Here is a 268293-nt window from a genome sequence, read left to right on the forward strand (position 1 = left end):
AACATGTAGTTTCCTGCTTATGGTAGAAGAATACAGGTAGATGAATCATCGCCTGAATCAAAAACGTTTAAATGTTTCTTCAAAAATAAGTAGATTTGTATATGTTTTCCTATACGACGCCAAATTTTTACAAATTTGAATAATTTTTCATTGAACATTTTCAATTTCAAAATCGGTTTGACAGTTTTTGTCCCTTGTATCATAGACAAATTAAGGTATAGACTAAAAAGTTGTCTCATCTGTTATCTTCGAAAAAAGTGCTTCAATAGATGTCGTTCATGCTGTGAGAGAGCAAAAGTCTATTCACTCAATTCTCTCAAAATACAAAATATTGAATATTTTTATGATTCTTTATTATTTATCAATTAAAAACGAAACAGTGACTTTGTTTATTTTTACATCATCCAAATATGACGTGAAATATAAAAATATAGAACTTAAATAGCAGAAAAATGAATAAATTGTTTTCGAAGTCGTGTGACTTCACTAGCCCTGAGTGACTTGATTGGCCCAAGATCAACAATAGTGACATCTGCCGGAAAGGGTAAATTTTAAAACTTTTTAGTCTATACCTTAATTTGTCTATGCTTGTATTCTTCTACCATGTTCCTGCTAAAAATAAGTAGATGTAGTATTTTCATAGACTAATGAATGAATAGACCATATAATACTAATTTTGTCTTGTTATCCAGGGCAGATCAGACGACATCTGCTGTTTCTAATCCCTTCGTCAATATATTCCTTAGTGTATGGTCTTTTGTTTTGTTTTCTTTAAATAGTCTAAGATTTTCACCTTATTGGCATTCTAAATAGGAGCCGCGCGCACTCAATTTGAAAATTCTCAGAGAGAGCATTCTTTGTCTATGCATTAATTTGACGTCTCTGTAGTTGTGTCTCTGTGTGAATTTCCTTGGGGACATTTGAAATGTTATTCCATTTTTTTCTTGGAAGGAAAACAACCTTGACTGTGTTCTCTATATAGATCTAATATAATTTCATTTAAAACACACATACCAGACACATACACACCAAAAAGCGATAACAAAGCTACACACGCAGAATCCCCTACAAAATAACTCTCTTTTGTTTTGCATTGATTTATTACATTAAGCTTTTGTGTAGTGAAGAGTTTATAAAAAAAAAAACAAAATACCTATAGTTACAAACAATGATGAACAGAAAACATGGTAGTGTATATTAATTATAATTAATATGAAAATAACAAAAATCCGTACACAAATTATAAATATTTACTTTTACACTTCACTTCAACAACAACCACAACAACTCGCATTCATACAACAGACAAACACCTACACACACAGAGAGAACATTTCAACTTCATAATTCTCATAACGACAAAACAAACAAAAAACAGAACATAAATTGAAAATAAAATAATACGAGCATATAATTACAGCAGCGTATCACACTTTGATCATAAGAATATATTTAAATAAATAAAAAAAAAAACAACAAACGACAATTCTTTTCCAATAAAAAAAACTTAGAAAAAACCGAAATTTTGCCTGGTAGTTTTTTTTTTCTGGCCCGGTCAATATTTTATTTTCATTCATTAATGAAGTTGAAGCCAAATTAGTCCAATAAGTTTTGACGCAATAACAATCAACTCTTCTCAGTTGTGGTGTTATAATGTGTGACTATATTTCATTCATAAATACTTGGTATTACTTGACTTGACTACATTCATACATAAAATAAAAGTCCTTAATACTAAAAACTTATGCTAATAAAATTTATTGGTTGTCATATTTTGAGTCAATTTTTTGTTTGTTTCAAAACTGCGAGTGTTCTACACTCTTCACTGCTTCGATTGTAGGCGTACGAGAATTTGCTGCAAATATGAGGCCTGTGATGGATATATGTTTTGCAGTATTTTTTGATAATCTTCCAGAGATTTCAGGACACGCATCTGCAAGACATATAAAAATATTAATTTAAGGAATTGTGTTTTTTTGTGAACCTAAATTGCTTCCATTTTTCAAATGTATTAAATCTAACATTTAATTTAATTTTTAGCAATAATTGTTAATAAAAAATGTTAGGCTCTTATGTCGAGTTACTAGAAGGAGTTGTCCAATCAATTCCACATTTACAACACACCTCTGTCTAAGAGAAATATTTAGATATTCCAAGTTGGGAAAAGAATCGCTGGTTTCACAAGTTATGAGAAGTATAAGTATTGAAAATTGTGATCCTTTGTTAGGGAGGTAGCAGAAGGTGTCTATAATTTTCACACCAGATCTTGTGTTGGAAGAAATATAGGGATGTGCGAAATTGGAAGAGAATCTGATGCTTATTTTTCATTTTATGAGAGATTTGGTTACTCAAAAATTTAACAATTTTGAGGAAGGTACCAGGTGGAGCTGGCCGATATATCCCTTTTTCAAACCAGATCTTGTGTTAGCAATAACATTAGGATGTGCGAATTTGGATAAGAATCGGATGCTTATTTCACATTTTATGTGTGTTTTGGCTTTTCGAAGTGTTGAACCCTTTGTTAGAAAGGCCCCATAAGGAATGGGCCCATATATCCCTTTTTCACACCAGATCTTGTATTGGTATAAATATCGGTATCGGTGCACTTATGAGCGTTTCGATTATTCAACATTTTAACCCCCTTTTTTTAAGAAGGTCTTATAAGGAATGGGCCCATATATCCCTTCTTCACACTAGATCTTGTGTTGGTAGGAACATCGCGATGTGTGAAATTTGAAAAGAATTGAATGCTTATTTCACATTTCATGAGCGTTTCGGTTATTCAAAATTTCGACCCCTTTGTGGGGGGAGATACTAGATGACGTGGTCTGATATCTCCCATTTTCAAACCAGTTCTTGTGTTAGCCAAAATATTGGTATGTGCGAACTTTTAATCGGATGTACAGGGTGAGATTAAAAAACTGCAACTAACTTCAGACTGCTGTCATTTCTAAGCCACGCAAACATTTTGACCTTAGACCTTTGACATTCCAACAGGACTCAACACGCGCCACTCAATAATGGTTACAAAATTAGGTTCCTCGCTTCATTTCCAGCGCACAATGGCCACCAAAATCTCCGGATACCAATCCGTTGGACTTTTGTGTCTGAAGTATTTTGGAAAGCAAGGTTAGCACTAAAAAATACCAAAGTGTCGATCACCTCAATCAAGCGCTTCGCGGCAATGGGCCAAAATACCGCAGAGCAACATTCATGCAGCGTGTGACGTTTTCATTGGTCGTTTGATGGCCACAATTCGAGCCAAAGGTGACCAATTCGAACAAATCTAAACTTAATCTAAAATTTGATGCTATTTCCGACATTTTTTGCTTTCATTCAATAAAATTAAAAAATTAAAAATTATGGCGTTTGACTTTGTTGCAGATTTTTTATCTCACCCTGTATACTTCGCATTTAATGTGTGTTTTGGTTATTCAAAATTTTGCCCCTTTGTGGAGGAAGTAGAAAAAGTTGTGGGCCGATATATCCCATCACCAGATCTTTGTTGAATAAAGCATTGAGATGTGCGAAATTCGAATCATTTTAGCATTTTTTATTTCAAATTTTCAGCTTTTGTGGGAGAGGTACTTGAGGGAGTGTTGCCCACTTTCCCACCTGTCCTAGCACTGATAAAAATGTTAAGATTTTGTAAAGTTTCCACAAATTTGGATGATCCCTTTTTGTTGCTATAAGGTAAATTATTTTCCTTGAAAATGTTGACATTTTGTGGGGGAGGTGCCAGAAGGAATGGACCGATATTGCCAATCTCCGAACTCGATCTAAGTTTGGTAATAATATTACGATGTACCAAGTTTCGGGAGTTATAGGGCTATTATGCTGTCTTGCTTTCAAATTGGATTAGAGTCAGAGCAAATGGCATTTTAAGATCTTTTGGGTCGTTGGAACTTCGAACTCAACATATATTGTTCTTATTTTTTCATATCAGTAGGCCCTGGAAATTAGTTTTAATATGACCCTTTTATGTTTTCCTTTTTCTTTATATCCACTGTTAACGTCAACTCAATATCTTAACCATATTTCCCTTTCAAACTTACAATATATTTCGGTTCCATGTGCGACTCATGTTTCAAAGCCAATAGCCCCAGGTTCAGAGCCAAAAGATAGATCTGCTCCTTTGATAAATCAGCATAGCGAACAATGCGTACCAAAAGTTCCAATGACAATGTGGCTTGTAATTTATACTGTTGGATACTTCCCAATTGGCTTAGACATCGGAGGATTTCTTCAACAACAAATGCACAAAGATTGTTGACTTCGCCCAAAAATTTGGGATCATGGCCATACAATTCGTCATTTGAGATAACTGTAGAATAATCAAAAATATATAAAAATATATATATTAATTAATCCATTAGCTTACCACCCGGTATGTGATATGGAAATGTTTCCAAACTCTGGACATACAGCATATCTAAGGCATTCAAGTAGATATTCGCTGGACCACTTTCATGGGCAAACGAGTATTTTTGTATAACATCCAGCAGCAGACGCAACAAATACAATACACCCTGATCTGGGCTATCGGGCACGAGTACCAATGTGGCCAGCATATTGTTCAGAAATGAAATGAGATACACATCCATTGTCCGTGATTTACCATCAATATCGATGGTGTTCTGTAAATCGCCTACCAAATTCAAAGCTTCCTCAAAGCAGGCATCTGCCTGGCCCAAACAATTGTTGACCAATGCCACCTGTCCGCTCAATAGATATAAATCCATTTGTTGTTGTATCGAGGTAATACTTGGTATGGTGATAAAACAAAATGCCACACAGGCTTTGACAAAACTCAACGTCTTACGGCTGTGTTTGTATTTGACAATTTGACACGTTTCCATGGCCAATTTGTTGACGGAATGTACCAATGTGTTGTAGACACTATCCAGATTGGAAAATGTACCCCTGGCCTCAACATAGAAGCTTAGTTGTTTCTCAAAATCTGTGCCGAAATGAACTTTACGTATGAAACTGCATATCAGATGCGATATCTGGCGTCGTTCATCTTCAACGGTTAGGGCACTGGAATACATTTGGATATTATGCTTTTGAATTGCAAGAGTTTTTCGAATAACTTACTTCACATAATCATTGAGTATCTTGCCGATATACATTAGGGCATTTATAACAACAGGATCATTGGTGGACTCATTGCCGTTGCGTTTGTAAATATCCAAAATGTGTTTGCAGGCCTCAACTTTGAGGGATTCCTTTTGAAATAAATCCAAATAACTTAGGAAATGTTCCTGCACCAATAACAGCTCAATGTTCTTTTGATATTGCAGCACTTTATCGAGGATATTTCTCAATTGCTGATGATGTTTTTCGCATACGGCCTTGGAGATGGATATGCGATTATGGATTTCCCCCAGGAAGCGATTTACTTCTGCAATCTATAAACAGGGGGAAAAGGAGAAAAAACTTTATGTTACACCACACGAAATTTATTTCTGATCTTACCGGCATATTTGTGGCAATATATTGAGCCCAGGATTCCACACTAATGATATATTCATTGGGATCGGTAAAGGTATTAATGGTCTTGAAAACCTCTAGCAAAAATGTTTGCTTCGATTCACACAGAGGAGAACAAGTACTCATACTGGTGCCCAAGGCCTTGAAGAGTTGAGATTTGGAAATACCCTCCGTGGAGGCCGATAGAATGTTGACAAATTCAAAGGCATGGGCTGCAATGAATTCGGGTTGAAATGCATGTAGAATTGCCATTAGAATTGTGCCACTGTAAAGAGTAGATGCTTGGATTAGAAGATGCCATGGAAAATCAATTGAGTACTTCAAGTTACTTATTTTTTATGCTCTGAACCTCTTTGAGAATCTCTTCATTGTAGAGACTATTTTTGTGCACCAAAGCTTCCAATATGAAATTCAAAGCTGGGCCATATAAAGTCAAATACGCTGACATATCAACCCTTTGTCTATTCAATTCGGAACGTATTGAACCGCTAAATATCTGCAAGAGAAGTAAATTGAATAAAGCCAATGGACATTGGGAAAATACAAATGGTCTCAACTTACCGTTTGATAAATGTAAAGGAAGTCCCGGAAATTTTGATAAATATATGCCTTGTTAGGTGTTTGCAAAAGTACTCCGGTACGCACTAAATAACAACGGGCATACACGGCGACGAGGGGATCTCCAATACCACGCAGAGCTTTGGTTAAACGCAGTAAAGCATCGTCGTAGCTAGTTTATAGGGGAGAGAAAATAAATGAATTGGGATAAATGGGAAATATGGCTAATATTATAAGTTCTCTTGTGTTATTGATTGGATGGATGTAAGGACAACAACCGTTTTTGAAGGTTTTCAAAACATAAAGTTCACATTCAGAACAGAAGATGGGAGGGTCCTCTAGATTATTTCTAACTTTACCTAAGGGCTACGAATTTGTTCGGAAAATTCGATCAATAACAAAAGGAAATTTCTAAAAAAAGACCGTATTTGGAAACCGGATTCATGGTGGAAAAGAAGATTTATGACGTTCAATTCATTTCACATCTACAAAAAATGGAATTTTGCCTCCAGTTCTGTCACAGATGGCAGAGATCATACCAATATGTCTCCTCTTAATTACCTTTCATTTAAAAATTCATAACATTTGAGTATGGCCATTTCCACATAGAGCCTTGGCAGAAGTTCACGTATTGAGGCGATTTTGAAAAACCAATTTTGGCATGTATCTCGGGCACTATCAGCATTGGCTTGACGCATGGATCTGCAATAAGAGTATCAATAAATCTATTAAAAAAATCAAAATGGCTGGTGAAAATATTCCATAACATACTCCGGTCCCGAAATCGATTTCTGTTTAAGTCGATCATATACCAACTTTCCAAATATATCCAAAATATCTGTGATCAAAACAAATTGACTGGGATAAAATGATAAGACCGAAGTATCGGCCAAAATTTTCGAACATTGTATGGCAATTTTCAGCGCCTTAACACGTTGATCGTTGTGCCAGGATTGTACCAATTCATGATTTAATTGCTCAATACGTTGTATATATTCCTGTTGGGTTAAGTCCATCATGTGACGCACCGAACCATCCTCAAAGTCGTCCAATTGTTCCAAACGGAATTTCACTTTATCGGAGACGACTGTTTGGACTTTAACTGAAATTCAAAGGATATTTAACTTTAAATCGTTCCATTTGGTATAATACTTACTAGTATCCGTGCCCAATTGTGAGGAAGTAGATGTTGTCAAGAAACTGGTGGATATGGACAATTTTTCAGAGGTTGTAAATTTGTTAAGTATTGTCAGGCGCCTGGAATTCCAATTCAGACTATCCTCCAGTACATCTAAAGGTTCTTTGTCACGTATCTTTGATTTGACTTTCTTAAAGGATTCCTGCAATGAAGAATCTTATTTATTATACCATTTGGTTATAATAAAATAGTCCTTACATATTCCGAGGCCATTTGTGTCAACGGATCGATGGCATCTTGTTCCTGTTTGGCAAACTGTGACAATGGATCGAGGGCTGCATCCAAGGTGCTTGGTGCCGCCAGGGGGTCAGCCAATACAGACAGACTAGATGAACGACTACTGGCATTGCTACCTAAGCTGGGCGCCCTTGTTCCTTTGCTATCCACCACAGCAAAGAGTTTTAAGGGATGCTCAAATGTCTGATAGCTGGGAAAGTAATTTTTGGTCACCTCATACAGGCGGGGAGCACATACCCTATTGAGAAGAAAATCGTATTCTTTGAGGAGATTCTGTGCATTACACTAGGGTTTTATAGAAATTACCATTCACTGGCCATTTTTCAATGGTTCCGGAAAAATTTGTTCCAGAGTACAAAGCTCCAATGAGTAGAGTACGTAACGCCGTAGAGTAAATCTGAGAAACATAGACCAAAAGCGGGAATACGCGATAAAGATAAAAATCAAAACAAAAGATACAAACAAATCAAAACAGTGAAAAGGAGAAAAGAATATATTTCTCACTCCTTCATTGCCAATTCTTCTAAAACTAGGGTTCTAGAAGATTAATTTGTGCCGAATCAAATATGTGTGTGTGTTCACTGAATGAACCAGGGATCTAGTTGCTTTCTTTTTTACTCAATGGCGTCTGAGGTAGAAATGCAGGGAATATAAGGCTGCTTGGGCATAGATTTTAATAACTATTTTCAAGCGAATATAGGGCTACAAAAGTGGGGACACTTTAAGACTATTTTTAGGCGATAAGGCTGCACAGTCGTGAACTTTTCAGGACTGTTTTCAAGCGAATATAGGACTCCAAAGGTGGGGACTTAAGACTATTTTCAAGCGAATATAGGGCTCTAAAGGTTGGGACTTTTTAAGATTATTTTAATGCGAATACAAGGCTGCATAGAAGTGGACTTTTTAAGAATATCTTCAAGCGAATATAAGATTGTATAGGAGTTGACTTTTTAAGACTATTTTCAAGCGAATATATGGCTGCATAGGCGTTGACATTCTATATCTATTTTCAGACAAATATAGGCCTCCATAGGTGGGGACTTTTTAAGATTATTTTCAAGCGAGTATATTGCTCCAAAGGGGAGGGGACTTTTTAAGATTATTTTCAAGCGAATATAAGGCTATATAGGCGTGGACTTTTTAAGTTTTTTTATAGGGGAATATAAGGCGGCATAGGCGTGGTCTTTTTAAGTTTTTTTATAGGGGAATATAAGGCGGCATAGGCGTGGTCTTTTTAAGACTATTTTCAAGCGAATATGGGGCTCCAAAGGTGGGGACTTTTTAAGACCATTTTCAAGCGAATATAGGGATCCAAATGTGGGGACTCTTTTTGATTATTTTCTCACGAATATAAGGCTGCATAGCCGTGGACTTTCCAGGACTATTTTCAAAGGGATATAAGGCTGCATAGGCTTGGACTATTGAAGCTGCATAGTAGTGAACTTTTCAAGACTACATGTTAAGATAACAAAAAACTACAGCAAAGCCAAACACCATAATTTTTACATTTTTTTAAATTTAATTGAATGAGAGCAAAAAATAGCATCAAATTTTAGAATAAGTTTGGATTTGTTCGAATTGGTCAGCTTTGGCACGAATTATTGCCTTCGAACGGCCAATGAAACCGTCACACACTGCCCGAATGTTGCTCTGTGGTATTTTGGCCCATTCCCTGCGAAGCGCTTGCTTTTCTTTCTGTTGTTTTGTTGCGATGCAAGTTCTTGCAGTTTTTGGAATTTCAATGACTTTACCCCGAGCTCATTTTTCAATATTCGCCGAATGGAATATTGCGATATGTTCAGCTCACGAGCCATTTTTCGGCTACTGCCGAACTAACGAGCGATGGTACGAGACACAGAAGATTTATTTATTTATTTTAATAATGTCGAACGAGTGGTCGAGAAATGACAGCAGTCTGAAGTTGGTTGCATTTACCCTGTATATTCGATGTACTCTACAGGTGAGAGTACATGAGCAGCTTGGCATCATGGCTAGGGGTATTAATGCCAAATTATAAAGGGAAACGACGGCAGTATTCGAGTGTGGCTCTGACATCCCTTTATCATGTGTTACAAAATATGCCATGCGATCTCACCTTAAGGGTGGAAATACATAAAGCGCTTCTTCGTAGGCGAACAAAGGAGCTTTAGGTTGACTTAGTTCGATTTTGGCCCTAGGACCCTTTGTTACACCTTAAGGGTGTAAGTACATAAGAAGCTTGAAGTCATGGCTAGGCATATTTTGTGACATTTCATAAAGGGATTACAGAGCCGCACTAAAATCCTGGCTTCGTTTTCCTTTATAATTTGACATTAATATGCTTAGCCATGACTTTAAGCTTCTTATGTACTTGCACCTTAAGGATCCCAACATGTAGATTTTTCAAGAAAATTGTCATGGTATTTTAAGGGTCCTTAGGAAATTATTTTTTCAAGACAATATTCAGAATACATTAATGTACCATTGGTAGGCTTTTTCAACTTGAAAAAAAAAAAACAAATTTTGGGTTTAATTTTTCGCCTTTATTATTTTTATTTAAGTTTATTTTACTTAAACGAAATGATTTATTTACAAGAACACAATCAAATATTACAATAATAAAAAAAATATATATAAGTACATATACAAATTACTATAAAACACTCAAGAATACAGGGATACTTAACTAGTATAAATGCTTATTGTAAATAATGACTATATATTTTGAATTTGTGATAATTCCATTTAAATATGTTTTGTTCGTTATTCATAACCATTCATTTTTGTTTGCGAACACTATGTGTACAATTTTAGTTAGTTGGTTTTTCTATAGATATATTAATTTTTAATATGTTTCTGTTGGGATTCGGAGATGAAAAACGTTCACAACTTTTTTGGTATTTAAGGTAGGAATACATAAAGCGCTTATTTGGCTGGCTTCTTCGGAAATGAACAAAGGAGCCTAGGGCCAAAATCGAACTAAGTCAACCTAAAACTCCTTTGTTCGTCTACAAAGAAGCCAGCCAAATATGCGCTTTATGTATTTCCACCCTTATGACCCTTAAACAAAATTAAAATTTTGTCGGAAAACTTTTTGAGAAAAGAATATTTTGAAAATAAAACACAAATATGATTTTTTTAGAAGAACAAAGGAGTGTTAGGTTTCTTTAGTTCGATTTTAGCTCTACGCTTCTTTTTTCATTTCCGAAGGAGTCAGTCGATCTTAAGTCAGTCAAAAAAGCGTTTTATGTATTCTCACCTTTAAAATGTAGAAATAGTTCCCCCGAACCTCCCACAAATAAATGTTGATATTATTTTTCTTTTTTTTAATTAGTTCGATTTTGAAACTCTCGTTTAAACTAACATTAGTTTACATTTATATATTAATATCCATTTTCAATAATTTACTTTTGTATAAATTAAAGCATGAATAGACTAAAATGTATATTTTTTTTATAAATACTGCAGAATTAGAACAACGAAAAAAGAATATTACAGAATTTCTAAAATTTAGCATGACTTTCTAGGTCTAAGTCTAAAGACTATTTCAAGTGAAATATTTTTTTAACATTATAAAAAATATAGTTTTAAAATAAGTTTTATTTAGTGACATAGCATGTTGTTGTTGTGTTTTTTTAAGTATGGAGAATACAATAATTAAAAATATTAATAATAATATTATAAGCAAGGAAAATAAGCCTTGATGTGGGAATACATAAAGCGCTTATTTGGCTGGCTTTTTCGGAAATGAAAACAGGAGCCTAGGGGCAAAATCGAACTAAGTCAACCTAAAACTCGTTTGTTCCTCTACGAAGAAGCTAGACGATGACTTAAGCTAGCCAAATAAGCGCTTTATGTATTCCCACCTTTATTTGGTTGGATTACAATTTCTTTTTGCAAAGCATAATTTGCAATTTAATGAAAAATTGTTGTTGATGCAGTAGTCTATATATTGTTACTCGATTTCTTGGGCTGAGTTGATATTCCATGGCCAAGTAAACCCCAGTTCGTTCTGGAAAAGACTACATAATTTTTTCATTTATATTTTTATGTTTGTATATAAATTATTTTATTTTTTCTGTATAAGGCCACATTGATCATGGCACATTAAATGCAAGGCCCCATTTTCCAAATGTGTTGTGAAAAAGGTTTGGCATTTGTATATATTTTTTTCTAGAGAAAAAAGTGTAATGATCAGCTATCACTTGAGTAATTTTGTATGAAGTTTGACATTGGCAAAAATGTAGAGAGAGAGATTCAATAAATCTGGCATTCCTGCGAGCGAATTAGTCTAAAAACAGCTGTTATTGTATCAAATCAAATGTCAAATAGACATTTTTTAAATGTCAGATTATAAAGGTAAACGACGGTAGGATTCTAGTGCGGCTCTGACATTTCATTGTAGTATGCATGGTAGAATAATAAAGGTAGGTGCATCAACGCTTGGGAACATTGATATATAATTGATAAATTTTAAAACGTTTTTTTAAATATAAGTAGATTTGTATATGTTTTCTTATACGACATAAATCGTATGTTTTTTTCAACAATTTTTACAAATTTGAATAATTTTTCATTCAAGATTTTCTGTTCCAAAATTGTTTTGACAGTTCATTGTCCAATTAGCTGCAGTCGATGCATCTACCTGTATTATCCTACCATGGATAATAACTGGCATATTAATGACAAATTATAAAGGCAGCAGGATTCTAATACGGCTCTGACATTTCCTTCTAGTATGTCAGTAAATATGTGTAATATAAATATGCCAAGCTGCTCGTGTACCATCACCTTTAGTAGTCGATTTTAGCTCTCTAAAATGTTTCGATATTGTTTTTAAATCTGAGTCTGCTCGAATTGATGGGGATTTCTCGATACTAAGGTTCCGAAGGGGTCTATTTCTCAATACTATGGATCGATAGGTGCCGATTTCTCAATACTAAGGCTCCGAAGGGGTCTATTTCTCAATACTAGGGATCTATAGACGTGGAAGGCTCCGAAGTGGTCTATTTCTCAATACTAAGAACCTCTAGAAGTGGTCTACTTCTCAATACTAAGGATCTATACTGAGGCTCCGAAGTGATCTATTTCTCAATACTATGAATCTATAGGCGAGGATTTCTCGAAAGTGGCCTATTTCTCAACACTTGGGATCTATAGTAGTGGATCTCTAAATACTACTGGTCCGAAGTGGTCTATTTCTCAATACTAAGGATCTATAGGCATGGAAGGCTCCGACTTGGTCTATTTTTTAATACCAAGGATCTATAGGCATGGATTTCTCAATATTAAGGCTCCGAAGTGGTCTATTTTGTAATACAAAGGCCCGAAGGTGTGGATCTCTACATACTATGTCTCCGAAGACAGGAATAACTTACGACTAGGAATCCATAGGCGCGGATGTCCACAGTTTGAGGGGAAGGCAAGGCTATATTTAAACGATTTTCCAATAAAGTTTTTAAGGCACTATAAGTCTCTATGCGAAATTTTATCTTCTCCAGATTCAAAGGGGGGTCTTAAGAGTACTTCTACTTTAATATCCTAGAAAAGACGATGGCCTTAATTGGTTTTAAGTGGCCCAATAGGTGCATTATCCCCATAAAATTGGCAGAAATTATACTCACTATAACAAATTTCATTGGCAACCCTGTCCCAGATCAATCAGCTGTTGACAAATTGTTTACGTTTGTGAAAATCAAAATGCATAACACACAACCGGCAGCATAATGAGAATGGTATTTTCATTGTTCTAGTCAATTATTAAATATACTTTTGTTTCCAAATGTCAAAAGAAACAAAAACAGGAAGACGCATGAGTTGTCAAATTTTTTTTGAAAAATTTTTTAGGCTAAGGTGACAATGCTTGGCCACGAAGAATATGTTCCATTCCCGATCGAAACGAGAAATATTTGCTTTTTTGTTATTTCAGCTGGCCAAATGATTAAATTATATGATTATGGAAAGTTTGAATTCGAATTCGAAGAATTTGATTTTTTGTAAAAAGAAGAAACTTCGATTTTTTATGCCATGTCAAACGTCAAACAAAATAAATCCAATCATTGACTGTTAGGTAAATGTTTTAGATTTAGGCATTTAACTTTGATTACTCCAGATACCTACACACTATATACTATTACTATATACATACAATACATATCATGTTGTTCTTTTTTTTTTTTTTTGAAATCTTAACTCTAAAAAAATTATATAATAAAGACTACAAACATAGCAACAAATCAGCTGGATAAGCAGTGTGGACCTCATCTTAGAATCCATACATCTACAAAACACACACATATATACACAGAAATATCATAGTGGACCAGGTGAACAGCTGCAGAGCAAAAAAAAAAACCCTGGAAAATACATTTGGGGAAAACAACTCAAATTAATTGAACAAATATTGTTTAAATTCAAAATATTACCTAGAGAGAGAATAAGTAACATTTAGCTCCCAAGTCGATGATATGCCTTTTGCCATAAAAGAAGTAAATTAATTTTGAATAAAACAAGTGCTAATTTTTATTGGCTCCCTCTTTTTTTGTTCCCATCACACCACTTGCACTGTGGCAAAAGCACTAAATGTTACTTTCTTGGGGAACTCAGGACCGGGAGAGCCACGTGTTTTTATGACTGGCTTAAGGTTTGTGGTTTTGGTCTTCAGCGACATTAGGCCAGCCGAGGCTGCCAATTCCCGTAGCCTTTGTGAAAAACCATTCGAAGACGAACTGCCAGCAGCTGCAGCCTCTGTGCCATCGGTCATATCTGCTGTGGGGTTTGGATGGTTTGTCACACCAGTATTGTGGTGTAATGCGTTGGCCGTTGGATGCATGCGATACATTTGTCCCGATGTACCCGGGTACATTAGACTAGCCGAGTTCACCGAATTCTGGGGGGCATTGGAGGGTGTGATATACCTGGAAAAAGAAAGAAAAGAATAATAATAAATTAGATGTTAATACTTTTTAGATAATCTATACATTTTTTGATTTACTTTATTGATTTTATTTTATCACATGCTTTAAGCGATGTACACAAACTCAATGACTTGTTTGTGTGAAATTTTATAAGCTGTTAAAATTGGTTTGTTATAACAAAAAATCAAAAAGAAAAAAATATTTTTCTGTTTACTTTTAACACGGTTATAATAAATAGAAATATTACCAGCAATTTGTTTTTTGCTGAATTATTTGCGTTAATGTGTCATTGTTTTCTTTTAACACAAGTTAATGTATTGCCAATATTTTGTAAATATTTGCCTACAAAATTACTCCTAAATAGCTTGCAGGATGATGGTTTATGTGTGCATAAAAAATGGGTGAGAAGTTAAGGCCATACTCTCCCTTCCTCTCATGTTGGTTATGCAAATCTTGGCATTACACCAAAACATAAAATCACAAAATTCTCACAAAATCACACCTACATCGGCCCTCGGTGGAATTCCGGCATACTCAGTCGTGGCATTTCTTTCAGGGAGATTCTCAACCCTTAACACTAGCAGTCCTAGGGGCTTAACAACAAGAGAGGAGTTGGTCTCAACGAAGAACAAAACAACAACACACCACACGACCATGACAAGAGAACTGGATGATGTTTGGTCCCTCACATTGCCGGCCCAATCTTGAACCTTTGGTCCAAAAAAACAAATTTTGAAAAGGGTCCCAATTTTCTACACACATTTATCTCACGCGAAACCTACCTCCTAGTATCCTTTATCAGAAATAGAAATTACAACATTTATTTGAGACATTGTCATTGTTACTTAACGTACCAAATATATTAACAGGCTGAGATGAAAAAACTGCAACCAACTTCAGACTGCTGTCACATCTAAGCCACTCGTCCGAGAGCTGTTAAAATTATTCCAGTGACAGTTCATTATATTCTTTACAAGCGTACAAAAGCATTTTGGAGACAATTTTCCAGAAAAAAAGTTATTCGTGATAGAATTCAAGCGTGATAGTGCGATTTCTTTATATTTGGCTGGAAAACCACAAGTTGCTATCGCTATAGCACTCCAGCATTAAAATGGGAATAAATATTTTGTGTCTCGTACCATCGCTCGTTACCTGGTAGTGATACTGGAAGCGTAGCTCGACTACAAGGAAGTGGACGGAAGAAAACAGCAACATCAGCGGAAATGGCTCGAAAAGTAAAGATCGAAACCCGCGTCGCAGAGGTCGTGAGCTGAACATATCGCAATATTCCATTCGGCAATTATTGAAAAATGAGCTCGGGTTAAAGCCATTGATATTTCCAAAAAGTGCAAGAACTTACACCGCAACAGAAAGAAAATAGACACAAAAGAGCTGCTTCGCTTGGCCGAAAGTGGTGAACTGGCGAATTTGGTTTTCTCCGATGAGAAAACATTCGTTGTCCAGCAGTTTGTAAACAAACAAAATGATCGTGTTCACTTGCCAAAGAGGTCAGATGAAAATGTTCACCTTCCGTTGGCCACCAGAACTCATGCGCCGGCCATGGTGATAGTATGGGCCGCCATAACAGCCGATGGTCGCTCTCCGCTCGTATTCGAGCGTGGCATCAGAATAAATGCCGAATATTATGGCGAAAATATTCTGCAGGGTGTATTAAAGGCTTGGGCACGCAAACATTTTGGCCGCAGACCTTGGATATTCCAACAGGACAACAGCACCATCGCACACAGCTCGCGCCACCCAAGAATGGCTACAAAATGAGGTTCCTCGCTTCATTTCCAGCGCACAATGGCCACCATAATCTCCGGATACCAATCCGTTGAGCTATTGTGTCTATAGTATTTTGGAATGCAAGGTTGGCACTAACAAATAGAAAAATGTCGATCACCTTAAGCAAGCGCTTCGCCGGGAATGGGCTAAAATACCGCAGAGCAACATTCGGGCAGCGTGTGACGGTTTCATTGGTCGTTTGAAGGCCATAATTGGTGCTGTAAACCGAGATCAATAATTAAAAGACGCAAAATCTTTTCCGTTTGAGCGTTTGTAAGACATTAAATTTATTTACTAAAAATATTTCTTAAGAACTACTTACGATAATATGACTTATGCTAAATTATCATTAAGTGTAAATGAGAGAGAGAGAGAGATATACCAACTGTACACATGCATATGCACCATAAACCTTAGGGGGAGGTCATAAACACGCATAGCTGTCTCACATGTGGCAAGCAAACATGCTGCACTTGCTTATCAGTCTGAGTAAAGATTACATCCCATAATCTAACTCCACCATAACACATGCAGCAATTGAAAATTCTGTATTATTTATTTCTAACTCGAAGGTCTGCTCACCACATTTTCTTATCTTACTTAATGTGGACTGTATTAACCCTTTCAGTGTTTTTGTCAAATATATTTGACATTTAAAAGTACTCTCTTTCTTTGCCATTTTTTGTTTTTCTTACGAACCGTTATTTTTGATATTTTTTTATAACAGACACGTTCGCTATTTAAAAATATTGCAGTTCTATTCTATTAGTTTCGTTTTCGAATTTCTGAGCACATTTTAGTAAATTAGTACGGAATTTCAGATTTTTATCTCGACAAAAATTTTCATTGACACTGAAAGGGTTAAGAAGATCCCTGTTTAACAAATCCCTCTCATCTACACTAGGTAGCCCTGCTATTCTCTTTTATTATAAAAACATGTTCACTTATCCGTGAACAGGTGCCAAAGGTAACGAATTCGAACATATCTAAACTTATTTTAAATGTTGATGCTATTTCCGACATAAAATAAAAATGTAAAAATTATGGCGTTTGACTTTGTTGCAGTTTTTTTTTTATCTCACTCTGTATGGTAACTTTCGATCCCGACTGATTTGACCTTGAAGAGCGGAACTTAAATCGAAGTTTTGGGAACTTCAAGTTGCTTTATTGGGCCCCTTTTATTTGACATTTCAAACTGAAAGCCTTCCTTTTTCATTTCTAAAATTCCAAGGAACTTCATAAAAATACAAATACATTGTTTTATTGGTAAATCTCCTTTGTCTTATTACCTTTTGGTTTATCCATAGGGATGCTCCATAAATTATAGCCTTCATTTAGCTTGACACACATCAAATTGAATTGAAAAAGTAGTTAAACTTCGAACAAAGTTTAAGCGAATGTTCAGTTGATGGTCCGGCATAAATATTGAGGTGGATCGAGCGAAAAGTCAGATCACAAATAACCATTAATTCCTATACGGATTCTATCCTGCTGGCTTAATGTGTTGAATTGAATTTCATCATAAATAAAATTCTGTCTCTCTCGCTCTCTCTCTGTTCTCTTTATATTTATTTATCATGCCAACATTCTTTTCAATCTGTTCCAGCCTAATATTCCGTACACTATTCAATGCATGAATACATATATGTCTCTTGTAATGAAGTTTAAGGTCAACCAGTTAACTGTACAAGTTTAAAAAATCGTTTGGTCATTGCCTTTTCATTTTCGTTTTTCGAGATTAAAAAGTAATTCAACAGCGTTGTCAAGTTGCAAGTCAGAAAAAAAAGAATCAAATCTCCCGAAAAGACTGCAGAACAAAATGTAAAGAGAAACAAAATACGTAACCGGCTTGAAAGAACTTTTAAATATTTATAAATACCGGTGCGATAAAAAAAATCATGCAGAACAAATGTAAATCGATTGCGAACAAGGCTAAGTAATAAACTTGAATTATTTGGAGAAGAGGTGTTAAAAAAGTTATTTTGAGATAATTTATTTATAGCAGCCCACTCAAGGAGCTTTCATATGGAAGGCCCTGCTCAGATTTTCAATAAAGGAAAAAAGTTTCTCATTTCTTTTCTAGACCTTCTATACATGCTCCAGGACTTCTATGGGTGATATTTTACTTGTGTTCTATAAACATGATTTTTAGATAAATTCTATGTTACAAAGATATTTTAAAAAAGTTTTATCAAAATTTGGAAGAAATACTAGCTTATCTTCAGGCTCATTGAAATTCTGTCATCATCCCAAAGTTGGCCATAACTCTTGTATCTATAGACAAAAGTCTTTGGAAAATGGCACACTTTCTATATTATTTATTTGTTGCCAGCATTCAAAATTGAAACATGAATATACAAAGTTCATAACTTTTGTTTTGCGTGGAGTATCTAATCTTTACAATAACAAAAAAGTGCAATGCTGCTGACATTAATTACAGTGTTGATCTCCCTCTCTCTCTGTTGTTATTTTCCTTTGTACTCTCACATTGTACAATAAAAAAAAATATCTGCAATTAAAATTCCAAGCATGCATATTGCAAATTTAGCACAAATGACTTTTCAAACAAAATGAAAAGTGAAAAAAAAAACAACAAGAAACATGTGTCTTTGAGTGTGTTCTGTGCATATGAAATGTCATAAATAAATCAAAAAATTTCAAAACAACATACCGTCACAAAAATATGTTTGGTCAAAAATCATCTAAAATGTATCAAAGCAATTTGCTTAGCAAAAATCGTGAGCAGAATTAAGGCAGTTGAATTTTAAGTTTAGAAAGCCAAAAGATTTTCGTACTACTTGTCTAGACTAGTTTCAAATGATTCAAAATGTTAGTCAGCTGATTTTTGGAGTAAAAAAGAGTGTTGCATTCCAAAATATTTTAATTTAACATTGGATTTAAAATAAATCCAAATCCAATAAATCCATCTTAAAACTGATTCAGCACATTAATCGTGATAATGCCCTTAGTCATAGGGCATTAAGTTAACCTTGTATAACCTTTTGCGGAACGCTTGTCAGTAAAATATGAAATAGGCATGATTTATATATTTTATATTCAAGCTGCATTGAAATTGCATTTTTGCATCTAGTGATCCCTGATAGTTTATAATTCAAAGTCAAAGAAGTATATGGGACAAATCCATGGTGGAAGAATATAGGTAGACGCATCGACACAGCTGCTGGGACAATGAACTGTCAAACCAATTTTGAAATTGAATATGTTGAATGAAAAATTATTTAAATTTGTAAAAATTGTTGAAAAACACGAATTATAATAAAATCCGATCGACGTCGTATAAGAAAACATATAAAAATCTACTAATATTTGAAAAGACATTTCAACATTTTTGACATATCAATGTTCCTAAGCGTTGATGCATCTACCTGTATTCTTCTGCCATGGAACAAATCGGAGTCAAAATTGTGAGACCAGGTGGATTTATACTCACAAATGTTAAGTAGTTCTGACAGAAAATAGTTGTTAAAATTTAAATCGATTTTTCGAATACAAAAAGATTACAATGGCAATCCAACTAAATGTAAAGCTCGTTTGGTAGCCAAGGGATAACTCCAGCAAAAGGGGTAGATGTTTTCGAAACGTATGCATTCGTTGCAAACTTAACTATCATAGGTTTAGTATTTCCAGTTTCTATAGCTGGACGTAAAAAATACTTTTTTAAATGGAGATCTTAAAGAGGATGCCTTATGTGGCAATTCCTGATGGCATATCCAAAAATGGTATGGCCGTAAATATCACGTTGATGGAGTTTGTAGTCGATAGTAGTAGGAATACACCCATTGTAAATAATAAAGATAGCAACAACCATTGTAAATAGTACGAAATAACACAAGCATGTATTTGTAAGAGATTAATGTATGCATACTAAGATGGAGAACTTAAGATGATGGAATAAAATACACACCATTACTTGTGTAACCGGCTAAGGATAAACTAGAGGGTATAAAGGAGATTAGAGGAAAAGCAGAAGTTGCTATCGTGAAGTCTCAAAAAAAAATTAACGAGCAGCGATCTGAAGAAAAGGGTTGTGGGGTGAACTCATATAAGGCAGGTGGCTTTGTAATAATCAAAAATATAGACACAAGGGTAGGCTTTAACAAAAAGTTATTGCCGAAATTCATAGAGCCTTATGTACTTATACAACTGGCGAAGGATAAACTAGAGTGTATAAAGGAGATTAGAGGAAAAGCAGAAGCTGCTATCGTGAAGTCTCAAAAAATTTAACGAGCAGCGATCTGAAGAAAAGGGCTGTAGGGTAAACTCGTATAAGGCAGCCGACTTCGTGGGAATCAAAAATGTAAACACATATGAAGTTATTGCCGAAATTCAAGGGACCTTATGTGGTGCGCAAGGTGCTACCAAATGATCGTTATGTAGTCGGCGATATTGAGAATTGCCAGATCACTCAAAATCCTTATGATGGAGGCTTGTAATATAAAATTATGGAAGACGGATGACCCAGGTGGAGAGACCCAGGGTTGCTCTGCCCCGCAGTTTATATAGTATTAGCATAAGCGGACTAATTATGTGGTTGAATGGTTTAAATACATTAGCCATTTGATTAATTTAATCTCCATGTGACCGGGCTGGTCGGTCAGGTTGCCCGAGCTGTAGTCAACAATAGTAGGAACGCACCCATTGTAAGTAAAACAAGATAATAATAGGAAGACAACCGTGTATTTGTAAGAGATTAATGTATGTCTACTAAGCTAGAGAACATAAGATGATGAAATAAAGATGAGAATACATAAAACTCTTTTTTGACAGGCTTAAGTCATCGGCTGGCTTCTTCGTAATAGAAGAAAGGAGCGTGGGACCAAAATCGAACTAAGTCAACCTAAAACTTCTTTGTTCCTCTACGTAGAAGCCAGCCGATGACTTAATCCAGTCAGAAAAATCTTTTTATTTACTCTCACCTTAAAAGACAACACCATTACCTGTGTACCCGCAGAGGATATACTACAAGATCATATTTTAAAGATGATAATATCTTAATATAAAAAATGACTCTATGAGGGCGTGATGCAAAATATATCGGAAATTTAAATTAAATAAAGACATCTCTTGCCATTCACAATCACCAAAACATCTCATGGCTTATTAACAATTAAATCGATAATAAAAATAATTAGTTTTTTTTATTACTTTGAAGATTCTCGTTTAAATGTCAAAACCATAAATGGAGAAGGCCTGTCGACATGTAACGTTCTGAAGACAAACAGTTATTGTCATGTCTGCATGTGTGTTTTTCTTTTGGGTAGATAGGAAACTAACGCCAATTATTATTGTCAATTAAAATTGCATTTCAATTCAAATTAACAACTTTATAGATTCATCGATAGACATCGACAAGACAAGACAAACAGGTGGATTGACAAATGTTACACCATAATTATGATTGTGATAGGTAGTAGCCTGCTAACGTCTATCATCATCCACATCGCCGTCATCACCATTGACATTCAGTGATTGAATGACTGACTGAATAAATTTATAACAAATTACCTTGTCTCGTCTTTCACTTCAATATTCAAACAAAATTATTTTGACATTTTCGCACCAGGGGAGGGGGAGTCTCCATGCCACATAAAAAAATTACAACAGCCATAACAAAAAAATATTGTTTGTGAGTTTACCACAAGATGGCATTGAATTAAAAAATGAGCTGAGCTACTATAATTGAGTATTGAATCAAAATGTGATGGAGTTTAGAAACGGTGTGGTCAGTAGAGGAGAATTACATTAATTTAGAGTAGAATGAACAATAATTTAATCGGAAAATATATTTTTGGCAAAGATCCTTTTAGTTTCGGCATTAGGCCTTCCTCTCGAAGGTCTGGCATCTTCCTTCTCTCAAACACATGTTCAGATTGGCTAGTAATTGATCGCCATTAAAACTAACAGTTCATCCATAACTTCCCAGCCAGAATGGTCTATTTTATAAGGTGTTAAGAGACTTGGTTCAACTCATCACAACACCACCACCACCATCAGCATCGTCATCGCCGAACATAACATAAATATTCCAAAATTATTTTATTCTCCAAACCAAGCAACCGCAGGATTTACAAAAAAACTATGTTTTTTAATGGGAATGTCTTCATGTTGCTCCAGAAGTTCAAACGCTTAACTTCTTTTGCTCAATACTATTTGATTAGGCCGGGGAAGTATGGCCAACGGATCAACACTGCCCACTGAGAAGCACATTCCTTTGTTCATGGCCAAAGAATTGTGCGGTGTGACCGTTAAAATAGTTCATTCAACAATTTTTTTCTTCTTCTGCTTCGCACAGACACACTCTGCAAATGGCAGAGGAGAACGTCGAACAAGTTCACGGTGAGTGAGCGGAGGATTTCCACAAGACTTTAGCTAGCGCTGGCTGCTACATTTTAACAAATTTATTGGAATCGATGGTGGCAGGCAGGCAGGCAGCCTCTTGCTCTTCCCCCAAACCCCTGGTACAATAAAGAAAGGAGCCCCCAACCAATCGTCGAAGAAAGAAATGAATGAAATGTCTGTTGAACTTTGCTAACCTTTATCTGGCAACTCTTTGGTGGTGGTAACATTTCCTATCAACATAAACATTTATCATTGCAAGGCGAGAAGGAAATCAAGGTTTTAGTGGTCAGCCAGGTGGGTGACAACGAATTGCTTACACCGTACCAGAGAGATATAACGTTCAAAAGACCCCAAAGGAAATCTGAAGTCAACGAAACGTTTGGAACTATGCCACTGGATTCCAAATAATAGTTTTATTATAAAGAATTCGGGAAAGCTATAAAGAAATTTCTGAATTGAAAGATGTTGCCAAATGTTATGAAGCAATTATTGATGAAATAGCATTTTTGAAAGAGAATTAGGTTTGGGAAGAGGTTGAAGTTCCATGAACTGCAAAATTATTAAAATCAAAATGGATTTTTCAAATACAGGAAGACTAGTGGATGAGGCAATCCGACTAAATATAAAGCTCGTTTAGTAGCCAAGGGGTATCTCCAGTAAAAAGGGGGTAGATGTTTTGTAAATGTGTGCGTCCGCTGCAAACTTCAGTACCATACGTTTGATATTGGCATGACTCGGAATTACATCTTTTTTCAGGTGGGCATAAAAACTTAATTTATACATGGGAACCTTAAAGAGGATGTCTTATGTGGCAATTTCTGATGACATAACCAAAAAAGGTACAACCGTATAGTTAAGGAAGTCATTATATGCGTTTAAACAGGTACCACATTGTTGGAATATATAGGAACACACCCATTGTAAATAATATAGATAATAACAACCATTATAAATAGTACGAAATAGCACAACCATATATTTGTAAGAGATTAATGTATGTATACTAAGATGGAGAACATAAGATGGTGAAACAAAAGACAACGCCATTGTTGGTGTAACCATTGAAGGATAAACTAGGGGGTGTAAAGGAGATTAGAGGAAAAACAGAAGCTGATATTGCGAGATCTTAGAAATATAACGAGCAGCGATCTGAAGATAGGGTCAACTCGTTTAAGGCAGGCGACTTCGTGGTAATCAAAAATGTAGGCACAATAAGTTATTGCCGAAATTCAAAGGGAATTATGTGGTGCGCGAGGTATTACCGAATGACCGTTATGTAGTCGGCAATATTGGGAATTGCCAGATCACTCATACTCCTTATGTGATAGAGGCTTGTAATATGAAATTATGTAAGACGGATGACCCAGGTTTGCTCTGCCCCGTAGTGTATATAGTACTAGCTTAAGAGGAATAATTATATAGTACAATAGTTTAAATACATTACCCATTTGATTAACTGAACCCCCATGTGACCGGGGCGGTCGATCACTATTGTCAGTTTGGCCGAGCTGTAGTCGATATTGGTAGGAACACACCCTTCGTAAAAAAAAACAAGATAATAGAAGGAACACATCCCTGTATTTGTAAGAAATTTATGTATATCCACTAAGATGGAGAACATAAGATGATGAAATAAAAGACCACGCCATTACTTGTGTAACCGGTGAAGGATAAACTACAAATATACGGTATATCGCTGGGATGCATCAGATCCAAAAATGACTACTGTCTTTATACAAAACTAAGTATGTTTTGGTAATTTTTCTGAACGTCGACGACTTGATTATTAAATTTTCTTCTATGGATGAAAGAGTTTCTGTAGGTCTACCCTAAGCATAATATTCTAAAAAAACTTTTAACGACCTCAAAATGTTAACGACCGTCCTACGGGTTTCTTTAGTATTTCCTTGCTAGATTCAGGATATTTTACAGAATACCATATATTTTCTATAGATAAAGAATCCCCTGACTTCTTCCTTAAAATATTACAAATCTTGCGATAAACCAAGACTACCCTTCGAAACAAAGTAAAGCCAGCCCACAAAGCACACACACAGCATAAAAGAAAAACCCCAAAAGAGAACGGTTGTCTGCCTAAATGTTACGATTCATTTTATTAACTCCACATTACACGATGATGATAATGACCATGGCCACAATTGCCAATGTCGAGGAGGACGAGGAGAGGGAGATCCCGGTGCCAATGCCCAAGTGACGGCTGCCAGTACTTAGCTTTGAAAGTTAACAGGATGTTTGGTTTACCTCAATTTTTTGTTACCGTTTTTCTTGGTTCTTGTTTTTTGTTTCTCTTTGGTGTTCTTCTTTTAGTTCTTTCTGGACCCAGATTATAGTTATGATGTGCAGCAATTGGCGTGACCAACTATCAACAGAGTCATTATCATTATTTAACTAGGAAAAATATTTATTTGGCCAAGACGTTGGCGAGCAAACAACAACAGCAACAAAATAAAGTGAAAAAGCGATGAATTTGTGGCAGCATGATTAGCAGTAAAATTTATTACATTTTCCTTAAATAATGTTAACTGCTTAACAAAAAAACCGGGGTAATTTTCTTAGATTGGTCGTAAAGTACATTTTTATGACAAGCTGTTGAGATTTGTAATTTTTTTCCATCCTTCTTCATTTTTGATTAATAGGAAACCTTTTATGTATGTTGGCAATGGCAGTGATGTCAGAATGGAAATTAAGTTAAATTAGAAGAATTTTGAGAAGAAATTGAGGTATTCTTTATGGAGAGCTTGAGTTCTTTTTGTGGATAAACTGAAGGACTTTTCAGAGAAGACTTAGAGGAGCTAGCTTTTAACTGATGAGCTGGAGTTCTTCTCATAGATGAACTGGGAATTTTCTAAGAAAATATTTGCAGAGGTTTCTACCCACAGAAGTAGTAGATAAGTATTTTCTTCTGAAAAGAGAAGGAGGAGTTCTTCCTTCCAGAGATGGGTATGCTTATGTGAAACGACTTTACCTTCTTAATTTTACCATGAGCTGGATGTAAAAACGCCATTTCTACATGGAGATCTTAAAGAGGATGTGTAATGTTGCAATTCCAGATGGCATAACCGTTAAGTTAAGAAAATTATAACATGGATTGTTCGAATATGTAGTCGATAATAGTAGGAACTCGCCCATTGTAAATAGTACGAAATAACACAACCCTGTAGTTGTAAAAGATTAATGTATACTAAGATAGGGAACATACATTTACGAACTAAAAGACAACACCATTACTTGTATAAACGGCGAAGGATATACCACAAATATAAGGTTCAATGACCATATTATACTGAGGTCTTCTCAGGGAAGACCTAGAGGCGGTTACTTCAAAGAGATGAGCTGGAGTTCTTCTCATAAATGAACTGGAGGTCTTCTCAGAAAATACCTGCAGAACTTTCTACCCACAGAAGTAGTAGATAGCCCTTTTCTCTGAAAAGAGTAGGAGGACGCACAAGCTCTTGTCTGCCATACGAAAGGTTGTTGCTTGGCATAGAAAAGTCAGGAAGCTCTTCATTGTCATAAAAGAGCTGGCGGACCTATGTCATAGAAGAGCCAAAAGCCTACGTCTTGCTCGCATAGAAGAAAAGGAGGGTCAGGACATAGAATATCTTTGGTCTTTTATGGAAGTCTTCTTCGAATAGGTGGCCTTTGCTTAGAAGAACTGTAAGTCAGGAAGTCTTTCTCTTCGAATAGAAGACCTGGAGATTTTCTTCGCCTAAAATACTTGGAGAAGGTTTGAAAGTCGACCTCATCAAGACCTGAAGATTTTCTTCGCCAAGAAGAACTGCCGTCTTTTTCGCTTAGAAAATCTATAGGACTTTTTTTTATCAGAAGAACTGTAAGCCTGCTTCTTTGCTAGAAGACTTGGAGGTCATATTCACCTAGAAGACTTCTTCGGCTAGATCTGAAGGTCTTCTTCGTCTAGAAGACCTGAAGGTCTTTTTCTTCTAGAGTTCGTCTAGAGGAACCAGAGGTCTTCTTCCTTTAGAAGATCTGGAAGTTTTCTTCCTTTAGAAGAGGTCTTCATCATTTAGAAGACCTGAAGGTCTTCTTCCTTTAGAAGATCTGAAGGTCTTCTTACTTTAGAAGACCTGAATGTCTTCTTACTTTAGAAGACCTGAAGGTCTTCTTACTTTAGAAGACCTGAAGGTCTTCTTCCTTTAGAAGACCTGAAGGTCTTCTTCCTTTAGAAGACCTGAAGGTCTTCTTCCTTTAGAAGACCTGAAGGTCTTCTTCCTTTAGAAGACCTGAAGGTCTTCTTCCTTTAGAAGACCTTAAGATCTTCTTCCTTTAGAGTCTTATTCGCCCAGAAGTCTTGAAGGTTTTCTTCGTCTTGAAGACCTGTAGGTCTTCTTCACCTATAGGTCTTCTTTGCCTAGGTGTCCTAAAGGCCTTCTTCGTCTAAAAGACCTGGAGGTCTTTTTCTCCCAAACTCCCTGTAGGTCTGGAGGTCTTTTTTGCCTTGAAGATCTGCTGGACCTTCTCTTCGCTTTCAATCCTTAAAACTTGTAACTGTTTACGTGAAAACTCTTTAAACGATTTCCTAATTTTCCCATCTTATTAATTTTAGTAATTGCTGCAAAATAGACGACGAGCCCGTTGACTGTTTGTGAAACCTGCCAAAATATTTTTTTTTGAAAATAAAATACACACCTCTTTTTGTGTTTTTTTTTCTGTTACCCGATTCACAGCATTAAAATAATAACTGTAACAATAAACGAAAAATGAAACAATTGTTTGTTTAATAAACGTTTTTCTGGCCCACCAACAAACAAACAATAACAGCTACAACAACAAATATTGTTTTGGTCGTTTATTTTTGAAATGTTTATGGTTCGCGCCACAGATATTTGGCTGGCGATATTGCGTGCCAACATTTCATTTAGTCAATATGTTGTTACGGCGTTGTTGTTGGTGTGTTGTTGTAAAAAAACAAAACAAAACACACAGATAATAAACAGTAATTATGACAATTGCTGTTACAATTTATACGGCAGCAGCTATTTTTTTATAGACAGTCGTTGAGACAGCCAAACAGACAATGAATGGCATCGCACTTGCCAAGATTTTTAGTTTTTTTGTTTTTTGACTTCAGTTGTAGTTCACAGCAAATTAGGTGTATTACCGTTAGCCATGCTAGCAGCCAGCAGTCGATTGTGAATATGTGTGACCTGTGAAGTTGGTGCTGCTTCTTCTTCTACTTCTTGCCATTTTTTTCAAAGTCAAAAACTTGCCCACCACAAAATCGGAAAACAAATTTTGTGGTTTTGTTTTTTTGATTGCCGGCAATATTTGTTTGTTTTTATTTTCTGCTGCAGAGGCATGCAAAATTGTTTGGGGTTTTAACAAGATTCTTCTCAAAACAAACAATATATCGTTTAATTATACACAACTGAATACACGGTTGTAAAGAGTGGTAATTATCATAACCAAAAGGGGGCGATTTTTTGCAACTTCTTAAAAAAATAATATTTTTTATCAAAATTTGTTTATGAAGACTTTGTTGTATAGAGCCAATATTTATGATTTTTTGATCTTTTTCAAAAAAAAAAAAAAAAAAATTCAAAAGGGAGGTAAAAATTGTGACAAGTTTGTCGCTTAAGTCTTTTGTTTTTGGACGATATCCTCTTTAGGGGAAGAATGCTTGGACCATTCCATTTACGTTTTCGGGAAACAGGGTTGGCGGTTTTGCCGACAGATGTATACCCCAGCCAATGTTCGATGATTTAAATATATTTTGACTTATGTTAGGATTATTCAAATTGTTGACCCTCTATGGCGTAGGTTCCAAAGGAATGGGCCAATATTCTCCATTTCGTATCGGACCTAAATAAATATGATATAAATATTGTGACGTGCCAGGATTGGACTATATCGACTATTTCCTTCATTATATATGAAATATGGGATAATTTTTAAAAAAGGATATAATCGACCGAAATATTCCATTTTTATACCCTCCACCTTGGAAAGGAGGGTATATTAACTTTGTCATTCCGTTTGTAACATCCCTAAATATTAGTTTTAGACCCCATAAAGTATATATATTCATAATCAGCATAAAATTCTAAGTCGATTTAACGATGTCCGTCTGTCTGTCTGTCCGTCTGTAGTCTGTCTGTCTGTCCGTCTGTCTGTCTGTCTGTTGAAATCACGATACAGCCCACATTATTTGACGTAGAGCTCCAAAATTTAGCAGAGCTATTTGCATTGTGTCTAGGATGGTTGGTATTGAAAATGAGATATATCGGTCCACGTTCTGGTATAGTCCCCATATAACGGTACCTCCCGATATTCGGTATTTTGATGATTTATGCCACATTTTTTCACGGATTTGTCTTAAAATTGGTATTTGTAGGTCATAGCGGGTCCTTGAGCGTGTGGCAAAACATTGCATGTATAGGTCCACGTTGTGGTATAGCCCCCATATAAAGGTACCTCCCGATATTTAGTATTTTAGTTTTTTTACCACATTTTTTCACGGATTTGTCTGAAAATCGGTATTTGTTGGTCATAATGGGTTCCAGCTCCGGTGGCGAAACATTGTAATTATAGGTCCACGTTTTGGTATAGCCCCCATATAACGGTACTTCCCGATATTCGGTAATTTGATGATTTTTGCCACATTTTTTCAGGGATTTGTTCGAAAATTGGTATTTGTTGGTCATAATTGGTTCCAGCTTCGGTGGCGAAACATTGCATGCATGGGTCCATGATTTGATATAGCCCCCATATAACGGTACCTCCCCATATTCGGTATTTTGATGGTTTTTGCCACATTTTTTCACTGATTTGTCTAAAAATTGGTATTTGTGGGTCATAATGGGTTCCAGCTCCGGTGACGAAACATTGTAATTATAGGTCCACGTTTTGGTATAGCCCCCATATAACGGTACCTCCCCATAATCGGCATTTTAATGGTTTTTGCCACATTTCTTCTAATGTTTCTTTTACCCTAAGGTGGAGGGTAATAAAAGTTTGGCCCGGCCGAACTTAATGTTTTTTTACTTGTCATACCTCATCTAATACAGATAAAAATATTGGTATGGGCAAAATGACAAGGAAATCCGAAGATTTGTATCTAATTTTATCCTGAAATCATAAATTTCATATTCATCTTAGGTTTCTGGTTGAGAGAAATTTTTAGGTAAAGGTTGTTGTAAAGAATCGCTGATTTGTTGATGCAAGTTATGGGAGATAAAAGAATTGAAAATTGTTACCCTTTGTGGCTGAGATACCAGAAGGGGTTGGCAGATATCTATCATCTCCACCAGAGATCTTGTGTTAGCCAAAATGTTTGTGTGTGTGAATTTTGAAGAGAGTTGGATGCTTATTTTGCTTTCTTTGAGTGTTTGGTTTTTCAAATCTTGAACCCATGTGGGGGAGGTACCAGAAGAAATGGTCCGATCTCTACCATCTTTATAACAGGTCTTGTGCTGATGGAAATATTGAGATGTGCCAAGGAGGATAAGATGTGGAATAGTGTTGACCCTTTGTGGGCGAGGTACCAGATGGAATGGACCGGTGTATTCCATCTTCACGGAAAATCCTGAGTTAGTAGAAATAATGGGATGTGTGAAATATGAATCGAATCGGATGTTTATTTCCGATTTTATAATCGTTTTGGTTATTAAAAAATTTGACCCTTTGTGGTGGAGCTACCACAAGAAATGGTCCGATCTCCAACATCTTTATAACAGATCTTGTGTTGAAAGAAATATTGAGATGTGCCAAGACCGAATGGAATTGGACATTAATTTCGCGTTTTATGAGCTTCGCGGATATTCAAAATTTTGATCCTTTGTGGGGGAGGTTCTAATGTATTCCATCTTCACACCAGACCTTGGATTAATAAAAATATTGCGATGTGTGCACTTTTAAGACAATCGGACTCTTACATCACATTTTATAAGAGTTAAAACTGTTCAAAATTTTGACCCTATGTGGCGGAGGTACTTGATGGAGTGGGTCGATATTGTTCATTTTCGTACTTGACCTAGCACTGGTGTCAATATTTATTTTTAAGTTAGACCAAAATCGGATTATCGTTTCTCTTTCTGGGCAGAAAAATATTTTTTTTTAAATTTCGCACTATTGTGGGGGTGGGGGGAGGTACCAAAAGAAGTAGACCAATATTGCCCATCTTTGAACTCGTTCTAAGTTTGACAATAATATTACGATGTTCCAAGTTTGAACCAAATCGGATACTGCTTTAGAGAGTTATCGCGCACACCAGATAGGCGGACGGACGGACATCGCTAGATCGACTCCAAATGTCTTGAAACAGATTTGGTCCAAAGAGACCTAAGATCTAAAACCATTATTTCGATGCGGCACGTTTTGGCCGTATCAAAGGATATATACCCTCTCTAGGCTGAGGGTATAAAAACGAGTCTCTTTTTTTGTAGCCGATAATTAGAAACTTAAAGGTGTGAGTCCATAAGTAGCTTGGCATCATGGCTGGGCATATTAACGGTGAGAATACATAAAACGTTTTTTTTGACTGTCTTAGGTCATGGGCCGGCTGCTTGGGAAAAGAACAAGGGAGCGTAGTGCCAAAATCAAAGTAAGTCAACCTAAATCTCCTTCCTCCACGGAGAAGCCAGCCGATAACTTAAGCCAGTCAAAAAAGCGATTTATGTACTCTCACCTTAATGTCATTAAAAGAAAAAACGACGACAGGACTCGAATGCGTCTCAGGCATCCTTTTTGATATATCACAAAATATACCATGCATGACTTGAAGCTGTTTATGTACTCTCACCTCAACAGTCGCTCATTGGCCTTTAGTTCTCTCTTTCCCCGCATCACCCAATTTCTTCGCAGAAAGGAAATTGCAAAACATTACCGTTAATAAGGTTTTTAATTTTAAGTCAAACCAAAACAAAAAAAAAACAGCCAAATGATCTAAACTTTCATTTCAATTGGGTACTTCATATCCGATAATGGCCAGCGATAAAGCTAAAGTGCTACCTCATATCTAAAACCGAAATTCTGGGTCAAGCCATTAATATAGGTTTTTTTTTTTGGTGTAGATATGAAAAAATCTAATAACTGGAAAGATAATCTAAATGTTCTGTACACTTGGCCACAATGAGCGGATGTGAGACAATAAAAATAGAGAACAAAAAACAACAACAACAAAAACAGAGAGCGATGCCAATTAATTAATGAAAATATAAAGCTAAAAAGATGATGATAATAAGACAAAATATCGCGGGTTGTTATGGATAAAGTGTTTGGGGTTGGAAGTTTAGTAAGTCTAGTTTTAAGGGTCCTATGATAGGGATAAGTAAGTCGACTTTTATTACTCAAAGTTCTGAAAGTCGAAGGCGACTTTGGACGTGGCAAATAGCGAGAGGGATGAGATTTTGGAAAGAAAAAAATAAAATAAATGCATATGCGAATTAATGTGAGAGAGTTGTTTCCATGTCGGTCAATAGTCGGACTGTAGAAACCTATTTCTGTGCTCAACATATACAAATGCAGGTTTTTTTCCACATCAACTGGGTATTTGATGTCCAGGTCGCATGTTTGGATTAGAACGCCAAGACCGTTCTATTCTATTCGATTTTATATTTTTTGTGCGATAGTTCTGTAGTTCACACAGTTCGAACCGTAGACAGCGTTTAAGTCATTTCTCTACAACTCTCTCTCTCTCTCTGGCCTGTCTCAGCCTGTGTTGTTGTGACGGTTCTTCCAGTCACAAGAGTAAAGGCTTTGATTGCATATTTACTCTCTTGTTCGAACTTGGAGGTCACCGGATAAAATAAACGGTGTATCTTTTGTTATACCCTCAGTCATATGGCTAGAGAGGGTATATATCATTTGATACGGCCAAAACGTGCCTCAATAATGGTTTTAAATTCTAGGTCTCTTTGGACCAAATCCGTTTCAGGACATTTAGAGTCGATCTACCGATGTCCGTCCGGCCGTCTGTCTGGCTGGTGCGCACGATAACTCTAGAATCGAGTATCGGAATATTATTATCAAATTTAGATCGAGTTCGGAGATGGGCAATATCTGTCCACTTCTTCTGGTACCTTCCTCATCAAACGTCGGAATTTTGAAAAAAACAATTTTACTGCACAGAAAGAGAAAGGATAATCCGATTTTGTTCCAACTTAGCAAATCCTAGTATTTGCATCCGTGCTAGGCATGGTGCGAAAATGGACAATATCAGTCCACTCTATCCAGTACCTCCCCACAAAGGGTCAACATTTTGAATAATTATTACACTTCTAAATTGTGATGTAAGTGTCCGATTGTCTTCAAATTATACGGATCAAAATTTTTCCATTAACCCAAGGCCAGGTGTAAAGATGGAATATATCGGTCCACTCCTTCGGGTACCTCCCACACAAAAAGTCGGAATTTTCAAAAAAAAAAAAAAAAAAAAAATATTTTACTGCACAGGATAATCCGATTTTGCTCCAACTTTGCAAATCCTAATATTTGCGTCAGTGCTATGTCAGGTGTGAAAATGGACAATATCGGTCCACTCCATCAAGTACCTCCCCCACAAAGGGTCAACATTTTGAATAATTTTAACTATAACAAAATGTGATGTAAGTGCCCGATTGTCTTCAAATTATGCATATCGTAACATTTTTATTAACTTAAGGCCTGGTGTAAACATGGAATATATCGGTCCACTCCTTCTGGTACGTCCCACACAAAAGGTCGAAATTTTCAAAAAAAAAAAAATATTTTATTACACAGAAAGAGAAAGGATAATCCGATTTTGCTCCAACTTTGCGAATCATAATATTTGCATCAGGGCTAGGTCAGGTGCAAAAAAGGACAATATCGGTCCATTCCATCAAGTACCTCTACCACAAATTATTATTATTTCTATTGCTCCAAAAGAATTTGTTTGTTTTTTGAGGATATTTTACACAAGAACATTAAATTAAAACAAAAATGCTTTAATCGTTGAATATTCTCTGGCATTCGTATAAAATCAAAGACTTATGTTTTTAAAATTGAATGCAAAATGTCGACTTGGGGATATTCACCATTGGCAGACATTGTCCCCTAGTCGGCCTTCATATCCCTACCATACATCGGTAAACAAAATGGTAACAGTTTTGCCGTTAACATTTTGAGTAATCCTCTCCCAAATACCAATTACTCTTTTTTGGTGATTCCCACCATCTCCTGTTTAACCTTATTTTTTAACCCATTAAAATCCATAAACATTTATTTACGAATTTCCCCTCCTTGTTATTGACAGGCCATTTCCGGGCCACTGGCTCAAAACAAATCCAGCATTAATTTGTTCACGCAGAGTAGGCATTTTGTTATAGCTTCTCCGACAGCGGTAATAGAGTTTTGTAATAAAAATTCCCCCCAAGAGATATCGATCTTTATTTCTTTGGCCAGGCAGCATTCTAAATGCAAGTGCAAGTCAGCCAAACAACCGACCAGAAAGTCATGCAGCTCATTTTTCATTCGGAAAAGTTTTCATTTTGCAAGATCATTACATGGAAATTCTATGGGATTTTGGTGAGCAAGGTATGCTTCTTAAGGTTTCACACCATGCCACTCCATCCTCCACTTGCCTCCCCTACCCTGCTCATTTGCAAACTTGCTGATTATAACCCATTGGCCTAGTTATTCGCACAACTCTATTCAAATGGCTGGTGAGCAAAAAAATATTATTGATCGATTATAAAACAGAAAGTTTTTTATTTGCCTGCCTAGTTCTCTCTGTCTGTCTTCTTCATTTACGCCACTCACCTCATTTCCATGTTTGCGTAAAAAAAAGGGAGAGGTATGGCTGGCATTTGGAAAATGCATTGAAAACAGAAAATTATGAAATATTTTCGCAGTTTTGCAAATAGTTGGCATCTTGCATGTCCCACATTTTTTTTAGCCAAGTTAGATGTTAACGCACATCATCACCAACTGCCGTGGACAACATTACCATACCACCATGGCAGCCCCTTGGCCAAATACTCATCAATCCATTGAGTCAATAGACCAAATAAAGTGACACACAGTAAACAGACTCTGCGATGTTGTCAATTCATTTGGTACAGAAACAGAACTGAGTACAGAAATTATAGCCAATAATTGTACACGGCAAGAAAATGCCTGTTTTTCGAATGTTCGATTATTTAAATATATTTTGAATTCTCTTATGATAATTCAAAATTTTCACCCTGTATGGTTTAGGATCCGAAGAAATGGGGAAAAAATTGTCCATTTCGTAAATAAAAATGATATAAATATTGCGACGCGGCAGGTTTGGACTAGGGTGGGTGAGATGAAAAAACTTCAACCAACTTCAGACTGTTGTCATTTCTAAGCCACTCGTCCGACAGCTGATAAAATCATTCCAGTGACAGCTCATTATATGGTTTACAAGCGTACAAAAGCATTTTGGTGAGAGTTTTCCAGTAAAAAAGTTATTCGTGATGGACACCAGAATTCAAGCGTGATAGTGTAATTTCTTTATATTTCGCTGGAGAACCACAAGTGGTTATCGTTAGAGCACTCCATCACTTAAATGTGAATAAATCTTTTGTGTCTCGTACCATCGCTCGTTACCATGATACTGGTAGCGTAGCCTCCTTGACGTCAGGCTAGTGGACGGAAGAAAATAGTAACATCAGCAGAAATGGTGCGAAAAGTAAAGAGGCGACTTGATCGAAACCCGCGTCGCAGTGGCCGAAAAATGGCTCGTGAGCTGAATATATCGCAATATTCCATTCGTCAAATATTAAAAAATGAGCTCGGGATAAAGCCATTGAAATTCCCAAAAAGTGCAAGAACTTACACTGCAACAGAAGGAAAATAGACTCAAAAGAGCTAAAGAGTTGCTTCGCTTGGCCGAATTTGGTTTTCTCCGAATTTCAGAAAACATTCGTTGTCCAGCAATTTCTAAACAAACAAAATGATCGTGTTTACTTGCCAAAGAGGTCAGCTGAAAATGTCCACCTTCGGTTGGCCACCAGAACTCAAGCGCGATGGCGATGGTGATGGTGTGGGCAGCCATAACAACCGATGGTCGCTCTCCGTTCGTATAAACCGACCGTGGCATCAGAATAAATACCAAATATTCCCCTGACAATATTCTGGAGGATGTATTAAAACCTTGGGCACGCAAACATTTTGGCCGCAGACCTTGGAAATTTCAACAGGACTCAGCATCATCGCACTCAGCACGCGCCACCCAAGAAAGGCTACAAAATGATATTCCTCGCTTCATTTCCAGCACACAATGACCACCAAAATCTCCGGCTACCAATCCGTTGGACTATTGTGTCTGGAGTATTTTGGGAAGCAAGGTTGGCACTAAAAAATACCAAAATGTCGATCATCTTAAGCAAGCGCTTCTTCGGGAATGGGCCAAAATAACGCAGAGCAACATTTGGGCAGCGTGTGACGGCCAAATTCGTGCCAAAGGAGACCAATTCGTGCATATCTAAACTTATTCTAAAATTTGATGTTTTTTCCGACAATTTTTGCTTTTATTCAATAAATTAAAAAAAAAAAAAATAATAAAAATGATGGCGTTTGACTTTGTTGCAGTTTTTTTTATCTCACCCATTAATTCATTGAATTGAACAATATTGGCCAACTGCTTTGGAACCTCCCCCATAAAAGGTCAACAGTTTGAATAATCATAGCTCAAGGCTGGTAGTATACATCTGTCTGCAAAATCGACTGATAATATTTAATTTGTTCATTTAGGTCTTAGGGAATTTTTTTATAATAAATATTTAGTGCATTACAACCATGGCAGAAGAATTCAGGTAGATGGGAACATTGATATGTTAAAAATTTTAAAAGTTTTTTTCAAATATAAGTAGATTTTTACATTTTTTCTTATACGACGGCATTCAAAGGTTATTATAATTTGCGTTTTTCAACAATTTTTACAAATGTAAATATTTTTTAATTCAACATTTTCCATTCCAATATTGGTTTGACAGTTCATTGTCCCAGCAGCTGTGTCGACGCGTCTACCTATATTCTACCATGATTACAACCACTCAATGAATAAAGACCCAGTCTGACAGGTTCAATTTATTAATTCTCTGAATGGAACCATCACAACTATTTTCATCATATTATTCCCACCGTTCATTTAGTTACTTCAGTTCATCTGTAGGTAGTTTTTTTCTTATCTCTGATTCATCTTTCATTTGAGATTCTTAAAAGTATTTTCACTAGAAAAGAAAGAGAGGAAAGGCAACAAATGCCGGCTAATAAATATTTGAACAAGTTTTTCAAACTCCACAATTTCTTTAATAGACAATTATTCGGTCTTTATGAGCAGTTCCATTATTTTCTTTATAGGCAATCTGATTCCATTAAAAAATCTCATATTTTTTCTCCATGTATTTGACATGTCAACAATGTTTAGATTATGGCTCTCTTTTGTTTTACCACTACCTTTTGTTTTTGGTTTGCACCTTTTTTTCACTCTCTGGGTTTTATTTGCTTTGGCATTAGGTAAATTGTGTTAACAATTGTCACTCAGTTGTAAAGATTTGTGGCCATTGGTGCTCAGCTGTAGCGTGATGGCCACTAAAGATGGATGGGTAAATGAATGGATGGATTAACAAAGATTGACAATCTCTAAATAGCTTGGGCAATGATTAGTTATTTAGTTGATGTTGAATGATTTTGGCAATATTTGTCAAACTAAACAAAGCAAAAATAATCTGGCACATTCAGACATGTGTATTTAGTAAATTGACACATGTCAGTATATTGCTGGCAATGGCAATTGTTATTCAAATTAAAATATTATTGGGGAATGAAAATGAATTGTTGGGGCAATAAGGAAATTCCTTGGTGTAAATTGTTGTAATCATTTTTGTTTTTAATTTTCAAACATTATTTGTTAACTTCATTTCCTAGTGGCTGGCTGGCATTGCATAATCAATAAGTGTAGACTATTTGACATGTTTTGTGAAAAAAAATATTGACTTGTTTTCATTGATACATTTTGTTTTCAATTCATAAATATTTAGCAACTACTCGCTACAAGTTATGAACATTTTCCTTGAAGTTATTGGCTTCCGTACACACCACCACAACGCTCAGCAATTTATGCTACTCAACTTTACAAAAAAATATTTTGAATTGTTTTCGGACATACCTCTAAATGTGTGTGTTTGGAAATATTAATGGAAAATATCAGTATTGAATGAGTGAGAGGCTGTTGAACAATAAAATGCTGTATCTTGTAATGTGTGGTTGTTGGCATAAAATAGTATCAGTCGGTTTTTCCGACAGATGTATACCCCCAGCCTTGAGTTATGATTATTCAAATCATTATGGAGAAGGTTCCGAAGCAGTTGGCCCATATTGACCAATTCGTATCTGTCCTAAGACTGATATAAATATTATAACGTGCCAGGTTTGGACTATATCGACTATTTCCTATACTTTGTGTATAATTATACCCTCAGCCATATGGCAAGACAGGGTATATATCATTTGATATGGCCAAATGCCTTTGATATGCGAATAACGGTTTTAGACCCTAGATCTGTTTGGACCAAATACGTTTCAGGACATTTGGAGTCATGATAACTCTCGAAGGGTGTATCCAATTTGGCCTAAAGTTGGTACATCACCATATTATTATCAAACTTAGAACGAGATAAGAGATGGGCAATATCGGTCCACTCCTTCTAGTATCCCCCCCCACAAAATATCAACTTTTCCAAAGAAAATTATTTACTGTACAGGAAGAGAAAGGATGATGCTCCAACTTTTCGAATTCTAATATTAACATTAGGTCAGATGGGAAAATGAACAATTTCGGACCACTTCACGAAGAACCTCCCCACAAAGGGTCATAATTTTGAATAATTACAACTCTTGTAAAATGTGATGTAAGAGCCCGATTGTCTACAATTTTCACACATCCCAATATTTTTATTAACCCAAGGTCTGGTGTAAATATATTGGTTCACTCCTTCTGGACCTAACCCACAAAGGGTCAGCATTTTGAATATCCATGAAGCTCATAAAACGCAAAATTAACATCCGGATCCATTCAGACTTGGCACATCTCCATATCTCTACCAACGCAAGATCTGTTATAAAGATTGTAGAGATCGGACCATTTCTGCTGGTACCTCCCTCACACAGGTCTAAGATTTCAATAACCAAAACTATTATAAAATCCGAAATAAGTATCTGGATCTCTTCATATTTCACACATCCCATTATTTCTGCTAAATTAAGATCTGCTGTGAAGATGAGGTGTACCGGTCCACACCTTCTGGTACCTCACCCACAAAGGGTCAATATTTGGAATATTGAAGAAGCTCATAAAACGCGAAATTATTATCCGATTCCATTCAGACTTGGTACATCTCAATATTTCTATCAACACAAGATCTGTTATAAAGATGGTAGAGATCGGACCATTTCTGCTGGTACCTCCCTCACACAGGTCTAAGATTTCAATAACCAAAAAATCCGAAAGAAGCATCCCGTTCTCTTCATATTTCACACATCCCATTATTTCTACTAACACAAGATGTGCTGTGAAGATGAGGTGTACCGGTCCACACCTTCTGGTATCTCATCCACAAAGGGTCAATATTTGGAATATTGAAGAAGCTCATAAAACCCAAAATTAATATCCGATTCCATTCAGACTTGGTAGATCTCAATATTTCCATTAACACAAGATCTGTCATAAAGATGGTAAAGATCGAACAATTTCTTCTGGTGTACCCCCAAGCCAATATTTTTATCTGCATTAGATGAATTGTGAAAATGGAATATTTCGGTCGACTATATCTGGTATCTTACTCATATTTTTTTCCATATAATGTGATGGAAGTAGTCGATAAATAGTCCAAACTTGTCATGTTTCTATATTTATATCATATATATTTTGCTCCGATACGAAATGGAAGATATTGGTCCATTCCTTTGGAACTTAATCCATAGAGGATCAAGAGTTTCAATATTTATAACAGAAGTCAAAATATTTTTAAATAATCCTAAATTGGCTCATAGTATACATCTGTCGGTAAAACCGGCTGATACTTTTTAAATAATTTTTTTTTCGTATTTCAAAAAAAAAAAAAAATAAATAAATAAAAATAAAATAAAAAAATATTATACATTTACAATTGTTAATTTTTCTTTCATATAAGTAAAAGTTGAAACAAATAAAAGTGTTCACCCTTAAAAACCAAGTGGTTAAATAACACAAACGGGCTTAATAAGTTTTAAGCCGTTTTTTGAAGTTCAGTGCAAAAACGAATTGCATAACAAGATATGAATGCGGCAAAGAAAGTTTTTTTGTTGTTTTTGTAATAAAAGTAAAATAAAAGGGAAAAATTATGAATTTTTGAGAAATAAAAAATTTGGTTTTCTTCAAAACAAACCTGAAACAATGGCCAAATGGAATTAAAAAAAATAAAAAAAAAATAATAATTTCTTGGGCCTTTTACTGGCTTGTCAACGCCAACTGGTGGCCGGACATAAATGGCAAAAATTTTCTTGTTTTTTTTTTTTAAGCAAACGTTTTATTAAATTGCAAATGCTGTCGTATGAGCTTGTTGTTGTTGGCTACCATTGTTGTTGTGGTTGTTGCTGTTGTCTTTCCCGTGCCATGATTACCGTTATTATTAAAGCATATAATTGAACACACCCAATAAAGTAAAATCATCACAATCGCCCCGGCCCGGCATCACATCGTCAACATCAGCTTCGTTTTTTATTTTTTTTTTTTCCTTTGCAGATCTTAACTTTTATTTGTAAGCCATGGTCATGCTTTTACCAAAAGGCTTTCTTAACTGTTTCTTTTTTTTTTGTGATTTTCTCTCCTTCCCTCTCTTCGCATTGTTTAAATGAACTAAAAGTTGCCAAGCAATGCACCAATTTCCATTGTATCGGAAAAAGGTATTTTATTGTTGTTGGTATTTTTTTTTAATTCAGTCCACTCGGAAAGTCCATTCAATCGACCAGAGAAGACCTGGCCAGGCCATACCCTGGCTCGTATGTAAGTACATTCATACGATTTGCAACAAAGACAGTAGGCAAGATTTTAACATGTTATTGTCCAATGCCTAAATGGCCAAAGACCGAAACCCAAAAAAAAAAAAAACAAAACGATGTGAATATTTGCAGTTATAAAGATTATGGCCACAAAAAAAGAACAACAACAATCCCATCTCACCAACCCGAGTTTTTAATCTCAAACGGCACAGCAGGTTCCCTTTTTTGGATTTCCCAGTCAGGATAATCTCTTGGCCAACTGGGGGGCAAAGAGAGGGAGGGAGGGGGAGAGGCCAGGCCAAGCAGGTGGAAAAAAGTGATTTTGTCAGATTTTTCATCGGCTTCTCATGGCCTGTGCCGGGAAAAGGAATTGTTTACCACAATTTCTCGATATACATATTCGAATGATATCTTTTTCTTGTATTTGGATTATCTTATTCGAGAGTCGGTCTGCCTTGCTTTCAATTCCAATTGTGAGGTCTTTTTCTACAAAGCAAAAAAAGAGAATAAAAAAAGAGAATGAAAAACAACAGCAGCAGCAGCATATTGGACACATGAAAGTTCATAAAGAAAAAAAAAAATATGGAAATTGTTAAGAAAATCGAAAAATACAGCCACAATTTGAATACCCTGAACATATGCCTAGGTATAAACAGTCTTAAATAAATGTTAAAACAATTATTTCAATATATTTCGACTTCTGTTATGATTATTGAAATTGTTGAACCCTCTGAGGCGTAGGTTCCGAAGGAATGGGCCAATATTGATATAGTAGCAGATATAGTCGACCGAAGTATTCCATGTTCATACTTCACGTGGAACACATTAAAATATCGGTACGGGCCAAATTACATGAAAATCGAACATTTATCTTCAATTTTATGCGAAATCATAAATACCGATAAATTCCGTATTCATATCATGTTTTTGGTTAAGAGAAATATTTAGGTACAGCAAGTCGTAAAGAATCGCTGAATTGTTCCGCAAAGTTATGACAGATAAAAGTATTGAAAATTGCGACACTTTGTGGGTGAGGTACCAGAAGGGGTTGTTAGCAAAAATGTTTGTATGTGTAAAATATGAAGAGAGTTTGGTGTTTATTTCGCTTTCTTCCTTAGCGTTTTATTTTTCAAATTTATTGATGCCCACGTGGGCAGGAGGTACTAGAAGAAATGGTCTGATCTCTACCATCTTTATAACAGATTTTGTGTTGATGGAAAAATTGAGATATACCAAGTTTGAAACCAATCGGTTTTTGCGTTTTATGAGCTTCATGAATATTCAAAATGTTGACTCTTTGTAGGGGAGGTAGCAGAAGGATTGAATCGATATATCCCATCTTCACAGCAGATCTTGTTTTAGTATAAATAACGTGGTGAGTGAAATTTGAAGAGAACCGGATGCTTTTTTTGGGATTTTATGATCGTTTTAGTTATTCAAAATTTTGACCCTTTACGGGGGAGGCTCCAAAAGGAATGGTCCGGACTCTACCATCTTTATAACAGAACTTGTACTTATGGAAATATTGAGATGTCTTAAGTCCGAATGGGGTCAGATGTTAATTTCGGATCTTATGAGCTTCATGGATATTCAAAATCTTGACTCTTTGTGGGGGAGGTACCTGAAGTAGTGGACATATAAATCCCATCTTCACAGCAGATCTTGTGTTAGCAGAAATAATGGGAGTTGCGAAATTTGAAGAGTACCGGATGCTTTTTTTGAGAATTTATGATCGTTTTGGTTATTCAAAATTTTGACCCTTTGCGGGGGAGGTTCCAAAAGGAATGATTCGGACTCTACCATCTTTATAATAGATCTTGTACTGATGGAAATATTGAGATGTCCTAAGTCCGAATGGGGTCGGATGTTAATTTCGGATATTCATTGATATTCAAAATTTTCACCCTTTGTGTGGGAAGTACCAGAAGGAATGGTCCGGTCTCCATCATCTTTATAAGAGATCTTGTACTGATGGAAATATTGAGATGTGCGAACTCTGAATGAGGTTGGATGATAATTTCGGATCTTATGAGCTTCATTGATATTCAAAATTTTGACGATTTGTTGGGGCGGTACCAGAAGAAGTGAACCGCTTCATTCCATTTTCACAGCATATCTTGTTTTAGGAGCTTTAAGGATATTCAAAATGTTGATCCTTTGTGGGGGAGGTACCAGAAGGAGTAGACCGATTAATTCCAATTTCACATCAGACCTTGGGTTAACAAAAATATTGGAATGTGTGAAATTTAAATACAATCGTACTCTTACTTCACATTTTATCAGAGTTTTAATTATTCAAAATTTTGACCCTTTGTGGGGAAGGTACTTGAGGGTGTGGACCGATATTTTCTATTTTCGCACCAGGCCTAGCATTGATGCAAATACTAGGATTTGCAAAGTTGGAACAAAATCGGACTATCCTTCCTCTTACTGTGCAGTAAATTATTTTCTTTGAAATATCTTGACCTTTTGTGGGGGATGTACCAGGAGCAGTGGACCAATATTGCCCATCCCAAAAACAGTCTTCCTTCTAGAAAGGTAGTTGGACATTTTAAAATACAAGAAGACCTATATAAAAGTAGACCATTTAAAACTGATATTTGACCTTTAATAGATCATCTAATATTAATTCTTCATATGATGTTCTCTCTCTCTCTCTCTCTCTGAAGAGAATGCTTGAAAATATTATCGATGACTCGTACAAATATAGGGCGCATATCCAAAACTAACAGCTTTTCCAACAATTATAGTTCCCATTTGCAAAACCACCTCCATATCTTAACCACAGACATCAATAATGACGTCTATGTCAATTTTCCCATACACATAGGAGAAATATTCTCTCAAAAAAAAAAAAAATGTCGATAATATTTTAAAGAAAAAGTCTTGTTGTTGCGAAATGGTCATGCTTAATCCCTTTATTGTTATCATCGATGATATGTACATATGTCTCAACACAAAATTTTAAAATTAAAAAAAAAACACATTCAAAAATTTTCATACGAAAATATTGAATTTCTCCTATACCCACGTTCGTGCCTTAAGTCTTTCGTTTTGGCAGCCAACCAGATTCCCCCCACAGCCTTTTTAATTATTTTTATGAATGAAAAATTTTGCAATGTTGGAATTTTTATGATTCTCAAATCAATCTTCAATAAAGAAAAAAAAAAAACAACAGCGAAATAAATAAAAATATTTTTAAACAATAAAATTAACCAAAAAAAAAAACGACAACAACTTGTCATAAATATTTTGTGCGTTCACTGAGGAATGTCAGCCAGCCAGCCAGTCAGTCAGCCAGGCTGTGGCTACAAAATCAAGGCAGCAATAAACCGCAAATGCTAACAAGTACAAGTCAGTTTTTGTTGTTGTTGCTTTTATTTGTTCCCAACAATTCTCAGGCCGTTAGAAAAAGGAAAAACACATCAAATGGCGTGGCCCACAAAGCTCAAGTGCAGCACACATATATAATACCAGGGGTATGATCTAGGAGGGAAAGGTGGTCTGGAGTGGGTACACCAAAGAATATGAATTTCATTCATGGTTGGGATGATGAAAAAAAAACTTAAGCTTGAAATGCATTACTTAGCTTGGGACCACTGCTCCACACTTCTTCTTCGTAGAGTGCTTGGCAGGTTAGTTCGTTTGTTTGGCAAAACTGACTTCAAACAATAAGTAATTCCAATTTCATTTCAAAATCCGCTCTTGTGTGTTTGTGTGTGTCTTACACCAATTGAACACCTCGTGTGCCTCATCGCCTAAATGCCTCAACCAGCACCAATTGAAGCCCACACACAGCAGTTTTTTTTCTTCATCTCTGCCAAGAGACACGCGCTTCACACAGCCAGGGAAGGAACTCCTGAAGTGCAGTCACATCCAAGCTTGCCGCTCGCCTCCAATGCAGTGAGAATTGTTTGCAGTTCCAACTGCAACATCGTAGACACTGAAAATGATAGGTATGTCAGAATATATACACATATGTATGTATGTATGTATGATCGTGCTGGTGTCGCAGCAAAAACCAAAAAAGTTCTCAAGTGGAAAGAATCGCAAACGAATGAACAACGGAACCACTCCAAGCCCATGGTGAAGCAGTTACTCCTTCAGCAGTCTTGTGAAGACAACAAAAACAAAAAAATCAACAACAACAGTCGGTGAGCCTGTCTCAAGTTCAAGCTACAACTAGAAGGTCTTAACAATTGCCTTAAATTTGCCTACTCAAGAGACAAGTCAAGGCAATGCCTGGCAAGTGGCAAAAAAATTGCCAGTGTTTTTTTATGATTTTCTTTTTTGCTTCTCCATCTGCAGTTCTTTTTTTTCGGGGGTAATGGTGGCATTAATACAACAAAATATACGCCTCCTTAAATTGTGTTCTCCCCATTTAGTTGGTGGCACAAAAATTGTTCGAGGATGATTTTTCTTCTAAGACCTCAGCTGCGGCCGCGGCCGGCCTATTATGCCATTTATCTTTATTTGCATTTCCCAAGCCCACCAAAAAAAAAACGATTCTTGGGCCAGCCAGCCTCCCTAGTCATTTGTGTGTGTGTGTGCTAGAGAGAGATAACAGTTTTGTTGTTGTTGGTGGTGGTAGGCAAAATCTAAAATGATATGTTAAGATGTTGAAAAATATGTTTTTCATACCCGGCCCGGGAACACCAGAGGAAATTATTGTAGTTGCAAGATATAAGCAGGGTGTCATTCCTCTACAGAAAAAAATATTATCGGAAAAAATGTTATTAAAGCTAATATTCCTCATACGAAAAAAAAAATATTAAATTTCTTCTACGACCACGTTCGCTTCTTAAGTCTTTTGTTTCATCAGCTCCACCATCGTATGGAGGGTATATTAAGTTTGTCATTCCGTTTGTAACACCTCGAAATATACATTTTAGACCCCGCAAAGTATATATATATTCTTGATCAGCATAAAATTCTATGTCGATATAGCGATGTCCGTCCGTCTGTTCGTCTGGAGAAATCACTCTAGCTTCCGAACGAAATGAAGTAGGCTGATAAAATTTTACCCAAATGTATATTATATCTGCAGGACTTTTGGTATTGAAAATGTAGGACCACCATGTAGGACCACGTTTTGGTATAGCCTCCATACAATGGTACCTCCTTATTTTCGGTATTTTGATGATTTAAGCAACATTATTCATCGGAATTATTTCAAATTTGGTATTTGAACTTCGTATTGGATACTACAGCCTATGACAGAAAATTGTCTGAGCAGTTCCACGTCTTCGTATAGCCCCCATATAACGGTACCTCCCGATATTCGGTATTTTGATGAGTTTAACGACATTATTAACTAGAATTGTTGCTGTTTGAATTTCGTAATGGATACTACAGCCTAAGACAGAAAATTGCCTAAAACAGAAAATCGTGTTCGTATAGACCCCATATAACGGAACCTCCCGATATTCGGTATTTTGATGATTTTAACGACACTATTTATCGGAATTGTTTCAAATTTGGTATTTGAAGTTTGTAATGGATACTACAGCCTATGACAGAAAATTGTCTGTGCAGGTCCACGTCTTCGTATAGCCCCCATATAACGGCACCTCCCGATATTCGGTATTTTTATGATTTTATCTACATTATTACCGATTTTTTTCTAAGTTTCGCATTTGAATATTGTAATGGCTTATGGCAAATGTTACCAATGCAGGTCCATGTCGTCGTATAGACCCTAATATAATACATATACATTCGGTATTTTTAAGATTTAAAAAAAAAACTTTTAACAGATTTTATTTTTTTTTTTGAGAATTCCCAAATTCGTTCCAAATGGTGGATGGTATTCAAAGTTCGGCCCGGCCAGACTTACATATATATGGCCTCCATACCTTAAACCCAGATGCCAACAGTGATCTCTGTATTAAATTTCAGGATTCAGCTCTATTCCTTCCATCACTACCACATTTAGTACCATTTGGTACTTTTCCTACGAATATAGTACACATTTCCAAAACTACCTCCATATCCCTATCTCAGATGTCAAAAGAGACCTCAATATAAAATTTCGATATTCCAGCTCTATTCCGTCACCCAATACCAAATTTAGCACTATTTAGTACTTGCCGTACAAATAAAGTACACATTTCCAAAAACCCTTACATATATCAACCACTGACACCAACAGTGATATATACATTAATTTTCAGGATTCCAGCTCTATTTTTTCACCCAATAGCAAATTTAGTACCATTGAGTACTTTTCGTACAAATGTGTACTATCAACCAATTCAAAACCATCCACATACCCCAATTCCAGATCCCAACAGAGACTTCAATGTCAAATTTTGGAACTCCAGCTCTATCCCTTTCCCCCACTCCACATTTAGTGCCAATTTGTACGTTTCGTACAATTATGGAACACATTTCCAAAACCATCTTCATATCTCAATTCCAGATACCACAAGGTACCATAATATTACATTTCAGGATTCCAGCTCTATCCCTTAACCCAATACCAAATTTAGTACCATCTAGTACTTTTCGTACAATTATAGAACACATTTCTAAAACCACCTCCATATGTCAAGACCACACACAAGCACTATGTGTTCACCCAATACCAAATGGTAACAAATACGGTACTATTTAGTACTTTTCTTGCACTTACAAGAACACATTTCCAAAACCATCTCTTTATCACAAATCTACCACTAACTGGGACCCCAATACATTTCAAAATTCCAGCTTCAACCGTTTATCCAAAAACAAACTGTTCCAAAATTTAGTACCATTTAGTAGTTATTGTACACCTGTAGTACATATTTCCAAAACCTCCTTTAATTGCTGAAACCTACTTTTTAACCTTGATTCTCATACCAAAAATTTTTAGCTCCATCAATTCAATTGATACCAAATGGTCCCATTTTAGAAGTTTAGTACCAATTTAGAAGTTTTCGTAACCTTAAAGTTCGAATTTCCAAAAACATTTTCGTACATCTATTCTGCACTCCATCAGTGCCTCTTATTCCGAATTTCAGTTCAATCGGTTCACCACAATTCCGACTTGTACCAAATTTAGTACCGACATCATACAACCCAATAGAAAATTTTAAAAATAATGAAAATTTAAATTGTACCAAATTTAGTACCATTTAGAACTCATAAGTATGAATTTACAAAAGTTTTCAAGATAACTTAATCCTACAATGCAATAGTAATCTTATTTCCAAATTTCAGGATTACAGCTCCATCGGTTCTCCCAATTTCGAAAACTACCTCCATATCTCAATTCTATTCTCCACCAATAATGTCAATTACAAATTTAAGGAATACAACTCCATCTGTACCTCCAAATTCAAATTGTACCAAATTTAGTACTTTTCGTATACATGAGTACATTCTTCCAAAACTACCTCCTTATATAGATCCTATTGCTCAACCTTGATTCCCATTTCAAATTTCAAGTTTTTAACTCTAACCGTTCACATGTTACGAACAGGTAGCAAATATAGTACTATTTAGTACTTATCGTACACATATAGTGCGAATTTCTAAAAACTGTTTCGCACATCTATCCAGTAGTTCATCAGTGACTATCATTACAAATTTCAGAATTCTAGCTCATTTCGTTTGCCGACTAAAACTATTCGATTTTTGGCACATTTTAGTACTTTTATTAGTACATTTTGCCATTTTTAGTACGAATTGTCAAAAACCCAGACTCCTACGTCTGGGCGTTGATTCTCAGTCAGTCATTTCAGTACTCTTTTATATTAGAGATGAAAAATATGAGATGACTTTTTTCTATTGCTCTCCTCCTCAGAGTGGCCCTTTTGCTCTCCTCCTCAGAAAAACCTTTAGCTCTCCCCCTATAGAGAAGACCTTTAGCTCTCCCCCTAAAGAGAAGACCTTTAGCTCTCCCCCTAAAGAGAAGATCTTTAGCTCTCCCCCTAAAGAGAAGATCTTTAGCTCTCCCCCTAAAGAGAAGACCTTATGCTCTCCTTCTCAGAGAGGCTCTTTTGCTCTCCTCGTCAGAGAAGACCTTCCGTTCATCTCCTCAAAGAAAACCTTCGGTTCTAGAGAAAGTTTTTGTCGACCACTCAAACTGTTATTTTTTCTTGAGTGTAACATTCTATTTTTTCTCGCTTCTTGGCTACCTTCAAGTAACCGTTTTATGATTGTAATCTCTTGTAGCTGTTTAATTTTTTTTTTGCTGAGCATGATTTCTGCATTTTGCCCCAGTCCCCATTTCCATTCCCCATTCCCAAATGCAATGGTTAAATGGGCGTATGAGTAATTCATGTGATATCTTTGATTTCCGACAGTAGAAGAAAAAACGAACAAAAAGAAAATAACTTGGCAAAGAAAGGAAATATTTTGTTGAATGTAACTTTAATTTAAATAAAATGGTACTGTTTTGCAGCCAAAATATCTACGATGGCCAAGTTAATGGCAACTGGAAACGGTTAACAAAGCAAAGCAAAAAAACAAAATGGGGTGTGTTGATAGGTGCAACAATAAATTAAAGATCAAAGAGATTCCGTGTGGCCGGGGAAAATATGAGTTGCGTTTTTTTTGGTTTGGTTGGGGGAGGGGGGTTTCAATATTTTCAATTATTAGAAATGAAAAAGACTATGATGTCCTGAATTGGTCAGGATTTTCAATTGTGGGGCAGGTGAGGGGGAGGAAAAAGGTATCCAAAAAAAAACTAAAGTAGGAAAAAGTTGAGTTGGGCTGATATTTAGGGATTGTTTGGTATCGACGAATTATTTATGAAGATACCTCCTGATTTTGCCTATTTTGAGGATCTTGACCACATTTTAATAAATTAAATTTATGTCACCTTCAGGTGCCAACTCGAAAAAAAAAAATTAATCCAAAAATTAGGAACATTTTTTTTTTGGGAGCATCGATGCCAATATTTATTTGGTATACAGTTGAAATACAGATTTCTTGTTTTTTGTGACTTATAGTTAAATTTGATTAGGAATATTTTAGCTTTTGACGTTATGCTCCTAAAATTATTTTTTGTAGGAGATTTTTGCATAAATTCGCATAAAGTACGATTATAACCCCAAGATGTGTTTTTAGCATTTCCGAATTCTTGGTGCTAAATGTTTTTTTTTTAAATGCAATAGAGGTGGAGATTTCTTTCCCTGGGTGACTTATAGAATAAGTGTAGAATATATGTTCTTTTGACACTTTCTGCCTAAAATTTAATTTTATATCATTTTCAGACGTCAATTCGAAAATAGTCCTTTGAAAAATTGAATAAAAAATGGAGAAATGTTTTTGGGTTTATTTTCCGAATATTGATGCCAATATGTTTTTGATATGTAATGGAAATACGGAATTTTGTTCTTTGGTGACTTATAGTGAAATTTGATGAGGAGTATTTTAGTCTTTGATGTCACACTTCTACAACGATGCTTTATGGGAGATTTTTGCAAAAGCCCACATAAAGAACGACTATCATCCCAAAATGTGGTTTTAGTATTTGTCAAATCTTGGCGCTACAATTTTTTTGAATGCAGTGGAAATAGAGGTTTCTTTCCTTTTGTGACTTATAGGATAAGTGTAGAATATATGTTGTTTTGACACCTACGGCCAAAAATGGAATGTTATGTTACTTTCAATTGTCAAGTCGAAAAAAGTCTGTGGAAAAATTGAATAAAAAATGGAGAAATATTATTTTTTTTCGAATATTGATGCCAATTTTTTTTGATATGCAATGGAAATACGAAATTGTGTTCTTTGCTGACTTATAGTGAAATTTGATGAGGAGTATTTTAGTCTTTGATGTCACACTTCTACAACGATGCTTTATGGGAGATTTTTGCAAAAGCCCACATAAAGAACCACTATCATCCCAAAATGTGGTTTTAGTATTTGTCAAATCTTGGCGCTACAATTTTTTTGAATGCAGTGGAAATAGAGGTTTCTTTCCTTTTGTGACTTATAGGATAAGTGTAGAATATATGTTGTTTTGACACCTACGGCCAAAAATTGAATGTTATGTTACTTTCAATTGTCAAGTCGAAAAAAGTCTGTTGAAAAATTGAATAAAAAATGGAGAAATAGTTTTGTTTTTTTTTTCCCGAATATTGATGCCAATTTTTTTTGATATGCAATGGAAATACGAAATTGTGTTCTTCAGTGACTTATAGTGAAATATTATGGGGAATATTTTAGTCTTTGACGTCATGCTCCAAAAATTATGTTTTGTAGGAGATTTTTGCATAAACTCACTTAAAGTACGATTATAACCCCAAAAAGTATTTTTAATATCTGTGAGTTCTTGGCGCTTCCATTTTTTAAAATGCAATGGAAATAGAGGTTTATTTCCTTTGGTGACTTATAGTGAAATTCGATGAGGAATATTTAAGTCTCTGACGTCATCCTCGTAAAATGATGTTTTGTGGGAGATTTTTGCACAAACTCACATAAAGTACGTCTTTAACCTTAAAATGTGTTTTTAGTAATTGTCAAATCTTGGCGCTACATTTTTTTAAAATGCAATGGAAATAAAGGTTTATTTCCTTTGGTGACTTATAGTGAAATTCGATGAGGAATATTTTAGTCTTTGACGTCATCCTCGTAAGATGATGTTTTGTGGGAGGTTTTTGCATAAACTCACATAAAGTACGATTATAACCCAAAAATTTGCTTTTAATATTTATGGATTCCTGGCGTTTAGGTAAGATTTAGAATTGTAGTGTCTTCTAGAACCCATAGTAGAATTTTATGAAAAATAATTTTGTAGAATATTTTGACTCATTTTATGAAAAATAATTTTGTAGAATATTTTGACTCACTACGATGCCATTTAAGGGGACTTTTGGAACACATTTTGCAAAAAGGACCAAAAAGAGCCCTGTGGTGACTTGCCTGAGGGTTAAAAATCTCCACCAAAATAATTATCGTATTTTAAGCTGCAATATTGTCGAAGACACTATATACCCAAAAAAGTAAGGATTCGAAGGTATCTTAATCGGAAATTTTCCCAAAAGGGTTAAAAATCTCCACCCAAATAATCTTCGTGTTTTAGTCTGCAATATTGCCGAAGACACTGTATACCTAAAATGTAATGATTGGAAGGTGTCTTAATCGGAAATTTTCCCAAAAGTGTGGAAGGGGGAAGAAACTGGCCCATCTCCTATTTAGGAACTTTACAACTTTCAAAACGCCAATACATGTGTCATCTTTTTGTTAGTTCTACTTTCATAATATGCTGTATATTTCCCTGTAATTATTTTTTGAGTTGCACAGTGTAATAATAAGTTCAAATAAAAAATATTTTATTAAATAAATAAATAAATATATATTTTTATTTGTTGTTGTTTTTTTTAATAGATCCTTGTTAAAAAAATTTCTGGAATATATTATTTCGAGGCTCTTTATCCATTCCATTCGAAATTTTTTACTTTCGCAACATTTCATTTTCTCTCTTTTAGCAATTTTCCACTTTTCCAAAGGTAAAGTGAAATTTTCTCCTCTTTCTCTGGGTCTTCGACTCATTACTATTATTATGTTTATTAATATTAGAAAGGTCTATATTTTTCCTGTTATTGTTGTTGGTGCAGTTATTGTTGGCTTTTTATTCAAGTGCAGCCTGGTGCTTCTGTTGATCGGTTCATTGTCGCACAGTGGCTCAGAATCATGGTTTCTTGGTTCAAAATTCTCTGACGGTTAAGCTTTCTTCTCTAGGGGAGTTTAATTTTTTCTGATGCGGATTTAAGGATCAAGGTATAATTTTAAAAAAATGTGGACAAAATTTGGTACAGGTGTAAGGCACCTTCAGATTTTTCATATATTCCCCAACGAATCCCATATATGTTTATATAGGTAATGGAAAAAAATTCAGAACTTTGACCACAAAAATTGAATTTCGAACCACGGTTCGTCGTTAAGACATTTTTCGCGTAATTGTAAACTATTGTATCACGTTTGAACTTAATAGGTTTTCGTTTGGCTTGGAGTTTGGCCTTTCTTCCTGTGTCGTATTTTTTTCGTGTAGTTGCAGTTGTTGTTGCTGTTGCTGCTGTTGTCTTGTGTTTGGTTTTATTAACAATTTAACACTTCATAGTTATGGTGTTGTGGTGGTTGTTGTTGTTGCTGCTGCTAGATCTCCGTTAAAGAACCTTTACTGCAACTGCAATTTATCTACCAATTTTTTTTTCGGGCCATTCAATATTGGAGTTGCGTTTTTCTTTCGCCGAACATGCTATTTGAAGTTGTAATCAACTTAGAAAAGCAAAGCCAAAAAACAACAAAAACCGAATATTTATTGTTTATGTATGTTTTGTTTTTGTTGCTTTACAAAAAAACGGATGTTGCCTGTAGAGGGTTCATAAATCAATTTGTGTTTGTTCGTTGTTGTTGTTTTCTGTATGTGTGTGTGTTTTTGGGAACAAATAAAAATAAATTAAAATTGATTTAAATACAGTCTTCAAATTACGAAATTCGCAAATTTAAAGTCTGGTGGGAATGTGGGAAATAGTCATGCCAAGGAACCTCAAATGGCCCTGCCATGAAAAAACATTTGAAGACGAGCATATGGTTTTCTCTGGAAAAAGAGGAAGGCCTGCTCCGAGAAGAGTAGAAGGACCAGAAGATATTCTTTGAGAAGAGCAGAAAATCTTCTCTGAAAAGAGCAGATGATTTTCTCCGAAAAGAGCAGAAAATTTTCTCTCAGAAAATCGTTGAGTTCTTCTTTGAGAAGAGTAGACGACCTTTCTTTCTGAGAAGAGTGGAAGTTCTTCTCTAAGAAGAGTATAAGCTCTTCTCTGAGAAGAGTAGAAGCTCTTCTCTGAGAAGAGTAGAAGCTCTTCTCTGAGAAGAGTAGAAGCTCTTCTCAGAGAAGAGTAGAAGATCTTCTCTGAGAAGAGTAGAAGATCTTCTCTGAGAAGAGTAGAAACTCTTCTCTGAGAGTAGAAGCTCTCCTCTGAGAAGAGTAGAAGCTCTCCTCTGAGAAGAGTAGAAGCTCTTCTCTGAGAAGAGTAGAAGCTCTTCTCTGAGAAGAGTAGAAGCTCGTCTCTGAGAAGAGTAGAAGCTCTTCTCTGAGAAGAGTAGAAACTCTTCTCTGAGAGTAGAACCTCTTCTCTGAGAAGAGTAGAAGTTCTTCTCTGAGAAGAGTAGAAGTTCTTCTCTGAGAAGAGTAGAAGTTCTTCTCTGAGAAGAGTAGACGTTCTTTTCTGAGAAGATTAGAAGTTCTTCTCTGAGAAGAGTAGAAGTTCTTCTCTGAGAACAGCAGAAGTTATTTTTTGAGAAGAGTAGAAGTTCTTCTCTGCAAAGAGTAGAAGTCTTCTCTGAGAAGAGTAGCCTTCTATGAGAAGACCTTCTCGTCTTCTATGAGAAGACCTTCTCGTCTTCTATGAGAAGACCTTCTCGTCTTCTATGAGAAGACCTTCTCGTCTTCTATGAGAAGACCTTCTCGCCTTCTATGAGAAGACCTTCTCGTCTTCTGTGAGAAGACCTTCACGTCTTCTATGAGAAGACCTTCTCGTCTTCTGTGAGAAGACCTTCTCGTCTTCTATGAGAAGACCTTCTCGTCTTCTATAAAAAGACCTTCTGGCCTTCTATGAGAAGACCTTCTTGTCTTCTATGAGAAGACCTTCTGGTCTTCTTTGACAAGAGCTTCTGGTCTTCTTTGACAAGACTTTCTGGTCTTCTTTGAGAAGACCTTCTGGCGTTCTGCGAGAAGACCTTCTGGAGGTCTTCTATGAGTAGAAGACACCCAGCTCTTCTATGAGAAGACGATCTCCAGAACTTCTATGAGAAGAAGACCTCCCGCACTTCTATGAGAAGAAGACCTCCAGCTCTTCTATGAGAAGAAGACCTCCAGCTTTTCTATGAGAAGACCTTCTCATCTTCTATGAAGATACCTTCTCCTCTTCTTCGCGGAGAAGAATTTTGGCTCTTTCTGAGAAGACCTGTTGGCCTTTTCTGAGAAGGCTTTTTGGCCTACTATGAGAAGACCTTCTAAACTTCTATGAGAAAACCTTACATTCTCTGAGTGGACGCTCTTGCCTTCCCTGAGAAAACCTTCAGGCCTTCTCGGGAAAATTTTTCTCGTCTTATATAAGACAACCTTCTCGTCTCCTCCGAAAAGATTTTCTCCTCTTCTATAAAAATATATTTTCGTATTTTATACTAGAATCGTTTCTTCTTCTTTCTTATAGGTTCCTTAAGGTGTCTTCCATTCCATGGAATATGATCTGAAATTCTTTTTGCACTCTAGAAACATATTTACAAGCTCAATGGAGCAAGCAACCAAAGAAGTTCAAACAGAACACCAGAAAAACAGTTAAACTTTGTCTGCAAGAAAAAAAAAAACAACAGCAACAACAGAAAAACAAACGAACGGAAAAATTCACATGCTATGGTGCGGCAAAAGCAATGTAATTCACTCATCAGCAGCAGCCGTACCTGAGTTCAGGGAGCCCAGGGAGTCGAAAAAATAGCAATCAAACATACCCACATGCCGCCAAGGCATTAGCATCGCTTCTTTTTCCATTGGCTGGAGGAGGGGGAATAAGTTAAACGTGTGTGTGTGGATAGATAGTTGCTCACTCACTTGTTGGCCTGCTCGCCTGCCTGCCTGCTGCTTAGCTATTTAAGCACGTCGGGTATTATGGCGGGAAAAATATGCGAAAAATCATCGTCAACACCATCATTGTTGGTGTTGTTGTTGCGGCTGTTGCTGACATTGCAATCATCAGAATTAGAATGTGTTAGAAGTGTTGTAGATGGCGTCTGTTGTTGTAATTCTTGGTTGTTCGTTTTTTTGGGACTCTGTACAGACACGACAGTCAGCCAGCCAGGCAGCCATCTAGCTACGTCAAGTGTGTTGCAACATAGAGGTTAGAAGGCGGACAGAAAACGTTCTAAGATATAGGAACACAGAGCGAGAGAGGGATTACAGTGATCTGTTGCGAAAGATGTGAGGTTTCGGGAAGAAATAAATTTTGTTGAATACATTTCTGCTGAGATTCATTTTCAAAAAGGTCTTCAAAATGTTGAGAAAATTTAGTGAGTAAAAATGTTCGAGTTATGAAACAGACCTTTTATTACGGCAAGGAGGGCGCCACACACAAAACCCCCCCCCGCGAATAGGAGAAGATGGATGATCGCACTATTTTGCTCGAACTGGGGCATCATAGTTTCTAATTGATTGTAGCCGAATAGTGTGATCAATCGCCTCTAGGGTCTTCGTATTCCCTGTGGACAAAAAACTGACTATGGAAGAAGAAGTACAAAAGAAAAAAGTTACGGTGGAGGGTCCAAATAACCATGCAACGACCGTGAGCAAATTTTTCCCGCAGATATGGGTTCTTTAGCATCTGCTTTCGAAGGTATTGCTACAAGCACACAGCCTTTGTGCAAAAAGAGAGACAGGGAATCTGAGGAACTCAGGGGAAGCGTACTCTCAACCCAGCGTTTAACGACAGGTAATGCCTCAGACTCCAAATCAGACAGTAGCAGCAGCAATACAACCGTTCTGCGAATGCCAACAAAGGAGGAGGCGCACAAAACGGTAGAACAAGTTAGCGATAGCTTGGCGAAGCTCATAACTAAAACGAGAAAGTTATCTGGGTCTCAATGTCGAAAGCTGAGAAAGCAACAGACGGGAAAAAATGCAGAGTCGCAGGATACTCCAAAGGTGGCTACGGGTACTCCCCCACTCCCAAAATCAGTAGTTCGATTCTCTAACTCCATTTTTGAGTTACCGACAAACAATTTTGAAACTCAAAATTTTGATATATAAATAAGTTAAGGTTGACAATATTGGTATCTATCGGTAGGTCTTGGCGACTACTTTGACTTCGTCACTAACTTACCGATAAATTTCGTTAATTAACTGAATATAAAAGCATTTAAAATTTAAGAACTTTTGTCGGTAACTCAAAAAATGAAGAAGAGGAAAAGCTCTATAGGTCCCCTGAGTAAGAGAACATTGCGAAGCCGTCGAAAAAGAAAGAAGCTAACCATTTTGAGTGCTCCGGGAAACCCCAGTCAAGGAACTCGCAAAAAAACTCGTAAGGAAAACTTTAATAGGAATCCTTTGACCGAGGGCGACGTGGTTGGCCCCAACACCGAAAAGGAGAGCCCGGCCCCGAAATCAACTGCTATGCCTGGAGTTTCGGATAAGAAATCCCTGACCCGAAAGAAGAGGAAGCGGCCCGATGAAATGGGAAACGCAATCCTATGCAAAAACCGCCGGGAAACATTATAAGGAGGAAATGCACTATGCATTGATCGATACGAAATAAATGTTCTGACAATTTACCCAAAGACCACCTGGAAAATATTTGTCTTTGCGGAGAGTCACATTTTTTGTTTTCAAGTAAAAATTTTAAAAAATCAGAGAGGTCAAACACAACTGCAAAATAATTATTTACGATTATACTACTTTTGCCTGCGATTTTTTTTTTTGGTCTGGGAAAGTTAAAAGTGGCAAAAATATTAAAAAGTATATGATTTATGGGTGTTCTGGAACAGAGGAAATACTGGAAAAACTAATGCCATCTACTTTTCAAAAGTTAAGTTAAGATCGACAAGTAAAACTACATGTTGTAACACTAGTCGACGACAGATGGCGGTAACGTTACTGTAATTTTCTGCCTAAGATACAACAGAATTTTTTATATGAAATATGTCATCTTAGGGTCAAAAAAAAAAAAAAAATGCGAGCCCCAGTTCCACTGCATTATATATTTATGTGGCTATGGGATGATAAATGACACTCTTCTCCTTGCAAGCTTTATCAGTTATTCGGATTTGGGAACTGGTTTCAAGTTTAAAGTGCTCACAATTGGAAAAGGTAGTAGATTTATGGGCGTCCTGGAACATAGGAATTACTGGTATTATTGATGCCATCTACTCTTCAATATTAGAAATAGACCAACAGGTACAATTACATGTTGCAACCCTAGTCAGCAATAGATGGCGGTAATATTATTGTGATTTTCTGTGGAAATATAACTGAATTCCACTGTTTTAAAAATTTATGTGGCTATGGGATGATAGATGACACTCTTCTCCTTGAATGTTTGTTTTATCAGATATTCGGATTTGGGAATCGGTTTCAAGGTTAAAATGCCCACAATTTGAAATGGTAGTAGATTTATGGGCTCTCTGGAACAGATACAGTATCTGTATAATTTATTTGAGAATTGCCACTTACTGTTGCTTATGTGTCTATTGGATGATAGATGGCTCTCTTAACTTTTCTTCGTGCAAGTTTTATCAGTTATTTGGGGTTTGGAACTGGTTTCGTATTTGAAGTGCCCACAATTTTAAAATGTAGTAGATGTATGCGTGTTCTGGAGGAGATTTAATATCTGTAAAGTTATTTGAGAGTTGCCAACCTCTGATAAAAAAAATCAGCGAGGACCAACACAGCGATTATATTGTGACTTTACTAATCTACCAGAGATGGAGGTAGCTCATTTCCATAGATACAAGTATAAGAGTTTTTCTTTTTAGTGTTGGATTTCTATGTTACTGTGTATCTTGGAAGTGAAATTTGTATGCGAAAAATGTCATCTAAAGGTAAAAAATAAGCGAGGATCAATGCTACTACAATATAAATTTATGTAGCTATTGAATGATAGATGTCCTTGCAAGTTTTATCACTTATTCGAGTTTGGGAATTGGTTTCAGGTTTAAAATGGCCACAATTCTAAAACGTAGTAGATTTAAGCGCGTACTGGTGACTATGTGGCTATTGGATGAAAGATGGCACTCTTAAAATTTTCTCCTTGCAACTTTTATCAGTTATTCAGGTTTGGGAATAGGTTTCAAGTTTGAAATGCCCACAATTTGAAAAGGTTGTGCTTTTGTGCGCTTTCTGGAACAGATTTAATACCTGTATGATTTATTTGAGGATTGCTAGCCACTTCATAGTGTTTATATAATGACTCTACTAATCACCCACAGATGGAGGTAATTTACTTCAAGAAATGCCGTATTAGGATTTTTCTGAGAAAAGTAGAAGCTCTTCTCTGAGAAAAGTAGAAGCTCTTCTCTGAGAAGAGTAGAAACTCTTCTCTGAGAGTAGAACCTCTTCTCTGATAAGAGTAGAAGTTCTTCTCTGATAAGAGTAGAAGTTCTTCTCTGAGAAGAGTAGAAGCTCTTCTCGAGTAGAAACTCTTCTCGGAGACGAGTAGCAACTCTTCTCGGAGACGAGTAGCAACTCTTCTCGGATACGAGTAGAGAATTTTACCACTCGTCGTATTCGTATACCTATGGAACCAGGATTCCCTATTAATCCCATTCCACCACTGTTCGAAACTCATGTCTGCGCGTAGTTTTGCAGCAAATTCATTCATACATTCTAAGATAATGTGGAAACTGCGAAGCAAGTAGCTAAACTTCAGAGCAAACATATTCGTACATTAGCTGAACCACTTCTGGATGGCAGAGTGTGGATGCCTTCAGAGGTGCACATAACATCTTGGGACAAAAACAACAGTACCGAAAGCAACCAAAATAGCGGAGGTTGCGGAAGCAAACAACCATGAATGTCAGTCACTATCACACTATTTCTTAGTTCTCACTTTTGGTAGGTGCTATTGTTGTAGTTGCTGTTGTCAAAGATGTTCGGTATGGCGCGATTGTTGTACGTAAAAGAAATTGTAATTACAGACTTTTGAATTGAGATTAACATGCAACGAGGCAAACCAAAAACAACAGCAACAACTAAAACAGTACTGCTTTAGAAAACGACGACGAACAGCAAACTTTGACGTTGACTCTCGAACATTGTTTAGCCAGTCCTCCTCGAAAAAAAAAAAACAGAAAAAAAAAACTTTCAAACTTAGAATTGTTGTTAGAATAGTTCCACACTAAATGTTTGTCAGTACATAAACTTTGAGGTTAGATTGTCAGTTTGAATTTTCGGTTTGTGTGTATGAGACGATGTTATGTTGAAAACGTAGGCATCACACCAGCACCATCTAAGACAGCGGTTTTTTTTTTGGATTTTTGGCAGTTTTGGAAAAAAACTTTTCTTAAATAGCAGATGCCAGAAGCTTATGTGGAAGGCTTTGTAAAGATAATTTTGTTTTAGTTTAGCGCCTAGGTTTGAAATCACTTCCTTTCGTTGATCTTCTGTTTGTGGATTGAAAATATTTTACTCCTCATTTTCTTAGTTTGATGCTTTGATGGTGAGTGTTGTGTATAATTTGCAGGGAAATTTATGAACAAAAATGTCCAAAATTGTCGATTATTATCATAAACTATGGCGCACAATATCAGAATTATTTGAAGTTCCCACAGTTTTGAAAAAAATTCAAGTAAATCTTTTGCCATAGGAATGGATGTGGGCAGTCATAGCCTCTGACTAGAATCCACAGACATTGCAGTTAATAAAAATTCACAAATTTCGATATCAAATTTATGGCATGATTTTTAAATCCGCAATTCGTCAATGAAGAGTATTTTGTAGATAGAATTTTCGGATTTAAGATGGACTTACACGGGATATTTCAAATGAAGCTTACCTGCAAAAAAAAGAAAGTAAATATTTAAAATCAAATTTTTTTCTAATTTTGAAAATTAATTAAAAAAATTCAATTTATTATTACAACACTAAAAAATAAGAAAAATATTTCAGTAGGTGGCCATTGCACGTTCTGGAACAGAGGTCAAATCTTTGTATGCATGGAACGCCATTACCATCTACTAATTAGCTAGGATCCACACCACTGTAAAACACTCATATCTGACTATGCTATTCGATAATAGATGGCGGTATACAACATTCAGACTATCTGGTCCTCTATGAGAAGGCTATCTGGTCTTCTCTGAGAAGGCTTTGTGGTCTTTTCTGAGAAGGCTATGTGGTCTTTTATGAGAAGGCTATCTGGCCTTCTGTGAGAGGACCAACTGGCCATTTGTGAGAAGACCTTTTGCTCTTCTATGAGAAGACCTTTTGCTCTTCTCTGAGAAGACCTTTTGCTCTTCTCTGAGAAGACCTTTTGCTCTTCTCTGAGAAGACCTTTTGCTCTTCTCTGAGAAGACCTTTTGCTCTTCTCTGAGAAGACCTTTTGCTCTTCTCTGAGAAGACCTTTTGCTCTTCTCTGAGAAGACCTTTTGCTCTTCTCTGAGAAGACCTTTTGCTCTTCTCTGAGAAGACCTTTTGCTCTTCTATGAGAAGACCTTTTGCTCTTCTCTGAGAAGACCTTTTGCTCTTCTCTGAGAAGACCTTTTGCTCTTCTCTGAGAAGACCTTTTGCTCTTCTCTGAGAAGACCTTTTGCTCTTCTCTGAGAAGACCTTTTGCTCTTCTCTGAGAAGACCTTTTGCTCTTCTCTGAGAAGACCTTTTGCTCTTCTCTGAGAAGACCTTTTGCTCTTCTCTGGAAGGCCTTTTGCTCTTCTCTGAGAAGAACTTTTGCTCTTCTCTGAGAAGACCTTCTGGGCTCCTATTCTCCTCCACTAAGAAAACGAATTGATGGACTGTCTTCGTTCGAAAAAATATTATCAGCATTCCGCACAAATGTCAATGAACTCTTCATCTTTAACTTTGTAAATGTGAAAATCATAGCGCATCATCATGTGTTTTCTGCCAACAAAGCTTGGCACCACAACAACAGCAACAAAACCGCCACAAAGTAAATCAAGGCCTTCGAAGATGTGCTGAAAAGTCCGCAGTACACATTTGACATTTATTGTACGCATTTTTGCGTATTTATGCAACTGCACTTTAGAGCCTACATAAAAATGCGAAGCTGGTAGATCTGCAATTTGCATCTTAATGTGGTAGCCTACACACACACACGCATAACTGTGTAAATATCAGTGCATAGGCAGAATCTCTAAACGTTTTGCCTTGTAATCTTCGGCAATCGCATTGGCTTGCAACAACAACAACGAAAAGAAAGAGAAACATAAAAATGAATGTAGGTAGGTTTTTTATTACAAATTTGTGGTGGGATTTTAGAGGCATCACAGAGGCTCCAAGGAGGAAGGGGTTTATGGGCCTTTTTGCAAAAAGAGAGATCATAGCCTCAATATTTAAAAAATATTTCTAAACAAAAACCATCCAAGTCTGTATAGAGATTTGAGATCCTGATCTGATCACTACTTAAGGGGACCAGTTGAAAGCCGAATGTAAATCCTGATGCTACTGCAAATTTCCATGGCAAAAGTTGGACTGGCATCAGAGAGACAGTCAACTTCCTGAAATCGGGCATAATCGTCATTTTTTGACTATGCTATACCTAATTTCTCGAACCACTTTCCAGATGTTCCAAATATTAAGGCCTCTAGGGGCCCTCTTCTTGACTCCCAAATTCAATACCCTCACCATCGATGCAATCTTTATATGGGTCATTTGCTGCCTAATTACCAGCAATAACACCAAACCTTACCCAAAATTCAAATCTGGTAATTATTTTTCTTGGCGTAATAGCGCCACTGGGAGATAAAGTGGAGAACCCGTTACAATTTGGCATTTTCGATGTTCCTACATAACATTGCTTTTTCCCCTTTGTTTCTTTTTTTGACAGTTATTCCTTTCGATCTATCTAAACAAGCTAATAACAAAAACGTAATACCTCTTTTGAATAATCTTCGTCTGGGGGTTTAAGTGTGTGTGTGTGCGTGCGTGTGTGGTATTCTGTTACCCGATCCCAGGCAAGTGCATTACGTTATTCAGTTGTGGCTGTGGGTTTCCAATTAACCAACATCTGCCATGGAATTGAAAACTGATAAGCAAATAGCTTTCGGGATTTTCACACCGCTCACGGTATCGATGCTGATGCCGCTGCTGCCGTTGCTGCTGTGGTTACTGCTTTTAAAACTTCTAATAAATTTGTGGTTAATACAATGTTTGTTCTCCAGCTCCCATCGCACCTCCCCCATACCACTGCTTGCCATTCATTCATTCATTATGGTTATAATGGCTAACTGTTAATTGTGTGTTGGCTGCTTGGTTGCCTTAGTGTGTGAACGAATGACTGAATGACGGAATACCGGCGAATGGGAATCTGGTGAATGTGGTGTCCGGGAAATGCCTGAAATGTTATAATATTTAAAACTTGACTGTCGGATATGCCATTTGGCATTTGGTGGGAATTGTAAGCGATTATTTTTGTAGCCGACCCCGCCGATCGCTGTGGATGTTAAGTCATTCAATGGAAAATTGATATGTTATACTTTGGAGATTTATCAGTGCAAAGTTGCAATATTTTAAATACGAGAGAGAAAATGGGAGGAGTCCTATCGATGAGGGTGGAAAGTTTAAAAATTACAAATTATCCTATTGGGTATGGCGGAAGTTCTTTTATGGAAGAAGTACTTTACTCATGGGAGACTGTTCTACAAAAATAAAAAAAAGATGGAGGCTTAAAAGATGTGAGGAGGTGACCAGATAGTGAACTCACCGAAAACTGAAAGGCCTGATTATGAAACGGCCAAAGCCCTTCAACTAGAAGTCTTCACGTTCGCCTTATATAAGCTCAAAAGTTATTTTTATATGCAGCCAGAAAGTCTTCGCGTGGTAGAAGAAGTATAGAATATTAGACGGTCTTTAACCTAAGACCAGGAGTTCTTCAAAGTTTAGAAAATCTTTTAATAGAATGCCAGAAGGTCTTCTCATAGGAGGTCAAAAGGTCTTCTCATAGAATGCCAGAAGGTCTTCTCATAGAAGGCCAAAAGGTCTTCTCATAGTAGGCCAGAAGGTCTTCTCATAGTAGGCCAGAAGGTCTTCTTCTAGAAGTCCAGAAGGTCTTCTCATAGAAGACCAGTTGGTCTTCTCATAGAGGGGGTGAAGAACATTAGAAGGTCTTCTCATAGAAGAGCAGTAGGTCTCTTCTCATAGAAGAGCAGTAGGCCTCTTCTCATAGAAGAGCAGTAGGCCTCTTCTCATAGAAGAGCAGTAGGCCTCTTCTCATAGAAGAGCAGTAGGCCTCTTCTCATAGAAGAGCAGTAGGCCTCTTCTCATAGAAGAGCAGTAGGCCTCTTCTCATAGAAGAGCGGTAGGCCTCTTCTCATAGAAGAGCAGTAGGCCTCTTCTCATAGAAGAGCAGTAGGTCTCTTCTCATTGAAGAGTAAAAGCTCTCCTCCGAGAAGAGTATAAACTTTTCTCCGTGTCGAGTAAAAACCCTTTTCCGAGAATAATAGAGGCTCTTTTCCGAAGAGAGTAGAATTTCTTCTCCGAGGAGAGTAGAAGCTTTTCTCCAAGAGGAGTAGAAGCTCTGAGATGAGTAAAAGTTCGTCCTATAGATGCCCGAGATGCCTCTTCTAGTTTTTTCTACAATCCACTTCTTTCCAAGGCGATTAAAAAAAAAAAACGCCTCTTTTCCATCTCTTTCCAAAACATCCCTTATACCTAACTAATTTTTTGTGTCTTAAAATAAATCTTCTTTAGATTTAAATAACTCGTTTAAAACACTTGTTGCGCTTGTTTATCTGTCATGTTTATTGATTATTAATTGTTGATTTACAATAAAGAAAAAAAAAATCGAAACAAAAACAAAACCAAAAAAATTAACAAAAATTTTGTTTTCAAACTACAGCCACAATTCAAGGTCACCCCGTCTGACTGGTGTTTGTATTTGTCCATTTGATTTTTTGACAGTTGACTTTCCTATTTGTCATACTTTGGGCCAGAAGCAGCCACAAAACAGAGCTGCTAATGATTTGTCATTTGTTGAAATTGTTTGTCAAGTGATTTTGAAATCCACCATGAATGGGGACCGGGATGATATGGAATGAGGTGATGTGTTTGGGTGGCGAGGGAGAGGAGAGGAGCACCACTAACTAGGTAGTCATATTTACATTGATTCCAATAAGATTTAGAGAAATATAATTTGCATAATTAATCATCGGCAGCGGCATCGATGCGAATGAGGAAAAAAAAAACCCTAAAGAATCTCCGTCAGTGAATGGAATTAATTATTAAAGCCGGTTTGAATCTTCAGAAATTAAAAAAAAAAAAATAAAACTTGCGTTTAAATACCAAAAGTGCAGCGAGGCTTGAAATAATAAAAACAACCAGCTATGATTAATGGGGAACCAATAGAATTTGCGGAGTTGCTGAGGAGGATGGAATGGGGGGGATTCTATTGTGGTTTTTTTGAAGAAATTTAAAGAATTCATATTGGAGATCGGTCTTACAGTAGATTGAAATAAAATTTCCTCGGCCAAAACGTCCACAGATATCGAAAGTATTTCCGGAATTCGAGAGCAAATTTATTAAAACTGGGGAGATCGAAAAATTAGGCCATCTTATCATTTTTAAATATATCCTGCCTATAGAAGACCGTTTAAGAGGTTTTCCTTCCACAAAAGATCTGCGAAAGGTCCTATATAAGTTATGTAAAAAGCATTCTCTACATAGCAGAATTCTAATAAATAAGCCTTCTATCTTTAAAATAAACTTTTTATATAGACCGCCTTAAAAGTTCTCGTCTTCATAAAAATCGTTTCCCCAGAAATTGTCTTTGAATTGAAGATTTTTAAAAGGCATTTTCTTCATAGAAAACCATTAAGGCAGGAAAAGACCAAAAGAGGCAAACGTGTCCAATTGTAAGGGCAATTCTCTCCACACTCACAATCAGAACCATTAAAGAACAATGAAATCAGAGAGTAATTAATTCGAGAGAACACAAAAGTGGGCTCTCTGGCCGACACTGTATTAGAAAGTCTTTTCTTTTTTGGTAGACCTTTTTGAACTCTTCTCTCTACGAAAGGCCATACAAATATATTGACCTCATAGTAAATCCCCTTATTTTACCCTTAGGAGTCTGCTCTCCGTTGAATATACTATAAAGGATTTTTCTCCGTTTAAGATATTTAAGAGATCTTCTCTCCATTGAAGACATTTAAGAGTTCTTCTCTTGTAGAGATATATTTCAGATAGCCATTTTATCTTCGTCACAAACAAAAGACTTAAGAAACGAACTCGAATCAATAACTAAACGTGACGTGGAAGAAATTTAAAAATCAAAAAGTGTCCAAGCCATTGGTACGTTGAGATCCTTATAGGGAGACTCATATTTATGGTATATCGCCAAAAAGAACACTTTCAATTTCCTAGCCATCACCAAGGTTATTAGTTCCAGGGGTAAAATTCATGTCCTTAAGAGAACATTTTTAGATAATTTATAAAAGACCCCAAGGCTAGTTTTTTTTGTATGAAGAACTCCGATTATATCGAAAAGTCGTAAAATATATTGACTCCCCATTTTTTTCTTTTGTTCCTTGAAAGACCCTTAAGACGTTCGCTCTTCGTTGAATATCTTTGAGAGGCCTTCTTTCCATAGACGACTTATGAGAGTTTTTCTCTTGTAGAAGACATTTAATAAGTCTTTTCTCTTTAGAGAACACTTTTTAAAGATGTGCTCCTCCATTTTGATAACAAAACAAAAGACTTAGGAAACGAACTCCTCGCCTCAATAACTAAACGCATCGTGAAAAAAAACTAAAAACCAAACACATTTCCAAGTCATTAAGACATTGAGGTTTTCATAGGGAGACCCATTCCCAAGACCTTCTAGCCTTTAAGTCTTTAGGTTAACCACCATAGAGAAGACCTCCAAATTCCTGTGATATACCACCAAGATTTTCAATTCTTTAAGAAAGAAACTTCATGTCCTTAAGTCTAATTTTTTATTATTAAGAAGTCCAGGTTTTCAACCGAAGACATGTAGAAAATTTACGCCTGAACTCCAAATAATCAGTTGTAGGCCTTCGGCACTACACCTCCAGAGTTGCGAAAAAATAATTGCAAATTTTGTTTTAGAGAAGTCATCTACCAGATTGACTAGAGATCAATGTCAGTTCTACAGAAGAGAACTACTTAATATCTACCAAAAATAGCCCCACAATAATTACTTAGCTTCAAATCTTTATCGCTCCAAAAAAGTCAACGCTAGAAGTTCACTAAGTTTTAGAATAAAAAAGTGACGGAAAAAGACATTCAGTTCCCTCAGAATCTACAGATTGAAGATAACATCTTTAAGTCTTCAAAAATATTGCAAGGTTGTGGGATTCCATTTTCACATCAGATCATGTTTTGAAAAAATATTGGGATGTGCCGAGTTTGAAAGGAATCGGATGCTCATTTCGAATCGAGAATCGGATGTTTATTTCGCTTTTATGAGAATATTGTTATTCGAAATTTTAACCCATTTCTGAGGGAGGTATCGTTTTGATAAAAATATTATGATGTGTGAATATTGAAGATAATCTGGTGTTTATTTCGCATTTTATGAGAGATATAATTATTCAAACTTTTGACCCCTTGTGGGGCAGGTACCAGAAGGAGTGGGACGATATATTTCATCTTCATACCAGATCTTGTGTTGGTAGATATATTGAGATGTGTGAACTTTGAAGACAACCGCGCTCTTATTTTACATTTTATTAGAGTTATAATTATTCAATATTTCGACCCTTTGTGGGGGAGGTACTTGGGGAGGGCCAATATTGTCCATTTTCACACCCAAACCAGTGCTGACAAATATATATTGGGATTTCCAAAGTTTACACAAAATTGGATGGCATTATCTTGTTCTATGAGGAAAATTATTTTTTTTTATTTTATGAGGTTATAGAAGGAGTGGGCCGATATTGCCCATCTCCGAATTCGTTTCACAGTTTGATAATAATATTAGGATGTAACCAGTTTGGAATAAATCGGATACTCCGTGCAATAGTTTTTGTGGGCAATAGCCAGCCATATAGACAGATGTATACCCCTAGACCAACTCCAAATATCCTGAAAAGGATTTGGCCCAAAAAGACGTAGGGTCTAAAAACGTTAGTTCAATGAGGCCCGATTTTGGCCATATAAAATGATATGTACCCTCTGTAGCCTTATGACTGAGGGTATGAAAAGTGGCGAAAAACGAGACCAGCAGATCCCTTAGAAATCTATTCTAGAGATTAGGGAGAAGATCTTCAAGTTTTTTCAATTATTTTGAGTTCATTTCTTGAGGAAGGTCGATGGGTCTTCTCATAGTAGACCCAATTATCTTCTCATGGAAGTCCAAAAGGACTTCCCATAGAAGACCAATCGACTTTAAATGTTCTGAAACGGATTTGATCCAAAGATACCTAGGTCTAAAACCGTTAATTCAATGAGGCCGGTCTTTTGGCCGTATAAAATGACTGAGAGTATAAAAAGTTGCGAAAAGAGGCCAGCAGTTCCCTTAGAAGCCTACTCTAGAGATTCAGAAGAAGATTTTCAAGTCTTTTTAAATATTCCGAGATCATTTCACGGAGAAGGTCAATGGATCTTCTCATGGCACCAATAAATCTTTTCCAAAGTCCAAAAGATCTTCCCATAGAAGACCAATTGACTTTAAATGTTCTGAAACGGATTTAGTCCAAAGAGACCTAGGTCTAAAACCGCTAATTCAATAAGGCCCGATTTTTGCCGTATCAAATTGTAATACCCTCTGTAGCCATATGGCTGAGGGTGTTTAAAGTGGCGAAAAGAGACCAGCAGTTCCCTTAGAAACTCTACTCTACTACTCTAGAGATTCAGGAGTAGATTTTCAAGTTTTCGTTCAATTATTTTTAGATAATTTCTCGGATAAGGTCGATGGGTCTCCTCATGACAGATCAATATATCTTCTCATGGAAGACCAATGGGCCATCTCCTAGAAATACAATAAGACTTCCCTCAAAAGACTAATGGGTCGTCTTCCAATACTAAAATGTATTTTTTTCCGATGTATTTTATTAAGAAGTGCCATCGATCTCTTTCTACTCATTTTTCTGCAGCATCCACTCTCCCAAACAAATCCCAATTATCTCCACACACAGATGACAACAATTTCAACACCAGGCCCCCCTTTTGGACCAGTTATTATTTCTTCATTCAAATGCATGTTTCAAAACTCAATCCAGTTAGACGCATCAGCTTCCAGTCATGTAAATCAAATAAAAATTTTCTAAATGCAATTTAAGACAGTTATAAAATTTTGAAAAAAAAAATACAACCTAAGCCCGATTAAGTTAATAAAATTAATTATTAATCAAAAATACAACATTTCATGGGGATGGTATTTTTAAACTGGTTCCCGCTCCCCTTCTCTCATATGTCTTTACCAAAAAACCTGGCAAAATTAAAATGTAAAAAATCCAATTATTTAAGCGAAATTGGATTTGAAAAGTAAATGTGCCGCCGGTCAAAAAAAAAAAAAAAAAAAAAAAAAAAAAAAAAAAAATCTGACCATTTTACAGCAAATCCAACGGAAAGGCAATCAAAAAAAAAATTAACAAAAAAAAAAAATTAAAAACAAAAAACTGGAACTGGAACTTAAAGTCCCAAATGTTGAAGGTTAAACTTGTTTATCATCAGCATGTCATCCATTGTCTGGCTGGCTGTCTGTCTATAACGCTTGCTATTATCATGATTAGTTAAAGCGTGTAAAGGGGGGATTTTGGAGCTGGTTGTTATCTTTTTGTAATTCAACGGACAGTGAGCCAATTCACACGCGTGTTATTTGCATATTATGATTATTAATAAAAAAACGTGTGTTCATATTTTTTTATTTTTCAAAAGGAAATTTTGCAATTCGTTTCCTTTTCCATTCCAATTTTTTGTTTTGATTTTTGTCAGATGGTGTCCAGTTCGTAAAGTTCGCTACCTGGCCATTCACATCATCTAATAAGCTTATAAATAAAGTGACTCGAATAAAATGCCAGTAAACAAAAAGAAAAATGAAAATCCACAACAAAAACAATAACAAACCAATAAGGAAAGATCAAAAGTCGGGCGGGACCGACTATATGTTACCCTACACCACTATGTCTACTTAGTAGAGCTCCCATGACAAAAAAGTTTATATTTGGAATTTATGTGAAGTAGATCATACCAACTATGAGCCAAGTAACATCGCTGTATAACATCGATTTTTATTGGAGTAATATATATGCCGGATCGAGTTTCACCAAATGGTAAAATTCGGCTGGATATGAAAAAATCTCTTCAATTTGGGCTAATATTACATATATGGTGAGCAATAACCGTAAAATCGCATGAAGATATATATCGAAGCCATATAAAAATCTGAAACGATCTCGATAAAATTTGGCAGAGGTATTTTCGAACTGTATCTTATGCCCGGGAGCTATGCTATATCTGAACAGATTTTCAGCAAATTTGATGTACTTACTTCTAGACTGAATTCAGTTGGATGTTCGAAAATTCATGTCATTTGGACTTATATTGGCCATTTGGTGCACAGAGAGCTATATCCTATCCTATATCCTGGGAGCTATATCCTAATCTGATCCGATATCGATAAAATTTGGCAGATTTGTTTTCGAGCAGTATCTGATGCCCTGTATCAAATATTATTACTGTGGAGTGCATATTACACATGTGAGGGACTTAAAATGACAGATCGGATGAAACATATATGTGGGAGCTATAGCTATATCTGAACCGATTTCCACCAACATTTGAAGCACTTATTTCAAGGATAAATTCAGACGGAATTGCACAAAATTCAGATCATTTGGACTGATATTAGCCACTTGGTGCACAATTAACCCGAAATCGGTTGAAGATATATATGGGAGCTATACCCAAATCTGAACCGATCTTCACAAAATTTGAGGCACATATTTCTGAGCCGTATCTGATATCTGGTACCAAAATACATTCCTGTGGAGTGCGTATTACAGATGTAAGGGACTTAAAAAGAAAAATCTGATGAATCATACATATGGGAGCTATAGCTATATCTGAACCGATTTCCATTAAATTTGATGTACTTGCTTTAAGGCTAAATTCGGACGGATGTGCCAAAATTCACGTTATTTGAATTGATATTGACTATTTGGTGCACAAAAAACTTGAAATCGGATAGGGATATATAGGGGGATATGAAAAAAACTGCAACCAACTTCAGACTGCTGTCATTTCTAAGCCACTGATACGACAGCTGTTAAAATTATTCCAGTGACAGCTCATTATATTGTTTACAAGCGTACAAAAGCATTTTGCTGAGAATTTTCCAGAAAAAAAGTTATTCGTGCGTGATAGTGGGATCTCTTTATATTTGGCTGGAAAACAACAAGTGGCAATCGTTAGAGCACTCCAGCATTTAAATGTGAATAAATATTTTAGGTCTCGTACCATCGCTCTTTACCGTGATACTGGTAAGGTCAAGGAAATGGAAGGAAGAAAACAGCATAAGCAGAAATAGTTCGAAAAGTAAAGAAGCGATTTGATCGAAAACCGCGTCGCAGTGGCCGAAAAATGACTCGTGAGCTTAACATATCGCAACACTCCATTCGGCAAATATTGAAAAATGATCTCGGGGTATAGCCATTGCAATTCAAAAAAGTGCAAGAACTTACACCGCAACAGAAAGAAAATGGACTCGAAAGAGCTAAGGAGTTGCTTTGCTTGGCCGAAAGTGGTGAACTGCCGAATTTGATTTTCTCCGATGAGAAGACATTCGTTCTTTAGAAGTTTGTAAACAAACAAAATGTTCGTGTTTACTTGCCAAAGAGGTCAGCTGAAAATGTGCACCTTCGGTTGGCCACCAGAACTCAAGCGCCGGCCAGCCATGGTGATGGTGTGGGCCGCCATACACAGCCGATGGTCGCTCTTCGCTCGTCTTAATCGACCGTGGCAACAGAATAAATGCCGAAAATTATCGCGAAAATATTCTGGAGGGTGAATTAAAGCCTTGGGCATGCAAACATTTTAGTCGCAGACCTAGGACATTCCAACAACAGCTGGAAGTCTTTTTCAATAGAAGAACTGGGGGTCTTCTCCAGAAAAACTTATGGTCTTCTCCTAGAAGAGCTTAAGGTCTTCTTCTCATAGAAGAAGGTCTCCTCATAGAAGAGCTTAAGGTCTTTTTCTCAAAATCTGCGGATACCAATCCGTTGGACTATTGTGTCTGGAGTCTTTTTCAATAGAAGAGCTTTGAGTCTTCTTCTCAAGAAAAACTTATGGTCTTCTCATAGAAGAGCTTAAGGTCTTCTTCTCACAGAAGGGCTTAAGGTCTTCTTCTCACAGAAGAGCTTAAGGTCTTCTTCTCATAGAAGAGCTTAAGGTCTTCTTCTCATAGAAGAGCTTAAGGTCTTCTCTTAGAAGAGCTTAAGGTCTTCTCTTAGAAGAGCTTAAGGTCTTCTCTTAGAAGAGCTTAAGGTCTTCTCATAGAAGAGCTTAAGGTCTTCTCATAGGAGAGCTTAAGGTCTTCTTCACATAGGAGAGTTTAAGGTCTTCTTCACATAGGAGAGCTTAAGGTCTTCTTCACACAGAAGAGCTTAAGGTCTTCTTCACATAGGAGAGCTTAAGGTCTTCTTCTCACAGAAGAGCTTAAGATCTTCTTCTCATAGAAGGGCTTAAGATCTTCTTCTCATAGAAGGGCTTAAGATCTTCTTCTCATAGAAGAGCTTAAGGTCTTCTTCTCATAGAAGAGCTTAAGGTCTTCTTCTCAAAATCTCCGGATACCAATCCGTTGGACTATTGTGTCTGGAGTGTTTTGGAAAGCAATATTGGCACTAAAACTGCCAATATGTCGATCACCTCAAGCAAGCGCTTCACCGGGAATGGGCCAAAATAGCGCAGAGCAACATTCGGACAGCGTGTCACGGTTTCATTGGCCGTTTGAAGTCCATAATTCGTGCCAAAGGTGACCAATTCGCACAAATCTAAACTTATTCTAATATTTGATGTTGTTTCCGACACTTTTTGCTTTAGCTCGTTAAAATTTAAAAGTTATGGCGTTTGGCAGGATATAGCTCCTGTATATAGGAGCTATATCTAAATTTGAACCGATTCTCATCAATTTCAATAGGGTTCGTCCTTGGGCAAATATTTTGTGGAAAATTTCATATCAATCGGATAATAAATGCGATCTGCATTTTGTTTACAAAAATACATGGACAGACGGACGGACAGACGGACTGACATTCATAAATCTACTCAGAAAGTAATTCTATGAAGATTCTCCTGAAGTAACTATGGGTCTATCTCGCTTCATTCTCCATGTTACTAACAAAAGCACAAACTCATTATGCCCTTACCATTATGTGGTGGTGTAGGGTATAAAAAAGGGGCTTATGAATCAAAAATTGTTGGATTATTGTCAGAAGTAGTAGGTCGATGCCATTTCGTCAAAATGTGAAGGGGTTGTTTTAAGAAACGCGTTTGTTGCTTAAGTCTTTTGTTTTGCACATTGGCTGAGAGGAAGAGAGAAAGAGAAATAATAAAAAGACATGAGTAGTATTTTATAAAAGAGAGCCAAAATAGATGAGCCAGCGAAATTTCAGAACTACTAACTTCTTTTACCCAAGAGTTCCCAAAAAATCAGGAACGAATGCAGTTTCGCCATGGGCATCTCCGACGATCTGTTCATGACCACCTTAGCCAATCTATTATCTAATGAATCACTCCTGAATCCCTTTAATGATCTCCATGGTGAAGCCAACTTCCTAAGTCGCCCTCTCTTATGCATTGTCAAGCATCATTTTTCTCTTCCATTCCACTTCGTCATCCTAAGCAGGGCCACGGCCAAACAATTGCCTCCCCATTTGTAAAGCGTTTTCTTGGCAAAAGATAAGTAGCTGTCTGTTGGCTGTTTAGAGGCTAGCAAACACAGATAAAGAACCGTAGCTGTGAGTGAGCGAGCGACTGAGGCTGCAAATGTTGTTGTTTTTGTTGCTTTGAAATAAATTGCCCATAATTTGCATAGCAGCAGTGGATTGTACGGCCATTTGCAGTCTCTCTTTGCAAGGCCTTGCAAGTTTGTTAAGCGGCAGCAATGATGCTGGTGTTGTTGTTGCTGTTGCTGACTTTGCCTTTTTGGTGGGTGAATTATAATTTGTAACAATCTTGTTGCCACCATAGCCAGTCAGCCCATCAGCCAGCCCGTCAGCCAGCCTCCACCACTTTGGCCGACAACAAAACAATTTCTTTGGCATCAAAGCCACAAAATTGGCGGCAAACCTGCTGTCACAGCTGCTGTTCTTTCTCTACGTTTTTGCTTCTGCTTCTTCTTCCTCCTTGGCAAAGCTCCATAGTACACGTTAAGTGGTTTTCTGGTACGTGCCTGCCCTAGTGACCAAATGAACCACATTTGTATGCCAAAACAATTTGTCTGCCTACAAGAGTGTAAACACCATGCCGGTGATGTTGTTGGCTATGAATTGGGTTGTTGTTGTTGGTGTTTTTCTTGTCATTGTTGTTGTTGTTGTTGACGATGGTGTTTGATGTAAGATAACAGTGTGTGGTTTAGGAATTAGGAAATCAGCAACGAATTTAACATGAGGAGCAGGAATTTTACTTCTTAAGGGTTGGAGAACTTCTACAGAAGTGCTGGAGGTCTTCTTCTCTGGAAGAGCTAAAGGTCTTATCCAAAAGAGCTTAAGGTCTTCTCTTAGAAGAGTTTAAGGTCTTCTCTTAGAAGAGTTTAAGGTCTTCTCATAGAACAGCTAGAGGTCTCTTCTCATAGAAGAGCTGGAGGTCTTCTTCCCATAGAAGAGCCGGAGGTCTTCCTCTCATAGAAGAGCTCGAGGTCTTCTTCTCATAGAAGAGCCGGAGGTCTTCCTCCCATAGAAGAGCTCGAGGTCTTCTTCTCATAGAAGAGTTGCAGGTCTTCTTCTTCTCATAGAAGAGCTGCAGGTCTTCTTCTTCTCATAGAAGAGCTGCAGGTCTTCTTCTTCTCATAGAAGAGCTGCAGGTCTTCTTCTTCTCATAGAAGAGCTGCAGGTCTTCTTCTTCTCATAGAAGGCTCGATGATATTCCGTAGAAGACTCGATGGTTTTCTGTAGTAGACTCGATGGTCTTCTGTAAAAGACCCAATGGTCTTCTGTAGGAGACCCAATGGTCTTCTGTAGGAGACCCAATGGTCTTCTGTAGGAGACCCAATGGTGTTCTTCAAAAGAGATTAAGGTCTCCTCCAGAAGTATCCATGGTCTTCCCAGAATGTCCGATGATCTTCTCCAGAAGATCCGATGGTCTTTCCAGAAGACCAGAAGGCCTTCTGTAGAAGACTTGGTGGTTGTCTCTAGAAGAACTAATGGCTTTGTCTAGAAAACCTGACGGTGCTCTCTAGAAGACCTGATGGTGCTTCCTAGACGTCCAGATTGTGTTCTCTAAAAGACCTAATGGTCTTGCCTAGAAGGCCTAATGGTCATCCCTGGGATACCTATTGGTCTTCTCCAATAGACCTGATGGTCTTCTGCAGAAGACCTGATGGACTTCTCTAGAAAACCTGACGAACTTCTCTAGCAAAACTGATAGTCTTCTCTTGAAGTTCTGATATTCTTCTCTAGTAGACCTGATATTCTAGAAATTAGATCTTCTCTAGACTACCTCTTGGTCTTTTCTCGAATACTCGCTGTTCGTTCCAGAAGACCTTGTGATGTTTTCAGGGAGATCTGTTGTCTTTGGAAGATCTGTTTGTCTCCTCCTTTAAATACTTGTATTTCAATGTTCGTTGCCCTAAAATCAGGTATTAATTCAATAGCCCAGTGGCTGTTAAAAGAGCTGCGTCCATGATGACTTTGTTGTTGTTGTATGTTTATTGCCTTCGGCTGTGCTGCACTGCACTCCAAATAGCAGTTCTCAAAGAATTGCTATAAGTTTGTGTGTTTGTTGTAAATAAGAGTGTGTGTTTGAGACACGTTTATGTTAATAAATAAAAGCGTCAACAAACAACAACCACAACACACCAACACACTCACACACACACACACACACACGCACACAACAAGTGTTAACAGTTTTGCTCCATAATTTGATTTTAACCATTCTAAGCATGATGATGAGATGGAGGATGATGATAAGTGATTGTTCATTTATTTGGACGCTTGTTGTGCTAGCTTCGCACACATACACGCACACACATACATATGTTTAGTAATGATTGAGCTCTACTATTGTTGTTGTTGTTTTGGTAATTCTATTCGTCAAGTGATTTGAATTTGCAATGCAGGCCAAAACCAAGAAAAAAACTCGAACATGTGGTTGGCAAAAAGATCGCTCCAAATGAAGCCGGCTGATGTTTTTGGGTTTTGTGGTTTCTAGCCTCCCCTCACCCTCTCTCTGTCTCCCTCTCTCAGTTGTTTGTTTTTGTTTCTTATCGTCTGTTTACAAATAGTTTGGTATGCATAGCCAGCCACCCTTTTTCTAGTTGCAGCCGTAAATTATGGCTTTAGTCGTTTTTTTTTTTGGTTTTGGTTTTGGCCTAAAGAAGTAGAAACTGAAACAAAGTTCCATGCTGATCCATAGCCTGTATTTATTTAGAAATTTCAATTTCTAATTTTGCTGTTTGTTTTCGATTCGTACCTTCTCCTCCTCCAATTCGATGCCAGAAGATGCAGAAAATTTGCGTGTTATTTACGTTTTGGGCTAGAAAAGAAAGTGTTTGTTTTTTTTGTTTGGTTTGGTTTACTTTCGTTAATTTGATATTCTTCTTCCTCCGGTCGGAAGGTATTGAAGAAGAAAGTTAATTTATTTGAGGATGGGTATTTTTTTTTCGTTTCTGACTCAGCTTGGTGCGCACCTGAGCTAAGGGTGTGGGTACTCAGAATTGGGTTGGCGGAATACCAATGAAATCGATTTAAAAAAAAAAAAATGTTAATAATTCTATAATCTGCTTTTTTGGCATGTCATCTTGTTGTTTTTAGTCGTATTTTTTTGGGGTATAGTGTTTTGTCTATGAAATATTCATAAGAGATTTTATGCAAAATTCGAGAGGAGGAGAAATAGAAATTTTATTTCTTTTTTTTCAAAATTCCGAAATGGCTGGTGTGGGAAGAATATTGGAATTTCGTTGGGAAAAGCGAGATTTATTGGAAAGTTAAGGGTTTCTTTGGGAGAACACAAAGTAAATTATCGATTTTAGACGCCCAAAATGGATAGTAAATTAATGCCGCAAGTTTCGGAATATGATAACCACGTCTTCTTCATCGAACTCAGTTATGGGAGATAGATGTGTCAAGGCCAAAAGGTGGACTCTAAGGGGATCTCTGTTTTGAGCTGTTCAGTAAATTTTAAGAGGCATTCCTCCAAAAAAATCAAAATTATGGCTCAAGGACTTATCCAAGAGAACTCCAAAAAATATTGTTTGTGGGGTCCTGGAGTCTTTGAAAGGAGAGATTCTCCTCCAAAAGGAGTAGTCTAGAAAGGCGTCTTCTGTCTGTAATTCTTAAAGTAAAGTACAGACAACAGCCTTCTTTACATAATTTTGAGAAGTATTACCCCTAACAACAAGAATATAGCTCAAGGAGGTCTTTTAAAGAACTTTAAAAAATATAATTTGCGGGATTCAGGAGTCGCTGATCGGTGACTCTCTCATTCTTCCAATGAAATGATTAGAAGGTAAATGAATCCTCATATTGGAGGAGAGTCTTCTGTCTGAAATCTTCAAAGACTTTCAGTAAAGTTCTTCTTTAATAAATTTTGGGAGGTAATCTCCCCAAATAATAATAACAAAAAAATTATGGCTCAAGGAGGTCTCTAAGAGATCTCAAAAAAAAAAATTGTTTGCGGGGTCCCGGAGTCCTTAAATGACTCTCTCCTCCAAAAGAAGGAGGATTTTAGGGAGTCTTCGGTCTGAAATCCCCATAGTCTTTTCTGTAAATTCCAGACCATAGCCTCTTTTTTAATAAACTTTCAGAGGTATTTCCCCCAAAAATAACGAATGTATTCCTCAAGGAGGTCTCTCAGAGAACATCAAAAAATTGATATATATTTTGTGGAGTCCCGGAGTCCTTGAAAGCAGGCTTGATTAGAGGATAAATCTTCCACTGAAAATCTATATTTCAGTCAGGCTGTTTATGACTAGATTTTATCTCCACACAAAACGTCTCTTCATTGCAACCAGGATTTAAGAGTATATGATCTTTGTAATTCGGTAACACCCTGTTTAATCCTCCTAGAAAAAATAATTTCTAATATGTTATGTCAAAAAAAAAAAAGAGCAGGTTTCGGGGTAAAGGACCTCAAAATCAAATTGGATGATTCCAGCCTTATCCTTTCGCCAAATACCAAATATAGTACCATTCAGTACTATTCGTACAATTATAGTCCACATTTCCAAAAAGACCTCCATATCTCAATCCCAGATATCAACAGTGACCTCAGTATCATATTTCGGGAGTCCAGCTCTATCCCTTCTCCCAATATTAAATTTAGTACCATATAGTACTTTTCGTACATTATAGTACACATATCCTCGACCATCACCATGTCTCAATTCCAGTTACCATACCAACCAACAAATATCAAATTTTAAGATTTCAGCTTTCCTATTCTTTCACCGAATATCAAATTTAGTACCATTTGGTACTTTTCGTATAATTATAGTTCTCATTTTCAGAAGCAATCCCATACCTCAATTCCCGATACCAACAGAGACCTCAATATCAAATTTTGGGATTCCAGCTCTAACCCTTTTTGGGATTCCAGCTCTAACCCTTCCCCCAATATTAAATTTAGTACCAATTAGTACTTTTCGTACATTATAGTACACATTACCATATCTCAATTCTAGACATCAACAGTGACCTCAATATCAAATTTGAGGATTTCAGCCCTATTCCTTCATTCAATATCTATTTAAGTACCATTTAGTACATTTCGTACGAAAATATGACGTATTTCCAAAACCCCCGCCTAATCTCAAACACAGTTACCATCAGTAATCTAAATATCAAATTTCAGAATTTTATCTCGATCCCTTCAACCAATACCAAATTTAGTACCACTTAGTACTTTACGTACAATTATAGTATGCACTTCCAAAACCACCCCCCCCATATGTCCAGACTACCCATGATCAACGACGCTAACACCAAATTTCAGATTTCAAGCACTGTTTCTTTTCACCCAATACCAAAATTTACTAAATATGGTACAATTTGGTACTTTTCATACAATTACAGTACACATTTCCAAAGCCACCTCCATGTATCAGTTCCACACACCAACAGTAACCTCTATATCTATAGCTGTAATCTAAAGAGCGACCCTAATACCAAATTTCAGATTTCAAATACTATCTGTTTGTCCAATACCAAATATAGTACTATTTAGTACTTTTGGAGTCCTTGAAAGTACATATTTCCAAAACGGCCTTTGAATCATCTAAAATTGTACTAAATGATACTATTTTAGGTGTTTAGTACCATTTAGTACAATTTTAGAACTAAAACTCTTCTTGTGTTTTCAACTCTCAGACCAATTTTTCTTTTTTTTTAAGATGTAGGTCCCATATAGCCATACCTCTCAGATCCTCCTTCCCAATCAATATAGTCTGGAGGCAATCGTATTGGGTAGTTACAGTTAGTCCCTTTAACCAAATTTTTTATTTAATGGTATAGTCCTTAATATAGACATACCTTCCAAACGAATATCGGAAGATATTATTATATGGATCCATCACGAACTCCAAATACCGAATTCTAAACATTTGCCTCCAAAAATTTAACATAAATTATCAAAATACCAAATATTGTTAGGTATACTTATATGGAGAGCTATACGAAATTGTGGACCCAGGTATTTACTTATTTTTTTAAGAGAATCTAGTGCCTATTGTCACTACCAAATGAACATTGTTGGTAAAATAATCAAAATGCAGAATTTAGGTAGGAGGTACCATTATGTGGGGCTATAAGAAGGCGTTGATCTCCATATGTCATTATACCCTATACCACAAGGTGGTCAGGGTATTATGTCTTTGTGCATTTGTTTGTAACAGGCAAAAGGAAACGAGATAGACCCATAGTTCCTTTTGATGATCTGCATAGAATCACTTTCTGAGTTGATTTATGCATGTCAGTCCGTCTGTCCGTCCGTCCGTCCGTCTGTCCATGTATTCTCGTGAACAAAATGCAGGTCGCATTTATTATCCGATTGAGATGAAATTCTGCAAACAATATTTGTTTTGCCCAAGGACGAACCCTATTGAAATTGGAGATAATCGGTCAAAATTTAGATATAGCTCCCATATATATCTTCGTCCGATTTGCCTTTTATCGTGCACCAAACGTTTAATATCAGCCCGAATAGTATGGAATTTTGCACATACAACCAAATTAGGCCTGAAAATAAGTATGCCAAATTTTATCGAAATCGGTTCTTATATAGCTATAGCTCCCATATATATTGTTCATCCGATTTGTTATTTTTGTCCTCCGCAGCCGTAATATGCACTCTGTAACAACAATATTTGGGGAAATATATCAAATGCAGCTCAGAAATACCTTTGATAAATTTTATCGAGATCGGTTCAGATTTGGATATAGCTTCCATATATAACTTCGTCCGATTTACCATTTATTGTGCACCAAACGTCTAATATTTGTCCAAATGGGATGGAATTTGGCACTTACGACCGAATTCAGTCTAGAAGGTAGTATGCCAAATTTGGTGAAGATCGGTTCAGATATAGTTATAGCTCCCATATATATTGTTCATCCGATTTATTGTATTTGTTACCCACAGCCGTAATATGCACTCCGTAACAACGATATTCAGGGAAATATATCAAATACAGCTCAGAAATATCGTTGCCAAATTTTATCGAGATCGGTTCCGATTTGGATATAGCTTCCATATATATCTTTATCCGATTTCAAATTAATTGTGCACCAAATGACAATACAAGTTCGTATTTAAAAGATACAAATGCTTCGGCATATTCAGTCCTTTGAACTTTAAATTATAATTATAATCATGACGTGTATGACTGAATTCTCCCATAAAAACTTTTAATTGTTATACGGAGCTCTACTAAATTATCAAAGTGGTGTAGGGTATCATAAAGTCGGCCCCGCCCGACTTTAGGACTTTCTTTACTGATTTTTTGGTTGTAGAACTCATTACGAAGTTTAATTACGAAATTTGAAACAATTCCGGTCTATAATGTTTCTAGAATAATGAGAATTCCGAATAGTTGGAGGTATCGTTATGTGGGAGCTAAACGAAGCCATGGACCTGTATAGGCACTTTTCTTTCCACAAAGTTTTTTTTTTTTTTTTTTTGAAAAAAAAAATGAAATTCCTTTGAAACCCCTGTAAAATATCCCATTTAATTTCTCCTAAGGTCATCTGGTGCATGAGTTAATTTTAAGGTTTTATATAACACGAAAATACTCCTCCCCCCTTAGATTACTGCAAATCCAAATCCAAATCTCTTTGAAGTTTGTAAATCTCCAAGAAAAATGCAGTGACTTTCACTTGAACAAAATTAATTTTTAATTATTTTATATTTCTTTGAAAATATGAAAAGAAAACCCAAAGATAGCGACGCCTATAACAATTGGCCAATTTGGCCATAAAATCGCAGGTTTGTGTCTTAAGTCTTTTGTTTTTTTTGCTACACACAAACTGGCCCAACGAAATATATATCTTTTAACAAATGAATTCCTTTTATTTTCGGTTGAGATTACAAATATCATAAATTGTAATTTACTTACAAAATCCCCCTCTCTGCAACCCTCTTGTCCGCCTCTCTCTCTCTCTCTCTCTCTCTCTCTCTCTCTCTCATGGGTTTAGTCGTTTAGCAAATGATTAACCTGAGGTGTGAAAAACTTTTACTTTCTTCTATGATCCAAACAATAACCCCGGCACGCATTTCTTTTGGTTACCCCATTTTTGTTGTTGTTTTTCTCTCTTTTTTCCAAATAACAATAACAACAAACACCAAATAATAACATTAAGCAGAAAAGTGAAGATGCTGCGAAAATAAAAGACCGAAGAGGTAATTAAACTCTTTAGAAAAAGCAAACAAAGTTGGCCACAATTAAAACGTGGTACAAATGGAAAAGAAATAAAATGGAGAGGGGGGGGGGGGGGGAGAGAGGCAAGAGGAAGGAGAGCGAGACCGCCTAAAATGGAACAGAGTTTTAAATAAAAGCAAAAGTAATTAAGTTCGCAAAAAAACAAAAAAAAAAAAAAACACGACAAACAAACTTCAAAACCGACATAACGCTCATAAAAAAAAAAAACGCCAACGTCCAGGGGTTAACAAACCAAGCGTAAAAGTTAATATCAAACAATAAAGTGAATTTTTTTTCAAAACAATACAAACAACAACTACGAGAAGAAGAGGAAAAAATTATCAATGCATTGAAAACCTTACAACAACTCCATTGCCAAGCCAAGCAACACCGGCATCATGCTGAGAGTTGCCAAGCCATCAAACCCCCTCAACTTAAAATGAAAACAAGTTAAATAGCAGTAAGTTCGGCCGGGCCGAACTTTGAATACCCTCCACCATTTGGAACGATTTTGGGAATTTATAAAAAATAAAATCCTTAAAAAATTTAGTTAAAATCTTAAAAATGCCGAATATCGGGAGGTACCGTTATATGGGGGCTATACGAAGACGTGGACCTGCACAGACAATTTTCTGTCACAGGCTGTAGTATCCACTACGAACTTCAAATACAAAATTTGAAACATTTCCGGTGAATAATGTCGCCAAAATCATCAAAATACCGAATATCCGAAGGTACCGTTATATTGGGCTTTACTAAGACGTGGACCTGCACAGGCAATTTTCTGTCACAGGCTGTAGTATCCATTTCGAACTTCAAATACCAAATTTGAAATAATTCCGGTGAATAATGTCGCTAAAATCATCAAAATACCGAATATTGGGAGGTACTATTATATGGGGGGTATACGTAGACTTGGACCTCCACAGACAATTTTCTGCCACAGGCTGTAGTATCCATTACGAACTTCAAATACAAAATTTGAAACAATTCCGGTAAATAATGTCTATTAATTCATCAAAATACCGAATATCGGGGGTACCGTTATATGGGGGCTATATGAAGACTTGGACCTGCACAGATAATTTTCTGTCACAGGCTGTAGTATCCATTTCGTAATTCAAATACCAAATTTGAAGCCATTCCGGTGAATAATGTCGCTAAAATCTTTAAAATACCGAATATCGGGGGGTACCCTTATATGGAGGCTGTACGAAGACGTGGACCTGCACAGACAATATTCTTCCACAGGCTGTAGTATCCATTACGAACTTCAAATACGACATATTAAACAATTTCGGTGAGTATTGTACCTAAAATCGTCAAAATACCGAATATTGGGAGGTACAGTTATATGGGGGGTATATGAAGACTTGGACCTGCACACACAATTTTCTGTCGCAGGCTGTAGCATCCATTACGAACTTCAAATACGACATATTAAACAATTTCGGTGAGTATTGTACCTAAAATCGTCAAAATACCGAATATTGGGAGGTACTGTTATATGGGGGCTATACGAAGACGTGGACCTGCACAGATAATTTTCTGTCATAGGCTGTAATATCTATTACGAACTTCAAGTACAAAATTTGAAACAATTCCGGTGAATAATGTCGCTAAAATCATCAAAATACCGAATATCGGGGGGTACCGTTATATGGGGGCTATACGAAGACCTGGACCTGTATAGGTAATTTTCTGCCACAGGCTGTAGTATCCATTACGAACTTCAAATACAAAAATTTAAACAATTCCGGTGAATAATGTCGCTAAAAGCATCAAAATACCGAATATCGGGGAGGTACTGTTATGTGGGAACTTTATGAAGACTTGGACCTGCACAGACAATTTTCTGTCAGAGGCTGTAGTATCCATTACGAACTTCAAATGCGAAATTTGGAACAATTCCGGTGAATATTGTCGCTAAAATCATCATAATACCGAATATCGGGAGGTACCCTTATATCGGGGCTATATGAAAACGTGGACCTACATGGTCCATTTTCAATACCAAAAGTCCTGCAGACATAACATACATTTGAGTAAAATTTTATTAATCTACTTCAATTAGTTTGGAATCTAGAGTGATTTCCACAGACGGACAAAGGGACGGGTATTGCTAAATCGACTTAGAATTTTACACTGATCAAAAATATATATACTTTGTGGGCTCAAAATGTATATTTCGAGGTGTTACAAACGGAATGACAAACTAAATATACCCTCCATACTATGGTGGAGGGTATAAAAAAGATATGTGTATTGAAAATGAAAACAGTTTCATAAAATCGGATTTTATTCGAAATTGAACGTTTGATGCCATTGTTGTCTTAAACTGTCCGTCCCTCTGCCCATCCATCACACCGGCATAAATTAGTAATGGAAATTGTAACGAAGAAGAAAACAAAAAAAAAACCAGATAAATATATTTTAAAGTCTTGTTATGCTTGGCAGGGAAAACAATGCCGCTTCATCTTTGTGGCTTTCATCTACTTAGCCAGCTATTAACGGACAATGAAAAAAAAAAATTAACTGTTTATATGTTTCAAATATTGATGTATGTTTGGCCACTGCTGCTCTATACCACCCCCTTCCTTCCAAAATGCTTCAGTTTTATTTATTATGACAGCCAATGTTACAGTTCGGTGGATGACTTGACTTGCCGACTTTGCTTCATTGAAATCCCCCATTCATTGCTGCTGCAATGCATAATCGAAAAAGCAAAGAAAAATAAAAAATAGGAGGTGGAAAAGTAGGAGGGTCTTTAAAATTCAATTTAATTTTGAAAACGTGTGTTACATTCAAATGTTCGTTCAACATATGTACATAAAACTATTGGGAAAGGTTAAAAACGAAAACTATTTTAGATATATAACAGTCATACAATATTTAAATGGAGGAAATTTAAAGAAAATTTATCGATAAATCGGTTGAAGAATGTGTGATGATAAACCGTTTTTACAATGAAAATGTGGATTGAATGAAAATTTTAATTTTATTATTGCAAAAATGGCCGATAGCAATTTCTGTATCGATAACAACTTTCCTATAACGAAAAGCTGTCACTTTTCTATTGAGAAAAGTTTTCTATGACAACGTTCAAATTCAGAAAAGTTTTCGATAACAACTTTCTAATTGAAAAAAGTGGTCGATAACATCATTTATTATAGAAAAAATTTTCGATAACAATTTTATAATTGACACACATAATGAATAGTTGTCGATAACAACTTGTTACTTCGGAAAAGTTTTCGATAACAATTTCTTGATTGAGAAAAGGGTTCGATAACAACTTCTTGATAGAGAAAAGTGTTCGATAATAAATTTCTAATTCTGAAAAGTGACCGATAACTGATTTTCTGTAAAACAAAAAAAATTTTTAAAGGATAATCTGTCAAAATGAATTTAATATAATGAAAATTTGTCGATAATAACTTTATAAATGAGAAAAGTTTCCGATAATAACTTTCTAACTGCAAAAAGTTTGCAATAACAACATTCGGATTAAAAAAAGTTGTCGATAAAAATTTTTTATACCCAAAGTTATGTTCTATAATAAAGGGTTTTTGGTAATAACTTTTCTGTAAAGAAAAGTTATCGATAACCAGTTTTATTTAAGAAAAAATTGTCGATAACAACTTTATAATTCAGATAAGTTTTCAATAAAAACCTTCAAAATAAGAAAAGAGATCGATAACATTTTTCTAATTCAAAAAAGAAGCCTATTAAAGTTTCAGCCATAATAAAAAGTTGTCGATAACAATTTATTAATTCAGAAAATATTCGATAAAAGCCTTCTGTATGAGTCAAGTTTTCGATAACATTAGAAATTAATTGAGAAAGGTTTTCGATAACCACTTCCTGATTAAGAAAACTGGTCGGTAATAACTTTCTTATTCTGAAAAGTAATCGATAACAGATTTTTAAAAACCGGAAGTTTTTGAAAAACTGTCGACGATAATATTAATATAATGAAAAGTTTTCGATAACTACTATCTAATTAAGAAAAATTTCCAAAAACAACTTTTTAAATGAGAAAAATTTTCGATAACAACTTTCTGATTGCGAAAAGTGGTCGATTACAGATTGTCTAAAGGCCAAAGTTATCGATAACAATGTTTTTTGGAAACATTAAAAATTGAAGCATTCCAAATGTGAACAAATTTTCGATAACAGCACTTCTTTAACGCAAAGTTCTTGATAACAAATGTTCCACAGAGAAATGATGTCGATAACGGTGTTTTATGGAGAAGAAATATCGATAAACATTTTATTATTAAGAAAAGTTGTCGGTAATAACAATTTCATAGAGAAAATAGCATATATACCATAAAACAAAATTATCGATAATTACTTTTCTGCAGAGAAAGTTCATTCATAACAACATTTCTGTAGTATCAATTTGTCGATAACAACATTTTTACACCGCCAAATTGTTGATAACAAATTTTCCATAGACAAACATGTCGATAACAACTTTTTTAACCGGAAAATATCGATAAAAGGATTTTATGAAGGAATGTTGCCGATAATAACTGTTTCAATAGCAGCTATTCCTTACAGCGAAATTGTCGATATTAACTTTTATATCGATTTATCGATAACAACACTTCTACAGCAGGAAGTTGTTGATGGCAGAGGAAAGACTTTTATGGCAGCTATGATTTGAAAAATGTTATCGATAACAACATTTCCATAGAGCAAAAGTAAAGATAATAACTTTTCGATTGAGATCAAAACTTTTCCTTTGAGTAATATTTTCTATTACTATTTTTCAATACGGCAAGTTGTCGATAGCAACATTTCATAGTTGTCGATAACAAATTTTCCGGAATGAAATTTATTAAAAAAAAAACTAAGTATTTTATAATAATGATTCCCTAGAGAATAGCTCTCGATAACAACTTTTCTATGAGGAAAAGTTGCCGAAATTTAATTTTCTGGAAATAATTGTATTCCTATTTTAAATTTTAGTTACCGACAACTACATTTATAAGGACAAAAATAATCGATAACCATGTATTTTAAGAGAAAAATTGTTGATAATAAAACTCTAATAAAACTAATCGATAACAATTTTCCTTTGTTAAAAAATTTTCTGTAACAACTTTACTTTGAAAAAAAAAGTATTTTAAATTTATATAACGAAAAATCTCCAATAATAAGTTTTCTATGGAAAAAATTTTTCGATGATAACTCTCCTCAAACAAATGATAAATATTCGTTGGCGATTATCTCTGCTCTACATCTTTTCCATGGCGTATCGCGACATAAGTAAAACTTGACATAATTGAAATGAAATTGACTGTGGTTTTCTTTCGGGAATTATTATCGACAAATAAAACGCGCCTATTAACGTACCCAATACGTAATTTCACGCTATGTTTATGAACGGTGAAAATATATGTCAACATGCGTTTTTACACTCAGTGACACATGTCAAATCGAAGCAAAAAAGACAAGTGTTATGGCCACATGTCAATTTTCTTTTAGTTAGCCTGTTATTACATCAATGATAATGGGAGGGGACAGGGAGAGATGCCTCTTTAATGTCTTTTGATTACTTAAGATGTTAAATGCTTACGCAGTGACGTTTAAAGATGCCGCAGATGCCGCCAATGATGACAACGAAGGAAATTTCTCCGCAGAAGACCACAAATATTTATTCATGTCTGTGCACAGCTTTAAGACCTGTGCAGAATTATGCAATCATGACTGGAGTCTTATTTTTATTTTGTTTTGTTTTTGTCAGACATACGCTAGATGACATGAACAAACAATTAAACAATAGCCGCATTTTTGCGCTTACCTTTCATTTCTGCTGTGGCTCGTTTTTTTTTTGCATAAACGCTTCCTACTATGTCGAATTCCTAAACATATCGGAGAGGTACCCAATTGAAAAGCAAAACCCAAAACGTGACAGTCTGCAATGATGCAGCGTAAAATGAGAGGGGATAAAGGAGAAGGGGAAACACACACCAAACATCAAAGATGACCAGCCCCAACAACAGATTCCCAAGTCATCTTTGGTGTTGTGTTTGAGTTGCGGTAATTGCAAATTTGAGACACACAAAAAATTATCCATAAATTATTTATAAACAAAATAGGTGACCGGCCACCAACCACATTGTAAATAATTTAATTGAAGACAAATCGATGTTTCTTTTGTGAAAAGAAATTTGAAAAAAAAAATCTCTTCAACTGCTGAGTATTGTAAACAGTTATTGTCAATAATCAATATGTGTTGTTAAATGACTTCCTGCATTTGAAATTATCTATTTGTTGTTGCTGTTGTCTTTTTTTTTCATTGAGGCCCATGGTATGGCATGAATAGCCTCGGGGTAAACAGGTAATGTCTTGAAAATTTATGTGAGAAAGTATAGCCTTAAGGAAGTCTTAAAAAGGAATATAAGTGTTGGTGCTGATAAGCAAAAGTCATGTGAGGCATATGGTTTTAAGGGGGTAATTTCTTAATGAGCAGCAATGAGAAAAAAGAGGGGAGGTTTGAGGAAAACATATCAAAAATTTGTTGACAAAGAGTTATCGATAAGAAATATTGAGAATAGTTGTCGATAACAACTATTCTATGGAGAATAGTTGTCGATAACAACTATTCTATGGAGAATAGTTGTTATCGACAACTATTCTCCATAGAATAGTTGTTATCGACAACTATTCTGCATAGAATAGTTGTTATCGACAACTATTCTCCATAGAATAGTTGTTATCGACAACTATTCTCCATAGAATAGTTGTTACCGACAACTATTCTCCATAGAATAGTTGTTATCGACAACTATTCTCCATAGAATAGTTGTTATCGACAACTATTCTCCATAGAATAGTTGTTATCGACAACTATTCTCCATAGAAAAGTTGTTATCGACAACTATTCTCCATAGAATAGTTGTTATCGACAACTATTCTCCATAGAATAGTTGTTATCGACAACTATTCTCCATAGAATAGTTGTTATCGACAACTATTCTCCATAGAATAGTTGTTATCGACAACTATTCTCCATAGAATAGTTGTTATCGACAACTATTCTCCATAGAATAGTTGTTATCGACAACTATTCTCCATAGAATAGTTGTTATCGACAACTATTCTGCATAGAATAGTTGTTATCGACAACTATTCTCCATAGAATAGTTGTTATCGACAACTATTATCCATAGAATAGTTGTTATCGACAACTATTCTCCATGGAATAGTTGTTATCGACAACTATTCTCCATAGAATAGTTGTTATCGACAACTATTCTCCATAGAATAGTTGTTATCGACAACTATTCTCCATAGAATAGTTGTTATCGACAACTATTCTCCAAAGAATAGTTGTTATCGACAACTATTCTCCATAGAATAGTTGTTATCGACAACTATTCTTCATAGAATTGTTGTTATCGACAAATATTCTCCATAGAATAGTTGTTATCGACAACTATTCTCCATAGAATTGTTGTTATCGACAACTATTCTCCATAGAATTGTTGTTATCGACAACCAATCTCCATAGAATAGTTGTTATCGACAACCAATCTCCATAGAATAGTTGTTATCGACAATTATTCTCCGTAGAATAGTTGTTATCGACAACTATTCTCCATAGAATAGTTGTTATCGACAACTATTCTCCATAGAATAGTTGTTATCGACAACTATTCTCCATAGAATAGTTGTTATCGACAACTATTCTCCATAGAATAGTTGTTATCGACAACTATTCTCCATAGAATAGTTGTTGTCGACAACTATTCTCCATAGAATTGTTGTTATCGACTACTATTCTCCATAGAATTGTTGTTATCGACAACTATTCTCCATAGAATTGTTGTTATCGACAACCAATCTCCATAGAATAGTTGTTATCGACAACCAATCTCCATAGAAAAGTTGTTATCGACAATTATTCTCCGTAGAATAGTAGCTATCGACAACTATTCTCCATGGCATAGTTGTTATCGACAACTATTCTCCATGGCATAGTTGTTATCGACAACTATTCTCCATCGAATAGCAGAGTAAAGTTATCGATAAAAAATAAACAAAATTATCGAGGATACGTTTTCTTAGGGGGAGAAATTATCGGCGGACTACCATTTGTTTTTTTCTCAGAGAATTTTTACAGAAAATCTCTCCATTGAGAGAATGCCCTCTCATCAATATTTCTTCCTTAAGTCTTTCGTTTTGTTTGAATGCGCATTAATTATTTGGTCATCAATTTTTGTTTTGTTGCATCAAATGACAAGTTAAAAACTTCCTGATTTGCATAAAATCTAAAAATTTATGTTTTTATGATCCTAGATTGCACTCCAATTAGAGTTACGGCCAGAGCATTGCTCACGTTTTACGTAACTGTAAAAAGACGCTCATTATTAGAAGCGTTTTTATTGCTGACATGTCTTGTCAAGCGTTTCGATTTTCAGAAACAAGATCGTCCTCCTCTTCGGAAACCAACTCGAACAAAAACCTCCAACAAATCCCATGTTCAATTGCTTTACAAGGAGGGTATGAAACCGCCACAGCACAGCACAATATCGAACATTTATCGATAGCTGCAGGCTAAAAAATGAAAGTGAAATTTGTGTGTATTTTAAGATCGGAGAGTCATATAGATTATGGCTATGGCCAGTTGATGTTTATGGACGGACGGACGGACAGACAGGTAGGGGGATAATAAGCAACAAAATATTGACATCATTATAGTTGGTGAGTCGGATCGCCTGAGTGAGTGAGTGAGTTTTGCCTATAATCATAAACTACAACAACAACAACGGCCGTAATAATAACAATTGGTAAACAGTTCGAAAAACTACAACCAAAACAAAGCCAAACTTTTGTCTAGTCCATTAAACGCCAACATGACTATCCCCCTCATCCAACCAAAAAAAAAACAAAACGTTTCATTGGAAATTTGTGTGGATGCCTTGTCTGGTCTTGTAACGAGACTTTGGTAATGAGGTTCACTCATTGTTGTCTTTGTTGTTGTCGTCGTCGTTTTTGTTGATGTTAGGCCACTTTGTGAAGTGATTTCTGAAGAGTGATTGAAAACCTCTTGTAAGTAAAGTGGATTTGCCTATCGTCCCCCCCCGCGCTCACCTTCTTTTCGTTGCTGGGGGGATGGGATACTTTGAGAGTTTGCCGCCACTAAAAAGCAGAATTGATTGTGGGAGATGTGTGATATAAGAGTTTACATCATAATTTTGTGTTGTTGTTGTTATTTTCTTCTTCTTCTTCTTCCTCATCTTCTGGTACTGAAAGCTGCCAGAAATTACTTGAAAGTAAAAGTTGGCTTAATGAGACTCATGTCGAAAGGGATCTGAACAAATCTGAGAAATTGTCGAAAATATGAAATGTTTTTTTTAAATTTTGCGTGGGATGTTTTTGTTGGGAACTGGACGTTCATTCGATAAGAAAAAGTGAAATCAAATCTGGGGATTAGGTGAATGAACTCGAAGCGAAAATAAACAAAAAATGCGTAAATTTGATTCCGTCAATTGTTATGAAGAGAAAAAAACTGTTAATAACAACTTATCTGTAAAGAAAAGTGTTATCGATAATTGTTTTCCATAGCAGAGTTGTTGTCGATAACTTTTCTCTATAGAAAACCTATTATAAATACTATTTCTCTTTAGAAATGTAGAAATCGATAAATTTCCTTTATACGGTTTTTTTGTCGATATCCTTTGTTATCGACAACTTTCATATCGACAACTTTAATCATCGAAGCTTTTCCTTATGGAAAAGTCATCATTGATCATATTTCTTTACACAAAAGTTGTTATCGATAACTTTTCTTTATAGAAAAGTTATTACTAATATCTCTTCATTATAGAAAATTTACCATCGATAACTTTTCCATATAAATATAGAAAAGTGATTATCGATAACTTTACTCGTAGAAAAGTTACTGTAGAAAACTTCTCGTTGTAGAAAAATTATTATCGATAGCTTTTTTATAGAAAAGTTATTATCGATAACTCTTCTTTTTAGAAAAGTCATGATCGATAGCTTTTCTTTAAAGAAAATTTATTATCGATAGCATTTCTTTATAGAAAAGTTATTATCGATAACTTTTCACAATAATAAATTTGTTATCGATGTATTTTCTCTTAAACAAGTTATTGATGATTTTATATCTCTAAAGAAAAGTAATTGTCGATAACTTTTTTTAAAAAGGTATAATCCATAACTTTTATTTATAGAAAAGTTGTTATCGATAACTTTTTTCCTTATAAAAATTGTCATCGGCTTATTTTAAGAAAAGTTATTATCGATAGCTTTTCTCTTTAGAAAACTTATTATCGATAACTTTTTCTCTTTAGGAAAGTTATTACCGATAACTCTTCTCTTTAGAAAAGTTATTATCGATAACTTTTCTGTAAAGAATAGTTATTATCGACAACTTTTCTGTAAAGAATAGTTATTATCGACAACTTTTCTTTACAGTAAAGTTATTATCGATAACTTTTCTCTATAGATAAATTATTACCGATAACTTGTCTCTATAGAAAAGTTATTATCGATAACTTTTCTCCATAGAAAAGTTATAATCGATAATTTTTCTCCATAGAGAAGTCATTGTCGACAACTTTTCTCTATAGCAAAGCTATTATCGATAACTTTTCTCTATAGAAAAGTTATTATCGATAACTTTTCTCTATAGAAAAGTTATTATCGATAATTGTACTTTATAGAAAAGTTATTATCGATAACTTTTCTCTATAGAAAAGTTATTATCGATAACTTTTCTCTATAGAAAAGTTATTACCGATAACTCTTCTCTATAGAAAAGTTATTATCGATAACATTTCTCTATAGAAAAGTTATTATCGATAACTTTTCTCTATAGAAAAGTTATTACCGATAACTCTTCTCTATAGAAAAGTTATTATCGATAACATTTCTCTATAGAAAAGTTATTATCGATAACTTTTCTCTATAGAAAAGTTATTATCGATAAATTTTGCCTGACGATTTTGCAACAACAAAATAAGTTTTCTCTATAGAAAAGTTATTATCGATAACTTTTCTCTATAGAAAAGTTATTATCGATAACGTTACTCTGTAGAAAAGTTATTATCGATAACTTATCTCTGTAGAAAAGTTATTATCGATAACTTTTCTCTATAGAAAAGTGATAATCGAGTACTTTTCTCCATAGAGGAGTCATTATCGACAAATTTTCTTTAAAGAAAATTTATTATCGATAATTTTTCTCTATAGAAAAGTTATTATCGATAACTTTTCTCTATAGAAAAGTTATTATCGATAACTTTTCTCTATAGAAAAGTTATTATCTATAACTTTTCTCTATAGAAAAATTATTATCGATAACTTTTCTCTATAGAAAAGTTATTATCGATAACTTTTTTCTATAGAAACGTTATTACCGATAACTTTTCTCTATAGAAAATTTATTATCGATAAGTTTTTTTCTGTAGGAAAGTTATTATCGATAACTACTTTTTATAGAAAAGTCATTGTCGGTTTCTTTTCTTTGTACGTTGGCAGAAAATATGATATCGACAACTTTTTACAGTTATTGGTAATTTCCTTCAATTTAACGGTTTTAAAGTAATGTCTGGTATTTGCTTCACTTAAATGCTGGTATTATTCCACACATACACTTGTTTTCCCAGAAGAAAAGGGAAATGGATTATCTAACAAATTACAACAGCACAACATACGTTCACATCCATACTTACAAAAGTTTAAAGTTCACACTTCATTGCTCTGGGCCGCAATTACCATTGCAATTTTTGTTGTTGTAACACTGAGGCGATTGTAGAGCACATAAATGAATGTTCGCTGGTGTTATACATACCTGAAAATATAAGAAAACGAAATGAGCGTTAGTTAACAACACCAACCATGGCTAAGTGTTAATTTAAAGTGTTGGCAGAAAAAAAGACAGAAAAAAATAAAACAATTATAATTAAAACTAAAAGCAAAAAGATCAAGGCAAAAGTCATCATCTTCATAGCCAAAGAATTGCCTGGCCAATCATCAAACACCGCATCATCCACCTTATCGCCATAACCATGGCTAATGTAATCATGTGTGAGCTATGGAGCGATAAGCCCCCCCCCAACTAACTAGGCAGCATGCGGATGATTCATTAAAACAAGAAGCCTTAACCAAAGCGATAACCAACGAATGAACGGCACCTTTCCCTTCAACCAGCCGCCGTTGTCAGATGCAGGTCAGTCAATAACCCCCTGACATCGAAAATTTATTAACAACGCGTGCATTGACCCACACTCTGGTCTATGAGAGAAAGAGACAGATAGAGCACATACGGGAAGTGACCTTGTAACGGCTTTGAGTCAATCGAATAAAAATTTAGATCTGCTCCATTAGAGGTAAAGTGTTGTGTACCTTGTAGTGGATCGCTCCTCCGACCGAACATGCTAAGTTGCCATGAAATTGGCCTTTCTAAGCACCGATTTGGTAAGAGGTGTTTTGTTTGCCAAAAACATTAACTGTATCCATTGGTGGCGGTGTTAGGTCGGCGGTGGTCTTCTAGTCATGTTATGTTCGTGACAAGCGTTTTGTTCGAAACAATCAAATGAAACGCTACCCTATAAAGACTCAGCGGGACAAGTGGCAGCAAACCAAACACAGCCAATTAGTAAAACTTCTCATGCAGGCCGAGATTCGCACATGCTAAAGACTAAATCGGTTGCTCGCTTTGAAAGGGAGGGAGAAGGGTGGTGGAGTTAAGGTAAGGGGACAACACCCACATAACATGGGATTTTGTTGTTGTGTCAACGACACAAAATCAAATAATAAATTTTAAGTTTTTTTTTTTTAAAGCGTCATGGAGACTTGTTAACAATTGTTCGAAATGCGATCGGAACTTCTGGGTGAAATATAAATAAGTTAAAAAAATTGTTATCGCCAACCTTTTTGTTGTAGAAAATGTTTCATCGATAATTGCTATGGAACATTTGTTTGATAGCAATGTTTTTATCGATGGCTTTTCGATATATAAATTATGTTATCGATTAATGGCTTAAGACATGTTTTATTGAAATATTTTCTTCACAAAAAATGAGTTATAGGACTCTAGCAAGTGCCCCCTTCTTCCACCTTCCAATTTTTTAAAGGAGTTCTTGTTAGGTATTTTTCGAACTCAAAATTCACAATTTGTTCAGTTTGACAACAATTTTTAATCAAAACCTCATAAATTTTACTAAGTGTTCAGATTTTCAAGGAAATATTATTCAAGCTTTTCCTTTTAGTACTTTTCGGAAAATTATAGTACGCATTTCAAAAACCATCACCAGATCTCTATCCAAATACCAACAGAGACCTTAATATCTGATTTCGGGATAGCAGCTCTACTCAATACCACTTAGTACTTTTCGTACAAATGTAGGACGCATTGCCAAAACCACCTCCATATCTTAAGACCACAGATACCAAGAGTGACATCTATATCAAATTCCATGGTTTTAACTCTACACCTTCATCCAATACCAAATTTGGTACCACTTAGTACCTTCGAACAATTACAGTACACATTTCCAAAACTTGCCCTTCTCGCAACCACAGACACCAATAATGACATTCATATCAAATTTTACGATTTCACCTCTATTCCCTCATATATACCGAATACTAAATTTAGTACCATTTAGTACTTTTTGTACAATTGTAGTACACATTTCCAAAACCACCTTCATATCTCAATTTCAGATACCAACAGAGACCTCAATATAAAATTTCAGAATTTCGGCGTTATTCTTTCACTCAATACCAAATTTAGTACCATTTAGTTCTTTTCGTACAAATACGGGGTGAGATGGAAAACTTCAACCAATTTCAGAATGCTATCACTTCTAAGCCACTCATCCGACAGCTGTTAAAATTATTCCAGTGACAGCTCATTATATTGTTTACAAGAGTACAAAAGCATTTTGGTAAGAATTTTCCGGAAAAAAAAGTTATTCGTGACGAAATTCAAGCGTGATAGTGTGATTTTTTTATTTGGCAGGAAAACCAAAAGTGGCCATCGTTAGAGCACTCCAGCATTTAAATGTGAATAAATCTTTTGTGCCTCGTACCATCGCTCGTTACCCGGCAGTGATACTGGCAGCGTAGCCAGACGTCAAGGAAGTGGACGGAAGAAAAATGGCAACACCAGTAGAAATGGTTCGAAAAGTAAAGAAGCGACTTCAATGAAACCCGCGTCGCAGGGACCGAAAAATGGCTCGTGAGCTGAACATATCGCAATTTTCCATTCGCCAAATATTGAAAAATGGTCTTACCCCGAGGCCATTGAAATTCCAAAAAATGCAAAAGCTTACACCGCAACAGAAAGAAAATAGATTCAGAAGAGCTAAAGAGTTACTTCGCTTGGCCGACAGTGGTAAAGTGCTGAATAAGGTTTTCTCCGATGAGAAAACATTCGTTGTCCGGCAGTTTGTAAACAAGCAAAATGATCGGGTTTACCACCATTGGCCACCAGAACTCAAGCGCCGGCCAGGGTGATGATGTGGGCCGCCATGAAACCCGATGGTCGCTATCCGCTCGTATTCATCGATCGTGGCATCAGAATAAATACCGAATATTATCGTGAAAATATTTTGGAGGGTGGTGTATTAAAACCTTGGGCACGAAAACATTTTGGCCGCAGACCTTGGACATTCCAACAGGGCTCAGCACCATCGCACTCAGCATGCGCCACCCAAGAATGGTTACAAAATGAGGTTACTCGCTTCATTTCCAACGCACAATGGCCACCAAAATCTCCGGATACCAATCCGTTGGACTATTGTGTCTGAGTCTTCTTCAATAGAAGAGCTGGGAGTTTTTTTCAATAGAAGAACTGGAGGTCTTCTCTAGAAAAACTTATGGTCTTCTTATAGAAGAGCTTAAGGTCTTCTTTTCATAGAAGAGCTTAAGGTCTTCTTCTTCATAGAAGAGCTTAAGGTCTTCTTCTTCATAGAAGAGCTTAAGGTCTTCTTCTTCATAGAAGAGCTTAAGGTCTTCTTCTTCATAGAAGAGCTTAAGGTCTTCTTCTTCATAGAAGAGCTTAAGGTCTTCTTCTTCATAGAAGAGCTTAAGGTCTTCTTCTTCATAGAAGAGCTTAAGGTCTTCTTCTTCATAGAAGAGCTTAAGGTCTTCTTCTTCATAGAAGAGCTTAAGGTCTTCTTCTTCATAGAAGAGCTTAAGGTCTTCTTCTTCATAGAAGAGCTTAAGGTCTTCTTATCATAGAAGAGAGCTTAAGGTCTTCTTCTCATAGAAGTCTTCTTCTCAAAATCTCCGGATACCAATCCGTTGGACTATTGGCACTAATCGCCGGGAATGGGCCAAAATACCGCAGAGCAACATTCGGGCAGCGTGTGACAGTTTCATTGGCCGTTTGAAGGCCATAATTCGTGCCAAAGGTGACCAATTCGAAAAAATCTAAACTTATTCTGAAATTCGATGCTATTTCCGATATTTTTTGCTTTCATTCAATAAAATTTAAAAAAAAATGTAAAAATGATGGCGTTTGGCTTTGTTGCAGTTTTTTTATCTTACCCTGTAGAGGGTGTTATCGGTGATCTGGCTTAAAACCTTAATCTTAACTTTGTATCAAAACCAAATGATTTCAATTGAGGTGTAGCAGAAACTATCTTTAGTTTCTTGTTGTTTCTTCAATTTTTCATTTATTACAACAATTGATCTGGATTTAAATGCCTATACTTGTATTGAAAATTCAGATACTTGAATAAATAATATTTCATTTTTTTGTCCAAAAAGATAAAACCACAGCCTCCAGCGTTTGCAACAAACCCCTATTCCCCTGCAACTCATCATCCAACCAACCATTGAAAACCAAAAAACCAAAACTAAAGACAATTTTCAACTTTGAAAGTTCAAATTATATCAACGAACGGAGAAAGTAAATCATACTTGTTGTACGAACGATTCACATGTTGTGTGTTTGTTTGTTTTTGATCCAAGTACACTACCAGACCGCTGCTGGACCAATGCAGCAGCAACTTTGTTACAAAAAAAGAAAAAAAAAAAAAAAACAATCCGGCCGACCGACCGAACCGAGCATCACACAATATTTGCCAAAAAAGGTAATTTCAATTCAAGTGGTAAATTTCAACGATCATTCATGCCATTTCTTTTATCGATTCACTTGCTCTGAGTCGCCGACTCGTTGCGGCTGTCTTTAGGCCAGATTCAGTCAATGATCACCCCCCTCTAAATTTTTTTGTGGGGAACAAGTCAATGTGAAAGATGACGACAACGAATATGGTGACGGCGGTTTTTCTTTCACAATGAAATGTCCAAAGTCATAAGTATACAATATTGGGCTGGGGAATTAGTACGGGTATCAAATAAAATAAATAAATAAAAAAATCGAATAATTAATAATAAACAAAGACCATGGTCATACGGGACCGCCATGTGCCACCATACTATATTGGAAAGCCCCAATGTCATACAGTCCCGCAAAAATGTTACCTTTGATTTGACGCCCTCTGTCGTCCTGATGGGTGTTCAAATTAATTTAACACAAAAGTTGTGGTCATTTTCGAAATACTTGGCTTTCCGGGCCGATTGGTATTTAATTGTGTTAGAGGAGGCAAGTTCTCCCCTCTTCCACATTTTTTCGGATATAGATTTCTTGGAATCCATTGATTTTAGGTAGATAGTGTCTTTGGCAATATTGCAGATAACATTACGAGGAATATTTTGGTAGACAATTTTAATCCTCAAGTACGTCAACTAAGGGGTACTTTTGGTCCTTTATGGTCATGAATAGGCGTTTGAAAATTTACAACGCAAAGTAACTTAAATGGAGGGAGTAATTTCCCCCCACTTCCACATATTTAGAAAATTTCGGATAAAGATTCCTTGGAATCCGTGCTTTTTAGTTATGTTGTGTCTTTGACAATATTGTAGATAACAACCCGATTTATTTTGGTAGAAAGATTTGACCCTCAAATGAGTTAACAAATGGATCTCTTTGGTTCTGTTTTTAAAATATGGCTGAAAACTCCCTTTATTCTACAAAATTGTTTGTCATAGAAATCTACTATTGTTCCCGGAAGACATCAAAAATCTAAATCGTACCTAAACGCCAAAAATGCATATATATTAGCCATAGTCATGTAAGTTTATGTTTAGCCATACTTCATGTGAGTTTGTGTAAAAATCTCCTACAGAACATTATTTAAGAAGGATGACGTTAGAGACAAAAATATTCCTCTTCAAATTTGGCTATCAGTCACCAAAGCAATGGAATTTCTGTTTTCACTAAATATTATGAAAATATTTGTTTTAATTTGGCAAAAAAAAAAAAACCAAAAATATTCTAAATTTTTCCATGGATTTTTTGCGCCCTTTTTCGAGTTGATACCAGAAAGTGACATAAAACATTGGTTTAGATGGAAATTTCTAAAAGAAGAAATATTCTGCATCAAGTTTCACTATAAGTCTCAAAATAATTCATTTATCTAGCTATGGTAGTTTTTAAGAAAATTATATTCGAAATTTCTATATCACAAGTGAAAATTATGTGTTTACGTGTTTGTGACCGCTAATTTAACATGATTCCATCCTAAGCCAAAATCACCCTTAATATTTCATTTCTTGGGAAATTTGTCAAAGGGAGAAATATTCTACACCAAATTTCATTATATCTCTCTGAATAAACTATATATCTAGGTGAAACAGGTATTAAGAAAATTGCATTCGAATCTTATATATTATAGGTCAAGATCGTGGATTTACGTTTTTAAGTGCTCACTTAACACGATTCCATTCTAAGCCAAATTTTTACTTAATACTTAATTTTTTGGGAAAATTGCTAAAAGAAGAAATATTCTAGATCAAATTGTATTATAAGTTCCGGAATAGACTATATACCTAGGTGTAATAGGTTTTACGAAAATTACATTTGCATTACATGTATTGCAAGTGAAACGTTTGTGTTTTGGTGTTTTACTGGTAATTTAATAACGATTTTTAACGATTCAATCCTAAGCCAAAATCTCCCCTTATACTTCATTGTCGGGGAAATGTGTCAAAGGAAAAAAGATTCTAGATCGAATTTCTTTATAAGTCTCAAAATAAACTATATATCTATGTGTAATAGATTTTAAGAAAATAACATTTGCAATGCATGTATGGCAAACGCTTGTGTTTCGGTGTTTTACTGGTAATTTAATACAATTCCATCCTAAGCCGAAATCTCCCTTAATACTTCATTTTTTGGGTAAAGTGTCAAAGGTTAAAATCTTCAATACTGAATTCATTATAAGTCTCAGAATAAACTATATATATGGATATAATAGTTTTTAAGAAAATTAGATTCGAAACTTATATATTATAAGTGAAAATTATCGATTTACGTTTTGTACTGCTTATTTAACCCGATTCCATTCGAACCCAAAACCTCCCTTAATACTTCAATTTTTGGGCAAAGTGCCAAAGGAAAAAATCTTCTTGATCGAATTTCATTACAAGTATCGGAATAAACTATATATCTAGGTATAATAGTTTTTTAAGAAAATGTCAATCGAATATTATGTATTACAAGTGAAACTTATGCGTTTATGTGTTTTAGTGGTAATTCAACACTCTTCAATCATAAGCCAAAATCTTTTTAAATACTTCATTTTTTCGGGAAAGTATGAAACGAAGAAATATTTTAAATCAAATTTCAGGATGAGTCTCAAAATAAACTTTATACCTAGGTATTACACTTTTAAAGATAATAACATTCGAAATGTATATATTTCAGGTGGAAATTATATCGTGAGGTTTTTGACTGTTAATGAAATACCTTTCATATCTGGGTCAAAATCGACCTTAATACTTAATTCTTCTGGGAAAATGTCAAAGGAAGAAATATTCTTGACCAAATTTCGTTGTGAGTTTCTGTACCAGAGAAATGTCTATATTCAATACGTACCATGAAAATATATCATGAATTTTTGTTCATAAAAGACTATGTTTATTTCTGGAAAATTGGACACTTTTTTCCAATTCCCCGCAAAATAATCATTGTATTAATATCTGTAATATTGCCGAAAACACTATATAACTAAAATTATCGGTTTCCAAGAAATCTTAATATGAAATTTTAAAAAGTTTTGCTTTGAAATGTAAACATTTGTAAATTTTCGGAGCTATTTTTAGGGTTCTTCTCCAGTCGTATATTTTAGGATTTCATGGTATAGCAAATGTGTATGTAAGAAAAATAGAAAATTGTTTGAATTCGAACCTTGCTGTCACTAGTTTCAATAAATGATCACTGATGGACCTTACCAGAAGCTTGTCGTCCCTTCATCTTTTTCCCCAAAAATGAATTATTTACGATTTTTCTGATTTTTTGAAAGGAAGGCTTTTTCTCCAATGGCCAATAAAACGCTCTTTCTTTATCTCTCTCCCTCACTTTCTCTCTCTCTCTCTCTTAAATCTCTTGAAAATGGAAAAAAATGAAAAAAGAAATTAATGACATTTCACCGCTAAAAAACTCTACATCAATTTTTTTTAAGATGATCGTGTTAATTGTGGGATAATTTCGGCAATATTTCGGTCAATACCAAATTGTACCAAATAAAGTACTATTTAGTACTTTTCGTACACTTGTAGTACACATTTCCGAAACCACCTTTTTATTACAAACCTACCACCAATAGGCCCCCAAATCAAAATTTCAGTTTCGTGTCGTTCGGTGCACTCTAAACCAAACTGTTTCAAATTTAGTACAGTTCGCACACTTAGCACACAATTCCAAAACCACCTTCATTTTTCAAACTTACTTTCCACTCTAGGTTCTCAAACCAAATTTAATTTTTAGCTTTATTCCGTCACATAATACCAAATGGTACCATTTTAGAGGTTTGGAACCATTTCAGAACTTTTTGTAACTAAAATATTCGAATTTCCGAAAACCATTTGCTACATCTATCCTGCATTCCATCAGTGACTCTCATTCCAAATGTCAGAATTCGAGCTCATTCTATTAGTCCAATAAAAAATATTCCATTTTTGGTATATTTTAGTACATTTCGTACACTTTTAAAACGAAGTGAAAAAAAAAAGATAAATATAACAGTAGTTCCCAATTCCCTGGCCTTTGATAGCTTTTTCCGATTTTTTTTTTGGTTGATTTCTTGGACGAGTCAAGTATTGGGTTTTCCTTTGTGGCCAGGACCTGTTATTTATACATTTGTTGATTTTTTCATTGTTTTTTTGTTGTCATTGATGAGTTTCTTCTTCTTCGTTGTTGTTTTTGTTTTGTATGTCCACATTGTACGCATATACGGATATATGTTTTCTTTTTGTGTTGTTATTGTTGTTGTCATTGCGGTAGGTGGCATTTGTCCAATCACGTTTTGCCGGTTGTTGGTCCAACTTGTTTTTGGTATTGCCAAAAATTAAATATTGTATATATTTTTTTCTAATAATAACAATATTTTGTCGTTTTGTTTTTCAATTTGCATTTTTTTTTGCAAGCAACATCAATGCCTGTGATCATCATATTCTTGTTTTGAAAGAAAATATTTTTTAATATGTGTTTTTTTTTAATTTTTTTAAATTTATTTTTCAATGCAAATTTTATTGGATTTTTTTATTGGCCATAATTTTTTTAGAGAACATTATTTGTGTGAGAAATATTGCGTATTTTTTAAAATATTTTATTTTTGACTTTTAATACCTTTTTTTGAATTTTTAAGTCATAGGTATTTTCATAGAAAGACTGTAACTCTTTCAGCTGGAAGAGGGTTTTGTTGAAATTATATTCTGATTTGATTCTGATAAGAGTGTGAACTTCCTCTAAATTCCACAAAATTCCCAGAAAAAAACTGAAATTGATTTGTAATAAATTCCACCTCAATTCACAAACTCTTGCTAAAAATGAATCATTTGGATTGTTGTCTATAAAAAATTGGATTTTCCTTTTCAATATTTTAAATTCAAAATTGCAATAAAATTTATAAAAAAGAAACTCTTTTAAGTACCTAATTTTTATATAAATGCTAAAAAATTACGTGTTTAATAATTGTAAAAAAAAAAATAAAATAAAAAAATTTTGTTATGACAATTAAAAATTTTTACATAATATTTCATAAAACAGTCCCACAATCACCATCTCCCAAAAAAAAAAAAAAATAATAATATTTCTATTTTGCAAAATTGCTGTATTTTATTATCTCTTAAATTCCATCTAATAGTCATCCATCTTTTACACACTTTGTATAAAAATTGCTGTAAAATTTTGGAGCGACACAAAAAATGAAAATATCATTTTGGACGTCCATTCATCAATCACACTGCCATATTTTTGGGTGCGGCTGTTATCATCGGAACCCGTCCACTTCGTATTTATTCATTCAAACTATGCCACAATTAACACGACCATCTTAAATAGATTCGTAGAGATTTTTTTTAGCGGTGAAATGCCATTAATTTCTTTTTTATTATTTTATATTTTTCTGTGGCCATTTTTAAAGGGGAGGTTCAATGAATTCAGGAGATTTAAGCCGGCGTTTTATTGGCCGTTTAATAAAAAGTCTTTTTTTTAGAAAATTCAGAAAAAAATGATAAATAATTCATTTTTGGTAAAAAAATATAAAAAAAAAGGCAGCGGCCATTGATTGGAGGCAGTGACGGGAAAGTACGAACTTAACGAATTTTCAAGACAGTGCCATATATTTCTTGCATATATATTTGCTGTATCAGGAAATCCTGAAACAGGAGTCTGGGGAAGGTACACCAAAAAAAAAAAAAAATACAAATAAAAAAGCTGTAATTTCGACCGGGACAAACTTTGAATACCCTCTACCATTTGGAATGAATTTGGCAATTCTCAAAAACAATAAAATCCGTTAAAAATTCTGTTCAAATCTTAAAAATACCGAATGTAGCTGTTATATAAGGGTCTATACGACGACATGGACCTGCATAGGTAACCTTTGTCATAAGGCATCACAATATTCAAATGCAAAAATTAAAATGCGTCCTATATTTGTACAGAAACTACTAAATAACACTTAATTTGGTATTGGGTAAAGGAATGAGGCTGGAATCCCGAAATTTGTTATTTAGGTCTCTGTTGGTGTCTGTGGTTAAGATATGGATGTGGTTTTGGTTATTCGTCCTATATTTATACGAAAACTACTAAATGACACTAAATTTGGTATTGGGTGAAGGAATATCGCTGGAATCCCGAAATTTGTTATTAAGGCCTCTGATGTTGTCAGCAGTTAAAATATGGAGGCATTTTTGGAAATGGTCCTTATTTGTACGAAAACTACTATATTACACTAAATTTGGTACTGGGCGAAGGATTAAGACTGGAATCCCGAAAGACCTGAATAACAGGTCTCATCATCATCATCAATCATCAATATAGAGAGGTACAACTATATGGGGGCTATACCAAAATGTAGACCTTCACAGACAATTGTCTGCCTAAGGCTGTAGAATCCATTACGAACTTCAAATACCAAATTTGAAACAATTCCGGTGAATAATGTCGCTAAAATCATCAAAATACCGAATATAGGGAGGTATCGTAATATGGGGGCTATACGAAGACGTGAACCTGTACAGACATTCTTCTGCCATAGGCTGTAGTAACCATTTCGAACTTCAAATACCAAATTTGAAAAAATTCCGATGAATAATGTGTCTAAAATCAACAAAATACCGAATATCGGGAGGTATCGTTATATGGGGGCTATACGAAGACGTGAACGTACACAGACAATTTTCTGTCATAGGCTGTAGTATCCATTTCGAACTTCAAATATCAAATTTAAAACAATTCCGGTGAATATTGTAGCTAAAATCAACAAAATACCGAATATCGGGAGGTACCGTTATAAGGGGGCTATACGAAGACGTGGACCTACACAGACAATTTTCTGTCTTAGGCTGTAGTATCCATTTCGAACTTCAAATACCTATTTTGAAACAATTCCGGTGAATAATGTATTTTAGCTAATCAAAATACCGAATATATGGAGGTGCCGTTATATGGGGGCTATACGAAGACGAGGACCTGTACAGACAATTTTCGGTCTTAGGCTGTAGTATCCATTTCGAACTTCAAATATCAAATTTCAAAAAATTCTGGTGAATAATGTAGCTAAAATCAACAAAGTACCGAATATCCGGAGGTACCGTTATATGGGGGCTATACCAAAACGTGGACCTACATGGCCCATTTTTAATACCTGCAGATATAATATACATTTGAGTTAAATTTTATCAATCTACTTCATTTCGTTCGGAAGCTAGAGTGATTTACACAGACGGACGGACATCGCTAAACCGACATAGAATTTTATGCCGATCACAAATATATATACTTTGTGGGGCATAAAATGTATATTTCGAGGTGTTACAAACGGAATGACAAACTTTATGTACCCTCCATACTATGGTGGATGGTATAAAAAGCAGAAAATTTACATTGCAAAGCAACCTAAATCGTCAGGGCAAGATCTCCCCCCTGCCACACTTTTGGAAATTTTCGAATTAAGATTCTTTGAAATCCGTTCATTTTAAGTATAGAGTGTCTTCAGCAACATTACAGATAACAATACAATGATTATTTTGATCCGATATTTTAACCCTCAAGCGACTTAACAAAGGGGTCTTTTTGGTCCTTTTTTGAAAATATGCTCAAAAAATCCCTTTAAATGAGATCATGGCAAGTCAAAATATTCTACAAAATTATTTGTCATAAAATTCTGCTATAGGTCTTAGAATAAATCGAAAGTCTAAATCTTATCTAAACGCCAGGAATTTATAAATATTAAAAACACATTCTAGGGTTAAAGCCATACTCCATATGAATTTATGCAAAAATCTCCAACAAATCATCATTTTAGAAGGATGACGTCAAGGAGAAAAATATTCTTCATAAAATTTTACTATAAGTCCTCAAAGAAAAGAAATCTCTATTTCCATTGTAAATCAAAAAAATATTCAAATCAATGTTTTCAAAAAAAAAAAAAAAAAAAAAAAAAAAAAATCTAAAAATATTTCCTCATTTTTTAACATCGATTATTCCTCGGACTTTTTTCGAATTGACACCTAAAAGTATCATAAAATTTCATTTTAGGCAGAATGTGTCAAAAGAGGAAATATTTTAGACAACATTTCACCATAAATCTCAGAATAAACCATGTACCTAGGTGCAATAATTTTTAAGAAAATTACATTCGAAATTTATGAACTGACAAGTGAAAATTTTGAGTTTTTTGTTTTTTTTTTCTGTTAATTTAACTTGTTTCCAATCCAAGTCAAAATCTCCCTTTATTCTTCATTTTTTGGGGAAAACGTCAAAGGAAGAATTATTCTAGATCAAATTTCATTGGGAGTCTCTAAAGGAAAGAAATGTTTATATTCAATATTTAACTATAAAAAATATCAACAATTTTGGGTAATATTTTTGTTTATTTCTGAAATAGCACTTTTTTCCCCAAATTTGATGGCCCTTCTAAAATTTTTCTTTTTAAGAGTCTTACATCCATTTATAAACATTATCAAACCCTATGCAGAACCAATCATACCATCTTAACTTAATTCTCAAAACTTCCAACAACTCGTGTCCAATCAATTAGCCAAACTAACACTCAGCCCTTCAACACCTTATGCGTTGGATTTCATTGTTTAACACAGAGTAAATATCAAGATCGTCATCGTCGTCGGCAGCAGTATCTAAACATCGATCGGCATTATCATCGGCCAGCAACAAACACCATTATTATTAGCGCCCTCTGCTTTTATTGTCCAGTTCGTAAAATCATCATCATAAATATGAAACGTATATTTTTGTAGCTTCGTAGCTTTTTGTGATTGATGCTTGGAAAAAGAGCAAACAAACAAACAAACGAAAACAGCCAATCAAACAACCTTAACATATTTTGTCCACACACACACTTGGTGTTATTTTGCCGCTGTTGTTTGTTATTTATTTATGAAATGAAGAAGAAGAAAAAATAAAAGATTCAAAGAAAAAAATCTTAAAATATCTTCCGTTGACCAAAAATAAATGAATGGGTGGTGAATGGATTGATGTAGGGGCAAAAGCTAAAGAACTTAACATATATTTGTTTATCAAATATTTCTAAAGGTCTTGTGTAAGTAGAAGACCTCCCAAAAATTTTCTGTACAGGGAAGACAAACAGAAGAAGGTAATTCAAGAATCTTCTATCTAGAAGAGACTTGTAAAATAATTTTTTTTATTAAATTACACCATCTAAAGATCTTCAATAAAAAAATATCTGATGGGTCATCCAGAAATAGGAGAGCGATTAAAGGTCTTTCTTACCTAAGAAGTTCTATTTAGTCTTCTATAAAAATAAGAATTCCCAATGACCTCTTACACAAATTTAAACATTTTAAAGATCTCTCATGGGACTTCTGTAAATAGAAGACCTACCAAAGATCATCTATATCTAAAAATCTATCAAAGAGGTTCAAATTCATAAAATACCTCCAAAGGGCCTTCTATATATGAAATACCTCCTAAATGTTTTCTACCCGAAGAAGACCGCCAGGAGATCAGCTATCCCGAAAATACAGCGAGGAGACTGTCTTCTATCTATATATGACCATTGGGAGGCCTTCTATCCATAGAAGATCCCAAGGAGGTCTTCTTTCCACAGTAGGCCTATAGGAGGTATTCAACCAATATAAGACCTTTGGAAGGTTTTCTATTAATAGAGAACTTTTTGGAAGTTTTCAATTCGTAGAAGACACGTTGGAGGTCTTCTGTCTGCAGATTATCTTTATCAGGTCTTCTTAACGCTTCCTATAGATAAAATTTAATTTTAAAAGTTTCTCCTATCTGAGGGAGACTTTCCGCGTTGAATTTATCTATGGAAGGTCTCTTAGAGCCGGAAGACCCATATAAGGTCTGCTGTTCAAGAAAGACCTTTATATTAACTTCTATCTATCTGGTAGGCTCATGTATCCCTTGAAAGACTTTTAGGTTTCGTATCCTCCGTAAGAAAGTATAGCAGGAGTCTAATAGAGGTCTTCAATCCATAAAAGACCTTCTGGATATCTTATGTCTCTACAAGATCTTCTGGAGGTTTTTTTTATCCATAAAAGATCTTTTGAATATCCGATGTCCATATAAGACTTCTGGAGGGTTTGATGTCCATTAAAGGCCTAATTAAAATGCGTCCTATATTTGTACAGAAACTACTAAATAACACTTAATTTGGTATTGGGTAAAGGAATGAGGCTGGAATCCCGAAATTTGTTATTTAGGTCTCTGTTGGTGTCTGTGGTTAAGATATGGATGTGGTTTTGGTTATTCGTCCTATATTTATACGAAAACTACTAAATGACACTAAATTTGGTATTGGGTGAAGGAATATCGCTGGAATCCCGAAATTTGTTATTAAGGCCTCTGATGTTGTCAGCAGTTAAAATATGGAGGCATTTTTGGAAATGGTCCTTATTTGTACGAAAACTACTATATTACACTAAATTTGGTACTGGGCGAAGGATTAAGACTGGAATCCCGAAAGACCTGAATAACAGGTCTCATCATCATCATCAATCATCAATATAGAGAGGTACAACTATATGGGGGCTATACCAAAATGTAGACCTTCACAGACAATTGTCTGCCTAAGGCTGTAGAATCCATTACGAACTTCAAATACCAAATTTGAAACAATTCCGGTGAATAATGTCGCTAAAATCATCAAAATACCGAATATAGGGAGGTATCGTAATATGGGGGCTATACGAAGACGTGAACCTGTACAGACATTCTTCTGCCATAGGCTGTAGTAACCATTTCGAACTTCAAATACCAAATTTGAAAAAATTCCGATGAATAATGTGTCTAAAATCAACAAAATACCGAATATCGGGAGGTATCGTTATATGGGGGCTATACGAAGACGTGAACGTACACAGACAATTTTCTGTCATAGGCTGTAGTATCCATTTCGAACTTCAAATATCAAATTTAAAACAATTCCGGTGAATATTGTAGCTAAAATCAACAAAATACCGAATATCGGGAGGTACCGTTATAAGGGGGCTATACGAAGACGTGGACCTACACAGACAATTTTCTGTCTTAGGCTGTAGTATCCATTTCGAACTTCAAATACCTATTTTGAAACAATTCCGGTGAATAATGTATTTTAGCTAATCAAAATACCGAATATATGGAGGTGCCGTTATATGGGGGCTATACGAAGACGAGGACCTGTACAGACAATTTTCGGTCTTAGGCTGTAGTATCCATTTCGAACTTCAAATATCAAATTTCAAAAAATTCTGGTGAATAATGTAGCTAAAATCAACAAAGTACCGAATATCCGGAGGTACCGTTATATGGGGGCTATACCAAAACGTGGACCTACATGGCCCATTTTTAATACCTGCAGATATAATATACATTTGAGTTAAATTTTATCAATCTACTTCATTTCGTTCGGAAGCTAGAGTGATTTACACAGACGGACGGACATCGCTAAACCGACATAGAATTTTATGCCGATCACAAATATATATACTTTGTGGGGCATAAAATGTATATTTCGAGGTGTTACAAACGGAATGACAAACTTTATGTACCCTCCATACTATGGTGGATGGTATAAAAAGCAGAAAATTTACATTGCAAAGCAACCTAAATCGTCAGGGCAAGATCTCCCCCCTGCCACACTTTTGGAAATTTTCGAATTAAGATTCTTTGAAATCCGTTCATTTTAAGTATAGAGTGTCTTCAGCAACATTACAGATAACAATACAATGATTATTTTGATCCGATATTTTAACCCTCAAGCGACTTAACAAAGGGGTCTTTTTGGTCCTTTTTTGAAAATATGCTCAAAAAATCCCTTTAAATGAGATCATGGCAAGTCAAAATATTCTACAAAATTATTTGTCATAAAATTCTGCTATAGGTCTTAGAATAAATCGAAAGTCTAAATCTTATCTAAACGCCAGGAATTTATAAATATTAAAAACACATTCTAGGGTTAAAGCCATACTCCATATGAATTTATGCAAAAATCTCCAACAAATCATCATTTTAGAAGGATGACGTCAAGGAGAAAAATATTCTTCATAAAATTTTACTATAAGTCCTCAAAGAAAAGAAATCTCTATTTCCATTGTAAATCAAAAAAATATTCAAATCAATGTTTTCAAAAAAAAAAAAAAAAAAAAAAAAAAAAAAATCTAAAAATATTTCCTCATTTTTTAACATCGATTATTCCTCGGACTTTTTTCGAATTGACACCTAAAAGTATCATAAAATTTCATTTTAGGCAGAATGTGTCAAAAGAGGAAATATTTTAGACAACATTTCACCATAAATCTCAGAATAAACCATGTACCTAGGTGCAATAATTTTTAAGAAAATTACATTCGAAATTTATGAACTGACAAGTGAAAATTTTGAGTTTTTTGTTTTTTTTTTCTGTTAATTTAACTTGTTTCCAATCCAAGTCAAAATCTCCCTTTATTCTTCATTTTTTGGGGAAAACGTCAAAGGAAGAATTATTCTAGATCAAATTTCATTGGGAGTCTCTAAAGGAAAGAAATGTTTATATTCAATATTTAACTATAAAAAATATCAACAATTTTGGGTAATATTTTTGTTTATTTCTGAAATAGCACTTTTTTCCCCAAATTTGATGGCCCTTCTAAAATTTTTCTTTTTAAGAGTCTTACATCCATTTATAAACATTATCAAACCCTATGCAGAACCAATCATACCATCTTAACTTAATTCTCAAAACTTCCAACAACTCGTGTCCAATCAATTAGCCAAACTAACACTCAGCCCTTCAACACCTTATGCGTTGGATTTCATTGTTTAACACAGAGTAAATATCAAGATCGTCATCGTCGTCGGCAGCAGTATCTAAACATCGATCGGCATTATCATCGGCCAGCAACAAACACCATTATTATTAGCGCCCTCTGCTTTTATTGTCCAGTTCGTAAAATCATCATCATAAATATGAAACGTATATTTTTGTAGCTTCGTAGCTTTTTGTGATTGATGCTTGGAAAAAGAGCAAACAAACAAACAAACGAAAACAGCCAATCAAACAACCTTAACATATTTTGTCCACACACACACTTGGTGTTATTTTGCCGCTGTTGTTTGTTATTTATTTATGAAATGAAGAAGAAGAAAAAATAAAAGATTCAAAGAAAAAAATCTTAAAATATCTTCCGTTGACCAAAAATAAATGAATGGGTGGTGAATGGATTGATGTAGGGGCAAAAGCTAAAGAACTTAACATATATTTGTTTATCAAATATTTCTAAAGGTCTTGTGTAAGTAGAAGACCTCCCAAAAATTTTCTGTACAGGGAAGACAAACAGAAGAAGGTAATTCAAGAATCTTCTATCTAGAAGAGACTTGTAAAATAATTTTTTTTTATTAAATTACACCATCTAAAGATCTTCAATAAAAAAATATCTGATGGGTCATCCAGAAATAGGAGAGCGATTAAAGGTCTTTCTTACCTAAGAAGTTCTATTTAGTCTTCTATAAAAATAAGAATTCCCAATGACCTCTTACACAAATTTAAACATTTTAAAGATCTCTCATGGGACTTCTGTAAATAGAAGACCTACCAAAGATCATCTATATCTAAAAATCTATCAAAGAGGTTCAAATTCATAAAATACCTCCAAAGGGCCTTCTATATATGAAATACCTCCTAAATGTTTTCTACCCGAAGAAGACCGCCAGGAGATCAGCTATCCCGAAAATACAGCGAGGAGACTGTCTTCTATCTATATATGACCATTGGGAGGCCTTCTATCCATAGAAGATCCCAAGGAGGTCTTCTTTCCACAGTAGGCCTATAGGAGGTATTCAACCAATATAAGACCTTTGGAAGGTTTTCTATTAATAGAGAACTTTTTGGAAGTTTTCAATTCGTAGAAGACACGTTGGAGGTCTTCTGTCTGCAGATTATCTTTATCAGGTCTTCTTAACGCTTCCTATAGATAAAATTTAATTTTAAAAGTTTCTCCTATCTGAGGGAGACTTTCCGCGTTGAATTTATCTATGGAAGGTCTCTTAGAGCCGGAAGACCCATATAAGGTCTGCTGTTCAAGAAAGACCTTTATATTAACTTCTATCTATCTGGTAGGCTCATGTATCCCTTGAAAGACTTTTAGGTTTCGTATCCTCCGTAAGAAAGTATAGCAGGAGTCTAATAGAGGTCTTCAATCCATAAAAGACCTTCTGGATATCTTATGTCTCTACAAGATCTTCTGGAGGTTTTTTTTATCCATAAAAGATCTTTTGAATATCCGATGTCCATATAAGACTTCTGGAGGGTTTGATGTCCATTAAAGGCCTAATTGACGTCTGATTTCCAAGTAAGACCTTCATTAGGCTTGACGTCCATAATACCCCTTCTAGTGATATGATGTCCATATAAGACCTTCATGAGGTCTGATGTCCATAAAAGGTCTTATGGACGTCTGATGTCTAAAAAAGACTTTCTGGAGGATCTGATGTCCATAATCAGAACTTCTAGAAGTCTGATGTCCATAAAAGGCTTTTTGGGGATCTGATGTCCATTTAAGACTTTTTAGAGGGTCTGATGTCCTATAAGATCTTCTGGAGGTCTGATGTCCTTATAAGACATTTTGGAGGTCAGATGTCCATATAAGACCTGTTGGAGGTCTAATGTCCAAATAAGACCATCTGGAGGTCTGATGCCCACATAAGACCTTTAGAAGGTCTGATGTTGATATAAGGCTTTCTGGACATCTGATGTCTGAGTAAGACCTTCTGCAGGTCTGATGTCCAAATAAGACCATCTGGAGTTCTAATATCCACATAAGACCTACAGGAGGTCCGAATTCCAAAAAATTGCCTTCTGAAGTTCAGATGCCCATATAAGACCTTCTGGAGGTATGATTCCCACATAAGACCTTCGGCAAGTCTGATGTGTAAATAAGACCATCTGAAGGTCTAATGTCCACATAAGACCTACAGGATGTCCGAAGTCCAAAAAATGCTCTCTGAAGGTTTGATGTTCATTTAAACCCTTCTGGAAATATAATGTCACATAAAAACTTCAGGAGGTCCTTCTTGAAGTCCAAAGTCCATGTTGGAGTTTCTGACGCTCTGAGGTCTGGTGCCCTTATAAGACCCTCTAGAGGTTTTCTATTTTTTCTAGGAGGTGGTTTCTAACTATAGAATACCCTTAGATGTCTCTTCAATCCATAGAAGGTCTTCAAGGGTCCTTTGTCTATAGACGACATTCAGGCGGTGTCTTTAGGAGGGCTACATATGCATTGAAGATATTAGGGAGGTCTTATATTTAGAGAAGTCCTTTAAAAGGTTTTCCAAAAGAAATACGACCTCTCAGGCTATATTCATATACTTTTAGGAAATCTTCTGTGAGTGGAAATTAAGAAGGAGGTATTTCTTCGGAAAGCCTTTGACCCAAAGAAGATTTTTGGGAGCTTTTAGGAAATCTTCTGTAGATGGAAATTAAGAAGGAGATATTTCTTCGGAAAGCCTTTGACCCAAAGAAGATTTTTGGGAGCTGGGACCCACATATGGGGAAAATCCTGGTAAAAGGGTCAATTTTCAGGCATTCTTAGGACAATGTGATTTTTCCCCTTCCGAAATGGTTTCGAAATGCTTTTCTGGCTTCGTATCGGTTTAGCATGTGTTTTTTAATCTTCCTCCTCCTCTTAAAAATCATATATGGATAGTGGTTTTTCATAAATCGGAATATTGGTTTATGATCTCTTCGACAGTAGACCTTTATTATAATGTTCTAGTTCAATCTGCAGTAGTTTCTCGAAAGCTTCAATTATATATTTTAATACTTAGCTCATTTTGCATTTTACCTATCACCTGAAATCCTACATACATCTGAAATTCCTACATATGGTAAGCATATCCAAATAGAGAAAATATTAACTTAAAAAGCTCACATCAACAAAAGGGAAGAAGGTCTCAGCATAAATGGTTAGTTAGCCAACATGGTATTAAATAAAGCCAAACTTAACAACCACTCAGTTTTTTTTTTGGGGCGGGGGTATTCATTCAGCACATGCTCTGAGTGTGGGGGTATTCGAGGCAGGGGTTATGGCTCACCAAAAAAATGAAAAAAAAAACAAAAACTCATAAAAGAAATCTTAGTCAGAGTGTCTATGACAGTCAGACATTGTCTGATGATGATGATGGTTTTTGGCCATCATCATTTGTTGATTGGTAACATCATCATCAGCAGAAAACCAAAAACGAAGAAAAAAATAAACGCCAAGAGCGGAGTGTGTCCAAGTTTTAATGAAGTCAATCACAATGTTAAACAACAATTCTTGTTTTGGGGATGGCTAGTTCCATCAATGCTGCCAGCCAGCAGCCATGATGAAGATGATGATGATGATGATTGCAATGACGCTGTTTTGGTGTTGAGTTCGGACTAATTGTATTTACCCTGAATTTCATTCTGAAATATTTGGTTAGTGGCCCGAGTCAGTTTTTATTATTTGTTTATTATTTTGAAGGGTTTTGTAATTTTTCCATTAAAAAAAAAAACAAAATCTTATGAAATTCCCCCGAATAGCAACACCAACCACAACATCCATTCGGTTGTGTTAATTACCGTCGTACCTACATGGTTGGCGATTATTTTACTTTTTTTTTTCATCACTTTGTTTATTTTTGCACTCTCCGCATTGCACCGTCTTAATTCAATTAACACCTGGGGAAGTTTTTTTTTCAGATTACGGATTTCACATTTAATTTTGGAGGGTTTTTATTACATGGAAAAGGGAGCGTCGTTCGCTCAGCCATATCGACAGGTTGGCTGTTTGAGGCCATGTGCTGATTACATGTGTTGCTATGGTTAAATATTGTTTTATTTTTTATTGGGATTTCGTGGTAATAATTGAAGCGGTCAAAAAAAAATGATGATATTGAATTCCTCGTAATGAGGTTACATTGACTTGGCCATGATTGCCTAAAAAATTCCGTTTCTCTGAGAGAAAGAACTAATTTCTCATTTGCCAGTGCTAAATAAGGGAAAAAAGATGCCAGTCTCAAGTTCCCATAAGGAAATTATGGAAAATGGGGTTTTGGATCACATGCAGAGGCCTAGGACAATTTTCTGTGACAAAATTCAATTTTTCCCAAATTACTGGAAATATTCCGGCATATTATGCTGTGCGACGAAATACGATATTTTTTTAATAATAATGAAGAAAATCGAGCAGATTCTGAAAGTAAAGCGAACTTTGAACCCTCCACCATTTGGAACGAATTAAGAAATTTTCAAAACAAAAAAAAAAAAAAAGATAATATCCATTAAAAATTCTGTTAAAATCTTAAAAATATCGAATATCGGAAGGTGCCGATATATGGGGGACCTATATAGACAAATCTATTTCTGGGCGTAAAGTACTTACAAAGAAGTCCTTGTGCAGAATTTCAGACAATTCCATTGAAAAATGTGGATAAAATCATAAAAATATCGAATATCGGGGGATACCATTATATGGGGGCTATATGATATAGTGGACCTATATAGATAATTCTTTTCCAGGGGGTAAAGTACTCACAAGGAACTCCTTGTGTGGATTTTCAGATAATTCTATTGAAAAATGTGGCTAAAATCTTCAAAATACCGAATATCGGGGGATACCGTTATATGGGGGCTATACGATATCGCGGACCTATATAGACAATTCTCTGCCAAGGGGGTAAAGTACTCACAAAGAACTCCTTGTGTAGAACGTTCGACAATTCCATTGAAAAATGTGGATAAAATCATGAAAATACCGAATATCGGGAGGTACCGTTATATGGAGGGCTATACGATATCATGGACCGATGTAGCCCATCTTCGAACTTTACCAGCCTGCAGACAAAAGACAGACCTGTGCAAAATGTTAGCTTTTTATCTTAAAAAGCATCTTGGTGAGATTTTTATAGGAAAAAATGTTATTCGTGACGGAATTCAAGCGTGATAGTGTGATTTTTTTATAGGTGAGATAAAGAAAAACTGCAACAAAGACAAATGCCATAATTTTTACATTTTTTTAAATTTTATTGAATGAAAGAAAAAAATGTCGGAAATGGCATCAAATTTTAGAATAAGTTTAGATTTGTTCGAATTGGTCACCTTTGGCACGAATTATGGCCCTCAAACGGCCATTGAAACCGTCACACGCTGCCCGAATGTTATTCTGCTGTATTTTGGCCCATTCCCGGCAAAGCGCTCGCTTGAGGTGATCGACACTTTGGTATTTTTAAGTGCCAACCTTGCTTTCCAAAATACTCCAGACACAATAGTCCAACGGTTTAGTATCCGGAGATTTTGGTGGCCATTGTGCGCTGAAAATTAAGCGAGGAACCTCATTTTATAACCATTCTTGAGCGGCGCGTGCTGAGTGCGATGGTGCTGTTGTCCTGTTGGAATGTCCAAGGTCTGCTGCCAAAATTTTTGCGTGCCCAAGGCTTTAATACACCCTCCAGAACATTTTCGCGATATTATTCGGCATTTATTCTGATGCCACGGCATCGGAGAAAACCAAATTCGGCAGTTCAACACTTTCGCCCAAGCGAAGCAACTCTTTAGCTCTTTTGAGTCTATTTTCTTTCTGCTGTTCTGTTGCGGTGTAAGTTCTTGCACTTGTTGGAATTTTAATGGCTTTACCCCGAGCTTATTTTTTAATATTTGCCGTATGGAATATTGCGATATATTCAGCTCATGAGCCAATTTTCGACCACTGCGGCGCAAGTTTCGATAAAGGCGGTTCTTTACTTTTCGAACCATTTCTGCTGTTGTTGTTGCTGTTTTCTTCTGTCCACTTCCATGACGTCGAGCTACGCTACCAGTATCACGGTATGGAGCGATGGTGAGAGACACAAAACGATTTATTCACATCTAAATGCTGGAGTGCTCTAACGATAGCCACTTGTGGTTTCCAGCCAAATATAAAGAACTCACCATATCCCGCTTGAATTCCATCACGAATAACTTTTTTCCTGGAATATTCTCACCAAAATGCTTTTGTACGCTTGTAAACAAGATAATGAACTGTCACTGGCATAATTTTAACAGCTGTCTGACGAGTGGCTTAGAAATGACAGCAGTCTGAAGTTGGTTGCAGTTTTTTCATCTCACCCTGCATGTTTATGTTTTTGGCTGTCCATTCTGAGCCAAATTTCCCTTAATTCTTTATTTTTTGGAGAAAATATCAAAGGAAGAAATATTCTGCATAGAATTTCAATGTGGGTCTCTGAACAAGAGAAATGCCGAAATTTTTTTATTTTTTTTACTTTTTTTTTTATTTATTTTTTTATTATTATTATTATTATTATTATTATTATTATTATTATTATTATTATTATTATTATTATTATTATTATTATTATTATTATTATTATTATTATTATTATTATTTATTATTATTATTTATTTTATTTTTTTAATTTTTTTATTTATTTATTATTTATTTAACTATAGATAAAAAGCATCAATTTCAGTTTATAAAAATCCGAGTTTTTATTTTGGACAATTGTCCTGAAATTTTTTTTTAAATTTCAAGACAATGGAATTCAGTCGCTTCGGTTTATAAATCAAAAACTTAAAAGGTTTTGGGTTCTGAAGCCAAATTCCTAGGACTTTCCTTCTAAGCCATATGGCTACAGAGGGTATATATATCATTTTTGACGGTATAAGACCCTAGGTCTCTTTGGACCAAATTCGTTTCAGGACATTTAGAAGCGATCAAGAGTATCAAGTATCCATCCGTCTTTCTGGCTGTCTGGCTGGTGCGGATGTTTTTGCTTTCGGTTTATAAATCAAAATCAAAAAGGAGTTTTGCGTTCTGAAACCAAATTCCTAGGACTTTCCTTCTAAGAATAGGTGTTTTTTGATACCCTTAGCCATATGGCTACTAGGGGCATATACATGATTTTTAGGCAGTTTAAGACCCTAGGTCTCTTTGGACCAAATCCGTTTCAGGACATCTGGGGGCTATCTAGGGGTGTCCGTCCGTCTGCCTACCTACTCTCTTAGCGAGAACCTGATTTGTTCCAAACTTGGTATATGGTAACATCAAACTTAGATAGACTTCTTAAATGGACAATATCGGTGCACCCTTTGTGGTACCTCCCCCATAAAAAAGGTCTAAATTTTCACAAAAAAAAATTACCTTGGAGAACGAAGAAAGCACCATCCAATCATTGTGTAAACTTTGCAAATCTTAATATTTTTATCAATGCCAGGACAGGTATGAAGACGGAAAATATCAACCCACTCTGGAAAACGTTATTATAATATTTTTTTTAAATATTTTGAAATTCGATTACAAATCTCCTCATTCCGTCTTAGGCTTATTTCCTAGCAAGCTTTATTTCCCATTTTTCAAAATTTGAAATTAAATTCCACCAAAGAAAAAACTCACCAACAACGAACTTGTTGTATGGCCTCGCTGTACAGCATGTTTCAATGAACTTCCTGATGCACTCGTGGCTGGATGGATGGTTGAGGTAGCAGCAGTGGTTCATTTGCCTGGTTGCATCATTAATTTCATATCATTAACGGTTTTCAGTCAATTTCATTGCAATGAATTATCATAAACTCTTCATTTTGTAATGAAATTCCCCAACAGATTTTCCGAAAAGATTTTCACCATCCGTGCAACCAATCAGAGGTTTGTCTGCGAGATGAGATGAGAGGCAAAAAAACCTATGCCACAAAGGCAAGGTGGCCGTTCAGCGAAAGTTGTTGTCGATGTTGTTGATGGCGGTTTACAAGGCAAAACAAAAACCAGCCACACCACAACAACTCCAAAGAAATGCGAAATTATGAAATTTAAAACACATGAAATGGATGGTTGGATGCTGGGATGGCAGAGTGTGTGCGTGTGTGTGAGTGTTTGGATCGCTTCCCATTGCCACCAAAATGCCTTACTTCAAATGTTAATGAACTTTCCTTCTCCTTTGGTCTCTAATGTGGCTGATGTTGTTGCTGCTGTTTGTTTGTTTTACTGGTTGGTAATTTTGTGCTCCCAACATATGCACCAAACCTATCCATCGAACCAACCATAAGCCATCCAACCATCTGAGACAAGCACCTTATGTTTGCATTGTCTGATTTGCCTGGAGATTAGCATGAAAGCGAGAAATGCCATTTTGAGCCCAAAATGATACAGGAAAGAAATAAAAATAAGCTGGCGTTTGGTTTTTTTTTGCTTCCTCTTTTCCATTTCGTTGGCAAATTGCTTTGTGTTGTTGTTGTTGCTAATAATGCAGCCATTGCAACCGTTAATTTGCAAAAAGTTCATCTAACTTGGCGGACGTGATGGGGTGAATATTACTACCTTTACTCCAGCGTTTTTTTTTTGGTTTGGTTTGAAACAAATCTCAACAACAATAAAATCAACAACGTGAAGAAAGAAATTGCAGCGCATTGTTTCCATTTCGTTGGAGGTTAAAGGCAATGGAACTGAATGCAAAAAAAAAAAAATGGAAAACAAACCATAAAATAATTGGTTGTTCAAAGGGAAAAAGTTAACAGAAAAAAATTGGCTGGCAAAATTTGTGGCAATGAAAGAAAAAAATTGCTTTCATTTTTTATGAGTTCATAACTGGTGGAACCCAACAAGGCCATTAAAAAATATAGCTTATGGCTAGAGGCATCTCCAAAAGTCTTCTCTAGTCGGAGAAGATGTTCAGGAGGTTGTCCTCTCTATTAGAAGTACATTGGCAGCTCTCCCTGAGTTTATGGACAATATCGGCCCACTCTGGAAAACCTTATCATAATCTTATTTTTTAATATTTTGAAATTCGGATGCAAATCTCCTCATTCCATCTTAGGCTTATTTCCTAGCAAGTTTTGTTTCACATTTTTCAAATATGTAATTGAATTCCACCAAAGAAAAAAAAAACAACAACAACAACGAACTTGTTGTATGGCCTATGGAAGAGCTTCCAAAGTGCTCCTAATAAATGCTCTGTTATAGAACCTGCAAGAATCTACTAGTTTTGCCATCTTTTTCGATATCATAAAGGAAAAATCGGTTGTTGTGGTAAAAAGTTTTACATTCTTGCAGTCCTGGAACAAAGCAAAAGATAATTTTTGTCAATAAAAAACCTTTTTAAGCTCTTCTATGGACGATATGCTATTTAGGAAGTTTTCTTTCTTCTAGGAAGTTTCAGAAGTCTTCTTTCGCAAATAAATATTTGAAAGCTCCAAAAAGACTTGTCAGAGCTCTTCTATGTATGAAAGACTTTCCAAAGGTTTTGTATGAAAATAAGCCATTTAAAGGCCTTTTACGGACAGAAGATCTTCCAATGTCTTGTGTAAACAGAAGACATTTGAAAGCTCTTCAATAACAACAACAGGACGTTGAAAAGTTGTGAGATATTTTTTTTAACAAAATACCTAATGCCCATAAAGGAGTTCTGAAAGCTTCCCTATGACTAGAGGACCGTTTAAGACCCTTCATGAAACTTAAGGTGTTGAAAAGTTCTTCTATGGAAAGGAAATTTTGGTCTTCCAAAGCCTCGACATTTAAAAGCTTTTTCTGATAACAATAGGACGTTGAAAATGTATGATATATTTTTTTGAACAAAATACCCCTGAAATCGATCATAAAAAAACGTTGAAAGCTCTCCAATTATTAGAAGACCGTAGGAGAGCCTTTAAGAAACCTCAGATGTTTAAAGTTCTTCTATGGAAAGGAAATTTTGGTCTTCCAAAGCCTCGACATTTAAAAGCTTTTTCTGATAACAATAGGACGTTGAAAATGTATGATATATTTTTTTGAACAAAATACCCCTGAAAGCGATCATAAAAAAGCGTTGAAAGCTCTCCAATTATTAGAAGACCGTAGGAAACCCTTTAGGAAACCTCAGATGTTTAAAGTTCTTCTGAGAAAAGAAAATTCTGGAAGGCTATTTTATTTACAAAGGAGTTTTGAAAGCTCTTCTGTAAACATCAAAGAGTTGAAGGCTTTGTTATGATTAGAAGTCTTTTGAAGGTTCTTAAAGAAGACCATTGAAACATCTTCTATTAATTGAATATATCTGAAAGACCCTTGAAAGTTCTTCTATAAGCACATAATCTTTCAAAGCTCTCCTATGATTAGAAGTCTCTTAAAGAATACCATTGAAACCTCTTCTATTAACTGGCTACCTCTGACAATTCTTCTGGAAACAGAAGACGTTTAACAGCTCTTCTATGAACCGAAAACTTTTGAAAGCTTGCCTATGAACCGAAGACCTTTAAAAGCTCTCCTATGAACCGAAGACCTTTAAAAGCTCTTCTATGAACCGAAGACCTTTAAAAGCTCTTCTATGAACCGAGGACCTTTAAAAGCTTTTCTATGAGCGAAAGTCCTGTCGAAGCTTCTTTATGAACAGAAGGCCCTTAAAATACTTTTCCAAGCTCAGAAGGCCATTGAAACCTCTTCTAAGAACTGAATACCTCTGACAGTTCTTCTGTGAACAGAATACCTTTAAAAGCTCTTGTATGAACAAAAGACGTTTGAACGCTCGTCTATGAGCGAAAGTCCTGTGAAATCTCTACTAGGAACAGAAGACCCTTAAAATACTTTTCCGTGCTTAGAAAAACTTTAAAAGCTCTTTTTGGTCAACATAAAATCTATGAAAAACTTTTCTAGAAAAATAAGACATTTCAAAGCTTTAAGAAAGTATTTTACAAATAGAAACCATTTTTAAGGTCTTCTATGGAAATTAGTCTTTTTTGAAGTATTTCGGTCAACAGAACTCATTTTGCAAGACTTTCTTGAAAATCGGATCCTCCAAAGCTCTTTTATATCAGAGGCCTTTCAAATTTCTTCTATGGGAAGAAAAAGGTCTCTTATGGACACACGATTTTTTTTTTAAAAAAACTGTTATGGACTGAATTCTCTTGTAAGCTCATCTAAATGTAAAAGCTTTTCTATAAACAAAAGAACTTTAAAAGCTTTTTCCAGATTTCTAGCAATAGGTCACTAGAAACTCTTCCAAGAACAGAAGGCCTTTGTGAACACTTTTTGGAATATACATCCATTAATAGTTTATAAGAACAGAAGAGCTTTAAAATCTCTCCAATGATGAGACAGCCTTTAAGAGCACTTTAGAAGCTCTTGTATGGACCTCACAGACGACGGACCTTTATGGAACTTCCTTTGAAAGGTTTTATGTTCACATACGTTTTTTAAAAGCTTTTACGTTAAGAGAGGATCTTTAAAAGCTGTTCCATGAACGGAAAGCTCTCATATGAACATATTCAAAAATACTCTTATTAAAGCTATGGGAAACTTCTGACAGGTGTTCCGGACTTATATCTATAGAAGACCGGTTGAATATTTTTTACAATCGAATATCTCTGAGAGGTGTTTTGGCCTTAGTAGAGCTCCAGAACCGTCTCTAGAAGATAACCAAACCGAACAAGGGCTGTAGAAAGTCTTGTAGCTGTGAAAGACCTATCTATGAAAGAGCTTAAGACTTCGTGAAGATTCGTTAGCTCAAGAATAGTCTCTAACTATCCATTAATACTGAAAGGTATTTTGGCCTTCAAAAGAGTACTGGAATCTTCTCTATTGTTTATCAAACCCTAGAAAACTTCTGACAGATCTTCCGTTTAGGCATTTCAAAACGGTCTAATTATCAATAGAAGGTCTCAAGAATATGAACAGAAAATGAAGACCTTTGTAAGCTCTCTATTAACATAAGATCTTTGGAAGTTAATATGTGAACAGAAAGCTCTCATATGAACAAGAAATAGACGACATCTTATAGGTTCTGCTAAAGGGAGGGGATCTTTTGAAAAATATTCTTTTTATCCATCTAAATTGACAGACGGTCTTTTATGGATAGCAGGCCTTTTTTAAACATTACTTGTTGGTGGATGGAAGACATGACAATAATATTCTATAAATATAATTTTTTCTACAAAATCAGAAGCCTGGTATGGGAAAACCCCTTCAAAGGATATTTTATGGCCAAAACTATACCCTAAAATTTGAATTTATGAAATAAGTCCTCTCAAAAAGGTCTTGTGTGGAAAAATGTCGCAATGGTGATTTTTCAAACCTGAAATAATAACTCAAATGTGAATAATCTCCTAACTACTTTGCCTGCCTCCTAGTCCCTTAATACAAAGAGTCTCAACATCATTCTCAAATAAAATTTGATGATCTAGTACCCCAACCATGCCATTCTCACACTGTCATTAAATTGTTTACACCTCTGGCTGGCGTTAGCAATTAAATTCAATAAAACAAGTGGAAAATCACTTCCCCTCTCGCTCTTCTCCTTACCCCGCCACAAAAGCTTTGTACTCCTTAACATCAGCGAAAACCCTATGTGCGCAGGTCCTCACCAGTAATTTTGTCGTTTCCACTTAACTTTATTAAGGCAACAATGTTGCATAAATTCGCTGGATAACAACAACAAAAACGCACTGCAAAGTATTTAAATCACATGAATCAATAGTTGGTGTGGCAATTTAACAATCAATTGTTGTTTTTTTTTTGGTTCTAAAACCCAATGAAAGGTAAACTGCTGCTGATGCTACAACTAAAGCAATAACACTAATAACAGTTTATAAAAAAATATCCTTTTTACAGTCACCACCATTACCATCGTCAGCCATAGAGGCAGGCAGCCACCAGCCGAACAAGCTTTGCAATGAAATTTATTGGCGCAGTCGATGTCGATGGCGATGAGCAATCAATGGTTTATGCCGCTCAAACACGCAATTTCTGCGAGACTTGCAGTCGCTGTGGCCGTGGTAGAAAGGAGAAGAAGAGTCACCAAAGGACCACCATAAAGGAAGGTGGATTGAAAGGCAAAAGTTGCTGCTGCTATAGTTGCGGAAAGAGCTGGTATTGGAAAGAGAATGTTTGGCTATAGCCGGAATGGAGATTTGTAGGAGACACGATGGCACTGTGGAAAAGTTGGCTTAAAGAAAAAATACCAAAATAGTAAATTATAAATATTCCAAATAACTTTTGAAAGCTCCCCTAGAATCAATAAAATTCAAACATTCGAAAGCTGGGAAGGACTAGTTGGTCAATTCATAACAACAAAAATATGTCTTCCTTTAGAAAAACTTTGGGAAGTCCTCTATTTTTGGAGAACTCCTTCCAGACTCTTATTCGAGCTATAGAAAGCTTCCATAAAATCTTCCGTTTAGGCACCTCTTAATAATGTCGTATCTATAGAAGACCTGTAGAATATTGCCTAATTATCGAATATCTCTGAAAGGTATTTTGGACTTAATGGTGCAGTGGAATTTTTTCTAGAGACTACCAACCTATAAAGACCTGCAGAAAGTATTCTAGTTGTGGAAGGTCTTTGGAACGCTTTCTATTTATGAAAGACCTCAGGACTTCTTGAAAATTCTCCTGTAGAAAACATTGGGAAGTCCGCTTTCTTTGGAGAACTCCAGCCTGTTTGTCTATTCATAAAAGACTCTTATTGAAGCTATGGAAAACTTCTGACATGTCTTCCGTTTAGACATCTCCAAACGGACTTATATATAATAGAGCAGATCTGAAGAGTATTCTGTAGTCATCGAATATCTCTCAAAAGGTACTTTGGCCTTGGTAGAGATATGAAACCTCAAGAAGATTATCAAACCGTAGAAGGCCTGTCGAAAGTCTTCTGGCTGTGGAAGACATATGAAACGCTTTCTTTCAATGAAAGACCCCAAGACTTCTGTAGAAAACTGTGATAAGTCCTTTTTCTTTGGAGAACTTCTGCCAGTTTTTCTATTCATAGAAGGCTCTTATTCCAGCTATAGAAAACTTGTGAAATTTCTTCCGTTTAGGTAACTCCAAACAGACTCATATCTCATATAAAAGAGCTGAAGAATATTCTCTAGTCATCGTATATCTCTGAAAGGTGTTTTGGCCTTAGTAAGCTCTGGAATCTCCCCTAGAGATAATCATACCCTGGAAGGCCCGTCGAAAATCTTCTGGCTATGGAAGACATACGGAACGCTATCTATAAAAGACCTAAATACTTCTTAAGGGTTTTATATTCATAGATGACTCTAATTCATGCTATAGAGAACTTTTCGAATAATTTCCGTTTAGGTACCTCCAAACAGTTTCGTATCTATAGACGATATATAAAAGATTTTGTAAGCATTGAATATCTCTAAAAGGTATTTAGCTTTAGACTCTTATTCAAGCTATAGAAAACATTTGGATCATCTTCCGTTTAGGTATATCCAAACAGTTTCGGATCTGCAGAAGACCTGTAGAAAATTCTCTAACCATCAAAAATCTCTGAGAGGTATTTTGGCCTTAGTAGAACATTGGGATCTCCTACAGAGATAATCAAACCCTTGGAGGGCTGTAGAAATTTTTGTAGCTGCGGAAGACCTCAAGACTTCTAGAAGGTTTTCTATTCATAGAAGACTCTTATTCAAGCTATAGAACCTCCTCGTATCTATAGAAGATCTGTAAAAGATATACATTTATGAAGGCCCTCAGAACTTCTTGAAGATTCTCTAGCCCAAGAATATACTCTAATTATGAAATATATCTGAAAGGTGTTTTAGCCTCATTAGAGCTCTAGAATCTCCTCTAGAAGATTATCAAGCCCTAGAAGGTCTGTAGAAATTTTTGTTGCTCTGAAAGACCTTTCTATATATGAAAGACCTCAAGACTTCTTGAAGATTCTCCAACCCAAGAATATTCTCTAACTATCGAATAATTCTGAAAGGTATTTTGGCCTTGGTAGAGCTCTGAAACCTCCTCCTCAATTATCTAGAAGGCCTGTAGAAAGTCTTGTAGCGGTGGAAGACGTATAGAACGCTTTCTATCTATGAAAGTCTTCTGGCTGTGAAAGACATTGGGAATATTTTTTATCTACAAAAGACTTCAAGAAGATTTTCTTCTATAAAAGACTTGTGGAAGGTCTTCAGTTGATAAAAGGTCTCTGTGGGTATGTTCTTGTCTAACCTAAATAAAGAACCCTAAGAATTTATTGATTCATAGAAGTCCTCTTGAAGATTTTTATCTCTTGAAGACCCCTTAACGTTTTTCCAACCACAAATTCGTGGAATATCACATTTACCTGTAGAGGATTCCCAGAAGTTCTTCAAGCTATAGAAGACCCTCATATATTCGGACGAACCTTTAGAGCTCTTCTATCTGTAAAGCACCTCCGGTAGGCATTTTTTCCTATGATCTCCTAAACAAATTTATACCTCTGAAAGCCCTCCTCTAATTTAAAGTCTTATATATGGCCTCTGAATATCTTCCTTCCCGTAGAAAGTTTTTTTTTAGGAAAGTTTTTTTCCAGGAAAATTTTAAATTTTTTTCTGAAGGACTTTATTTTTGCCATTTCGCACCACTGTGCAGTTTCTCCACAATATTGTGGACCCCTTGCTTATTAGCTTCAGCAAAGTATTTATATAAGCCCAGAAAAAAAAAAACAGCAAATGCAACAACAAAAAAGCAACATCAAATTTAGGAGTATTTAAATTAAATTACAGAGCAGTCAAAATAAATGCAATCTTAGGCACTTCATAATTTTGTTTGCATTTTTTGTTGTTGCTGTTGTTTTTTTTGTTGTTGTCGGTTACCAACAATGCAGTAAATTTGTGGTATTTAGTTTGGAAAAGGAAAGGGGGTAATTTGCAAGTTACTCCATATTTTTTCTTCTGTTTTTTTAATTTAGATAAATAGTTTATTGCAGTTGTTGGAAATTTTTCCAATGGAAGTTGGTGCTGGTTGATGTTTCCTATCTCTTTGATGTTGATGCTGACGCTGACGCTGACGATTGTGGCATGCTCCATTAGCTATCACAAATCGAGTGGATGGAGGGGAAAACTTTTACTTGATTATCGCTTCCATGTTAGTGTTTTGTTTCACTGCCTCTGAGTTGGGTTTCCTGAACATTTGTTCAGCCTGGCCCGGCTTCTTCTTTTCCATCTCAATGCCCGATGTTTGAGCTGTCACGCATCAGCGACTGCTGCTGCTGCTACGGCTGCTCTATATCATGACAAAACAGAATGTCAATAATTTTCTTAATTAAACACGGAAACACATTTTTCGAAAGCCGAGCCAGAGCCAGGGAAGAAAGCCAAACAAGAAGCAGAAGAAAGAAAGACCATAAAGAAGAAAGATATTAAAACCCATAAGCCGGTAAATGTCCAAACAAGCTTTGCCTGACGACGACGATGGACGATGATAATGATGATGCTGGTGATGCTGTGCTGCCAGATTTGTGGCATGTCCAGATTTGCTTTTTCCATCTCCATGGCATTCAAAGTGACCAATGAAATGTTTACACTTTCGTTTTCAATTAACACGGCAAACATTGATGGTCGTAAGCGTAGCAGATGGATAGATGGATGGATGACTGGCTGGCTGGTTAGATGGATGGAAATTCGAAAAAAAAACTATGGCTAAGGTGAACTAAATATGCCGGCAACAAAACCAACAACAACACCAACAAACAGGCCAAATGAAATGGAAATTGTTTTCCAAAACGACAACGAAAAAATCACTTTTGATTTGCTGCCTCACCAAAACCCAAACAAAAGACTTAAGACACGAACCTTTGAAAATTCAATTCAAGCATTAAAACATAATTGAAATTTCGTTAGCACCCATTGTTGTTGTTGTTGGTGGTGGTGGTGCTTTTTTATTTCCTTTGTTTTAAACAAGAAGCCACAGCAACAAAAATAGAAAACACCAACATTACAACGCTCCACTGCACTTGTCTTTGTTGCCAGACGCGCTCCAACGGCCAGCCTGCCAGTCAGTCAGCCAATATCATGCAAATGTTACAATGCCTCAAAGGCAATGGCTGGAGGGAAAAAAGCACAGCCAGTCTTTGGCCATATACTGCCTTAGTCATTCATTCATTGATTCTTCTTCAGTCAGTCATAAAGGAAGTTGGTCGTTGTTGTCGTCGTTTTCGTCAATGATGGCTGTTGTTAGCCTCAAAGGCAAAAAGAAAAACAGCAAAAAATAAAAACAAAAATTTGCACTGCAACAAAGGCAAGGTTCCTTTCGACTGCCAACCAAGAAATGTTAAGGTTTTAACATTGAATTTTAAAATCGTATTTTTTTTTGTTTCGAAATATTATTTTTGATTGGAAAATTATTTTTGTTTTCAATAATTTTTCCTGTTTGTTATTGTTATGGCCAATAAAATAAAGGAAAATTAAAAATTACGTGGTTTGATATGGGAGTCGTGTAATTCTCATAGAGTTGGAGGATATTTTATTAACAGAAAGCCACAAAGGGAGGGGTTCAATAAGCAGGGGCTAAAGAAGTATTTTTTTAGGAATCAGGAAGTCATATGTCTCCTTGTATAGGATAAAGGCTGATGAGGGTCTTCCTTTTTTTTTGAGGGTCATCCATCTCTAGAAGGTCTTGGGGGAAATTTTTTGTTTACAGAAAGCCACTAAGGGAAGGGTTCAATAAGTAAGAAGTATTGTTTAGGAACCAGGAAGTCTTATGTAATCGTGCATAGGATAAAGGCTGATGAGGGTCTTTCTTTTTTTTGAGGGTAATCCATCTCTAGAAGGTCTTGGGGAAATTTTCCACCGTTAGAACACCTGTAAAAGATCGTTCATCTCCTTTGGTGAACATTTGAAGATCTAACTCCTAAAAGATACCTCTACTAGGCCTCACATTCATGGTAGGCCTTTTGAAGGTATTTTTGTGAACAAAGACCTTTAAAAACTTTTCCTCCAATGAAGCTGCCGACATCCATGTCATATGTCTCCTTGCAAAGGATAAAGGCTGATGAGGGTCTTCCTTTTTTAGGGTCCCCCATCTCTAGAAGACCTTGAGGAATTTTTTCCACCGTTAGAACATCTTTAAGAGGTCCTTCATCGCCTTTGATGAACAGTTGAAGACCTAACTCCTAAAAGATATCTCTACTGGGCCTTACATTCATGGAAGGCCTTTTGAAGGTATTTTTTTTAAAAAGGCCTTTGAAAACTTTTGCTCCAATGAAGCTGCCGACATCCATGTCATATGTCTCCTTGCATAGGATAAAGGCTGATGAGGGGCTTCCTTGCTTTGCGGGTCATCCATCTCTAGAAGGCCTTGGGGGATTTTTCCACCGTTAGAACACCTGTAAAAGATCGTTCATCTCCTTTGGTGAACATTTGAAGATCTAACTCCTAAAAGATACCTCTGCTAGGCCTCACATTCATGGAAGGCCTTTTGGAGGTATTTTTTTAACAAAGACCTTTGAAAACTTTTCCTCCAATGAAGCTGCCGGCATCCATAGAAATCTCTAAATTATCTCTTATCTTTATAGGACCAGTAGAAAGTTTGGTATACATAGAAGATCTATTACAGTACAATGGGTCTACGAAGAAAACAAAGCTTCCTCATCAATTGGGTTTTTTTTTAAAGAAGGTCAATTTATCTTTATTCCGAAGATCACTTAGTCTTCACAGAGAAAGCAAATAAAGGTTTACATAAAATATCCCTAAAGATCAGGAGATATAGAGCAGAGGAGAATCGTACGTAGAAGATCAGTAAATTTCTTCAGAGAAAATTTTGTAGGTATTTGCCAGTAGTTCTTATCTTGGAAGACAAATGGGGCTTCTCATAAAATACCAGTTGCTTTTCTCATAGAAGAGCAGTAATCCTTCCTGAGAAAGACCTGAAAAACTTATTTTAGAAGAGCAGTACTTTTTTCACAGAGGACCAGTAGGTTATCGTATCGTACAAAGATTTTCTCATAGAGAACCAAAGAACCAACTTATGGAAAACTAGTAGGTCCTTTCTGGTGGCCCCTTATCATGGAATACCAATAGTTTTGATAGTAGGAGACCAGGAAGGCCAGTAGGTCAAGTCATAAAAACAACAAGATTTTCATGTCAATAAAGACGACAGCTCCTGGTAGACAATATGTTTTCTTATAGAAGATCAAAAATTCCTCTCATGGAGAGTCAGTAGATCTTCTTGGGAAGATCAGCAGGTCTTCTCAGGGAGACCATTACATCTTCTCAAGGAGACCATTACATCTTCTCTAAGAAGACCAGTAAGTTGTTGTTGTCTTACCTAACGATGGTATACCAGTAGCCAATAAGGGGTTCTCACAGAAGACCAGTTAATCTTCTTATGGAAGACAATATGTCTTAATATAGACGACCAAAAGCCCCTTCCATGAAAGACCAGTAGATATTCTTATAGGATATCATCAGGTCTGCTCAGGGAGTATTTTTCTAAGTATTAAAAAAACCAGCAATTATTTTGATAGACGGACAGCAGATCTTCTTGCAAATGACTAGCAAGTCTTCAACCAGAATATGAGTAGTCCCCTCGCGTAGAAGATCTACTTGTTTTGCATGAGAAGATCGGCATGTTTTCTTATAGAAGTCTCGAACTTCATGTCGAAGACCGGTAGTCCCTCTCATGGGAGTCTAGCAGGTCTTGTCATACCAGTCCAATAAATCTGTTTATTAAAGACAATCAGTCATGAAAGATCAGTAAGTCTTAAAAAAGATCCATAGATCGTCTTAAAGAAGACCGCTGGGTCTTCTCATAAAGAACCTGTAGATCTTAAAGACGAGCAAAAGAGATCGCCCTGAAGACGTACATGTATTGCATGATAAGGCCAGTATTTACTCTTATAGTTTTCTTTAAGACACGTGGATCTTTTTATAGAGGAGCCCTGGGAGCACTTCTCATAAAGCACCTGTTGATCTACTCAAAGAAGACCCGCAGGAATTCTCTACAAGACCAGTACTTCCTCTTATAGTATTCTTTAAGACACTTGGATCTTCTCATAGAGGAGCGCTGGGGCTTCTCATAAAACTCCTGTAGATCTTAGACCGGCAGGAATTCTCTAAGAAGATAAGCAAGACATCCCCTGAAGACCTACATGCACTGGCTGTGAACACTAGTTGGTTTTCTAATAGGCCCCCTTATAGGTTTCTCTCTAATAGATTTTCTTAAAAAAGACGCGTAGATATGCTCATAGAGAATCACTGGATCTCCTCATGGGAGACAATATCTTTAATTTGTCGTTTGCCTGTGTAGAACATATCTAGAAGAATTTCCACTTTAAGAAGCTTCCACATGTAGAATACTTTTTGGCGTCTTTCACAAGTAAAAGGTCTCCAGAGGGACTTAAGTTTATAGGGTCTTCCTTCTATAAAGTACCTTTACAAGGTCTTCCATCTATGAACCAGCGGAAGATATTTTATCCACAAAAGACTTCTAAAAGGCAACAGGAGAACTTCAACTCCTCTAGGAGGACTTCCACAAATAGCACACCCCATGATTTTTTTCTCTAGAGAAGACCTACAGAAGATATGTCATCTACAAAAAAAACCCTTACAACATATTATATTAAAAAATTTAGGAGGTCTTTCATCTTCGAAAACCATTAGGAAGTCTTTAAAACATAGAAAATCTCAAAAAGGTATCCCAGGAATGGAATAGCATTAGAGAGTCTAGGTCTTTAAAAAACTGACATTCTTTAGAAGTCCAAGGGATTTTACGATAGCAAAGAACATTTCATTAATCCTTTGATTTTTGGTCTCTTATGAAGTCCTACTAGTTTTTGATCCAAAGGAAATTTCATTGGAATTTTAACCAAAAAATTGGGCATGAGCATTTTACACGCAGGACACCCCATTACCATATATATGAGAAAACACTTCTGTGTCTTCTAACAAAATACGATGGCATTGGTATTTGAGGACCACATTGGCCATTTAAAATATTTAAATACGTCAGGAAAGCTCATTAGCCTGCTATTCGGAAAAGAAACCGATGGACGACATTTTAAGGGCATCCTTTGAATGAGTTTTATCTTTAGAAGAAATTTCGACATATTTTTGTGACGGAACTTTAAAATACTTTTTTTAAACAATATAAGTATTTTATGGTCTCTTCTAACTGCAGATATCCTCTTTGTAGAATATACATTCTCTGGGATCTCAATTGGGTGTTTTAATTGGTATTTTTTCCTATAGAGAACTTTTGTCTTTTACTTCTTGTGGACCTCTCATTTGTTTTTTTTTTTTTTTATGGAAAAAAGTAGATAATTTGTTGCTTTCTTTCCAGGGGATCATAATTGTCAAATTCCAGAACTACAAGAATGGAGGGTAAATTCAAAGTATTTCTTTCGTATTCCATCTAGAATATTCAGTTTGTGGTAATGTACATTATGTTACATTGGTGTTCGGTAAAACCTTTTAAATGTGGACCTTAAAAATGTTTTTACATCCATACATAAACAGACCATAATTTTCATAGAAGGGGACAAGTTTCGTATATAAATATGAAGGGGCTCTACTGAAATTACAACCCTCTTTTTTGAAAAATATAGCAAAATACAAAATTTGCATGCCACTGCCATGCAAAAGTGTCATATGCACTCCCAATGAGTCATTCAAAGCTCTCTGTACACACACACACACACACACACAAATTTACATATATTTGTAAGTCATTTCCTGTATTTATTTTAATTTGATGCGTTTTTTTCACACACACCTCCACATTATTAACGTCAAACGAAGCTCAAAGGTGACTACTGAAATCACCTCTTACCAACTCACGATGAGGGTATTACAAATATTTAGTCATGTGAGACTCGAAGTGCAAAATGCAAAAAAAGACTCCAACCCCACTGCAGGTTGGCTTCGACAAAATGTTTGCAAAACAAAAAGTTTGAATGAAATTAAATTTTTGTGACGTTACAGTCTACTTCACATTGACAAGTAAACATCACGACAAAAAAAGAGAGAAACAAACAAACACATGACACACGAAACAACCACAAAAAAAAAAAATTGAATTGAAACGAAATAAAAAGTGAATAAAATTAACGCACACGCGGGGGACAGATGACGTAAATGTTATTTTGTTATTGGAGCGTTAATGCCATTTCAAATGACCAAAAATTTAAGAAAAAAATTTTAAAGTACGTTTTTGTAAAAGTTTTAATTAATCAAAAAAGGCTTCTTTCTAGAGAACACACCTCTTAACTGAAAAAATCAGATGGTCTTCTCATAGAAGAGCTGGAGGTCTTCTCATAGAAGTCCTGAAGGAATTCTCATTGAAGACCTATGGGAAGAGTTCTATGAGAAGACCAATTGCTCTTCTTCTACGAGAGCAGACCAATTGCTCTTCTATGAGAGCAGACCAATTGCTCTTCTATGAGAGCAGACCAATTGCTCTTCTATGAGAGCAGACCAATTGCTCTTCTATGAGAGCAGACCAATTGCTCTTCTATGAGAGCAGACCAATTGCTCGCATATAAGAGCAGACCAATTGCTCGCATATGAGAGCAGACCAATTGCTCGCATATGAGAGCAGACCAATTGCTCTTCTATGAGAGCAGACCAATTGCTCTTCTATGAGAGCAGACCAATTGCTCTTCTATGAGAGCAGACCAATTGCTCTTCTATGAGAGCAGACCAATTGCTCTTCTATGAGAGAAGACCAATTGCTCTTCCATGAGAGAAGACCAATTGCTCTTCTATGAGAAGACCAATTGCTCTGCTATCTAAAAAGTCAAGTTTCTCTCCATTGAGAATTTCGATTGCTCTTCCATTATAAGTTCCCATTGCTCTCCTATAGAGTCACCTTCTTTGATCCACTATACTAACTTTAGCCTCCAGTGCTGCGATTTCCCACATAACTGAACTGAAATCATCACTAATTGAGGTTTTCAAAATTTAACATTTATAAAATTTCTATTAAGAAGCAAAAAAAAAAAAAAAATGAAAAACAAAATAACAACGCCAGACTTTTATTTTATAATTTTAGATAATTAGCAAAAAGCAATAAACAATGCATTCAACTTAATTTGCGAAAGCCATTACACAACGTGGCCAAATTATAACTCAGGGTCCATTGTGCTCCGCAAAATTTATAATGTTTTTCCCATTGGTCGCCGGCGAATGAATGAGTGAGTGTTTTTTATTACGCAATTTGTTCGCTTTTTTCTACTTCTTCTGCCTTAGCTTCTTTGGAACATTTCGCCAGGGCAATTACCCGTAAAATGCCATGAGCTATGGCCAATGTTGGGCCACACTATTCAATTTTAGATATAAATTAACAGCAAAACAGGCAATCAAATTGCTATAAATGGCATTATAGTGTAACGCCTGGCTTGGCCGTTTGGTCGGTGCTTTGGTGCTGTTGTTGTGGTTGATTTTCATTAGCAAAACACATAAATCATGGTCAGCACCGAAAAAATCAACGTTCTACGTTCTAAGCTTGGCAAACTATGGCCAATAAAAAAAAAACAAACTAATTAGAATAAGTTTTTTGATAACAACACCCCTAAAAATGGAGAAGCCAAGACGTCATCACAACAAAAGACTTAAGCGACAAACCTGTTTTGTAAAAACCAAACACAACTTGAAATCATCTTCTTTTTGTTTTATTTTTTTGTTATTTCTGTTTTGAAAAATAATATCTTTAACAACATTACCAAATAATTCGCAATTGTTTTATTATTATTTTTTTTTAATTTACGATAATTAACCACGTTTTCAAAATTCCCCAAAACAACTAAAAAAGCTTCTGGGTTTCTAATTATTTTTTTTGTATTTCTAATTTATTTTAAATTAATTTTAATTTTTTTCCCGCTCATTTTATTTTAAACTTCAATCTTTTCAGATGACTTTTGAAAATCGTCTATCTAAAATGGATTTTTTTTCACATCGACCACAAATTAGTTAGTTTAGTAGTCAAGAACATCTGACAGCGATTTTTTCCCGTCCACTCTAAAGGCCAGCTAGACATGTGTTGAACCATAAAAATTAGAAATATTCATGTTGAACTAAATTAGAATTTATGTGCAAAAAATCAAAATATTTCAGATCATTATTTGCATAAACTGGTCATGCGATATCCAAAATTGATCCCCTCGAAAAGTCATTAAATTTAGTATTCATGCATCAATTATCATAAAAGAAGCAGAATATTGGCAAAAAAAATTCCTTGGAGTCATTAAAAATTGGAAAACATTTAAAATTTGACTACGACGCATGCGTTCGCAGTTTGAATTATAAATGGAGCGACTCAGTGGGATAACCCACTGTTTTTTCTCAATACTGAGTAGATAAAATGCTCTTTTTACAATGGGAAGAGCAATTGCTCTTCTCTACAATGAGAGGACCGATTTCTCTTTTCCCTAGCGCGGAAGAGAGAGAGAGAGGGAGAGGGAGAGGGAGAGAGAGAGAAGACCTTCTACTGCCTTTCTAAGAAAAGAGCTTGTGTTCTTCAACCAGAAGACCTAATCGATGAGTAAACATTCTGGTCTTCCAAGAGAAGACCACCTCCTGGTCTATGATGAGAAGACATTCAGCTCTTCTCGGAGAAGACTACCCACTGGTGTTCTATGAGAAGACCACCCACTGGTCTTCTATGAGAAGATCGCATACTGGTCTTCTATGAGAAGATCGCATACTGGTCTTCTATGAGAAGACCTTCAGCTCTTCTCTAAGGAGACCTTGCTGGTCTTCTATGAGAAGACCTTTTCTGGCCCCCTATGAGAAGACCTTCTGGTCTGCTATGCAACGACTTTTTGTGGCCTTCTATGAGAAGACCGTTTTTGACCCTCTATGAGAAGACCTTCTGGTCTGCTATGCAAAGACCTTTTCTGGCCCTCTTTGAGAAGACCTTTTGGTCTGCTATGCAAAGACCTTTTCTGGCCTTCTATGAGAAGAACTTTTCTGGTCTTCTATGAGAAGAACTTTTCTGGTCTTCTATGAGAAGACCTTCAGCTCTTCTATGAGAAGACCTTCAGCTCTTCTATGAGAAGACCTTCAGCTCTTCTATGAGAAGACCTTCAGCTCTTCTATGAGAAGACCTTCAGCTCTTCTATGAGAAGACCTTCAGCTCTTCTATGAGAAGACCTTCAGCTCTTCTAGGAGAAGACCTTCAGCTCTTCTAGGAGAAGACCTTCAGCTCTTCTAGGAGAAGACCTTCAGCTCTTCTAGGAGAAGACCTTCAGCTCTTTTAGGAGAAGACCTTCAGCTCTTCTAGGAGAAGACCTTCAGCTCTTCTAGGAGAAGACCTTCAGCTCTTCTAGGAGAAGACCTTCAGCTCTTCTAAGAGAGGACCTTCAGCTCTTCTAAGAGAAGACCTTCAGCTCTTCTAAGAGAAGACCTTCATCTCTTCTAGGAGAAGACCTTCATCTCTTCTAGGAGAAGACCTTCATCTCTTCTAGGAGAAGACCTTCAGCTCTTCTATGAGAAGACCTTCGGCTCTTCTATGAGAAGATCTTCAGCTCTTCTTGGAGAAGACCTTAATCTCTGCTAGGAGAAGACCTTCTATGAAAAGACCACTGGTTTTCTATGAGAAGACTTTCTGGTCTTCTAATGGAAAAACCTCTGGTTTTTCAGAGAAAACCTTAGAAACCCTTCTGTTCTTTTTAGACATTTTCCCCTTTTCTTAGTGGACCTTTGAACCTCGTTTTTTGTATTTATTGTATTGTGTTCCCCTCTGTCTGTGGATTTCAAGGGCTTTGATATTTAAACCTAACATTTTGTTTCACAAAACCCCTCTTTAAAAACGCAGATATGATTTTGATATCTAAAGATAATTTGACATCTTAATTTTTGTAATTTAAATAAATTAAAAAAAAAATGGAATTTGAATGTGTCAGACCTGAAGTGCCATGGACGTGTAGGTGATATGCCGAATAATGGAGATTTAACCTCACCATTGAAATGAAGTGAAGTGATGGTCAAAATATTTATTAATTTTAATACCTTCACTAAGGCTATTATACAGATGACGAGCGAATCAAGTGGTTGTGGTGAATGATAATTGGAAGTAGTCTACAATTATAAAGCGGCTCACAAGTCATTTAAATGGGGTGTTTTTTCTCGGCTCTACCAAAATCTTGTAAAACAAATAAAATTTAATTATTTTTAAAAGGGGTTTCTCACAGAGGTTTGTCTTTTGCTTTGAAATTCCAAATTATTTTAAAGAGCTCCATTACGTTGTTTAAACTTTACATCACTTTAATGATGGCCCTTCAGATAAACTCCGTGTCTTTGTTTTATTTACTCATAATTATTATTTAAAAAAAATATTTGTTTAATAATTGTCCATTTTATGATTTTTTTTTTTGATATTTTTGCCTCAAGATAGAAACAATTTTGGGAATTTTTTTGTTGTGAGTATTTAATTTAGTGTTACTCTAAAAATTAATAATCGGTGTGAAATCAACAGCAGCCACAAACAAAACACCTTCAAATGGACAACGCTTTAAAGCTTTTCAATGATAAAACGTTTCTAATTTTTTTGTGTGTCTTGTTTGTTTGGATGTTTCTTAATTTTGAGATTGAGTTGGTTTTCAAACAAGCCAAACAAAAAAAACTGTGTAAGAGATTATTCAAATAAATGTCAAAACAATTTGAAAAAAAAAAAAAATAAAACTTAAGGTTAATCAAATTTAGTTTTTTTTTTTTCATATCTAAATCTTTATGTTGCGGAAGAGATCTTCCGTTTTATTTTAGAGAATTATATTTTTTAATTTAAATTAAAAGGCCATTACCCAGGGGTAGTATTTAGAGCTGTTACTTAGAATATATAGCCAAAAGAATGAAGTTGCCTGTGTATTCTGATTATCTTAAAAGAAGGTGTGGAAGAGAGTTCTACTTGGCCTTAGGCAATTGAAGTGCATCAACGTTTCTTTATCTCAGTAGCCATGAGCAAGGCATTAGAAGATTTACGAGGTGTGAATTCAAGGACTAACTTTTAAAAGTATTTTTTGAAAATGATAGCACGACCATAAATACCTTAAGTGTGTATTTTGGATTTTAAATTCATTTGAATTGTATTATTTTAAATTTATCTCAATTTTTTTCGGAACATTATAGCTGCAACTCTCAATAAGGTTGCCGTTGTCATGCCTAGTCTTTGGTGTTCCTATAGTAATTGTTTTAAAGGTCATATTAAATAATTTATATGCGGTTACAAGTATTATGAACAAAAGACTTAAGACACAAACGTGAACTCAAGGCAGTGAAAGTCTCTCTTTTCCAAAAGCCATAATTGTGCTAAACAAAAGACTTAGGACACAAACGTTAAAATACTACAACACTGTAAAACTCTCTCTTTTTGGGAAGAGCAATGAATTCACAGAGATGCTCCATGTAAAAACCACTCAGAGAGTGTTTCCATTTTTCTCAGAGTCATTAACGAAGAATGTCAGTGATTGCCTTGAAACGAAGAAAAAATTATTAAGAATGCGATTCAATGCGTGTATATATTATGCTATAATAAACAAAAGACTTAAGACACAAACATGAAATTAAACACTGCTCAATAACACACTCTCTCTCTCTCTCTCTCTCTCTCTCTCTCTCTCTTTCATTTAGGAGCCCTGTGATTGAGATAAGCAAATGACTTTAGACTTCAGGGAGAACTTTTATTTAAAAAAAAAGTCCCAAAGAGTACGTCCGCTGAGATGTAGAAGTCGGGTATCCTGCTGAAATTTGTTTGGGGACCAAAGGTGAAAGACTTAAAGACACAAACCAGCAATAAAAAATTTTTCATTTCAAAGGTTTGTAACTGAGACAGGAAGAAAAGACTTAAGACACAAACGTGAAATAAACTATAACTCAGTGAGAGTCAGCCACTTCGAAGGTAAAAAACAATAGGGAAAAGTCATAAGTAATCTATGTGATATATTGGGAATTTATGTAAACCAAAGTTGGTATGATCCAACTATGAACCTTATATGAATGCGTATCATGACTTTAAAGCAGCAACACTTTGTGAACTATATACATCTCTGAATAGATTTTCAAATTTATGTTGAATATTAAGAAGTTTATCCAATATTACATGTAGGGTGAGGTGAAAAAACTGCAAGCAACTTCAGACTGCTGTCAATTCTAACACACTCGTCCGACAGCTGTTAAATTTTTTCCAGTGACAGCTCATTATATTGTTTACAAGCGTACAAAAACATTTTGGTGAGAATTTTCCAGAAAAAAAGTTATTCCGGACGGAATTCATGAGTGATAGTGCGATTTCTTTATATTTGGCTGGAAAACCGCAAGTGGCTATCGTTAGATCACTACAGTATTTAAATGTGAATAAATCTTTTGTGTCTCGTACCTCGTTACCGTGGTACTGGTAGCGTAGCCCGACGTCAAGGAAGTGGACGCAAGAAAAAAGCAACATCAACAGAAATGGTTCGAAAAGTAGAGAAGCGACTTGATCGAAACCCGTGTCGCAGTGGCCGAAAAATGGCTCGTGAGCTTAACATATCGCAATAATCCATTCGGCAAATATTGAGAAATGAGCTCGGGGTAAAGTCATTGAAATTTCAAAAAGTGCAAGAACTTATACCGCAACGGAAAGAAAATGGACTCAAAAGAGCTACAGAGTTGCTTCGCTTGGCCGAAAGTGATGAACTGCCGAATTTGGTTTTCTCCGATGAGAAAACATTCGTTGTCCAGCAGTTTGTAAACAAACAAAAGTATCGTATTTACTTGCCAAAGAGGTCAGCTGAAAATGTGCATCTTCGGTTGGTCACCAGATCTCAAGCGCCAGAACTCAACCGCCATAACAGCCGATAAATGCCAAATATTATCCCGAAAATATTCTGGAGGGTGTATTAAAGCCTTGGGCACGCAAACATTTTGGCCGCAGACATTGAACATTCCAACAGGACTCAGCAACATCGCACTTAGCACGCGCCACCTAAGAATGGTAACAAAATGAAAAATCCGGATACCAATCCGTTGGACTATTGTGTCTGGAGTATTTTGGAAAACAAGGTTGGCACTAAAAAATACCAAAGCGTCGATCACCTCAAGCAAGCGCTTCGCCGGGAATGGGCCAAAATACCGCAGAGCAACATTTGGGCAGCGTGTGACTGTTTCATTGGCCTTTTGAAAGCCATAATTCTTTTATTGAAGGCCTATTAGGAAGGTCTTCCCAAGGACTACTTAAAAATCTTTTGGAGATCTATTTAAAGATCTTATGTATAGAAATCCTTCCGGAATCCTCCAATAGAAGATACATGTCATCGATTTTATAAAAATAGAAAACTTTCTATCGGTTGTCGAAGGTTCCAAATTTTCGAAAGAACTACTTCTAGTGAGATAATTTTTAGAAACGTGAAAATGCCTCTCATTTCCAGGGAGTGATATAAGGAAGAGTTCAGAGAGGTCTTTCATTTGTAAAAGGTCTGAAAGGGTATTGCCAACTTTAGGAAGAGCCACACCTATATTGAAATTCATTTTATAAAGACGTAGTTCTGCTTAAGTGTTTTTTTGTCATCGGCTGTAGTACCCATTACGAACTTAAAATACGAAACATGTTGAAACGAATTCGGAAAAAAATGTCACTAATATCATCAAAATACCGAACATAGGGAGATACCTTAATATGGGTTATATACGATATCATGGACTGATATAGACAATTCTCGTTCAGGGGGTAAAGTATTTAAAAATAACCTCTTGTGTAGAATTTCAGACAATTCCATTAAAAAATGTGGCTAAAATCATGAAAATACCGAGTATCGGGTGGTATCGTTATATGGGGGCTAAACCATATCGTAGACTGATATAGGCCATCTTCGAACTTGACCTGCCTGAAGACATAAGACTGATATGTGCAAAATTTTTTCTACCTTAATTCGTTTTGACTCTATCGTGATTTCGAAGGAGATAAGGTCACTCATTTGAAAAGAGATTCCTTTCCTAATGCCTTTAAAGGGTCTTTCAGGGTTTTTTTTTTCAAAATACCCTTCCCGAAATAGAAAGAAATACTCTCCTTCGGAATGGTCAACTTTCGTTGAATTAAGATTTTCATTTCATGTTTGTGTCTTAAGTCTTTTGTTTCCCCCACACTCGCAGATCCCCTTATAAATAATTTATTACCTCCAAATTTGGCGCAACGTTTTTCAAACATTTAGTGATTTGAATACTCTCTGTTGTCAAATTAAACTTGACCGATATATGAAAATATTCCAATAACATAATTCGGTTGTTTTTGATAAGAAATAAATCTCTAAAGGTCATTTCGCCTAAAAAAATTGCCACAACAATTATTTGCTGTGGGTTTATAAAATTGCCCAATTACTACTGGCTTTTATGCGGAGCTTTTGTTTTTTAAATGAAAAGAGATTTGTTCGAATTTCAAAAAGACACACACACGCAAAATATATGAATAGTTTGGGAACACCTTTGCTAATCAATTTTTGGTTGGTGTTTTTGGAGTCCAAAAAATCAAAAAAAAAATTGGTTTCATGTTTGGTCTTCACATGTCATGTACAAAGAGATTATAATCTCTCAAGGTTAGAGCTTCCCCTCAAATAAAATATATCTCACATCACTTTCAAGACAATTTTTGCCAAGAATCATTTTTTTCAAATTTTGTCCCATCATTCCAAATGATTAAGAAGATAAACGAGATTGTCATGTCACCCAATTCCAAGACTTGAATCCGCAAAATGCTCATTGTTTTCCAATACGTAATTGGTATTCATAATGCAAGCCATGCAAGAAGCAATAAAAAATCCAATTTTATTTTAGCTCTTATTTTTTTTTTTTTGCATTGCAAAGCACTTTGCTTTTCATTAAATTGTGGGAGTTCGTTTGGTTAATAGAATTTTAAACAATTGTTTATTCTGCGAGAATTTCGTTATGGAATTTTTATTTATTTATTTTTTTTTTTTTTGGTTTCAAACACTTCACAGCTATCATCATTAAAGAAAAACAAGCAAACAAAACGTGGCAAAAAACCAAGGGGGTAAACAAATCAAATCTAACCGGAACATATCATGGGGTTAATTTATTTTTATTGCTTTTATTTTCAAAATTTTATTTGTTTAATTTATTAATTTGAAATGTTTACCAAATTGGCTTTGAAAAAGTGAATGTATAGATGCGAAAATGTATGCCAATTATGGTGTTAGATTTAAATCCAATGTGAGCTTGGTGGGAGGGGATGGGGTAAAATCTAGATAAGCAACATCAAATAGATATCTTTCTGAAATCTTTTAAATGTTTCTTAGCTTGAAGAACACTTCAATTTAATAAATTATTGTAAAACCATCTCGAACTCAAGTTTAATCTCTAGGGACCGCAAAATGGCATTCTGTATAAGAAAGATCTACAATTACCATGTTCTTTCAGTAAGTTCTTCTAACCGAAGAAGGCATCTTAAATATCTTATCGCTGGCACCTCAGAAGTGCCGACAGTCTATAGGAACACTCCAAAAATAAAAAATCTATGGAAACTCTACAAATATAAAAATAGATATGAAAAAGATATTTTATCTTGAAAGGTACATCACTTCATAGGACACTTGAAGTAACCCTTTTCAATCATGAATTCATGTAGTGGACCCTTCTATGGATCAATACTTTCACTGTGGGCATACTTTTTTTAATTAAGGAATTCCGTACCTTCCGAGACACGGTCATTTTCATGGTCTTCTCTCCTGATAGTCTTCTCTAGAACATCTAATAGTATTTACTTGATAGTTACCATATGGTGTTGAAAACAATGAAAAAAATTTGAAACTTATTTTTTTAGAAGCACACACTTCGAGAAGTGAACAAGATATTCAGCCTGGTACTGGGCCAACCTAGAATAAGTTTAAATTTGTTCGAATTGGTCACCTCTATCACGAATTATGGCCTTCAAACGGCCAATGAAACCTTCATACGCTGACCGAATGTTGCTCTGCGGTATTTTGGCCCATTCCCAGCGAAGCGCTTGCTTGAGGTAATCGAAACTTTGGTATATTTTAGTGCCAACCTTGCTTTCCAAAATACTCAAGACACAATAATCCAACGGATTTGTATCCGGAGATTTTGTGGCCATTGTGCGCTGGAAATAAAGCAACGAACCTCATTTTGTAACCATTACTGGGTGGCGCGTTCTGAGTCCTGTTGGAATGTCCAAAGTCTGCGGCCAAAATATTTGTGTGCCCAAGGCTTTAATACACCCTCCAGAATATTTTCGAGATAATATTCGGCATTTATTCTGATGTCATAGTCGATTAATACGAGCAGAGAGCGACCATCGGTTGTTATGGCAGCCCACGCCATCTTTGAATTTGGTTGCAGTTTTTTCATCTCACCCTGTATATGGGACCTATAGCTATTTCTGAACCGATTTTCACCAAAATTTTAATTACTTGCTTCTGGACTGAATTCCGTCGAAAGTGCCAAAATTCAGTCCATTTGGGCTGATATTAGCCCTTTGGTGCACAATTCACCCAAAATTGGTTGGAGATATATATGGAATATATATATACAAATCTGAACCGATATTGAACAAAAATTAGGCACTTATTTCTGAGCTGTATGTGATATCTGGTACAAATTATCATTGTTTTCGAATGCATATTGCGGATGAAATAAGTATATATAGGAGCTATAGCTATATTGGAACTGATTTTCACCAAATTTGATGTACTTGCTTCTAGACCGAATTCGGTCGGATGTGCCAAATCATTCATGTCATTTGGACTGATATTGGCCATTTGCTGCACAATTAATCCGAAATCGCTTGATGATATATATGGGAGCTATATCTAAATTTCAACCGATTATCGCCAATAGGGTTCGTCCTTGGGATTGTCAAATGATATGTGGAAGTTTTCATCTCAATCGGATAATAAATGCTACCTGCATTTTGTTCACAGAAATAAATGGACAGACGGACAAAAACAGGGACAGTCAGACGAAATGACGGACTGACATGCATAAATCGACTCAGAAAGTGATTTTATGAAGATCCTCAAAAGTATCTTTGGGTCTATCTCGCTTTGTTGTCCATGTTACAGACAAATGCACAAAGACACAATACCCCTACTACTATGTGGGGTAAGGTATAAAAGTAGGGTATATTAAAAATAGAAGGAGCCATATTGGTGGTCTTTTTGTCTTATTTTCTCTTAAATTTTCTTGGATTTTTTATTGGAAAGGCTTTTTATTAAATATTTCAAAAATAAAAAAAAATAGATTTTTGCAGGTTCTGAAACAAAATTATGGTTAAGAGCCCCTTCGAATGTCCCCAAAGGTTTGCTTCGGATTGCATATACAATTTTTTTTTAATTAATTAGGCCAACAAATATTTCAAAATTCATTTAATCTCATTCCCATTGAAACTTTCAAGGTCTGAGCTGAACCATGACCTTGTCACACTAATAAAAAAATAATGCACAAAATTCATTTTTTCTTCAATAATGCACATTTGTAGCCTACAAAAGGTTGTTCATAATCCACAAAATCAAACTGAAGCGTTACAAAATATCTCTAAAATTATTTAATTTTTGTTTTGTATTAAAATGTTAACCCCGAAAAATTATAAAATTTATGGTGGATGCATTTAAAGCAAAACAAAAGACTTAAGACACAAGCATTTTTTTTTTAAATTCAACCACATTTTAAAAAATATTTAAATTTGTATTACTTTAATATTCTAAATCAAAAAATAAAAAAAAATAATCAAAGCTAATAAAGTGCATGGTGGTTGCATTTAAGGCAAAAACAAAAGACTTAAGACACAAGCACTGTTTTCTTAATGAAATAGCCAAACATTACAACTCGACACCATATTTGCATGTGTGTGTGTGTGTATGTTTGACAAGCAAATTATGAAAATAATAAACACATCACAAAATGAATGTTTCTTTGTTATGCAATAACATTATTAAACAAATTAGAGCATAATTTCAATATAATGCAACATAATATTGTTAACATGACTTTTTCGAAAAAGATTAATTTGTGGGCCATTATAATTTTGCCTGGTTTTTGATTGTTTTGGAAAGGTAATTATTTCAAATAATGGATTTTTTTTCCCCGGGCGAACCACAAAACCAACATCCAATTATTAGAAAATTTTCCGATATCCATCTTTGCTCTATTTAACGTTTTTCCACATATTCTTGGAAGTAAGAATTTCCTAACGAATTTTTGTTAAAGGAATTCCATCTTCTTTGAGGAATGAAAGGCACCAAAACAAATCTTGGAGTCATTCATGTCATCGACATCATCACCCAAAAACAACCAGCAACCCAACAACAACAACAACCGACCATCATCGTATCGCCAATCATTATTAATTAGACAATATTTGTTAGCTGGCAAATAAAAACCAACAACAGCAACGAGACTATAAACGTTCAGACATTGCCTGACGCTTATCAATAAAAATGCATCATCAGCTAATGTTGCACAAACAGTAATGACGGCGAAGACAGCCAGCCAGCCGATCGGCCAGCTATTGGCAGTCATGAAATAGTGTTAACAATGTTTATGATGGTGCCAAAGAAATGTTCTTCATTTTTTTTAACTTTTTGTTGTTGTTGTTTGGTTTTCACAACTTCAGCCAACTTCTAATGCCAATCTGGCAGAGATTAAAAATTCTATGTTCCTAACTGACATGCAACCATTTCCGAGTGGCAAGAAGGCATGCCAAACACTCGACTGTCTATGCCCAATTTGACCTTGTTAATAACAAATGCCAAGCAAAGAAATCAAATGGGGTGCTAACATCTATTGGCAGTGCAATAACAGCAACAACAACCACAACAACAATATATTTACAATTTGTAGCGAGGGAAATGTGTGAGATGAACATGAAAATATAATTTGTTTAACCAGAAGTTGCAGTTGTATTATTGTGTCGGTGTGTGAGTGGTGTGATTTTATTTGTGCAACAAAGTGAAAGGCTTTCCAGAGAAGAAGAAGACGAATATTTCAGAGCCTATTTAAAAGACAATGGGCAAAATATTGTTAGCTCAGGTATGGGTTATACGGAAGGTTAGGCATTCGCCCCCATGGGAGTGATAAATTAAATATATTATAATTCGACAAATTTCTGTCAAATTTTAGATATTATATTTAGAAGACATCAAAAAAAAAAGTATGCGTTCTAGGCACGTGGCACCAAAAAATAGGGTTTAGCCAAGCCTCAATTTTATGAACAAGGTCCTCAGCCTGTCGAAGAATCCGATAGAACACTTCTTTTTAAGGAAACTCGGTCTAAAGAGAAGACTTTAATAGGAATTGAGTCTGACTTTCGATAGAAAATTATCCATTTGCTACGGACGATCCCTTCCCATGGAAGATATTTGAAATATCTTTTCAAATGTCTTCTGGAAAGTATTTTTTCTACAGAAAATATTAACAGGGATGCAGGACCAGACCTTGAAAAAATCTAAAATGATTTAATTTTTAGCTATATAAATATTATAACCCCCAAAAATATGAAATATTAGAGAGTGCACAGTTGATGCCTTTTGAGGATATTCATAGAATCTCTTTCTGAGTCGATTTTTATGCATGTCAGTCCGTCCGTCCATGTATTCTTGTGAAAAAAAAATGCAGGTCGCATTTATTATCCGATTGAGATGGAATCTTGCAAACTATATTCGTTTGGCCCAAGGACGAACCCTATGGAAAATGGTGATAATCGGTTCAGATTTAGATGTAACTTCCTTATATATCTTCAACCGATTTAGGGCTAATTGTACAACAAATGGTCAATATAAGTCCTAATGACCTGCATTTTGGTACATCCCACCGAATTCAATCTACAAGCAAGTACATCAAATTTGGTGAAAATCAGGTCAGATATAGCTATAGCTGCCATATACAGGGTGAGATGAAAAACATGCAACCAACTTCTGACTGCTGTCATTTCTAAGCCACTCTTCCGATAGTGACAGCTCATTATATTGTTAATAAGCGTACCAGAGCATTTTGGTGAGAATATTCCAGAAAAAAAGTTATACGTGATGGAATTCAAGCGTGATAGTGTGATTTCTATATATTTGGCTGGAGAACCACAAGTGACTGTCGTTAGAGCACTCCGGCATTTAAATGTGAATAAATATTTTGTGCCTCGTACCATCGCTCGTTACCGTTACTGTGATACTGGTAGCGTAGCCCGACGTCAAGAAAGGTAGGACGGAAGGAAACAGCAACATCAGCAGAAATGGTTCGAAAAGTAAAGAAGCGACTTGATCGAAACCCACGTGGCAGTGGCCGAAAATGGCTCATGAGCTGAACATTTCGCAATATTCCATTCAGCAAATATTGAAAAATGTGCTCGGGGTGAATCCATTGCAATTCCTAAAAGTGCAAGAACTTACCCCGCAAAAGAAAGAAAATAGACTTAAAAAGAGCAAAAGAGTTGCTTCGCGTGGCCGAAAGTGGTGAACTGCCGAATTTGGTTTTCTGCGATGAGAAAACAACAAACGGGCCGAACTTTGAATGCCCTCCACCATTTGGAACGAATTTGGCAATTCTCAAAAACAATAAAATTCTTTTTAAATCTTAAAAATACCAAATGTAGCTGTTATATTAAGGTCTATATGACGACGTGGATCTGCATAGGTAACATTTGTCACAAGCCATTCAATACATTATTCAAATGCGAAACTTAAAGCAAATCGGTAATAATGTAAATAAAATAATCAAAATACCGAATATCGGGAGATACCGTTATATATGGGGGCTACACGAAGACGTGGACCTGCACAGACAATTTTCTGTCTTAGGCTGTAGTCTCCGTTACGAACTTCAAATACCAAATTTGAAACAATTCCGTTAAATAATGTCGCTAAAATAATCAAAATACCGAAATATGGGAGGTACCCAAAGTCCTGCAGACATAACATACATTTGAGTAAAATTTTATCAATCTACTTCAATTCGTTCGAAAGCTAGAGTGATTTCCACAGACGGACAGACGTACGGACATCGCTAAATCGACATAGAATTTTATGCCGATCAAGAATATATATATACTTTGTGGGGTCTAAAATGTGTATTTCAAGGTGTTACAAACGGAATAAAAAACTTAATACACCCTCCATACTATGGTGGAGGGTATAAAAATAAGAAATATTTTCATTTTTTTTTTTTTTGTTTTTATTTAAAAAAAAAAATTGATTGTTTCCAACAAAAATTAAAAAAACAAAAATACCCTAAGCCAAAAAATCTCCTCTTCATTGAAAAGTTCATGACCTTTGAATTGCCATATAAATTTCTATTTCCATTGCAAATTTCAAACAAAAAAATACAATCAAATAAATATTTTCTTAATAATATGCCCATCCATCCAGCCAGCCAGCCACACATTCATATCTGCTTTCTGGGCATTTGCATTTTTTTCAGTTTTTAACCAAAAAATTACTTTCTGTAATTACATGTGAAACCACGAAACGAAAAGTAAAAGTTTTTTTTTCTGCTGGCTGATGGGCCAAAGATTTTTATCATTATTCAAAAAAAGGTTGGAAGACAAAAAAAGAGACACTCAACATGGCATCTTTATTTTGTGTGAGATGTATCTTCAGCAGACCTACTCACACAGCGACACACCACACGACAACCGAAAGAGTCACAAAAGAGCAGCCACATTTTTTTTTCTCCGTTTCTGTGCTTTTTTTTGCAATTTCATTTTGACACTAATGTTGCTGGGAAAATTTTATTGAAGATGATACCCGGCTGACGGACGGGCCAACTGTCTGCCTACACACCATAAAATGGCCAGAGAGGAGAAGTCACAGACGACATGGCTCATTCATCGGAGTGTTTGTTTGGTCAAATGTTCATCAGTCTCCACCACAGACAAGACACAACAAAAAAATTGGCCATTGGTGAGTTGTTTTTTTTTTCTTCGTTTTTAGCCAAACAAAGAAAAACGGAAACAAAGCCAATTGCCTATTTAAGCCAAAGCCATACAAATGAAAAAATATACATTCAAATTTCAAATCATTTGCAAATTTTATTTAAAGCTGAACAGTCAGTCAGCCACAAATAAATAAATTTTAGCATTTTTTCGATTTTCGATTTTTTGTGTTGAACACGCCAACCTGTTAACATGGCTATTAATCATCAATGGGAAATTATGTTGAAATCGTTTGGGGGGTTTAGAAATAACAGAAAATACCAAAGGCGTTTGGAGACGGACTACTACTACTACCACTAATTGGCGAGAAGAATGTGAGATATTATAATGTACTCCAAACCCATTCATGTTGGGGATTGGGATTCGAGTTCGTTTTTTGGCATTCTGAGAAAATGAGAAATTTTTTTTCAACGAGGAAAATTTTGAAATAAATAACGACCTGTGTCTCTATGACGTGGACTGGAAATTAACACCAATTCTATAAATATTTTTTTTAAATTAAAAAAATAAAAAATTGAAAAAAATGCAAGGAAAAATCCATTCGTTTTTTTCCATCGACTTCCCATGAATTTATAAAACAAAATATTTCCCATTTAATTTTTTCATCTTACTATGAAAAGGATATTTAGTTGGGACCTCCCAGTAGAATTTCTAGAAGAAGATTTTTTTAAATTAAATAAAAATAAAAAAATTGGAAAAAAATGCAAGAATGAAACCATTAGTTTTTTCCTTCGACATCCCATGAATTAAAAAAAAATATTTTTCATTTCATTTTTCCATGTTACTATGAAAAAAATATTTAGTGGAGATCTCCCAGTAGAATTTCCAGGACTTCCATGTTGATGAAAATTTTCTTTTCTTCCATAGGTACAAATCTTTTTGAGGATCCAATTATTAAACTGTGTTACAAATCTTCAAATAAATAAAAAACTACACACTTCTTCTATTCTTCCAATTCTGGTTTTTGGGAGCCCTGGAGCCCCACAGGGTAAGATGAAAAAAACTGCAACATAGTCAAATGCCATAATTTTTACATTTTTTTAAAATTTTATTGAATGAAAACAAAAATGTCGGAAATAGCACCAATTCTAAGAATAACTTTAGATTTTTTTGAATTGCTCACCTTTGGCACGAATTATGGCCTTTAAACGGCCAATGAAACCGTCACACGCTGCCCGAATGTCGCTCTGCGGTGTTTTGGCCCATTCCCGGCGAAGCGCTTGCTTGAGGCAATCGACACTTTGGTATTTTTTAGTGCCAACTTTGCTTTCCAAAATACTTCAGACACAATAGTCCAACGGATTGGTATCCGGATATTTTGGTGGCCATTGTGCGCTGGAAATGAAGCAAGGAACCTCATTTTGTAACTATTCTTGGGAGCTGCGTTCTGAGTGCGATGGTGCTGAGTCCTGTTGGAATGTCCAAGGTCTGCGGCCAAAATGTTGGCATGCCCAAGGCTTTCATACACCCTTCCGAATGTTTCCGCAATAATTTTCGGCATTTATTCTGATGCCACCGTCGATTAATACGTGCGGAGAGCCAACATCGGCTGTTATGGCGGCCCACACCATCACCATGGCTGGCGCTTAAGTTCTGGTGGCCAACCGAAGATGCACATTTTCAGCTGACCTCTTTGGCAAGTAAATACGATCATTTTGTTTGTTTAAAAACTGTTGGACAACGAATATTTCCTCATCGGAGAAAACCAAAAACCAAATTCGGGAGCAATTCTTTAGCTCTTTTGAGGCTATTTTCCCCGATGCGGTGTAAGTTCTTGCACTTTTTGGAATTTCTATAGCTTTACCCCGAGATAATTTTTCAATATTTACCGAATGGAATATTGCAATACGTGGGTTTCGACCAAGTCGCTTCTTTACTTTTCGAATCATTTCTGCTGATGTTGCTGTTTTTTTTCGTTCATTTCGTTGACATCGGGGTACGTTACCAGTATCGAGTATCGGTAACGAGCGATGGTACGAGACACAAATTATTTATTCACATTTAAATGCTGGAGTGCTCGAACGATAGCCACCTGCGGTTTTCCAGCCAAATATAACGAAATCGCCCTATCACGCTTGAACTTTTCTGGCCATCACGAATAACTTTTTTTCTGGAAAACTCACAACAAAATGCTTTTGTACGCTTGTAAACAATATAACGACCTGTCACTGGAATAATTTTTACAGCTGTCAGACGAGTGGTTTAGAAATGACAGCAGTCTGAAGTTGGTTGCAGTTTTTTCATCTCACCCTGTAGACGAAAAATCTCGTAGAGAACTCTTCTCTCATAAGTAGAAAAATATTTTCGAGGTTCCAATTATTACACTATAAATCGTCAAAAAAAGAAATAAATAAATACACACCCTTCCAATTCTGGCTTTTGGGAGCCCACAGATGACGAATAGGTCTGTATTTTTATGAAAGATATTTGTGAAAAAAATTTTATAACATTTTTCATTTATTAAAATTATTTATAAAACTTTTTATTTCACATTTTCATAGAACGAGAATTTTCACTCTGCTCTTAGAAATAACTCTCTTTGAAAATTCAAAAAAAAAAAAAAAATATTTTTAACTCAAAATATTGCCCTTTAAAAAAAAAAAAACAAGTATATTCCCCTGCAACTTTCATTGCTAATTTAAATATCTAATTAAATTTCTAAATTATTATTCTTGGCTGAAATTCTTTCCCCATGTGTTTACACATAATTATACAAAATATAAAGGCAATAAAATAATGAAAGAGACAAACTTTCATTTAAAATGTAAATCAGGAGAGTGAGAGATCGAGAAGAACGAAACGAAAAAACAAAAACTCGAAATGCTAATATCAGATAAAATCATTTCTAAATTTATAATTCTTAAATACACTCATCATTTTCGGAGCTTGATTTCGAAGATATCAAAAAAAAAAAAAAACAAAAAAATGTTTTTTGTTGCCACTTCTATTTCTCGCTAGAACACACAGAGAGAGATGCAAACTAAGTCACCGAACGCACGAACGAACGGAGGCAGGTGAAAACAATGTTGTTGCCAGAAGATGAATAGGAAATTAAAACAGAAAAACACAAAAAAAAAACGTGTTTAACAAATTATCGTTAAATATTTCTGGTATAATTTGGATATTTTTTCTTCTTCTTGACATCTGTTTGGCTGTGCGCTAAACGTGTGTTTGTCTGAAAACAACCATAACAACAAAAACGATTTCTATAATTTGCACCTAAAAGTGAAATTGGAGCAAGTACTAACAAAAAAAAAAAAAAATGAAAAGAGTTGACCTCTAAAATCGACCAATCACCCCAGCCATTATTAGAAGAGATGTTCGAGTAAATTTGGAAATGATTTGTCTCATACTTCTCATTGATAGTTATAATGTGAAAAATCAAAACAAAAGACTTAAGCAACAAACATTCTAAAGGGTTTATGCCTTTAAAAGTGAACATCATTACTCACTTGCCCTCCATATCAAAAGATCAGGCGACAATAAAGAAATTACCCCTTAGTGTTCAAGCGAATATTAGGTTTATAAATTAAAAATGTCGATTTTGAAAATTATATGTCATAACCTGTCACACATGGGCTATATAGCCCCTATATAACGGTACCTTCTGACCGGATTTGTTTCAAATTTGGTGTTTGAAGTTCGTAATAAATACTATAGCCTAAGACAGAAAATTGTCTGTGCAGGTCCATGTCTTCGTATAGTCCCCATACAACGGCACTTTGCGATATACGGTATTTTGATGATTTTGGCGATATTATTCGCCGGAATTGTTTCATATTTCGTATTTGAAGATTCTAATGGGTACTACAGCCTATGACAAAAAAAATTACTCATGCAGGTCCACGTTTTCGTATAGCCTCCGTATAAAGTTTTTTTTTTTTTTTGAAAATTTTCAAGTCCCTTTCAAATGGTGGAGGGTATTAAAAGTTTGGCTCGCCGAACTTAGCTGTTTTTTTTTTTCAGAATTCAATTTTCTTAGCCAAAACCTATACTTTATCAACATATAAGATTTCAAAAATACAAACTTAGATCGAGTTCCAATAGTTGTCCACCACATCTGGTACCTTCCGCACAAACGGTTAACACTTTAGAAGAAAATATATTAATTCATAGAAAGAGAGAGAGAGGATTATCTGATTTCATCTAAACATTGCAACTCCTAATATTTGCATGATTTCTACGTCAGGGGCGAAAATAGACAAAATTGGCCCACTCCATCAAGTACCTCCCCCACAAAGGGTCAAAATTTTCATTTATTATAACTCTTATGAAATGTGATGTAAGGTCCGATTGTCTTTTATGTCATAACTTGTGAAACAAGTCAACGATTCTTTACAACTTATTATATCTAAATATTTATCTTAACCATAAACCTGAGATGGATATGGAGTTCCTGATTTCGCATAAAATTGAATTAAAAAAATGCTTCGGTCGACTTTATCTAGTACTTCATGCACATTTTAACATTTTCTAAAAAATTATCACATATCTCATGTAAAGAGAAGGAAATAGTCGATATAGTCCAAACCTGGAACGTCGCAATATTTATATCATATTTATTAAGGTCCGATACGAAATGGACAATATTGGCCCATTCCTTCGGAACATACTCCAGGGAGGATCAAACATTTGAATAATCTTAACATATTTAAATAATCGAACAAATTCGGGGTATTTAGGGAAGGAGATATTTCGTCCATAGACAACCTTTGGAGGGTATTTTTCCTATAAAAGACCCTAGACGGTCTCTTTTGTAGAAGTCCCTTAGATTGTCTCCATTATTATACAGAATATAATTAGAGGAACTCCTGTCGTTAGTCTCATTCTATAGAAGAGCATTTAAGGTACTTGGAATGTTATTGTAAAGACCTCCGAAATAAATTGGCCACACATAAATCATTTCCTCAATGATTTTCTAAGAATGAATATTAAAAATGAGAACAGTTTTGAGAGTACAAATAAAAACAAAACAGATCAACCCGATTTGAAATTCTAACTGTCAAGTTGATCTTTACAAATCATTCAATGCTGACTCTGACAAAAACTAAGTCTCAAAGAAGGGATTTTGTGATTAAAGTTTTTTTTACTTTAATTTTCGGGGAGAATTACTGGTCAATTCGGAGAGACATAAAGACAAGGGGTCGGTCTTCGTGAGGATATGATATCTTTTGCAGCCTACATCTCTCCGAAGTTACCGAGAGTGCTCTCCGAGAATTAAAGTTATGAGAGCCTTTGGTACTCCGAAATAGCCAGTTATCAGATATTCTCAGATAATTTAGTTAGAAAATCTCATTTTTGCTGGTCGAAGGGCATTTCTGGCTACATCGGTGTTCTCACCTCTCTCAGCCACAATATGGAGAATTGCTACAAGCAATCAAAAATCCTAAAAAGAGTTTTATTTCTTACTATTCTGGCCATTTAACAATTTTACTGGCATTTAAATTAATGTTCCTGCCCTAAATCTGCCCGAGAATTTTATTTGAATTCTCGGGGAGAACTCTTAATCATCTACGAGAGAGATAAAGACAGGGGGTCGATCTTCGTTGGGATATGAGATCTATTGCAGCCTATATTTCTCCGAAGTTACCGAGAGTTCTCTCCGATGAATATAGTTATAAGAGACTTTAGTATTCCGAAATAGCCTGGCTACATCGGTGTTCTCACCTCTCTCTGCCACAATATGGAGAATTGCTACAAGCAATATTCTCAGAGAATTTTGCTAGAAAATCTCATTTTTTCTGGTCAAAGGGCATTTCTGGCTGCATCGGTGTTCTCACCTCTCTTCTTCTGTCTTCGTTGGTGTATGAGTTCTATTGAAGCCTATATCTCTCCAAAATTACCAAGAGTGCTCTCCGAGAATTAAATGTATAAGAGACTTTAGTACTCCGAAATAGCCAATTATTACATATTCTCAGATAATTTTGTTAGAAAATCTCATTTTTGCTGGTCGAAGGACATTCCTGGCTACATCGGTGTTCTCACCTCTCTCTGCCACAATATGGAGAATTGCTACAAGCAATATCGGTTGGGGTGAATCAAAAATCTTGAAAATAGTTTTGCATCTTACTCTTCTGGCCATTTAGACAATTTTACAGCAATTAAATTAATGCTCCCGACCTAAATCTGCCCAGGAATTTTATTTGAATTCTCGAGGGGGAACTCTTAGTCAACTACGAGAGAGATAAAGACAGGGGGTCCATCTTCGTTGGGATATGCGATCTTTTGCAGTCTTTATCTCTCCGAAATTACCGAGAGTTCTCTCCGAGAATAACTGTTGTAAGAGACTTTAGTACTCCGAAATAGCCAATTATCAGATATTCACAGAGAATTTAGCTGGAAATCTCATTTTTTCTGGTCGAATGACATTTCTGGCTACATCGGTGTTCTCACCTCACTCAGCCACAATATGGAGAATTGCTACAAGAAATATTGGTTAGGGTGAATCAAATATTCTGAACATATTTTTGTTTCTCAATTTTCTGGCCATTTCCCGCCCTAAATCTGCCCTTAAAATAATAAAATCTCTTGAATATGACAAAATTAGTCACCATTCCAATCTCAAACCAAATTTTCATTTCCAATGGAAAAATCTCTGAAATCTGTGCTATATATTGCCGCATTATAAAGCCATAAAAACAAAAGAAGAAAAATTCATGTTTTTAATTACAATTTCCCAAAGAGTGGTTCCCAGCTCATCTCATCTCGTGGCATGGCATGGACACACACAACAAAAAACATTCAGTCATTGAGAAAATATATTCATCACATGGCTGAAGAAAGAAGAAAAAATATTCCAAGTTATTGTCATGAAGTGGCTTGTTGGCTGGCTGGCTGACTCGATGGCTTGCAAAGAGAAAGTGCAAATAATGTAACCATGCAAGTACCAGGTACCCAACTCCTTACCCCTGCTGCCCAGATTCCCCCGAGAAAAAAAAACAGAAAGAAAGACCTTTTGCAATGCTCCTAGTTATTCCCTCCTCGACAACAACACCAACAAAAATAAACAATCAACTTTAGATGTTTGTTGACGTTGTTATAAACAATAAATATATGGATGTTGGATGGATGGATGTGTTGAAGGCAAGCAATGAAGAAAAAAAAACAATAACAGCAACAACAACAAACACCAGACAATAACCATAAGGCTACCGACTTGAATCTGAATCTGGGCTTATAAATAATTATCTTTTCGTTTTTTTTTTTTTTTTGTTGTTGGGCTTTCTTTTGTTATTGTTTCAATGCTGCAGAAACACAAAAAAACGCCAAAGGGTAACTTTAGAAATAAAAGAAATTTATGAAAAAAGTACAAAAATAATAACAATGATATTTATGGGGGAGCCCAGGGCAAGATGGATAGTGGGGGAAGGGGGGCGATTTTATCAAAGGCAATTTCAATGTTTTCGAGTGTTTTAAAACACTAATAATAGCAAAACGATTTTATTTTAATCGTTAGCTCAGATTTCCTGGAACAAATTAGTAGCTTCAATAAAAATAATATTTGAAAATAGTTCTGGGAATAGCCATCATTCAATCAATCAGAATCAATTGAGAAATTAAATGAAAATCGCTTAAAATCGATAAGTTTTATTGAAGGCTTCTAAGAAACCCATTTTGAAATCAAAGAGAAGATGGAACTTGAAAAGCATTACAAATGGAAAAGAATGAAGCAGATATCCAAAATCTAGATATATTAGATTTTAATGAGTTTCTGGAGCTAAAAGACATTCTAAAGGTCTAGTGGGAAGAGAAGGTCTTCTGAGAAGAGAAGGCATTTCGCATGTCTTTTGGGGATATATGAGAGCATTGGGTTATGAGAACAATTATTCCCTGACTCATAGTTTTAGTACAAGGCTTGGTTGACTAGAGGAACTGACACTGATTTCCCGGTGTCAAAAGATGTCCCAGAGATCTTCTATTTCCTACAGGTCTTTAAAAAGCTAAAAGTCATTCACAAGTTTCCTAGGGCCGGAAAACCCCTTATTTATCATCTAGAGCCAAGCGACCTTTTACATATCATAAATGGCTGAAATACTATTCATGGCTCTCGTTTGGCTGGAAGAGCTATATACAGGACCTGTATGGCCCATAGAGGTATTTTATAGTTAGAATGCCATATTTGTTTGTGGTTAGAATGTCATCTAGGGTTGTAAGGCCCTTTTACATGATATCAAAGGTTAATACAGGTTTCACAAGTCCTTTATGGCCTAAAGTTTGTCTCAGGCTATAGGATAGTTAATGTTGAGACTACCTTCTAAAATACTCTTTTTGTAGATCTTGAAGAGTTTTTAGATGTTAAGCTCTTTTACAGGTGATCTATACATATATTACCTTTTACATGTCTTTTATGGAGGTGATTTTAAAGACTTTCTAGATGACTTTTTACAGGTCCTCTATGATCAGAAAGGTTTCCATGTCGTTTTACAGGTCTTCAGTGACTAGAAAAATTTTCCAGATCCTCTTTGGTAAAAACATCATTTCCAGCTCTTCTCTGGACAAAACACAATTTATAGGTCTTCTATGGATGAAAGACCTTTTAAAGATCTTCAAAAACTAGAAGACTTCTTAGGAGACTTTCAACTTTCAGGTCTTCTATAATGAGATGAACTTATGCATGTCTTATATGGCCAGAAGTACTTTCCAGGTCTTTTATGGCCCGAAGACCCCTTACATAGCTTCCATGACTTTCGTCAGGGGTTATATGGCCCATTTTTGATCTTCTATGGCTATTAGACCTTTTACAGGCCTTTTATAGAGGAGGAGGTTTAAAGACCTTCTAGATGATTTTTTACAGGTCTTTATTAAGTGGAAGACAATTTCCAGGTCCTCTATGATCAGAAATGTTTCTATGGCTATTATAGGGGATCTATTGCTAGAAGTCGTTTTACAGGTCTCCTATGGCCAGAAAACGTTTCCAGATCCTCTTTGGCTAAAAAACCATTTCTAACTCTTCTCTAGACGGTCTTCTATGCATGAAAGATCTTTTAAAGATCTTCAAAAACTAGAAGATTTCATAGGAAACTTTCAATGCCAAAATACCTTTTTCAGGTCTGCTATAATGAGATGAACTTATACAGGTCTTCTATGGCAAGAAGCACTTTCCCAGGTCTTTTGTGGCTCGAAGACTCTTTTCAGGACTTCTATGACTAGAAGACCTTCAGGTCAGGTATTATAGAATTCATTTTTGATCTTCTATGGCTATTAGGCCTTTACCAGGTATTTTATGGAGAAGGAGGTTTTAAAGACCTTCTAGATGAATTTTTACAGGTCTTTCAAAAGTGAAAGTCGTTTCTAGAAATCGTTTTACAGGTCTCCTATGGCTAGAAAACTTTTCCACATCCTCTTTGGTGAAAACATAATTTTCGGCTCTTCCCTCGACAGAACACCATTTAAAGGTCTTCTATGAATGAAAGGCATTTTAAAGATCTTCAAAGACTAGAAGACTTCTTAAGAGATTTCCAAGGCAAAAATATCTTCTTCAAGTCTTCTATAATAAAACGAACTTATACAGGTCTTCTATGGCAAGAATCATTTTCTCAGGTTTTTTGTCCTCTTAAGGTATTTCTATGACTAGAAGACCTTCTTCAAGTCTCTCTGAGAAATAAAGTAGTAAAAGTCTTAAGCTTTCCGCAATTTGCTTGAAAATTTCATTTTTGTTGTTGAAGAGCATTTCTGGCTACATCGATGTTCTCACTTCTCCCTGCCACAAGACTAGAAGGCTTTTAGAAGGCTTCCAAGGTCAAAAAACCTTTTTCAAGTTTTCTATAATGAAATGAACCTATACAGGTCTTCTATGGCTAGAAACATGTCTTCTGCGACTAGAAGTCTTCTTACAGGACTTCTATGACTAGAAGTCCTCTGGAAGGCCATATAGAAGCCATTTTTTATTTTCTATGGTTAGAAAATCATTTAGAGGTCTGATATGGATAGAAAACTTCTTACATATATTTTATAGCTACAAAAACTTTAAGAGACACAGGAGTAGAAGGCACTTTTAAAGATCTTTTATAAAAATTCCATGCCTAGAACACCTCCTACAGATCATCTGCAGCCAGATTATCATTCCCTGGTTTTCTATTGCTAGAAAATTCTCAACGTGTCTTCTAGGGATAAAAGATATTTTAAAGGTCTTCGATGAGACCTCTGACAACTTTTCTAAGGTTGGAAGCCCTCCTGAAGGTCTTCCAAGAAACAATTTTCAGGTATTTTAGGAAAAATTGAATTGGTCAAAATATCTTTAACAATTCTTCTGTGACTAAACGACTCTTCAAAATTCTATTCAATCTCAAGTTAAAACCAACATTTTATTTTATAAGATATTTTTCTTTACATTTCTCTAAACCAATAATTCTTGATATTTTCCACGCCACAAGGTCTCTCATTGCTGGAAAACCTCTAATAATAAAAATATTTTTTTAAGGCTCTCGCCTGGACCGAAAAACCTTTCTAGGCCTTCTTTATCTGATAGAAAAGTTAACAAATTTTCTTTCTGATATCCCACTTTTTCAGATCATTTCTCGATGGAAGACATAACAGTTTAGCAATCCGTTAGTTATCTAACCCCTCCCTCACATCTCTTCCTTCCGTTAAATTAATTCCTTAGTCAAACAAACTAGATCTCTTGCAATTTTAACCACAGAGAGAGAGACATAGAAAAAAATTCCAAATATTTTTGCCATAAAAAGTTTGACAACAAAATCCAAACACAGTAAACCATTCTTGGACGCCACTTACACACACACACATACACACGCAAAAATTCCAATAATTTTTCTCAAACGGCTAATTAACAACTCTTGGCGAAAACAACTTTTCAAAACAAATAAAAAAATCGAAAACACAAAATTTTTGAACCCTTTTTTGTCCACTAATGCAGCTACTGATGCTGGCATAGAAGCTGCCCGGCTGACAAACTCAGTGGCAGTGGTGCTGCCTTAGTCTCAATTTTCAGAATGAGGCAATGCTTTGGTTCCGTCTCTCTAAAACAGACAACTTTAATTAAAAGCAATTTCCACATATTGCCAACCAAGCAACCCAAAAAAAAAAAGAGCAACGAAATCGAATCAAATCGCCCGGCATCTAAATCCGTACAAAATTGAAACTGGGTGGTGGTTGGAGCTAAGGAGAAAAAACTTCGTGCTGAAACAAATCAGCTTAAAATTGCCTATTAACAAGCGAACAACAAAAAATAGTAAATCTACTTAGAGACAAAATCACACAGACACACACAAATACATACATAAAATCATTATACGTTTACATGTGTTGGGTGATCCAACATAAAACATATTCTAACAGGTTGCGGAAATTCGTCTCACACACACAGACACTAATACACCTTTAAATTGCGGTTTGTTTTCAATTTCCACTTATTGGGAATATTAGAAGTTTTCTGCAATTTTTAATGCAACTTAATTTTTTTTAGAAATTAATTTTCTGTCTGCTTTGAAAATAGTTTGATCTGCAAGTGAAATACATTTAATAGAGAGAACTGGAGAAACCCAAACAACCGAAAAAAACTTTGTATAGCCATAAATTATATTTAATTAATATAAGGTGCTGTATATTGCCACTAACTATCAATAATTACAATACGAGGGAGGTGTAATAATTTTAAGAAAATTAAAAAGATTTTTAAGCCAAAGTATTCTCAGGCATGGAGAGAACATTTTTCCAAGGTATTGATAGCCAGGAGTAGATCTAAGGATAACGCTACAAAACCAATTACGAAAAATTGTATTGAACTTATGACAGCGCCATCTAGGTTCAAATAACAGAATACGTATTATCAATCATATCACACTAATTAACAATACTGTCTAAATTGTCGTAAATATGTTGGGCGCCAGTCGCAACTATCTCGTCACACTTATTTTCGGCCATAGAAGTGTTTTGGCACCAGTCGTAAGTAGTATTCGGAGTCAAAGTTTGGCAGGGAGTTACTTAAGGCGGAGGACTTTAAGGCATTTAAATACAAGACGAGACACTTAAATACAATTTTGTGGGAGAAAGTCAGATAAAAAATGCTAATGCTAATGGTCAGCATGTTTGTAATGCAGGTTAACTCAAATATATATGCCACAACATATCACGCCACATCAATATATATCAATAGAGGTCTTAACCATGACTGGTAGGGACAAACAAAAAAATGTTTTTTTTTTAATCAGTCAATGATTGGGCGCCACTTGTATGGAAATTTTCCCCTAAATAATCCAAGTCCCTTTTATACAAATACAGCAATCCTCAAAAATGAAGCATCGGGACCAGTTTGAAAAATTGGAGTGTTGTTGTTGGGCGCCAGTCGAGATTATCTCGAGACACTTCCATTCGGTCAAAAAAAAAAATGGTTGGGAACCAGTCTTAAGAAGTCTTAATTGGAACCCCAGTTTGGCAGGAAGTTGCCCAAGGCGGAGAAGGCATACGAAAATGGTTAGCCCTTACAAGTTACGCGCTTCATAAAATGCAGCTAAAGAATGTGCACTAAAATAATATTTACTGGAAGAAAGCCGGATATATAATTGAGGTCTTAACTAAAATTGGCCGGGGGAAAGAAAAAAATCTGGTTCTTTAACTGTCAATGGTTGGGCGCCACGTGTATAAAAATTTTCCCATAAATAATCCAAGTCCCTTAGATTCAAATTCGGAAAACCTCAATATAGCATAAATCATGCTTCCATCTGGCCCCGTTTAAAACATTCGAGTGTCAAATGAATGCTTGGGCGCCACTCATCTGGGGGAATTACAAAATAAAAACCCAAGTTGCTTAGAATAAAATATGAAATTCCGAGAAAAGCAAAATTCAGATAAAAATTCAGGTAAACCAAAATATCTATATCAAAACATCCCTCGACCCATATTAACATATAGCGGTACATATCCTAACAAAAACTGGTCGTAGCCAAAAAACGATATGCATACCTTAAATAATACGTGTTTGGGCGCCACTTGCATTGATAAGACAAAAACTGGAAATGTATTTTTCTATCACCCAATGCTTGGGCGCCACTCATATGGGCAGACTTCTCAAAAGATCAAATTCGGGTATTTATAAGCGCAAATATCTATATCAAAACATCAATCGACCCATATCAATATATAGTAGCTCGAATCTTAACAAAAACTGGTTGTAGCTATAAAACAAAACTTTTAAACTTTTAACAAGTCAATGGTTGGGCGCCACTTGTATTGATAAGACAAAAAGTGGCAATGTACATTTTTTTCTCGCCACTTCTATGAAGAATTCCGGATTAAAAACCCGATTCCCTTTGATTGAAATCCTTAAGGTAGCATTAAGCATTGTTGGAAGCTTTAGAGCGTCAAATAAATGCTTGGGCGCTAGTAGTATAAGAAAATACAGGAAAGACATTCAAATCGCTCAAAGGGAAACATGAAATTTCTCAAAAGATAAAATGCAGCTATATATAGTACACGTAAATGTAAATATCTATATCGCAAAATATCACGCCATCAAAGACTCGAACAAAAAATGGTAAAAAAAGTGATACCGAAAATCAGATAATAAATAATGGTTGGGCGCCACTAGTATTGGGAATTACTTAGCAAGAATCATAAAATCCTCAAGGTGACATAATATTTTACTTTTCGTTGGCTTCTCATATTCCGACACCCTGGTTTTGCCCTGATATATGCGCAGTACTAAAGGGTCATCGAATCCAAGAAGTCCTGAAACGTTTTTTCTATAGACGAACAGGTTTTAATCAAAACTAACGATGGCCCAAAAAAAAATGTTTAAATTAGTCAATGTTTGGGCGCCACTTGTGGGAAAAAGTCTGCAATAAAAACCCAAGTGCCTTGGATCGAAGTGGGAAAATCCTAGATGTCTCAAATGTGAAACATTGAGGGTCAAACAATATGCTTGGGCGCCAATCATATGGGGAATTCTTAAAAACCCATTCAAGTCGACTTGAAAATTCTCAGAATGACTTTCATATTCCAGACGTTCTTTCAATGTTTACTTATAAGGATTATTAAACGATCATGGGACCCAAGAAGCCCTCAAATTTTGTTTCTCAGGATAAACTCGGAAAAAATAGTTCAGTGGCAATTTAAGTGAGCTTCAAGGCAGAGCTAAATAATTCAGGTCTCTGTAGGCAAAGCTTAGCCCTAGGTACTAATTACTTTTATTTTTACATTTATTTTTTACATTTTTTAATCGATTCAAAGCTATATGAATACCTCGACCCTTGTTACTTCTAAGACCTAAACTGGCTCAATTAGTTAAACCGGTTAAGAAAAGCACAAGCACATTCATCTACACTCTATAATTAAACGATAAACCTTTCCATTCTTTTAGAGTCTTAGATTGAAATAGATAAATCTTCCTGGTAGCATCTTGCCATGTTTGAAGCGTTGGAGTGTCAAATAAATGATTGGGCGCCACTCCAATTGGAAACTATGGAATAAACATCCAAGTCGCTTAGATTGCAACTTGGAACTCCTCTAGATGGTCTCTTACATATTCCACATACTCATGTCGTCCTTGCAAATTATTGAACGATCATGAAACCCAAGAAGTCCTGAAATGGTTTTTGTGAAGACAAATTCGGAAAAAGGTTAAAGTTTTGTAGAACCTAACATAGGTTCTTATTTTCAAATCAATTATGAAAACATTGAACACAGAAAGAAGAATCTAGGGTTCCGCAAGTGAATCATAGCCCCAGGTACAAATAATGTTCGGTATGGGCTTTTAATCCCTTTTATCTTTTTAATTTTTAAATCGATGCTCGACCCTCGTTATTTGAAATACCTTAACTTATATTTTCTTTAACCAAGTTTCCATAGGTGTAATAGCTCAATTAGTTAAACAGCTTAAGAAAAACACAAACACACGCACACACATCTACACTCCATAATCAAACGATAAACGTTTCATTTTTTCGGAGTCTGCATTATATCTCTTCACCTCTCTCTCTTTGTACGTTTCGCTAAACTTACCTTCTTGTTTGCCTTGGTATCGACTGGGTCCAACAAACTGGTGCCTTATGCGTTTGTAGATTACGCGATGACTTATATGTCAAATCGCCACACTCCGATTGCCATACTTGTAGATTACCCTCGGCTGGATAAAATGTGTAGAGACTGTTCGTGGATGAGGCAATAACCGGTGATCCACCGGCTGCTGCTACCAATGCAGCAGCGGCATCACCAACATTTGTCGAATTGAGAACGGTTGTGGCAGGCGGTAAAGCTGATACGGCACTGGAGGCCAGCGTAGCACTGGATATGGGCTGGACGAGCAGTGCCTGACTTGTGGCTCCGGGTGGTAGTGTGGTGACCATTGGATTCTGGGCAGCCGTGCCGGGGAATTTATAGTGTTGCATACGACTGGGCGTAGAGGCGTGATTCGCCGTTGCCCCGGCCGGGGATTCATGTTTGAGTATGAGGGCAGACGAGGGATCATAGCCATGACGTTGACGTGAAATGGCATCCACTGAATGGGAGCGTATGGCGGCACCGGAACGATGCATTAGTAGGAGATTGTTGCGATTAGAGGAGTTGGAGGCGGAGGCAGAGTTGCCCGATGTTTTCAGTATTGAGGGCGACATGGCCCGAGTCTTGGCTCGACGAAAACCACTGCTATTGGAATTCGCTGTGTAGCGATGACTTTGTACCGCTGCCGAGGCCACCACAGGTTGGCGTTGCTTTTGGTACTGCAAACGTTGCACGCTTTGGGGTGAACCCATGGCCGTGTTGGAAGAGGCAGAGGACACAGGAGAGATGCCATTGCCCGGACATGATAGTGTTGTCTGTAGAGCTGGTCCATATCGGTTTTCTGTTGAACCCCTCCTTTGCTCTTTGAAATATTTTTCCAGTAGCTGCTGCTGTTGTTGAATGGATGACGAGCCCACCACCATGGGACGCCTGGTGAGTTGGGGAACACCCATGGCTCCGGCAATTACACGATTTTTGGATAAATCCATAGACTTGGCTGTGGCCAAAACATGACCTGTCGACGATGCTGAGGGAGCTGTGGCCGGAGAAGAGGTGACGGCCGTCGCCACTGACGACGACAACGAAGATGAGATGGACGATGATGATGTCGTCGTGGTAGCTGACAAATCAGCATTGGCTGACAGGCCGCCAGTGGCAGCTGATGACAATTGTGCCAATGTAGAACCACCGACATTTTGATGTAATTGATTGTGTTGTTGGCTATGGTATTGTTGTTGGTGTTTGTTATTTGCATTTGCTATTGTTGTTGTTGTTGGCTTGCCAATATTGCCATTGTTGTTGCTGCCATTGCTGTTGCTACTGTGGTGATGATGATGTTGACTGCTGCTGCTGGCTGGGCCATTGTTTGCCGTTCCACTTGTTGGATGCTCTGAATCCGTTGAAACCCTATCCGGATCACTTTCAAAACCTTCGTCGAGCGATCGTGTTGGGCTCAAGATGGGTTTCGAATGTTGCTGTTCCAGTTTCGTTGTTGTGCTGTGCATGGACGTCATGATTACATCTTTTTTATGTGACATATTTGCCAAAAGAAATCAACAACAACAGCAACAAGAACAACAATGTGTGATGAGGTGTTGGGTGGAGTGGTGCGGTGTGGTGTGGGGTGTCACTTAACACTTGACAACTCAACGAATGGGGGGCACTTTTTTATTCTTACAGAAGATCGAATTACTTGAGCAGTATTTTCAGATTCTTCTTTTTTTTGTTGTTGCTGTCACCGTTTGCGATTTACACTTGAGCGAATCTTTTTGTAAGCGAGTCGCTTGGTCACAACACCGAACAAAATAATACGTCTTAGCCTCTGGCTTATACAACTTTTGCAAATCCGTAAAACCGGCAGATATTCAATTTCGTTGAAGTGATTTTCTTTTGCAATTCTCTTTTTTTTTCTTCTTCACAGTTTGCGATTTTCAAAATTATATTTATTTTTATTTTAAAATTTTCAAATATTTTTTTTTCTTTGAAATTTTCTATTTTTCCCAAAACTTGTCACTTTTTTCAAATTCTCTTTTTTTAGGTTTGATTTTTCATTTTGTTGTTGTTGTTGTTGTCATAACTTTCATTTATTGCTCTATATTTTTTTTTCTTCTCCAAAATTCTCTTTAAAACTTAATTTCACTATTTTTTCAAAAATTTTATTTCTAACGTATCCGCTGTTAGAAAATTCAATCACTCATTATTTCGTCTTCTTTTCTTTTCGGCCGTTACGTTTTCTCTGTTTTGTGTTTTGCGTTTGGGGGAGCTTGTCGTCTTGTTCTCCGCTAACTGTGTCTTGTGCGCACGAAAGTCGTTTTCATACTAAACATGCATCGGAACGTACGGTTAGTACGTTCGGTGGTGTTTCAGTGGTTCGCTGGTGCTCTGTATATCTTTTTTTGCTCTTACTGTTGTTGCTGCTGCTGTTGTTGCTTCTTCATCATCATCGGTTTTTTAGCGTTTTTTTTTGTGTGTTTTGTGGGCTTGCGGTTCATCTAACAGCAGCCAACAACTGGCACTTGTTTCATGCAGCCAGTGTTGGCATGGGAAAATTCCAAATAGTACCTCCTGAACATGAAACAATTTTTTTCGTACCAACCTAAGTGGGATGAGATAGTTGTGATTTCTGTTAAATATTTATTGTCTTTATGGAGTTAGCCTATTCCAAATTTGAACTTAAACCAAGTTTGATCGAAATGCTATGATGTATGAAGTTTGAACCTAATTTTCCGTGCATTTAATGTACAGAGTGACTTCGTCAATATTGCAAATTAAAATAGTAGAAATACCCTACGTTACGTTGCCTTCTCATATTCCACACCCTGTTAGCGACCCTTGCTTATGCAGATTTTTGAACGATCATGCGATTCAAGAAGTCCTGAATCTTTTTGCGCCACTTGTGTGAAAAAAAACCGGAATTAAAACCCAAGTCTTTTAGATTAAAATAGGAAAATCCTAGAGCTACCATCAAATGTTAAACATGGAGGGTCAAATAAAAGCTTGGGCGCCACTCATATGGGAAATGGCGAAAACTTAATTGCATGTTTTGCATCATTCAATGTTTGGTCGCCACTTGTGTGTAAAAAGTTTGGAATAAAAACCAAAGTCTCTTAGATTGAAGAAGAGAAATCCTCCTGGTACCATCCGGTCATATTTGAAACATGTAAGGTCACATAAACGCTTGGGCGCCACTCATATGGGAAATTGCGAAAACTTAATTATAAATCAGTTAATGTTTAGGCGCCAATTGTGCGAAAAAACGTCCCCAAGGAAAATCCTAGAGCTACCATCCGATCAAATGTGAAACGTGGGGGGTCAAATAAAAGCTTGGGCGCCACTCATATGGGAAATTGCGAAAACGTAATTGTATGCTTTGAATCATTCAATGTTTGGGCGCCACTTGTGTGAAAAATTCTGGAAAAAAAACCCAAGTCTCTTAGACTAAAACAGGGTAATCCTAGGGTTACCATAATGTCAAATGTGAAACATGTAGAGTCAAATAAATGCTTGGGCGCCACCCATATGGGAAATTGCGAAAAAATAATTTTATGCTTTAAAAAAGTCAAAGTTTTTGGGGCCACTTGTGTGAAAAAGTCCGGAATAAAAACCCAAATCTCTTAGATTAATGTAGGGAAATCCTAGAGTTACCATCCTGTCAAATGTAAAACATGTAAGGTCAACTAAATGCTTGGGCGCCACTCATACAGGAAATTGCGAAAACATAACTGTATGCTGTAAAACAGTCAATGTTTGGGCGCCACTTGTTTGAAAAAGACCGGAACAGAAACCCAAGTCTCTTAGACTAAAATAGGGGAATCCTAGAGTTACCACCCTGTCAGATGTGAAACATGTAGGGTCAAATAAATGCTTGGGCGCCACTCATATGGGAAATTGAGAGAACGTAATTGTATGTTTTGAATCAGTCATTCTGTGGGCGCCACTTGTATAAAATAAAAGCCCACGTCTCTTATTGAAAAAGAGAAAAAGAGAAATAAATGCTTGGGCGCCACTCATACGGGAAATTGCGAAAACGTAATTGTATGCTTAAAAAACAGTCAATGCCACTTGTGAGAAAAAGTCTGAAATAAAAAATCTAGTCTCTTAGATTATAAAGGGAAGTCCTAGAGGAACCATTCGTTCAAATGTGAAACATTGGGGGTCTTATAAGAGCTTGGGCGCCACTCATATGGAAAATTGCGAAGACGTAATTGTATGCTTTGAATCAGTCAATGTTTGGGCGCCACTTGTGTGAAAAAAAGTCTGGAATAAAACCTCAAGTCTCTTAGATTAAAATAGGGAAATCCTAGAGGAACCACTCGGAGTGCCAAATAAATGCTTGTGCGCCACTCAAATGGGAAATTGTGAAAAAAACATTAACCAAGTCGCTTAGGATGAGATATGAATTTCCCCAGGATGACTTTTCTCATATTCCCCACCTTCTACCCGTTCTAACTTATGTGGTTTAATAAACGATCAAGGCACCCAAGAAGTCCAGAAACGTGGTTTCCGCGAACTCACTTCGACAAAATAATTCCGTGGCAATTTAAGTGAACTTCGAAGCGGGGCTAAACAATTTATTTTCCTGTAGCGAAATATTTTTCCAGTAGCTGCTGTTGTTGTTGAATAGATGATGTGCCCACCACCATGGAACGCCTAGTGAGTTGGGGAACACCCATGGCTCCAGCGATTACACGATTTTTGGATAAATCCATAGCCTTGGCTGTGGCCAAAACCTCCTTCTACCTGTTCTAACTCACGTGGATTTTAAAACGATGAAGGCACCCAAGAAGTCCAGATACGTGGTTTCTGCGAACTCACTTCGACAAAATAATTCAGTGGCAATTTAAGTGAACTTCGAAGCGGGGCTAAACAATTTATTTCCCTGTAGCGAAATCTTGTCCTATTTCCAATCAAAATGAGAGGAATATTTTGGTTGAAAATGCTAACCCTCGAAGCGGTCTTGTAGGTAATTTTTTTTCGAAATATGGTTAAAAGTAACTATAAACGGGATCGTAGCAAGTCAGAATATTCCACAAAATTATTTGTCCTTAAATTCTACGATATCCAATTTTTCTACCCACGTCTCCATATCTAAATTGTAGAAGCCATCTGTGACATCCATATCAAATTTCGGAATTTCAAATTTCCAAATTTAGTAACATTTAAAAGACATATCTAAAACAATCTACATATCTCCCGTTTAGACAACAAGAGCTATCTAAAATTATTACCCTTTAGTACTTTTCGAATAATTAAAGTACGCAGTACCAAGCCCACCTGCACATCTCAACCTCAGATATCAAAAGTAACCTTAATATCAAATTTCAGTACCCAGCTCTTTAATCTCCCCCATTATCAAATTTAGTACAATTATAGTACGCATATCCAAAATAAGCTCCTTCTCTCAACCGCAGACAGTAACAGTGACATCTATAACAAATTTGAGGATTCCAGCCCTATTCTTTCACCCAATAGCAAAAGTCGTACCATTTACTACTATTCGTATAATTAAACTACACATTTCTGAGACCACCTCCATATCTCAATTCAAGATATCAACAGTGACCTTACTATTAAATTTCCGAATTTCAGCTCTATTCGTTTAGTACTTTTCGAAAACTTAAACTACACCAAAAACACCTCCACATCATAACTCCACATACCAACGGGGAACTCAGTATCAAATTTCATGATTGTAAACCTATCTCTTCACCCATACCAAATATAGTACCATTTGGTACATTTTGTACAAATAAAGGACGGCAAGTCCAAACCATCGCCAAATCTCAAGCACAGATATAATCACAAATCTAAATATTACATTTGAGAATTTTATCTCTATCCCTTCACCCAATACCAAATATAGTACCATTTAGTACTTTTAGTACAATTATAGTACACGTTTCCAAAACAACGTCCATATATCCAGGCTACAAACGAACAACGATATCGAATATCTAATTTTAGATTTCAAATATTTTCTGTTCGCCCAATACCAAATTGTACCAAATATAGTACTATTTAGTACTTTTCGTACACTTGTAGTACACATTTCCAAAACCCCCTCTTTATCTCAAACCTACCACCTATTGGGGTCCCTAATACAATACATTTCAAAAATTCCAGCTTCATCCATTCACCTTAAACTAAAATTTTCCAAATTTAGTACCTTTTAGTAATTTCCGTACACATTTCCAAAACAACCTCTTTACCACAAACCAAGCACCAACAGAGACCCCATCACACAATTTTAAAATTTCAGCTCCATACGTTCACCCTAAACCAAACTGTTTTAAATTTAGTACCTTTTAGTACAGTTCGCACACTTAGTACACATTTACATAAACCACCTTAATTTCCTACCTTCATTTCAAGTTGCTATCTCTATCCATTCACATACAACAAATGGTACCATTATAGAAGTTTAGTATCGTTTTAGAACATTTTTCGTAATCTTAAAGTTCGAATTCTCCAAAACCCTATTCTGCACTCCATCAATGACTCTCATTCCAAATTTCAGAATTCTATCTCCTTCCTTTTGTGCGATAGAAAGTATAACATTATTAGTACATTTTGTACTTTTCGCACCATTTTAATACTAATTTCCCAGCCTAGTCCCACACCTACGTACCACGACTGACCCTCGTACAGCCGTTTAGTCCGGGTGTTTATTCTAATTCAGTCAGTTTTGTAAGGTCACTTATAGTACATATTTCAATAACAGACGTCTATATGTCAGCAGAGACCTACCCTAAAATTCAACTCTTCTCTCTCAATCAATCGTCTGTCCTTTTGATCTTGAGTTCGAAAATTTAAAATTTTTACCTCATCAACGAAAACAGAAAAAATCAAGGTTGTACCTTAATATATATCAGACATTAGCCACTCAGTTAACTCTCAACAATTTTTCATAACGCCAGGCAATTGTCTTGGAATTGAACGAAATTTATGTTACTGTCTTCAAAATTTTATATATAAATCTTTCTCAGTGTACCTCCAACATTCCACAAAGCTCTACAACAGTTGCATTCAAACTCCCGCTGTTAACAACATATCACTGTTAAAAAACATTCACTCTCTTGGCCAAAAACAAATCAACACATTTTCTATTCTCTTGAGAAACAAATATTGAACTCTCACTCTCTCTCTCTCCGGGCCATTGCATGTCGGCTGATTGGTGGGCTTTTTTTATCAATGAACAACAAACAACGCATGGAAAACATGTGGATCGTTCCGTTCATTCGTTTGGTTCGAAGAGCGAGTGAGTGGATGATGTTGGGAGATATTTGTTTTGGTTGTTTTAGTATTTCTTGTTATTGCTCTACTACCGCTCTCAGGCACCTGTTCGGCCAAATATATTTTATGTGTTTGTTTGTGTGTGCTTTTGCCTTTTTTTCTATTTCTGGCCATGTTAAAGCCTGCAAAACGCTTACTCATGATAATGTTATTGCCGCCGACCGATGCCGATACCGTAGTGGAGTGGAGTTGTTTGGGGGTTTTTCTCGTTACTTCTCATTGCGATTTTTTTGCCTCCGTTTTTCTGTTGTTGTGGAGTAAAGTCTGAAGTTGTTATTGTTGCTGCTGCGAATGTTGTTTAGCTCCAAGCATTGCATCTTTTGTTTTGTTTTGGGAGATACTTTCATTGATTTCTAAAGCAAGTTTAGGTTACAACATTCGAATGCTGTTTTATTGTTGCCATCAAGCAACGTTGCGACGGGAATCACCGGCGGGCGGAGAGAAAGAAAGAGAGTGTGTGTACGCCGGAATATCTGCAAAGAAATGTTGAATGTGTATTTTATAACGGTGTTGAGTTGTGTGTGGCAAACAAAAAAGAAAGATACATTGCAAAGATGCAACTGAAGCTGGCATGTGGGATATGGAGATACTGTGGGCTCAAGGAATAAATGGAAAATTGTCAAATAACTAATTTTGTGGTCTGCTATCGAATAAGACCCATAAAGAAAGACGTTTTCTAGAATATATGAAATTCTAGGAAAATGACCTCTCCAAAATTCTTATAGCAAAAAAGACCTATCAAAACATTTTCTAGGAAAAATACTCTTCTAAGGTCCTTTAGGTAATAAGTTCCTAATAAAAAAGTCAACATGAATGCTATGTAGAAAGACCTCTACTAGAAGAGGAAGACTCATAGAAAAAAGTTGTATGTCAATAAATATTCTGAAAAAGAAGAACTCCCAGATTTTTTGGAAACAATTCTTTCAGAAAGTCCTTTAAGAAAAAAATGTCTCAGTGAAGGTCCTCTAAGAAATAAGGATTCAGAATGTTTTCTATAAAAGAGGGCATTTTCAATTTTTTCTCTGGTCTTTTTCTATTAGAAAGGAAATCAGAATACGTCTTCCCTGAAGAGAGACCACCAAAAAGTCTATTGAAACTGTCTTCAGTATTACTTCCAATAAAGAAACCTTTCAGAAAGCCCTTTATGATACGTACCTCTGAGAATGCTTTCCATGAAAATGATTTATCCAGAAAAAGATTTATCCATAGAGAGATAGAGAGTTATGTTGGTATCTCAGAAAAATTGCAATGAGAAAAACCTCTTTGAAGATCCCATATAAAGGAGATCCAATAGGAGTGAAGACCTCTTCGAAAATATGCTATTAGAGGACATTATTGGAGTTATCTCTCAGAAGGACTTCTATAAGGGAAGTCCTCCCCCCGTTGAAATCCCACATAAGAGAAGACATTCCAATCGAGAAGGCTTTCAGAAGGTCATCTTTGAGATATACCTCTAAAAAGATCCTCCATGGAAAAAACTTCGAAGAAAAAGCCTTCTCCAATGAGAGAAAGAGTGAAAATGATGAAGGACTCTCAGAAAAAATTCCATGTGAGAACAATTTTTGGAAGATCCTATATAGAGAAGACAAAATATAAGAGAAGATCTCTCAGAAACTCTCCTAAAAGAAAAGCCGTTCAGAAGAACTCACAGAAGGTCTTCTTCAGAAAACCGTCATCAAAGGAAACCCCTTAGAAAATATGCTATGAGGGATGACACTATTTGAGATATCTCTCAGAAGAATTTCTATCAGGGAAACTCTCTCCCTCCCCCTGTTGTAATCCTATATGAGAGAAGATCTCTAGGAGAGAGAAAAAACTTTTTGAAAGATCCTATATGGAGAAGACCCAATTGAAGGAAACCTTTCAGAAACTCTCCGAATTCTTCCAATGAGGAAATACCAATTAGGAAATCTTTTGTGAAAGTCTTTAAAGGACCTTTCCCCAGGGGGTTCTGTTGGAGTTCTCTCTGTAGCCCTTCGGTGGAAGGAAAGTTCTCTCAAAGACATATGGAGAGCTTTTGTGGAAGAAGACTTACCCGAAGGTATTCCATGAAAGAGGTTTCCATCCCCACAATGGTTCTTTTATTGGAAATATCTGGTAGCAGTTTTCTATGGAAATTTGCTAGGAGAAACCCCTCCCCAAGAACTTCTAGGGACGAAAGCCTCTCAGAATGTCTTCTAGGAAGAATATCTCACAGAGAGTCGTCTAAGAAAGGTAATCTCTCTGTTTTTCATAAAAAAAAGACCTCTCAGGTAGTCTTTTATGGGCGACTAGCTTACAGAAGGTCTTCAGGATCTTCTAATAGAGAAGACCAACAGGACTTCTATGTAAAAAACAACTGGTCTTCAATGCGAGGACCAATTAGTCTTCAATAAGAATACCAACTGGTCTTCTAGGAAAAGGTTGAACACCGGCAATGAGAAGACCAACGGGACTTCCATCAGGAGACGGATCCTCCATGATCCAACACATTCTCTAAGAAAGGACCAGCAAATCTTCTATTAGAAGGCAAATGGTCATTAGCTCTAGGAAAAGAGGCCTATCAGTAAGATTACTACTCAAGAAGACCTCTCCGGAGGTCTTCTTTATTGGAAAAACTCTCAGGTTCGGTTCAATAAGAGAGGACACCTTAATAGGTTTTACATGGTTTTTTGTACTTTTTTCAAAGAATGGCTTATTCAGGGTAGCCTCTGAATGGAGAACTAATAATACATTTTTAAGGAGAAGACTGTTAAGAGGGCCATTCCTGAAGGATGAGTTTTAAGGTAGTCTTATTTGGAGAAAACATTTTCTGAAGGCTTTTCTATTCTAGAATAAGGCTTTAAAATGATATTCAGAGATGACATTTTCATATAGTCTTTTCCGAAAGGGCAGCTTTTACAGGATCAAGGATTTGATGTGCTGAAAATGACTTTAAATGGTCTTCTCCAGAAATCTATCCTAAAGAGAAGTTATTTCAAAGAGTCTTCCCTTTAATAAAAGCATCTGCCGAAGGTAGGCTTCTCCCGAGATTTGGGAGAATACCTCGCAAAGAGACTTCCTTGGCAGAAGACTTTGCTGAAGGTCTTTCATGTGATGCCTAAAATCCCCCTGTGCAATCGGCCATATATCTCTTGGGAAAGGAGGGAAAAGAGCACCACCGCAAGGGTATGTGTGTGTGTGTGGTCACTTGGAGGTACATAATGTGGAAAACAACAGTCTGGGATTGGTGAGGCATGGGACTAAGTATCGGCATGGCATGGCATGGTGGACAATAAAGTGAGTGCGCAATTCAATGGGCGGCTGGAAGCAAAGTTTTTCTTTTTCTTTGGTCGCGGAGGATAAAAATTGCGGCGCACTGAAGACTTGAGTGAGTGCGAGCACAAGTGCAGCGGAACTTGTTGCTGGAAAAGTTTGCATTGTCGCCTTGCTTGATTTTGCCGTTTCATTATTTTCTTTTGGTGGCGCTTTCTTGGTGTTCACCTATGTGGTTGGTTGGACGGCAGTAAGGCTGAATGACGGGATGGCTGGCTGGTCGGTCGGCTAGCTAGCTTGCTGGTCTGAGGTTGTGTGTACGGCCGCTGATGTTTGCTACTTATGACCATTTTGCGGCATTTTGTTTGCTGCGGTAAAAGAAATGAAAAGCTAAGTTTACACACAAACGCACAGACACACACACACTACTCTGGGGAAGGCGCTTGCCTAGGAAAACCAACAAAGCGTCGTATTGACAGGCTGGACAGACGGACGAACAGACAGACAGACTGAAAGGCATGCTTAGTGCACACTGCGCTTTTGTGCAGGAGAATGGAAAGGTAATCTTATTTTTTTCCAAGCCTAGCTTTGTTTTGTGGGCTTAAATCGCTAAAATGTACAACGAGAGTTGGGTTCGAGATAAGGCCTAGTTGTTGTGGTTGCTGTTGTATGTCAGCTTGTAAACGGCTAAACTTACTACCAGTGTTAATGTGAATGCTAACGTTTTTTGCTAGCCAGCCAGCCAACCAGCCAGCCAGCTACTCATCGTACGTATTGCCCTTATTGCTGTACGATGTTGTGTGTGATTGATTTCCGGGTAAAATGTCTGAGGCGTTTCAGCTGTGTAAATGGTGTTTAGTTACTTCAGCCTTAGCTGGGACTGGGACTGGGTCTGGCTGATCTGTTTTTTCTTTCCTGTGTATTGGATTTCTGCAATGTTGTACTGCTCCTCTTGGCTGTTGTTGGTGTTGTTATTACAGTTGTTGCCAACATCTTTGTTGTTGTTGCTGCTGCTGATTTGGTAAATGTTACACACCAGCAGCAATTGGAAAGAAAAAGTGTTTATCACCATTACGGGGTGGCTGGCTAGGGACAGAGAGCCGGGTAGTTAGCCATCCAGTTAGTTTGTAAGCCAAAAAAAGTAAGTTTTAATAAGAGAAATTGTTTTAAAGACTCTCTCTCTCCCTCTCCCACACCCCCTCACCATTTGTTCATTGCCACATGGATGGGTCTATCCAACGTTGATGAGTAGCCGGCATGCATTGAACGAACGCATTGCAACCAAAACTACAACAAAAACAACCACAACAAAAATGTCGTCCTGTTATCACCACCACCAATACAGGTTGAGTCGGATGCCATCATTGAATGTTTAACTGGTGTTATTCGGTCTGATGTAAGGTCAATATTAACGGTTCATTGCGAATTGTGGCACAGTGGTAAGAAGAGGGGGGCACATTATTCGAAATAAAAAGGAAAAGAGGAAATTCGGGATAAACTTATAAAAGATGGAACTTATAAAGAAACCTCTCAGGAAAGAGGGTCTTTAAATAAATAGATTTTAGAGGGAGTCTTCCTTCAAAAAATTCCTCTCAGAGAATATTCTCCAAGAGACATTTTAAGGGCATTCTGTATAATTGAAGAAACCTTTTCATAGATCATTTCTGAAAAATGTATTTTCAAAGGGTCTTCTCCGGGGAAAGGCCTTTCAAAGCTTCTTCTCTTAAAGAAAATCTGTCATCTTTTAAAGCAAAAGCAGTAAAGAAAGTCTTAAAGTTGGTCGGGGCCGACTTTATGATACCCTACACCACTTTGCTAATTTAGTAGAGCTGCGCACGACAATTAAATTTTTTTATGGGAGAATTCAATCATATACGCTATGATAATATGTATGGGAGCTATATTCAAATCGGAACCGATCTCGATAAAATTTGGCAAAGATATTTCTGAGCTTTATTTGATATATTTCCCTGAATATCGTTGTCACGGAGTGCATATTACGGCTGTGGGTAACAAATATGACAAATCGGATGAACAGTATATATGGGAGCTATAGCTATATCTGAATTGATCTTCACCAAATTTGACATACTAGCTTCTAGACTCAATTCGGTAATAAGTGCCAAGTTTCATCAAATATGAGCAAATATTAGACGTTTGGTGCACAATCGAAGTTATATATTTGAGCTATATACAAATCGGAACCGATCTCGATCAAATCTGGCAAAGATATTTCTGAGCTATATTTGATATATTTCCCTGAATATCGTTATTACGGCTGCGGAGGACCAAAATAACAAATCGGATGAAAAATATATATGGGAGCTATAGCTATATCTGAACCGATTTTGATCAAATTTGGCATACTTATTTTCAGGTCCAATCTGATCGTACGTGCAAAATTCCATACTATTCGGACTGATATTACACGTTTGGTGCACAAGAAAAAGCAAATCGGACGAAGATATATATGGGAGCTATATCTACATTTTAACCGATTATCTCAAATTTCAATAGGGTTCGTCCTTGGGCCAAACAAATGATTTGTGCAAAATTTCATCTGTATAGGGTAATAAATGCGAACTGTACTTTGTTTACAAAAATACATGGACAAACGGACAGACGGATGGACGGACATGCATAAATCGACTCAGAATGTGATTCTATGCAGATCATCAAAAGGTACTATGGGTCTATCTCGTTTCCTTTTGCCTGTTACAAACAAATGCACAAAGACATAATACCCTGACCACGTTGTGGTGTAGGGTATAAAAACTCAAGGGGTGTAAATTGTCTTCGGCAAAGGTGGACTTTTTAAAGAGTCCTCTCCAAAAAAAAAAAAAAAATACCATTCATAGGCTGTTCTCTGAAAGAAAGCCCCTTCATAGGGTCTTCTGTATGCGATGAAAATTTGTAGGGTATATTTTGAGGAACACACCCTTCAAAGGGTCTTCTCAAAGTGAATGGCTTTCCTTAAAGGAAGATTTTTAAAAAACTGTTTCTTAAAGAAGACCATTCATTCCCTAAAAAAAATACTCCAAATGATATTTAACGACAAAATAACTATTTAAAGGAAATGCCTCTCAAAAGGGTCTTTTCAAAGATCTTCTCTAAACAAAGACAATGGTTCTTCTCTTAAAAAACATTCTTTAAAGGGAAATTTCTTCAAAAGACATTTTCTTTAAAAAAGTTTCAAAAGGTCTTCTATGGAAATATCATTGGGAGGGTCTTCCACAAAAGAATGAACGAAATACCATCCAAAGAGCCCTTTCTGAAGAAAGACCTTTAATGGAGTCTTTCTAAAGGGGAGAAAAGGTCTTCTCTAAAGGATGACCTTACAAAGAGTCTCACCAGGATGAAATCATTTCAAAGGGCTTCTCTGGAAAAAATGTCATTCGAAAATGTCCTTCTCTGAGAAAATGCCATTAATAGATCTCCCGGAAAGAAAGACATATAAAAAGGCCTTCTATGAAGAAAGGTCTTTTTATAGGGTCTTCGCAAAGAGATCGCATGTTTAAATGGTCTTCTGCAAAAACCTTCTCTAAAAGAAGACCTTTCAAAGGCTCTGTCCGGAAAGAAGATATTTCAAAGACCTTCGCTGAAATATGAAAATTTAAAGAATTTCCTTATCAAAACACCTTCTAAATTATGTTTAATAAAAAAGAAGACCTTCTATATCAAAATTCAACAACAAAATCATTTCGAAATACGGATCCTAAAATTGACGACAAAGTAGGGCCTATCAAATTTTCCAAAGAGAACTTCAAAAGAGAATCGTCTTTCACATCTATGTTTATGTCACTGGAAAGTCTCTAAAAACTTCGTCTAAAAATTGACGTTTATAGATACGAACATTTCTCAGAAACTTGTCTTAAAATCCATGTTTATGGTTCCTCTGAAACTTTCTTTAAAATCCAGGTTAATGCACACAAGCCCCCACAATCTTTCATAAAGTTTACGTTTGTAACTCTCAAAACTCTTTTTTTCTAATACCTCAGAGAATCTTATTAAAAATCAATAATCAGAATCCTGATATGACCTCAAAATCGTTTTTAATATCCAATTACAGGTTGAGATAAAAAATACTGCAACAAAGTCAAACGACATATTTTTTTAAATTTTATTACAATTTTAGAATATGTTTAGATTTGTTCGAATTGGCCACCTTTGGCACGACTTATGGCGTTCAAACGGCCAATGAAACCATCACACGCTGCCCGAATGTTGCTCTGCGGTATTTTGGGCCCTTCGCGGCGATGCGCTTGCTTGAGGTGATCGACACTTTGGTATTTTTTAGTGGCAACCTAGCTCTTCAAAAAACTCCAGACACAATAGTCCAACGGATTAGAATCCGAAGATTATGATAGCCACTGTGCGCTGGAAATGAAGCAAGGAACCTCATTTTGTAACCATTCTTGGGTGGCGTGTGCTGGGTCCAGTTGGAATGTCCAAGGTCTGCGGCCAATACAACCTCCAGAATATTTTCGCGATAATATTCGACATTTATTCTGATGCCACGGTCGATTAATACGAGTGAAGAGCGACAATCGGCTGTTATGGCGGCCCACACCCGCACCATGGCTGGCGCTTGTGTTGTGGTGGCCAACCGAAGGTCCATATTTTCAGCTGACCTCTTTGGCAAGTGAACACGATCATTTGACAAATATTTTTAGTTATCTGATATTATTTCAAAGAGAATAGCACAAAAATATCCGTTCAAATCCACATTCATGACTCGAAAATAAGGACATACGAAGGTGGGGTAATTATGCCCGGGCCCCGCCGCAATAGCTAAATATCTGGCATTTTTTGTACATTTTATATGAAGAAGTTAAGTTTTTCCCACTGATCTCCAGAAAAAAATTTGAAATACCTCTATTTGTACGTTTCTACTCGAGAATACCACATAACTTCTTCATAAAATTATTCAGAAAATGTTCTACCTAAATTCTCATTTATGTTCCCAGAAACCCTTCGCCCTTCCATTTGCTTTATCAATTACTTATTACCTTCCACTTCTCCCCCATCCCCCCCTGTACCATAAAAGTCCGTGATAACGGAACTCCCAGCGCGTTTTTATAGGCCATTTGTTTTCGTAACAATTTACTAAACAGCTGCACTTGTTCTGCAATTCGAATTTCTTTGGCTACTGGATTTGGCATTTTAAGGCCTAAACAGTTGCCACGAGATAGCGATGATGATGATGGCCATGAGGAGGATGATGATGATGATGGCTATAATTAAAACGAATTTTCATTAACCACTTTTATAGGCTCCATTAAATTCTCTAATGGCCAAGCCCAAAGGGGCATTTCCATATGAACTCCATTATTAAATGGCCAAGACCGGCAGATGATATGTGTGCTATGTGTGTGTGTTTAACATATATACACACATACATATTTTGCTGACGGTAAACTCGCTTCAGTGATTTAAGAAGAAATTTCTTCCTTTCATTCGTTTGTTTCGTTTTTTTTTGTGGTTCAATTCAATGACTTAGTGTTTACCTCTAGATCTGTCTGTTAGTCCATGCGTCTGCCAGCCTGGCTGGCTGACTGCCTCTATTAGCTTTAGATGATATCACAAAATTCTAGACATTTATATTGCACTTCGCTCTACTGTTATGTCAGTTGAGGAAAAGGCTATTAATTAAATAATACAGTTGCCAATAGCAGTCAGCCAGTCAGCCGGCGAACAACAACAGGGCAACAACGTTTGCAACAACAGCAAAAAACAAGTTAACAATTAACGTTGATGAAAAACACATAAAAACGCTTTAAACATAACGTAACGTCAAAGCATTTTGGTTGTGGCTTACCCGTTTTGTCTGCTGCACCGACCGACCGACCGACCGACACACTGGCACGCACGATCACTCGCCTAGCAGCTAAATACCTCCCACCAAATGGCACTACTTTCATTATTTAATTCTTGTGGCCATAAACGTAAAATCTGCCAAAGAATCTCTTCAATCCATTCTAGAAAAAAAAAATCCGACCAACCAGCCAAGCATCCAGTGTTGACTGTTACAATTACCTCATATTATTAATGGCAAACTCAGTTCTTTGCTTTAATCACAAAAAGAGAAAGATGCACCGAAGTCTGGCAAGGAAAGACCACCACCATTCTGAAGGCTTAAATTTTCCGTAACAACAGGTAGCAACAAAAAAAGAGAACTGAAAAGCTATGCCAGTAACTGTGAAAAACGTCGCTTTAGTTTTGAGCTAAACATTTGCCATTCTTTAGGCCTTAAATGGGGTAAAAGTTTTCCGGGAAGGGGGGGGAGGTAGTAGGGTAAGAGAGGGATAGAGTAAGAATTATGATTGTAAATTCTTCATCTGATAGCAACATTGTCTTCAACGCAACATCAGAGGTATCATCAATGATCACATTGGAAACTGTTGTGAAAATATGGTGGGATGGCTAATAGATAACATGTTGTGTTCTGTGACAGGAACGTAGGCATGGAGGGGGGAGGTTGATCACTTGGACTCGGCCCTCTATTCAGACGTATTTTTGTACATTTGGCATGGTTTTTTCCATTTGGTACCTCCTCCCTTAAAATGTTTCGAAAGGCATATCGGCGTACGTCCCTGTTACATCACAGGGTGAAGCCCAATGTTGCCATCTTTTATCGGAGAAAACAGCACTGGGAGTTGTTGAAATCTTCTTAACTTAAAATTCTGAAATCCTTCTCCGAATATTCTTCTATGGGAATACCGAATATGAGTTCCAGCTTTGAGAATACCTTTAGAGATTGTCTGTAATACTCCAGAATTGTAGGAGGTTTGGGAATACCTCTGAAAAATGTATTTATGACTTTAACATTTTAGCATCTCTGAGAAGTCCTCAGGATATTTGCTCTAAAGTCCACATTTGTGGTCTCCATCGAAAAATAGTCCTTGATAATGGGTTTTAACGTCCTACTATTGTCATTCGTTGTAGTAGGTTAGAAAATATGACATCCTTAAAAATAATATGTAATCTTATCTTTGAAAATCATTTCTAAACTCCATAATTGAACCTCTAAAAACCCCTACAACTTTAAGTCTAAGAGTCTCCCAGGAAAATCGACCATTACGCATATTACGCAAAAAGTGGCCTTTAAAATCCATACGTCTCCGATAATAAATCAATCAATCAATCAATCAATCCCTTCAAGAACTGTCTGTGGAGTTCACATTTTTAGCTCAAAGGATCGCTCGGAAACCTCTACGTTGAAAACCTAGGAGTCCTACTACAAATATATTCTAAAATCGTCTTTAAAAATCCAATTTCCAAATCAAGGAGTCATTCTCCAAAATTTTTACACTCAAAACATGAGAGCCCTTCAGAGAACATCTCAGAATATATTATATTAATCTCCTTTAAAACATTTTCAAAAGTCCTAAAAAACCTTCAACAAACTTTTGTAAAATCGTTTTCCTTCGTCAAACTAGTCCTCCCCTGGATAAACTTTCTCGAACTATTCAGAAAATAATATTTCAAAATCCACATCCACATTCAAAACCAAAGACCTTTAGCAAACTTCTCAGAATATTCTTTTTCACATCCTATTTCCACATCTAAGAACCCTTCACCGAGCCTCTCAGGAAATATTTGAATATTCACATTTAGAACTTAGGATTCCATTAAATCCTATTTCAAAGCTCCTAATACAAAACCTTGGACTCTCTTACCAACAATCCTGCACGTAACCTCTCTAAAGATCTTCTTTTACAATCCAAGTTCAAAACCTATCCTTCATCAATTTTCTCTTCTTTAAAAATCCAAGTCCCTCACCGAATTTCTGAGAAAACCTTTCTTAAAAATCAACATTCCTAACCTAGGAAACCTTCAACGAACTTCTCCGAAAGTCTTCTTTAACATCTAGATTCAAAACTATGGGGAATTTAACCGATTCTCTCAGAAAATCTTCTCCTCTGAAATTTTCAGACAAAATTTCTTAAAATATCAAAGCTCCGAACCGGAAATCTGTTTTAAAAATCCAAGACCAAAACACAGGGGTCCTTTACCGAACCTCACAGAAAATCTTCTTTAAAACCCCACTTTTAAAATAAGTGAGACCTTTACCGAAAATCTCAGAGTGTTTTTTTAAAACTACCTTCAAATCCTTGTAATCCCTTAACCGATCTCCTTAGAAATTCTTCTACAAAATTTAACATTCTAAACCTATGAGAACTTCACCGAATCTCTCGGAAAGTCTTCTTTAAAATCTATATTCAAAACCAGAGAGTATTTTACCGAATCTCTTAGAATTTTTTTTTTGAAAATCCACGATCGAAACCTATGAGACCTTCATCGAAAATCTCCTCCGAACTTCACAGAATTTTTAAATCCAAGCTTCAATCGTAGGAGTCAATCAACGAACCTCCCAGGAATTCTATTTTAAAAATTCGAGACACAAACCCAGGAGTACTTTACAGAACCTCTCCAAAAATCTTCTTCAAAATCCACTTTCAAAATAGATAAGACATTCATCGAAATCTGAAAGTGTGTTTTTAACTACCTTAACCGAACTTCTGAGAAAATCTTCTATAAAAATTCACATTCTAAACCTAGAAGACCTTCACCGAACGTTTTGGAAAGTCTTCTTTAAAATCTATATTCAAAGGCAGAGAGTATTTTATCGAATCTCTCAGAAAATCTTCTTTGCAAATCCACAATTGAAACCTATGAGACCTTTATCGAAAATCTCAGAGTGTCTCCTCCGAACATCTCGGAAAATTCTTCTTTAAAACCAGATTGAAAACTAGAGAGTCTTCCGCTAAATCTCTCAGATTTCACCGAAAATCTCACAATGTCTTCTGAGAAATTCTTCTACAAAAATTCACATTCTAAACCTAGGAGAACCTCACCAAACCTCTCCGAAAATCTTCTTTAAAATCTAGATTCAAAACCAGAGAGTGTTTTATCGAATCTCTCAGAAAATTTTCTTTGGAAATCTGAACATCTCGGAAAATTCTTCTTTAAAACCAGACAGTCTTTCACCAAATCGCTCAGATTTCACCAAAAATTTCAGAATGTTTTCTTGAAAAATCCATATTCATCACCTAAGATACCTTCCTCGAACCTCTCAAAATATTGTCTTAAAAAATCCAGTTTTAAAAACAAGGAGTCTTTCCCCGAACCTCTCCGAAAATCTTCTTTAAAAACCTCACTTTCAAAATATATCAGTCCTTCAGCGAACGCATTCATCAAACTTCAGAGAATATATGCTTTAAGAACCTTTCAAATTCAAGGAGTCCTTTGCCAAAATGTAGTAATTCCCAGAAGAGGTATTCCTTAAAATGCATGTCACGGCTTTCGGAATTCCTTAGAAAATCTTCCCTAAGAACCCACATTTGTGGCTCACAAAATCCTGTAGAAATCCCTTTGAAAAGTCCAACTTTATGGGCACCAAACTCTTTTAAAGCAATCTTCTCAAAACCGCTCATTTATGGTATCATAAATTACATCAAAATTCACATTTATGGATCCTAAAATTTCGCAGAAAATCTCTTTAAAAATGTTCGTTCGTTGTTCCGAGAAATCCCTGCAAAATCTTCTCCAAACATTCACGTTTATGTATCCCTAATTGCTTCATAAAATCCTTTGGAAACCTTATGTCCCTAAAAATCCACGTTTGTTGATTTAAGTGTTCCTCAATAAAATCTTCTTCAAGTTCCATATTCGTGGGTTCCAGAATCCCTCCGAAAATCTTCCTCCAAAACCCACGTCAAGATTCCAAAATCCATTAGAAATCTATTTTGGAAAGAGGTCTCAAAATTCCGTTTTTTCTTTCAAACTCACGTTTATGGCTTCCAGAATCCCCAAGAAAAATTTTAATTTTTTTGTTTTGAGTTTTTCTTTCAAAAAAATGTTACTAGGGCTGAGAATACCTCAAAAAATCTTTATTAGAAATTCACTTTTATGAGAATGCTACACAAAATCTACACGTTTATGTCTTCAGGAACTCATAAAAATTCTTCCTTAAAATTCATGTTACGGCTCCCAAAATCCCTTAGAAAATTATCTCTCAAAATACCTTTTATATCTCAGAAACTCCCCCGTTATGGCTCCCAAAATCCATCAAAAAATCCAGCTCAAAATTAATTTTTATAACTACCAGAATTACTCAGAAAAATCTTTTGTAAAAATTCTCTTTTGTAGCTCAGAAAATTCCTCAGCATAGCTTCGAGAATCCATTGGATTACTTTCTAATCCGATTGTAACCTTTTCTCCCAATCTCTCTCTCTCTCCCTCTCCAATAATACCTCTCTCTATCTTATCTCAAGATCAATATTATCAGCATCATCATTATTTAATTACAATTTTGTTAGCAAATTACATAAGTTATCTACACGAGAGATATGATATTTACAGCCACAAAGGAACCCCCCTCTCTCTCTCCTGGGACAATCAACTGTCAGAGAGGAAGAAGAACAAAAACAGATGGCCGGCCGGCCACAAAGCACAAATTCAAAAAGAGGAAGGAGCATCCCAGCAGCCAGAAGATAATCAATTAAGAAATCTTACAAATGACTAGAATAGAGGCATGTGCCGACAGCCAGCAGCAGATATAAAGATACCGGCGAGGGGAGGGGAGGTGGTAGTAGAACATAAAAAGACGCGTGCCATCACAAAACATTATTAGAAGCTAAGTAAAAAACACACACAAAAACAATAAATAATGTAATAGCAGCAGCAACAACAACACGAACATGAACTGCTTTTGCCACCATTAATGCGCTCTCGAAGCAGCAACGGAGCAACGCAGAAGCGCAGTGGTTGGCAGCCAGCAATTTAACAAGTTTATAACTATGACAAGGCAAAGTAAACAACAACAACAACACCACCGATAGACAATAGTCTGACCGGCAGCAATAACATGAATAGCAACAACAACCACTACAACACCGGCAACACCTGAGTGATGACAGAATCAAACAAGAACCGATGCCTATAGCAACTTGCTGGCTAACAAACAGCGATCAGAATTGTATAACATCGTCATTACGCTGATCATCTGAGTCATGGCCAACACCACAAAGAGCCAGCCAGTCAGCCACCCGTCGTCTTCAGAGGCGGCAAAGCAAAGAAGCTGAAGGTGTCACACAGCCATGCTGTCGTTGATGGTTGGTCAATGCTGGAGAGGAATTTTTGCCAGCCATTCCAGAATAACGTGAGTCTCATGAAAGAAGTCTGTGATCTTGAGAAAGTCTTCATAGGACTCAATGTGTAATGCATAATTTTAGGCGCCATAAAATAGATTTGAGTGAATGTTTGATAAAGCATTTACAGGGTCTGAAGAACTCTAAGAGTTTTTACCTTGGGGTTTTAAAAAAGATTTTTCTAGGGACTTCCAGAGCTATAAACGTGAATTTCTGAGGGGCTCACAGAGATATAGTCATGCATTTTTAAGATTTTTTCTCAGGGACTCTCAAAGTTATAGACGTGGAGTTTTAAGGTAACTGTTTAGTGACTTACAGAATTATAGGATTGTTGCTCCCAAAAGATATATTCGTGGATTTTTAAAGCATTTCTTCTCTAGATCTCCGAGAGATATAGGCGTGGATTTTTAAAGTAATTTTTAGGAGTCCCCAGAGCTTTAAGAAGATTTTTTAAGAAAGTGTCAGAGCTTTAAGCGTGATTTTTTAAAGAACTTTTTCAGGAACCGCCGGAGTTTTATTGTGAGTTTTAAAAGGCATTTTTCAGGAACTCTCAGAGCTTTAAAGGTGGATTTTTCAAAATTTTAGGAGTTCGTGAAGCTTTAAACTTGCATTTTTAAAGGCATTTTTCAAGAACTCTCAAAGTTTAAATTTTGAATTTTTAAAGGATATTTTTCAGGACCTCTAAGAGCTTTAGGCATGAGTTTTAAAGGATAATTTTCAGGAAGTATGGGTTTTAAAAGATTTTTTAAGTTCTTTAAAAGTTTTTGCAGGATTTCCCAGAGCCATGAGCGTGAATTTTTGAAAGAATTTTTCTTAGGAATTCCCAGAGGTTTAAACATGAATTTTAGAAGGAATTTTTCTCAGGGACTTCCAGAGCCAAAAACGTGGATTTCCAAAAGAGAGCCTTTTAGAGCAATGATAGGGGATTTTTAAAGGAAATTTTCCGAATGACTCCTTGAGCTACAAGAAGCGATGTTTTATAAGATTTCCCGTAGAACTCCTAGAGCTAAAAAGGGGATTTTTTAGGAAATTTTACGAAGGCCTCATAGAGCTATAGGAGGGGATTTTTAGGAGATTTTCTAAAGGACTCCTAGACTATAAAAGAGGATTTTTAAGGGATTTTTCGAAGGACTCCTTGAGGTATAGGAGGGGATTCTGTACGAGGTTTTCCAAAGAACTCCCAGAGCTATAACAGGGGATTCTTTTAGGGGATTTTCCGAAGGACTCCTAGAGCTATAGGAGGTGATTATTTAGAAGATTTTCCGAAGGACTCCTGGAGCAATAAAAGGGGATTCTGTTATAAGATTTTCCGAAGGACTCCTAGAGGCATAGGAGGGGTTTTTTAGGCGATTATCCAAAGGACTCCTAGAGCTATAAGAGGGCTTTTTAGGAGATTCCCCGAAGGACTTTTATGAGATTTTTCGAAAGACTTCTAGAGCTGTAAGAGAGGGTTTTTTAGGAGATTTTTCAAAGGACTTCTAGGGCTATAAAAAGTGATTTTTTAGGAGATTTCCTGAGCTATAAGAGGGGATTTATTAAGATATTTTACGAAGTACTCCTAGAGCTATAAGAGAGGATTTTTTTAGGAAATTTTCCAAAGGATTTCTAGAGCTAAAAGAGGGAATTTTTAAGGAGATTTTCCAAAGGGCTTCTAGAGGTATAAGATATGATTTTTAAGAGATTTTAAGAAGGATCCTGGAGCAATAAGATGGGATTTTTATAGGAGATTTTCTAAAGGACTCCTAGAGGTATAGGAAGGGACTTTTTATGAGATTTTCCGAAGAACTCCTATAGTTTTAAGAGGGGATTTTTTAGGAGATTTTCCAAAGAACTCCTAGAGATATAAAAAGTGACTTTTTAGACGATTTTCCGAAGGACTCCTAGAGCTATGAGATTTTCCAAAGGACTCGTATAGATATAAAAGGAGATTTTTCTAGGAGATTTTCCAAAGGAGTCCCAGAGCTATAATAAGGGATTCTTTCAGGGGATTTTCCGGAGGACTCCTGGAGCTATAAAAGATAATATTTTATGAGATTTTACGTAGGAATCCATGAGCTGTAAAAAAGGATATTTTAGAAGATTTTCCGAAAAACAGCTAGAGCTATAAAAGGGGATGTTTTTTGAACATATTTCCAAGCATTCCTAGAGCTATAAATGGGGATTTCTTAAAGATGTTTTCCGCTAAAAGAGAGGATTTTTTGAAAGATTTTCATAATGTGGATTTGAAAGGAGGGTTTCTAATGATCTTACAAAAGGCTGTTGGGTAGAGATAAGTTGGAGCCAAAATAGTTTTCAAGCCGATTTTTTGGTATAAAATTTAGTCATCAATTTTTAAAGGTGATTTTCTGAGGTGTTTTGAAGGTTTTTGCCTATTTTTTTACAATTTCCAAGTGGGAGGATAAAACCTCGCAAAGACAATCTTTTCAATTCAAAATTTATTTTCAATTCACACAAAAGCGAGGACAATTAAAACAAATCCAAATGCATCTTAAAATCCACACTGAAAACAATTGCAAGTTACCCACGCACACACACCGAGACAGTAAATCACAGATTGCGCACAACACGCTTTTGTGGCTACATAAACAACTCCACAATTGAGCATGTACTTGCACTTGTTACTTTTTCCGAATGCAGTTAGGCTGTTGTGCATGCCCAATTCACCTTCCAGTTTTCAAAAAAAAAAAAAAAAACTTGCACCCAAAAAAAAAACAAACCAAAACAACAAAAACTTGGAACGCAGACGACATTCAGTGGAGAATGAGATAAAAATGCCAACATTTCCCTAATTGTGCTGGCGTTCAACGCTGTCACAACAAAAAACCAACAAAGACCTGTGAAAAATGTTGAAAATCCAAATAATGCCACTGCTGCAGTGCCATGACGATGGCCGCAGCCAGCACCACCACCACATTTAAGTGAACTTTCTTTTTTCGTTAAGTTTTTGGCATTGCACAATGGCTTGGAATTTTTTTCTGAGATGATTGGGAGAAGTCGGTTTTAGATGGAGAATGAAGGGTATTTGTGTATCATAATTTATTTTTTCTGTTTTAGAAAAAATTCGAGGCAGCTCAATTTAAGTCTTATCCAGCCCATTGTGCACAGTTTGCTTGCTTGCATTGCAATATTTGTTTAGTATTTTCGCACTAAAGTAATTTTCATTTTCAGACAACTCACACGACTGTTTTCTTCTGCTATTTTTTTTTTTGGTATTCATCTGATCAGGTTGTTGAATTTGTGGGCCTGTTTTTCATAACAGACTTGTAAGTCGGGGTATCCCCCTTAACGCCTCTGCATACAATGGTGGCTGTGACATTGCCATCTCCAACACAACCACCTCCAAAAAAATGTGCATTGGAAAACCAAACATCTTCAATGGCAAAGACTAATAAGGTGCGAGGGAAAATTACACATTTCTAGCGAAGAAATGATAAAGTCCAAGGAGCTAGTCAGACTGCTCTCAAACCAGCCACCAAAAAACAAACGACAACTGTCTGACTCTGTAGAAAATTAAATAATTTCAAATATTTATTACTGAATTGTCCCCCAGCCAACGATAATGAGAAGTTGAATTTTCATTCATACATTCAAAACTCACGGCCGAGCCTTACCACCAACAACAATGAGACCGTCTGGCAGTGATAATGTTAACTTGGCAAATAATTCATGGCATTACAAGACAACAACTGCAACAATTCGTTGTGATTTCATTTGAGTTGGCATATGAGAATCGAATTGAAAAAATACAGCCTTCGATGCTCTCCAAGTACTGAAGAAAAATTTCTTTGAAAAGCCACGTTCATATCCTACCCATTCTCTTACAAAACCTTCTTAAACAATGATGTTTATGTCTTTCAGAATCCCTAAGAAGATCCTCGATATTTACAATGCTGAAACATATGTAGCTCCAGAAGTTTCTCTGAAAATCTGCTTTATTACTCTGGGAGCCTCTCCAAAAATTCGCTTTACAATTCAACGCCTATAGTTCTGGGAGTCCCTCTGAAAATCTTGTTTAAAAATTCCTGGCAATAACTCTGGGAATCTCTTTAAAAATCTGGTTTAAAGCCATGCCTATTTGTCTGGGAGTCTCTCTGAAATTCTGGTTAAAAAATTCACGCTTATCGTTCTTAGAGTCTCTCTGAAAATCTGCTTAAAAAATCCACGCCAATAGCTCTCTAAAAATCCGCTTTAAAAATCCCAGCCTATAGTTCTTGAAGTCTCTACGAATCTGGTTAAAAACTACATGCTTATGGCTCTTGAAGATATCATAAAAATCTGTACATCTTCAACTCATATAGTCTCTACTAAAATCTATTAAAGAAACCCCTCTAGGAGTCCTTGGGAAAATATCCCAAACAAAATCCCTCTTTTAGCTCTGGGAGCCCTTTGGAAATCTTCTAAAAAATACCCTCTTATAGCTCCGGAAATATCCTAAAAAAATACCCTATCATAGACCTAGGAGTCCTTTGGAAAATCTCCAAAAAAAAACATTTATAGCTCCAGGAGCAGAAAATTTCCAAAAATAATTTATAGCTCCAGGTGTCCTTCGAAAAATCTCCTAAAAATTCCTTCTTATAGCTCTAGGAACCCTTCGGAAAATCTGGTAAAAAATTCCCCTCTTATAGCTCTAGGAGCCCTTCGGAAAATCTCCTAAAATATTCCGTCTTGTAGCTCTAGGAGCCCTTTGGAAAATCTCCTAAAAAATCTCATCCCATAGCTTCAGGAGTCTCTCTGAAAATCTCCTAAAAATCCACTAGCAATGCTCTTAGAGTCTCTCTGAAAATCTCCTAAAAAATCTCATATCATAGCTTCAGGAGACCTTCCGAAAATCTAGTAAAACTCCGCTATCAATGCTCATGGAGTCTCTCTGAAACACTGCTTTGAAAATCCACGCTTATACCTCTTAGAGTCTTTCTAAATACCTGCATTAAAGATCCACCTTATAGCTCTTGAAGACTCCGAGAATCTGCTTAAAAAATCCACGCCTATACACCTATAGCTCTGGGAGTGGATATCTGCTTAAAAAATACACGCCTATAACTCTGGGAGTCTCTGTAAAAATCTCCTCTAAAAGTCCACGCCAATAGTTCTGCAAGTCTAATCTGAATTGAAAATCCACGCTTATAACTCTGGAACATCCACAGAAAATCACCTTTATAAGTCCACGTTTATAGTTTTGGGAGTCCTTCAGATAATCTCTTTTATAAGTCCGCGCTTATAGCTTTGGGAGTCCTTCAGATAATCTCTTTCATAAGTCCGCGCTTATAGCTTTGGGAGATGCTTCGAATGTCCATTAATTAGCTCTCGGATTTGCTCTAAAAAAAATACATATATAATCCTCGCTTGCATTACTGGGAGTGACTCAGCAAATATCCCTTTGGAATCCACGCTTATAACTCTGCAAACACCCCTTCGAAACACCCTCAGAAAATATAATATAAAAATCCCTGCTTCTAGGCTTGAATGTTCTTCTGAAATTCTGTTTTAGAAATCCACGCTAATAGCTCTTAGAGTGCCTGAAAAAAATATTCCTTAAAATTCACGCCTGTTACACTGAGAGTCTCTGTAAAAATCTACTTTAAAATTCACACTTATGGCTCTTGGAGCATCTCAGTTATAGATCGCTTTTGAAAATCCCTTCCTTTAGCTCTGTGAGTACCTCAGAAAATTTCCTTTAAAAACCGCTCTTATAACTTTAGAAGTCCTTCCAAAAATTTTCTTCTTAATCTGTAATGATAGTTCTGTTAGTTCCTCTGAAATTCGTTTTAAAAATAAACGCTATGGAGCTCATCTGAAATCCACGTTTTCAGTTCCTGCAGACAATCTGAAAATTTTGAAATTTTATGATAATAGAAGTTCTACTAAAAATCTTCTTCAAAAATCCGTATTCTTTGCTATGGAGGTCCCTTAGAAAAATCTCCTTTAAAAACTCACGTTTATTGCTCTGAGAGTCCCTAAAAAATTAAAAAAAAAATCAAGTTTTAGCTAAGGAATTCCATTAGAAACTCTTCTTTAAAACTCTTCACTATAGCCCTACGAGTTCCTCTGAAAATGTCATAAAAATCCCTATAAAAATCCGCTCTGGAATTTTCTTTAAACATTCAATCTTATAACTCTGGGGACTTTTCTCTTCCTAAATCCGCTCTGGGAGTATCTCTAAAAATTTGGTTTAAAAATCCACGCCTATAGCTCTGGGAGTATCTCTAAAAATCTGGTTTAAAAATCTACGCTTATAGCTCTTAGAGTCTATCTAAAAATCTGCATTAAAGATCCACCATGTAGCTCTTGAAGTCCCCGAGAATCTGCTTCAAAAATCTACGCCATATGGTTCAGGGAGTCTCTGTAAAAATGTGCTTTAAAAATCACGCCATATGGCTCTGGGAGTATCTCTAAAAAATTTGGTTTAAAAATCCACGCCTATAGCTCTGGGAGTACCTCTAAAAATCTGCTTTAAAAATCCACACCTATAGCTCTGGGAGTATGTCTAAAAATCTGTTTTAAAAATCCACGCCTATAGCTCTGGAAGTGTCTCTAAAAATCTGCTCCATTAGAGAATCTCCTTTAAAACTCCAAGCTTATAGCCCTAGGAGTCCTTCTGAAAATGGCATGTACAAATTCACGTTTATAGCTCCGGAATTTAATTTAAAAACCCAAGCGTATAACTCAGAGGTACCTACAGAAAATCTCATATTAAAATCCACTCAGGCAGTTCCTTTGAAAATCATTTTTTATTTTAAATCCATGCTTTTGGCTCAGAAAGTCCTCCGAAAATCTCCTTAAAAAATCCCCGCTTATGGCTCTGAGAATACCTCAGAAAATACTTTTAAAATCCATGATTAAGAATTTAAAAGATCTCCTCTCTTCTCTTAACCTACTCTCCAAATACCCCTCATTTTACTTTCTTTTTTTTTGTCAATTATCCTAACAAAACCGGGCTTACGAATATCCAATAATAATTCTTATGCAATCTTTAGCCAGAATAATAGCTTACCAAACTTGTATTTGTTGTTGTTCTTTTTTTTTCGAACAGCACGAATAATAATATTTGTCGTGCTTTCATTGAAGCGGCTACCAAACGGGCGTTTGTAGAGGAGTAGAGTTCCAAAGAGAAATAACTGGCATTGTTGGGCTAGTCAAACCGCATATTTGCAACGACGATGCTATTAAGCGTGCAAAAATCTTAAACATCTTCAAAGATAAAATAAATACTTTTTAAACGCTTCTGTTGGTGTGTGAGTGTGTGTGTGTGTATGTTTGTCTCTTGCTATTGAAAGCAGGATTTCTGTGACCGCTGTTTTTCTTTTTGAACGTCGGGCATGAAGACAAATATTATTGGTAAAACAAGTCAATATTTTCAAAATTCACTTCCTTTTTGCTCAGAGACCAGAAAAACATATGCGGAACTTTTCCTCACATCTTTACGCATTTGATTTCCAATTCGTCGTGGTTTTTGTTGTTGTTTTCATTATTTAATTTCAAAGGTTTTCCTAGTTTGAGCACTTCCAGGCCAGTGACAAATAGGAAGTTTGTCGATGTTGTGGCCTGTGTGATGGGAAAGGAAAATGTACAGGAATCTGTTGAGTGGTTCCAGGCGGTGAAAGTAACAGCTTGTGTCAATGATGGCCATGTTGAGGAGGAAAATGGTTTTCCAGGAAATCAGAATTGATTTCTGGGGAAAAAGACTATAATTTAAATTATAATAATTATTTTAATTAAAACTCCGGCAAAGAGTTAGAAAAATTCTCTAAGGAACTCCCGGAACTATTAAATTTTAGAAAATATTCCAGGAATTTCGGAGATGTAAAAGTGGATTTTTGAAAAATTTTTTCAGGGGCTATAATCCCATAGCTATAATCGTGGATTTTTATAATTTTTTTGTTAAGGAACATCCAGAGAGGTTCTTCGAGGAATTAGAAGAGCTTTATATATACAGGGTGAGGTAAGAAAACTGCAATAAATTCAAACGCCATTATTTTTACATTTTTTTTTTTTAATTTTTTTGAATGAAAGCAAAAAATATCGGAAATAGCATTAAATTCTAAAATAAGTTTAGATTTGTTCGAATTGGTCATCTTTGACACGAATTATGACCTTCAAACGGCCAATGAAACCGTCACACGCTGCCCGAATGTTGCTCGGCGGTATTTTGGCCCAATCCCGGCGAAGCGCTTGCTTGAGTTGGTGTCAATCATTTGGTATTTTTTAGTGCCAACCTTGCATTCCCGAATACTCCCGACACAATAGTCCAACGGATTGGTATCCGGGGATTTTGGTGGTCATTGTGCGCTGGAAATGAAGCGAGGAACCTGATTTTATAACTATTCTTGTTTGGTGCGTGCTGAGTACGACGGTGCTGAGTCCTGTTGGAATGTCCAAGGTCTGCGGACAAAATGTTTGCGTGCCCAAGGCTTTAATACACCCTCCAGGATATTTTCGCGATAACATTCGGCATTTATTCTGATGTCACGGTCGATAAATACGACTGGAGAGCGACCATTTGCTGTTATGGCGGCCCACACCATCATCATGGCTGGCCGGCTCTTGGGTTCTGGTGACCAACCGAAGGTGCACATTTTCAGCTGACCTGACCTCTTTGGCAAGTAGACACGATCATTTTGTTTGTTTACAAACTGCTGGACAACGAATTTTTTCTCATCGGATAAAACCAAATTCGGCAGTTCACCATCACCACTTTCAGCCTAGCGAAGCAACTCTCTAGCTCTTTTGAGTCTATTTTCTTTCGGTTGCGGTGTAAGTTTTGCACTTCTTGGAATTTCAATGGCTTTACCCCAAGCTCATTTTTCAATATTTGCCGAATGGAATATTGCGATATCTTCAGCTCACGAGCCATTTTTCGGCCACTGCGACGCGGGTTTCGATCAAGTCGCTTTTTTATTTTACGAACCATTTCTGCGGATGTTGATGTTTTCTTCCGTCCCCGATGGTACGGGGATGTGCGATGGTACGGCACACAAAAGATTTATTCACATTTGAATGCCATAGCCACTTGTGGTTTTCCAGCCAAATATAAAGAAATCACACTATCACGCTTAAATTCCATCACGAATAACTTTTTTTTGTGGAAAATTCTCACCAAAATGCTTTTGTAGCTTGTAAACAATATAATAAGCTGTCACTGGAATAATTTTAACAGCTGTCGGACGAGTGGCTTCGAAATGACAGCAGTCTGAAGTTGGTTGCAGTTTTTTCATCTCTACAGTTTTTTCTCGTGAATTTTTATAAATTTTTGTCAAGGAACTCCAAGAGAGGTTCTTCGAGGAATTAGAAAAGATTTTAACGTAAATTTTTAAAATTTTTTTCTAAGAAACTCCCAAACATTATCAACTATTTCTCTGGAGATTCAGAGGAATTTACGTGGAATTTTGATAGATTTTCTGTGGCACTCTCATAGTTATACCCCTGATTGTTTTCTGAGGCATTCCCACAGCTTTACTCATGAATTTGTATATTTGTAGGGAACCTACAAATAAGTAAATTTACATCTTTCGAAATTTTTCTGAGGAAGTCCCAGAGATCTTTAGAAAGATTTTCCGAAAAACTCTCGAAAAATATTTTTTTTTATTTTATTTTAATTATTTTTTTATTTGTTTATTTATTTATTTTTTTTTAAACAATTTCCAAATGAATTAAACAAAAAATACTTTCTTAATAATTCTTATTATAATTGGCACATATTAAAATTATATATTAAAAATCTTAAAATTATAATTGTTTCCTAATATTCCTAACATTTTGCCAGCCAGCACTTCCTTTATGCCACATTCACAATTCCTCCATAGCAGCACATCATGTAATGAGATTTTTTCATCTAACGATTTTATAATTACGCCTCAGCCATTCTAAGTCAAAGTCGAAGAGCACCGAAATGAACGTCGAGATGTATCCACCTGTCCAGAATCCAGAATAGAAAAGAAGATGACGTTATTATTATTATTATTATTGTTGTTGTTTGTGTTATTCTTTGTTTGCAGAGCGGCATTGTTAGTCGCCGGCATTCATTTGGCAAAAGGCTTTTTCGTACTTAAAAACAAATTAAAGATTATTAAAGAATTATTATAATTTCGACAATAGAAAACAATACAATACGTCTTTTAGACGCTGTGCGAAAATGCGGACTAAGAGCTTAGAAATACTTGGCAGCTGAGGCGGAAAAACAAAGACCATAGAAGATGAGTACAAGACTCAACAAATACGAAATCTATTTGAAATGCAATCGTGAAATTTTGTAAGCTGTTGTGGAATTTAATTACATTGAGAGAAAATATATGTGTTTTTAATAATCCTCCTTTAGTAATCCACGCCTATAACTCTGGGAGTCCCTAATAAAATCTCCTTTAATAATTCACATTCATAGCTCTGGGAGTCCTTCTGAGAATCTCCTTTAAAAATCCACGCCTATATCTTTGGGAGTCCCTCTGAAAATCTCCTTCAAATATCCACACTCATAGCTCTGGGATTCTCTTTAAAAAAACTCACTCAAATATCCACGTTCATTGCTCTGAAGGTCCTTCTGAGAATCTCCTTCAAAAATCCACGCCTATTGCTCTGGGAGTCTCCTTCAAATATCCACGCTCATTGCTCTGGGATTCTCTTTAAAAAAAACTCACTCAAATATCCACGTTCATTGCTCTGAAGGTCCTTCTGAGAATTTCCTTTAAAAATCTACGCCTATTGCTCTGGGAGTCTCCTTTAAATATCCACGTTCATTGCTCTGAAGGTCCTTCTGAGAATCTTCTTTAAATATCCACGTTCATTGCTCTGAAGGTCCTTCTGAGAATCTTCTTTAAATATCCACGTTCATTGCTCTGAAGGTCCTTCTGAGTATCTCCTTTATAAATCCACGCCTATAGCTCTGGGAGTCTCCTTTAACTATCCACGTTCATTGCTCTGAAGGTCCTTCTGAGTATCTCCTTTATAAATCCACGCCTATAGCTCTGGGAGTCTCCTTTAACTATCCACGTTCATTGCTCTGAAGGTCCTTCTGAGTATCTCCTTTATAAATCCACGCCTATAGCTCTGGGAGTCTCCTTTAAATATCCACGTTCATTGCTCTGAAGGTCCTTCTGAGTATCTCCTTTATAAATCCACGCCTATAGCTCTGGGAGTCTCCTTTAAATATCCACGTTCATTGCTCTGAAGGTCCTTCTGAGTATCTTCTATATAAATCCACGCCTATAGCTCTGGGAGTCTCCTTTAAATATCCACGTTCATTGCTCTGAAGGTCCTTCTGAGTATTTCCTTTATAAATCCACGCCTATAGCTCTAGGAGTCTCCTTTAAATATCCACGTTGATTGCTCTGAAGGTCCTTCTGAGTATCTCCTTTATAAATCCACGCCTATAGCTCTGGGAGTCTTCTTTAAATATCCACGTTCATTGCTCTGAAGGTCCTTCTGAGTATCTCCTTTATAAATCCACGCCTATAGCTCTGGGAGTCTACTTTAAATATCCACGTTCATTGATCTGAAGGTTCTTCTGAGTATCTCCTTTATAAATCCACGCCTATAGCTTTGAAAGTCTCCTTTAAATATCCACGTTCATTGCTCTGAAGGTCCTTCTGAGAATCTCCTTTAAATATCCACGCCTATAGCTCTAGCAGTCTCCTTTAAACATCCACGTTCATTGCTTTGAAGGTCCTTCTGAGAATCTCCTTCAAATATCCACGCTCATTGCTGTGGAAGTCCCTAAGAGAATCTCCTTTGAAGCCCCTGCCTATCACTCTGGGTGATGATCTTCTTTAAAAATCCAGTCTTATCCTAGTCTGGAAGTCCTTCTAACAATCTCCTTTAAAACTCCACGGTTATAGCTTTGGAAATCCTTCTGAGAATCTCCTTTAAAACTCCACGGTTATAGCTTTGGAAATCCTTCTGAGAATCCCCTTTAAAAATCCACGCATACACGCCTATAACCGTGGAAGCCCCAAAATAATCACCTCTAACAATACACTCTCATAGCTCGGGGTGTCCTTCTGAAAATCTTTTTCAAAATCTATGGATATAACCCTGGTAATCCCTCAGAAGATATCCTTTAAAAATGCACGCCTACAACTCTGTTACTTCCAATGAAAATCTGCTTGGACTCTTTCAGGTGAAGATCTTCAGCCATTCTAGGAGAAACTTTAATCTCTCCTGGAAGAAGAACTTCATCTCTCCTGGGAGAAGACCTTCAGCTCTTCTGGGAGAAGAACTTCATCTCTTCTGGGAGAAGAACCTCAGCTCTTCTGGGAAAAGAACTTCATCTCTTCTGGGAGAAGAACATCAGTTCTTCTGGGAGAAGACCTTTAGCTCTTCTATGAGAAGACCTTCTGGACCCTAATGAGAAGATCTTCTAGCCTTAATGGGAATACCTTCTGGCCTTCAATCAGAAGACCTTCTGATCTTTTATGAGAAGACCTTCTGGTCTTTTTATGAGAAAACCTTAAGCTCTTCTATGAGAATACCTTCAGCTCTTCTATGAGAAGACCTTCAAAGCTCTTCTATGAGAAGACCTTCAAAGCTCTTCTATGAGAAGACCTTCAAAGCTCTTCTATGAGAAGACCTTCTGGTCATCTATGAGAAGACCTTCTGGTCATCTATGAGAAGACCTTCTGGTCATCTATGAGAATACCTTCTGGCCTTCTATAAGAAGACCTTCTGGTCTTCTATGAGAAGAGAACCTTCAGCTCTTCTAGGAGAAGACCTACAGCTCTTCCCTGAGAAGAACTACAGCCTTTCTCTGAGAAGACCTACAGCTCTTATATGGGTAGACTTTAGGCTCTTCTATGAGAACACCTTTAGCTCTTCTCGGAGAGAAAACCTTCAGCTCTTTCTCGGATTAGTTATGACATATTCCTATACCATAAAGGACCCATCGAATCATTTTCCCCGTGTATTTAGCACTTCAAATAATTTCTAATTGAGGAAAGCTTCCTCGCCGCCGTCATCATTAGCAAATACTCCATCTGTAGTTATCAACTTCATCAAACACTAACAACTGGTGTTGTTGTTGTTGCTTTTGAATCTTCCTGATATGACGACTGGATCAAATCAGTTTTGGAATGAAATGTTGGAACTGTTGAACAATGGCAACATTGTAAACAATTAAATGTTGCCACAGTCTGAATAGAATGAAGCAAATGCTTTTGTTGCACTTTCCTTTGAAGAAATGATTTGGGTGTTGTTGTTGTTGTTTTCACAATGGTTGGATTGGATACCTGCCGTTGTGCCAAAGTTCTCATCTTCATCTACTCATCACCAGCTAGCAGCATGATCATCATCGCCTTTGTGTGATGATGAATTAAAGATAATTTACCAGCACTGGCACTGGCTCAGAAATATCTTCCGGTCCATCTTGGTGGTATGGCTGGGCTTTCCTTGGCAGACAGCAGGCAGGTTGGCAGCCATACAGCAACAACAACAATTAGTTGCAGCATTAATTTTTGGTGTGCGCGTGTGAAAGTTTTGTTTGTTTCTTTCGCCTCGTCTAACAATTCCTGGCCATATCAAGATTGTCATATGTCAGCGTTCTAAGCACTGAATTCCATGTTCGAATGGATACCCACTGGCACATCAAGAATGAATTATGTCTGATGCTATGGGACGGGATGAGGCGATGCAATGCGATGCGATGTGAGGCGATATGAAATGATATCTCCCTAATGCAATGATACTCGTTAGGGCATCAAGGTGACATACTTAGTAGTCATCAACTGGAGGAGGAGGAGAGAAGATGTTGTTTAATCTTGTATTCCCGAGGAAGTGATGGGGTGAAGGGAAACAATTCTCAGCTTTGAGAATATAATTCTTGGGCTAATGATGAGAACGTTATGATAATTCCATCATAATTTATGAAGATTAGAAGGAATTATTTTCTAATGTCTTTGTGCGGTGCTTAAGTTTTCAAATTATTTGAAATAATTTGGGAAAAATTGCCATAAATTTGCTAAAGAAAATTTTGAAAAAATTTTGAAATCCTTAAAAATGGTTGCTCCTGCATAAAAAACCCATCGGCATCTACTTTTGAAAACCTAATTAAGTGCCTATTTTTCGCATAAAGTGTAAATAAGACACTTTCAGAATTCATACTATTTGTTACGTAATATAGTATCCTATTACCATCGGATGAACAGTATATATGGGAGCTATAGCTATATCTGAACCGATCTTCACCAAATTTGACATACTAGCTTCTAGACTTAATTCGGTCGTAAGTGCCAAATTCCATCCCATTTGGACGAATATTAGACGTTTGGTGCACAATAAAAAGTAAATCGGACGAAGTTATATATGGCAGCTATATCTAAATCTGAACCGATCTCGATAAAATTTAGCAAAGGTATTTCTGAGCTACATTTGATATATATTTCCCCAAATATTGTTGTTACAGAGCACATATTACGGCTGCGGAGGACAAAAATAACAAATCGAATGAACAATATATATTGGAGCTATAGCTATATCTGAACCGATTTCGATCAATTTTTAGGCCTAATTTGGTTGTATGTGCAAAATTCCATACTATTCAGACTGATATTACACGTTTGGTGCACAATAAAAGGCAAATCGGACGAAGATATATATGGGAGCTATAGCTATATCTAAACCGATCTTCACCAAATTTGACATACTAGCTTCTAGACTCAATTCGGTCGTAAGTGCCAAATTCCATCCCATTTGGACGAATATTAGACGTTTGGTGCACAATAAAAAGTAAATCGGACGAAGTTATATATGGCAGCTATATATAAATCTGAACCGATCTCGATAAAATTTAGCAAAGGTATTTCTGAGCTACATTTGATATATATTTCCCCAAATATTGTTGTTACAGAGCACATATTACGGCTGCGGAGGACAAAAATAACAAATCGAATGAGCAATACATGTGGGAGCTATAGCTATATCTGAACCGATTTCGATCAAATTTGGCATACTTTTTTTCAGGCCTAATTTGGTTGTATGTGCAAAATTTCATACTATTCAGACTGATATTACACGTTTGGTGCACAATAAAAGGCAAATCGGACGAAGATATATATGGGAGCTATATCTAAATTTTGACCGATTATCTCAAATTTCAATAGGGTTCGTCCTTTGTGCAAAATTTCATCTGGATAGGGCAATAAATGCGAACTGTACTTTGTTTACAAAAATACATGGACAGACAGACGAACATACGGACGGACATGCACAAATCGACTCAGAATGTGATTCTATGCAGATCATCAAAAGGAACTATGGGTCTATCTCATATCTCCTTTTGCCTGTTACAACCAAATGCACAAAGACATAATACCCTGACCACCTTGCGGTGTAGGCTATAAAAATGGTTCTTTCTGCATAAAAAAAAAACTCCATCGGTACTTTTTTGAAAACCTAATTAAATGCCTATTTTTCAAAAAAGGTCAGCATAATTTCTTCAGGATGAGCTAACCAAGATGCATCCATTTTCATTATTTCCAGCAAGTAAAGAATGGCCCCAAATGCTAATGTTCCTACGGCTGGCTTAGCAAAGTAAACTTCTTTAGTACTTTTTGTACCCTTAAAGTACCATTTTCTAAAAAGCCCTTCTTGTCCCACAATTTACAAAAATCCCTTCTTGTTCCTCAATATCCATAAAGGTTGAAAAGTTCGAAACTCGATCATTTGTGCCTTTTCGTATTTTTCGTAATCAAATTTCCAAACAAAAATTGATGATGTCAAGATAAAAGAGTGAATCGACAAAAATGTTGTACTATTAAGTACCTTTTCGTACTATACATATTACAAAATTGCAGATTTCCAAAAATCTCTCTCACTACGAGTGTCGTAACTTTTCGTACCATTTAGTACTTTTCGAAAATTTGAAAATAAAAATTTTCCAACATTCTGCCTTAGCTTGCCAACAGTAAATCCTCCACAAAATTGTAATGTTTTAACTAATTTTGATCGCTCAATAACACTATTTGTACTATTTTGTACCTTAAAGTACTTTTTGTGATCTTCAAATAAGAATTTTGAAAAATTACGTCAAACCTTACGCTAATCTTATCCAAGAGTGTGCCTTATGCAAAATTTTCAATTTGTAGCTTATATTGATCGACCAATAACAATATGGTACCATTTAGTTCCTTTTAGTACCAAAATATCTATTTGTGAAATTTTATGTCACCCAAGATTGACATTCAAGCCAAAATTTCCACACTAAAACTGTTATTCATATCATTAAACGAATATTGTACCATTTTGTACCTTTTAGTACTTTTCGAAAATTGAAATTAAAAATGTTGCCAAATTCTTTCTTAGCTAGGCAGGATCAAGTCCCATACAAAATTGTAATGTTTTAACCAATTTCGATCGCTTAACAAGAATATTGTACTAATTTGTACCTTAAGGTACTTTTTGTGGTCTTCAAATAATAATTTTGAAAAAAATTACGTCAAACCTTGCGCTAATCCCATCCAAGAGTGTGTCTTATGCCAAATTTTAAATTTGTAGCTTATATCGATCGACAAATAACAATGTGGTACCATTTAGTTCCTTTTAGTACCAAAATACCTAGTTGTGAAATTTTCTGTCACCCAATATTGACATTCAAGCCTAATTTCCACACTAAAACAGTTATTCATATCATTAAACGAATATTGTACCATTTTGTACCTTTTAGTACTTTTCGAAAATTGAAAATAAAATTGTTCCCAAATTCTTCCTTAGCTCGGCAAGATCAAGATCCAAGATCCAGTACAAAATTGTAATGTTTTAACCAATTTCGATCGCTTTACAAGAATATTGTACTATTTTGTACCTTAAGGTACTTTTTGTAGTCTCTAAGTAAAAAGAGTGAGTCTAATACAAAATTATAAAATTATAGCTGATATGAAACGACTATTAACCATATAGCACTATTTAGTACCTTTTTGGTACTTTTCGTATGACAAAAATAGCATTTTGTGACCTGGGCCTCAATTCTTGTTCTATGAAAATGTGAAATGAAAACTTTTATAAAGGAAATAAATGTCAAATGAAAAAAATTGTAAAGGAACTATTTTTCATTTCATATTTTCATAGAACAAGAATCCAGCCCCTGATCGACATTCAAGCAAAATTTCATAACTCCAACAGCCATTGTTCTCTTTAAACTAATGTTGTACCTTTTAGTACTTTTCCAAAATTCAAAGTAACTTTTTACCAAAATCGCACTGTTTTAACCAATTTCGATCGCTTAGCAAGAATATTGTACTATTTTGTACCTTAAGGTACTTTTTGTAGTCTCTAAGTAAAAAGAGTGAGTCTAATACCAAATTGTAAAATCATAGCTGATATTAAAGGACTATTAACAATATAGCATTATTTGGTACCTTTTTGGTACTTTTCGTATTCCAAAAATAGCAATTTGTAACCTGATCGACATTCAAGCACAATTTCATAACTCCAACAGCCATTGATCTCTTTCAAATAATGTTGTACCTTTTAGTACTTTCCAAGTAACTTTTTACCAAAATCCCACTGTTAGTTACCGTTTGGTACTTATCTCACCCAAGAGTTAGTCTAATACAAAATTGTAAAATTATAGCTGATATGAAACGACTATTAACAATATGGCACTATTTAGTACATTTTTGGTACTTCTCGTATGACAAAAATACTATTTTGTGACCTGATGGACATTGAAGCAAAATTTCATAACTCCAACAGCCATTGATCTCTTTAAACTAATGTTGTACCTTTTAGTACTTTTCCAAAATTCGAAGTAACTTTTTACCAAAATCGCACTGTTTTAACCAATTTCGATCGCTTAGCAAGAATATTGTACTATTTTGTACCTTAAGGTACTTTTTGTAGTCTCTAAGTAAAAAGAGTGAGTCTAATACCAAATTGTAAAATCATAGCTGATATTAAAGGACTATTAACAATATAGCATTATTTGGTACCTTTTTGGTACTTTTCGTATTCCAAAAATAGCAATTTGTAACCTGATCGACATTCAAGCACAATTTCATAACTCCACCTGCCATCAACATCTCTTTAAACTAATGTTGTACCTTTTAGTACTTTTCCAAAATTCAAAGTAACTTTTTACCAAAATCCCACTGTTAGGTACCGTTTGGTACTTTTTGTAGTCGTTAAGTATGAATATTCAAAAATTCCCTAGAATCTTACGTTTATCTCACCAAGAGTGAGTCTCATGCAATATTATAGCTTCTAACGATCGACTGTGAACAATGTACTTCTATTTAGTACTTTTTTGTACTTATCGTATCCCAAAAATCCCGATTTGTAAAATTTTGTGTCACAAAAGTTTGACATTTGGGTAATATTTCAAAGCTCTAACAACTCCACAACCATTTCGTACCATTTATCGCTCAATAACAATGTTGTACTATTAGGTACGGTTTGGTACTATTTATACCCTACACCACAAGGTGGTCAGGGTATTATGTCTTTGTGCATTTGTTTGTAACAGGCAAAAGGAAACGAGATAGACCCATAGTTCCTTTTGATGATATGCATAGAATCACATTCTGAGTCGATTTATGCATGTCCGTCCGTTCGCCCGTCCGTCTGTCCATGTATTTTTGTAAACAAAGTACAGTTCGCAATTATTGCCCTATCCAGATGAAATTTTGCACAAATCATTTGTTTGGCCCAAGGACGAACCCTATTGAAATTGGAGATAATCGGTAAAAATTTAGATATAGCTCCCATATATATATCTTCATCCGATTTGCCTTTTATTGTGCACCAAACGTGTAATATCAGCCGGAATATTATGGAATTTTGCACGTACGATCGAAATTTATTTGATCGAAATCGGTTCAGATATAGCAATATCTGCCATATATATTGTTCATCCCATTTGTTTTTTTTTTTGTCCTCCGCAGCCGTAATATGCTCTCTGTAACTACAATATTTAGGGAAATATATCAAATACAGCTCAGAAATACATTTGCTAAATTTTATCGAGATTGGTTCAGATTTGGATATAGCTCCCATATATAACTTCGTCCGATTTCAAATTAATTGTGCACCAAATGGGCAAAACAATTCAGAATTTAAAAGATACAAATGCTTCGGCGTATTAAGTCCTTTGAACTTTAAATTATAATTATAATCATACCGTGTATGATTGAATTCTCCCATAAAAATTTTTAATTATTATGCGGAGCTCTACTAACTTAGAAAAGTGGTGTAGGGTATCATAAAGTCGGCCCCGCCCGACTTTAAAACTTTCTTTACTGGTGGTATTTTTCGAAATTAGAAGTTTTAAAAATGCTCCGAATCTAATCCTAAAATACCAATTTTTACACAATGCAGACCTGCAGAACTTCTAGAGTTTATCCCATTCTTATTATATTATAGAAGAACATTAGGTGTCTTCTTTCCATTCAGAAATTTTTTTTGTCTATTTGTGATACACGGCCAATTAGGCCTTGATAATTTTAAAATTTAATTCCAAAAAAAAAAAAATATGACAAATCACTCGACATGAATATTAGCCAACAATGATGTTGAATAACAACCCAATGTCGATGTTGTGCGCATTGTGGAGACCACAAACCATTGACTGAGAGCCATCCATCCATCGTCCATCATTCTTGGGCTGCATAACATCCATCTAACATTTTTGATATGGCCAACAAAATTCCAGCCAATCACTCTCCCCCCCCCCTCCCCCTCAGACACGATTTCAATAATTAAAAGAATCATCAAAAACAACAACATCAAAAACCCCCAAAAAAAAGTTGTTGTTTTCTGTTGATTTTAGCATTGGACAATGAAGGCCAACAGTCCACCACCATGCCATGGGTTTGATGCCTACCTCGTTCACGCATGTGCGTATTATTGCAAATCAATCATTTGGTGTGAATTTGATCGATCTTCCCACCAGCCCAGCCAACCATTGATCGATCAATTCATCCATCCACCCATGGTCCGGACTATCGTCTTACATAACAGTCAACCATGGAACATAGCCATTGAAGTACTTGTGGGCAAATAATTTGCGTACCTCAAATCAAGTGTCTGGCCTCATGAATGTAACAATCGACAATTTTGCAATTGCCTTCTTCTTCTTCTAAGAAACAATGGGAAGCAATAACAACAGCAACAACACCAACATGAATGGACAAAACAACTTTCTAAACACAAACAGATAGTGTTTTAAAACAAATGATTCATAATTGAATTGTGGTCGAAAAGCACCTTCTCACACTGCTATTATCGGCAGAAGCACCAGCGTGATTCAAATTTTGCCAACATCTTCAAAAATGGCAATTGTTGTGAGTTTGAGTGGCGAGAGGTATGGGTATGGTGCATGGGTATGATGAGTTCGGTCTTGGATTTACAACGACCTGGGGATTGTTCAAATTAATATATTACGGAAAAAGAAGGTCTTCTTTCTCATTTCCCAAAGGAGGAAGAGAAGAAGTTCTTCTTCTTCATCTCCCCGAGAAGGAGAAGAAAAAGGCCTTCCCCGAGAAGGAGAAGAAAAGGTCTTCTACTTCATCTCCCCGAGGAGGAGGGCACGAAGAAGGTATCCTACCTCATCTTCCAGAAGAGGAGGGGAAGAAAAAGGTCTTCTTCCTCATCTCCCAGAGGAGGAGGGGAAGAAGAAGGTCTCCTTCCTTATCTCCCAGAGGAGGAGGGGAAGAAGAAGGTCTTCTTCTTTATCTCTCCGAGGGGGGAAGAAGAAGGTGGTTTTTTTCCTCATCTCCCACAGGAGGAGGGGAAGAAGAAGGTTCTCCTTCTTCATCCCCCCAAGGAGGAGGGGAAGAAGAAGGCCTTCTTCTTCATCTCCCCGAGAAGAAGAAAAGAAGGTCGTCTTCTTCATCTCCTAAAGCAGGAGGAAAAGAATAAGGTCTTCTTCTTGAGTCAGAGGAAGGTCTTCTTCATCTCCCAGAGAAGGAGGGGAAGAAGAAGGTCTTTTTCTTCATCTCTCAGTGGAGGAGAAGAAGAAGGTATTCTTCTTTATTTCCTAAAGGAGAAGTAGAAGAAGGTCTTCTTCATCTCTCTCAGAGGAGGAGGAGAAGAAGAAGGTCTTCTTCCTCATCTCCCCGAGGAGGAGAAGGAGAAGAAGAAGGTCTTCTTCTTCATCTCCCACTGGAGAAGAGGAAGAAGGTCTTCTTCTTCATCTCCCACTGGAGAAGAGGAAGAAGGTCTTCTTCTTCATCTCCCACTGGAGAAGGGGAAGAAGGTCTCTTCTTCATCTCCCACTGGAGAAGAGGAAGAAGGTCTTCTTCTTCATCTCCCAGAGTAGAAGAAGAAGGTCTTCCTCTTCATCTCCCCGAGGAGGAGAAGAAGAAGGTCTTCTTCTTCATCTCCCCGAGGAGGAGGAGGAGAAGAAGAAGGTCTTCTTCTTCATCTCCCCGAGGAGGGGAAGAAGAAGGTCTTCTTCTTCATCTCCCCAAGGAGGGGAAGAAGAAGGTCTTCTTCTTCATCTCCCCGAGGAGGAGGAGGAGAAGAAGAAGGTATTCTTCTTCATCTCCCCGAGGAGGAGGAGGAGAAGAAGAAGGTCTTCTTCTTCATCTCCCCGAGGAGGGGAAGAAGAAGGTCTTCTTCTTCATCTCCCCGAGGAGGGGAAGAAGAAGGTCTTCTTCTTCATCTCCCCGAGGAGGGGAAGAAGAAGGTCTTCTTCTTCATCTCCCCGAGGAGGGGAAGAAGAAGGTCTTCTTCTTCATCTCCCCGAGGAGGGGAAGAAGAAGGTCTTCTTCTTCATCTCCCCGAGGAGGGGAAGAAGAAGGTCTTCTTCTTCATCTCCCCGAGGAGGGGAAGAAGAAGGTCTTCTTCTTCATCTCCCCGAGGAGGGGAAGAAGAAGGTCTTCTTCTTCATCTCCCCGAGGAGGGGAAGAAGAAGGTCTTCTTCTTCATCTCCCCGAGGAGGGGAAGAAGAAGGTCTTCTTCTTCATCTCCCCGAGGAGGGGAAGAAGAAGGTCTTCTTCTTCATCTCCCCGAGGAGGGGAAGAAGAAGGTCTTCTTCTTCATCTCCCAGTGGAGGAGAGGAAGAAGGTCTTCTTCTTCATCTCCCAGTGGAGGAGAGGAAGAAGGTCCTATTCTTCATCTCCCAGTGGAGGAGAGGAAGAAGGTCCTATTCTTCATCTCCCAGTGGAGGAGAGGAAGAAGGTCCTATTCTTCATCTCCCAGTGGAGGAGAGGAAGAAGTTCTTATTCTTCATCTCGCAGAGGAGTAGAAGAATAAGGTATTTTTCTTCATCTCGCAGAGGAGAAGAAGTAGGTCTTCTTCTTTATCTCCCCGCGGGAGGAGGAAGAGAAGTTTCTTTCTTAAGAAGAAGGTCTTCTTCTACATCTCTCATGATTCTTCTTCTCCTCATATACATTCTATACTGAGTGGTATAACAAATTCGACTTTCCGCTTCATTTCGAAATCTCCTCCATTACTTCTCATCCCTGGCCACAAGCGGAGTCTCAAGATTTATCACTTGTTGCCACCACCTAGTGTCGAGCTGGGGTGTAATTAAGTACTCAATTGTAATTATTTGCTTTGGCCAGAATGTCGATGTGTGATGACTTATGGCCGCAACTGTTAATTATGTCAAGGATGTGAGTCTTCAAAATCAAATACAGACATGCATATTCATGTTTTTTTGTTTTTCAATAACATCGCCGCACATCGTCATTATTTTACCAATATTCAATTGAATTCAGATTAGAGTGAGTCGCTACGTGCCAGCAATGCCTAATCTTCAAATGTTTTGGCTAATCGGATGATGGTTGGCTGGCTCGGTTAATGCTTTGTTTATTTATTCACCCCATCGGAGGCACTTGCAATGCGGAAATCTTTTTTGTTGTTGTTTTTCGGTTTGGTTATCATTTTGGTTGTTGTTTTAACTGAATTGGTAATTTGTCAAGTTCCGTACAATTTTGTATCGGTTTTTTCATTTGGGTCCGGTTGATTTCCTTGTCGTTGAGAGAGTGGTGGCATGGGAAGATCGGCTGAGGTGCAGTTGTTTGGCCATGACAATGGTTATCGGGATTTTCTGGTTTCAGCTGCAAGTTTGTTGATGTCGTCAGCTATTCGCATTTGTTGTTGCATTCGTTAAATTGTTGCAGTGTGTCCGGATGTGCATGGCATCGGCGTTTTATTAATATTTTGTGATTGATTGCAATATTGATGAGCGAGGCTGTGAGAGAGAATACCTTTTGTGCTCAGAGAAGACCTTCACTTCTGCTCCTGCTGGACCTGCTGTCATTCCAGGAAAAGATCTTCAGCTCTTCCAGGAAAAGATCTTCAGCTCTTCTAGGAGAAGATCTTCAGCTCTTCTAGGAGAGAACCTCAAGCTCTTCTGGGAGAAGACCTCAAGCTGTTCTGGGAGAAGACCTCAAGCTCTTCTGGGAGAAGACCTCAAGCTCTTCTGGGAGAAGACCTCAAGCTCTTCTGGGAGAAGACCTCAAGCTCTTCTGGGAGAAGACCTCAAGCTCTTCTGGGAGAAGGCCTCCAGCTCTTCTCAGAGAAGACTTCAAGCTCTTCTCGGAGAAGACTTCAAGCTCTTCTACGAGAAGACCTGTAGCTCTTCTAGGAGAAGACCTTTAGCTCTTTTAGGAGAGGACCTAAAGCTCTTCAAGGAGAGGACCTCAAGCTCTTCTAGGAGAAGACCCTCAGATCTTCTAGGAGAAGACCTTCAGCTCTTCTACGAGAAGACCTTCAGCTCTTCTACGAGAAGACCTTCAGCTCTTCTAGGAGAAGACCCTCAGCTCTTCTAGGAGAAGACCTTCAGCTCTTCTAGGAGAAGACCTTCAGCTCTTCTAGGAGAAGACCTTCAGCTCTTCTGGGAGAAGACTTTCAGCTCTTCTAGGAGAAGACCTTCAGCTCTTCTAGGAGAAGACCTTCAGCTCTTCTAGGAGAAGACCTTCAGCGCTTCTATGAGATGACCTCGAGCTCTTCTATGAGAAGAGCTCTTCTATGAGAAGACCTCGAGCTCGATCTCTTCTATGAGAATATCTCGAGCTCTTTCTATGAGAAGACCTTCATCTCTCTTCTATGAGAAGACCTTCATCTCTCTTCTATGAGAAGACCTTCAGCTCTTTTCTATGAGAAGACCTTCGAGCTCTTCTATGAGAAGACCTTCGAGCTCTTCTATGAGAAGACCTTCTAGCTCTTCTATGAGAAGACCTTCTAGCTCTTCTATGAGAAGACCTTCGAGCTCTTCTATGAGAAGAAGACCTTCGAGTTCTTCTATGAGAAGACCTTCGAGTTCTTCTATGAGAAGACCTTCGAGCTCTTCTATGAGAAGACCTTCGAGCTCTTCTATGGGAAGACCTTCGAGCTCTTCTATGAGAAGACCTTCGAGCTCTTCTATGAGAAGACCATCGAGCTCTTCTATGAGAAGACGTTCGAGCTCTTCTATGAGAAGACCATCGAGCTTTTCTATGAGAAGACCTTCGAGCTCTTCTATGAGAAGACCATCGAGCTCTTCTATGAGAAGACCATCGAGCTCTTCTGTGAGAAGAAGACCTTCGAAATCTTCTGTGAGAAGAAGACCTTCGATCTCTTCTATGAGAAGATCTTAAGCTCTTCTCTGAAAAAACAATAAAATCTTCTCTGAAAAGACCTTTTGCTCTTCTCCGAGAGAATCTTCTGCTCTTCTCTGAAGAGTTTTTCTGTTTCTCTGGAAAACCCCATGTGCCTGATCGACATCTCTATTTATTCTCTCTTGAATCTCTTCATAAATGGCAATATATTTGTTTGTTTGCATCCATACCAAATATAATAGAACCGTATCTCCATTGCTTCGTTCAGAATGGATTTTTGTTAACTTTAAACTGTTAAACTGACATTAAATTGATTGCTGTTAAGTTAAGGACCGCAATGAAATGATGACGACAATGCAAACGAGCCGCAAACTGAGCGAGGCCACGGCAGCTATAACCTGCCTGCAACAACAACGGCTATAGGCAGATGGGTGAAATATGTTATGCAGGTTCCTTTGGTACATCTTCCGATCGTTGGCTGTGTGATGAAAAGCGCTTTGACAAATTGTTAAATCAAAGATGGTACCTTGCCACACACAAACACCCATCTTAGAGGCAAAGAGTAGCTGGATGGGCTGTCAGCTGAAAGACAAGGAAAGGCAAACATTTGACTGGGAGGCATCACAAAGCCCGCCATGTCTCCAAAGACAACGACGACGATTGTCGTCTCCCAGCCAAGGCGATTTACATGAAGGTGGCACTTGACATATGCTTTCCGTCATTCCGTTTGCTTGTAAAAGGACACATTTGTCGTCATTTCAATCCGTTCATGTTTTATGTGGGAAATTTTGAAATGTTTGTTTTCGGATAACACAACAGCTATAACAGCAACAACAACAACAATGACAGCGGCTGAGGTTAAATAAATCACACATTTGTCTTTTTCCTGGAAAATTGCACACACAGGGAAAATAAGGTAACTGATTTGCATAAAATAAACAAAAAAAAAACAACAAACGTTTACAGTTACAGTTATTGCCAATATTGGCTGAGGATATCAAGTGTAGCAGCTAAGCTCACACACATACACACACTCTCATCCTTTGCACAAATAAATGGAATACATTTGACAGAGCCCATGAGTGTGTGTGTCCGTGATTTAATGCCCTGGCTTGGGATTTTCTGCGGTGGTAGCGGCGGTGAAATGAGAAAGTTCGTTGCCTAAGTCTTTTGTTTTGCTGTTTGTCACTGCAAAATGATATAAGGTTTGCGGTGCAACCACCAAACAGGTGGCAGCATAAGGGTCGTTACCCAGATGCTCTGTCGGGGATTTTTAATGTGACGGAAACGGCTTTGTAGGAAAGTTAGGTGAAATATTTTTAGACACTTTTTTTGAAGCTGATGGAAGAAAAAAAGTTAGTTTGCCTTCCCTGAAAAGATCTGCAAAATTTATACTACAAGCTTTTTTGATATTCTCAAGAAAAGGGGCTGTGGAAGTGTGTATGTATTGTTTTTGACGAGAATTTTGGGATGTTTTACAGCAAGATTTCAAGGCTTGTGGAAGACAAATTCATGGACCTCCATGAGAAGGTTTTTAGGCTTTCTATGACAGTTATATGATTCTATATAAACATTTTCACAAATTTTTTTTTCCGAAAAAATATTATCACCAATGACCAAGAACTTCGCAATAACTAAAATCTGGAGGTATTTTTAATTATCTTTAAATATGGGGTGTACCAAAACGAGGGCCTGATGAAGTTTTGTTAGTAGCTTTTCTAATAATAAGAACTCAAAATTCTAAAAATATGACTCAAAAGTAAAAGACAATCCTTAAAATAAGGTCGTACGTTTGCAACGGAACTATTCCAAAAAGAGGACCGACATGAACCCTTTTTTAAACCAAAACTTTCTTCTATGAGAGAACTCTTTCTGATTTTCGAAAAAAACCTTCCGCTTCTGAGAGAAGAGATTCTGCTTTTCTCCGTTAAAACTTTCTACTCCTCAGGAAAGACCTCACGATCTCCTCAGAGAAACCCTTATGCTCTCCTCAGAGAAGACCTTCTTCATTCCTCCGAGAAGACTTTCCTCTCGGAAAAGACCTTCTTCTCTCTCCAGAGAAGACCTTAGCTCTCCTCAGAGGATACTCCTCCGTGAAGACCGTCTGCTCTTCTCCGAGAAGACCTTATGCTCTCCTCCTCAGAGAAGATCGTCTCCCTTCCTCCGAGAAGATCTTCTGCTTTCCTCCTTCGGCGCTTCTCCCAGAAGACCTTCTACTCTTCTCCGAGAAGACATTCTGCCCCTTCACTGAGAATATCTTCTGCTTTTCTCCGAGAAGACATTCTACTCTTCTCAGAGAAGACCTTCTACTCTCCTACGAGAAGACCTTCAGTTCTTCTTCGAGAAGACCTTCTGCCCCTTCACTGAGAAGATCTTCTGCTTTTCTCCGAGAAGACATTCTACTCTTCTCAGAGAAAGCTTTCTTCTCTCCTCCGAGTAGCCTTTTCCGAGAAGATCTTCTGTTTTTTTAGAAGACATTCTACTCTTCTCCGAGAAGACCTTCTACTCTTCTCCGAGAAGACCTTCTATTCTTCTCCGAGAAAGCCTTCTATCCTTCTCAGAGAAGACCTTCTACCCCTTCACTGAGAAGACCCCCTGCTCTCCTCCGAGAAGACATTCTACTCTTCTCTGAGAAAGCTTTCTTCTCTTCTCCGAGAAGACCTTCTGCCCCTTCACTGAGAAGATATTCTGCTTTTCTCCGAGAAGACCTTCTACTCTTCTCTGAGAAGGTTTTCTTCCCTTCTCTTAAAGGGTACAAATTTAACCCCTACATGCCTGCTTAATATTTATGAATTCCTGGCGTTAGACTTTTGATGTCTTCTAAAACCTATAGTAGAATTTTATGGCAAATAATTTTGTAGAATATTTCAACCTGCTACGATCCCATTTAAAGCGATTTTTAAACAATATTTTTAATAAAGGACCAAAAAGACCCGTTCAGTGGCTTGTTTGAGCGTTAAATGTTTAATCCAAAACAATCCTCGTATTGTTATCTCAAATATTGCCGAGGACACTATATACCGAAAATCAACGGATTCCAAGGAACCTTGATTCGAAAATTTTAAAAAAGCGGAAAAACCCCCCTCACTCTTTTTTTTTTGGTTACTATGCAGTGCTCTGCTTTCATAATCTGCCGGATTCTCCTTGAATTTTTTTTTTTTTTTTTTTTTTTTTGCACAATGTTATCAAGTCTATTTTTACGAACTTCAAACACCAAATTTGAAACAATTCCGGTGAATAATGTCGCTAAAATTATCAAAATACTGAATATCGGGAGGTACCGCTATATGGGGACTATACGAAGACGTGGACCTGTACAGACAATTTTCTGTCATAGGCTGTGGTATAAATTATGAACTTCAAATACCAAATTTGAAACATTTCCGGTGTATAATGCCGCTTAAATCGCCAAAATACTGAATATCGGGAGGTACCATTATATGAGGGCTATACCAAAACGTGGCCCTACATGGACAATTTTCAATAACATTGTTATCAAGGCAATTTTTCTATAGAAAAATCATCAGCCGTTTTTTTTCTATTCGAAAATTATCATAGATCAAGATTTGTCTCCTAAAAAATTTCCAAATATTGCACCCGCGGTCAAAGGTTCATCGAGCTAATGTTTGGACCACCAAGTAGGTGTTAATTTCTCATTTTCTTCGACATGTAATTTCTCAAAATTTCATTAATCATTTGATTTGAAAAATCCAACGATTTTCAAACATCACATCCACATCGAAATTTTGAATTGTTCAATACTCATCCTCGGGTTATTAAACTCGCCTAAAGTTCATTTATTATTTCTTGCAGATTCACACACACACACACACCACAACATCCACATTTCTCGGTGAGAAGAGTCTTCATGCAATGAACTTTGTAACCTCAGACTGTCAAGCGGTCTTTTCAACCATATGACTGTATGTCTGGCGGGCTGGCTGGCGGGTTGTCTGTTATTTAAGCTGATTACAAAGCCACGGCTTGGGCCTATGCAATTGCAATTATGATTACTTTTTACCGCACACACATACCGATACTCACACACACACACATATATATAGATGGAAATTTCACTTTCTATTTGCATGCAATAACCAACCACACGGCCGACGCTGCACATCTCACCCATCCAATGCTGTGGTTTTCTTCAAGTTTTTTTTTTTTTTTTTTTGTTTTTTTGGGAAGATGATGCATCTTCTCCATCGTCTATCGGTTTTACCAACTTTTACCTGAGGTAAAAATTACATTATTGCACTGCTCACAGCTATTCACAGAAACGCTGCATAATAGAGAAATAAAAGCCCCAAGCAAAAAAAAAAAGAAGACGAATAAAAAACATTTGAAATGTGTTAGAAATAAATTATTGCCTGCTTCGATTTGTTCACTGGCTGGCAGGCAATCAGCCGGCACGCATGCGCCGATAGTTTTGCATATGAGGCACGAAATAATGATTTCTATTCCTATTCCATTGATGATTACATATCGTCGTCGCCTCGTTAAATGTGATATACTATGATCTATATGTCAGTCTGTCTGTCTGGCGATCGGTCTATTTGCCGGAGAAAAACAATAAAACGTAACGAAATTCCTTAAATTGCATGGCTGGAGATGGAGCATCAAGTAATCGCACAATGCAAAGATATCTGATCTGATAAGACATCATCGGACAGCTATTTATGTAATTATGCTGGCAATGCAATGGATATTGGATTCGCTTTAATGTAAGTGTAATAGACCGGGCAGAGTGGACTCTGATGATGACATAATTACAAAAGATAATACCAAATGAGAAATTTGTAACAGATAATCGCAACTTTGGATGTTATGCAAAATTTTATTTGCGAAAATAAAATACGGAAAAATTTGCGATAAACAATAACCACAACAAAAATCAAGCATGGCATATTTTTAGAAAAGAAAAAAAAAAAACAAGTAAAAATGGTGTAATTTCGGTCGGGTCGATCTTTGAATACCCTCCACCATGTGGAACAAATTTGGAAATTTTCAAAAAAAATTCAATCCGTTAAAATTTCTGTTAAAATCTTAAAAATACCAAATGTAGCCATTGTATTAAGGTCTATAGGACGACATGGACCTGCATAGACAATTTTTGTCATAAGCCATTAGAATATTTAAATGCGAAACTTGAAAAAAAAAACAAGTAAAAAAGCTGTTAGATCGGCCGGGCCAATCTTTGAACAACCTCCACCATTTGGTACAAATTTGGCAATTTTCAAAAAATTTAAATCCAATAAAAATTCTGTTAAAATCATAAAAATACCGAATGTAGCCGTTAGGGTCTATACGACGACATGGACCTGCTTTTGTCATAAGCCTGCACAGACAATTTTCCGTCATAGGCTGTAGTATTCATTACGAACTTCAAATGCGAAATTTGAAACAATTCCGGTGAATAATGTCCCTAAAATCATCAAAATACTGAATATCGAGAGGTACCGTGTTTATACGAAGAAGTGGACCTGCACAGACAATTTTCTGTCATCGGCTGTAGTACCCATTACGAACTTTAAATACCAAATTTGAAACATTTCCGGTGAAAAAATGTCCATAAAATCATTAAAACGCCGAATATCGAGAGGTATCGTTATATGGGGGCTATACGGAGTCGTGGACCTGCACAGACAATTTTCTGTCTTAGGCTGTACTATCCATTACCAATTTCAAATACCAAATTTGAAAGAATTCCAGTGAATAATGTCGCTAAAATCATCAGAATACCGAATTTAGTGGGAACTTTTATATGGGGGCTATACGAAGACGTGATCCTGCACAGATAATTTTCTGTCTTAGGCCGTACTATCCATTATGAACTTCAAATACCAAATTTGAAACATTTCCGGTGAATAATGCCGCTTAAATCGCCAAAATACTGAATATCGGGAGGTACCATTATATGAGGGCTATACCAAAACGTGGACCTACATCACCCAAGACCAAAGTCCTACAGGCATTATACAGTAAAATTTTATCAACCTACTTCAAGCTAGAGTGATTTCCACAGACGGACGGACATCGCTAAATCGACATAGAATTTTATGCCGATCAAAAATATATATACCTTGTGGGGTCTAAAATGTATATTTCGAGGTGTTACAAACGGAATGACAAACTCAATGGCGAACATTTTTATATAGCAAAAATGATTTGAGATAAATTTCTGCTGAAAAATATCATTGGTAATATTTTTTTATAAAAAATATCATTAGTGAAATTTTTTCTATAGAAAATATCATTGGTGAATTTTTTCTTTGGGAAAATAACAGTGATAATTTTTCCATAAAAAATATCATTGGTGATAGTTTTTCAATAGAAAAATATCATACCTACGTGATAAAAATATGTTCGATAAAAAATATTATTAGAAAAATAACATTGGTGAAAATTTTTCCACAGAAAATTTATCATTGGTGATAATTTTTCTATCGAAAACTATCATTGGTCATAATTTTTTCTATAGAAAAATATCATTATTGAACATTATTCTATGGAGAAATTTCATTGGAGAAACATTTTTCAAGAGACAAATATCGTTGGTTATAATTCTTCTATTGAAAAATATCATTGGTGATAATTTTTCTACAGAAAAATATCATTGGTGATAATTTTTCTACAGAAAAATATCATTGGTGATAATTTTTCTATAGAAAAATATCATTAGTGATATTTTTTCTATAGAAAAATATCATTGGTGATATTTTTTCTATAGAAAAATATCATTGGTGATATTTTTTCTATAGAAAAATATCATTGGTGAAAAGTTATCAGCAATGATATTTTTCTATAGAAAAATTATCACCAATGATATTTTTCTATAGAAAAATAATATTTTTCTATGGAAAACTATCATTGGAGATAATTTTATATAGAAAACTATCATTGGTGATATTTTTCTATAGAAAACTATAATTGCTGATCATTTTTTATAGAAAAACATCGTTGGTGATAATATTTCTATAGAAAAATATCATTGGTGTTATTTCATTTTATTTTTTCAAAGTATCATTAGTGATTATTTTTCTATGGAAAAATATCGTTGATGATCATTTTCTATAGCAAAATATCATTTGTGATAATTTTTCTATAGAAAAATATCATTGGTGATCATTTTTCTATTGAAAACTATCATTGGTGATAATTTTTCTGTAGAAAAATATCATTGGTGATAATTTTTCAACAGAAAATAAAATTGGTGATAATTTTTCTACAGAAAAATATCATTGGTGATAATTTTTGGATAGAAAAATATGATTGGTGATAATTTTTCTATGGAAAAATATCAATGGTAATAATTTTTCGATAGAAAAATATCATTGGTGAAATTTTTTCTATGGAAAAGTATCACTTGTGATAAGTTTTCTTTAGAAAAGCATTACTTTATATATATTTTTTTCATATTTTTTTTAGAAAATATATTTTTTAAATTGTTTTTGCTTAACCCTTTTCCATAGAAAACTTCCCATCATCGCTAATGAGCATTTCTTCCATATAAGAGTTCCTCAGTTATCCCTTTTATCTACGTTCCACTGTCTTTAAATTACCACTCATTAGAATCATTGCGGAACCCTTTTTCCTACCTTTCCCATAACATTTGTGGATGTCATTAAATTTTATTGACATCTCAGGGCTGGCTTTTCGATTTTCCAATTGCCTCCTAACATGCAGAGACAAAACAAAACGTAGCTAATCTCATTGCTCTCACCTTGCAATTTGTTTCATTAGCATTGGCGGGGGGAAAGAGCTACAAATTAATCCATGAAATGGGAAAAAACCTAAACTTCCTATTAGAATTTTAAATCTAAACTCCAAGCAGCCATAACTAATTCCGGTATTAATCTAATGACTGAACATCTATCTATCCATCCATCCGAATAATTTTTATGGCAAGGTTCTAGGAAGAAGCCAAGAAAATAGAGAGAGAGCGAGAGAGAGGGGGAACAACACCAAAACATTCATAAAGTAAATTGGCATAAAATTAATGGTTATTATTCTAATACCACATATCGCCATTGGAGGCATTCGCAATATCCGCATGAGCCCTTTTGCATTTATTCTAATTGGAAAAATTCTCTAGCGGCTGGGCTGGTCATCTCCAAGACTGCCAAGTGGAACTAGAAATTATTTTTTGCCAGTGAAAGCATTATGCAAAGGTTCTGCTGCATTTTGCCAGCTTTTATTGTTATGACCAGCAATTAAGGCACATTAGCTGCCTAGATTCTCTTAGTTAGCCGCCTCACCCGTTAAGAGCTAACCAAAGAAGCCGCCGCGGCCGCCAACTGATTTTGGTATGGCATGATATCTAAAAAAGATGAATGTTGTTCTTGCAGTGCAATGTGCGGAATTTATTTCTTTCTTTCTTCAGATGAATGCGGTTGCATTCTGTCTGTCAGTCAGTCAGCCATTCATTCAGTCGTTCATTCAACCATTTGAGCCCTTAATTAACGGCTTACGATTTCGAGCCATAAACTTCAATACACAAATGAACCACATGCTGAACAGTGGTTATGACAGGGCATTTCATTTTAAGGAAGATTTGAATTGATTGAAACTCAAATTAAGGAAAGTTTAAAAATCGATTATTTACAATATTTACCCCCTCAAAAAAATCCAAAAAGAGGCACGCTCGACCCTTTGTGGTCGATAAGTTAACCCATATCATCTTCACAATGCCCTCGTATCATCCTTTTAGGGTCAATTTTCAAAAACCACGCTCTGGGACAATGAAATTATACTTCAAGGTCTATCTCAAACATGTTCATTCTCTTTAACTACTCTGCTCTTATGCCACGAAATTTAAACTTCAACTTTAAAGTTTGAGGTCGTCCACTACTTCACACATTCGCCAAGAGAGTAGAGCATTCTCTCTCTCGTCACGAGAGTAGAGCATTTTTCTTGTTCTCTAACCACTGTCCATGTTTGCTCGCCGTCTATCAAACCAAAACCAAATGATGATGTTTTTTCTCAGTCGAACATCATTCAAGTCCATTTCAGGCAAATAACTTTATGGACCGCATTCTTAGAAAGCAATTTTCCGAAGATGCAAAAATTAAGTTGTTCCAAAGGTCTCATCAGCAAAACATCCCCCCCCCCCCACACACACACACACTCATACATGCACTCACTCCCGGCGATCTAGAAGGCGGCAGGAATTTTTTAAGGTTGGGTATGAAATTTCTTTCCTGACCTGCTTCTTATAAGTCCACTCTACTGAGTACTGAGTGTTATATGGCACGGTCTTGTTGAAACCACATGGCATGCAAATCAAGCTCTTGCATTTTGGGCAAAAAAATATATCTGACTAACTGACTAGAAGCTCGACATTTTGCACGAGGGTCAGTCTTGGTGCGTAGCCGCCTGATAAGACTGTGCTTTAAGTTTTACATATGAAGACGGTTCTGAAATGTTGGCGAATTGTACTAAATGTTACTAAAATTGAAACAGTTTGGTTCAGGGACATACTGAAATTTTGGTTTTGGAAATGTGTATTACAAGTGCACGAAAAGTACTAAATTTGGTACCATTTTGGTATTGGGTGAACAGATAATGCTTGAAATATGAAAATGTATGTGTAGCCTGGACAAATGGAGGTACTTTCTGAAAGGTGTCCTTTTTTGTACGAAAAGTAATAAATAGTACTTAATTTGACGTTGACTGAAGATATAGAGATACAATTTTGAAATTTGATATCTAGATTACTGATGATATCTTGGATTGAGATATGAATGTGGTTTTTTGAAATGTGTACTAAGTGTGCCAACTGTACTAAATAGTACTAAATTTGAAACAATTTGGTTTAGGGTGAACAGATGAAGCTGGAATTTTGAAATGTTGTATTGGAGACCCTGTTGGTAGTAGATCTGTGATAAAGAGGTGGTTTTGCGAATGTATTCTACAAGTGCACGAAAAGTTCTCAATAGAATCATCTTTGGTACAATTTGGAATTGGGTGAAGAGATAGTGATTGAGATCTGAAATTTAGTATTGGGGTCGATATTCATGGATAGCCTGCACAAATGGCCATGCTTTCGAAAATGTGTACTATAATTGTGCGAAATGTACTAAATGGTACTAAATTTGGTATTAGTGAAGGGATAAAATTCTAAAATTTTATATTTAGATTACTGATAGTATTTGTGTTTGATTTTTGGCGGTGATTTGAAAATACGTCTTATATTTGTATGAAAAGTACTAACTGGTACTAAATTTGGTACTGGGTGAAGCAATAGGGCTGGAATCCCTAAATTTCATATTGAGCTGTCTGTTAGTATCTGGAATTGAGATATGGAATTGGCTTTGGAAATGTGTACAATAATTGTAAGAAAAGTGCGAAACGGTACTATATTTGGTAATGGCTGAAGGAATTGAGATAAAATTCTGAAATTTGATAATTAGGTTACTGATGGTATTTGTGTTTGAAGTTTGGCGTTGGTTTGAAAATGCGTCCTATATTTGTTCGAAAAGTACTGAAGGCTGAAGGAATAGATCTAAAATCCTGAAATTTGATATTGAAGTCTCAACTGGTATCTGGCATTGAGATACCGATGTGGTTTCGGTAAAGTGTACTATAATTGTATAAATAGTACTGGATGATACTAAATTTGGTATTGGGTGAAGGATAGAGGTAAAACTCTGAAATTTGATATTGAGGTCACTACTGTTGGTGTCAGTGGTTAAGATATGGTGATTTTAAAAATGTGTCCTTACACGAAAAGTACTAAATTTGGTATTGGGTGAAGGGATTGAGAAGGAATCCCAGATTTGATGTTTAAGTCTTTATTATTATCTGGTGGTGGTTTTGCGAATGCGTCCTATATTTGTACTAAAAATACTAAACGGTACTAAATTTGGTATTGGTTGCAGGAATAGGACTGGAATCCTCAAAATTGAAATAAATTTTTCTGTTGGTGTCTGTGGTTAATATATGTAGGTGGTTTTAAAAATATGTACGAAAATTGTACGAAAAGTATAAAATGTTACTAAATTTAGTATTGTGTGAAGGAATAGAACTGAAATCCTGAAAATTAACATTATGTCACTGTTGGTATCTGGTAATGGTTTTGCAAATACGTAAATGGTATTAATTTTGAATCACTGTCTAAGGTTGGGAGATGTAGATTGTTTAGGATATGCGTACGAAATGTTACAAAATCTGGTATTGGGTGAGAATTAGAGCTGAAATCCTGAAATTTGATATTGAAATCACTCTTAGTTTCTAGGATTTACATCTGGAGACGTTGAAATGGTTTTGAGCAAAAAAATTAGATATGGGTCCATTGTGCAATGGTTTTACTATATCCTCCTCCACAAAATTCAAAATGAACTATTTTGAAAACTTTTTGGTGTAAGAGGTGAACATTTTTCTATTATTATTTGTTTCGAAAAGGAAAATTTAGTACGATTTATGAAAAAAATGTTTGTCAAGATCGATTCAGATTTAGATATAGGACCCTTATATATCTTCAACCGATTTCGGGTTAATTGTACACGAAATGGCCAATATTAGTTCAAATGACCTGAATTTTGGCACATCCGACCGAATTCAGTCTATAAACAAGTACTTCAAATTTGGTGAAAATCGGCTTAGATGTAGCTATAGCCCCCATATATATGTTTCAATCGATTAGGGGTTTTGAGTCCCTCACATGCGTAATATGAACTCCACAACAATAATATTTAATACCGGCCATCAGATACTGCTCGAAAATACCTTTGTCTAATTCTATCGAGATCGGTTTGCATCCAATTTTACGATTATTGCTCACCATATATTTAATATCAGCCTAAATTAAATAGATTTTTTCATATTCAATTGAATTTTACCATTTAGTGAAACTCGGTCCGGTATATATATTGCTCCGATAAATATTTTTAAATATAATCCTTATCGAAGTCATATCATACACTATACAGCAATCGTATTTGGTCCATAGTTGGTTTGATCTACTTTACATAAATTCCCAATATAAACCTTTTTTCTTACGAGAGCTCTAATAAATATGCATTGTGGTGTAGGGAATCATATAGTCGGCCCCGCCCGGCTTTTCACCTTCCCTTACTGTTTATCTCTATTTTCATAATCTTCAAGATTTTCCCTGTAATTACTAAAAAAATTAAATTTTGTTGTACAGTGTAATTATCGTTCTTATTAGTTATGAAAATTATGACAATAATTGCCTAGATGCAGATGATGATTGGAATGTGTGTGTGCCCATTGCATTGCCCGCTCAAGAAGTTGTCCATTTGATTAGGTAATTTGAAGGCACACCACCAGCATCAGCACCATCATCATCGACTTCATCACCATCATCTTTGATGTCGATTATTGTCAAATGCGCCGTCATGCGCCATTGTCCATCACTTGACCATCGTTGGGTGCCACCTTAGCCTTTTGAAAATGGCAGCGGAATTTAAATAAAGTGTCGCTTTTAACAAGCTGCCATAATGAGAGTTTTGCAGATGAGTTTTCGCACCAATCCCGGGGGCTGGAACCTCAATAAAGCGGGGGTAGGAGGCTGGAGGAAATTAAGTGCAGAAATATGCCAACTATTATGGAAAAAGGTGTTGATGGTGATCGGCACGTAAGTTAAGGTTTTGTTGGAGATTTTTTTTTTTTTTTTGCAAAGAAAATGATGACAATGACGATTTAATGTTATTATATAATAAATTATAATTGCATTATATAATAAAACTCAGTTTGAGGTGCATGTGAAAAAATGTTAAATATTTCTTGCTGGAAATGTCTTTGATGAGAACTAGGCAGTTCATTGGCGATGGGAGAAGAAAAGCATTTGAGATTGGAAGTGGTTTTCTATGAAAATGAAAATTTCCCAATGAAATGGAAATGAAAGTATTAATAAAATTAATTATTACGAAAATATTTTTTCTATTTGAAATTTTAGCTTATTAAGGCAAAGATCATTTGTTGATCATTTTCCGTTGGAAAATTTCCTATCACAAATTTTGGGGGGTCAAACGAATTAAGATATGAAATATTAAACTCCACACAAGAATTTTTTTGTTGGTACTTTATCGCCTGGAAGAGAATTTTCTATATAGGTCCACGATATCGCTTATTCCCAATATAACGGCACCTTCCAAAATTCGGTATTTTGATGACTTAAGACACATTGTTCAAGAAGAGAATTGTATATACAGGGTGAAATGGAAAAACTGCAACTAACTTCAGACTACTGCCATTTCTAAGCCACTCGTCCGACAGCTGATAAAATTATTCCAGAGACATCTTATTATATTGTTTACAAGCGTACAATAGCATTTTGGTGAGAATGTTCTAGAAAAGAAGTTATTCGTCTGAAGCTGATTTTTTCAAGCGTAATAGTGTGATTTCTTTATATTTGGCTGGAAACCCACAGGGGCTATCGTTGGAGCACTCCAGCATTTAAATGTGTAAATTTTTTGTGTCTCGTACGACGACGTCAAGGAAGTGGACAGAAGAAACCATCAGCGGAAATGGTTCGAAAAGTAAAGAAGCCACTTGATCGAAACCCGAGTCGCAGTGGCCGAAAAATGGCTCTTAAAAAGGCTCGCCATTGAAATTCCAAAAAGTTCAAGAACTAACACCGAAACAGAAAGAAAATAGACTCAAAAGTGCTAAAGAGTTGCTTCGCTTGGTAGAAAGTGGTGATGGTGAACTGCCGATTTTGGTTTCCTCCGATGAGAAAACATTCGTTGCCCAGCAGTTTGTAAACAAACAAAATAATCGTGTTTACTTGCCAAAGAGGTCAGCTGAAAATGTGCACCTTCGGTTGGCCACCAGAATTCAAGCGCCGGCCATGGTGATGGTGTGGACCACCATAACAGCCGATAGTTGCTCTCCGGTAATATTAATCGACCGTGGCATCAGAATGAATGCCGAAATATCGCGAAAATATTCTGGAGGGTGTATTAAAGCCTTGGGCACACAAACATTTTGGCCGCAGACTTTGGAAATTCCAACAGGACTCAGCACCATCGCATAAAAATGAGGTTCCTCGCTTCATTTCCAGCGCACAATGGCCACGAAAATCTCCGGATACCAATCCGTTGGACCATTGTGTCTGGAGTATTTTGGAAAGCAAGGTTGGCATTAAAAAATACCAAAGTGTCGATCACCTCAAGCAAGCGCTTCATCGGGAATGGGCCAAAATACCGAAGAGCAACATTCGGGCAGCGTGTGACGGTTTCATTCGCCGTTTGAAGGCCATAATTCGTGCCAATTCGAACAAATCTAAACTTATTCTAAAATTTTGATGTTATTCCGACATTTTTTGCTTTCATTCAAAAAATTTAAAAAAAAAGTGAAAATGATGTCGTTTGACTTTGTTGCAGTTTTTTTTTATGGTATCCTGTAAGACTTTTGGCATTGAAAATGGGTCATGTAGGTCCACGTTTTGGTAGAGCCCCGTTCTTATATTACCTCCCTATTTTCGGCATTTTGATGATTTTAGCGACATTATTCACCGGAAATGTATCAAATTTGGTATTTTAAGTTCGTAATGGATACTACAGCCTAAGACAGAAAATTGTCTGTTCATGTCTTCGTATAGCCCCCGTATAGCGGTACCTCCCGATATTCGGTATTTTGATGAATTTAGCGGCATTATTCACCGGAAATTGTTTCAAATTTGGTAGTTGAACTTCGTAATGGATACTTCAGCCTATGACAGAAAATTGTCTGTGCAGGTCCACGTCTTCGTATAGACCCCATATAATAGTATCTCCCGATATTCGGTATTTTGAAGAATTCAGCGATTATAATATAACGGCTACATTCGGTATTTTTAAGATTTCTACAGAATTTTTAACGATTTTCATTTATTTATTTATTTATTTTATTTATTTTTTTTTTTTTTTTTTTTTGAAAATTGCTATATTCGTTTCAAATGGTAGAGGGTATTCAAAGTTACATCTTTTTTATTTGTTTTCACAGATTTCTTCATTTAAATTTGTTGTCTAAAAGAGGATTGAGTACTCCTTCAGAGTGATTTTTGTTCACTTCCAATATTTTATTCTTAGCTGCAATAAAAATCGCATTTCACACCAAAGCCGATGCTACATAATGTCAAACCACCTCGACTTACTTCACACCATCTCGCCAGCAAATCTGGTTCCTTGCTGGTGTTAAAGCCGATACTTATGGCAAATAAATATGAACGAAGAAAAAAATCGAAAGCTAATCAGTGTAGTTGCTGCTCAGTATCCTTATGGTGGTCCAGCGTGATTGCCACTGTTGTCCAACTTGCCGCAATACTTGTTGCCTTCATCCACACCATCAGAGCCTGCAACAGCAGCAAATGTTGCAAAAAAAAATCGGAGGCAAAATCTCAATTTATGGCTGGCGTAACTGGTAGTATATCTGCTTGACCGGTATGAACAAATATATAAAGGGGGAGATTTGTGCATGTGTGTGTGTGTGTGTGTCTGCCCAGTAAACAATTTTTGCCGAATTCGGTCCGATTTCTGTCAGAATCTCTGAAAAAATGTCCGATTCTGATTCCGAATTCCTTCCGATTTCGGTACGAAAGTTGTATGGACGTGGTCACCGAATTCGGAAAGATTTTCTGAAAAAAATCTGAAAAAATATTAGATTTTCTGGACGAATTCGGTCCGAATTCGGTGAAAATTCTTGAAAAAATAGGAGAAAAATTTAGATTTTCGGAAAAGATTCGGAGGACAACTCCGAATTTCTGAAAGAAATCGGGCAGAATTCGTCTGGAAATTCGGCGGAATATTCAGATTTTCTGAAAGAAATCGGTCAGAATTCGAAAGAAAATTCGGAATAAAATTAAAAAAAACGCTCAGAATTCGGGAGAAAGTTCCGATTTTCTGAAAGATATCGTTCAGAATTCGGAAGAAATATCGAAAAAATCGTCATACCACTTAAAAATGAAAAAAAAAAACACATATTTATTTAAAAAACAAACAATTTATTTCGGGTTTCGTATAAATGTAGTTTAAATATTACATCTATAATACATTTACATTATAAATATTATTTTTATTAGGAACATAACATACAGTAGCACGTTCCTTTTTCAACTGCTAAACAAGAACTAAAAATAAAAAGCAGTGCACACAGAAAACCGGTATGTAGTTGTTTTTGCATTTTTTTTCCATCATATTTTTTTGGGAACGAAAGAGAAAGAGGCTGATTCACAACAACAACAAAACGCACATTTTTACAACGGAAAATCTAACAGTTCACAATAACAATAACAAATAGCATTTTTGCTTTGCGCTTTGTTGTTGTTGAGATCTTGAAATGAATGATCACAACAACAACTACTATGGGAGAGAATGTGTCAAACCACCACCATCCGTTTACATGTGGGAGAGAATATGCCAGAGCAATAGACAATCTACTCTCTCCGTTTGTACATTTTTCGAGTTTTTTTCGCTTAAAAACACAGGAAAATGTGCAGAAATTCTAAAAAAAAAACGTTTAGAAAATCGGACCAATTTCTATCAGAAATTTCTGAAAAAAACGTCAGAAATTTCTGAAAAAAATCTAAAATCAGAGCAGTCGGAAAAAATTGTTTACTGGGTGCTTGTTCATCAGGTTGTATGCAACACCAAACAAATGAGAGCGAAAGCTGTCTGACCAACAAGTATGCAAATATTTGTTGTTGTTACAGTGTCAGGGCATTAAGGTGAATTCAGTGGAATGGGATTTTTGGAATAATTATTTCTCGAAGCTGCAAAATAAAATATAAAGAGCCCCCAATATCTTGGTGAGCATTCACTGGTACCACTGTCCAAAAAAAGAGAGCATTTAAGAGAAAACCACAATTCGATTTTTCTTTACATTAAACTATTAATTTCAATAGTTGTTTCAACATGAATGTTCTCTAAGATTATTTCTAATGCATATTCATACAAAAAGTTATAAAGTTTTAACACTCCTTTTATTAATGATTTAAAATAACTAAGAGAAATTAGACTGGAGAGAGAGAGAGCACTTGTTCTTGAATAGCTCTGATAGATATAAAAGAGTAAAAAGGGAATGAAATAACTGACTGACTGAAAATCAACACCCAGATGAAACGGCTGAAGCTAGAGTCTTGAAATTTTTCACGAGGGTCAGTCTTGATGCGTAGGCGTTAGATAAGGCTGGGTTTTTCGAAATTGGTACCAAAAGGTTAAAAATATAAAATTATACTAAAATTGAATTTTTTGCAATGCAAAAACGGAATGAGCTGGAATTCAGAATTAAGAATGAAAGTCACTGATGCAATGCAGGAGAGATGTATGAAAGGGTTTTTTGAAATTCGAACTTAAGGGTTATGAAAAGTTCCAAAATGGTACTAAACTTCTAAAAATGGTAGCATTTGGTATTATGTGAAGGGATATAGGGTTAGATGAAAAAACTGCAACCAACTTCAGACTGCGGTCATTTCTAAGCCACTCGTCCGACAGCTGTTAAAATTATTCCAGCGACAGCTCATTATATTGTTTACAAGCGTAGAAAAGCATTTTGGTGAGAATTTTCCAGAAAAAAGTTAGTCGTGATGGAATTCAAGTGTGATAGTGTGATTTTTTTGTATTTGGCTAGATACCCACATGTGGCTATCGTTAGAACACTCCAGCATTTAAATGTGAATAAATCTTTTGTGTCTCGTACCATCGCTCGTTACGGTGGTGATACTGGCAGCGTAGCCCAATGTCAAGGAAGTGGACGGACGGAAGAAAACACCAACATCAGCAGAAATGGTTCGAAATGTAAAGAAGCGACTTGATCGAAACCCGCGTCGCATTGGCCGAAAAATGGTTCGTGAGCTGAACATATCGCAATATTTCATTCGGCAAATATTGAAAAATGAGCTCGAGGTAAAGCCATTGAAATTCCAAAATGAGAGAACTTACACCGCAACAGAATAAAAATAAACTAAAAAGAGCTAAAGAGTTGCTTCGCTTGGTCGAAAGTGGTGAACTGCCTGGCCGAATTTGAAACATTCGTTGTCCAGCAGTTTGTAAACAAACAAAATGATTGTGCTTACTTGCCAAAAAGGTCAGCTGAAAATGTGCATCTTCGGTTGGCCACCAGAACTCAAGTGCCGGTCATGGTGATCGTGTGGGCCGCCATAACAGCTGATGGACGCTCTCCGCTCGTATTAACAAACCGTGGCATCAGAATAAATGCCGAATTTTATAGTGAAAATATTCTGGATGGTGTATAAAAGACTTGGGCACACAAAACTTTCATGGTTTCATTGGCCGTTTGAAGGCCATAATTCGTGCCAAAGGTGACCAATTCTAAACATATTCTAAAATGTGATGCCATTTTCGACATTTTTTGCTTTCATTCAATAAAATTAAAAAAAAAAAGTAAAAATTATGGCGTTTCACTTTTTTGCAGTTTTTTATCTCACCCGCATGGTTTATTCTGGAACTATAAGTGAAATTTAGTGTAGAATATTTCCTGTTTTGACATCTTCTGTCCAAAATAAAATCAAATCAAAAAATGGCCGAAGAAAAATTTATTAAAAAAATTAGAGATATTTTCGATTTTTTATATTTTATTATTTTTTTGGCAAAATTGAAGTAAATATTACTCTAGATTTTTTTTGAAATAAGGTGTAGAATATTTCCTTTTTTGGTACATTCTGTCTAGTACAAAGTTTTGTATTACTTTCAAGCACAAAATCGAAAAAAGATAAAAAAATTATTATAAAAAATTGGAAAATTTTCGCTTTTTTCGTTTATTTTATTTTATTTATTTATTTATTTTATTATTTTTTTTTTTTGTTTGAAAAATTAATATAAATATTTTATTAAATTTAAGTAATTTTCTCTCTTTATTTTTTAAATATTTGATTTAATATTTTTTAAGTCTAGGTCTCTTAAAATTCTCTCAATATCAATGAGTTTTGAAAAAAAGTCACCGTTAAAACATCACCGATATTTAAATAGCCAGGGAGTATTTTGGCCAAAGGAAAATTAAATTTTGTATCCTCAACCGTTTTAATTGCTTTGCCTGTGACTGTATTGCCTTAACATCTTTCCCCACACACACACACAGATAAAATGCAAAAGACTTGTTTCTCATCCCGTTATTGATATCTGTTGTGATTCTTTGAAGCACGTTTTTTACACTTGCATACATTGACAAATTATGCCAGCTCAGATGCAGACGCACAACCATGCAAACCTGTGAGACGATGGTAAATTTCTGCTGCCTCCGACGATGGCGATGCTGATGATGATGGAAGAAATTGCAAAATATTGAAAGTGCAAGTAAAAGTCGGCGAATCAGTTTATCTCCAGAAAAAAAATGAAATTATGATGATGAAATATCTATTGTGGTGGGCTGAAGTTGATTGTGAATCAATCAAAACCTATTTGGATAGATTCCACTTTTGGCCTCCCACACTCTCACACACAGGGTGTAACAAAACAAAAGACTTAAGCCACAAACTTTCAACTGCAGCAACTCTTGAGGTCTATTTTTGGAGGGACATTTTCGTTGTTACTGTTGCTGGTGCCATAACCAATTACTGTTTTCCATGACCCAAATATGTCTCGGTAATCTATAAACATATTTTCTTTTATTATTGTACCAAATCTCCAAAAAACAACAACAACAGCAACAAAGCATAATTGCATTTTATGTCGTTTTACTTTCATAACTGAGTTTTTCTTTCTTTTCTCTTCCTCTTCTTTAATGTGTCAACATTCACCTGAACCAATCAGCAGGTTAAGGTGATTTTTGCTTTTAGCTTTTATTCTGTGTTTTTTTTTTTTTGCTCTTTTCTTCTTAACTTTCATCACCTGTCAGTCACTCAGCCAGCCAGCCACTGAGGCAGATAGTGCAGCCTGCACTCAGTTCGGGTTATTGTTATTTGTCAGCCGTGCATCAAAACCAAAATGAAATGAAATTAAACGACATGGCCTTTTTTTTGGTTTAGATTTTCTGTGGCAGCTGTTGCAGCCATGATTTGGGCCTACACAAAGGCAGACATATGCATGCCTTCATTTTTTTGAAGGGCGAAATGACTTTAACCCAATTTTAAGGTTGACGCGAAATTCAATGTGAAACACTTTGATAGCAATGAAAAGCTCAAAAATATTTCATATCCGATAAGGAGTTTAAAAATTTATTAAAATCTATTTTTTCTCTTTTAAACACAACAAAAAAATTTGAAAAAAAAAATTTGAAATGTTTTTTTATTAATTTTCCATGAATTTAACAAAAAGAACTTAGTCCAGATAACCCTCATTCAATAGCATCGGCAACAATTGACGCATTTCCTCGACAAATTCTGGTCTCTTGTAGGTGGTTGCAAGCATGTCAGGGTTTTCAATCATTTCAGCGGTATTCGTATCCTTCAACTCCTCAACAGGTTTATCCCAAAAGCCAGCAACCATGGGATATATAACCACGAGGACATAGATAGCTGCAAAAAATTGAAACATATTCTCGATAAAAACATCATCTTTTCATTAAAAAACAAGTAAAAAAGCTATAAGTTCGGCCGGGTCGAACATTGAATACCCTTCACCATTTATAACGAATTTGGCAATTTTCAACAAAATAAAATTCGTTAAAAATTCTGTTAAAATCTTAAAAATACCGAATGTAGCCATTATATTAAGTTCTATAACACGAAGTAGACCTGCATAGACAACTTTTGTAAAAAAGCCATTACAATATTCAAATGCTAAACTTGAAAAAAAAATCGGTGAATAATGACGCTAAATTCATTAAAATACCGAATATCGGAAGGTACCGTCATATGAGGGTTATACGAAGGCGTGGATATACGCGGAAACGAATTTCAAATACCAAATTTGAAACATTTGCGGTGAATAATGTCGCTTAAATCACCAAAATACCGAAAATAGGGAGGTACACTTATATGGGGGCTATACGGTGACGTGGACGTGGACAGACAATTTTCTGTCTCAGACTGTAGTATCCATTACGAACTTCAAATACCAAATTTGAAATAATTCCGTTGAATAATGTCGCTTAAATCACCAAAATACCGAAAATAGGGAGGTACAATTATTTATGGGGACTATACGAAGGCGTGGACCTACGTCGGCAATTTTCTGTCATAGGCTGTAGCATCTATTATGAACTTCAAATACCAAATCTGAAACAATTCCGGCGAATAATGTCGTTTAAATCACCAAAATACCGCAAAATAAGGAGGTACAATTATATGGGGGCTATACGAACATGTTGACCTGCAAAGACAATTTTCTGTCTCAGGCTGTAGTATTCATTACGAACTTCAAATACCAAATTCGAAACAATTCTGACGTATAATGTCGCTTAAATCACCAAAATACCGAAACGATCGGAAATTTCCATCCCCGGGGATGGAGTTTTTTCCATAGGAAAATAATTTCCATCCCCGGGGATGGAGTTTTTTCCATAGGAAAATAATTTCCATCCCCGGAGATGGAGTTTTTTCCATAGGAAAATAATTTCCATCCCCGGGGATGGAGTTTTTTCCTAAGGAAAATAATTTCCATCCCCTGGGATGGAGTTTTTTCCATAGGAAAATAATTGCCATCCCCGGGGATGGAGTTTTTTCCATAGGAAAATAATTTCCATCCCTGGGGATGGGGTTTTTTCCATAGGAAAAATTTCCATCCCTGGGGATGGGGTTTTTTCCATAGGAAAAAATTCCATCCCTGGGAATGGGGTTTTGTCCATAGGAAAAAATTCCATCCCCGGGGATGGAGTTTTTTCCATAGGAAAATAATTTCCATCCCCGGGGATGGAGTTTTTTCCATAGGAAAATAATTTCCATCCCCGGGGATGGAGTTTTTTCCATAGGAAAATAATTTCCATCCCCGGGAATGGAGATTTTTCCATAGGAAAATAATTTCCATCCCCGGGGATGGAGTTTTTTCCATAGGAAAAATTTGTCATCCCCGAGGATGGAGTTTTTTCCATAGGAAAAATTTCCATTCCCGAGGATGGAGTTTTTTCCATAGGAAAAATTTCCATCCCCGAGGATGGAGTTTTTTCCATAGGAAAATAATTTCCATCCCCGGGGATGGAGTTTTTTCCATAGGAAAATAATTTCCATCCCCGGGGATGGAGTTTTTTCCATAGGAAAATAATTTCCATCCCCGGGGATGGAGTTTTTTCCATAGGAAAATAATTTCCATCCCGGGAATGGAGTTTTTTCCATAGGAAAATAATTTCCATCCCCGGGGATGGAGTTTTTTCCATAGGAAAAATTTCCATTCTCGGGGATGGAGTTTTTTCCATAGGAAAATAATTTCCATCCCCGGGGATGGAGTTTTTTCCATAGGAAAATAATTTCCATCCCCGGGGATGGAGTTTTTTCCATAGGAAAATAATTTCCATCCCCGGGGATGAAGTTTTTTCCATAGGAAAATAATTTCCATCCCCGGGGATGGAGTTTTTTCCATAGGAAAATAATTTCCATCCCCGGGGATGAAGTTTTTTCCATAGGAAAATAATTTCCATCCCCGGGGATGGAGTTTTTTCCATAGGAAAATAATTTCCATCCCCGGGGATGGAGTTTTTTCAATAGGAAAATAATTTCCATCCCCGGGGATGGAGTTTTTTTCCATAGGAAAAATGTTTCATCCCCGGGGATGGGGGTTTTTCCATAGGAAAAATTTCCATCCCCGGTGATAGAATTTTTTTTTCATAGTAAAAATTTCCATTCTCAGGGATGGAGTTTTTTTCATAGAAATTTTTTTCTTTAGAAAATTTTTTATTTCGTTACTCACCAAAATGTCGATATTTCAGCGCCGACATTTGAAATTCCGAATACTTGGACACATGCCCCTTAAAATTAATTTTCTTCAATATCCTGGAAAACTCCATGAAATAATGTCGCATAATTCATTACGTTTCATACGCAGTTCCGGACTTAACATCAGAAATTATGAATACAGCAAATCAATGTTGGAGGGACCAAAACAGCTGGCCTGATAATCCAACAAAATTACATCCTCCATTTCCCCCGATTGCTTGTTGAATTTAAACATTAGATTTTTCATATGAAAATCTCCATGATTTAAAACAAATATCCCCTGTTCACCATTGATGAAGGCATTAAATAGATCCTTGCACAGCGGCAGGACATCGTGTTGAAGTGTTTCGAATTTTTCCCGATAGACTTCAAATTCCGGATAGGATGCCATTAAATCAATAAAATTGTTAAAACCATTTGTCACAAGGTCCTTTAACAGAGGAATGCTTATACTCATGAAGCCATCTTGGAATTTCGTGACAACCTGGTGATTTTCAGTGTGGCCCAGCATAAAGGACACGGCATGTATCTTGGCCAACTTTGAATAAACCGCCTTGACTTCAGCGGCATTTAGGAGGCGGCCACGTATCGTATCATAGCCCAGTTCGCAAAGGTCCTCGAGTATGATGATTTTGTGCGGGGACAAGGAGTGGTAAATTATTCTAAGGACATCCAAATTAGTTCCTTGAATTTTAGTAGAAAACCAGTAAGGAAAGCTCAAAAGTCGGGCGGGGCCGACTATATGATACCCTACACCACTATGCATATTTAGTAGAGCTCTCGTAAAAAGGTTTATACAGGGCATTTCAGAGCTCTATGAGATATTTGGTACAAAATCAAAATCTATCTAATTCTATCTAATTCTATAGCTATCTCTGAACCGGGTTTCTCCAAATTTTACGTATTAGCTTCTAGACTGAATTCGCTCTTATGTACGAAAATTCAGGTGATTTGGGCTGATATTGACCATTTAGTGCACATTTAACCCGAAATCGGATGAAGAAATATATGGGAGCTATATCCAAATCTGAACCGATTTCGATAAAATTTAAAACAGCTGTTCCTGTGCTCCATCTAATACCTGGTACCAAATATCACGGTTGTGGAGTGAATATTACGAATGTATGGGACTAAAACACTAAATCGGATGAAACATATATATGGTTGCTATATCTATATCTGAACCGATTTTCACCAAATTTGATATACTTGCTTCTAGGCTGAATTTGGTCCGATGTAATAAAATTCAGTCCATTTGGACTTATATCGGCCATTTGGTGCACAATTAACCCGAAATCGGATGAAGATATATATGGGAGCTATATCCTAATCTGAAATATCATTCTTGTGGAGTGCATATTACGAATGTGAGAGGCTTAAACACCAAATCGGATAAAACATATATATGGGAGCTATAGCTGTTTCTGAACCGATTTTCTCTAAATTTGTTGTATTTGCTTTAAGGCTAATCTCGGTCATATGTGTCAAAATTCGGGCCATTTGGGCTGATATTGGCCATTTGGTGGTCAATTAACCCGAAATCGGATGAAGATATATATGGGAGCTATATCCAAATCTGAACCGATTTCGATAAAATTTAAAACAGCTATTTCTGTGCTCCATCTAATACCTGGTACCAAATATCACGGTTGTGGAGTGCATAGTAGGAATGTTAGGGACTTAAAGATAAAATCGGATGAAAGATATATATGGGAGCTATAGCTATATCTGAACCGATTTTCTCCAAATTTGATATACTTGCTTCTAGGCCGAACTCGGTTGGGTGTGCCAAAATTCAGGTAATTTGGACTGATAGTGGACATTTGGTGCACATTTAACCCGAAATCGGAAGAAGATATATATGGGAGCTATATCTAAATTTGATCCGATTCTCACCAATTTCAATAGGGTTCGTCCTTGGGCCAAAAAAAGATTGTTTGGAAAATTTCATCTCAATCGGATAATAAATGCGACCTGCATTTTGTTCACAAGAATACATGGACAGACGGACGGACGGACAGACGGACGGACATGCATGAATCGACTCAGAAAGTGATTCTATGAAGGTTCTCAAAAGTAACTATGGGTCTATCTCGTTTCCTTCTCCATGTTACAAACAAATGCACAAAGACATAATACCCTTACCACTATGTGGTGTAGGGTATAAAAATTACTTACCGCGCTGCCAATTCCCCTGTTTCCCCACTTTCTTTTAAAATTTGCCCAATTTTTGGCAAAGCTTCAGTGTACATGCCAATTTCAGTTTCGAAAACTTTCGATTCCTTTAAAAGTTCTTGCTTCATACCCTCAATACTGGGCATGGTTTTTATGATCAATGATTTTTTGGATATCGAATTAGCTCCCAGGCAATATTCCACTTTACAGCGAAACATGACACTCGCATAGTGGTCACCTTTCATGCTGGCCGGACTTAGTTCGAATTTGAGAATCTAAAGGAAGTTTTTTTTTAAATCAGATTTCAATTCAAGCATCAAACCTACCTCAACTTGTTCATTATTTTTGTATTCCCTTAAAACTTTTTCCAAAAATTCCTTGTTTATCCAATCGGGTGCAACCAATTCATCTTCGTTTTTTTATTATTTCCTTTTTTCATTTTTTTATTTATTTTTTTTTTTAATTTTAAAGATCAACAATAGTTATTGCTTTCTAGGCAGATGTTTTAACTAAACTGAGAAAAAATAATTGTGGAACAGACAATTTCAACTACTACTGATTAGTTGTTTTTTTTTTTTTTTCAAGAGGTTTATAACCGATAGCAATTTTTCTGATAAGATATCAAATATAGACTTCTAATTCGAGCCACTATCGGGCCAATATCATTTGTAGTGACCCAAATGAATCATAGAGTCGAAATTTGCAAGGTCATTCTCGATAAATTTTTTTATGGGAGAATTATTGAATCCTATGGAAAAAAGTCCATCCCGGGGATGATTTTTTTCCCATGGATAAAAGTCCATCCATCCGGGATGAATTTTTTTCCTATGGAAAAAAGTCCATCCCTGGGATGATTTTTTTTTCTATGGAAAAAGTCCATTCCCGGGATTATTTTTTTTTCCTATGGAAAATAGTCCATTCCCGGGATGATTTTTTCCTATGGATAAAAGTCCATCCCCGGGATGAATTTTTTTCCTATAGAAAAAAGTCCATCCTTCCCGGGATGAATTTTTTTCCTATGGAAAAAACCCATCGAGGATGAACTTGTTCCTATGGAAAAAAGTCCAACCCCGGGGATGAATTTTTTTCCTATGGAAAAAAGTCCAAACCCGGGGATGGAAAAAAAATTGCTATCGGTTATAAACCTCTCGAAAAAAAACTCCGGGGATGGACTTTATCCATAGGAAAAATATCCATCCTCGGGGATGGACTTTTTTCCATAGGAAAATTTTTTTTCTTTTTTCCATAGGAAAAAATTCCATCCATAGGAAAAATTTCCATCCCCGGGGATGGACTTTTTTCCATAGGACTTTTTTCCATAGGAAAAATTTCCATCCCCGGGGATGGACTTTTTTCCATAGGAAAAATTTCCATCCCCGGGGATGGACTTTTTTCCATAGGAAAAATTTCCATCCCCGGGGATGGACTTTTTTCCATAGGAAAAATTTCCATCCCCGGGGATGGACTTTTTTCCATAGGAAAAATTTCCATCCCCGGGGATGGACTTTTTTCCATAGGAAAAATTTCCATCCCCGGGGATGGACTTTTTTCCATAGGAAAAATTTCCATCCTCGGGGATGGACTTTTTTCCATAGGAAAAATTTCCATCCCCGGGGATGGACTTTTTTCCATAGGAAAAATTTCCATCCCCGGGGATGGACTTTTTTCCATAGGAAAAATTTCCATCCCCGGGGATGGACTTTTTTCCATAGGAAAAATTTCCATCCCCGGGGATGGACTTTTTTCCATAGGAAAAATTTCCATCCCCGGGGATGGACTTTTTTCCATAGGAAAAATTTCCATCCCCGGGGATGGACTTTTTTCCATAGGAAAAATTTCCATCCCCGGGGATGGACTTTTTTCCATAGGAAAAATTTCCATCCCCGGGGATGGACTTTTTTCCATAGGAAAAATTTCCATCCCCGGGGATGGACTTTTTTCCATAGGAAAAATTTCCATCCCCGGGGATGGACTTTTTTCCATAGGAATTTCCCCTTTCATATCTCAATCCAAGATACAAACAGTACACTAAATTTCAAATTTCAAAATTTTATCTCTATCTCTTCAACCAATACCAAATTTAGTACTATTTAGTACTTTTCGTAAAAATTTAGAACTCATTTGCAAAATCGTTTCATATCTCAATTTCAGATACCAACAGAGACCACAATATCAAATTTGAGACTTCCTGCCCTACTCTTCACCCAAACGAAATTTAGTACTATTTAGTACTTTTTCGCACAAATATATAGGACACCTTTTCAAACCCCCTTTCATATCTCAATCCAAGATATCATCAGCACTCTAAACATCAAATTTCAAAATGTTATCTCTATCTCTTCAACCAATACCAAATTTAGTACTATTTAGAACTTTTCGTATAAATTTAGTACTCATTTTCAAAATTTTTCCATATTTCAATCCAAGATACCAACAGAGACCACAATATCAATTTTGAGGCTTCCTGCCCTATTCCTTCACCCAATACCAAATTTTGTACCATTTAGTACTTTTCGTACCAATAAAGTACACATTTCCAAACCACCACCAAATCTCAAAAACAGATACCATCAGCAATCTAAATATCAAAATTCAACATTTTCTCTCTTTCTTTAACACAATGCCACATATAGTACTATTTAGTACTTTTCGTACAATTATAGTACACATTTCCGGCAACACCTCCATTTGTCCGCGCTACACATAAATAGCGACCCTGATAGCAAATTTCAGATTTCAAGCACATCTGTTCACCCAATACCACATTGTACCAAATATAGTACTATTTAGTACTTTTCGTGCACTTGTTGTACAAGTTTCCAAAACCATTTCTTTATCACAAATCTACCACCAATGGGGACCGCAATACAAAATTTCAACATTTCTGCTTTACCAGATCGCCCTAAACCAAACTTTACCAAATTTAGTACCATTTAGTACAGTTCGCTCACTTAGTATACCTCTCCAAAATCACCATCACATATCAAAATTACTTTCCAACCTTGATTATACCACATAGATAAACGCCAATACAACATTTCAAAATTTCCGCTTTATCCATTCCCCCCAAAACAAAACTGTTCCAAATTTAGTACCATATTGTACATTTCGCACACTTAGTACACATTTCCAATTCCACCTGGATATAGCAAACCTTAATTTCCAACCTTGATTCTGATACCAAATTTCAAGTTTTTAGCTCTATGCGATCACATAATACCAAATGGTACCATTTCCGAAGCTTAGTACCATTTTGGAAGTTTTCGTTACCTCAAAGTTGGAATTTCCATAAATAATTTGGTACATCTTTCCTGCACTCTATCAGTGACTCTCATTGCAAATTTTTCGAATTCTAGCTCATTCCATTTGTCCAATACAAAGCAGTCAATTTGTAGTACATTTTTGTAATTTTCGTACCCTTTTGATACGGATTTCCAAAAACACGCATACGCCAAAATTTTAAAGTTCCAGCTCCCGTCTTTTCATCTAAGCGTTGATCTTCAGGAAGGCTGTCGGATATTTCACTACAGTTTTATATAGACAGATTTTTTGACATTTTAAATAGTTTCCGCATTTTCCTCTTAGATCGAGATTTTCATATCTCTCCATAAAAAATTTAATATTGAGCAAATTAAAGTCCTTGCTCTTTTTCTGGTTTTGTATGAACTTTTTTTAATAAAAATTTGTTTTTAAACTTTATTTACATCGCCCTATACTCCTAAAAACGTACTTCTAATCCATATAGCCTTCATTCAAAAGCTGAGGCAGAAATCTCTTCAGTTCCTCGGCATAGACGGGTAGTTTATAGTTCAGGGCGTTGACTTCGGGATTTTCAAGCAGTTCATTGATGTCGGTGTCCTTTAATTCCTCCACAGATTTGCCCATGAAATCGACGACCATGGGCAGCATAACCACAACCATATAAATTACTGAGAAAAAAAAAACAAATAATTAAAAATTAAAAATTACAAAAATTAAAAAATTTCCCACCAAAATGCCGGTATTTCAATGACGAAATTTGAAAATCCGAATACTTGGGCAATTTTCCCTGATAATTGATTTTCTTGAGAATTCTCAAGAATTCACTGAAATAATACTGCATAAATTCATGGCGTCTCAAACGCATTTCCGCATCGAGTATCAAAAACTGGGAGTACAGCAAATCAATGACCGACGGAGCATAGCAACTGATTTGAAAATCCACCATTATCATATCCTCCATTTGATTGTGAGCATCGAATTTGAACATTAAATTCTTCATGTGAAAATCGCCGTGATTCAAAACGAAAATATCACCCTGACCCTTATTCAGACGATAGGCATTGAAGAGATCCTTGCACGCCGGCTCAATTTCATTTTGCATTGCTTTGGCCTTGTCCACATAGATTTTCAGCTCCTCATGCGATTCCAGGACATTGATGAAATTCTTTAGACCATTTGCGAGTAGACTTTTCACCATCGGCATACTCAAGCTCATGAAACCTTCTTGGTATTTGGTGACCACATCAGGTGTTTCACTATGGCCCAACATGTAGGACACAGCATGTAACTTGGCCAATTTGGTGTAGACTTGTTTGACTTCATCTTCGGTAAGACAACGACCACGCACCGTATCGTAGCCCAGTTCACAAAGGTCTTGGAAAATGATGACCTTGTTGGGACTCAGGGAGTAATAAATGATTCTAGAAAGGGAAATAAAACAGGGTAAAAAAGTAGCAGTCGGTATTACCGACTGAGTATAGCCTCAGCCAATGTCTGTTTATTTAAATGTAAATGTTGACTTGCGTTATGATTATTTAAACTGCTGACCCTTTATGTGAGGGAGGTTCCGTAGGAGTTGTCTTATGTTGGAAGATATATTGGAATATGTGAAATTTCAAGAGAATCGAATGCTTATTTGTCATTTTATGAGTCTCATGATTATTTAAAATTTTGACCCCTTGTGGGGGAAGTACCAGAAGGAGTAGGTCGATATATTCTATCTTTACACCAGATCTTGTGTCGGAAGAAATGTTGGGATTTGTGAAATTTTAAGATAATTTGATGCCTATTTCGAATTTAAATAAATTATTCAAAACTTTCACCCCTTTGTGGGGAAGGTAGCAGAAGGAGTAGTCCGATATTTATCATCTTCACACCAGATCTTGTGTCGGAAGAAATATTGGGATGTGTGAAATTAGAAGAGAGTCGGATGATTATTTTGCTTTTTACGAGCCTCATGGTTATTCAAAAGATTGACCCCTTTGCGGGTTAAGTACCAGAAGAAGCAGGCCGATATTTTCTATTTTCACACCAGATCTTGTGTTCATAGAAATATTGGCATGTGCCGAGTTTGAAAGTAATCGGATGCTAGTTCCGCGTTTTATGAGCATTTGGATATCCAAATTCTAACTCTTTGTGGGGGGTGGTACCAGAAGGAGAGAGTCGATATCTATTATCTTCACACCAGACCTTGTTTTGGTAGAAATATTGAGATTTGGGAAATTTGAAGACAATTGGGCTCCTATTTCACATTTTATATCAGTTATAAATATTCAAAACTTTGACCCTTTGGGGGGAGGTACTTGATGGAGGGGACCGACATTGTCCTATTTTGCACCTAAAACTTGCAAAGTTTGCAGAAAATCGAGTGATCTTTGCTTGTTCTATGAGCTAAATTATTTTCTGTGAATATTTTGACCTTTTGTGGGAGAGGTATCAGAAGGAACGGACCTTTATGACCCATCTCCGAACTCGATCTAAGTTTGATAATAATAATACGATGTACCAAGTTTGGATCAAATAGGATACTCTCTTTGAGAGATATCGTGAGCATTCGCCAGCATGGAGATGGACAGACATCCAAATGCCCTTAAATGGATTTAGTCAAAATGGAACTAGGGTCTTAAACCATTATTTCGATAAGGCACGTTTTGGCCGTAGCCTCTGTAACCATGTGGCTGAGGATATAAAAAAATCATTTTTTTATGTGCATATCTTACTCAGCCGATAACGTTGTAGGCTCTCCGCATTGTGCCAAAATTTTCGAAATCTTTGGCAATGCCTGGGTATACATTTCGATTTCAGTTTCAAATACTTTACTCTCCATTAACATTTCACGTTTCATGCCTTCGGCAACGGGAAGAGTTTTGATAATCAGCGATATAGTTTTAACTTCGGCAGGCTGCTTGTCCAAGAAACGATATTCGACCTTGCAACGGAACATGGCACTGGCATAATGATCTCCCTTCATGCTGGCGGGACTCATGTCGAATTTCAACACCTAAATGATATTGGAAATATAATTATTTTATTTATTTATTTATTTTTTTTTTTTTAATTTTTACAAAATTTTCATTACCTCAAGTGGCCCATTGTTCTCATAATTACCGAGAACCTCTTCCAAAAATTCTTTGTTTATCCAATCGGGTGCCGTTAATTCATCGTCATTATAATAGCTCATTTTTATGGACAAATTATTTTCCGTACACAAGTACTCGGTCTGAAATCAAACTAATAAAAAAGTTACTTTGCATGGTTTTCATTGTTTATATACACGCGAAATGACACTAGAGTATGTTTTGTTAGATTATTTAAAAAAAATGAAAAAACCCGCTCTTCAAACGATAAGAAATTATCAATTATAGATTTTTTTCGTTAGAGACACCCCCTAGACGGGCTAGAAAGGGAAGCATAGTAATTAAAGTTCTATGTGACAAGATCCACACGTAAACATTGTTTCAAAACATATTACGACGTCATAAATATACGTCATTAAAATTCAAAACACCTCTAGAAAAATTAACATATATATCTGATCAGATTTTAACCGTTTGATGAAGTTATGATTCTCTTTTTCTCTTTCTCAAATAAACACCTTTAAAAGGAGAAATTTGTCTAGGCACGGTGACTCTCTTTTGAGAAATAAGAGATTTTTTCATTTAACAAAAGGTGAGAGCGTAAAGAGGCTATTGAGAGAAGAACTATAGCGTTTCGTTATTATTTTTAATTGTTTTTAAGCATTTACTATTTATTTATATTCAATCAAAATTTATTTATTTTTAGTTTATTTTGATTTTATTATTATAATATTATTATAATATATAATTAATTAAACGTAGAAGGTAATCTCTTGTAGTGGTGGCTTTAAAAAGTTTGTTTCTACCACTTGGTCCATACGTTGTTTATATTTGTTTGTTAATATTTTATTCCCACATTTTTGTCGAATAATTATTTAATCGTATTATTTATTCACTTTACGTTTCAATCTGCCTTTGCCGATATTCTAAAGTTCGCCGTAAGCTATATTCACTCAGCTGTGGATTAAACTAAACAAACTTGGCTTTCGCTGAGAACATTGTATTTATAGTTATGCAAAACCAAATAGAACGATAGACGTGTGTGCACTTAGAGAAATGAGATGTGAATTCCTCAATAATTTCGAAACAAAAAAATATTCCAAAATTTACTAAAAAGTATGCGTCGTTTAGGCTGTCAGATTAATACTCCCAGCCAATGTCCGTTTATCTATTCTAACGATTCATCAACGCCCAGACGAAACGGTTGAAGTTGAATCTTGAAATTTTAGATGAGGGTCACTTTTGGACCGAAGGGGTCAGATACGGCTGGGTTTTGGGAAATTCGTTCTAGAACAGTACGGAAATTATTAAAAGGTACTAAATAAAATACCCTTTGTATTTGAGAAAGCAGTAGGGCTAGAACTCTTAAATTTGGAATGAGAGTTACTTTAGTAGGAGGGGGATAGAAGTACTAGAGGGTATTTGGAATTTCGCACTATAAGTGTACAAAAAGTACTAAAATGTACTAAATTTGGTACCATTTCGGATCATATAAACGGTTAGAACTAAAAATTTAACTTTGGAATGGGAATCAAGGTTGACCTGTAGAGTCGATGTAAGGAGGTAGTTTTAGAAGAGTACTAAACGGTACTAAATTTCGTACAATTTGAATTTGAAGGTACGAATGGAGTTGGAATCCTGAAATTAGAAATTGACATTACTGGTCTTGGATTGGGATATGGAAGAAGTTTTCGAATATTGTACTTATGTGCACCAAATAAAAAATAGTACTAAATTTGGTACAATTTCGATTTGGGTGAAACTATAGACCTGGAATTCGGAAATTTTGAAAGAAGATTGCTATTGCATTCTAGAACTGAAAAATGTGGTTAGTTTTGGAGATTCGTACTAGAGAGTTCCCACTATAAATGTACGAAAAGTACTAAAATGTACTACATTTGGTACCATTTCGTGTCATGTGAACGCTTAGAGCTAAAAGCTTGAAATTCGGAATCGGAATCACGGTTGAGGAGTAGAGTCGATGTAAGGAGTTAGTTTTGGAAGTGTGTACTCATATACACGAAGAGTACTAAACGGTACTAAATTTAGTACAATTTGAATTTAAAGGAACGAATGGAGTTGGAATCCTGAAATTCAAAATAAATATTACCCGCGGAGTCTAGAATTGGGCTATGGAAGAAGTTTTCGAAAATTGTACTTATGTGCACGACATAGACAAAATGGTACTAAATTTGTTACAATCTAGATTTGGGTGAACCAATAAAGCTGGAATTTTGAAAATAAGATTACTATTGCATTTTACGACTAAAAATGTGGGTAGTTTAGTTTTAGTTTTTTTTATGAAAACCAATAGAGTTGGAATCCTTAAATCCAGAAATAATTTTTTTATTGAACTGTATGATGTAGGTAGTTTTGAAAATTTGTACTTTAGTGTAATAAATTTTATTAAATTTGGAACAATTTGGATTTGGGAGAACCAATAGAGCTAGTGATCTGAAAATTGGAAAAAATATTTAATGATTCTATAACTGTGTTTTTTTTTTTTTTTTTGTTAAATAAATTTTATGGACTTTATCCCAAACTGTAAAGGTAGATTTTTTAAATAATATTTAATGTTCCGCTCTGGATTACAAATGTGGAATTTTGAAAGGAAAAGGGCTCTAAAATGCATTTCTCAGGAATTGTTAACGATACCATATAGGGCTCCACATTCAGAACACTAAACGTGGATTTTAAAAAACATTGACCAAAGCTCCATACCTGATTTTTTTAAAGAATTTTTAACGATTTTATCCAGAGCCCTTAACGTGTATATTTTAGAGAAATTTTAACGACTTTATCCAGAGCCCTAAACGTGGATTTTTTAAAGATTTGTCAGGACCTTATCCATGGCTCTCAACGTGGATTTTTTAAAGATTTGTAAGGACCTTATCCATGGCTCACAACGTGGATTTTTTTAAAGATTTGTATGGACCTTATCCATGGCTCTCAACGTGGATTTTTTAAAGATTTGTAAGGACCTTATCCATGGCTCTAAATGTGTATTTCTTAAAGATTTTTTAACGACCTTATCCAGAGCTCTAAACGTGGATTTTTTTAAAGAATTTTTAACGACCTTATCCAGGGCTCTAAACGTATATTTTTTAAAGAATGTTTAACGACCTTATCCAGAGCTCTAAACGTGGATTTTTTTAAAGAATTTTTAACGACCTTATCAAGAGCTCTAAACGTGGATTTTTTAACGACCTTATCCAGAGCTCTAAACGTGGATTTTTTTAAAGAATTTTTAACGACCTTATCCAGAGTCCAAAACGTGGATTTTTTTAAAGAATTTTTAACGACCTTATCCAGAGTCCAAAACGTGGATTTTTTTAAAGAATTTTTAACGACCTTATCCAGAGTCCAAAACGTGGATTTTTTAAAGAATTTTTAACGACCTTATCCAGAGTCCAAAATGTGGATTTTTTTAAAGAATTTTTAACGACCTTATCCAGAGTCCAAAACGTGGATTTTTTAAAGAATTTTCAACGATTTTATCTAGAGCCATAAACGTGGGTTCTTTGAAGAATTTTTAACGACCTTTTTCAAAACCCTAAACATCTATTTTTTTAAAGAGTTTTTAACGACCTTTTTCGAAACCCTAAACATGTATTTTTTAAAGAGTTTTTAATGACATACTCCAAGGCGTTTTTTAAAGAATTTTTAATGACCTAATCCGAAGCCCCAAACGAGGATTTTTAAAGAAATGTTAACGACCTTATCCAGGGCTCTAAACGTGGATTTTTAACGAATTTTTAACAACCTTATCCAGAGCTCTAAACGTGGATTTTTTAAAGAATTTTTAACGACCTTATCCAGAGCCCTAAACGTGGATTTTTTTCGAATTTTTAACGACCTTATCCAGAGCCCTAAAAGTGGATTTTTGATAGAATTTTTAACGAAATTATCAAGAGCCGTACATGTTTTCCCTTAAATAGAACTCATAAAAATTTTAAAAAATTAAATATTCAAAATAGTTAAGAAAATCATTCATAAATGCCACAATTAGTCTTTCAAACAGATATTCAAAAAATCACAAATTGAAAATGCAAAATTTATTTGGTTTTCAACATATCAACTTCCCTAACAAGTTCCAATATCACATTCCCGAGCATTATTAGAATTTTAATTGAGTTGAATTTGCCTATTTCAGTTATTAGAGATTCCATAAGTTTTTTTGTTCTTCTAAGTTGCAGTTAGAGGAACGCAGTTTGATTAAATGACATTTCATCATTATTTTTTTGATTTTTTTTATTTCAAATCACATAACAGCAACTTGACCAATATGATTTTTTTGCGGACATTTATGGTCATTTTGCGAATTTGTATTTTGTTTTGTACGCAATTACAAGCTGATTTGAAAGACTCTTGAAATGCTCAACTTAATGCTGCTTAAAAAGAAATGCCTGCATAAAATACTTTTTTTATGCAGTGGGTTTTTTTCTGGTCTTTGCCAAATTACAATAGCGGCAGGTTTGACGACCAAAATGCCCAAAATCGATCGATGTTAGCCGTCATTATTGATAAGTTGGGGTGTTAAGTGTGTGGCAGACAGACGGACGGACGAATAGACATTCAGTATGTTAAAGGCGACTAAGTGGACATTTAACATGACTTGCCATCTTGCTGTTCATCATGGCGTTGCCGCTGATGATGAAGCTTGAGCTGATGCTGGCGGCATTTGATTCTCTTGCTGACCGACCGATTAACAAAACTCTAGTCTGTAGCCATGACAAATGGCTTTCTGTTTTTGGCTATTTTGTCAACAAATTGTCTTCAAAACATGCCCCGAAAGATGATGTTTTCAACAGAACACGTTTTGTTAACATTTTCTTAAGTTTGTTTGTGTGTGACAGACAACAAAACCCGCCGGCTGCAGTTAGTGGCTATGAGTTGTTAATTTTATTAATTAGTCGCCAAGAACAATGGCATTAATGAAAAACTTTCGATTTTTCTAATGATTTCCAGAGGGGAAAAAAGTGAAATTACTTTCCTTTTTTTTTCGTCAATTGTATTTTTGTGAGTTTTCCAATGAGAACAGAGAGGACAGTGTGGGGTTCATTAGAAGGGAAAGAGAGCATAATCTTATAATCTAATTAAAAATATATATTTGAAAAAAAAGTCAATGTTTTTGGTTCGTTTTCAAATAGAAGCCTTATTCAAGCTTCAAAGTAGAATTTTTACTAGTCATATCTAATAAAATGACTTAAAAAATGATATTTTCCAATGATACATATTTGAGTTTTCGTGGCATTATCAGGGGCTCCAGAGGCGGATTTTTAACAAAATAATATTTAATGATCTAATCTGAAGCCATACACCAGGATTTTCAATTACCCAATCCGAAGCCCCAAACGTAGGTTTAAAATAAAATAACGACCTAATTTCAAATCCCCAAACGTGGATTTTTAAATAGTTTTTAATGAACTAATCCTAAGCCCCAAACGTGAATTTTTTAAAGAATTTTAATGACCTAATCCGAGCACCAAACGTAGATTTTTTAAATAATTTTTAAAATCTTATTCCGAAACCCCAAACGTGGATTGTTTGAAGAATTTTTAATGACCCAATTCGAAGTCCCAAACGTGGATTTTTTAAAGAATTTTAAAAGACCGAATCCAAAGCCACAAACGTGGATTTTTAAAATCTTATTCCGAAACCCCAAACGTGGATTTTTAAAATCTTATTCCGAAACCCCAAACGTGGATTTTTTGAAGAATTTTTCATAACCCAATTCGAAGTCCCAAACGTGGATTTTTTTAAAAAATTTCTTTCAGAGCTCTAAATCTGGATTTTTTAGATCAAAAAAAAGAATTTTTAATGACGTCTTCCCGGGCTCTAAACGTGGATTTTTTAAATATTTTGTTTATACCAAAAAATTGATTTTTAATGAGGTCTTCCACGGCTCTAAACGTGGATTTTTTAAAGAATTTTTAAGACCTAAAAATTAATTTTTGATGACGTCTACCAAGGCTCTAAACGTGGATTTTTTAAAGAATTTTTAAGGCCTAAAAATTAATTTTTGATGACGTCTACCAAGGCTCTAAACGTGGATTTTTTAAAGAATTTTTAAGACCTAAAAATTAATTTTTGATGACGTCTACCAAGGCTCTAAACATGGATTATTTACGGAATTTTTTTAGACCAAAATTGATTTTTAATGACCAAGAAGTTTTGAAGACCTCATTTAGGCCTCTCCAAGTAATTTTTTTATAATTTTTCAAAACTTCACTCAATTATCTAAACTTAATTTCTTGAAGAATTTTTAATGAACAAATCCAACCCCCAAAACGTGACTTTTTAAAACAAGTTTGGAAGACCTTATTCAAGGCTCTTATTGGGTATTTTTTATAGAATTTTTAAAATCCTCATTCGGACTAAAATCGTTTTTTTTTTAATTAAAAACATCCTTCAGGGGTCTCAACGGGGAATTTTTTAAAGACTTTTTAAAGATCGGATTTAAGGCTTTGCACGTGGAATTTTCTTTATTTTTCAACGTGGATTTTTTTGGGAACCTCACTCATTGTTCTTAACGTGTTTTTTTAAAAATCCCGAAGACCTCATGCAGAGGTCTTAAAGTGGATTTTTAATGGATTTGTGAATACCTCAATCAGGGCTCTCTAATTAAATTTTTTAGAAAAAATTTGAAAGACCTCATTCAGAGCTCCAATTGTGATTTTTTAAGGATTTTTAAAGACCTCATTAAGAAATCTTTTTTTAAGAATTTTTGAAGAATTCATTCAGGACCCACAACCCTGATTCAAGACTCTAAATGTGAATATTTAAAGAATTTTTGAAAACCTTATTCAGGGTTCTCAATGTGGATTTGTTTATTCATTTTTGGAGACCTCATTAGGAGCTGTCTCCGTGAACTTTTTAGAGGATTTTTAAAAGGTCTCATTCCGGGCTTTCCTCGTGGAGAATCTAAACGTAAATTCTCCGTTGATTTTTCAACGTGGATTTTTTGGGAACCTCACTCATTGTTCTTAACGTGTTTTTTTAAAAATCCCGAAGACCTCATTCAGAGGTCTTAAAGTGGATTTTTAAGGTATTTGTGAAGACCTCAATCAGGGCTCTCTAATTAAATTTTTAGAACAATTTTAAAGACCTCATTCAGAGCTCTAATTGTGATTTTTTAAGGATTTTTAAAGACCTCATTAAGAAATCTTTTTTTAAGAATTTTTGAAGAATTCATTCAGGACCCACAACCCTGATTCAAGACTCTAAATGTGAATATTTAAAGAATTTTTGAAGTCCTCATTCAGGGTTCTCAATGTGGATTTTTCATGTATTTTTGGAGACCTCATTAGGAGCTGTCTCCGCGAACTTTTTAAAGAATTTTCAAAATGTCCCATTCCGGGCTTTCCTCGTGGAGAATCTAAACGTCATTTTCTCCGGAGTTCTAAACGTTAATTTTCTAATGACCTAATTTTGGTGGCTATAAAAGTTGAGGTGCATATGTACCTATATCCCTTTCTATTTGCTTTAACTTCCAATATTTCTCGCCTCAATTTCCTCCCACATTTCGATCTCAATTTATTTTCATTTTCCAATCAACACCATTATCTACAATTGAATATTACATATTAAAAATTTCAAAACACTTTACTGCTATTTATAGACAATTTTTTTTATCGGAAAATATTAAAACACGTAACCGTATTATTTTTCATTATTAACAACAATAATTTGCATTGTTTTCCGAATCAATATCACAATTCTAAAACAAATTGAGTGAATATTGCAGTTGTGGAATTTCTATAACAATACGGTTTGCAGTTCAATCTACAATTGGACGACATCATCATCACCATCCTTGTAAGTATGCACTTACAGCCATCTATTTGTGTAATTAATGAATGAAAAACAACAAACCTAGAACAAAGTATTTTTTGTTGTGACTTAAGATGCGTTAAGAACGCAAATAATCCAAGTCGAAAATTGTATTTTTTTATTTATTTATTTATTTTTTTAAATAAATGTATTTCCCCATAAAGGTATTGGATAGTAGAAGAGAAATAAAAATATAAAAAGGAAATAATGATTCAACAAAGGCAACAAAATTTAATAAATTCATAAAATTCAAAATTTTAAATATTCATAAATAGTGAAATATTAAAGAAATATAAATTTAATTTTCCTCGTGATAAATTCAATTCCTAACCATCAGTAGGTTTTGTTGTTAATTTTTTTCTTTAAACTTGAAATAATTTTTTCTTTTGTGACTTAGTACATTTTTAATCATAGCGGCTCAATTGTACGCTTCAATAATTTTAATATTGTTAATAAATTCGTTTTGTTTTTAGAATTTTATTGGTGCCAAATTGAAAGATGACTTGCAAAATGAAACTATATTGTTAATGATTGTTTTTGTTTCTGTCTCTCTGCTTTTTTTATTAATAAAATGTTTGTTGTTTCCCTGTTAAAGTGATTTTTTTCCTACCACATAAATATAAGTCGCATTCTCGATTTTGTGTATGGCAAAAAAGATTTTTTTGGGGAATTACTTTTAATACCCAAAACATGGACCGATAAATACTACATTAAAGTCGGCTTTAGGGAAATAATGTAAAATTATGCAGCATATTTTTATGGACCCTATAACGATTTTTATACCCTACACCACATAATGTTATAAGGGTGTTACGACTTTGTGCATTTGTATGTAACATGGAGAAGGAAGCGAGATAAACCCATAGTTACTTTTGAGGATCCTCCTAGAATCACTTAGTGAGTCGATTTATGCATGTCAGTCCGTCCATCCGTCTGTCCATGTATTTTTGTGAACAAAATGCAGGTGGGATCTTTTTATCCAATTGAGATGAAAATTTCCAAACAATATTTGTTTGGCCCAAGGACGAACCCTATTGAAATTGGTGAGAATCGGTTCCAATTTGTATATAGCTCCCATATGTATCTTCAACCGATTTTCGGTTAATTCTGCACCAAATGGCCAATATCAGTACAAATGGACGTAATTTTGGTACATCCCACCGGATTCAGTCTAGAAGTAAGTAAATCTGTAAATCAACATCGGTTCAGATATAGCTGTAGCTCCCATATGTATGTTTCATCTCAAATTTTATCGAGATCGGATCAGATTAGGAGATAGCTACCATACATAACTTTAACCGATTTCGGGTTAATTGTGCACCAAATGGCTTATATCACTCCAAATGACCGGAATTTTGGTAGATACGAGCGAATTCAGTCTTTAAAATTTTATTGAATGAAAGCATAAACTGTCGGAAATAGCATCAATTTTGGAATAAGTTTAGATTTGTTCGAATTGGTCACCTTTGGCACGAATTATGGCCTTAAAAGGCCAATGAAACTGTCACACGCTGCCCGAATGTTGCTCTGTGGTATTTTGGCCCATTGCCGGCGATGCGCCTGCTTGAGGTGATCGACACTTTGGTATTTTTTAATGCCAACCTTGCTTTCCAAAATACTTCAGACACAATAATCCAACGGATTGGTATCCGGAGATTTTGGTGGCCATTATGCGCTGGAAATGGAGCGAGGAACCTCATTCTGCAACCATTCTTGGGTTGTGCGTACTGAGTGCGATGGTGTTAAGTCCTGTTGGAATGTCCAATGTCTGCGTGCCCAAGGCTTTAATACAACCTCCAGAATATTTTCGCAATAATATTCGGCATTTATTCTGATGCCACGGTCGATTAATACGAGCGGAGAGCGACCATCGGCTGTTATGGCGGCCCACACCATCATCATGGCCGGTGCTTGAGTTCTGGTGGCCAACCGAAGGTGCACATTTTCAGCTGACCTCTTTGCCAAGTAAATACGATAATTTTGTTTCTTTACAAACTGCTGGACAACGAATGTTTTCTCATCGGAGAAAACCAAATTCGGCAAATTCACCACTTTCGGCCATGCGAAGCAACTCTTTAGCTCCTTTGAGTCTATTTTCTTTCTGTTGCGGTGTAAGTTCTTGCCCTTTGGGAATTTGGAATTTCAATGGCTTTACCCCGAGCTGATTTTTCAATATTTGCCGGAAGGAATATTGCGATATGTTCAGCTCACGAGCCATTTTTCGGCCACCGCCACGAGGGTTTCGATCAAGTCGATTCTTTACTTTTCGAACCATTTCTGCTGATGTTGCCGTTTTCTTCCGTTCACTTCCTCGACGTCGGGCTACGCTACTAGTATCACGGTAACGGGCGATTGTACGAGACACAAGAGATTTATTCACATTTAAATGCTGGAGTGCTCTAACGATAGCCACTTGTGGGTTTCCCGCCAAATATAAAGAAATCACTCTATCACGCTTGAATTCCATCACAATTAACATTTTTTTCTGGAAAATTCTCACCAAAATGCTTTTGTACGCTTGTAAACAATACAATGAACTGTCACTGGAATAATTTTAACAACTGTCGGACGAGTGGATTAAAAATGGCAGCAGTCTTAAGTGGGTTTTTCATTTCACCCTGTATTTTTAATATCAGCCCAAATTGAATAGATTTTTTCATATTCAATTGAATTTTACTATTTGGTTAAACTCGGTCCGGTGCTCTAATAAATATATTTTTTTTAAATAATCCTTATCGAACCACCGATGTTATTTGGTTCATAGTTGGTTTAGTAGATCATAAATTCCCAATATAAACTTCTTTGTTACGGTAGAACTACTAAATGGTGTAGGGTATCATAGAGTCGGCTCCACCCCACTTTTGACCTTTCCTTACTTTTTTTTTTTTTTTTTGGGTTAATAGACAACGATTGAAACAGCTAAATAAATTTACATAAATTATTCAATTTTTTATTTATGTTTATAATTGTTAAATATAACATTGGAAAAACAACGACTATTAAACTAACGAAAAAAAAAATAATTATCATTTTATTCAATCCATTCTAAACACTTCAACTTGTATCTTATCACTATGACATGGCAACAGGGTGACAGGAACTAATCCAGATAACCCTCGTTCAGTAGTACCGGCATAAAGTTGCGAATTTCTTCAAACACTTCAGGTGAGAAATATAAATAGGCATTCATATCGGGATTTTCGGGTAATTTTGTGGTGTCGATTTCTTTTAATTCCTCAGCGGGTTTTGCCAGAAAGCCCAAGACCAGGGGTAGCAAAACTCCCATGCAGTACATAACTAAAAAGAGGAACAATATAAAAAATATATAATTTTTTAAAATTAATTTCCAAAGAATAGAGGATAGTGTCCTCTTACCAAAATGCCGATATTTCAGGGTCGACTGCTGGAATTGTGAATATTTCGGCAGTTTCCCTTCGAAATCGAGTTTCTTCAGAATCCTTAAAAATTCCGTAAAATAAAAACGTATCAAACTGTGACGTCGCATTCTCAGCTCAGGACTCATCAACATAAATTGCGAATAGATCAAATCAATGCAAGACGGAGCATAACAACTTATCTGATAATCGACCATCATTACATCCTCTACACTTTCCTCGGAATTCAATTTAAACATCATATTTCTCATATGGAAATCGCCATGATTTAATACGAAGATATCTCCTTTATTGCCATTGGTTTTGTAGGCATTAAAGAGATCCTTACATGCCTCTTCCAATTCATTGAATATCACCTTAACCTTATCCACATAGATGGCAAATTCGTCGCGCGATTCCAGTACATCCAAGAAATGTTTCATGCCATACGACATCATATCCTTCATCATGGGCAGACTGATTGACATGAAACCATCCTGGTATTGGGCCACCGATTCATGTTCCTCACCCTGACCCAACATATACGAGACAGCATGGAGTTTGGCCAATTTTGTATAGACCACCTTAAGTTCATCTTCGGTTAGGTAACGACCACGCAAAGTATTGAAACCCAGCTCACACAAGTCTTCCATAATCAGGATTTTATGGGGCTGCAGGGCGTGATAGAATAAACTGAAAAGGAATATGATTTTGAATAGCATGATTACACATAACGTTAAGGTCATATGAAAAGTACTTATTGATTGATGCCTTTTTAAAGCATAGTTTTAGGCGCTTCTTAGAAATTTTGACAATTTGAAAGGAACGCTTTGGAACTTTGAATTCCATGAGTTTTGAAATAACTGACTGACTCATCCAGAATCAACGTCCAGACGAAAACACCGAATTTTGGAAATTCGTACTAAAAGGATACGAAAAGTACTAAAATTTTCTAAAAATTTAATTCTTCGAATTGGACTAAACTAGAATCCTGAAATTTGGAATAAGAGTCTCTGACGGAGTGAAGGATAGATGTACCAAAGGGTTTTTCAAAATTCGAACTTCAAGGTTACGAAAAGTTCTAAAATTGTACTAGACGTCTATAATGGTACCATTTGGTACTATACGAACAGATAGAACTAAAAACTTGAAATTTGGTATGAGAATCAAGTAAGTTTGATAGATGAAAGTGGATTTTGAAAATGGGTACAAATTGTGCGCACTGTACTAAATGGTACTAAATTTGGAACAGTTTGGTTTAGGGTGAACGAATGAAACTGGAATTTTGAAATTTTTTATTAGGGTCCCTATATTGGGTGGTAGGTTTGTGATAAAAAGGTGGTTGTGAAAATAGGTACTACAATTCCACATAAAGTACTAAAAAGTACTATATTTGGTACAATTTGGTATTGAAAGAACAGATAGTGCTTGAAACCTGAAATTTGGTATTGGTATGTGTAGCCTGGTCATATGAAGGTGGTTTCGGAAATGTGTACTATAATTGTACGAAAAGTACTAAATAGTACGAAATTTGGCATTGGGTGAAGGGATTGAGATAAAATTCTGAAATTGGATATTTAGATTTCTGATGGTATCTGTGTTTTAAATTTGGCGGTGGTTTGGAAATACATCCTATATTCGAAAAGTACTAAATTTGGTACTGGGTGTAGGAATAGAACTGAAAGTGTCAAATTTAATATTGCGATAACTGTTGGTGTGTAGGATTGAGATTTGGTATGGTTTTCAAATGAGTACTAAAATGTTACGAAAAGTACTAAATAGTACTAAATTTGGTGTTGGGTGAAGAAATAGATCTAGAATCCTGAAATTTGAAATGGATGTCACTGTTGGTGTCTGTGGTTACATGACATGGAGTTAGTTTTGGAAATGTGTACTATAATTGTACGAAAAGCGGCACTAAATTAGGTTGTGGGTGAAGGGATTGAGCTGGAAGTCCGAAATTTATTATTAAGGTCTCCTTTAGTATCTTGGATTGAGATATGGAGATGATTTCGGAAATGTCTACTATAATTGTACGAAAAGAACTAAGTGGTACTAAATTGGGTATTGGGTGAAAGGATTGAGCTGGAATCCCGAAATTTGTTATTAAGGTTAAGGGATTGAAATATGAAGGTGGTTTTTGGAAATGTATTCTATAATTGTACGAAAAGTACTAAGTGGTACTAAATTGGGTATTGGGTGAAGGGATTGGGCTGGAATTCTCACTTTTGATATTGAGGTCTCTTGGTATCTTGGATTGAGATATGGAAGTGGTTTTGGAAATGTCTACTATAATTTTACGAAAAGTACTATGTGGTACTAAATTGGGTATTGGGTAAAGGAATAGATCTGAAATCTTGAAATTTGATACAGATGTCACTGTTCGTCTCTGTGGTTGAGAGAAGAAGCCGGTTTTGAATGTATGTACTATAATAAATCTAAATGGTACCTAATGTGGTAATGAGAGAAATTACAGAGTTGAAATCCTGAAATTTGATATCAAGGCCACTTTTGCCATCTGAAATTGGAATATGGTGGAGAATTTGAAAATGGGTCCTTTAAATGTTCGAAAAGTACTAAATGGTAATAATTTTGGATCACGGTAGGTGTGGAGGATGGAGAGATGTAGATTGTTTTGGATATGCGTAAAAATGTTACCAAATTTGGTATTAGGTGAAGAAATAGAGCTAGAATCCTGAAATTAGATATGAGTGTCACTGTTGGTTTCTAGGATTTAGATATGGAGACGATGAAACAGTTTTGGGTAGAAAATATTGGATGTGAGTCCATTATACAATGGTTTTACTAATATCCTCCTTCGTTAACTTCAAAATGAAAATTTTTATAGATTTTTTTCGTGTAAAAGGTAATTATTCTTTCCGAAATAAAAAATTGGACAATTTGTGCATTTTGGGTACTAAAAAGCCAAAAAGGGACTGTTGGAACGTATGTAAAATTTTAAGATGGACTTTTCGTTGACGAAGTAGAGGACATTTGCTAGCCCCAATAGATTGGTATTTTTATGATCTCGATTATTTGGTTGAACTTTAGAATTGTAAGCATCTGCCGGACTAAACGCCTTTTTTACCTTTTGAAGTCTTAGTAGATAGACGTCTTATGCTGAACTATTTTGTATTTTAAATAACGCCAACCAGTAAACATTCGGTCCACTATAGCTTTAAATATGTGATTTTCCTTGCAAAAGAAGTTGCCTAAATGTATGCATCCGTTCTTGTAGCCTCAGCTAGATTCCAAAAGTTGACACCTAAAAGTATGAACCACTTTTTGCCTAATCATTTGTTTATAAATAAAAAACCCTTGTCATTGTCACGAAATTTAATATGGAAAACACCCCCCATTGAATAACTTTATCTGAACCACTTGAAACTACACAATAACAACGAACTATTATTAACATCATAATCATTAACTTACCCAGCTGATAACTTGGTTGGCTCACCGCACTCGGCCAAGATTTTCTCAAATTTCGGCAATGTTTCGGAATACATTTTAATTTCCGTCTCAAATAGTTTGGAATCCATTAGAAATTCTCGTTTTTTACTATCCTCTTCCACTGGCAGAGTTTTCATGATCAGCGACCTCTTGACAATGTTGTCGCCCAGACGATATTCCACTTTGCAGCGAAACATAATGCTGGCATAGTGGTCACCCTTCATGCTGGCCGGACTCATGTCGTAGTTGATGATCTGAAAAATAAAGGAAGAAAATTGTTATAAAATGAAAGATTATTTAAAATATATTTAAAAATATATAAAAAAAAAACTGGAAGAATTTTTACGAAATAGCCGATTTTTCCTTTTTGATATCGAAGAGAAAATTGCAAAACTGGTAGATTCTTGCAGATTCAGGAAACAGGTCAATAATAAAACTGTGCAAAAAATATTTTTTTAAATCTTTTTTAAATTTTTTTTTTATTTTCACCAATAGATATTTTTTTGATTGATCTCCTTGAAATTCCACCCCATCTCCAAAACTCACCTCTACATCTGCAACATTCTCATATTTTGCCAATACCATTTTTATGAAATCTTGATTTATCCAGGCGGGAGCTGTCAATTCATCTTCGTTGAATAAACTCATGGTTGTTGTTTTTTTTTATTCTTGGCGCAGTCACACGAAATCGAAAGAGATGTTGTTACACTGAAGCGTAAATTGAAAATAAAACTAATATAAAATTCTATTCCGGCGTCTAGCTAACTAGTCGTGTGCCAGTCAGTTGGTTGAAGAGAAAAGCAAATAGTTATCAATTTTGATAAGGAACTTTGTGTGTATGTGTGTGACTTCCAACGGCAGAACGACACAACGATCGGTGACAATAGCGTTTACATTTAAATTAAATTTTTATTCTCCCACCTCACGAACGAAGGGGTAAAGCATTTGATTTGTTTAGATCTGTTAAGTTTTCTTTGCATAGATCGCTCCAAGTAAAAATGGGTTAAGTCAGTATTTTACATATTTTTATACCCTCCACCATAGTATGGAGGGTATATTATTATTATTATTATTATTATTATTATTATTATTATATTATTATTATTAGTTATTATTATATTATTATTATTATTATTATTTATTATTATTATTATTATTATTATTATTAATTATTATTATTATATTATTATTATTATTATTATTATTATTATTATTATTATTATTATTATTTTATTATTATTATTATTATTATTATTATTATTATTATATTATTATTATTATTATTATTATTATTATTATTATTATTATATATTATTATTATTATTATTATTCTTATTATTATTATTATTATTATTATTATTATTATTATTATTATATTATTATTATTATTATTATTATTATTATTATATTATTATTATTATTATTATATTATTATTATTATTATTATTATTATTATTATTATTATTATTATTTATTATTATTATTATTATTATTATTATTATTATTATTATTATTATTATTATTATTATTATTATTATTATTATTATTATTATTATTATTATTATTATTATTATTATTATTATATTATTATTATTATTATTATATTATTATTATTATATTCTTATTATTATTATTCTTATTATTATTATTATTTTATATATTATTATTATTATTATTATTATTATTATTATTATTCTTATTATTATATATTATTATATTCTATTATTATTATTATTATTATTATTATTATTTATATTATTATTATTATTATCTATTATTATTATTATTATTATATTTATTATTATTATATTTATTATTCTTATTATTATTCTTATTATTATTATTATTATTATTATTATATTATTATTATTATTCTTATTATTATTCTTATTATATATTATTATATTATTATTATTATTATTATTATATATTATTATTATTATTATTATTATATATTATTATTATTATTATTATTATTATTATTCTTATATATTATTAATTCTTATTATTATTATTCTATTATTATTATTATTATTATTATACTTATTATTATTATTATTATTATTATATTATTATTATTATTATTATTATTATTATTATTATTATTATTATTATTATTATTATTATTATTATTATTTACATTTTAGACTCCACAAAGTATATGTATTCTAGATCAGCATAAAATTCTATGTCGATGACTGTCTGTCCGTCTATCTTTGAAAATCACTCTAACTTCCGAACGAATTAAAGTAGATTGATAAAATTTTACTCAAATGTATATTACGTCTGCAGGACTTTTGGTATTGAAAATGGGACGTGTAGGTCCACGTCTTCGTATAGCCTCCATATAACGGTACCTCCCAATATTCGATATTTTGATGATTTTAGCGACATTATTCACTGGATTTGTTTCAAATTTGATATTTGAAGTTCGTAATAGATACTACAGCCTATGACAAAATATTGTCTGCACAGATCCACGTCTTCGTATAACTCCCACATAACAATACCTCCCGATATTCGGAATTTTGATGATTTAAGCGACATTATTCACCGGTAATGTTTCAAATATGGTATTTGAAGTTCGTAATGGATACTACAGCCTATGACTCAAAATTGTTTGTACAGGTCCACGTTTTCGAAAATCCCCCTATATCAGTACCACCCGATATTCGGTATTTTGACGATTTTAGCTACATTATTCACCGATTTTTTTTAAGTTTCGCATTTGAATATTGTAATGGCTTATGACAAAAGTTACCTATGCAGGTCCAAGTTGTCGTATAGACCCTAATATAACAGCAACATTCGGTATTTTTAAGATTTTAACAGAATTTTTAACGAATTTTATTGTTTTTGAGAATTGCAAAATTGTGGAGGGTTTTCAAAGTTCGGCTTGGCCGAACTTACAGCTTTTTTGCATGATTTTATTTCCTGAGGACTTGAAACACATAATTTATCCACAGAGATTCCAACAAGGAGAGTCTTTCTATAGAAGACCAGAAAGGATAGTTTATCCACAAGAGACCCAAAAAATTGTTTTAATTGAAATTATGGCCAAATAAGGCCTTCCACGGTGTATTGAAGGCTTGAAAACGGTCTTCTATCACAAAGATTTCATGGAATCCTTTAATTTTAGTTATATAGTGCCCTTGGCAATATTACTTACAACAATACGAGGATTATTTTAATCAAACATTTTAACCCACAACCGAGTCACGAAAGGGTTTTTTTGGTTCTTTATTTCAAAAAAATGTTTAAAAACTCCCTTTAATCGGTATCGTAGAAAGTCAAAATATTCTACAAAATTATTTTTCATGAAATTCTACTATAGGTCCAAGAAGACATCAAAGGTCTAAGTCTTACAAAAATACCAGGAATTCAAAAAGAATTAAAAACACATTTTCGGATTAAAGATGTACTTCATGTGAATTTATGCAAAAAATCTCCTACAAAACACCATTTTAGAAGGATGATGTTAAAGACAAAAATATTCTTCATCAAATTTCACTATAAGTTATCAAAGAGGAGAAATCTTTATTTCCATTATATATCCAGAAAAAAATTGTATCAATGTTGCCAAAAAAAAAACTCGAAAATGTATCATATTTTTCAAACAATTTTTCCTCGGCGTTTTTCCGATTTAATGCATAAAAGTAACATAAAACTTCATTTTAAGCAGAAAGTACCAAAGGAAGAAATATTCTACTTAAAATTTCACTACAAATTTCAAAATAAACCATACATCTGGGTATAATAATTTTTAAAATAATTACATTCGAAATTTGTATATTACAAGTGAAAATTATGTGTTTACGTTTTTTGCTGCCAATTTGACACTTTTCCCTTCTAAGCCAAAATCTCCCCTTATGCTTCATTGTTTGGGAAAAGTGTCAAAGGACGAAATATTCTAGATCAAATTTCATTGTCAGTCTCTGAACAAAAGAAATTTGTATACTCAATATTTACCATAAAAAATATCATCAGTTTTTTGTTGTTTAAAACCCTATGTTATTTTCGACAAATTTTGTACTTTTTCCAAACTTCCTGCATTTTTTATAATTTCACAGTAAAACAGCATTTCTGATAGTGCTCGGTAATTAATTTTTGTGTTGCATAGTGTAATTTATTTGTGTAAGTTATTATAATATATTTTAATGTACATTTATGAGGTAGTTTTTGTTGTTGAAATTCAAATTATAATAAAGCATTTTCACAACTTGCCGCCTAAAAGTATGCAACATGCTTATTTGAGAAATCACATGTTATATTCCCAGTACCTTTAGGGCATTTTAATATATTTTTTGTGACTTTCAATAGCGGATTATAAAAATAAATTTCAAAAATACGTTTTGAAAATAGAATTTCTAAACCAAATAATTTTTACAATTTTCTTAAAGCCCTCCACCTTAAATCTTATAAATACACTAGATAAACATTTTTGTAGACTAATCCAAATAACCCTCATCCAATAGCAAAGGCATAAAGTTTTCGACTTCCGCAATAAATTCAGGAGTATAATACAAATGGGAATTGGAATCGGGATTTTCTGACACCTCAGCGGCATTGACATCCTTCAGTTCCTCAGCAGTTTTGGTTAAGAAGCCCAAGACCAAGGGTAGAAATACTCCCAGGCAATAAATGGCTGAAAAAAATTAAATTAGATTAAATTAGATAATAATTATATATTTTTTAATTCCATAAATAATCCTTACCAAAATGCCTATACTTCAGTGTAGACTGTTGAAACAGAGAATACTTCGGCAAATCTCCTTCGAAATTCAGTTTCTTCAAAATCCTTAAAAATTCCGTGAAATAATAACGCACCATAGCATGACGCCGCTGCAGTCTCATCGCGGGACTCATTATTATAAATTGGGAATAAATCAGGTCAATGCACGAGGGAGCATAACAACTTATCTGATAATCCACCATGAGCATATCTTCCGCACTTTCCTCCGAATTGAATTTAAACATCATATTTCTCATATGGAAATCTCCATGATTTAAAACGAATATATCCCCCTTATTGCCATTCAATTTATAAGCATTGAATAGATCTTTACACGACTGTTGCATTTCTTCTGATATCACCTGGACTTTGTCAACATAGATTGCAAACTGTTGGCGGGATGAGAGCATTTTCAAGAAACTCTTCATGCCACTTATCATCATGTCTTTCACCACTGGTAAACTAGTTGCCAAAAATCCATCTTGAAATTGGGCCACCGATTCGAGTTCCTCATCGTTTTGGCCCAACATATAGGAGACAGCATGCAGTTTGGCCAATTTGGTATAGACCACCTTAAGTTCATGTTCGGTTAAATATCGGGCACGCACTGTACTATAACCCAATTCACAAAGATCTTCCATAATGAGAATTTTATGGGGCTGCAAGGCGTGATAGAATAGACTGAAAATGAAATTGTAAGATTATTATCATTAAAATATTAGTAGCCTAAAAGTATGCAGCATGTTTTGTATAAAAACTTCCTAAGGCAATGAGAGAATGTAAAAATAAACATTTCATCTTACCCAGCTGATAACTTGGTGGGCTCACCACATTCTGCCAAGATTTTCTCAAATTTCGGTAGTGTTTCGCAATACATTTTAATTTCCGTCTCGAACAGTTTTGAATTCATTAGAAATTCTCGTTTTTTGCTATCCTCTTCCACCGGAAGAGTTTTCATAATCAGCGATCTCTTTACAATGCTGTCACCCAAACGATATTCCACCTTGCAGCGAAACATAATACTGGCATAATGGTCGCCCTTCATACAGGCCGGACTCATGTCGTAGCTAATGAGCTGGAATGATATGAAAGTAAAAAAATTTTATCCTTATTTAGAAAAAAAAAAAATAATAAAATAATCAAAAAAAGTTAGGTTTGACCGATCAAAAATTGTAAGAGTATGGAATTAGAGAGAATTTTCTCACTCACGCACAAATATTTGCAATAAAATGCAGGTCGGATGTATTATCCTATTGAGATGAACTTCTCCAAAAAAATATTTGTTTGGCCCAAAGACGAACCCTATTAAAATTTGTGAAAATCGGATAAAATTTGGATATAGCTTCCAAATATATCTTTAACCGACTTCGGGTTAATTTTGCACCAAAATGGCAAATACCAGTCCAAATGACCTGATTTTTGGCACATCCGACCGAATTCAGTCTAGAAATAAGTACATCAAATAGAAAATCGGTTCAGATATAGTTGTAGCTCTCATACATATGAATCATCCGATTTGGGTTTTAAGTCCCTCACATTCGGAATATACACTCCACAAGAATGATATTTAATACCAGACAACTTATGGAGCTCAAAACTGCCTCTGTCAAATTTTATCAAGATCGGTTCAGATTTGGATATAGCTCTCATATATATTTTCAACGATTTCGGGATATAACTAAAGCTCTCTCCCACCGTTTTAATCTACTCTTCTCCAAAAAACTCTATAGGCTTTCTCTCACAAAAACATTAAAAATTTCACTTTCGAGTTAAAAATTCTGGTGTACAGAAAACACCCGATTTTCCATCATATTAAAGAATTGGTGTACAGAATTATTTTCAAACTTACCTCGACATCAGCAACTTGTTCGTATTTTGCCAAAACCATTTGTATAAAATCCCGATCTATCCATTCGGGAGCTGTCAATTCGTCTTCGTTGTATATACTCATTGCGGGCAATGTTAATAGCGCAGTTGTTGTCACACGAAGAGATTTTGTTATACTGAGCATAGACAAATGAAGATATAGACAACGAAAAGTTAGTTTTGTCTTTTTATCCAGATGGCGCTCATCATGTTTTGCATAGTCAACATGCTGATTTACGCGTTCAACCCACTCGACTTCGAAAACACATTTTATCGTTTTTCAAGAATTTTGCTTGATTATTCCGGAATTTTTTGATATCATCACGTACTTTTCCCATTTCTTTTATTATGGAACAATTTTCAACTGACAAATATCCTACAGTTTTTGTAATTTTTAATGTTTTAGAATTGAGTGACTTCAATATTCCCACTCAAACCCCTGAAACGATATGGACGACATCTGCTGATCCGATTTTTTTCGAAGATAAACGGTGAGAGCATTTCGTTGTCTATATTTTCATTTGTCTATGTACTGAGTCAGTCGGTTAAATTGAAATGAGAATAAATCAACATTGTATTCTACCATAGACAAATGAAAATATAGACAACGAAATGCTCTCACCGTTTATCTTCGAAAAAAATCGGATCAGCAGATGTCGTCCATATCGTTTCAGGGGTTTGAGTGGGAATATTGAAGTCACTCAATTCTAAAACATTAAAAATTACAAAAACTGTAGGATATTTGTCAGTTGAAAATTGTTCCATAATAAAAGAAATGGGAAAAGTACGTGATGATATCAAAAAATTCCGGAATAATCAAGCAAAATTCTTGAAAAACGATAAAATGTGTTTTCGAAGTCGAGTGGGTTGAACGCGTAAATCAGCATGTTGACTATGCAAAACATGATGAGCGCCATCTGGATAAAAAGACAAAACTAACTTTTCGTTGTCTATATCTTCATTTGTCTATGATTCTACTCTTCAACACAAAAAATGAGCAGGTCGTGTGTCAATTAATCAGCTGAGAGAATTTTGTACAGTACAATCTCAATAATTCGCTAGTGATTAATGATGACTTAGCGATTTTGAAAAATGAACGAGCGTTTTTGATTTACTGAAGTAAAAATAATAATAAAATAGTAATAGAAATTTTAGAAAATTAGGAATTACTGGTGTACAATTTATCCGGATTCTACTGTGGACACCGAAAAAATAAACAAATGTTTGGAAATTTAATGGGATTTATGTATGTGTGTATAAACAAACGAGGGAGAACCACAAACCTAACTATTGAGCACTCCTATGTTGATGTTTATTTGGAAACTCACAAAAAATGGGTTAAATATATGACTCTTTTATGAACCGTTCCTAATGAAAAATAAGACAACTCCGTATTTAAACATGATCTATATGGAAGGAACCCATTTTGTAAATACTTTAATGAATTTGGCCTCATAAACGGTAAAAAAAAATTATATAAAAAATTAAATTATTCTAGTGGGTTCCGACAACCCAGGGTGCAAACAAATTAAGGCAAACTCGATCCAAAAAAATTAATAAAAAAACATACCATTTTTTTTTAAACCTAACTTAGTACATTTTGTAAAGCACGCGGCATGTAAACAAAAAACTCTCTCGTATACCTCTAATGGTATCTCAAACAATGAAAGTTCATTGACTTTCACTACATTTAGAAAAGAAAACAAATCTGTGTAGATGGCCTGAATATTGCTCCAGACTTCTCAAAATTGAAAATATAACTTGGATATTCGAAGAAATACATTATGTCTAGAAAGAACCTACTTTAGAAGACGATTTATATCCATATGTAGATATTTATAGTTGAAAATTAGGGGCCGAAACCATCAAAATTTCAAAAATCTGCAGGTGCCAAATGTAAATATTGCAAATATTTTGCAAAGGGTTTAGCTATTCACTTAGGAGCTAAAATATTAAATGTTGGAAATTATTTTTGTTGGAAATTGGGAGAAAAACCTACGAAATACTGAGAATCAGAAAGTACGTAACTGGTAATTCTATTTTCATCAACAAAATGGTTGGTATTTAGAGCAAAATTGTTATTAATATGGATCCAGCAAAATTGTTATTAATATGGGTCCAGATTTTTCTATAGCCCAGATACCCCTTGATTTTAGTTATTGAGATTGTTTAGCCATATTTTCCTATAGATTTAGCTTAACATTACCTTGTTTTCCTCGGGCAACATTATACCCTAGAAATAGGCCCTTCCATGGCATGCTCCTCATAAAGGTCATGGATGGGTAAAAATCCCTTTTAAGCTTCTCTATTGATTGAAGACCTTATTATGGTCCTCTAAGAATAGGGATCCTTTATTAGGGGATCTTCTGTGAATAACAAATTTTTTAAAGATCATATATTAATAGACAAAATTGTTTAACGTCATCTTATGGCAGAAGAACCGATAAAGGTCCTACGTGATGGTCTTATATATACTAACTTTTTATAGTCCTCTAAGTATAGAGGTCCTTTAATCGTCTCTTGTCTTTTAGGTATCCTCTATGGAAAGAAAACTTTCTAAAGGTCCTCTAATGATAAAATAACCTTTAAAGGCCCCCCTGTGTATACAAGAATTTTTAAGGATCCTCTAGGGATAGAAAATTTTCTAAAGGTCCTCTAATGATAGAAGAATCTTTAAATGTCGCATTTATCAACAAAAATCCCTTTTGAGAGTGCACTCCAGAGGGCGACTTATTCCCGGAAAATTTCGGATGAAAAATCCTTTAAAGTTTTTAAAAAAAGGAGAGTTTAAATGTCCTATTAAAAATCATCTACAGATATGAGTCCATTAAAAGCGAACAAAAAATACCATTGGAAGCCTTGTAATGACTGGAAGGCCTTCTAAAGATTCTCTATTAAAAATAGACCTTTAAAAGTTCTTTAGAAATTACAGATGTTTTTAAAGTTCTCTTTATATTCCTCTTTATACGGAATCTTCTTTCAAAATATTTCTTTGAATAGTAGACCTTCTAGTGATCTTTTAAAAATTATAAAGTCTTTTAAAATTAAAAATCATTTTCGTCGTCTCATTAAATAAATTATAATAATTTAATTTATAAATAATAAATTATTATATATTTATATTTCCATTATCTAATTTCTAATAATTTATTTCTAAATTAAAACAAAACCTAATCAAGATAACCCTCCCTCAGCAAGATTGGCATAATTTTTCGGATTTCTTCGACAAAAGCAGGCGCTTCATACAACTGGCCCTTGGCATTGGGATCTTCTAATAATTTGGCCAGATTAATATCATTTTGTTCTTCAGCTGGGGTCAGGGCCAAAATGGCTATCATTGGCAAAAATGAGGCAATTAAAAATATAACTACAAATAGAAAAGAAAATAAATAAATTAATTATTTAAAAAAAATATTTAAATAGGGTACTTACCAAAATGCCGATATTTCAAATTGGCCATTTGGAAATCCGAATACAAGGGATACTCCCCCTTGTATTGGATTTTCTTTAATATCCTTAGGAACTCTTCAAAATAGTACAACATATACTCATTGCGATCCATGCGCATTTCCGAACTCATCATCATCACCTGCGAATACAGCATATCAATGTTGGCCGGAGCATAGCAGCTCCCCTGAAAATCGACCATTATCAAATCTTCCATTTTGTTCTTTTTGCTAAATTTGAACATCATATTTTTCAAATGAAAATCTCCATGAATTATGACAAAAATATCTCCCACACCCTGATTGAGTGCATAGGAGCGATAGAGATTTTTACATTTGCGACTTAGTTCACCTTTCATGGCGATGATTTTCTCATGATATATGGCGAGGTCTTGATGTTTCGAAAGCATTTCGGTGAAGTGATTAATGCCATCGTTGATCATTTGCTCAACCATGGGCATACTGCTGTTCAAGAAACCATCTTGATATTTGGTAACCATTTCCGATTCTTCACTGTGTCCCAGCATATAGGAGACGGCATGTAAACGGGCCACTTTACGAAAGACGGCCTTGATTTCTTCATCGGTCAAGAAGCGATTGCGTATGGTATTATAGCCCAGCTCACAAAGATCTTCAAAGACTATCACTTTGTGGGGGTCCAAGCTGTGGTATATGAGGCTGAAAGAAAATGAAAAGGGAAAACTGAGTTATCAAAAGAATGCTGCATACTTTTAGGAGGGAGTCGTAAGAAGCTTTACAATTGATTTCTTAAAAATATTTATTTAATTAAAAAAAAAACAGTAAGGATTAGTCAAAAGTCGGGCGGGGCCGACTATTTGGTACCCCATATTCAGTAGAACTCCCGTAACAAAAAAATTTATTTCAAGTACAGGACGAGATGAAAAAACTGCAACCAACTTCAGACTGCTGTCATTTTTAAGCCACTCGACCGACAGCTGTTAAAATAATTCCAGTTACAGTTCATTATACTGTTTACAAGCGTGCAAAAGCATTTTGGTGAGAATTTTCCAGAAAAAAAAAGTTATTCGTGATGGAATTCAAGCGTGATAGAGTGATTTCTTTATATTTGGCTGGAAAACCACAAGTGGCTATCGTTAGAGCACTCCAGCATTTAAATGTGAATAAATCATTTGTATCTCGAACCATGGCTTGTTACCGTGATACTGGTAGCGTAGCCCGACGTCAAGGAAGTGGACGGAAGAAAACAGCAACATCAGCAGAAATTGTTCGAAAAGTAAAGAGGCGAAAATGGTTCGAAAAGTAAAGAAACCCGCGTCGCAGTGGCCGAAAAATGGCTCGTGAGCTGAACATATCGCAATATTCCATTCGGCAAATATTGAAAAATGAGCTCGAGGTAAAACCATTGAAATTCCAAAAAGTGCAAGAACTTACACCGCAACAGAACAACAGAAAGAAAATAGACTCAAAAGAGCTAAAGTCTTGCTTCGCTTTGCCGAAAGTGGAGAACTGTCGAATTTGGTTTTCTCCGATGAGAAAAAATTCGTTGTCCCGCAGTTTGTAAACAAAGAAAATGATCGCGTTTACTTGCCAAAGAGGTCAGCTGAAAGTGTGCACCTTCGGTTGGCCACCATAACTCAAGCGCCAGCCATGGAGATGGTGTGGGCCGCCATAAAAGCCGACGGTCGCTCTCCGCTCGTATTAATCGACCGTGGCATCAGAATTAATGCCGAATATTATCCCGAGAATATTCTGAAGGGTATATTAAAGCCTTGGGCACGCAAACATGTTGGCCGCAGACCTTGGACATTCGAATGGGACTCATCACCATTGCACTCAGCATGCGCCACCCAAGAATGGTTACAAAATGAGGTTCTTCGCTTCATTTCTAGCGCACAATGGCCACCGAAACCCAAACAAATCTTAGTTGGACTATTGTGTCTGGAGTATTTTGAAAAGCAAGGTTGGCACTAAATAAAAATACAAAAGAGTTGATCACCTCAAGCAAGTGCTTGGCCGGGAATGGGCCAAAATACCGTAGAGCAACATTCGGGCAGAGTGTGATGGTTTCATTGGCCGTTTGAAGGCCATAATTAGTGCCAAAGGTGACCAATTCGAACAAATTCTAAACTTATTCTAAAATTTGATGCTATTTCCGACTTTGTTTGCTTTCACTCAATAAAATTAATGTTGCAGTTTTTTATCTCATCCGTCTCTTGATCTACTTACTCTGCACACAGCTTAGTTGGTTCGCCGCAATCGGCCAAGATTTTCTCAATTTTCGGTAACATTTCCGAATACATGGCAATTTCAGTCTCAAATAATCTCGATTCCATTAGCATTTCACGTTTCATACCCTCCTCCATGGGTAATGTTTTAATGATCAACGATCTCTTCACGGGGCTGGCATTTTGGGCAAAACGATAATTCACCCGGCAACGGAACATAATGCTGGCATAATGATCACCCTTGACACTGGCGGGACTCATGTCGAATTTGATTATCTAAATAAATATTTGTTTTATTGAATATGCAATCAGTTCGGAATTGTTCACCTCCCAACCTACCTCAACATTTTCATTATTTTCATATTTACTTAAAACTTTTTCTAAAAATTCTTTATTAATCCAGGCAGGTGCAACCAATTCATCGTCGTTATAAATACTCATGGTTATTCGTTTTTCGCTTTGTCACTCCGGGTCAGAAATTGAAACGTTAAAAGTTTAAAAATGAAATGAGAAATTCATTGTCGCGTGTCCGCTTTTTATGCGAAAATCATTTTTGTTATCAGCCAATAGTTGTATCCATATAAGTACCTGTTCTCATGTCGTCAATACCTTTGGTAGGTTGGCCACTGATAATCAATTTTTGGCTACATTAGCTTTTTTTGCTATTTTCAATACGATAAGATTATTAGGTAACTCCGATCTATTATTTTTGACAAAACGCTATCAATGTTAGTGCTTAGACACTTCGTAGAAGTATAAAGTCATGATTACGGCGTAATTCTTGGCATCGGACCGAAACAGATTTTTTTTTGAATTATTTAATTGTACAATGGTATTGGTAAGTACCTCGAAGTTTAATGACGAAACAAAACAATTTGTGGGAGTAATGCCTGAGAATGCTGGAAACTTAAGTACTACAATTTACGTTTATTGAAATAAAATGAAATGTGGATCCTATATCTTTGATCCACAAGTGTGGACTCCATTTTCTCAAAACTCTTCCTGTTTGAGATAAAAAAAACTGCAACAAAGTCAAACGCCATAATTTTTACATTTTTTTTTTTTAATTTTATTCAATGAGAGCAAAAAATGTCGGAAATAGCATCGAATTTTAGAATTAGTTTAGATTTGTTCGAGTTGGTCAACTTTGGCACGAATTATGGCCAATG

General features: G+C 35.7%; 7 protein-coding genes across 10 annotated transcripts; all 7 read right to left on the reverse strand.

The window, feature by feature from the left end:
- Positions 1-1135: 1135 nt before the first annotated feature.
- On the reverse strand, positions 1136-7979 carry LOC131800645 (VPS35 endosomal protein sorting factor-like). Its single transcript, XM_059118192.1, has 12 exons — positions 7793-7979; positions 7448-7724; positions 7208-7391; positions 6823-7153; positions 6613-6753; positions 6055-6223; positions 5823-5989; positions 5479-5758; positions 5098-5411; positions 4382-5040; positions 4056-4324; positions 1136-1933 (listed from the first exon to the last, which is right to left on the reverse strand). Exons 1-12 carry the CDS (start codon positions 7804-7806, stop codon positions 1823-1825), a joined length of 2916 nt encoding a protein of 971 aa, XP_058974175.1. The 5' UTR covers positions 7807-7979; the 3' UTR covers positions 1136-1822.
- Positions 7980-13598: 5619 nt separating this feature from the next.
- LOC101894093 (uncharacterized) lies at positions 13599-165127 on the reverse strand. 2 transcript variants are annotated; one of them, XM_011293306.3, is made up of 3 exons: positions 162798-165127; positions 13891-14382; positions 13599-13821 (listed from the first exon to the last, which is right to left on the reverse strand). In XM_011293306.3, the coding sequence occupies exons 1-2, from the start codon at positions 164330-164332 to the stop codon at positions 14016-14018; spliced, it is 1902 nt and encodes a 633-aa protein (XP_011291608.2). In that variant the 5' UTR covers positions 164333-165127; the 3' UTR covers positions 13599-13821; positions 13891-14015. The 2 variants fall into 2 exon arrangements, with proteins under 2 accessions (XP_011291608.2, XP_058974177.1); XM_059118194.1 differs by having other exon boundaries at positions 13600-13799.
- Positions 165128-229127: 64000 nt separating this feature from the next.
- On the reverse strand, positions 229128-234285 carry LOC101889389 (uncharacterized). Its single transcript, XM_059132283.1, has 4 exons — positions 234202-234285; positions 233879-234150; positions 231675-232362; positions 229128-229348 (listed from the first exon to the last, which is right to left on the reverse strand). The coding sequence occupies exons 2-3, from the start codon at positions 234118-234120 to the stop codon at positions 231831-231833; spliced, it is 774 nt and encodes a 257-aa protein (XP_058988266.1). The 5' UTR covers positions 234121-234150; positions 234202-234285; the 3' UTR covers positions 229128-229348; positions 231675-231830.
- Positions 234286-237557: 3272 nt separating this feature from the next.
- LOC131800647 (uncharacterized) lies at positions 237558-241185 on the reverse strand. Of its 3 annotated transcripts, none has more exons than XM_059118196.1 (5): positions 241110-241185; positions 240216-240367; positions 239857-240137; positions 237866-238557; positions 237558-237804 (listed from the first exon to the last, which is right to left on the reverse strand). In XM_059118196.1, the coding sequence occupies exons 2-5, from the start codon at positions 240315-240317 to the stop codon at positions 237608-237610; spliced, it is 1272 nt and encodes a 423-aa protein (XP_058974179.1). In that variant the 5' UTR covers positions 240318-240367; positions 241110-241185; the 3' UTR covers positions 237558-237607. The 3 variants fall into 3 exon arrangements, with proteins under 3 accessions (XP_058974179.1, XP_058974180.1, XP_058974178.1); XM_059118197.1 differs by having other exon boundaries at positions 240216-240356; positions 241115-241183; XM_059118195.1 differs by having other exon boundaries at positions 241115-241183.
- A 9789-nt stretch (positions 241186-250974) lies between these two features.
- On the reverse strand, positions 250975-255586 carry LOC131800648 (uncharacterized). Its single transcript, XM_059118198.1, has 4 exons — positions 255420-255586; positions 254856-255127; positions 251422-252113; positions 250975-251343 (listed from the first exon to the last, which is right to left on the reverse strand). The coding sequence occupies exons 1-4, from the start codon at positions 255519-255521 to the stop codon at positions 251147-251149; spliced, it is 1263 nt and encodes a 420-aa protein (XP_058974181.1). The 5' UTR covers positions 255522-255586; the 3' UTR covers positions 250975-251146.
- Positions 255587-259041: 3455 nt separating this feature from the next.
- LOC105261687 (uncharacterized) lies at positions 259042-261852 on the reverse strand. Its single transcript, XM_011293311.3, has 4 exons — positions 261455-261852; positions 260409-260680; positions 259589-260286; positions 259042-259518 (listed from the first exon to the last, which is right to left on the reverse strand). The coding sequence occupies exons 1-4, from the start codon at positions 261614-261616 to the stop codon at positions 259322-259324; spliced, it is 1329 nt and encodes a 442-aa protein (XP_011291613.2). The 5' UTR covers positions 261617-261852; the 3' UTR covers positions 259042-259321.
- Positions 261853-264553: 2701 nt separating this feature from the next.
- LOC101894752 (uncharacterized) lies at positions 264554-267598 on the reverse strand. The gene is made up of 4 exons (XM_011293310.3): positions 267464-267598; positions 267126-267400; positions 264904-265595; positions 264554-264838 (listed from the first exon to the last, which is right to left on the reverse strand). Exons 1-4 carry the CDS (start codon positions 267563-267565, stop codon positions 264642-264644), a joined length of 1266 nt encoding a protein of 421 aa, XP_011291612.2. The 5' UTR covers positions 267566-267598; the 3' UTR covers positions 264554-264641.
- Between the last annotated feature and the right edge of the window lie 695 nt (positions 267599-268293).

This window comes from Musca domestica, unplaced genomic scaffold (genome assembly GCF_030504385.1).
Source record: "Musca domestica strain aabys unplaced genomic scaffold, Musca_domestica.polishedcontigs.V.1.1 12, whole genome shotgun sequence".
Lineage (NCBI taxonomy): Eukaryota > Metazoa > Arthropoda > Insecta > Diptera > Muscidae > Musca > Musca domestica.

What these genes read in the sequence shown, in the direction of transcription:
- LOC131800645 (XM_059118192.1), bottom strand. An exon ending in TCCTTTACATTTATCAAACG is followed by an intron (nt 5,990 to 6,054) that starts GTAAGTTGAGAC and finishes CTTCTCTTGCAG; the next exon opens with ATATTTAGCGGTTCAATACG. An exon ending in ATATTGCCACAAATATGCCG is followed by an intron (nt 5,412 to 5,478) that starts GTAAGATCAGAA and finishes CCCTGTTTATAG; the next exon opens with ATTGCAGAAGTAAATCGCTT.
- LOC101894093 (XM_011293306.3), bottom strand. Translation starts at nt 164,332, where the DNA reads ATGTCACATAAAAAAGATGTAATCATGACGTCCATGCACAGCACAACA. An exon ending in ATACCAAGGCAAACAAGAAG is followed by an intron (nt 14,383 to 162,797) that starts GTAAGTTTAGCG and finishes TTCTTTTTCCAG; the next exon opens with GTATATCACACCCTCCAATG.
- LOC101889389 (XM_059132283.1), bottom strand. Translation starts at nt 234,120, where the DNA reads ATGAAAGGTGACCACTATGCGAGTGTCATGTTTCGCTGTAAAGTGGAA. An exon ending in ACAGGGGAATTGGCAGCGCG is followed by an intron (nt 232,363 to 233,878) that starts GTAAGTAATTTT and finishes GGATGTCCTTAG; the next exon opens with AATAATTTACCACTCCTTGT.
- LOC131800647 (XM_059118196.1), bottom strand. Translation starts at nt 240,317, where the DNA reads ATGAGCTATTATAATGACGATGAATTAACGGCACCCGATTGGATAAAC. An exon ending in AGAACAATGGGCCACTTGAG is followed by an intron (nt 240,138 to 240,215) that starts GTAATGAAAATT and finishes AATATCATTTAG; the next exon opens with GTGTTGAAATTCGACATGAG. An exon ending in CCTACAACGTTATCGGCTGA is followed by an intron (nt 238,558 to 239,856) that starts GTAAGATATGCA and finishes TTCCCTTTCTAG; the next exon opens with AATCATTTATTACTCCCTGA.
- LOC131800648 (XM_059118198.1), bottom strand. Translation starts at nt 255,521, where the DNA reads ATGAGTTTATTCAACGAAGATGAATTGACAGCTCCCGCCTGGATAAAT. An exon ending in CCAACCAAGTTATCAGCTGG is followed by an intron (nt 252,114 to 254,855) that starts GTAAGTTAATGA and finishes ATTCCTTTTCAG; the next exon opens with TTTATTCTATCACGCCCTGC. An exon ending in CCTGAAATATCGGCATTTTG is followed by an intron (nt 251,344 to 251,421) that starts GTAAGAGGACAC and finishes TCCTCTTTTTAG; the next exon opens with TTATGTACTGCATGGGAGTT.
- LOC105261687 (XM_011293311.3), bottom strand. Translation starts at nt 261,616, where the DNA reads ATGCTCAGTATAACAAAATCTCTTCGTGTGACAACAACTGCGCTATTA. An exon ending in AACAAGTTGCTGATGTCGAG is followed by an intron (nt 260,681 to 261,454) that starts GTAAGTTTGAAA and finishes ATATCATTCCAG; the next exon opens with CTCATTAGCTACGACATGAG. An exon ending in CCCACCAAGTTATCAGCTGG is followed by an intron (nt 260,287 to 260,408) that starts GTAAGATGAAAT and finishes TTTCATTTTCAG; the next exon opens with TCTATTCTATCACGCCTTGC.
- LOC101894752 (XM_011293310.3), bottom strand. Translation starts at nt 267,565, where the DNA reads ATGAGTATTTATAACGACGATGAATTGGTTGCACCTGCCTGGATTAAT. An exon ending in CCAACTAAGCTGTGTGCAGA is followed by an intron (nt 265,596 to 267,125) that starts GTAAGTAGATCA and finishes ATTTTCTTTCAG; the next exon opens with CCTCATATACCACAGCTTGG. An exon ending in TTTGAAATATCGGCATTTTG is followed by an intron (nt 264,839 to 264,903) that starts GTAAGTACCCTA and finishes TTCTATTTGTAG; the next exon opens with TTATATTTTTAATTGCCTCA.